Here is a 230,511-nt window from a genome sequence, read left to right as displayed (position 1 = left end):
GATCAGCCAGCTCCAGTTTTTTTATTCCACTGTGATTTTTTTGTTCTTTAGTTTATAACAGAGTAAGCAAGGTTTTGGTTGCATGCCACTGCATTATAATATTCTATTCAGATGTAAAGAAAACGTATTCCTTGAATGTGCCTTCCACTGAATCACAGTTATTGCTAATAACTGACAGTGCTTTTCTATTCCCAAACGGCCTTATATAGCAAACATTTAGGTGTATTAAAAGTGTAGAAGCCAGACCTTACGTATCAATCATTAATATAAATTTGCAACTTACTGTGAGCTTTACTTTTTAAGCCATTACATAAAAAATAGAGAGTTTTTAAATGGGAATAAAATTCAGTACAATAGTCTGTTATTTCTAAAGTCCTATTCATAAAGCATTGCCATAATGTAGGATATACACAAGGAAAACTGAAAATCAAGTTCAGAACGCCAAGTAAGATAATAAATTTGCAGCTGTTTTTCTGTCTGCATAAAAGGGAAAACGAGTGTTCTAATAAGCCTAGGAACTGAGTTAAATGCTTTCATTTATAAGTGCAAGTAAAAGCCATGCCACTTTTGGGACTTTTGCTGGGCAGCAATTTCTCCTCCTCCCTCTTTTCCCCTTTAAAATTTTAAATATTGGATAGGAACCATTTGCCCTGTTAGGTTCCCATAGTTAGGACCAAACCCTTCTCAGAGGAATTTTGGCACCTTATTAATTAGTTGGTTATGAGTAGGAGCTGCATTCTTTCAGTGACTCCTATTTTGCCATCAGTAAAGTGTGATACGATAATAAATTTCCATCAAGCAAACTATTTCTGGTAATTCCCCCTAATTAACACCAGACTGCTAATAATAAATTAGGCCCTATGTGTTTCTGATATAACCAAGATCTTGTCTGAGCACAAGAAATTAACCAATGCCCCAAGAAAGTAAAACACAAACCTATACTAAGCTTTTGCTGGTAAAAGGATTTATATGCAATTTTGTGAGAAAACCTTTGAAGATCTTATACAGGGCATTTTGATCGGCAAACGTTTTGAGTGACAGAGAGACTTGTTCTGGGTTGAGCAGTGAAAGGGGATTTATTGTGAAAACATGCTGTTGAGTTTTTAGCCTATAAATCTTACACTAGATTACAGTTTCTTAATGAATGAATGACAGATCTCTTATTTTTGTCGGTGCATTTTAATGTTAAATGATGTTGTGATTGATAGAAACCAAACCTCTCCCATTAAAATGTCAATTTTGACTTGATGTCTTTAAGAGTTTGGCTTCTGGAGTTTAATATACTGTTTGCAAATAGACTTGCATTTGTCTCATTCATAGCCTAAACACTGCAGCAGAGACAAAATTCCTGTAAAGTTGCATCTAAATTTTATATAGCCATGTGCAGTATTTTTTCTGCTTGTACAAATAAAGACAGAAAAACAACAGTGCATTTGCCTATTTAAGAGATATCCAGCTCATGAGACTCTTATGAGGCTGCTTTATCATGAAGTAATTGACCATGTTACAGTAGATGGTTAAGTATCCCCAGGTGAAAGCAGAGAATGCTTTGTACCAAGGCTAAATACAGTATCAGATAATGCTCGTCATGGGCGATAGCATTGCTATGAAAAGCCTCAGCCTAGGGAAAAATGCCAAACACACTTGCAAATACAAAATTGCAAAATATTCTACTCTGGCCAGTATTTTGAAATAAAGAATGCTCAATTAATATGAATATGGTAGTGGTACTGTTCCGGGCTACATTTCTGCTTCTCTTGTGTGACCTTAAAAAAAATCTGAAGACAAAAAACAACCACCACCCAACAAAATAAATATAACTCCAAAGCTGTTTATTAATACGTATACATTATGATATTGCTTTCCAGACTGCTTTTCATACATCTTTATTTAGGATCAAAACTGGTAACAGGAACAGAGTTTGTCTTATGAAATTTGCAAATGTGAAGTCAAAAGTAGAAGCAAAAGCATAAAGCAAGCAAGCAAGAAAATCACCAGGCTTCTTTAACTCATTTTTTTTTTTAAACAAAACAAGGCAAAAAACAGAGAGGTTTGAGCAACTGTAATCTGTAAATGGAAGTATTTTCCCTTTACTGCTGTTTGCAAAACCATTCATATGAATAGAAAATGCTATTGTTTCAGCACACACAGCAGGGAAAGACTACTGAATGGATCAACACATATTGCACCCACTACCCAGCAATTACCTTTAAAATTGTGATAATGTTCTATTAAGCATTCATTATTATATTTACAGATAAAGCTGTCGGCTTGATGTAACTGAACTCTGAAAAGTCTGCCATCATGGTTCAATTATGCACCTCTAAACCCACTTTCACCTCAAAACATTTAAATTCAGTCCTGCTCTCCAACAGGCATATTTTGAGAAATCACTTACAGAGCATGCACGTAAAAAGCACAGTTGCTGATTTTCTAAGTTATAATGCAGTTTCTGATACATCTGCTATGTTCCAGAAGGCAGGATTGACCCTAGATGATTCTCACATTTGCTCAAAAGCAGAACACTGTTTGTTGAGGATATCCCACATGAAAAATACTTTTGGAAGTTGTAAAGTCCCCAGTTGAACTACATCAAGCCTGCAGTCAAAAAAAAAAAAAAAAAAAAAAAAAGACCCCTAAAAATTCTGGAAGTAAATAAGCAAGGCTTCCTTAAAAGTGAAATCAAAAAAAGATACCAATGTGGAATATTCCTAACCAAAATAATAAATATTCAGTGAGAGATACAGCATTCCTTATAAAGTGCCCTACTAGAATCTCACCTATTAAAAACATTAATAATCATATAGTTCCTTTTTGTGTGTGCTTGTTTATATAACTTGTTTCACCATTTAATATTAATTACTTAACAGTGACTTTAGGTTCGAAGCGCGTGCGTGTGTTTATAATACAAATAGACAAAGCACAAATTAAAGGATAAAACTGCTGCATAACGCAGCAGTATTAGCCCCTCCAGACTGTGGGTCTAGAATTTCTTAGCAACTGGGAAATTCCAAATCCTGGTCCACAAAGGGGTGGGGGGATAGGAGGTTAAGAAGAATCACTACAATAAATGTTTGATGTGAGTTAACTGCAGTATAATTCCAAGCGGCTGGAGGGGACGGAGTGGGGGGGAAATCTATTGAAAAGTTTTTCATCTCTCCTCCTCTAAAATACACATTTTCACTTGCAGAAACTACAGTACATTTTAAACCTGTCCGCATCCATCCCCTTCCCAAACATGTGCTGAGTACAGTATCTCCACTAGAAGTATTTGAGCCCCAGCTCTCCAGACTCTAGTTGTTTCAAAAGCAATATCAGTCCTACTAAAATTATTTTCTGAGCCTTAAAAATTGCCCAGTCTGCTCCCCGCTCTGGTGTTTTAGTCCAACCCATCAATATCTAGAAAACTGTAAATATTTTAAGCTGCTTTACAACATTGCCTCCATACTACTGGAAGTTAAAGTGTAGGACTACTGAGTACCTTAAGATGCAATTTCACACCCTGACTTTTATTGGCGAGCATTTTGGTGGTATGTGCCACATTTTGAAGAGTAGGTCCCATGTGTTTTCTCTAGTGGCTCAAAGGGCATCTTTTTGATGCCTATTTTCCAGCACAGTAGCAATTCCACCATTTGGTGGCCATGTAAAAATCTCTGCCATGCTCTTTGCAGATCTGCTCAAGACTTGATTACCAAAGACAAAAACGCCATATAAACATAACCTGGGCTTACGGAATATGGTTATCACAGCAAAGATTTCATGCATTAATTATGACCCACATACCCCAATTTTTATCTTTGATTTCATTCCTTTTTTTTTTTTTTTTAAAATTCTTTCCTATAAAATGATGAATATATATCTGATGCTTCCCCCTTCCCCCCAAATACCAGCAAAAGCAAGTTTCATTTTATCACCTCTCTAAACCTGGAAGCCCCATTTCTGATATTTAAACAAATATAACCTTGGCCATAAAAAAAAATCATGAGATCAATACAGTAATATGCTGTGAGGTGTGTATTTTTACACTCAATAATTTACTCTTGGAATACAGATCTCCCTTCTTCTCTTTTTACTGATTCAAAAATGTTCACTGATAAACACTCTCAACCTTCCTATGTAAAAAGCCCAAAGTTCCCACTTTTCTCTTCCATTCTAAAATCTTATATAAATAGTTTATTAGCCGATTGAAAATGGACATCTGATGAAATTCAACCTTCTCCATTCCTTATGTTTGTTAACGATACATGGCCTAAGCTTCAGAAGTTCACTGAGTGAGCATGCTTCTTGCACAGGGGCTTATCCTTTTTAGAGAAGAACGTCTGACCCTCCAAACTGTCACAACAGACCTGAAATAGGATTGGGAAAAAACAAAAACAAAAAATCACTCAGTGAATTATTCCGAATGTGAAATAATCATCACGTGATTGATGCGCACAATCATGGAATAAGGATTATTACCCATTGCTCAGGAACATGCTTTCAGGGTGGGATATTTAAAAAGTGTTAGTGTTGGTCAAAACTTGTTCCCATTTAAGTAAATGGGAACTTTCTGATTTACTTTGGTAAGAGCAGAATTAGGGCAATGCTGAGCACTTTTTAAAATCACATCCTTATTGTAACTTTTCCTGTTCGTGCAATACAAGCAAAGATGATAGACAGAGATATGCTTTCATTTCAGCTGCAATAGGTTTGTCATGTTGTCTCAATACATTTATCTTTGGAATACAAAGAAGAGACATCAACATTTATTTGAAACAGGGTTCAAATAAGAATAGAACCCCTAAAAGTTAACTTAACTGAAGCAGAATTTCCATATATAAAGGATCTGCACAGTATAAAGCAGAACATGAAAGAAAATGAGACAGAGGCATTTGATGTTTAGCGAATACACGACGATCTACACTGATCTACACTATTAAAGGAGACTGCAGTAGAACAGTGAGTTGTAAACTCGTATATCTGAGTTAAAAAACCTCCGGTATATATGAAACTGTGAACACAAACAATACGCTTGCCATTTTAGAAATATGACATCTTCCTTTATGGACTTTTAATGCTATATTCCAGGAGGGTCAACATGAAGGGTTAAATGCTAGCACACATGGCCAAGATCTCTAAGAGTGCCAAAATACCACAATAGCAACACACCTTCCAAACAACCGTGAAAGTACTTTTTGTTTGGGTTAGGAGGATTAAGTGACATTTTAGCTGTTACTCTCACATTGCTCAGGTTAGCACAAGCACTGCTGCCACTGATTTGTTTAAAATGTGAAATAATTTTACTTACCGAGCACACAAAGCAGGTGTCGTGCCAGGTGTGGCCCAGGGCTTCAAGAAATCTGTCTCCAGCTTCAATGGGGAATTCACAACCATAGCACATGGTACCAAAGAGGGCATAGTAATCTGTACCACAGAAAGCATGAAGCATGAGTGGAAATGCAAGAATTTCCTTTCGAAATCATTTTGTTTTTCAGGAGAGGATACTGTGTTTATATTACCACCTGCCAAGTTTCTGGACAAAGCATTCAGGGGGTGGATAAACTAAATAGGGGCCTGAGAGATATGATATACCCTTCCTCTCACCAGCTCATGCTCACTCCCTTTCCTTTCTATTTCTTAATCTTTCCTTCTTCATCGCTCTTTTCTTACTTCTGTATTTTCACTTCGAGTCCAATAGTGTGTTAAGGGTGAAATTCACCCCATGCAGAGGGCCAGAACAAGGCCTATGCTCTCCTTAAGTCCCCCTCAATCCCTATTTTGAGACTTTACATGGTGCATAGGCCTCACACTGGCCCTCAGCACTGGGTGTATTTCCTTCTTAAATGAGTTTCTTTAACCTACACTTCAAAAATATATACATATTTGCTCTCCAGTTCTTTTCTAATCAAAGACCAACACTTTTGACCAAACTGGATTTTTAAATAGTTTCCTTTTAAGTTATTCCACCCATTGTGGTTTGCTCATGTTGAGCAGAGTGTTTTTAAAAAAAACAAAATCAGATTTTGCCTAGAATCTCTCACTCTAAGTTTGTATCCTGTTGTATGTTCATTACAATACAATGTGCATCTAACCAACATTTCTAAATATATGAAGGTCAGTATTGGCTCTGATAGTCTCCTCTCAAAGAGTGAAACTCACCCCTGTGCAAAGGTCACCTCAAGTGCTATGCATCATTTACATCCGATGTCGTGTTGCTCCGCTGCACAGGGCCAACTTTCACCCTGAATTAGTTTATATTTTCTTTCATTTCAGACCCATCCCTACTCCCCACCCCCAACAGCCAAGCATAAGGAAAAAAATAAATGTTCAGGTCCAGAACAAGAACAGTGAGGTAGCTTTAATGGGTTTTGGATCACTGCATCATGATGCCAAAGGTACCATGTGTCATGGAACACTAAGTTTCCATGAGATGAATTAGACAAAGTGACAGCTATATTGGAATTTCAGACTTCATTCTTTTTGGCAACATTGTGGCACTGACGGAGAAGAGATGTTTGAGGACTGTTCTTAGGGAACCCGGGAAGGAGTGGCAAGCAGTGTGAAAGTAGATTTTGTTTCTCTACTAGGCAACATGGACGTGCTGAGTCTCTCTAATGCCTGCTGGAGAACTCAGAGCCAACAGGTGCCTTTTCCCATGTGAAAAGGCAAAGGGGCAGATTTCTGCTTTGGATCCCCTGAAACAGTGCTCTAAACCATGATGTTTAAAAGCAGGTTGTGAGCACAAACATATTGGAGCAGTAAAGCCCTTCACTGACTGATAGTGGCAAGAGGGATGTATCCTTTTTATTAGTCCAGGATCTCGATGCTGGGAAAAAACAATAATAGTGTGTGTAGTGGGGAAAGTTGATGAAAACATCAAATAGTACAGCACTTCTCCATCTCACAGGACCTGTAAATCCTGACTGTGACCCTGGTGTCACAAACATATTGCTTCAATGCATCTTACAATAGTCAGAGCCCTGTTTAACTTGGCTCCTGCTTACAGTGCCAAAAAGTTACAGACTTTCCTTTGGAAGAAAGAGAGCAGTAGCAAAGGCATAATGGAAGGCTTCAGCTTTCTTTCCCTTTCACCCTCCAGAAACTGTGGTATAACAGTTTCTTCTATGCAGCGTTCTTCACACAGAAGTAGCTGAAAGTGCTCTGTGTTCAGCAAGTTCATACCGATTGCTCAGCCAACCCCTCCGTTTAACATCTCATTAGAAACCCAGTGCTTTTACTACATAGCACTTCCACCCCTGGTCCTGACAGTTGTACTTGCAACCTCAGGATGTGTCAAAGCAGACTTGTACTAACAACCTTGTGGCTCACAAGTAAGCTTACTACCACGTGTCATGTTGATAGTAATGGCATCGTGTTTCAATATCTATCTGCCTGTAGCTCAGAAGAGTGAGCATTTGAGCTGGGAAGGCTTGTAAAGTAGCACCAATCAACGCATTCCATAACAAGGAGGATCACTTGATAGTAGGAGCAAGAATTCGACATTAGCAGAACAAATGCAGTCATGAATTCTCCACCTCAAGGTGAGTTACTGATTACTTTAATACTAGTTTTGATCACTCTATTTAGAGACTATCAAGTCTTTCTAAGTTTAGGGACTTCAGACTCCCAGAGGATGACATTTCAACAACACTGTCATACTTGACAAGTCTACTCATCTGTCAATATTCCATTCCATAGGATACTCCCATGATTCAACAGCAGCAAGATACTGCAGTACTTCTGACAATGTTATGGGGAGAGTAGTGTGTACTCCTCTCCTCCACATAACCAAATCAATCCTGGCAGCAGAATCTTCCTCTGCCATGCTGATCTTTAGCTCCCCTTCACCGTTTCTGCATTGCTTTGAACAACTCTGCTAACAACCAGAGCTGAAATGTTGGCTCCAATGAAATCAATGAGAGTTTTGCCACTACTTGAGTGGAGACAAGATTCACCCCAGGTCTCTTCCCAATCAATCTGCTTTTCACTCTCTCCTGCCCAAGCTACTCACCCTAATACTCCTATTAGTGAAATCACACTGTACATTACAGGGCGGGGGGAAACCATGAAAAGGCCCCACTGGTGACACTTCTAATATGGATTTAAATATCATGCAAGAAAAAAAAACACATAACATTGAACCTTTTGTCAATTATTTCTTTCACATTTTGTGAATATTTATTATAAATATCATCCCATTTCTTTCCTAAAGAGGGAATCTATGTGGAAAGTTTTAAACAAACTAGGAAAGCAAAGAAAATAAATGAAATTATTCACTCCTTCAAGGAAATGGTTTGGCTGAAAATGTGAAAAAGGGAAGTTCAAAGGAGACTGTTTTTCACATTAATACTGGTCTTTAGATTTTCAAGAGCTATAATCAAATCACTGTATTTTTATTCCTACCAGCCTTTTTGATCTTAAGCTTGTGTTCTACAGATGTTATTCTTGATCCTGCAAAGCACTTCCTCCTGCACAGATCACTTACGACCAGAAGTAGCCTTATTGCCATCAGTAAGACTACTCATAGTAGCACACACTACTTCCCATAGTATTTGCTCATTTAATCCCTATTTCAAGTGAATGAAGAGATATGGGTTCTCATAAAAACCAACATGAAAATCTTTTGAGAATTAGCATTTTATTGTGTTATCTATACCTACATCTGGGAACTTAGCAAGAACAGCAACTAAATGAAACTACGACGAAGAGCCTATTCCTAATGAAGTCAATAGCTAAATTCCAACTGACTTCACTGTGGCAAAATCCAGCCCCCGACTCAAAGGTGCTAGTTTGTTGGATAAGATGAAATAAATACATTGTTATGAAAACTAGTGGGAAAGCTTCTGTCAAAGTGAAAAGGTTTGTTTTACCGAAAACATTGGTCATTTTGTTGCTGCTCACCTGTCTCACAATAGGGATCCCCATCTTCCAAATGGAAGACATTATTGCGAATGGGATTATGGCAGGCCACACATACGAAACAGGAAACATGCCAAGTTTGTTTCAAAGCATTGATTACTTCCTGTTGGGTTAAGAAAAAGGGGTATTAATAAGTGATGTTGATATGATGAGTGAATAGGGGTGATCATGTTCTGTACTGTTGTAAAAAAACACTGTTTTTATGCTCTCTCTGCAATGTCACTCGAGGATCTTATTAAATAAATTAACATGAGCATAATTTTTTGCTGATATGCATTATAAACTACTGCATTTTTTAAAAATGTCTCTCCCGTTCTTCATCTCTGATGAAGAACTGTTTAAATTATCATCTCAACACTATCAACGTGTAATTTCAAGTCTCTGGCAGCTGTCAAAAATTAAAGCAACAAAAAAATCCCCAAGCCAAGATCAATTTGGTTACTCCATCGTTTCAGGGATACTCTTGTGATACTCTGGAGGACGCAGGCAGAACTGAAGTTCCAATAGCTTAACAGTACCACGGCCCCCTGCTAGGGTCCCCAAGCAGATTTTGAGACCGATTCTGTCTCCCTTCTTCACGTTGAGTAGTACCTTACTGTGTGAGTAGTTCTACTGATTTCAGACCAATATAAATTAATATTCGTGAAGATAGGGAAAAGTGAATTAGGGGGACATCACAAAGGACATTATGACAATTTTGTTAGGTTTTGAAAGATGATGCAATGCCAAATGTGACTTGAAACTTGGACTGCTAAAGCAATGAGAGGTAGGCTTACCATTTCCAGCGACACCGGGGAACAGACTCTTATCTTTCTGGATCAAAGGGTTGGAATTGGAAACTTTAGGCTGTGAGAGAAGCGAGGGCTTTTCTACCTACCACACTCGGGGGAACATTTTGATATTTTATCTTATGCCTAGTGCCAGACAAATGACATGTTCTGTAGTACTCAGCGAGGCATAATCATTTTTACATATTGTACAATTATTTTGTCAATTCTGTCAAAAACCACCAATAAAATATCCTTTCACTTCAATCAAAGAACTGCAGCAGTTACCGATGGCCAACTTGGAGAGAGAAGATGAACTCCAAAGAGGCAAAGCCAGAAGCAAGGCCTGGGGTCCAGGTCTCTGGCAAGGGGGAGGCTGCAATGTCTCTCCTCAAAGAGTGCTGGAGATAAACTGGTAATGTCCATTATTGGCATGGGACTAGAATATAGAACTGTAGCCTACGTGCATATGCCGACAGCTGTATTGGTGCTACAGAGTGAATCTGCAGGATGAGAACTTGGCTACGAAAAGGGGATTTCAGAGATCTAGAAGAGACATGTGAAATGCCCTGTTAATTAAATAAGATTAATCTGCAATAAAGTGTTCCCTAACAGCAACTAATCCATTACAAAAATAAGGAAAAGGCTGTGGTTAATATTCACCTTTAAAAATACTAATTTAAACCATGCACACACAGTTTGATTACTTACTCCAAGTATCTTCCTCTGGCATCGAGAACATTCAGGGGCAAAGAACTTCTCATAGCAGATCTCGCAATAGAGAGCCCCCTTCTCTTCCACAAACCCAACGTAAGCCATAGAGGTTCTGCAGTGAGCACAGTTAAACTCCTCTGGATGCCAGGATTTCCCCAAAGCCACCAGGAAAGGTCCCCTGGTTAAAGGAGAAGGGACTAGTTTAGCCAATGCAGTGCAACTGAAAGGGACAAGGGGCAACACGGACAACTGTAAATGTCTATCCAAATTACCCATGTGACATTAGTACAAACGACAAACCTTTGCTGGTTAACATCTCTTACCTACAACAATCTCCAATAAAACACTGAACAATTCTGTGCCCATTTCATTGCATTCCAGTAATGCCTGGAATAATCTTTGTTCACAACAACACTAATGGCTTTTCTTTCACATCTTATTTTGAACTCCATTAAATATAGTGCCATAACACTGAAGTGATTGCTAGAAAAAAGGTTACTATTTTATAAGACCTCATTATAAGATCTTCCAAATGATTTCTAGCCATTGCAAAATATATTTAATTTCATTTAAAATTATTGTAACTTTTTTTCAGTACATATCTGTATCAAGGTTACAAATGTTAACATAGATTTGACTCCACAAAGAAGTCAAGAAGGATAAGATCAGTTTCTCAAGAGACAAAAATACAATAAATTTCCTTATCCTGAGAGTCTGCTGCAGTGATGAACCAGTCCAGGTGAGAGACAGCAGTTTTCTCCAGCAAGCCCAATTATGGCAAGAACATTTTGCATCCAGAACGGGAAAAGTCAAGCCATTATCATTGGAGAAATGCAGAAGTACTTGTAAGATATTCATTTGGATAAGTCAATCAGGGTTTTGGACAAAACCACCCAGTCTACAAGCAAATTAATTTTTGCCAGATTATACTTATAAAGCTCTCCCTTATACAGTTACATTTATATTCATTTTGAAACATATTTAAAATGGTTATTTTCTATAATAATTATTTGTTTTGATACTCACACATTCATTTTAGCAAAGATAGGGTTTTGATTTGAGACTAAGTTCAAACCATATTCAAACTTTGAGGAAATTGGGGTCTGGAACAAAACTTTAATTTTCTGTAACCCTGAAAGATTATCGTGTACCTTGCTGCTGTACTTAACCTAGTTCTGATCATGCTCAATATACAGCACTCCGTCCTGCACCAAAACACAAAACAATCAAAAATCCCACACCACAAAGATTCCAAATATTAAAGGGGATTAAGTAAGGAATAGAACATTTTTTGTATAGAATGGCAAGATTTTCTTACCAACAAAGTAATTAGGGAAATAGTTGGAAGAATTCATCCCCATTGTTCTCCCTAGCTTGCTAGGGTGGGGTATCTGCAGGATGGGAAGACAAACGGGCAGTAGAACGAGGAGAAATTCATCGAAAGAAGCTGTGGATAATTCTTTTCATTTCCCTCATTTATTTGTTTTCTTGATGAAACACGAACAGTAGAGGAGAGCAAAGGAAATGGGACGAAAGTATATTTAAAATGGCTCATGCATCATCTTGGAAAAGGGAGAGAATTTATTTCATTTACAAAGTTATTGCCTGACCATATTTGACAACCGGAGAAATAATGGAAACAATATTTGGAAAATTGTTCCTGAACCTGGAAGACCAAATTAGTGTCGTCAAACTCCAGACTCCCTTGTGGATGACTAAATAGTGCAAACGCTGACCTAACCTGATACCCTTCAGCCTCTGTACAAGCACCTTTTTACATCAATGCCCTTTCAGTTATGTACAGATCAAACAATACAAGTTCTTGTGTACAACAAAGTGCTCTCTTCTCACAGTGTCAGCACAGGCTAATTTAACGCATTCATTAACACAGGACTGACACCGAAGAGGTTCTTCTAGCTTCAGTAGGATCAAGTTTCTGTTTCTCTGTTCTAAAATGATAGGCTTGGATAGTTGCAAAGTGGAAGGAAAGTATTCTAATAAAAGCAGGAGAGGGACCTCAACGTCTGGTGTATTTAGCTCTCCACAGTTTTGACATTTTTAGGCTAACCATTCCAGATAGCGTGCTGGAATCCAGGTGGACAGGAAATGGTATAAAATTGTATCTAAGCAGTATTCCCTCCCTACAGTCCCAAGACAAACATGGTAGCATACTGCACAGTGTCTCTTAGGATTCAAGTTTTTCCATCAGTATGCTTGTACTTGCTATATACATATGTTCAGAAACATGCCTTTAAAAAAAACCCCATACTTTTAACTGGGTCACTGTTTAAACATGTTAGACGTTTAATCACACCCAAAACCTTAAAAAGAAAACCTCGAAGGACAGAAAAAAAAATGGCAAAGTAGACAAAGATGTGATATTCAGAATTTTGGAGGCGTTCCTCATCTTGGCATAGATTAAATTGTTTCATCAAAAAACATTCATCCCGTACTGAGAGCTTGCAGTAATGAAAGGTATTCATTTACCACTGGACCAAAAAGGGACTTATAACTGCAAGAAGTCAAATTTTGTAGGTCGTATTTATTATAAAACCATCACCCACTCCATCATGAAAATCAAGGACAATCCTACAAGCCACGGCTTGCTTTGAGTGAGCCATCCTTACAGGCTGTTCTGAGGCGCTAAGGACTTCAGGTCCAGTTTTCAAACATGACTGTGTAGACTAGGTGTGCAAACCCTACAGCTGGAGGTAGAAACTTACACTCAGACAACTATTTACTCTTTCGGCACCCTGCAAGGCAGCCACTTTTATATTGCTTATAAATAAGCAGTATAAAAATATACTATACATAAGCTGTATAAAAAGGAGAAGCAAAGGCTTACCAGAAAATAAGCATTATTTCCCTATTTTGACACTATAACCAGACACAACAGTGTAAGTATATTCAGAGGGTCCACCAGCAGTATCTATCTTGGTGATCATGTGCATTGTACTGCATGACCAAGCCAACAGAGGAATTTAGTGGTGGGGAGATGGAAAGGATTTTCACATCTGCTCAGTTGGTCAATCGCTTGACAGTTAACAGAATGGCCGTCCAAAAAACAAACATTTCTTCTTTTCCTCACTGGCAAACCCCATGACCTGTATTTTCTTATATATAAGAAACCAACAAAAACGGTACTCTTAATTTTGCCCCTTGACCTTCAGAATAATTAAACTTTGAGAAAATAGATCTTAAAAATAAATCTTTTGTCACACTTACACACACAAGAATATACAGTATTATTAGTGGAGACCCTGGGGATACAAATTTGGATTTCCAAGTGACAGCCAGTTCAGCATCTTGGTATTAAGAGACTTACTGAGTTCCTGAAGTCCTTGGGAGCTATCAATTAAAAGTCTTTCAGAGCCTCTTTACAAATATTACATATTTTAAACAGAAAATATAGCTTGTGTTTGGTTTGGGTATCTTTTTGCAAAGAAAGAAAAGTTTAACCTAATGAAACCTTGGAAAATGTTGACGTCTGTGGAAGATAAACATATCTATAATTAAGAGAATAAATTAAAAAGTTATAAGATGTCAATTTTTTTGGCTTGACAAGCCATGGTTATTCTATGCCTTAGTGTAAAGTAACCAACGCTACAGTGCATTTTGGCTGCAAAACAGGTGTACAATGGAATGTCACTTGATCCTGCTCCTACCTTTTCGTAGGTAATGCTGCCAGTAAGGCCATGAACTGTAATTATGTTAAAACTTGAACTCCAAAAGCTATCACAATCTTCCAAAACCACTGTAGCGTGAGAATGTTGGGTGAACTCAGTTTACTGATTACTGTACTGTCAGTTGATCTTGACATGAAATTATCCTTGTTCTTAAGAACTCCGTTGGCATTTGAAGATATGAAAGCTTGGCCTATGAAAAGCATCCGAATAATCTGAATTGATATACAACTGACTGTTGAAAGACAGATAAATAGTGGTCAAACTGAAATATCATATGGTACAATTACTCTGTGCTGTACTCATGTGCCATGTATGCATGACTAGCCAGCTTTTCCTCTAATTAAAATAAATCCCAGTAGCAGTAAGCTTAAAATGGCATGCAAACTGAACTGCAACTGCCATATTTTTATTCATGTCCAGAAGGCTGTTTAATCCAGCATCATAGGAACTAATCCTTCCACCAGAATATATGGGATTTATGTAAGAAATATTTAGCACTAAGGAAAAAGGAAGTTAGACATGCAAGTCCCCTGCACACATGTGGGAAAACAGAACCCATCACTTTCAGATGCATTATAATTCAATGGCTGCAAAGCACCATTTAAGTGTGGGGGTGGCATAGTTTCCCCCCTCCCCGCAACTCCACCTGACCCTTCTCTTCCCCTCTCAGGCACCCCCCTCCACCAGCAACCTGATCTCCCCAGGCCCATTAGCCATCCCCTCCAAATTTGAGGGAGTGATGTTGCGACCGCCACTCAGATCAGGCCTGGCAGCCCCTCTATTATGACAAATTTGAGTGACTGGTGTTGCAACCTGGCATGCTAGTTCACAGTACCAATCAAGTTGGACCTGGCCAAAAAGTGGTCAGGGCACAGGCTGCATGGCCCCACCAGTTCTGCAACCTATGCTGTAATTTATTAAGGAGGTATCTGCCACAGAAAATCTCTAGTAGGTGATGGTATAAGTACTGTTGATCGGGGCATTTTTTTGTTGTGTTGACTGCATCTTAACGGAGACCGTTTCACAGACCACACATTCTCCAGTTCAGTTACGTAGCTCATCTCCCATTTCATTTGTGATCAATCATCATCCGTGTGGTAATTACAGCAACTTGTTACATACAAATTATTGTTTGTCTTGCAGTAGTACCTAGGGGTCCTAATCATATGCCAAAGCCCCAGTGAGCTGCATATTCACATTACAAATAGTCCCTGTTCCAAGAACACTGCAAGCTACGTAATATTAGGAAAGCATTTAATGTATGTTTAAACCCATTTAATGAGATTTAGCAGCTGGAAACAAGGTGAAATAGCACCATGTGACCATCTGGTTCTCCAGATTAGAGCGTGAGAGCCACTGGTGTAGATAAAGCTACAATAATGTCTGCTAAACCAGCAATAATTTAAAAGGGAGCTGCAGTTTCTCAAGTGAGAGATTATAGTGCTACACCTTAAAGACAAAATAACCACAGCTGTGGAAGACGGGCATGCTTGGCTTTCTGCATGTAATTTACTATATACTGATCCATTCAGAAATTTCTATTGGCCAGGTAATGAGATAGTTAAATGATACATGGTTTTAGAGGCTAAGCTTTTCAATACACCCTTTTAATTGCACCCATAAGACTTGTGAGCACATACATTTTACATTTTTATAGTGCAGCATAAAATTTGAATTGGAATGAATGCATATCCCTGTTTGAATTAGAACGTGCACATATTTCATTCATTATTGCTATAAGAAAATTTTCAGATTACTCATTTTTAATGCCTTGATTATTTAATAAAATAATTATTTTCCCATGGGTTTATGAGCTTGAGCAGCCCAGGTAAATGACAGCTTTTTGGGGTGGAGGGAGGTGGAGAAGAGAGCTTATTTTTTAAAATTTGACCAAGAAAACACCACACACTAAGAAATTTTTTTTAAATCCAAGATCAGGACCGAGCTCTTAGGAAATTCACCCTTCTCCCCCCATCCCTCCCGCTTATGGAAGGAATACCAGGAAGGTTCACTCATTCACATCAGGTGGTCCTTTCTACATTTACTGTCCTTTTGGAGACAGACCCATCGGCTAATTGGCAAAAATCACTACCTATATATTCTAACCAATCATTACATCACTGAAGTGAATGGAATGTATTTAGCTTAATCTCAGTCACAGAATGTATCTGGGTGAAATTTCTTTCCATCCATATTATACAACTCAAAGCCACTGTAACAATCAAGTGCATGATGGTTAGCCCTAGATTATGACTGGACAGATTTCAAGATTGGACACTGGGGGAAAAAACAAACAAACCACTATTACTATAGTCCTAGCAATAATTAAAATGTGACATTTCTTCTTATGTGTGGGAGTATCTTATGTTTCCTCCTCTTTTCATTTAATTGTTCTGGCTTACCAAGTACCATTCAAAACTGAAAAGGAGGACTTGTGGCACCTTAGAGACTAACCAATTTATCTGAGCACAAGCTTTCGTGAGCTACAGCTCACTTCATCGGATGCATCCGATGAAGTGAACTGTAGCTCACAAAAGCTTTTGCTCAGATAAATTGGTTAGTCTCTAAGGTGCCACAAGTCCTCCTGTTCTTTTTGCGAATACAGACTAACACGGCTGCTACTCTGAAACGATTCAAAACTGGTTATTCCTTATTTGATTTGCGTCTTATCCTGTATTTGCCTTTCGACTTGTTAATCTTCTGGGTCTGACTGAATGAACGTTTGATTTTGTCACAACTTGTTTATTTGGTTTAGGTTTTATTTTTGCTGAGTCCCAGCCAACATTCCCATTTTCAGTAAAACAGGTTCTAAAAGCGCCCATGACTATTGAGAGCAGATAATGGCTTCCACATTTGCTTCCTGTGTCACCAGGTCCAGGTTCACTTTTTTAAAATGAATCATGTGGATTTCACGCCTGAAAGTGGTAAAAAGCATTGAATCTTGTTTGACTGAAATGCAGCCCAAAAGCATTTGTGACGACATAATTAAAATAAAACAAAACCAGGTTATGTCGTAAGAAAGATTTTAGGATAAAATGATCATTAAAAGGAGTACAAACCTAATGACCTGGTTACACTGAGCACACATAGGAGTGCGCTTTCCTGCTGGAATATGCTCTGCTCTCTGCACCAAAGTGTCTTGCTCTGTTAGTTGAGGCGGAGTCACAGACTTATCGCTTGGTGCAGTCGCGCCAGACGGTGTCATATTGTTTGATATCCATCCACTTGCAGGAGCTAGGGAAAATAAGAGTAAAAAGTATTTTTAATAGTGTCTCTATACTATGTCAACCTCAATAAACAGGTATACAAGAACAGAGCTCAGTTCAATACCTGAATTTGTATGTTTAAAATACGCACAGTACATACATGATGCTGAAAAAAAATATATAAATAGCAACAGGGTAACATGACGAATCTAGTTTACTCTTTTTACCCAATCTGGCAGGTGACTAGCCACCAAAAGCACCAAACCAACATTACCTACCAGGCTAAAATTTCTGGGGAAACACAGAATGATTTTCAATTAAGTGGGAAAGGAGTGGACAAAATTGGACCTAATGGAGCAATCAGGTTACAGAATATGTGACATGTTAAGATCTCACTGTGCTCTGGACAGGTCAAGCTGAAGTCAAGCTTACAAATATATGAGCAGTGACAAAACAGCATGACATACATCTTACAACTCAAGAAAGATCTTGGAGTCATTGTGGATAGTTCTCTGACATTGTCCACTCAATGTGCAGTGGCAGCCAAAAAAGCAAAAAAGAATGTTGGGAATCATTAAGAAATGGATAGATAAGAAGACAGAAAATATCATATTACTTCTATATAAATCCAAGGTACGCCGACATCTTGAATACTGTGTGCAGATGTAGTTATCTCATCTCAAAAAAGATACATTGGAATTGGAAAAGGTTCAGAAAAGGGCAACAATAACTATTAGGGGCATGGAACAGCTTCCATACGAGGAGAGATTAATAAGACTGGAACTTTTCAGCTTGGAAAAGAGACGACTAAGGGGGGGGGTATGATAGAGGTCTGTAAAATCATGACTGGTGTGGAGAAAACAAATAAGGAAGTGTTGTTTACTCCTTCTCATAACACAAGAACTAGGGGTCACCAAATGAAATGAATAGGAAGCAGGTTTCTGAACTTTTAGGTGTACTAGGACCAGGTTTTAAGGCATTTCTGAAATCAGGGTGGTGTTTAAAAACATGAAAGCTGAGACTCTCACATCATAACTTGCTTCCAGAAGCTGAGCTTTACGAAAAAAATGCCAAGCATCACGGAGTCTCATGATAAAATTGTGAGAGTTAGAAACACTGAATTCATTGTCCCATGCCCCCTGACCCTTCCACAGATCTCTACTACCCACTCAGAAGGTGAAAAGGGAAGAGGGCTGCAATACCGTACCCCACCCTACCCCCTTCAGACCACACTAAGGGTGACCTTCTTCTCTACAAGCTGGACAGGGGAGGATGTGGAGACTGGGTGGACCTGTGGGTGTAAGGAAATACTTATTGTCGCCCATCCACCATGTGGAGTTTACACGGAAAAGATAATACAACCAAAAATATTATCTTTTCCATGGACCTCTTCCATCCTGGGCCCTCAGGCAGAGGAGATGCAGGTGGTGGAGACAACAGATCCCATGTGAGTGGTGGTCTATGAAAAAAAACTCTGAGTTTGGGAGTTACACACTATTCCTGAATTCATCTTGTAAAATTCAAGTCTCAGAAGTCCTCCCTCCATCACTGCCTGAGAAAAAGGAGAATCAATGGCAAATCTAGCTGCCTGGATGTAGATGGAGGTACAGACATGGGGCGGAGGCATTATTTGTAGGTTCAAGTCAGCCTCCAGTTTTTGTGCAAGTGTTCTCTGAGTAATTTTTAAAGAATTTAGTACTGAGGGATTTTGGTTTGGGATTTCTCATCAGAATTAGATTGAATTATTACAGAAATGTGCCAAACTACTCAGTAAACAGCTCTATCAATTAGTTTTCCAATGTCATCGATAATGTGCTTTTTGGGCAGAGTGCACCTTCAATAATGATCATTGCCAATGCTTTAATTGTTCACATTTTTTAACTGATGAAGTAACAAACCAGGAGAAATACCTTTCCTTCATCTAGGCGATACTAAACCTACAGTGGCTGAAATTTAAGAACAGCAAGTTCTTTAAAAAACAGTGACTTATTGTAGGATGGAAAATGAAAAGCTATATTAAGTACAGTAAGATAAGAAAAAATATACAGTGTTAAGAATAATCTAGAGCCACATTCATCGATCACCCAGTAACATTTGCTAACTGCTTTCTGTTGTAAGAAAGCTTTGAGAAAAAGAACCAAAGCAAAAGAGACGGCGCTCATAGGAAACGGGGAGAGGTTACACACACAACATAGCATGTCAGCAAAGGAAATACCACCCAGAGCCAGAGAATTATCATCATATAGTAATGACATCAACTGTAACTGCCTCTAGCACTGCTTCACCAGACCCATCCACAGATCTCGGCCTGTACAGAGCACTATTCAATACTCCTCTGCCCAACAACTCAAACATATCATAATCTACTGGGCCAGTGTTCTCTTCTGGGAGGTGCAGATGATTTCTAGTGTTGGATCAGACATTGTATCAAAGGAGGCTTGCAGGTTATATCAAGGATTGAGCTTAGCAATACTGCTTAATTTTGTTCAGTCTTATTACTTAATGAGATATACAGCACTTAGACCTTTTTTTTTTAAATTTTTTTAAACACAGTGGTTGCAAAGCTGGGGCCTGTGACTGAGCCACAAAAGAATTAATTTCCACTCAAAATAGAACTCATTCCTTTAGATGGCTGAGCACACTTGACTGGAGTGCTCAGCCCTTTGCGGGATCAAGGCCCTGATTAAGAACATATTTCTAATAAAATAATTTTATCAAATTTCAGAATTCTAGAATGAAATTTTATTAAATTTCAGAAGTCTTTTGGCACCATTTAAGTCAGTGGCAGACTACCTATGACTTCACTGGGGCTACTCACCCCCAAATCTACTTTAGCTTCTCAGGCTATGTGCAGACTTCAAGATGGGGGAGTACTTCCCAGCCAAAGAGACATACCTGTGCCAGCTCCGATTGAGCCTTTGCACTAAAAAAAGAGTGTAGCTGCGACGGCACAAGTGGCAGGAGGGATTAGCCAGCCCGACTATGTACCTAGCCTCTCAGACAGGATCGTATTCAAGGTGCTTAGCCCCTCCTGCTGTCACGGCTCCCCTTTACGTTTAGAATGTGAGCTCAATGAGAGCTAACGTAGCAGCATTTCCTCAAACCGGGAATTATGCCCTGAGCTCGAAGAGCAGACATAGCCTAAATGTGTGGATTCTAAATATTAACGGAACTCCTATTACTGTTGAAATTTACTACAAGGATCAGACCTCAAAAACTGTACTTAAATCTACTCTGGGGGCAGTTATTTAAGACCCAATGAAATGACTTTATAGTTACAAAAGATAAAAGTAGTAACAGAATATACATACATTTTAGGTCTGATTTATTTTGTTTTCTTAAGCGGTGTATGAATTATAAAATTCATTTTCTGTAGAATGCCATTACGGCCAAGAGAATTGAAAGATGCCAGAAACGTTTAATACTCCCACAAAACAAACAAACTTACTTTCCAAGTTCCTCAGCTGATCAGCTTTCCCCACTCACAAAGTTTCTCAAAGTGAATCCCAAAAATGTATTGAGAAATCTCACCAAGTGAAACTGCCACAACATGCCTGAATATTTGAAATGGCAGATTCAGATACTGTGTTTCTGTTCATTTTAATATTACAAAACATACAGGATTGTAAAGCTTTAAACAATCATTTTGAGAGCTGCTGTATTAACAAATCATTGTTATAACAACCAGCATCACATAAATCATAACAACCAGCATCACAGCAATGAGTCAAGCTCATGAACCAAAATATATTTGCAACTGTACACCTGAAGCAAATACAATGCGAGAGAGTAATATGCCCACATTTTAAAACTTCTTTAAAAAGTAGCCAACTACAATAAACATCAGTGCTCCATAAAATGGACAACAGCTTTGCATGAAGTATGCCAAGGAACGTGAGGTCAGGAATAAAGATTCATAAAGACAAAGGATTTCTCCCTTTCTGCCCAACTTTTAACCCTGGGCTACAGAGATTACATGGCTGCACCAAAGGAAGTGAACTCCAGCTTTAAAGCATCAAAGCATACTCATTCTCCTTGATCTGGGAAAGGCTGGAAAACAAATGCTGCAGTGATTTAGAGGAAAGGAGTGTGGGCGGGGGGGGAGGGGGCAGAAAATTAAGTACCATTCACACTCCATATGTATCACATATATTCATCCGAATATAAAAAAAGAATCACCAAAGCAGGAGAGCTACAAGAGAATAAAATGGAACAATCGCAAAGGGGGGAGGGAGTCGTGTGTAAAGGAAGTTCCTACTCTTCCTCTTTCAGATCTCCCTAAAACAAACTGTGACAAGAAACTTTGTTTAGAGCTGGCCAATTATTATTGCAATGAAACATTCCCTGATTATTATGGCCTGCTCTAACACTACACAGTTAGGTTGACATATGGCAGCTTACGTCGACCTAATTATGTCAGTGTACACACTACAGCCTTGTCCCGCTGACGTAAGTGCTGTACTATACTGACATAGTAACTCCACCTCCACGGGAGGCATAGCGATTACGTCAGCGTAGTTAGAGTGACGCAGCATCTGTGCAGACGTTGCATTACTTACACAGGCTGTGGGCTGTCTTGTCAATTTCACAACTCCATGCTGCAGCCGTGAAGTTGACCAGAAAGCTGAGCAGCTACAGCCTGGCTGCCCCCAGCATTCCACTCCCAGCTGAGCTGCTGCCCAGCAGCTTCCTGCTCTGGGTCTTGAGAAAGCCGGGCAGCTGCCCCTACTTCCTTCTCCCCGACTCCAAGACGGGGGCAGGGAGACTAGAGCCTGGGGTCGACTCAGGGATGTAGTATAGACATGCCCTTAGTTATAGGTCTTCGAAGTGACAAAGATGGTATTTCCCTTTTGGGATGGGCTTGCAAAGTAGACCATCTTGTCACATACACTGTTTTCTCCCTTTTTTGCTTTTCTCATATTGATAAGCTAATCATCGCAAACTAGCATCCTACGTGATCTTTTTTTCCACTGCAGTGCGTATCTTCACTCCTACTTGAAAGCAAAGGAGACTTAAGAGCTGAGTTAAAAAACAAACAATTTTCTTCAAGAAAAAAAATTCAGAGAAAGGGGGATATCAAAGGCACAGAAGATACAGTCTTCCACTGCTCAGGATAATGAACAAGCAGTCCTCCACTTCTCTCTCTCTATTGCTGCGGCAAGCTAAGTATATTAAGGTGGTTACTCCTTTTTGGTTTAGAAGTCTGGTAGTTTGTTAGTTCTCTGTATGTGTACATCTACCTATCTTCTTACTATATGTTCCATTCTATGCCTCTGATGAAGTGGGCTGTAGCCCACGAAAGCTTATGCTCTAATAAATGTGTTAGTCTCTAAGGTGCCACAAGTCCTCCTGTTCTTTTTGCATATATGGATGCAATTCTGTCACGATTAGTTTGTGCAGTCTTAATGCCTTCTGATAATCCTGAAGAAAAATAATGGGAGTGTCTCTCCCCTCTCCTGCTGCCTAGAGAGTGCGCTGATCTACCCGGTGGACTAGCAGCATGGATATTTAGCACTCTAGAGCATTTAAGAGGTATAATAGCATCATAAAGTTATGATGAACCCTATAATATGCTAGTACAGTCACTCATGGAGGCGACAGTGATATTATAGAAAATTAAACAAGTAGTCATTTCTAATGGTAAGAGGGAGGTAACACAATACACTCTTTCTTGGAACTAAAAAGAGACTTATTCACACATGTCTGCGGGCCAAAAAGTACACCTGAAAGAGAAATTCTTTTTGGCACCAAGGCTTTGGTACTGCAATTTTGCTGGTTGTTAATCCAATAAAATGGCCTCATTACCCACTTTCTTTACTCCTTCCCCATTGGAAGACCAATACACCACACACATTTTCTGTCTAATTAACTCTAAGGTTTGATAAACCGACAAGAGCCAGGTTATTTGGAGATAAGGCTGACACTCTTTTGGATCCTTTCCATCCTCTGAGGTACGGTAAAAAGTATACAAGTTACTCTTTTTTTTTCATACAAGTATGTTACTGTTAATCTTTATGTATAACACCTATTAGAACAAGATCAGAATGGATGACAGTCAACAATTGTCAAAAAATTATATCTTTAAAAAAAATCACACTTCTTAATTCTTCATCATCTGAACATTCAGTGTTCCTTGAAAGTGGCTACCTCTGCAAACTGTATCTCCAAAACACTTTATCATGAGCAAGTCACTGCTCTATTGTAGTTTATCTCAGGTTATTAATGCCTGCTGAGCCTACAAATAAGTGCAGATAACAAGGTGGAAAAAAGCTTTTGAGAAACATGAAAGAAAAATATTTTGATTAATGATGCTTTCCATCCCTCTCCTCATACTTTACCTTCTAACTTGCAGGTACCAGCTAGTGAGAAGACAAAGAGACATACTAAAAACGAATCTCTTTGAAGATTGTTTTCTTCACAAATCAAATTCCAGCACAGCTTCTGATATACTACTACTGTGTATTTGAGATGCCTGTTAAATACCAATGCCAATTCAAACACACTTGCTAACTTTGTTTTCATTGTGTATTTAAGAAAAACCTTTTGCTCTTTAATTTTTTTTATAACTTCATGAACCAACACAATGTTCCCTTTTCTTTAGTCTCAATGCACAGTAATTATAAAGCCCGCTCTTGTGGTGATTGAGCTAAACTTTAAATTATTTCTGGTCAAAAACATGATCTCTGATGTGAAAAATCTCTCAACATTCTTGGGAAAATTCTAGTGGTCATTTCTGAGTTATTCAAATTAGAAAGAAGTAAAGGAACATTATCAGTTCTGGTAACATCTCCTGTCTGATACTGATCCTATGTAACACAGCATCTTTCATATACAGACATAAAAAATAACTTGAATGGAAGTTTAATACTAAAAAACCCACAACACTGAACAATTTTAAAGACAGCTGGGAATTCGAAGTTCAGACTGGTGCTCAGTTCAATTTATGCCCATAGGAGGGGACAGGAAAAGACAACATAACATCAGTCTGAATTAGAAGGCCCAATTCTGCTTTATTTGAAATTAATGGCAAAATGCCTTTTCGACTTCAACAGGAGTAGATCAGGCCCTAAATGAAATTGCGGTCATGATACAAATTGAGAAATTAAAATGTAATCCCTCAGAGAATGGTGTTTACATAAACAAGTCTTGGATGCTGTAATACAAACTGTCAGCATTCTCCCCAGCGATACTCTGCATGGACACAGGGGTCCACTTCAGTAGATCTCCTTGCAGGATCAGGGCCTAAGAATATTTTACAAAGAATTCCAAAGTAGGGTTTAAAAATTCCTGTCACTTTCAGTGCCTACTGTTCTCTCTCTCTCTCGGTGAGGCTAATATCTTTATATTATGTGCCAGCAGCAGTCCTATTTGATGATGTAAACTAGAACAGAAAGAATTGCTTTCCTCATTAGAAATCAAGGCAAAGCAGAAATTTAAAGCTATTGGTAGGCAGATGATATATTTAAAACAATAGACAAAATACCTTTGGTTAATTTGACTCTCTAATCTCAAATGATAACCAAAAATCCATTAAAACTACAGAGTTTACTTCTGAAACTAACTTCCAATGCTTCGTAACAAGAAGTGTAACCCACTGGCAAGTGTTTGTGTTACAAAGAAAAATTGTTACATCTTCCCACCTACAAAGCTGTGGAACTCAAAGCTCAAGATGTGCACCCCATACTTTTAACTTTAGAAGTCCCTGGTTCAATGGAGCAAAAGGGCGGCCATCACAAAAGCAACATCTTCCAGTTATACTTTTGCCTCCTGTTTTAAAGTCTATTTAACATTGTTTTGTCACGTTTTTTTGTAATTAGATAGCTTTTAGAGTAGCTTTTTTTTCACCTTCTTAAATTACACTCAAGTACTACTAGAGCTAGGCCCAAGCTAGCACATTCAATACAAGCACATCCTGCAACTTGATCTGGAACTCATCACCCATTTGTGCCCTATCTGTAGTTTATACAATGTATTTTATGAGTTTTATTCTGTTCACCGGCTGTCAGACATATATATCTGTCACAGTTTATACCCTCATTTCCCCCACTGAAGCAAATCAGACTGCAATGCTTTAAAGAGGAAAAAAAGAAGGCAATTGAACTATTAGACTACCAAAAATATGTAAGAAGTTAAACACAAAGTTTCAACAAACAAAACAGAAAGCAGCGTTTTAACCCTAACAGTGTAGGTTAAAGGAGAAATGCACAAGTTCAACTCAATCAAAAGATGACTGAAATTTGTCAAAGAGAGCACGACAGGGCACTCAAGTATCTTGGGAGGTTGCTGAGGTTTTGGAGGTGCACATCTTCGCTCCCAAACCTGTCAAATGACCTCTGAGTGTAGAGGGGAAATGAAACAACCCAGACAAACCCCGGAAGCCTCTCAAGGGACTTGACTGTCCTTTCACAGGGAGTCTTAATGGCTCCCCTTAATTTTCATAAAATGGAGCAGACTGCAGCCACTCTAGAACATGGAGGAATGATAAGCCCCAGGACGTAATACTCCATCTTGATCTGAATATCTTGGAAGTGCTGCATGCAAGGATCTAGCGTCTCTGAAGGCTAGGAGGGAACCTGCGAGCCACATTTCAGATTTCTACAGGCTTCACTTTGCCCTCATTGCCATGAATTAATGATACTCCTTCTAAACTATAACCGAGAGGCCATTTTTCATTGTTGTAGCTAGCTTTTCTAAAATGAACAACACTGTGCACTATATTATTAAGTTTGGCCTTAAGTATTTACTTTCACAAAACTCTTTGGTACGGTTAGTTTAATATTTAACTAGGTTTGAAGCAAGGTAAAGAACTGCCTTTTTCTTTCTGAAAATCCCAGTGTGACTTTGCCCTGGTTATATTAACAATAGTATGTTCCAATGCTGAACACATGGATGAATACAAACACTAGTGAAAGATTTCTAAGACAAAGGGGAAAAGGCGGATATGTAGCAGTGCCAAAGTCACTTTGACAGAGGTTCTCTGGTGCATAGCAACAATACAACTGTCTGAACTGTTTAACGCTCACTTAAACATAACATCAGACTTCATGTAATATCTATAAATAACAGTGCTACTTTAATTGGTGGGAGCGCCCGAATTTCATTTGAAAGTGCTGTAATCCAATGATTTATATAATGCTATCAGACTACAGTATGATGAATGGAGAATATAAAGGTTCATATGCACAATTATCTGACTCTTGTTAATATATGATGCAGTACAAATTCTTCCAGGCCCTTTCCCTCCAAATCAAACAGATGGCCAGATGAAGCAAAGGGTCTGAAAAAAATCTGCTGTCAACTAGTTATGTTAAACTTATGCAATACCCTACCCTGTAGGAGACCTGCGTGAAACTGCACAAGCTAAATGGACAGAATTTCAAGATAAGCAGCACAGAAAAAAGCATTCAGTGGTCCCCCTTTGGTTCTTACAGAATTTGTGGACAATAATCAAAGCTAAAAAAAACCCCTACTGATGAAAGGCAGAACAGGAAGGATTAAACCATTATCATTTCTTTAAATGACCGAGTATGCTGGTATGTGCACCATGAAAAATCAGAACAGGTGCAACCAAGACCTAATTTCAGGAACCTCTGCAACTTCAGGGGGTTAGTTTCCTGTGTTAGCAACTAGCCTTTCAGCTATAAGAACTCAGATTAAACTGGCTGGAAAGTATCTTAATTAAAATGAGTCTGGTGGTTTTGGCTTGGTTCAGCTTGTCTCCTTGTGATTTGTTACATCTCATACCATCACAAATTTGGCACAACTGACATCGTTTACTGAAAAGGGTCCTGGAATGCAAGAGAGCATGGCGAGCACCAGACACCCCTGCACAACAGAGTACAGTTCTGTTTGGCTGGAGCGCCACATATTGAAACCCACAACATACTTTTCTGTAGAGGGTATTTTTTTGTCCTCATCTTCCCCACTTTCACTCATACCATTTTTTACCTTAAGAATGAAAGAAGAGTGAATATAACCTTATGAAAAAGTTAACATCCTATATTCAAGCAACTGAAACACACCCTGTATATCCTTTACATTACACTGATGTTTAAAACAGAGCAATTATAAGGCGAATATTTAGTAAATGGATCATGCTTTACATTTTTGAAGCATGCTATACAAACACTGAGCATGATTCTCCATTGTTCTGTACCTTCTACAGTCATGTACATCTTGCACATGCGAGTCCTACATGTTACTCTTTTGATCTAGTGTAAGCAACTACACAGGGTGTCAGGCAAAGCAGAACCGGGCCTATTAACTAATATCTCTGTGATATTATTCAAGTCTTATAAAAGCAGAGGAATGTAGACTTCATCTTCAAAGCTCACCCGTGGAAAAATTATGTTCCCAACTTGTATGTGCAATTACAACGCTGCAAGAGCAAATCATGTATTTGTGTCTTTTCTAATAGCCAGAGAGATGCACCACTGTAACTGCATGAAAGTTAAGTGAAATGGTGTGCAGGTTTTGCAATACCAAGTCATAAATAATTTGTCGAAAGTCATACAAGATCAGTAGCAGAGATGGGCTTCAGTTCAGGAAGTCCTATAGTCAAGTCCATTATACCATGCATCTCCAACAAGTTTTGGGTCTAACTGTGAATCGTTCCTGTGATCTCATTCCCTTTTTAACCACAAATATTTAGATTTCTAAATACATTCTGCTTCTTACCATGTTCTCAAAAGTTACAGTTTCACACTGCAAGTAAATAGTTTAATTTGAATGGCTGACATTTACAAATTACTTTACTGTGGTTTCACAATGGGTTTTGCTTGGCTACGTCTGAGTTCACATTAGTTAACTTTTAAAAGAATAAAATTCTTGTGGCTTGCTGTCATATGACAGCGTAATAATTTAGATCAACTGAAAAATTACTAAAAAACAAATCTATAAACCAGACTGGAAGTTCTGGTGTTTTCACCCATCAGTCATATTATTCTTGATAGATAACTGGTGAGACAAGGGTTTTTATGTTTTCACTAAAAAAAGGTGTGCATGATGCAATGGCTGACTTTGATTAACTTTCATTTCAGTGAAAAGGGCAGGACCTTTTTAGATTCAAAATCTCATTTTTACCAGATGTCAGTGTACCAACATATAAGGTTCCTCTTCACCAATCTGTAAAGCTACACCTGTTTCTTTTCCCAATTCAGACCAGAGTTCTCACTGCACACAGATAGTCAGTCGCTCCCTTTTAATTAACTGTGCCTTTAACCATACTTTAAAATTCCCCATTCTGTAAAGAAAGTGAATAGAGATGAGCTGAACTGATTTGCTTGAAAACAAAGGTGACGTTAATAGTAAGGTTAGGCTGAACCTCCCAGCTTAAAGCCTTTCTAAGAACGATGGGCTATCCAGTTCTCTATCAGGTCTGAAAGGGGGGAAAAAGCAAAACAAGAAAAGAATAAAAAACGGAAAAGAAGGAGAGAGAGAATAGGTCATAGTCACTCTCTGTATTGATCTCTAGAGAAAAACCTTTCTGAAAGGATAAGCATTTTGTTGTAATGTAATAGCTCTTGATGGGCTGTTGGTAGCAGTAATTAAACTCAGGATCTCTGAACCCAATCTTGTGCTGTCTGAGCTAATGGCAAAACTCCCACTGACTTCAATATGGTTGAAATTTCAACCAGGCTCCTCAGTAAGAAGGCTGTAGTAGACTCAAACCTCGACCCATGATATAACTGTCAGTAGGTGGGGACAGTGAACTTTTGTCTTGGTTACATTGTCATCATGGAGCAGGTCCTCAAAGAATCAATCCTGAAGCACTTGCATGAGAGGAAAGTGATCAGGAACAGCCAGCATGGATTCACCAAGGGAAGGTCATGCCTGACTAATCTAATCGCCTTTTATGATGAGATTACTGGTTCTGTGGATGAAGGGAAAGCAGTGGATGTATTGTTTCTTGACTTTAGCAAAGCTTTTGACACGGTCTCCCACAGTATTCTTGTCAGCAAGTTAAGGAAGTATGGGCTGGATGAATGCACTATAAGGTGGGTAGAAAGCTGGCTAGATTGTCGGGCTCAACGGGTAGTGATCAATGGCTCCATGTCTAGTTGGCAGCCGGTATCAAGTGGAGTGCCCCAAGGGTCGGTCCTGGGGCCGGTTTTGTTCAATATCTTCATAAATGATCTGGAGGATGGTGTGGATTGCACTCTCAGCAAATTTGCGGATGATACTATACTGGGAGGAGTGGTAGGATACAGAAGGACCTAGACAAATTGGAGGATTGGGCCAAAAGAAATCTGATGAGGTTCAATAAGGATAAGTGCAGGGTCCTGCACTTAGGACGGAAGAACCCAATGCACAGCCACAGACTAGGGACCGAATGGCTAGGCAGCAGTTCTGCGGAAAAGGACCTGGGGTGACAGTGGACGAGAAGCTGGATGAGAGTCAGCAGTGTGTCCTTGTTGCCAAGAAGGCCAATGGCATTTTGGGATGTATAAGTAGGGGCATAGCGAGCAGATCGAGGGACGTGATCGTTCCCCTCTATTCGACATTGGTGAGGCCTCATCTGGAGTACTGTGTCCAGTTTTGGGCCCCACACTTCAAGAAGGATGTGGATAAATTGGAGAGAGTCCAGCGAAGGGCAACAAAAATGATTAGGGGTCTAGAACACATGAGTTATGAGGAGAGGCTGAGGGAGCTGGGATTGTTTAGTCTGCAGAAGAGAAGAATGAGGGGGGATTTGATAGCTGCTTTCAACTACCTGAAAGGGGGTTCCAAAGAGGATGGCTCTAGACTGTTCTCAATGGTAGCAGATGACAGAACGAGGAGTAACGGTCTCAAGTTGCAGTGGGGGAGGTTTAGATTGGATATTAGGAAAAATTTTTTCACTAAGAGGCTGGTGAAACACTGGAATGCGTTACCTAGGGAGGTGGTAGAATCTCCTTCCTTAGAGGTTTTTAAGGTCAGGCTTGACAAAGCCCTGGCTGGGATGATTTAACTGGGAATTGGTCCTGCTTCGAGCAGGGGGTTGGACTAGATGACCTTCTGGGGTCCCTTCCAACCCTGATATTCTATGATTCTATGATCATATGTAGGATAGGCTATCCCATCATGGTTCGTGCCAGGTTTAAATTTTCTCACACATTGGAGGTTCTGCCTACGGGTGCCAAGGGAACAAGCAAGAACAAAGAACAGCTATCAAAGTGGAGAGTTACAGAAAGATGACGCTACAGAGAATAAATGGTAAATTTATGCCTCACAAACATATGAGGACAACTGCAGGGAAATAACAGAATTTTTCAGACAAAGACCTCCGGGGAACAATTCGTCTATGTTTAAAGCCAGCTTCCAAAATGCTCTCTCCATCAAACAGAGCATGTGCTTAACACATGTTGCTGGCTCAGGATTAGGCAACTGACAGTTGTAGCTATTGAAGAATATGCTGACATTCCAATCTTGCTTCTGCTGGAAAGGGATTGTGTATCTTAGTGGGATCAGGTTGAGAAATAAGATGAAAAGAAGATATAGTATAAAAACAAAGTTAATATACTCTGGTAGCAGTTCACTTAGTATTACTCACTTAAAAATTAGCTTGTCTTCTGAACCTTACATCACAAACCCTCCATATCCAATCCTATTGCTCAGCTACAAGGTCTAGGAGGCAAGAGAGCTGCTGACTAAAATGCAATACTCTTTCCCAGATAGAAAATTGATTTTTAGGAGCTGCACCTGTACCACTTCACTTCAGACCCCCCCCCACCCCCCCAAACGAAGCAGGAACCTCAGGAAATCTACTGGAAATCCTCTGGATGGCACTTTTCCTCCTAAGTCAGCACTGTGTGATGTCCTCGCCCCCCAACTTCAGTGTAGGTAGCAGGGTGATCTTTCATTAAAATATATATAACTGAAATCATCGCCATTTCTGACTATTAAAGGTCCCACTAGATGGTCTACAAAACACGTTTGTGCTCTGGCCAAATTCCAATTCGGGTAACTGAGGTTTCTGAATAATTCTATCTTAAAATGCCCCAGCAATGTCAATTTGATATGGCATTATTCTTCACTTCCTCTCAAGTTGCTGTGGCCCGTTACTGTGTGCTGTCCAACAGCTGCTGCATTTCACCTAAGAAGAGACTGCATGTCAACGGTGAACAAAAGCAATTCCTTTGTATGTGCTGAGTGCATAAAGTGGTGGTGTGGTGAAGTGCTTTGGGGCTCTTTGGGAATGAATGACGCTACATAATATTTAGCTACTGATTAGTAAAATGACACTGGAATGTAGTCATAATTCTGTCAAGAGTAATTTGTTTGCAAGAAGATTCAAATCTTGGCAAGAATTTCTCCCCTTGGCCATTGAACAGGAAATGACAAGTTCATCAGCTAGACTTGATATTAAATCATGTTTAACAACATAGTAGTAGTTACATTTTCCACTCCTGGTGTGCATGTACCCCATACACATGAGACATGGAGGTTACTTACTGTAACTGGAAGTTCTTCAAGGTGTTTGGTTCCTATTTATATTCTACATGTGGGTATGCAGGAGCACTATGCACCTCAGTCGAGATTTTTAACAAGCAGTGTCCATTGGCCCACACATGCACAGTTGATCTCTGCTCCCAAGTGAGGGGCCAAGAGGCAGCATGGGTCGATGCCCCCTCAGCTCCTCTTCTTCCCGCGAGCCCAATCAGATCTGAAGCAGAGGGGACAGAGGACAAGTAGTGGAAAACAGAGCGGAACCGCACATCTCAAAGAACTTCTAGTTCCAATAAGTAACCTCTGCTTCTTCTTCGATTGCGGGTCCCTATCTGTATTTCACATGGTGATTGGCAAGCAGTGCTCAGACTCAAGGTGGATGCAAGGAAGCTGACAGCAAAGATGCATGTAGTATCGTAGATCTCACTGCTGCACCTGCAGCAAAGGCCTGGACTAGTGCATATCGTGTAGCAAACATGCATATGGAGCTCAGGAGCTGCATATGTGCTGCATAGGGACCTCTTGCAGGGATGCTACCATGGTGGCCTGTGCTCTTGTGGAGTGGGCCACTATACTGTTGGGAGGCATGATGTGAGCTAGCCTGTAGCGCTAGATAATATAGCTAGAAAACCACTCGGAAATCTTTTGAGAGAATATAGCTTGACCATGAGATCTCTCTGCTATAGCGACGAAAATTCTTGGAGACTTTTTGATGGGTTTGGGACTTTGCAGGTAAAAAGCCAATGCATGCCGGTCATTGAGGGAGTGAAGTCTCGTCTCTACAGGAGAAGTCTGTGGTTTTGGAAAAATGACAGATACGTGAATGCATCAGTTAAGGTGAAATTTGGAGATGACCCTGGAGAGAAATTAAGGGTGAAGGCAAAGGGCTACCATGTTCTTCTGACATACCATAAAGGGAGAGTCTGTCAAGAGGGCTCCCACTTCGCTCAACCTCCTGGCTAAAGTGGTGGCTGCTAGAAACGCCACCTTCAAGGATAGATGGGACATAGAACATGTTGCTCGGGGTTCAAATGGAGGTCTAGTAAGTTTCGACAGCATGAGGTTAAAATCCCACAGTAGTGCTGGTTTAATGACTTGCAGAAAGGCCTGGATGAGGCACTTCGTGAATTGTGTCGTAGCTGGGTAGTAAAGACAAAGCACCTGTCTACTGGAGGGAAGAAGGCACTAATGGCTGGCTGTGAGGTTGATTTGTAATGAGCTGATCAAGAGACCAGATTTCCTGGGAGACAAGAGATAATCTAAAACAATCGGGATGCTTGAAGAGACTGGGTAAGACTGACTGCGCTCTACCCAGGCAAAGAAATGCCTCTCTTAAGTCAGATAGCAGGTCCTAGTCAAATCTTTTCCATTCTGGGAAAGTGTAGCCTGGATGGGAGTTGAACAAGAGTGCTCTGCTTCCGACGCTCATCCAAACACCAGGCCATAAGGTGAAGCGAGCCCAGGCTGGGGTGTTTGACCCTGTCCTGCATCAGGAGTTCTAGGAAGGGATGGATCTTTATTTGGAGGGTGGTCTGACACTGACAGAAGCTTTGGGAACCAAAGCGGTCTGGGGCAGTACGATGCTATGCGAGGGGGGGCTGGCCTTGCCATGACTGTTCTTTCTCAGGACCTGTGGAAGCAGGGAATAGGAGGAAAGGCATATTTGAAACAGTGCGTTCATGATAATAGAGTGTTGCCTTGGGAGTTGCAGCCTGTGGCTCCCCTGGAACAATATGGGGGAGGTTTTTGTTCATTTGTGATGCAAAGAGGTCCCACAGAGGTGTGCCCCACCTCGTGAAAATGTCTGTCAGAATGGAGTTGTGGATTTCTGACGTGTGGTCTGCCGAGAAGTGACTGCTGAGGTCATCGGCTAAGAAGCTGTGAATACCCAGGAGATATGCCACCTGGAAAGTGACCTTGTACCTGATGCACCAGTTCCAAAGTCTGACTGCCTCCAGACAAAGCAGTAGAGACCTTACTTCTCCCTGTTCATGTAGACCAGGGTGGTCTGACATTAGCTGGATGTGGAGGGAGTGAATGAGTGCGAGGAAGACCTTGCATGCAAGGCAGACTGCCCGCAGCTCTAGGATGTGGGTATGTAGTCTGGCCTCCCATGGAGTCCACACTGCTCTGCACAGTGTGACTGTTCAGATGGGTGCCCCACCCAAGAATGGAAGCATCTGTTACAGTGGTGAGACAGAGTGGGAGTAGAGAAGGGGACTCCCACTCATACCTTGTCTGGATTTGACCATCAAATGAAGGAGGTGATGATCCTGGTAGTAACAGTCACCTTGAGGTTGATGTGGTCCTTGTTGGTAGAGTAGACCAAATTGAGTCATGCTGGCAGGCAACGTAGACGAAGCCTGTCAAATTGTGTCACATGAGTACATGCTGCCATATAACCTAGCAACGATAGGCACACTCACAATGTAGTTTCAATCTGCTGGAAATCAAAGAAATCACGCTGCACATCCTTTGATACCTTTCTGCGGGGAGGATGGCTCTTGCGGAAACAGAGACCAATGTCGCCCGATAAAGTTTATTACCCTTCTGTGGGATAAAAAAAGACTTTTCTCCATTAATGCAAACTTCCAGGGCTGTAAGACTGAATGAGAAACTGAGTAGCTGACCTGACCTCCTGTTGGGAGTGTCCTACAAGGAGCGTCGTTCAATACAGAAAGACGGTGTGGCCCTGATGTCTCAATCTGGGCTGCTGCCACCACAGAGAAAACGTTCGGAAACACTCTGGGGACTGTCGCTAGTCCAAAGGGGAGGACTTGGAGATGCTCCCGGTCCACCATAAAACTGTAGGAACCTCCTGTGGGAAAGGTGAATGTCTATATGAAAATATGCATCTTTCACATTGCGAGTCCTGAACCACATCCCTACTTGAAGAGAGGAGATGATGGATGCCCTCGTAACCATCCTGAATCTTGACTTCCAAATGAAGATATTGAGTTGCCAAAGATCCAGAATGGATCTCCACCCTCAGTCTTTTTTGGAGACAAGGAAGTATAGAGAATAGAGCCTTCTTTCTTGATACTGAGGTGGGACATGTTCTGTTGTCCCTCAGAATAATGGAGGATTCCAATTCCTGCTGAAGAATCACCTTGTGAGAACAGTCCCTGAAGGGGGACAGGGAAGGGGTTTTGTGAGGAAGGAAGGAGAGGGTGCTCTTCGAAGTATCCCTGGAGGATAATCTCCCATACCCATTTGTCTGTTGTGATTAACTCCCAGCTGTGGGAGAAAAAAGTAAGATGGCCCGCAAAGATGACAGAAGGGTCAAGTTGCATCAGAAATGTTCAGTGGGTCTTGACTAAGATGTCAAAAGTGGCTCCTAGCAGTGGGCTGGGAATGAGTTGTGGTGACAGAATCGGCTGAAAAGCAGGGCTCAGTCTTCTGTTGCTTGTGGGGAGGCTTGTCAAGATGCTGGTGGTAGAGAGCACGAGGAGTAGGCGACAGTGGTCTTGGTATATAGGTCTGCCTTTAGTGCCTCCTCCTTGGGGCTGATGTGTAGATCCCCAGAGAGTGGAGGGTAGACCTTGAGTCCTTTAAAGGATGGAGAGCATATTTTTTTTTAATTTAAAATGTTTGACTCAAAGGGAAGGTCTTTGATCATATTCTGCACTTCCTTGGGGAAGCCCCAGGATTGCAAGCATAAATCCCTCCTCCTAACAATACCAGTGGCCAAGCTTCCGGATGCTGCATCTGCTGCATAACTGCAGCCGGAAGAGCCGTTTTTGCCATCAATTTGCCCTCCTTTAGAAGGGAGAGGAATTGGGCTCTGTCATCAGGGGAAGTTTGTCCTGAAAGGGAGCAAGCCTAGAACAGTTCAAGTTGTACTTGGCTAGTAAAGCCTGGTAATTGGCGATGGGGAATTGCAAGACTGCAGAGAAGACCTTACTCCAGTCTCTTGGAGCTCTTGTCTGGTCAGGTGGTTCTAATGCATTGTGACCTATTTCGTGCTGTAGAAGCCTGTAATACCAGGGAGGTAGGAGCAGGTGGGAGAACAGAAATTCGGCTCCCTTTGCTGGGATGAAATAGCTCCTCTTGGCCATTTTAGGCTTAGAGATGCAGGCCGCTGTGCTGTGCCAATATGGCCTCATTAAATGGAAGAGCAACTTACTTGGGCTCCGTGGCTGTGGAATGTCTATCACACAAAGTTTTGGGTCTTGGACTTTCTCCAGGGATATTTGGAGATCATTAGCCACTCTTCGTATCCTGGTATTGCCTAAAGTCCGCTGATGGGGATGGGAAAAAAGGAGATGAAATATGAGGTAAGAAGGAACTGAGGGGGGGCATTGACCTGTACTGCATTTTATACCCTTGTTCGGGAGCATGAGGAGACCTACTGCACAAGTGCAGGCCAGACACTGTCCAAATCTCTGGCCTTGGGCACATGCTTACCCATGTGCAGAATACATATAGGGACCAGCAATCGAAGAAGAATGGATTCTCACCCTGCATGTCCATGTGCCCCACAGGACATAAAGGACAGAGCCAGCCCTTACTTCCTTTGCCAATACAGAATCCTAGATGAACAGAACTTCATAGAAGAGGTGTAGGGAGTTCCACTGTGGAAAAACTACAGTTCCTGTCGGGTAAATAACTGTTCTTTCTTCAAGTGATCGTTTACACAGCTTCCATTTTTGGTGACGAACAAACAGTTGTCCATTTGCGTGGAGGTGAGCACTAGGACAGAAACTGCAGTACAGCCCTACCAAACAAGCATCTGATCTGGAATCTTTCACCAATGAGTGGACACTTGTGTATGTGTGGACCAACCTCCATGTAGCTGCCCCATAGATTTCAGAAATTGGGACATTCTTCCAACAGGAAGGAGAGACTGCCTGAGCTCCAGAGGTGGCTAGGTGGTTCTAACCTGGCTAACTCATAACATGTCTACATACAGGTTGGAGGCGCACTTATGTAACTTCTGAGAACATTAGCCTGACCCTTAAACCTCTCTGCAAAGGCCACTAACGTCAAGGTGTGTTTCTGAATGGATCTGTCCTATCAATGTAAAAAGAAACTGCCCTTATTGTAGTATGTTTGTGCGATTTAGCTTCCTCTGAGGTTGAATGAGGCTTGAGGAAAAATACCAGGAGATAATAAGCTGGTTTATGTGGAATTCTGAAACAAATAGGACGAGGCCTTTGAGTGAGCCTGTCCTTATGGAACACTGTATAAGGGGTATCCATCATGAAGAGCTGAATCGCCCTATCCTTCGAATCAATGTCAATTGCCAGTAAAAAGACAGTCTTCACAGATAAACAGTAAAATGAACAGGTTGTTAAGAGTTCAAAAGAGTCCATTCAGCCAGGTGACCCTATATTGAAATCCCAAGAAGGAGGGGGCTTCCGAGATTGGGGGAAACAAATGAAATGAGACCTTTGAGGAATCTAGCAACTGTAGGGTGGGGAAAATATGGTCTTACCATGAACTACAGGATGATGTATAGATATTGTAGCTAAGTGTTCTCCCTGTGGAGCTAATAGACAGTCCCAAAAAAGTTTCATTGTTAGTAGGTAGTCCAGAATAGCAGAAACAAAGGGAGACATGACACTGCACTGCTCACATAGAAAATCTTTTCTATTTTTCTAAATAGATCAGCCTGTGTATTTCTTGCACTACCTCCTGCTGATGCTGACTGAAGATGACCCTCTTGAGTTAGACCTATGATGGGTTTTTTGGGGTGATGGGGAGGGAGGGGAATCAGTCTGGAGGGATACTCTGTCTGCTGCTTACTGTAGGCACACTAGAAGACATTACCTTGACTAGTGATTGATTTGTGTAGTCTGAAGTTATAGAAATAAACCCCCCCATAATGCTCATGCTATGTATATAGGACATGCACCCAATCACACATCTGCAGCTTCTTTAGACACCACACTGAATTCTAACGCTGTGTTCAGCTTTGTTACGAATACAGCGTGATATGATGTATAACATACAATTTTAAAACTGCCCCAAATGCCACTAATACTATCACTTTGAAATGTGTACAATAGTATCACTACTGCTAAAAAATGCTTGAAATAATCTTCAAATGTTACAAACCTGCTATTAATAGCAAATGAATATGGACAGACATCTACCTTTTAATTATTTCCGAAGACAGACTTCCACTTTTATGAAGGGCGTATTTGCTGCTTAGAAGTATGAAATATATTTTAACACTGCTGTATGCATGCATTTCATGTTAGTAAAAACAAGAACCAGCTTTCTTCTTAGAAAGACATTGAATTACTTTCATTATGTGACAAATAGGCACCCTAGAAAATTCCACTTAGCATAGATCTGCACCTTTAGGCTCCTAATTTCCTTTATAAATCTGGCCTGAATTGTTTTTAGACTGTGAAGTGCCAGGAATTTCACTACAAGGACACAGAAAGCTTTAGGTACACGGAATGCAACCAGGAAATAGGATCAGTGACTGAATATAAAATATGCCTTGAAATGGTTGAATTTCTTTGTTGTTTCTTAAATGCATGATTACTTTTATCCAAAACGCTGAACTCCTGAGGAGTTGTGCTTGTCAGAGAAAAGTTGCTGGTCTTAACTTCAGTGAGTAAGTTTAGGCTCAGGGAGACCTTGAAGGTTTCCATTTTGTAAAATATATGCCTGAGAAAAAGAAGAAGATCCAATCTCTGCTGTAATGCTGTTGTAACCATGCCTAGATCTCTTTCATCTGCTGGTTTTGCATTACTACCTTCTTCAAAGACTTCTGGGTAACACATGCTATCTAAAACCACAGGTGAGCTTACGTCAGGTTTAAAAGGGGAGATCTCAAACGAAACCTGAAATATAATCTCTGGTCAAGCTTGAGATACCTTGGCGGCCGTTAACATTTCAATCAAATCGTGAAATGCAGCCTCTTCATTATTTCTCAACACAGTGACAAGTATCCCTACCTATACTGCCCCGCCAGACTGAAACTTACATGGTTTAAAAAAATAGATAAAATAAAAAACGTTTAGAAATAGCAGAAATTCTACTTTTTCCTCCTCAGTGTTTTAACAACCAAATTGCATTTAGATACAGGCACTCTAAAGGACAGCAGGATAAGTAAAATAACATGAGCTAAGGAAAGCCAGAAAGCCTCACCTCTTATGCTACCTTTTCCCCAGCCTTTGTTATATTTTTATTGGAAAAGATAGTGACCTGAGATATAGCTCCCAAGGAAGCTGGCTACATTTAAGGCAATCTAAGCCTGTTTCTCCTAAAATAATCTACCCCAAAACGCTACAGCAGGATAATAGGCTAAAGGCATAGAACTTCTCTACAAAAAAGTTAGCAGATCACTTTGAACTAGGTTGAAGGAAGCTTTCCATTTTGTTACTTTATTGTCCAGAGGGCTAGGTGTTGATTATTCAACCTAACGCTTTACTGCGCCAGCCTCTCTCTTGTACCTGCTAGCCCACAGAATGAAGTTGCTTTCATTCAAACAGAATATCTGATTTTAACAGCCTAGCTGGGATTCACACTAATAGAGCCTTTTGATCTGGCAGAATCAGTTTGTATGGCTCTTCGAACTGTCAGATGTTAATAGGAACATTGTCAAGGCTTAATGATGTAAAACTGGAGCACTTACATATTCAGCCCTCCCTCCACTATATAGGTGTCTCGAAGACTTGAAATTCTTAGAAAATGCTTGAATACGAAAAAGAATACCATCAGAATACCATCAGAAGCCCTGAACTCATGAGCAACAAACAAGATAATGTGCAATGGATTTAAAAAAAGAAAACGGGCTGTGTTTCTGCTTTGCGTCACCAACATAAAACACTAATTTTTCAAAGGATACAGTATATTCAGATATTTACAAAGATGAGTAAGAAAGCTGACATAATTCATCCTTATACATCTTTCTTTCTCCATGCTTGCATGGCACTTATCCCGCCCCCATCAAAAAAAAAAAAAAATTCATCCCAAGCATGACATTTACATTAATGCTGCAATAGTGGGATTTTGCAACGAAATCCCCATCAACATATTGAAATTGACTGTTGCACTGCTGAAACGCCAAGTATTGAAATGGATCTCTGCAAGTAAAATAAATCAATCATCTTGTGGAAACAAGATGTAGAACACTGGGAAAGAATTCATAATTTAGACAAACATTTAATGTGACACGTCACTATTTAATACACAGGTACCACAGTCACACCAATGCTCGCAACAACGGCACGATGATCCAAAGGCATAACTTTTAAGAGGATATTTTTAAGACCGATAATTTAAAGAAAAGCTTTCAGTAAAAATATAGACGGACTTAAATTTAAATAAACTCTAACTGTGTTTATATTCTGCTGTCTTAAGAAAATCCTTACTCCGTGACAGTGCTACAAATGAGTATAGAAGTGACAGTGTACTGCCATCATGAGGATCTTTGGTAGTACTGCCTGTTCAAACCATAATATATTGTCATCTTTAATAAAGAGACAATAATAATACCCTATGTTCCAAAGACTCCATTATAAAACATCCAGCATCAACACCATGTGTTCTCGCCCCATTTTTACATTGGGCTCATTGAGATTTATCTTCTAGCCTGTATGGATTTCTGTCAAAAAAGGAAACTCGCTTAACATTAGGACTAAAAAAAAAAAAAAAAAAAAAAAAAAAAGATACTTAATGGGTCATGTTTCATCAGAACCGCAAGAGAGAAAACCCATCTCATTCTTACAAGGAAACTGATTGTTATAATTTGATCATCAATAAAAACTTCCCTGGTTATTTACAAACGAATGTTCAAGTACAGCCTGGGGCCAAAGATAATCTCAGTTTCAGAAGCAATGTAATTAAAAAGGGTTACACCATCTCAGTATACTACACGTCATTACCACAAAATGAAGATGAATTTTCATGTGGCATATTCCTTAGAACAAATACTTATGGAAAATAAACATCTTTTCTCCTGGATCACACCACTGTCTTGCTCTTTTGGTTTTTAAAAAGTGACCATGAGTGTATTCTCCATAAGAAAGCTATCTCAGCATTGGTGCACATGGATAACATTTACTAAAACATGTTCAAAGTTAAAAAAATCTTTCACTTTGTTCTTACTGGAACCAACCTTTAAAATCTGCGCAATAAAAACAAAAAATTGCACATTCCCTTTTTGGTACCAAAGGTAACAAACCAGGAATACCAAACACATAACCAGCTCTGCATAATGCTGATGAATGATTTTCAAAATATATAAAATCCAGCTGGGAGAAGGGCATAGTTGCAACATGCTATATGTATTTTTCTTCTTCACAGACAAAATATACCTCACACACATCTGGGAAATGTCCACTTATAAAATTTTAAATATCATTTATCTGACTTAAACAAACAAACTAAGGATTTGAGATTTCAAATTTACTCACAATAAGAAAATCAATTACATACATGGGACGTTCACAAAAAAGATACAGGGTCAGGCCCAAGAGTACATTTAAAATGAAACTGACCTAAAAAGTAACAGCAATGAATATTATTAAATGACAAAATTGGATGAGCAATCCAAATTAAATAATCTGAATTTAAATATTGCTTTAATTATTATAGTCAAATAAACTTGACTATTTTAATAAGGTGTCTGAAGTTCTCTAAGTGAGTAAGAAAGGCTTCTTGAAAGTTACCTGCTTGGTTCGAAGGTTGCCAACCTGAGTATTTGATAGCACTCTGAGGTCCGGTTGGTTTAAAGGCTGTAGCAGATGTGATATTGGCTGCAGCTGGTTTGGTGTCAGTTTTGTCTGGACTTACAGGCATGCTCCTCACTGAGGCAGCGGCATAAGCAACAGGCTGTGAAGCCTCCAGGGAATCACTGTTCAGAGACAAAAAGAGTATTTCTTACCCAAAACAGGAACACACTGAAGTGATGGTACATGTAAGACCAAGATGTAAAGGGTTTTCCATTCATACTAAACCACGAGTTGCATGAGCAGTTTTATCATAATCATACTTGAAATTACTTTCTCTTATGCAAAAAGTCACAGATTGGTCCCAAATCCTACAAAACCTTGCCCTCAAGACGCCTTTTAAAATCAAAATTTATTTAAAAACTAAGCCCACCTATCTTTTCTCTTCTCCGCTATACATAATCTCTCTTACTGAGGGTTGGTTTTTTTGAATACTGCATATTTAGAAACTAAATGTTCCTGCTAAGACCAATTACCGGTATATACTTTTTAAAAGCTATTTTCTTAAAATTTCCACAAATAGTCAACATAAAAGTCCCTTTTACAACATCTTTTCTAAACACCTAAATTTGTCACTGAACAGGAGTAGAGGTAGAATTCTCTACTGCAAACTCAGCATGACTCGAAGACTATTCCATTACTGACTTTTAAAATAGATTAACATTTTCTTCCTGGATAGTGGGTAAGTGTCCATATGTTCATGTTTTATTTGTAGCTCTCCATAAAAATGTCAGCACAAAAATGACTGACACACATAAGTGATGGGCAACTACATTCCCATATCTGATTATTTTAGTATTTGAAAAGAGCTTTAGTCGTTTCATACCTGCATGTTTGAAAGCACAAACATCTCAAATAAAGATTTGTGCAAGGTTACTTGTTTTAAAAACCCGAGTATTTATCGCTGAAAAATGAAAAATATTTTAGTAAGAAACCTTTAAAATAATACTATACTTGCTAATGAAAGTAATTTGTAAACAAATAGAACCACAAACAGCAGGAAACACTAACTATTTCTGTAACACAAAGACATGGCACAACAGAGCCAAAGCCACATCCATATTTTGTCCCTCCTTGAAATCTGAAATCCTAACACCTTTGAAATCCTATAAACTTTACAACTCTACAGCACATGTGGATTGACTGGACGTACTGAAACACAGCTATGCTTGGTATTAGCATATGATACCAAGTTTGTCTCGTAAAAATCCCTGAGACTTTTTAGTGAAAACTAGTTAATACATGTGCACAATAATGACTTGTCTATAAAAAAAAAAAACTTTAATACTCTCCAGCGCTATCCCTCATTATGAACTAGTGACCTCGCCTTCTGTTTGCCAGTCACAGTGAAGTGTCAATATTTCATGTGCCTAATCCACAAACAAGGAAATTCAGACTTAAGTTAAAACCAAATCCTCAGTTCACCTCATTGTATTTACAGCAGTTATTGCAATTACACAAACCTTTAATTATCGGAATAGCTGTGATCAGCTGCCATGGTGACTGATTTACTATTTATTGTATGTATGTGCAGTGACACACTGAGCATAAAAAGGAAACCCCCATGTTCTGTAGCGTTAATATGTTTGTCAAAAAATTGTTGGAGGCACAAATCCATAGATAACTGATTCTTTAGAAGCTTAAAATATACACCCTTTCAACAGCAGGCTTTAAGGAGGTGTGTATATTTGAAGACAATCAAAAAGGACATGATTAAATAGTAGCCCATCTACCGATGAGGATTAGACACGTAGGCCTTGTCTTAACTATGAAAAAAGGTCTATTTTTAACTTGAGCAAAATTCTTGTGACGAAAGCCAATTTGTAGTTTTCACATAAGTGAGTCGGTTGAGTTAAACCCTGGGTTCCCCCAGGGCCTTAAAACTTGACCTGCTAACTTGCAAGAAAATGACAAATTGCCTCATCCTCACAAGGCTTTTACCTCAAGTTATCCAAGTCAAACTCAGAACACATTTTTTCATCACAAAGATGAGGCTGAAGGAGAAGGCCTGTTCTGGCCCCTTTACCCTGGGTAAAAGGGCCAGAGTGGCATAAAGGGACACAAAAAGCCCTGATTCCAGCTGGGGGAGTGCTTGTCCCAGGAAAATTCTATGGAAAACAGTTATAAACATGTCATCCAATGACCCTGTCTCAAGTCCTAGCATAGGGGGAGCGCCAAGGGCATGGATCAAGAGGTGAGGGGCCACATCACAGTATGGACCGCAGTATGCAGCACTGTGGAGATTTTGAGCAGTGCTGCTATCCACAGTGTAGCCTGGGTAGGCTGCTGTACGTTAAATAGCCGCTCAGTGCTGTCCCAATTATGCCGAAGAGTGTCTCTAGGCCCTGAAACAGCTCAGCATTGAGGGAGTACAAAGGAGGCTTAAACCCACTCCAGCATGCCCTTCCCCCCTGCCCCACCTTAAAGTACAGCAGAGACTCTCAGCCCAAGAGCATGCCACAAAGACTTGGATTCTACAACTGACTTCTGATCAGCGTCCAATTCATTCAAGGTCCCCATCCTGATAGTTAAAACTTTTCATCATCTTGGAGCAGACAAACAATTCTCCATCCACTACCATCCCCAGACCAGTGGGTGCTCATGTCTACAGTGAGCTAGGATAACTCATGGACTGGAGACACAGGCACTTTCACTGCTGAGTCCCATGCTGTGGAAATTCCCATCAGAGAAGATAAGCATATCCTGTAGTCTTATCGTTTCCAAAGGCCAGTGGGAGGGGCGGGGGGGGGGCACCCTTTCATAATAGCCTGTCTTCACTTTCTGTGGCAGACAGTGACAGGAAGAAAAGTAGGTAATTCAGCCATACCCCAGGACAGCATGAGCATAGTCTGTGCCCGCTTTTGTTTTTATACTGACTCTTAACGACCGTATTACGTGCATCTCACTAGTATGATGAAGCACATTTTATATTTCACTTAGATTAAATAACAGAAAAAAGTTAGCAGTCCGTGATCATTTGACCTTAATGCCACCATTTGGCTTTCTTTAGGAAGATCCTGTAAGAACTTGGGTTGTTACAGTTTAAAGTGACCTTTAAACAGCAGATTATTTTTCCAGGCGGTGTCATTTTTCTATTTTCAGTGTATGTTTATGATAAATTTGAAGTCCAAACAGTGACGGCATGCTTGTTTATTTGGACAGTATTTGGTTTGCAATTCATTAACACAGTACATGCCAAAGGGCTGGTCTACACCGAAAACTTGTATCAGCACAGCTATGTCTCTCAGCATTGTGAAAAACCCACACCCTTGAGATGTGTAGCTATACCAACCTAACCCCCAGTATAGACAGTGCTACGTCAACAGAAGAATTCTTACTTCGACCTAGGTATCGCCTCTCAGGGAGGTGAACAGACTACCATGATCGGAAAACCCTTCCTGTTGCTGTTGTGTTTTAAGTGTAGACATCGCCTACGTTTTGGGGGTTTTGTGAATGTAGCCTCCCTTTTAGCATGTGCAATTACCTATTGGTGTAAATGTTATCTGAATGCCTAAGCACCTGATTGCACCAAGAAATCAGGCAGAATCTCCAAATGACATAAGGTGTGCTGCAAAAAAAAAAACTGGTTCCACAAGAAAAATGAGGTTAAGGCCCTGTTTAAAAAAAAAAAATCAAGCACTAATATAGTAATAACTTAGGCGGTGATCCAAAGCTCACTGAAATCAATGGGAGTCCTTTCATTGGGTTTTGGCTCAGGCCCCTCAGATATAAGTAAACTTACTCCCATAAAGGCCTCAAAAAAATGAAAGTTATTCAGCAAAGCTGACAGCAATTTGTTTTTCTGCTCCCTTGGCTCTTCCAAGTTTTCCCCACCCCAGTAGCTTTACATCACATTAATCTTTTCTTAAAAACTCAGTCAATATGGAAACCAGTCTTACAAGTGCTAATTTTCCCCACAAATCCCTTTCTGATTTGAGTCCATGATTCAGTCAGAGATTGTTTAATGGGGTTGTGTATTTAGGGAAGACTGAGGACCTCCTGAATGAGAGTGCTCAAAACACATCTCCTAGACTGTCAAGTTGATCTGATATACCCACCATCACAGCCACTCAGGCAAGAGCCCAATTATAACTTGAGGATTTTCTCAAGAGACTTACTTTCTTCCTCCATTAGCAAAAATAGAAGCAGTTTCCTTTCCCTCCACTCCAAAAACCAATCACCACCTGACAAACCACCTTTAAAGTAAAATATGTTCCCTCATACAAGAGCACACGTAAGAAAATCCTACTGAATCAACAGCTTCCTTTGCACAAAGACAGCTTTGTTTTTTAAAAATTAGCAAGGTGGAGCCAGATTCTGAGAGGCTATCAATAAGCTCCATTGACTTGCATTCATTCTACCCAACTTACATCATTGGAGAATCTGGCTCAAAAATGGAAAAAGCAACTTCCCAAAGTGGAAGCACCAGATGCTGAAAACACAGCAGCTTGCTGCATTATAATATCCTATTTAAAAAACAAACAAACAAAAACATTTGTATGGGATGACAGAGGATAACCCAGTGGACAATTGCGGTCTTTAAGACCTCTTTCAGCTGCTGCTTTATTTTGTGGGGGCAACAATTGATTTATTTTTGTTCATATAAGGATACACAAGTCATCTTTAACCATACTAAACTTGAAATATGTATAGAAGTGCAATTTGGAATGCCTAAAGCACTCAGGACAGAAATAGTGAAGTTAAATATCTGCAATTGCAAGTCATCTCAAGATATAGATGACAGCGGGTCATAGCTAGCTGTTATCTGAATCAATCTCATGATATTTTATGTTTTTATTAAAGCTTCAGCTCCTGGAGTCATGGGATAAAGTGAGACTCCCAGATTTCATTTAAAACCAAAAGGCAAATAAAAAGAGACCAATACTTTTTTTTAAAAAGAAAAATGTCGTTTTTAAGTTAGTTTTCTGATTTTTGAATGCTCAGAGTCCACAATATTGTGCTCCAGATGTAACCAAGGGAGAAACTTAACAGAGAAAAGTTCCAAGCCATGGTTTCAGCAGCCCTTGAGATGGAACTCAGACACCTCTTCCTGCTCCTTCTGTCTGTTCGAGTGACCAAAGAGACTGAAGTGTTCTCCGACTGGTTTTTGAACCTTATAATTCTTGATGTCTGATTTGTGTCCATTTGTTCTTTTATGTAGAGACTGTTACTTTGGTCACTTGATTATAGACCTAAAAGTGGCAATTCTTCAACAAAAAAACTTCAAAAACAGACTCCAACGAGAGACTGCTGAATTGGAATTAATTTGCAAACTGGATACAATTAACTTAGGCTTGAATAGAGACTGGGAGTGGATTACACATTATTTCCCCATGTTTATTCCCCCCCACCCACTGTTCCTCAGTCGTTCCTGTTAACTGCTGGAAATGGCCCACCTTGATTATCACTATAAAAGGTTTTCTTCCCGCTCCCCATCCCCTGCTGGTAATAGCTCATTTTAACTGATCACTCTCCTTATAGTGTGTATGCTAACACCCATTTTTTCATGTTCTGTGTGTATATAAATCTCCTCACTGTATTTTCCACTACATGCATCCGATGAAGTGAGCTCACGAAAGCTTATGCTCAAATAAATTTGTTAGTCTCTAAGATGCCACAAGTACTCCTTTTCTTTTTGCGGATACAGACTAACACGGCTGCTACTCTGAAACCAGGAAAAAAAGGGTGGTTATTATCAAGTTAAGTTCAAGATCTCAGTCCAATGGCCTGGGCACTTAAAACTCAGCGATCAAGACAGAGGTTGACATTCCACTACTTTGGCACAATGGAACTTTCTTCCATAAGGATAAAGCTCTTCTGTGCTGAGACTGTGGAATTAACTCCCACTGGGACTAAGAGTCATCACAAATCTTTTGCCTGAAGTGCAAGGTACACTTCTTTGACTTGTCTTCTCTAGGCAAATCAGAACAGGATGTACACTGAAAACAAATTAAATGAGCAACGAAACCCCAACCAAAACAAAACACTACCCTGCACACACAGTTCTCACCTGGGGAAGAGGATGAGAAAGAGAACAAACCGCACGCCAGATATTAGTCATGTTGCTTAAAACACTGCTAAAAGGCACTCAATCTATGGTAGTTGAAAGTGATCTAAAAACCAGAATGAAACAGAATAAAATAATGATTGGTGAGGTGTGAGACAAGCACCAGTTTCTCCCAAATTGCTTTTGGATCTTTACTGTAAATCATGATTAGAAGAATGAAGACAAAACTGAACAAGTGTCAGAAGCTGCTGTCTAATTTTGGGACTTAACGCTGAGAAATATGAATAAAACTAAAGCATATAGTGGACTGACTCACAGGCTTAACTGAAAAATAAAGAGAAATAAACTCACAATGCTTATGGAATCCAACTGCCAGGACTGCACCCTTCAGTGGAAGTTACTTGCACATTAGAGATACATATTTTGAAGATGATTCTTAAGTCTGATTTCTTGTTGTAAAAAGCACGAGCTGTGCCCCTGTATGAGGTAGGAATGTGTCATGTGTTTGTATAACATTTAATGCTAATAAAATGGGTAAATTTAAGGTAGAACTTCAAATACTTCCCTGCACGAACTACCAAGGCTTAACAGAACTTCCAGAAATTATGTGTTACAAGCCCACAGGGAGAAGTGACCAAAAATGTACACAGTACAATGTTCCTTTCACTGGATGTCATTTAGTGGGGATTAACTGTTTTAATAATCTACTGCTGTTTCCCCTCAACTCTGATTACAGAAATAAGAAGCCAGTTGATTTACCTGTAAACACACTAACTCAAAGCACCCGTGACTTAGGCTTTCCCAATTACGTGTGTAATGAGGAATGCCTCAGTCTGGTACACCCCAGTTTTCCACAGGGGGCAGCCAATAAAATCATTCAGACTTCCAAAGAACTGAAACAAAATTGCATTTAGATAGACATGTTATTGCTCCCTGATGTTTCCAGCAGCAAGAGAGATTTTCAGAGCCACGAAGAAGTGGAAGTTTCTAATGCGGCAGAAGCTCTTTTGGAATGCATGGAGCTGTGATGTAACAGTCACAAATTCTGAAAACGTCCTAAATAAAAATGTCTTCTTTGTTACCAGCTGACAAGGGTGCACATGGCTTTTTGTTTTTAATTATTAACAAAACCTACTTTCTTGCTACTTCTTAGGAAAGATGACAGTTTCTTGATGAATGGGAGCTTTGAAGGAGTAGATGCTCTTCTAAAATACAAAGGTATTTGAAATTTTCATATCCCCATTTCCAGTACCATTTGTTATTTCTTCCACTTGGCATGCATCCCGTCCTTTCCTTTATTGTGTACAGTACAATTTTTTTAAAAAAAACTACTACTTTGTGGGCAGTTAAACCAGCTTGCTAAGTGTCATTTTCCACAAGCAAAATGCACTTCTAAGTGACTGCTTAGGTGGCCTTCTGGAAATCTCAGGTTTCTGCATTAAAAAGCATTACATTTTAACCAAGTGAGTTAGGAATCAAAGCATCCTTTTTGAGAACATCAGTGTAGAAATGTACAGCTACTTAATCTCAGTTCAAGAAATTGTTCTGAGCGAAGGTTTGTAATTTCTTTGACAATAATAGGAATGACAGGGAATTGCATCACTTAGGGAGAATGGGGGTAGACGATAGAAAATTGATTTTAGTTTTCATTGAGAATTAATTCCATGCTTATAGCAACCAACAGAGAAGTAACATTATGCAATATGCCTTGCACTGACATCTGGGACTGATACATTTGCTTGACCACATTGTTCCAGACTTGGAGATTGGATGTGAATAGCCATCACCACCATCTTCATTGAAAAGAACACCACACTAAACTTCACCTTCAGAGAACATATTTTACTCGCATCATTCTGTATGAAGTGTGTTTAAACTCCATCTCCTCGCCTAGAAGCAGTGTCTTTCCAGAAACGGCTCCCAGCAGTCTTGAGCAAATTTGTATAAAGAAGAGGTTACGGAAAGTTTAAGCATCAGTCTGCAAATGTCTTCTCCATATGCTCCGGCAACCTGTGTAGTTAATTTCCCTGAAGAATACCAAATCCCTTATGGGGGGAAGGGGGAAAGGAATTATAAAAACATGAAAAAAAATGAGGCACCTCATCCTTCCTGGAGCCTCACAAATCCAAATGGAATAGGATAGCCTTGATTCAGTTTCATTACTTCTAAACCTGAATGGTTTAATAAATACATAAATCTTCAATTGTATTAAATCTTACCACATAATAGTTAAATATGAATCTCAAGCAGAACAAGACTGTGCTGCATACAAAAAGATGTTTTTTAAACTGCTCATACAATTTTACTGAAGATTTGTACTGATAGGAATGCTCATCTTACACTAAAGAAGGAGAGAAAGAAAAAGGACCTTTAATCTGACATTTTCATCGTAAATTTGCCATGTCAGTGTGGGGAAGCATTATTTTACCTTTTTATAAACTGAACCACAGATCATTGTAGTGACTCACCCAAAGCCACACAGCAAGAAATTGGGATAGTTGAGACTATCCCCAAGAATCCTGACTCTCCATCACTTGTTGCAACTGTGCACCTACTAGATCAATAGATCATGTGCAGTATCACGGGAAACACGTATTAACTGAAAATATATGCAACAGTAAAGAAGACACTTTTACTTCAATTGATTCAGCACTCTCGATTAAATGCAAGTATCCCAACTCGTCCTTAGCTGTCCAAATGTCGTCCTACTGTTTTCTCTGACAGAACACCTATTACAAATTGTGTCAAAGCTAGTAGATGGCCTACAAGACAGAAGATGGGAAGATCTTTTGCATTTGCTGTTCATTGCACGTCTCCAGAAAAAACACATGTAGTTAATTGTATCGATAGGCTGCATCATTGAGTTCAAACTGTTTTTCTTTGGCGAGTGAAGGGGAAGTGGAGGATTAAGTCCATGTTCCAGAATACCTGGAAATGTCCATTACACCCTAACCTAGAGAGACATCAAATATATAAGGGAATGAGTTAATTTAGTACATTTTTAACTGCTGGACAGAATTCACTCCCACCACTTCCATATGTCCTAACTTCATTTTCTATCCCCTTCTTGCTTTATCAACATGGCTGTTTTAGCTCAGGATGGATCTCTAATTTGGATAGCTAGTCACCTCCTTGAATTTTTTAACCAAAGTAAGCTTTGTTATCCTCTTCCGCCAGGCCCAACCTCTTTCCCCCCCAGGAAATCTGATAATCTTCTATATAAGGACACCATTGCAACTTTAAAGTAAAAAATATGCAACAAGTTTAATCAGCTAAAATTCTGGTTTAAATTTTTGGGGACCATCCTGACTAGCTATGTGATCTGAAATGACTTGCCATGCTGTGGCTTCTCAAGAAACCAAGCATGAGGTGATGACGAAAATCTATACATTATTACAATCCGCATAAGGTTTGCAAAAAAGCAAAAACCATTACATAATGTTCGTAGATAATTGTAATTTGCCTGCAGAATGGTTCTGCAAAGTACCTGGTGCCAAAAATATGGAGATAAAAGTCAAGAGAAATTGTAACCAATTCCCAATTCCCCTCCCCAACCCATTCATCTTTATAAAAAGGTGTTTACATTTCACATTAAGAATATAAATATTTATATGTTGCTAAAAGTAACAATGTCCCAGTGATTTGTAAAGGAAAAAACATCCAGGATTAAAAAAGAAATAGTTATTCATGCTGTTTTTCACATCAAGTTCTGTTAAGGAGCATATATAATCCCAACATCAGCAGCACTCGAAAATCAACAAACAGAAGCCTCAGAGTATGCACCAGTTTTAAACCTATGAGGACATGACACGTTCCTTTTCACTAATTCTGCAGGCTGAACGTACCGGGTACGTGAAGCAGAAAGGTACAGATAGTGCTGCATCATGTTCCTGTTATGCTCCCTCTAAAATGTTGCCATTCAGCAAGAGTAGTTGCCATAAGGGCACTTCTAGAACAAAGACGACATATCCAAAACACGAGACCTGAGAGGAAGGGGCGACTAACTAAGACATCTATTGGAAAAGTAATAGGGCAAAACCCCTACTAAATGGGGGAGGCAACATAGTGACAGAGGATGTTGAAAAAGCTGAAGTCCGCAATGCTTTGTTTGCCTCGGCCTTCGCAGACAAGGTCAGCTCCCAGACCGCTGCACTGGGCAACACAGTATGGGGAGGAGGTGAGCAGCGCTCAGTGGTAAAAGAAGAGGTTAAAGACTATTTAAAAAAGCTGGACATGCACAAGTCCACGGGTCCAGATCTAATGCATCCAAGGGTGCTGAGGGAGTTGGATGATGTGATTGCAGAGCCACTGGCCATTATCTTTGAAAATTCGTGGTGATCGGGGGCGGTCCCGGACGATTGGAAAAAGGCAAATATAGTGCCCATATTTTAAAAAGGGAAGAAAGAGAATCCAGGGAACTACAGACCAGTCAGCCTCACTTCAGCCCCTGGCAAAATCATGGAGCAGGTCCTCAAGTAATCCATTCTGAAGCACTTGGAGGAGAGGAAGGTGATCAGAACAGTCAACATGGGCAAGTCATGCCTGACCAATCTGATTGCCTTCTATGATGAGATAACTGGCTCTGTGGATATGGGGAAAGCGGTGGATGTGATAGATCTTGACCTTAGCAAAGCTTTTGACACAGTCTCCCACAGTATTCTTGCCAGCAAGTTAAAAAAGTATAGATTGGATTGGATGAATGGACTATAAGGTGGATAGAAAGCTGGCTCAACGGGTAGTGATCAACAAGTTGATGTTTAGTTGGCAGCTGCTATCAAGTGGAGTGCCCCAGGGATTGGTCCTGGGGCCGGTTTTGTACAATATCTTTATTAATGATCTGGATGATGGGATTAATTGCACCCTCAACAAGTTTGCAGAGGACTCTAAACTGGGGGGAGAGGTAGATATGCTGGAGGGTAGGGATAGGGTCCAGAGTGACCCAGACGAATTGGAGGATTGTACCAAAATAAATCTGATGAGGTTCTGCACTTAGGAAGAATCCCATGGACCGCTACAGGCTGGGGACCGATTGGCTAAGCAGCAGTTCTGCAGAAAAAGACCTGGGGATTACAGTGGACGAGAAACTGGATATGAGTCAGCAGTGTGCCCTTGTTGCCATGAAGGCCTACGGCATACTGGGCTGTATTAGTAGGAGCATTGCCAGCAGATCGAGGGAAGTGATTATTCCCCTCTATTCGGCACTGGTGAGGCAACATCTGGAGTATTGTGTCCGGTTTTGGTCCCCCCACTACAAAAGGGATGTGGACAAATTAGAGTGTCTCCAGTTGAGGGCAACAAAAATAATTAGGGGGCTGAGGGAACTGGGGTTATTTAGTCTGCAGAAGAGAATGGGGGAGGGGTGGGATTTGATAGCAGCCTTCAACTACCTGAAGGGGGGTTCCAAAGAGGATGGAGCTCGGCTGTTCTCAGTGGCGGCAGGCAGATGACAGAACAAGAAGCAATGGTCTCAAGTTGCAGTGGAGAAGTCTAGGTTGGATATTAGGAAACACTATTTCACTAGGAGGGTGGTGAAGCACTGGAATGGGTTACCTAAGCAGGTGGTGGAATCTCTATCCTTTGAGATTTTTATGGTCCAGCTTGACAAAGCCCTGGCTGGGATGGTTTAGTTGGTGTTGGTCCTGCTTTGAGCAGGGGATTGGACGAGATGACCTCCTGAGGTCTCTTCCAACCCTAATATTTTATGATTCTAAAGCACAAAATTTCCAAGAAATTTTTGCAATGTATTGGGGACAAATTTTTAATCCAGAAAGTGAAGGATGTAATCAGAGGGACTGCAATTTTAGACTTGATACTGACCAACAGGGAGGTACTGGTTGTGAACCTAACAAACTCAGAGAACGGAACTGATAGGTAAGGTCCCCTGGGAAGAAAATCTAAGAAAAGTAGTTCAGGAGAGATGGCATTTTCTCAAGGAGACAATATTAAAGGTCCAACTGCCAACTACTCTGAATCGAAGGAAACACAGGAATAACGGTAAGAGACCAATAAGGCTCCATCAGGAGTTCTTTAATGACCTGAAAGTCAAAAAGAAATCCTACAAAAAAGTAGAAACATGGCCAGTTTGCTAAGGAGGAGTCCAAAAGCATAGTACAAGCATGTAGGAGCAAAACCAGAAAGGCTAAGGCACAAAATGATTTACATCTAACAAGGGACATAAAAGGCAGTAAGAAGATGTTATTTAAATACATCAGGAGCAAGAAAAAGATGAAGCCAAGTGCAGGTGGGGAAAGAGAGCCAATAACTGACTTCATCAAAAAGACTGAGGTGTTTAATGCCTATTTTGCTTCAGTCTTCACTAAAAACATTAATTGTGACCAGATACTCAACACAAGTAATATTAACAACCAGGGTGAAGGAATGCAAGCCAAAAGAGGCAAAGAATAGATTAAAGAATATTTAAGTAAATTTGATGTATTTAAGTTGGCAGGGCCTGATGAAATTCACGTTTGAGTACCACAGGAACTAGCTGAAGCAATCTCAGAACCATTAGCAATTATATTTCAGAACTCCTGGTGAGGTTCCAGAAGCCTAGAGAAGGGCAAACATGATACCTATCTTTAAAAAGAGGAACAAAGAGGATATGAAGAATTATAGATGAGTCAGCCTAACTTTGATACCTGGAAAGACAGTGGAACTAATTATTAAACAATCAGTGTATAATCCAATTATCCTCCAGGTGCTTATATAGAATAGCCACGACGAATTTGTTAGAACAAACCATGCCAAACCAACCGGACTTCTTTGAAGGGTTACTGGGGAGGAGACGGGGGGTTGGTGAAGGGGGAAAAAGCAGTAGAGGTGATAGCTTGATTTTAAGAAAGGCTTTTGACCCAGTCCCACATAACATTCTCATAACTCAACTAGGAAAATATGGTATGGATGAAATTACTGTAAGGTGTGTGCACAATTGGTTGAAAGACCATACTCAGAGAATAGTTATTAATGGTTTACTATAAAACTGGGAGGGTGTATTGAGCAGGGTCCTGCAGAGGTCAGTCCTGAGTCTGGTACTATTTAATATACTCATTAATGACTCGGATAATGAAGCAGAGAACATGCTTATAAAATATGGAGATGACACCAAGCTGAGAGGGAGGGCTTGCAAGCATTTTGGAGGACAGGACCTTGACAAAATTTGAGAATTGTTCTAAATACAACAAGATGAAATTCAACAGACAAGCGCAAACTACTTCAATTGGAAAGGGAAAATCAAATGCACAACTACAAATTGGGGAATAACTGGTTAGGTGGGAGCACTGCTGAAAAGGATCCAGGGATTATAGTGGATCACAAATTGAATATGAGTCACCAACGTGAAGCAGTTGCAAAGAAGATGAATATCATTCTGGGGTGTATTAATAGAAATGTTGTATGCAAGACACGGAAAGTAACTGTCCCATTCTGCTCTAGAGCACTGGGCTCAATTCTCGGCACCACACTTTAAGAAAGATGTGGACAAATTTGAGAGAGTACAGAGGAGAGCAACAACAATGAGGTCAGGTTTTCTAAACCTTTTATATGAGGAAAGGCCAAAAATACTGGGCATGTTTAATCTTGACAAAAGTAGACTGAGGGGGGATCTGATAACTAAGGTGACCATTTAGTCATGGAGGTCATGGCAGTCACAGATTCCGTGACTTTACTGGTCCTCTGTGACTTCTAGGGCTTCAGGAAGCACAGGAGGGACTGTGTGCCCCTGCCCTGGAACAGGCTGGCTGGAACCAGGACCCTGCAGCCCCAACCCCGCAGCTTCTGTTGAGGGCTGCAGTCGGACACGCGTGCCCTGGCCCCGTGGCTTAGTTCTGCCAGGGGCTGCAGCCAGGGACACATGCTCCCTAGCCCCATGGCTTAGTTCTGTCAGGGGCTGCAGTCAGGGCCATGCACCCGAGTCGTGTGGTGTCCAGGGCTTGGCAGGGGCTGCAGCCGGGGCTATGGACCCTAGCCCCATGGCGTCCCGGGCTCGGTGGGGGCTGCAGCTGGGGCCATGCACCCTAGCCTTACTGAAATCTTAGCCTTACTGATAACAGTCTTCAAATATGTGAAGGGCTGTTATAAAGGGGACGTTGATCAGTTATTCTCCATGTATAGTGAAGGCAGGACAAGATACAATGGGCTTAATCTGCAGCAAGCGAGATTTAGGTTAGATATTAGGAAAAACCTGACTAGAAGGGTAGTTAAGCTACGGAATAGGCTTCCAAAAGTGGATGCAGAATCCCCATCACTAGAGGTTTTTAAAAACAGGTTGCACAAAGTCCTGTCAGGGATGGTCTAGGTTTACTTGGTCCTGCAACAGCACAAGGGACTGGACTTGATCACTTCTCAAGGTCCCTTTCAGACCTACATTTGTATGATTCTACATAGACTCAGGCGGGACCATTGTGATCATCTAGTCTGATTTCCTGCACATTGCAGGCCACAGAACCTCGCCCGCCCACCCACACCTGTTATAAGACTCCTAACCTATGTCTGAGTTATGAAGCCCTCAAATCATGGTGTGAAGACTTCAATCTACAGAGAATTCACCATTTATACTAGTTTAAACCTGCAAGTGACCCATGCTGCGGAGGAAGATGAAAATCCCCCAGGATCTTTGCCAGTCTGACCCGGGAGAAAATTCCTTCCCAACCCCAAATATAGTGATCAGTTAGACCCTGAGCCCTGCAGGAAGATACCTAGGAAAGAATTCTGGTACATCAAGGAAAAACATACATTTAGTGCTGTCCCACGCGCCAATAGAATGCCTGCACTGTAAATCAATGTCACTTCAGAGATTAGTGCTATAGCAACAGCACACTCCAACTCCAGGGAGGTAAGTGGTAGTAGTTGGGGAGAAAGCAAATGGCTCCCTTAAACCACCTCAGGGTGGTGGAGCAGTAGTATTAATGAGTTCCAAAGGAGAGCTAGGCCCATCTAACCTGTGATAGGTGCACAATATGGAAAAGCTTAACATTAAGACTCTTTGGGGGATGGTGAGAAGAGAAATAAAAAGAACAAAATGGTGTGATCCCAAAGGAATACTACCTTCCAAAACCCTGAGTTTGCTGTAGCCACAACCAGCAACTCAAATAAATGAGCTGCATTTGCCACAATATATCTGATGTTTCACAAAATGGATTTATCTAACCTGGGTCTAAGAAAAAGAAAACAACAAAGCTGTCCATGCTCCATTACCCACATTATGTTCTAAGTTGCAACAGTCCCATTTTTAGAAAGGTTTTCCTACTGTATAATTTAGTGCCTTCTCCTCTTTGGCTAAGGATGCACAATTCCTATTACAGCTGATTACTAGCCATTAAGTTGTGCAATCATGTGGACTGCTGCTTAAAATAACCATCTTCAGCGCTACATCCTATGCATGTATTATTTCAAGACAATGTACATTGCAAGTATTGCATACGCATTCTAATTGCTAATTTCTCATTTCTGCTGATTTATTTCCTTGAAATAAGGGCTGTTGTCCTCTGTCATAATTTACCATTTTTATCATAATATGCGCTTATCTTAAATGGAAGATGTTTGCATATTTACACTAATTTGGTTTGAACTCAGCTAGGCGACTCTCTTGTATTATCAAATGATGACACAAAGTTTTGTTTCCTTGGCTCCATCTATTGGTAAGCAGTCCTTTTATCCATATTTGCACTGGGATTATAGGATATGAGGGAGAAGTCCGGTCTTGTCCTGAAGTGTTACACGTCCCTCCTATCCCCCCCTTTTTTGGGGGGTAATTTATGGTCTAATTTCTCTTTCATTGTTCTGAGCTAACCCTCAAGGTAGCAGTTTAAATATAATATTCTCAGACAGATGATCATTTTACATTTCCCAAATTTTGGTTCATGTCCAATCTGTGAAATTAGTAAACGGCTTTGTTGATTTAAATCAACTAAATAGAATAAAAATACACAAATGTCATACCACCATCCAGGACCCCACACCAATACCTGCCTGCAGAGCTCAGAATTGAGCTAGCCCAGAGACTGAAACATCCTTAAAGGGGCATGATCAGGTTTGAATTTCTTTTAAAAACTATCTAATTAAAAATAATTCAATGCCTGAAAAAACAGTCTTTAAAAACAAAGTCTGTTGATACTATTTAAAGTGTTTTATTTAGGGTTTCCTGCTCTCTGGGTATTAATTTGAAGAGTTTTTGGGGAAGGCCAATAGCTGAAGTGACTAGGGCAGGCCAAGAAATGGTTTTCCCATCCTGCAAGAAATTTTGAGATTAAATAAAAAATTTTAAAATAAAAAAAAAACAAAAACAAAAAACTTTCCCATCCTCAACTGGAACAAAGTTGAAATCTCAAGTTTTCATAAACCAACAAACCAAAAAAAAAAAAAAAATTCAATTTGGGTCAATCAAAATGTTTTATTTAACTAATTATAAAACACTTTCAATTTCAACTTTTCTTTTTAAAAATTATTTTAGTATAAATTAAGTAAAATTTCAAAACAAGGGATCATTCTGAACTGAAAAAACCAAAACTTTTCACTTGGAAAATGTCAAAACGGGATGTTTGGACTATTTTGAAATTTGTTGAAACTGACCGTTCCCCACAAACAGTTCAGGTTTTGATCGAGCAGTGTTTTTCAGTGCAAAAACATTTTGAAAAATTCTTAAGCAACTAAGAATGACTAATGTGCCCCCAGGTTTACCCCTCATTCTCCCTCCCTGTACAAGTGCTAACTCCCAATTTCACTTCCCTCTCATGGTGTTTGAGAGAGTCAGTAGCACAACATTCAAAAACCTCTCCTCCTCCTCCATCTGTAGAGCTGTGGGGGGGGAACCTTTTGTAGTGATAATCAAGGTGGGCCATTTCCAGCAGTTGACAAGAACATCTGAGGAACGGTGCGGGGGTGGGGGTGGGGAATAAACATGGGGAAATAGTTTCAATTTGTGTAATGACCCATCCACTCCCAGTCTCTATTCAAGCCTAAGTTAATTGTATCCAGTTTGCAAATTAATTCCAATTCAGCAGTCTCTCGTTGGAGTCTGTTTTTGAAGTTTTTTTGTTGAAGAATTACAACTTTTAGGTCTGTAATCGAGTGACCAAAGAGATTGAACTATTTCCCCATGTTTATTTCCCACCCCCACCGCTCCTCAGACATTCTTGTCAACTGCTGGAAATGGCCCACCTTGATTATCACTATAAAAGGTTTCCACCCTCTGCCGCCCCTTCCCCCGCCACTCTCCTGCTGATAATAGCTCATTTTAAGTGATCACTCTCCGTTCAGTGTGTATGGTAACACCCATTGTTTCATGTTCTCTGTGTATATAAATCTCCCCACTGTATTTTCCACTGAATGCATCTGATGAAGTGAGCTGTAGCTCACGAAAGCTTATGCTCAAATAAATTTGTTAGTCTCTAAAGTGCCACAAGTCCTCCTTTTCTTTTTGCGAACTCCATTACTGATGCAGGGAATAAAGACATGGATGAAATCCCAGTTCTACTAAAATCAATGGCAACATTATTGATTTCAGAACTTCACCCAATGCATTCAGATGTGCCAATAGTAGTATAAAATCTTTCAAAACTTCTAAAGGGCTTTTCCTTTTACTGCCCATGCAAGACTAACCTCTACAGGATGTCACAAAGGAAAAAAGAGAGCTGGTTCTTAACAATTGACTATATGAACCTAACATGAAGCCTGCCCTAACAAAAATAATTTTCTTCTTTTCTGTTTAAAAGTCGATGCGGCAAAATATGAATCTTCAAAAATAAATGGATTCAGGATATTTTTCCTCTCATGCCTACAATTTATTTGGCAACTTCCCCAAAAACTGAGGCTGATTTAACTTTTGCTGAGATCCCAAGTGATGCCAGCAGCCCTAGAATAGGGGAGAAAAAATGCACCTTTGCCTCACCCCCCAGTTTTTGCAGCAAGTGGAGCTCAACTGCACCAAAAAATTGGACTCTGTCTCCTTCAAGTTCTATATCCAAGAGAAACTGTGCTGGTAAGTGAAGTGTTATCCATCTGGAAGTTCCCCTGTTAGGTATTTGCTGAACACAACTAACGAATCATTGCCATATAAAAACACCAATACAGATTTCTGGCTTTGTGGATGAAGTCCATTAGATAACAGTAGCTTCCAAGGAAGCTGATTCTAACATAGTTGCAGTTGGGAACTGAGAACAAAAGGTCCTGGTACATCTAACCTCACCAGCACTTGAACAAAGGGTATAAATGGCAATTATGTTTGCCAATATTTATTTGCTGTACCACATGCCAGTTCTTTGTTTTTATATATGAAAAGTCAAAAGTTCTTTGTTCCAATAGCTTAACATGTGGCTTTCTTGCTCATGAAACTGTTGCAAATATCTCTCTCATACTAGAAGTCCCAAGTAAATGTATTTTGTTTCTTCTCCAATAAATTACCTGGAGTGGTCATGCCTCCTTAAAACAGACTGTGCATTACAAACAATACTGTGTACTTCAAAATCACACAACTGTAGGGAAGAAATTTTTGCTCAATTAATGGGACATCAACTATGTTAGGACCACCAAAGTGCAGATTAGTTCTGCAAAGTGGATTCAGTAGTATACTGGACCGGTGATATCATGCAGGAGAGCACATCAGACAGATCACTTAGAAGATGAAGTCAACAGAAACCACACCAAGAAACTCGTGTCTTATTAGCCTACAGTGTCAAAAGAGCATCATTCTCATACAATACCTCTCTTTCTTTTGCAACTCCAAAGCACTCGCTGATTTCCTTGAGGGCCTGACACTTTGTAGAGGCGGTGGTTTAGTGATAGGGGTGATGAGAAGGGCATCCAAGAGCGAACGGTAGACATTAGGATCGGAGAGTCTAGCAAGCATTTAGAAAGACCTGGTAAATACACTAGCTATCCACATAAACTTGAAAACTGACAGGAACTACTAAAATAACATGTGAGAGCTGAGCTTCCCAACAGTTTCCATAAGAGTGTGACAAGAATTATAACTGGAAAGTGATCACTCCTTGCCTTGAGAAACCACTTCAGTGTCTGCAAAATCATTTAATAATGGAAAACATAATAACTGTTTAGATAGCCATAAAATGTAGCAGTATAGCCTATGACATCTAAGGATCTAAAATCTGTTAAAAAATATCAATTAATCCTTAACCACCATGCAAGGCAAGGTGGTATTAATTTATCCAGATAGAAAATGGGCATCACGAGACCCAGAAAAGTTTAAGTTATTGCCCCAGACTCAGCCAGTAGCAGAGCTGGGAGTAAAACACAGGAGCCTTGGCTCTATTCTAACCCCATACGCGTACTGCGAACGTGGAAGTTAACGCTTCTGACTTTACATCTCTCCCAGTTAACTCCTCTATGAGCACGAGCTTTTTGAAACGGATTGACAACATTTTTTCCCGTTTTACAGCTGATTTCTACCTGGCCCGTACAGCGACGGCAGCAGACACGGCAGCAGCAGCGCTGCTCATAACTTTTGAGCTCTGCCGGGCAGGAGAAGGAACAGGGATGGGAGAAAACTTTGGCAGATCTTCCAATGGATTTTCAGGCAGTGCTTTTCTAGTGTTGAAGCTGTCATCGAAAAAGGGAGGAAAGAGAGAAAGGAAAGAGATCTCAACCAAGAAACAGCAGAAGCAGCTTGAAGTAATCACTGAAAACTGTACCATCACTAAGGTGCCACTTCTACACAAGTTGGTGGAAAGACTTCTCTGTTGACTTCATTGGGCCCTTAAACCCAATATGGAAAAACTGATTTTTCTCATGAACAAGACTCTTAAGTGATCAGTTCAGCTTTCAGTAAAAAAAAAAAATCTAACTCAGTACAACAATTCACCACCTTGGGCCCTTATCCTACAACTAACTCAGTGTGGGCGAAGGGATCCACTCACACAGAGCTTGTTGTAGGATCAGGGTCTTGGATTCTCTGTCTAGTTCTTCATGAGAGCATCAAAATGAATTTGAAAGTTATTCTGCTGATCTCCTGAAAATCAGAATCAGCATAATATTACACCAAAAATAGCATTAAAAAAAAGAGACATTAAGGTACAAACAAGTAACTAGAGCACATCACAAAAAGTGACTTTTCCAAAAAAATTGAATATTTTCAGGTTTTCCTTCTATTTGCCTCCCTCCGTACCTTTTTCTCCACTTTTTCTTCCCCCTCTCCCCCCCCACCGCTACAATCACTGTCCCCTGGAGGGAGGAGAATAAAAAGAAAAGGGGGAGAGACAAAGAAAAACAAAACCCAAAGATAAATATATTGAAAAATATTTTGAAAAAAATAAAAAATGTTAAAAGGTCTATTTAGAACCCTGGAAAACTACAACTTCAAATTTTCCACACACTTGTTTTTCCTTTTTTCAGTCTGCTTCAGAAACCATGAAACCAAACACTTGAATGACCACCGCATTTTGCACTACAGCTTTGATTTAAATAGAGATATTGTCACGCGTTCACCTAACAGTCTCCTGTGTGCACACCATAAGTTTTACCTTATGTGACTTAAAGATGATCTAGACCGAGAGCTTGAGATTTTAACAAAAGGACTTGTTTCAAAAAAAGCCACAAACGTATGCCTGCCTGCCCAAAAAAGTATCGAGAGGGTAAAAGAATATTATACACACATCTAGCATATTTTAGGGAACAATAGCAAGGATCATGAAATCCAAACGAATCTGAGAAAATAAAACACTTGCCTTCCAGAAAACAAAGTCTAGTATAGGGTTCCTGATACTGACTAATAGCAGTAAGCCTTACAAAGTTGCCTTGTTGCAAATTTGTCTATTTGACAATTGAACTGAACCACTGCTATTTAAAAAAAAAAAAAAAAATCAACTTCCTCCAATTTTCCCCTTCACTTCATTTTTCAGGAGAAAAGCATTTCACCACTAGGTCAACATATCATTTTCGTAAGGACTGATTCCTTTACGGCACTTCACCACACAATCCAAAACAGCATTTTGCTGTATTTTGCTCCAGTAACTCCATGTTAGTGGATAATATGGCAATGCACATTTTATAGCATCACGCCCTAAAATGGAGATGAAACCACATTATTTCATATTATTTTCATTCCAATTTTAACATGGCCAAGATTTGTGTACCTGACAGGAACAGGAAGCACCGAAGGAATGGATTCCACGTCTTGGACTGTACAAGGTGGCTCCATTGATGCAATTGTGAGCAAGGGTGGCTCAGAGGTCTGTGTAGCTACTGTGTGCTTATCAGATAGAGAACATTCTGCACCAGTTTCACCTGCACCTGGAGCACTCAACTCTGCAGATTGAGTTATTTTCCTATTTGACATTAATTTAACAAGAAGTAGTTATTATGAGACCAGATATACTGAAGCATTGCAACTGGAATTCTTTATTTAATAAAAAATAAACAATAGTTGCTATCTATTTCTAACAGGGGTTTTTATCTGTGACAAGATGCTACTGGTAAAAGGCAGCACAGCACAGGGACTCTTCTACTGTATTATCTTCTAGATGAACAAAAAATGCAGCAAGAAAAATAGGACCAGCCACAAACTGCTTCTTCATGACAGTAGCTTTTTTCAAGGTTTAACTTTGACAGCTTACAAACAGCCTCATTTAACGATAAAAGCAAAGTATGTAAGAATTTTTTTTTAAATCATGATTCCAGCAATTTCTGATATACTTGAAACAGAACATGTGACACAAGGAACACTACCTAGTGTAAGTAGATGCCACTTTAGACACTGTGGCTACTTGGCTACTGACACTTAAAACCTGAACAACAGCAGGTGGATGAGGTGCACACTTAGGTAAGGCTTCCAAAGGATTGTCAAACAAGAGTTTTCTGAGGCAAAAGAAAGCAGAGATGTAAGTAGCACACTAAGCAGAGAAAATAAATATAAAAAAATCCCCACAGTATCACAGTGTATAGCCTCTAAGGAAAATAATTACTTTGGTTACATACTAAAGGAACTATGGTAAGCTAACAGTAAAATATACACACGTCTGCTAGTGTTTTGTTTGGATTAAATCATTGGCAATCAGAAGCCTCCCACCACCCTCCACCCCATTTACACACACCGTCCCATTTACATGAAGTTGTGTAAATTTAGAAATTTTGATCAAATTTCAGATTTTGGCGGGAGGGTGGGCACTTCATCCACCTTTCCCCTCATTTTTTCAAACCAACCCAGGAGATGGCTGAACTAAAAATACAGAAAAATGATACTTGTGCAGTCTACCTCCACCCCACTTTTTTTTTTTTTTTTTTTTTTGGGACCAGCCCCAATGACAACCACAGGGATTTTGCCCTTTCCAATTATTTTCTGGGGCTGTCCTTGAATTCAGTTCCTACAGTCCCATTGATTTCACTGGGTTCTATATGAGACCCAAAATTCAGAGAAATAGTTTGACATCACAGGAGCTTGCTCTCCTTTGGGGAATTTTTCAATCATGTTTGGATTTACACCCTCATTTCTGGTAGAACAGTTACTTTATATTCTTTTTTCTTTGTTGATGGCTAGGAAAGGGAATTACTTCAACACTAGCTGAAGCTCCCAATAAAAACCTGAAGATTACACTTATTTCAGAATATACTGTTGGCTGCCTTTTAATCAGCAAGAGCACTTCAAGATTTGACTATTCATATTTAATGCCATATATTAAAGGAGAATATGCAAATTTGTGATGTAGTATTTCTTTTTCCATCTGAAAAGTAAAGACCAACATTCCAAATTAACCACTTTGCACACATATTACTTTGGGGTTATGTATTTTCCCTCATTTTAATGGGAACAGTCACACTGACAACACACCTGCCTCAAAAGGTTTTTTTTTTTTTTTTTTTAAAAGCAACCCCAGAAACACATTTGTGACACTATTAAGACATGGTAACTTTTCACAGATGTAACTGAACAACCTAAGGACTCGTTGCCACTGACCTGCTTCATATTATGTCTGTCTATTTCCAGATATCTGGGACACCTATTCTTTTCTGCAGGCTAAAGTTGCCTGGGAAACTATTGAATGAGTGATCCTTGAAGGAGTGAATGGATAAATCCATAAAAGTAATTTCTAAATTAGTTATAAACACTTCAACATTAGGAAGCATAAGGAATGCCCACATTTTAATACAATAATTTTATATGGGGAAATAATCAACAGACCAAATAAGATACAGCAGTTTGGTATATTGCCTCAAGACTAATTTGCACTTTAATTACAGGAATGAAACGACAATTACAAACATTATACTTTACATTGTGAAATCTGCCATACAGGCAGTAAGGCTGGCTTTCATTCAGTAACAAGTTCCAGCTTCTTCATAAACTGTAACGGCAATCAAACTCTCCCCTCTTCTTGGGTTCAGAAGTGGATGACACAAGTGACTGATTTTAGCCAAGGAAAGAGCTACACCACTAGGAAAATGAGGATCTACGCTAGCTCAGTGACAATAAATGCAGGACATAAGTGATGAAATTAAGTCTACTGACCCTTGGATAGCCTCTTTCTGCATCGCTACATATATGATGGCTTACATAGCAATTACTCATTAATTTCAAATGGTCATGATTTTGAAAATAGGCTTTTTTTGGAGATCCATTCAAGATGTATCCTACTTAAAGAGTGTTTGAGACAACAGCCATTCACCGCTTAATGAAAACAATAAGCTTGGTTCATAGAACACCGGAAGTAGCCATTTTTTTCCAAAAGTCTTTACTACTACAAACTACAACATACACCCAGGTACTCATCCATGTCCACCATTTCAGATGTTATCTATCCTGGAATTGCTTCCAGATCAACCTAGTGCAGTAATGATTAGGTGGGGATGGATATTAGTTTCCCCTTATTTAAGTATGCACTTATTAAATGCGGTATTTCAAATAAGTTACAAGAGAGAATGCTAAAAACTTAACAAGAGGGAAGGACAGTTTTATCTACACTCTTCTAAGATAAAGCCATCTTAGTATGTGCCAGAAATGAACATGAAAGCTAGCTCTAAACTCATCTTGTTGCACATCTGGAGATGGTCCAACCTATGAAAACAGTGTTGATGGGCCTTTTAGACGCTAACAATTCTTTCACTACTTTGTCTTAACCTTTCAAAATAAAAACATCCATTTCAAAGGGTACTTAGTTACACTACAGTTTTAAAACTTGTGGATGTGTCAGTAACCACAAATAAAGGTAAAAGCGAAGTTTATTTATTTTGATCTTTAGAAGTGCTAAAAGGGCACCCTGTCCTATGCACTAAATGCTTGTGATAAATTAAAAATAAAAGTGCAGCTACTGAATTACCACACTGCCAATCCCTCTCCCCTTGAACAAATCTCTCTGTCCACACTCATTTTTAAAGTGTCTGCGGCAAAAAGATGAGCCTTGCAACAAGCCCAATAGAGAATGAATATTGCCATTCTCAAGTTCAACGAAAGTATCATCCTATAAAGTGCAATCCACCTAGTCCGAGGAAGGGTCTCTCTTCCCAAAGGCCAGCAGAGGGATTTTAGCCTCCAAGATACATTCAACCTCAGGAGGCTGCTGTTTAATCTATAGCTGTGATGTGGAAGTCAATTTTGTTTCCCTGAGACCTAGATGGGTGGGTCTTCGCATCCCCACATGGAGTATGTATATTGAAGGAATGCAGCTCTGCTTTCTGCAATTCATCTTGAATACATGATATGTCATGTGCCAGGGAAGGGCTCATTTTAATTAGTAGGCAAGACTGCAAATGTAGTAAATTTAAGCATGTTGGTAGCACATAAGAAGGGACTCAAGTTTTCTTTTGCTGGACACTGATCCATGGCTAGTACTTAGAAATAGTTCATTCTGATTGAAATACAATATTTGCAATAGTAATCTGATGAATAGATCTCAAGATACTATTAATTCATAGATATTTAGGTCAGAAGGGACCATTATGATGATCTAGTCTGACCTCCTACACAACGCAGACCACAGAATTTCACCCACCACTCCTGCGCAAAACCTCTCACCTATGTCTCAGCTATTGAAGTCCTCAAATCATGGTTTAAAGACTTCAAGGAGCAGAGAATCCTCCAGCAAGTGACCCGTGCCCCATGCTGCAGAGGAAGGCGAAAAACCTCCAGGGCCTCTTCCAATCTGCCCTGGAGGAAAATTCCTTCCCAACCCCAAATATGGTGATCAGCTAAACCCTGAGCATATGGGCAAGATTCTCCAGCCAGATACTACAGAAAATTCTTTCCTGGAACTCAGATCCCACCCCATCTAATATCCCAATATCTAATTCAGTGGTGGGTAAGACAATTTCTTAAAATAATTTAATTATTTTTGCTGCTTTATTTCTTGTTTGGTATAAAAGTCTCAACAATGTCACAAAATGTACGGTTCATGTTTTTATCACGTGACTCCCTCTCTCACACCACTCTGATAGACCATTTGAGTCCTATGCTGCTGCAGCTGTTCTAACCAGCTCCCACTTCCACAGTGAAGAGGAACCTCAGTAGTCCAACTAAATGGAGATTACCACTCAGTGACTGAGTCCCCATGTCTGTGCCCTAAGGGGAACGCTGTCACCATCTGCTCATACCAGCACCGAAAGAGCAACTTCCTTATGTGGTCCCTGTGGGTCACTATGGTTTACAGACAGCCTATAAAATATCAAGAAAAGGGAGTTTATTTGATTGGTGGGCTGATACTCTAGTCTTATCTCCTTAAACTTGGCTGGTACATGTGGACAGAGGGGAAATGGGCTGAAACTCAACTCTTTGTATTGGCTTCTCGGTAGGAGGAAACTTCTATAGGTGTGGGTTGAGGCAATACTATCTTTGTCCGTTATTCAGAATGGTTCTTGGCTTAAAGGTGAAATTAGATCAATTGTTGTTCCTGGATTCTCGGACAGCTGCTAGGGATGCTATCATCTACAGCAGGAGACTTGGAAGCTGCAAACCTGCTCTGATATTGACCTCAAAAGAGTAACACCCGTAGCTTTTCCAAGTAAAAAAATCATTGTAATGGACTCTACACAGCATTATACTTGAAGTCCAGCCGGAAGCTTCATTTGGTGCAGAAAGTAGCTGAGTGGGGTGTGCTCTCAGAAACACAGGTCTATGTTCAAAACTCTGTCGTGGTTTCCTCATCACTTCTAGGTCCAATTCATAGTGTCAGTAATTATCTCTAAAGCCCTGATTGACTGTGGTAACTCGTTTTTGAGAGTCTGCTTTGCAATGGGTAGAAATTGGCTGGGTTACACGTGTTGTCAGCTCCTCGGGTAAGACTAGTGCCAGGCTCAGGGTTCTCATTTGAGGGAGTCCAACCTTTGGAATTCACTTCCTCTTAGCCATTTGCTAGAGTCTGAGGTGGTAAATGTCAGGGAGTGAAACAAAGCCTGTTGTTATTACCATTTAACAACTGGCATGTTTTTCTGTTTATTTCCTTTATTTTTGATAAATTTGTATTGAAGCTATGTCCACTATGAAGGCACAAAGATATGTATGGGATAATAGTGGAAGCTTAAGATTGGTCATTTAGGAGAGGCTTATGTAATTTATGCATTTAAAAAAAACAAAATATTTAAATGTGCTGGCACTAGGTAAATAAATAATATAAATACCAGGCAGCAGCATCTTCCCTTCAAGAGTCTTGAGTCACAACAGAGAACACACAGAACCTATTTCTTTAAACAATGGCTGCCACAAAAAACACAAAAACCACAAAAATGCTGCTCACATAGAATGTTTGACAATGGTCGTTCTATACTTGGATCCAGGTATTAATACAGAATGGTACACTGTATTTATTTCAAAATAAAAATAGTGCTTATATAGTGCTTTGTGTCAGTTAAGTTTCAGAGCGTCACTATCTTTTAAATATCGTCATAGCACCCCGTGAGACAGACAGGTGCAATGACCCCCATTTTAACAGATGAGGAACAGAGGCACTGTGGGTATGTTTACGCTGCATTTAAATACCTATTGCTGGCCTGAGTCAGCTGGCTCAGGTGGGGCTTTAAAAATGGCTGTGTGGACATTTGGGCTTGGGCTGAAGCCTGGGTTCTGGGACCCGACACAGGTCTACACAGCCATTTTTAGCCCCGCAAACCCAAGTCAGCTGACCTGGGCCAGCCATGGCTATGCCATGGGCTTTTTATTCAAGTGTAAATGTACCCAGAGAGACTAAGTAACTCACCCAAGGTCACAGAGGAAGTCTGTGGCAGAACAGGAAATTGACCCTCCGTCTCCCAACTCCTACGCTAGTGTCCTAGCCACTGGATATTCCTTCCTCTCCAAAAGAAGGAAACGGGTAACAAAACAGATCAAAGTACACATCTTAATCATACAGCACCTACAACGTCTGCTTCCACCATTAGGACACTGGCCAGCTACTAGTGAGTGATCTAACTGCAGCCTATACACTTGGGAGAAGACTAAATTTCCATTCATGTCAGAAAAGTGGTCATGCCAAAGAGGGTGTGGAGGAATCTCAGGATGTTTGCACTCAGTATCCTTCATATTTTAACGCAGAGCCAATATTATGGCAAGAACACAGCAGAATTAAAAAAAACCTGAGCATAATTCCCACAACAATGACCATAATGTACTCTTTCACTCAAGAACACAAAAGCACTTAATGAACCAATAAGTCCCATGCATAGGTGTTACACCTATTTTACATGTGGCTAACCTGAAGCAGATAACTTAAGTGACTTGCCCAGGTTACGCAATGAACAAACAACAAAACCACCGATTTCAGTAAAACATTTTACTACAACAGCATGGTGCATATGGTACAGGAACAGCAGTTAAATGGACATATTAGAAACAGAAGCACAAGTAATAAAAAACATGTTTTATGGCTGCTAACCCTTGTAAAAAGATTGTGAAAAGGATGGAATCAGCAAGTCAGTTAATGGAGTGTTGCCGGGGGGGGGGGGGGCAGGGGGAGGAGGGTGTTTGTTTTTTTGTTTTTTTAAACTAAGGGAGGTGAAATCTGCTGTGTTATTGAGATACCAACAGATTCCATGAGATGAGCTTCCTAAGACAGAAGTTATTACAATTCAAAAGTAAGTCTTATAAGAGTCATCCAAAAATATTTCATATTAGTTTGTTTTAGAGGTAAACATAACCATCAACTCCCAGGCACATTGTAACAACCAGCCAACCGACAAAAGCCACGTCTTTCAAAATAACAAAGCTGAAGAACAGAGACCACATTCCCTGTTGAAATCTAAAGCTCAAAGGCCTGTATGAGGTCATACTTGATGACTTAAAGTTTAGGCTTTGGAAGAAGACCATGAGAATAATCAGGCTCCAAAAGCAAGAGCCTGCCATAATTAATTCCCTACCGCTTACAACAGCGTAATCCAAATTGTATAGAGGCTATGGGTCAAGAGTAGTTATACTTAAGGCTATGTGAACTGTGGAATTGTCCAAGAAAAGGGTCCATTTTTATCCTTTTGATTATCTTTTGCATCAATCTGTCCATACCATACAGATAACAAAAATAATTCAATTGAATAAATTTAGGATAATGTACTAAAAATGATAGGCCTTGTTTGGTGTTTGTTTTCTCTTCCAGATAACTGGTGTTTATTAGACACAGAGCCACACACCCACACTATTAGCTTATGAAATTCAATACATCAGTGTAACTTATATAACTTATCTTTAAGGAACAACATTTTTCAAAATTTTATTTTCTCTTTCTAAACCCAAAGATGACCTCCAAAGAGAGTCTACAGTCTGCCAAGAAAACATGGTCTAAATAATGCCAATTAAGGTATCCAAGGTCAGTGACTGGAAGTTTGCCATCTCTCATTTCATCACATAGCAGAACATGCCTTAAAGAGCACACCATATTTTTTCAATATATTTAATATAGTTTTGCCTCAGTGGGAAATACATTTGAATTAACTCTCAACTTATACATTAACACTTAATTGTTATCAATTATAGCAGGTCATGGGAAGGGTCACTCACTGACAAAGTAGATCTTTCTGAATTGTTTTACTACATAGTATGTTATTTCTTATATCCAGCTAGTACCGGTGAAGTGTTCATGGGCCTGATCGATTTTTTTCTGCTCTTCTTTCCCCTCCTCCTACCATGCTCAGAAAACTGGTGATGTCCAATTTAAATGAGTGACAGAGAAACATGGCTAGTATAGATTTTCCTGTTATAATTAGGAAGAGTACCACCGGAGAATCATTTACCTCCCATGGGGTGAACTTGAGACATGATCAGGAAGTCTGGGAGAGGGAACAGTGACAGGTGAAGACTTGGCTAACGGCAAACTGTCTGACGTAGATTCTGGTCTGATGAACAGTTTGCATGTCATTCAAGGTAACAAAATCAAAATCAACACAAAAAAGATGTTTAATCTACATTTAAGTGGCATAATAAAGATATGTTAAAACGTGAACAAAAATATCAATAGCTTGAATGGGAATCAGGGTTAAAGTGAAAGTCAGAGCTGAGATGAGGCACAATTTTTGTGTGACTTTTCTTGACTTTGGTGAAGACAGAAACGTGTACTGATGCTTGTAAAATCAGCAGATGGCCCATTATTATATTTACAGAGATGAGACATACACATTTAATACCACTCTGCATAGCCTGATGGGGGAAAAAAAAAAACTTACAGTAAATACTAAAAACGAGAGTCTCAGAAGTTCTAATTTGGGCTTCATATAAGCGTTTTATACCCTTTCATTGTGATTTCTTCGTTCTAGAAAACTAGAAGAAGTCGTTTGCTTTATGCCACCACTCTGCCATTTACTTTGGGTGCTACAGGAATTGAGCAGCGTGGGGTTGTACCTTGAAGTATAATTTTTAACATTTTCTCCATATTATGCCTCCTGCCCAGACATGACTGAAGTAACTGCAAATGTGACATTTAATGCAACACAGGTCTTTTGTCTGAAGAGAAATGCACATGACATTTCTAACTGCAATGTCATTTTGTGACAAACAGTCAAGTAGGAGTTACAAGGTGAGCATGTTAACATACAACACATTTGTCTTCCACAAACTTTGAGCAAGTAAAGCTACCTATGTGAGAATGTACTCTATTTTTAGTATCATGCAGATTTAAATATCTTAACAAGTTTCCAGTCTTAAGTGATATCAGTGTATTTCACTGACTTAGCACTGACAGAGAAGCAGACCTCATAGCTGGTAATGGTGTTGACGGAGGTTCTGGTGCAGGCGTCATCTCAATGGTCTGAGTAGCTACTGAATGTTTATTTAGATCTAAAGAGGAATTCTGGGCTTCTATTCCATTTGGTAGATCTACAGACACGCTTTACAGATAATGATAAAAAAAAAATCACATGGATGGTGTTGGAATACATATATGAAAATTTAGAATTGACCAAAAGTGGGATCACTATTTCACTATGGATAGAGAGATTTGCTAATCTAAAAATCCAGAAAATCTCTACACAAACCTGCTCAATATTAGTAACAAATCTAACAGTGACCAACTCAAAATATTTCATGGATTTGGGAGTAGCATGATAATAAAGATCTGTTTTAAGTTTAAATTTCAAGCAAATTGACCAAAAAACCAGTAGTACAAGGAGTGATTGATGATCTGAATATATTACATTTATAAAAACAACAGCAAAAAACATTCACCAGGGTTCACTCAGTATTTCATTTGTGTCCAAAATTATGTTCCTCAGCATCAAGACATCCAGAATAGACTTGAAAATGGGAAAATTACTTTATTACTAAATGACAAGTTGTAACCCAACAAAATCATTGAATGCTTCCATGGAAATATTTAAGTGTTATTTGTGTATTCTACTTTAGGTAGACCTTTCCATGATCACTGTTACTCTCTCCAATAGAAAATGCATTTTTATCTACCTAGCTACATACAGGGATGGATGAAAATCAAAATATTTGGAAGTTGGCTTTCGAGAAAGTTTTAAAAGCTTGGACATTTATCTGAAGTTTATTCACAGCTCTTGAAATTCTTCACCCTTCTTTGATTACATCCCCTTTGCCCAGGCTTGTTAAGTTTGGCCTACCTCCACAATAGTTGCAGTCAGTTCTTATATTAAAGAAAAAAAATCAGGACACTAAGTATTTTCCCATATCACAGGAACAAAATGCATTCTGAGGCCTGATTTGAATCAAGCAGTGAGCTAAATCCAGATCATCATAGGGACCTCCGACTGGAAACTCATCTGTCTTTTTGAAGGTTAAATGTACACTTGGAATCAAAGTGGGCATTAAGGTACATTATTCACATTTTAAAATAAAAGCAGTCTAATGTTTCTCCCAACAGTTTTTACTGATTTCAATTTTTTTTAAATTAAGAAATGATGAAAGTATGACGTCGTAAGTGTGACCGGAGGGAAGAGACATTTGGGCATGGAACATGTATCATGCCAGTCAAGTCTGTGAGCAAAATATCTTCAGATACATTTGATGAGAGAATGACCTCAGAGGTCAGGGCCATTGGTTTGTCGGAGAAGGTGTTGTTACTTTAAAGACTAGAAAGCCAGAGAGTTACTTGCTGCATGGAGGCAGCTCCATACCCATACAGCATGGGGATGCTGACCCATTCTCACCCGACCCCTCAGGTGACTTGAAGAGAAGCAGACTATTTATGTCCACACCTGTACAGTGGCGGCCCCTTTTCCACCTGGACAAGGCTGAACACTCCACCTGTTGAAATTGGGGTGGGAGTGGCTGGTGAGGAATTTTCCCCCTCACCTCCAGATTGGCCAATGTGAAGTAGCTTTTTTCACCTTTCCCAAGGCAAACTGGAGGCTTGCAGGGGGTGGGGGTGGGGAAGAGAAGAAATAAAGGGGGTTAGACTATGGTGTTGCAACTCATTATATAAGCGTGGGGCGGATTCCCAGTGAAGGTACTGCATAGGGAACAGATATGGTGATCACGTAAAATGGATTGGGAAAGGATTTAATGAGGTATTCTTTATAGGAGTGGAAACAGGGGTGGTTAGGGGCTCCTATGACTGTTACGGCAGGGAGTCAAGTCCCCCCCTCCCCCCGCCCTTAAGCTTAATCTGAGATGGGATGTGTGTGGCGAGGCCCCAGCAGCAGGGTGGCTGCCAGCAAACCTCTGGGTATATGTAAAGGACTATGGAACTACTGGTTTCAGAGCAGCAGCCGTGTTAGTCTGTATCCATAAAAAGAAAATAATGCTCTAATAAATTTGTTAGTCTCTAAGGTGCCACAAGTACTCCTTTTCTTTTTATACAACTACCTGCGCTATACAGTTTTACCGACTAGGCATTCCCAGACATTTAGTAATAAAGTTGCGGCCTATCTAGTGTCTCCTTTCCTTTTTCTGGTATAGCCGCACAATGAGGATAAAGAGAAGAGTAAATACACTGAAAACATTGCTACAGAGCATTTAAATGAGTAGACTGTGGACTTTTGTTACTCAAGATCAATGGAGATCAAACTGATCACAGGGACAGTACACAGGCTGACTAACCTGTTCACCCACTGAGAAATTAAGGTGCTTACTTTAAATTAAGATGAGCTCTCCTGGCTCCCTTGTTCCTATTGTTGACTAACTATGGAAACGCTTTTGAACAGAGGATAGTGGGAGAATGTGGAAAATAGGAGTGAGAGACTTTGCTGGCTAGTGAAGGTGGAACAGACTAAATGGAGGCAGGAAGGAAAACAACAGATGGTTTTAAGAAAAACATTAGAAGTCTTTTAAAGAGATTGATAGGTAGTTTGCATAGTTGTAATTCTAATTTAGAAAGTCTGAAAAAGTTAGGAGATGAAATACACCATTCAACCCTTTAAATTTTCTAAGCTAACAAAGGTAAAAATCAGTACTTTTAATTTTTTGTTCCTGTATTTCCCTTTTTTTTTCAAAAAAAATTGAGAATAGAAATTAAAACTATTAATATAAGAACAGCCACCAGAGGGCCATACCATATGGTTCTAATTTTGAAAAAAAATATGCAGGATTTTTGCTGATCTAGAAATTTGTTTCACAGCCCTGAATACATTTTTGCTAAAGTAACTTGCTTTAATGAAGTGTCATCCAAATATTTATACAGTGGCATGCCATAACATATTTCCAGGTGGCCAGTGATTTGTAAATCTAGTTTTCTGGGAAATTTTTATGCTTTGGGGAACTCTTCTTGAATCTGAATATACTTATCACTGGACACACCACAAGGATATTTTTAAGACTCGTGGGCTTTGTATATTTATTTTCACTCATGCTAAACAAATCTATGTTTTAGATGATTGCAAAATCATTTTTTCCATTTCTTATTGAAACAACTCCTTCTATTAAGAGCTAAATGCTAGCAAGATAGATAAAATGGCAAATAAAATATCAACAGGAAAATATTCTCATTTTATATGAATGTTTCAAAAAAATACATACTTTGAAGATATTGTTTGACTTTACTCCTAAAGAATGCATTACAAAAGGGGCCATAAGAAGTCATCTTATCACACTTATTTTTTACTGTGTTGCGTACAATCTGTAATAACATTCCCGCCCTACCATACATAAAAAATGATTTCAACCGGCAAAACAACTTTAATACAATGCTTAAAATTCATATTTCTGAACATACATGTTCTAGTTCAAATCAATAATCATAGTGTGCTGTATGTGCATTGAATAATGTGCATAGTTTTAGTAAAAATGTGACACACAAACAGGTATTTGAAACAGAAGAGAAATTATAATTTGATAGAACTGCCAAGGCAGTTCATTTCCAATTGACAGATTTTTGTCGTCAGTGAAACTGTGATAGTGAATTATTTTCCCTGAAAGTCATTATGTGGTTTTAATGTAAAACAAAGCAAACCATGAGTGGACATAACTGTTTTAATTCTACCATGTGCTGGATGCGAATTCTTCTGCAGTTTTATTGGTAATTTGATTCCTTATATTGTGCACTCTTATGTTTCCACACAAGTGACTGTTAGCATTCAGACAATTTAGCAGTTACCTGGGGTCTCCATTTTCTGTTTGACTCTCCCTAAAGATAAGATGACAAACACAGTGAGCTACAGCCTTGCTGAGCTGCAGGAATGTTTATTATGGTAAAGTAATGCTTTTGAAGAGGAAAAGCAAACTTCAGAATATTAGAATGTTTTTAGGATTTAATCTCTCTGCAATAATTTGTTCAAAGGAAGGGCTCTATTTCTAGAACCCCCAGTTCTCTACTTTTAGAAAACCCTAGTTGATATACTCAAAATTTAAACAAAGTGCTATATAACTTATAAGTATGGTACTTCATTTTCCTCCAAGATTAACCTTTTAGGTTTGGACTTTCTGTACTTCAATAGGTGTTAAAAGCTTACAATTAGTTTGTTTAAACGAATGTGTTCTAGGCTTGCATCACATACTTCTATTTGGGACAGCAAAAAAGATCAGTCACTTCATAGCTTGATACAGGATCCCTTACAAATCCAAAAGATGTAATAGACAATTTTTAAAAGGAGATTTGGGAAAAATCCCATTGTACAAATATTGATGGCTCTTGCACAGCTCGATCTGGTTTTATTGTCTCGTCTCTTATTTCAGTTAGATTATAATACTAGAGATACAGCACTTCTGTATGAGAGGTCTATGTACAGAGTCAAAAGGCCTCAAAGAAAAACCAGAAAAAAACAAGTTAAAAGCAGCTTTTATTAAAATACTCTTCAAACTTCAAAAAGTTTAAGTTAACGAGTGTCTCTACTATAATACATTATATTACAGGATAATAAGCGTTACCATCATAGGGTACCGAAGCTTCTATAAAACACAAAAAACCCTAAGAGTTTCACCATACAATAAATAATCATCACTGTCTACGACTTCATCTTATTCTCATTTGATGTTGCATGCTGAAGCTCTTACATGGGCACAGCAACATTTCACTCCTTTTTTGTATAATTTTTCCCATGGTGTGGATGGGACACCTGTTTAACAGGCTCAGTACCTGGACTGCACTAAGATTTGCAATAGCAGCAAAACTCCTTTTGGCGGGGAAGCCATTTGACTTCTCCCTCTACCATTTAAAAACATTTACAACCCACTCTAAAATATTTCTGCTGAACTTCTATTGAATTTAAAGAAAATTATCCTAGAAAGTACAAGAGTTTCAGTGTTTACAGGCTTCTTTTTTCAAGCAACACTGAATATTGCTCTTTTTCTCATCTTTCTAACAACCTACAAGAACTCAAACTCAGCAACACAAATGAATCCTCCTTGTCAAGAAAGAACCTCAATAGCCACCTCCTCTACCCACTTGAAGACTCAGTCACCTGAGTCACTTTGTGTTGATTTGTGTATGTTTGTTAACTACTGATCAGCACAAAAACACACTCATCTCATTCTTCACATATCAGTAGGAAATGGTTAGAAAAGTATAGAAAAAGCTAGAGTTTCTCTCATAAGAAAGCTAATAAAATACTTTTTTTTTTTTTTGCGCAAAGCATTTGGAAAAGAGAAAAGGAAGAAAAGGTTTGTGTTCTGTTTTTGCAACTTGGGTAATTCACTGGACATTAAGGACACGTGCTGAGACGTCATGGTGCCAGTCACGTAATTTTGTATATTTTGGGCTAAAGATCTGGATGGGAATCTTTTCCCTGTGGAAAGAAGTGATAGAAGAAACGTAAGAAAGGAAAGAAATCTGCCTTACAATTCAATTCACAGGAACTGAAAACATGCCATCTCCATGCACTATTTACAGGCCTACATATTTTCTCATCTGTCTTTTAAGGCCTCATCCAATGCCAAATGAAGTCAATACAAAGACCCCCCGCTGAATCAGGTATTGGACTGGGCCTTTAGCACCACTTTGAACAGCACAATTTTGAATAGCATAATTCTTCAAGAGCAACAGAATAGCAGCTATCTGTTCAAATCTTAGAAAAAGTTAATCTGATCTCCTATTACAAGCCAAAAATGCATGGCTAAATTCAAGACAAAACATTACATTCATCTGTTTACAAGCTACCACCAGACAGAGAACCAACTGTTACATTCACTGAAAAGTTCCAACTCCTGTATAAACCTTATTTTCACAGTCTTGTATTAAGCTCCTAAATAAAAGCCAATCACAGCACACAAAATATTGATTTAACATGCTGATTCATTTATAACACACAATTTTAACACAGAACAACATGTAAAAGTTGCTAGAACGTTACACCAATGCACCAAACTGCAATATTACATCAGTTCAAAACAAGCCATGCAAAATATTGAATACTCAAAATACAAACAAATCAACTTACTTAGTTTTCTTTGTAGTCTCAGTTTCTGGTTCTTTCACTGCAATGAAATAAGAATTTTTATATTTCTAAATGGTTACTTTGAAACAATTGAAATAAGGTTGATCTTCCTCAAAAACAGGGCCAATAAAATCTTTGCATCATACTATCATGCATTTTGTACATGCCAAAGAAAAACAATTTTATAATTTTTCTAAAAAGGTAGTATTTTTTCATTTACCTCAACCTGTAAAACCACAGAGCCAGATTTGTAAAGGTATTCAGATGTCTAAAGCTGCAGACAGGTGCCTAACGGGATTTCCAAAAGTGCCTTACTCCCATGAGATTTCAATGAAAGGTAAGCACCTACACACTTCCAGAAACCCCTGTCGGTACCTGTCATCATCTTTACGCATCTAAATATCTTTACAAATCTGGCCCTTCGTAACATAAATCCAAACATACAGAAATTACAGGGAAAGAATAACGTTCACTAATCACGTTAGAATGACTTAACTTACAATGGCCCTATTATTCCATGTTATGTTATGATTTTAAGATTTGGTATCTTTTGCTCTTTTAAGGCAGAAGCAAATGCTGTACTGTTCTGCTGGAAGCTCCTGTTTTCAACAGTAAAACAAACCAGTGTGATTTTGAGTGGAAATTTCTCCATTTGGTGGTGGTGGAGGAAGGGCAGGAGGGACATTTTTCTGGCAAGCTGATTTAGGGGGAATATGGTAGTTGTTTTAAAGGGACCCTGTCAGCTTGGAATTTAGTCGGATCAAAAAAAGTTGAAGGCATTACACCTGCCCATAATCCCCTCTCTCTTTTGCTGTGTGGAGGGTTCACACGAAAAACAGGGGAACTGACGACTGATTTGATGATCCAGGGGAAGAAATGTTACAAATTGGATTAGAGAACTTTATTAGTTATTGGTCCAACACCGTAGAGCAAGTTCAACCAGGACAGCGTGCAAGTCCATTACCACTACTTAACCTTATCTAATGCTGCAACACCAAACGATTACTCACTGTGTTCAGTGCCGGTGATTTGGGCAAGGATCCGAAAAGAACGTGACTGGGTAGTTCCTGTCCTTGGGTGCCAGTCTTCAGTATCTTCAATCAATCTTTTTTTGCTGGCATCTCTATGAGTGGGTGTGTGGTAAAACTCTGTATAGGTATCCACAATGTGCTTCCTTGGTGGACTATTTCAACAAAGAATAATTGTAAGGGGGGAAAATGTGAAATTTCATCAGGAAATCTTAAATTTTGTCATTGTCACAATGGCATTGAAGACTTCATCATGCACTATCAAGGTTTGTAAGAACAGCTTCTGCATTTGGGTGCTGATCTGCTTTTGTAAACGCTACTGCATACAAAGTGACATGAGCTCAGAGATATAAACGCAGATTCAAGTGCAAAACAAATCCATGAATTTAAGTAATTTAAGTCAGATTTACTAGGAAACATTTAAAATATTTTCTACAGTCACTATCGTAAGATATCAAACAGCACAACTCAGCATTAATACCATGTTATATACATTTTTAAATATTTACCGTTTAGGTGGGTTTTTCCTTATAATTGAAGGAATCAGACAACAGAAGAAACAGTGTTCCAGTGTGAACAGCAAGGAGAGAGGAAAAGAAAAATAAGTAAAAAAAAGTAAGAAAACTGAAGTGACAGATATGGGTATGTCAAGCGATGAAGTGCAATGAAGCCAACTACTAGTGACGTTTCAGAGGAGCAGCCGTGTTAGTCTGTTTCCACAAAAAGAAAAGGAGTACTTGTGGCACCTTAGAGACTAACCAATTTATTTGAGCATAAGTTTTCGTGAGCTACAGCTTATGCTCAAATAAATTGGTTAGTCTCTAATGCGCCACAAGTCCTCCTTTTCTTTTTGCTAGTGACATTGATGTCCTGCTACAAAAAATTGGTTCTGTGCAATGTCCATGATTTCTTGGATTCCATATAGATCGACAGGTAAGAAAAAAGTAGTCAAAATGTGGCCTTTTTTTGGGCAATCTCTGAAAAGCAGTATATGTAATGCCGGTGAAGTGTAATGGGTTAAACAGCCCTGGAGAATGAATTCCTCGCTTTGTTCACAGAGATAGAGCACGCTGCCTGGTAGGTGTACCTCAGCTCTGCTCTGGAACATTTAGTGCTGCAGCCACAAGGATGAAAAGATAAGAAATGCCATGCCTCCCAACTGAATTTACCAACCAAGGTGCCAATTGTAGTGGTGGCTGTTGAGCTGTGAATTGCGGTCCCATAGGAAGTATATTAAGGGTTTGTCTACACAGCGGAGCATTGCACTCTTTGGGGATATGATTTATTTTACATACATCAACCAGCAGCCATCTGTTATAGTAATGTCTTGCATTATCAATCAGGGCTGGCTTGGAAGTGGGAATCCGAAAGGTGTAAATGGAGTTTTTCAAAGGCACAAAGGGCAGTTAAGTGCCTGACTCCCATTAGAAGTCAATGGAATTACAGTGACTATCTCTCTTGTACTTTGAAAGTTTCCCCCATAATGTTCCATATGCTATTACCAATCCCTGAGCTATCAGTCTCCCAGGGATATGGAGTTTTTAAAACTATTCTTTCAGGAACTGTGACAAATACACGGTGATGTTTCACCATTTTGGGAAAGTACCAAAGGGGACTGATACTTTTAAAATGGATGCTTATAGTAACAGTTTATTTTTGTTTTTACATACTGTATAGGAGATGTATAATGTCAAATTAACTCCTTAGATATGGCACGGCAAAACTGCAAAAGTTGAAAAAACACTTGTGTTTGTATCAATGTTCTTCTTAATTTGTTTTACATTAAAAAAAGCTGCAAAATATTGGATAAGAAGGCTATTTGTTACTAGCTTCTCAAAAAAATAAGAGCCAGGCCTATTAAACAAATTCATTAGTCAGCAGCTAAGTTACAGCAGCAAAGTACAGAATGATGTGAAAGGCATTAATAGAAGACAACATTTAATAAGAAAGAAATTATATTAGTGATGTACTTACACCTCATCAAGGTTACTGAAGGAGAGAGGGGTATGGTAACAAAAGAGACAATGGAATTTCCAGTTGATGGATTACAGGTAAGAAATGCAGACAAATGAAGTGATGTGACAAGAGAAAGTTAATGGAAAGAATTAAAATAGAAAATGAAAGCTTATATATGAAAAGGTGTGAATTTAACTGCAAAATGGAAATAGAGATAAAATACATGCTGATGAAATGCACATTAATAAAGAACACAGGCAGCTAAGTAGCCTTACTTGTTTGTTAAAAGCTAAATCATGAAAAAATGTTCTGCTTGGTTTTCCCCCTCATTTTCTTTGCTACAGATGAGACTCCTTCCCTTTTTCAGAGTTTGAGGATCTTTATGGTAATTACTCAGGGAGGCACAAGAGGGTGCCAGAGCCAAAGAAAAAGACATCTAGACAGGCAATGCAGCAATTAGCTCAGGCTAGCGTTTTGTATTTATTTGAAGGCAGGTGAGTGGGGAGGAAGAAATGTCATTTTTAAAATCAGAATAAAATCATTAGTTAATTTGAACACATGCAATCTAATAGCAACAGATTTTATATATACATTGTATTTACTTATATGTATTCTATATATCATGCTGATTTAACAGCCTGATGCCCTTCAACCCCCAAGCCAAACACTTCTCTAAAATGTAATTAACCCCCACTACAGCAGCAAGTTATATGACCAATATCATGAGGTATACAGCAATAGCACGAAAAAAAATCAGTACACACATGAACACCACACAGATATTTGTGACAAAAGAAATGCTGCAATACTTAATATGATGAAAAGCAAAATCACACCATGTTCAGTGTACACCAAAACAAATTACTCCATTAAAATGTGGTTATCTGAAAAGATTAAATTGCTTTACAAAATATTAATTTTACACACAATCATCATACATGCTGGTTATTTCAACAACATAAACCACCATAATGCAACTCCAGTGCTGTTGATACTAACTTTGTCACTGTTGTTACCTGCAAAGGAAGAGAGTATTTAAAGCATTATCTCAGTGATTTCCTTTCCCAATACTTCGGAGAATCTTCCAAGTTCAGGTTCTGGTAAAGCTTTGCATCATCTAGGGTCAAGCTGAAATTTATCAGGAACCTATAAGAGAAAGTTTCAGCCCAACCCACTTGGAACGGAGTAAGAACGTGAAGCAGTCTTTCCTGTTTTAAGCAGCAGGCACATTCTCATGCATGAGCTGGCAAGAAGGTCTTGGTAAAAGCACAATTACATACAGCCACAGGAAGCAAAAAAGCTCTCCCTTTAAGCCATGGCTAAGAAACAGAAAATTGACCTCTCTTCTCCATCCTACAGTGAAGGCAAAGCAAATCAGGAAGCAAACTATTTGGTAAGGCTGCAGTTTTGATGTTTAGTAAGGTTTTCACCAGGTTTCCAAATGTCATATTTTGAATCATTACACCACATCAATATTTCCACAAAGGGAAATAGAGAGATGCTAAGTGATTTTATTCAAGGCTGTCTCTGAATGCCTACATAATAAAATCACTCATCAGCATCATCCAGAAGAAGTTAGTATTCTGGAGAAGTTCCAGATCTTGAAACATTTAAGAGTTGTGCGAGTAACTGATTTAATTGGTTCGCTTTGGTTTGACCTAACATGAAATGTTTGGCTAATCAAAAAGTTGAAAAAAAAAAAAAAAAGATTTTTGGTTGAGTAAAATGTTTTGTTTGACCCAAAACTGAATGACTTATTTTGATTTTGAGCTTTCTAAAGAAAAACTTTTTAAAAAAGAAAGGAAATTTCTTAAATGAAAAGGTAACTAGAAATTAAACATTTCTCGGTTTCTTGAAATTTAAAACTGCAACAATTGGGTGAAATAGACATACATTTGCAAAATACTTTGGTCGATGTAAAGATTTTTTGCTGAAAAAATATTTTTGGCCAAAAAATTTGCACAGCTCTGCCAGTTGTGTTGCCAGGTTGGCTCAATGAACTACAGCTGACAAGTTTTAAACTATAGTTTGGAAGGGAGGCAGTGATTTACATACTCTTGAAATGGCTGGGGGCGGGGATGGGGAGAGGGCAGAGAAAGCAATCAGTCCCTCATGTGTAGGTCTATCAATTCACCCAACCACACTGGAGTGCCAGAGTTAAAAATCTGAACGCTTCTCATTCCTCTTGCTTGCCTCCTCCCTTTGCCCCAATTTTAATATTCTATATCATGGATTCTGAAACTGGTGGTTGAGACCCTTCAGGCTGTCGTGAGGTTATTACATGGGGGGGTCGTGAGCTGTCAGCCACCACCCCAAACCCTGCTTTGCCTCCACCATTTATAATGGTGTTAAATATATAAACAAGTGTTTTTAATTTGTAACAGGGGGTCGCACTCAGAGGCTGCTATGTGAAAGTTTCAGAATCAATACAAAAGTTTGAGAATCACTGTTCTATATTCTGTTTTTATACACACCCAGAATAATATATTGTTTCAAAAATCTGAATCTACTATACAATGAGAAAATACCCACAAGACTCCACGTAGCCAACTCTGCTTTCAATTAAGAAGAAACTGACTTTTTAGCCATGGGACAACTTGACTCTGATTTAAACACAATGGGCTAGATTCAGCTCTCATTTACACCTGTGTAAAAACCAGAAATTGACCCACCCCCCCTTCACTTCAGTGGAACACCACCTGATTTACGTGGGTTTAAGTGAGAGCAGAACGTTTCTGTAAGTATGTTCTGCTCTTCAGTTACAACAGCAAAAAACTATCACTTGCTGACAGTTATCCCCAAGTTCGCTCGCTACGCGTAGAGCGTGATGTGATACAGGCTTTTGTAAACAGACTGAATTACTCTCGTCTAAATATATTCGTAAAAATGACAGCATAATTTCTCTCAGCGTTTCTTCACCACTACACCTCTTTCACGTGTAAACAAATTCTTCTTATACGAATAAGGGTTTGCTCAACATTTCAAACAAAAATATTTTGAGTAGAGCAAAGTCCAACAAGTGTAGAGCTTTCTACTTGCCCAACAATAGTGTACATCTACAAGATGCACCACACCCTTTTTTATTATAAAAAAAACAGAACTACTGAACATGTGTATCAGAAGGGGTTTCATTTCAGATGGTCCCGTTATTTCAAACTTGCATCCTTCTGTTATTTCAACAATTACCCAACAATTCTGGGTTAAGCAAGGAAGAACTTTACTTGTTAATTAGTATGGTGACTAAGCAAGCTGAAAGTACTGTTACCTAGACAGATGCAGATGTATATGCTTTTGTCATTTTCACTTTAAGGCTTTAAGATTTTTACAGTGGTGCTTAATCAAGTTGTAGTCCAAGTATACTGTACTGTTGCCCTCTATTATAATAGAGAGTATACTTTCACAACCTCACTAAACCTTTTCCAAGTTCCCACACTAGAATTTTCTGCTAAGATTGGCAGGAAGACAGGAATTTCTTCACTAATCAGTTGACATTTTCTTCACATAGTATTCTTTTTTCACTGAATTTATTATTATGCACTTATGCTGCTCAAGGAGCCATCCTATCTTGACTGCTGAAGTGCTAATTCTAGGCCTGCAGCACTACTTCCCTGCGAGAGAGCTGATTTTGAGATCAGTCTGTGTTTTTTTCAGTGCTAGTTACTGTAGCTGAAAGCCCGCTCCCTGTATTATTCTGCCAAAAGTACCCTTCCCGGAAGTATATGGATGGTTCACCAGAGCCTCCTAGTATGGAGTGAGTCTTCAGGACTGCCTGCTTTTTCCCATTTTTAAAGCTGTGTGGAATAATGCCATCATCTGTTTGAAAGAGTCTTAAAATTGCCATGACAACAGTGTGACATAAAATGCATAAGGCCTGCATTACATGAATGAACATGTGGAAGAAATTTGTTCTGAAATATAAAAAGGAATATATATGTAATTAGCTCAATTATTTGTTCTTAAAGTGGAATAATTGAAACCATAGTGCTGTACTTTAGTTCAGATACAGATGACTCTCTCTTTGTATGTTACTACTCAAGTTCAGAACCAAATTCATTATGTACCAGAAGAGATTTGCATTAGGACCACATTTTGTTATTGCTCTTCTGATGACCTCTGAACAAAAGTGGAGTAATACTTATATTAACTAGCTTTAAAAGTCTCTGGTAATGATGCAAAACACTTCTTGAACTTCACAAATTAAGTTAAGGTTGTAAGAAAGCAAACTAAGTAAAATACATGAAAACAATTTTTTCTTCAAAATGTAGCTTTATGTGCTTGATTTAAAGATTTGTGGCGCATCAGCAATGCCCAAAACTATCCCGATAGTGTCTTTAAAATGTTAAATTTCAGCCGACATATTAGTGAGTGTTCGAACTTTCAAAATGTCTAGAGGTTACCTTTTTGACAATTCTGAATTGCGAAAAATATTCAAACACTTGAATTTTAATGCTGGCTTTTTAAATTAGATGGACACACTTCTGCATAACTGAACTTTCCAGGAAAGTTGCATTAGAACCAATGAAAAACTAGATTCAGTTCAAATTTGATCTTATCCCCATACCAACATTCTAATTTCCTGTATGTAGCAAATATAACAAGTTCTAGATTTTGCCTTCTTTCCCAAACTCCGGATGAAATGCTGTAACTTGCACTATGTGGCCATCCATTGCCAAGTTTATTCTTCCTTAGCATCCGATTTCTGGTTTTCCCCAGTTCTAGATGGCCCTTCTTGACAAACTGCCTCGCATTTTTTTGGGTGCCTGCTGCTTTCTTTACCATGCCGGGACTGAAAAATATACTACTGAGCTTGCTATAAAGTTCAAAACGCATCAAATGAATGATTGCAACTGCCTTTTCAACAAATCTCATATGGTTCAACTCTATTACAGAGATTATACTGCAGACACAAGATGCTTTTAGAAGATCCTCTAAATAGCTCACTTTATACCTAAAGCCAGCCCATTCACATTTATCTTTTTCACAGAGATGTTCTGTGAAAAGAACCCAACTCTTCCAAGATGCGTTTTGTCCCCTTAAACACAGCCCAGTAAATTGTCTGGAAGAAAAGTCCCTCATAGCAAACAAAGTGCCCTGAAGCCACCTACCCATTTTGCTGTTTATTGTCAACCTGGCTCTCTCTGAATCCTCTTCTTTGTCCCTCTGCCACATCCTGGGCATTGTCGTTGGAATACGTGTTCAGGGTTGTGTTGTATGTGTTAGGCTGCCATGGGACATTAACTGCAGCTTTAGCAGCATTCAGTGCAGGTGAACGCTGGTCAGTACTGGATTTGGCATTAACATGCAGTCCAGATGCAGTGAATGGGGGAGGAGTGACAGTGGCCAATGGTTGAGGGGAAGCACATGACGGAACAGTCGCATGGGCTGGGGTGAAGGCAGATGACGGTGATGGAATGGAAGTGACTTTTGAGGAAGATACAGCTCCAAATGGCCTTGGTGTCTTATTGTAGGCCATGTTCACTGTGGAAGTGACTTTGGGTGCAACAGCAGATGCAATAGGCACAGGTTTAACTACTTCTTTAGGTTCTCCCTATATAAAATAAAAACAAAAACATACAAAGCACACCAACCACATGCAAAATCCTGAATAGACATTTTCATTGGAAACAGAGAAGGGAATTCTCTTTGCTTCAAACCAAGACAGATGATATGTTTTGCAGTAGCAAAACTTCACTTGTACTGCATTGGCAAAATATGGATACATGACACATGCATTTTTGGAGAGGGAAGGATCCTAACATACACAACAAACCTAGAAACCTTAGATATTAGCTACTCTTATCTCATGCAAGATATCCTTGCCTCAATAAGGTTTAAGGATTAAACAAAAGACTCACTCAGATGTAAAGGCCACCAGATTACTCATATATGGTATGAAAGTTTGCTTAATAAATCCCCTTAAGTTTTTTTAAAATTCAAATTCCATCTCAAACCAAATTCCACACACACACAGAATATTACATTTTATATCATATGTAGCAATTTGCTGCTTTGTCAAAGGATATGGGGCAGTGATGAGCTGGAGCCAGTTCGCACCGGTTCACGGGAACCGGTTGTTAAATTTTGAAGCTGGTTTAGAACCAGTTGCTAAGGGGTGGGGAAGCTCAGGGGGGACAGACAGAATGTGGCCTGCGGGACCATCCTATCTGTCCCACCTGAGCTCTCAGCTGGGGAGGCTCCCGTGTGAATTTTTACTGTCCCGGCAGCACTCCAAGCCTTCGGCGGCAGGTCCTTCACTCACACCGGGTCTTTGGCGGCATTTCCGTGGCGGGTCCTTCAGTGCCGCCGAAGACCCGGAGCGAGTGAAGAAACCGGTTCTTGAGCTTCTGGCAGCTCATCACTGGATATGGGGTACATTAAGTGGTATTTCAAGGGGCACAGCAGCAACTGGCAAACAGCTGAAAAGGAACAAGCCATATACTATGAAGGCTATTATTTACTTTCTGGTTTTGGTGATGTATGTTTCAGAGATGAATAGAATTCCTCAAACGCTTTTAGGATCTGAGCGGTGTAGACTGTTCTCATGCATCTGTCCTGTAAAGACTTCCTACCTGCCTGCATTTGGTTAAAATATTGGAAAAAGAATGTGAACCTAATGTTTTGCAAGGGTTCTAAAATTTAGAATATAGTCTTGCCTAAAAGTATTTTCCAACAGTGCGTGAACTCTGAAGGGTTCTCCACTACTGGGAAGAACTCTGATGAACTGTTCTATACACTTTATCAAGCTAGGCTCCTTTCAAGAGCACAGAAAGGTTATAGCTTCTCTTTGGAAGAAAGAACAGTGGTTTCTCCCTTCAGGATGGGTCAATGCTGCCATAAAGGCAATCAATAAGGTAAGAAAAAATAGTTAGAAAATAGGTGTTTGGGGATGAAAAAGCTGGACGGTAATATATATTTATTGCTTTTTAATTGTTAATCACTGTACTCTTGCCCACTTTTTTTTTTTTTTTTTTTTTAAGACCAATATCACTAAGAAAAGCACTCTGATTTCTTGGTATTCAAGACCTTTACATAACATAGGAAAACTCAATATGTTGTGCTAAAAGAACAGACTGACTACTAGTGTGTACCAAGAATCGAGTGAAGGAAGTGCAGAAACTAGTGCGGCACACTACACCTCTGGGTAGAACTTTAAAAAAACATACCTTTTGTACAGGAACAGGATCAGGCTTTGGTGCAGAGTGTGCTCTAAAAAAGAAAAAAACATGTACAAATTTAAAAATACATGTACTTCATTGCTAGGTTATTGAAATACTTTACCTGTTAAAGTATATTTATCTATCTCCTCCCCCACTAAATGTGGGTGAATTTTCACTAAGCTTAATTATTTCCTGCAAAGAAAGCGAGATTACTGGATTTGAGTCTACAGTATTGCAGCTAACATACGACGAAAAAAATGAACAAACTGGATTCTCTTACTCCAAAGCAACATGGAGGGCCCACCAAAACAAAACAGCCAACCATACATAGGAGTGCAAGAAACTACACAAGTTTCAATTAAGTTTCCTTCAGATTGATCCACTAAATGGCAGCCATGACAATTGTATGGCCAGAAATGTCACAGGTTGCTGCAGAAACAACTTTATGTTACCTCAGTATACATATAACAAAGGGCTCATACCTGCACTTAACGCCTTTGGTTTTTCAATAAGAACAAGTAATATACAGAAGTCATTTTGATCTCTGTTTAAGTTTTAGATTAAACTACAATCTTTTCAATGGCCATGAGCCATAATCTCAACAGTTTGCTTATTGTTTTCCTTTCCCTTTATATGATATTACTTCATTTAACTCAACTGCACCAGTCAGACTCTGTTTTAACACAGCACCATCCTTAGAGCAGGGCTAAAGCACAAAGCTTCTTTTGATTACTAAAAAAGGTAGTTCTGCTTTTGAAGGATTATAGCCAAATGAAGTTATTATTGGTACCTCATGTGTTCTTTCAGGTCTTCCAAGATAAGTTTAACATAACTCCAAGTCCTTTGCAGATAGCAACAAAAATTCTTCCTAACAGATGCAAATGGCGGGGGAGGGGAGATAGAAGGGGAGGAATGGTAACGGACATAATAAACACCACCCAAACTTTGTGATACCTACATGTTGCCAGTGCAGCCTTTAGTATCTGAGGGCCTCACCTAAGGTGTCTGTGTCGTAAAAAATACAAAATAAAATAAAAGGTACATAACCATAATAAAATATTTGCATATATATATATACACACACACACACACACACACACACACAGCATCTTCCTCTAAAGATCACTTAATGTTTGAGTTCACCAAATATATAAGATGTTGCTGAGCAATATTAATCTTTTTTTTTTTTTTTTTTTTTTGCAGGTGATATGGAAGAATGGCTCATCTCCATATTTTAAGACATTGTTGGCTGTATTTGGTACATGAGCTGTGGCACTTCAAAAATTATCGAGGAAGCAGCAATTATACATCATCCCAAATCATACAACCCTGATTTTCCAAAAATATTTGGAATTGGGTTTCGAATAAGGGAAGCTGGAACATTACTTCTGGAATGCTGCTGACTGGTGAAGAGTTCCGTTAATTGGTGAGCAGACAACTGAGGTTGCACTTTAATTACTAAGTATTGGTTAGGCTCTCCAGATCAGCACTGTATCAGCAGCAGGAAAGTGTGGAAAGCCAGAAATGGAGTTAAATAGATATTTCAGCTGAATCTATATAACTGAAGCTTCCAGTCCTGTTCATTTACAGTCTCAACTTTTATATGCTAAAATATTTACCCTTCCATTTAACTTCCAGGACACATCACCTTCTAATAATAAAATTTCTGCGTGTGAGTAAAGTCCTCAGGTAACAAGTGTGGCTTGTTACTAACTGGTGCAAATGGAGATATGTGTATTATCCATATATGTTGGCTAAATATGAGGGGCGGGGGGGGGAGAGAGAGAGAGAGAGAACACACATTTTTTGCCCTGCGTCTTCAGCGTTTGTTCATCACTGATGACACATTATGCACACTTCAACGATAATTCTGAACAGAGAGAGGTTTTTGTCCCTTTGGAGGAACGGGTCTGCTCTCCCAGTTTCCCACAGAATTTCCAGTCTATGAGACTACTGACCTCAAGACCTATAAAGCACTGGGGTGCATCATTAATCACTTCTAATTGAAGAGTTGTCAATTTACAGCAACAAAAGCAACAAGAGAACAAATGGCAACACGCATGGAAAGATTTCTTTTTATTATGACCATAGCTAGCATGAAACATGTATGTCATTCCATAGTTCGATACACTTATTGATGAAAAATTGCTATAATCTAAGCTGCCCCAGCAGTGTAAAAGGAAAAATGTTCATTTTTGAAGTTTGAGTTTTGTACCTAAAGATTCAACCAGAATTTTACACTTTGCTATCTCCTATTTTTAGACCTGGAATTATCACCATATTCAAAGGGTGAGGAGTAATTCACACCACCACGCTGATCAGTCTCCTTCCTAAAACTCTCCTGCTAAAGAACACCAAAGTGGAAGTAGGTGTTCAGGAAAATGGGAAAGCAAAGAGACAAACTCTCTCAACATTATAGCTACATTTTTATCATCCTTTCCTTGGCAGCCCTCTCCTAAAGTTTTCAGGAGATTATAACTGGTCCTTAACTTTTAGGCTGAGAGAAAATTTTTTAAATGACATTTCAGTTTGAGATACGTTTATGCATACAGTAGTTTGAAGTAGTACTTGCAAAGTGTTATTTTCTAATGATCTGCAAACTTATTTTGTCTTCAAAATGAACATGTAAAAATGCTATTTAAAAAAAAAGTTAATTCAGTTTCTGATCATTAGAAAAGTTCACAATATTCTTTTAGCCTTTGGAGTCAAACAGCATACCATTACTTAATTTTACCCTAAATACATTTGAGACTAGCTAATAAATGTGTTTCACGTTCCAAAACAGTTTTACTTGGGTTTGTTAACTCCAGACCACAACCAGCTAAATCTGTGGTTTATCTCAGATCACAAAGAAAATGCTTACCAAGCAAACTAAGCCACCAAGATGAGAATGAGAAAAATGTTATGGTGGCTATGCAAGTCAGTAAAAAAGAAAAATTCATAATTTAGGCTGAAACGCAAAGTGTTTCCAACACTTCGACCAAATGGAATGCTTCCTTAAGTACTTTAATAAGCACAAATGCTCTTCGTATTGTGACATATGCTAACGTATTAAAATAGTTTTAAAGCTTGTCTGCCTGCAGTATCATACGTGTCCCTTCTAGCTACACTCGATTTATCTCCTACTTTGCCATGTCATGACTTAAATGCCAGTTTTGCAGATAGCGATTTTAGTGGGTAAAGTGGGCTGAGGAGGACAACAAACCATCAGGGCTTTCACAAATCATGAAATACTTGTTTTTTTTTTACCATTAAAAAAAAAGTCACTTAATTAGGCTTGATGGTACTAATTGGAAGGAAGGTCTCTTGCTCTCCTTTGGTGTAACTAAGGACACCAGCTAATCAGAAGATGAACCAATCTAATTTCCACAACAGTAGTAAATTTATGCCAGCTCTTGTTTAGTATAATTCAATATAAAGACCACAAAACCCATTCATAAAACAGAGTCTCCAAAATGTTTTTCTTACAACAGTTTGTCACCATTAGAAAAATTATAAAATCAGAACACTTAGAGTGTTTTATTCCTCCAAAGTTTTGTACTTTCAGCATGACAGAAACCATATTCTACATGTTTTGAAATTTATATGTAAGCAATAGTCGAATGTATATACATCAACGTTGAGAAACACTTCAGTTCATATTTCTGCTTATCATATATACATTTTGTGTTTATGGTAAACCAAGAGGAATCTAATAAAATGTATATAATGTAAAGGTACTATTAGCAGGCCTATTACCAGACTGGCAGAGAACTTTGGTGGATTTTCCTTTAAATTTGCCACTACCAAATTGACCCTTACTCATCCTATGCTAACCTCAAAGTTAGGTTTACCTCACTCAAGATATTCATTAGTATGAATCCGTAAAATGTCAAGTTAGACTTAGATTCCACTGATACATACCCTATCTCCATTTACTATTTGGGAGATTAAAAATGCAACTACACAAGGTACAGCTAAAACCCTGTATTATTCATAACAATTCACATGTTTAAATTGTGGACTAAGAGTTTATAGACATGAGAGGAGTCAAAGTGATCCTGGAGTCCAGAATTAAATAATCAAATAATATTTTTAAAATAACTAGATACCGCACAAGTAATGCTATGAATGTACTGCTGGTAAAACCATTTTTTTAAAAAAGGGGAAATAAGAGAAAAGGAGAAAAAATCCTGTGCTCAAGGATATTTATTACCACAGCTTCTAACTACCTTGGTCATCTCCCAGAATACAGACATGTAGCCTTTGGCCCTAGGGTAAGGGAGCAGGATTATCCAAGACTAGGTCCAGTTATTCAGCCTCTGTGAGCCACAACACCTCTCTGTTCTTGAAGTAAGGTTTAATCTCAGACTTTATAAACTTAGACAACCCACCTGTACCACATCAGATTTCTGTCATAATCTGACTTTGCTAGTTCAGAATCTAAGGTAAGGAGAAAGTATTTGTTCTGCACACTTGGTGAAGCCATGTAGCCAACACACATTTTAAACAGCTCGGAGTCTTGTTGTAATTCTGGGTCTGACTTGTGGCAATTATTAAGTAATGAAGTGTTTCTAAAACTGCAAAATTGCAAATCATCAACAAATTTGCTATTACACTAAATATTCCTCCTGTATCTATGAAGTCACCTGCTTCTTCCAATATAATATTTCTAGTTTATGCATTAGTCAGTAAGGATAGATAACCCTGCTCAGATAAAAGAAGAATCTAACGTTCAACCAAAACATTAAAAACAATGTTATTAAATTCATTTTGCATTTGTGAACAATATCTCCCTCCAGCTATATTTGCAAATATCACGTTGCAGTATTTCCCAATTCCATTCAGAATTAGAAAACAACAAAATACAATGAGAAAGACTTTGCCATATGGTGCTTCCAGTCCTACAAGAATTCTCTTTTGAGACTTCCAGCCTATTTTTGCAGATGCAAGAGATTTAAACAATTAACTCAGGTTTTGGATAAGAATCTGAAATACTGTGTGTATACTAAAGAAGGACAATGAACCTTAGGAAACTGGCTCATCACTATTAATCAACCAATCTGTAAGTGCTGCTTATGTTTTGCAATGAAGTATCATACAAACTGTGAAATCAAGAATTTCTGCAAATGCGGTGTAAGTTATTTGAATTTTTTATTTATGAAGAGTATGTAGAACGAAAAGAAAAGAAAGTTTTTAAAATCTTACACTCAAATATTCATTCAAAAGGGCGAATGTCAAAGATCTGAGAAGACTCAAAGCTAAAACTGTATTTTCCAAATTTCCAGGGGGGCTGGGTGGCTCAATGGAACAAGAAAAGGATGATATGTAAGGCACCTGTTCAAATTTGGCCAGGTTTTTACAACAAGTCAGACCTTTCTGTCTCAATTCACTGATCACAGTGAAATCAGACAGTGATTTTAGCCTAGATTATTTGTGGAGAGACATCCACACCACAAAATTTAGTAGAGTTAGGACTGTCCCATCTCCATCAAGAAGTTTAGTTCTTCTAGTGATACCACAGTACTCCTTTAGGGGATAAATTAATTCAGTATCCAGGTCTGGCAGCCTTTCTGCCTTTCATAAACAATATATTCAGTTTAAAAATAAGTTTCTCCTGTTTTTTTTTAAACAAAAACTATTTCAGTGCTAATTTGCACCCCTATCATAAATCCACCATGCATACACAAACTTCTGTACCAAAGTTATTTGTTGTTTTTCAGAAGAAAACTATACTCCATCTGTATAAAAAGTCCATTTAGACCAGACCAACAAGATGAACTTTGTTCTGTAAACACACAGCAAGCTGTTCTCATGTGATTAATATTTTTATGACATTTAAAGTAATTCAAAACATTCCACCTTCCAGCCCTACCTTATTAGCTAAATCCATTAAGCTGTTCTTCCCTGTAGATGATATCTGGTAAACACTATTTATTCTTTAAATTCTCATTTTATTCATTCCCTTTACATTTATTTAACTTATAAAAATGGATTAACACAATATTAAAAAGGTTTTGGCTACAGTTAACCATAGTCAGGAAATGAATAATTAAGGCTGAAATTGCATGCTATTGTCACTGCAGCATAGGTAAACCACAATACTAAGGGCAATGAAGACTGAGGAATTTTATTGTGTCTCTAACCTCAATAATTAGGCACAAGCTGTTTGGTTGAGGATTAAATTGGATCTACAATATAGTTTATAGATTTTAGACAACATGAATCAGCCCTTAACAAATCCTCCATTTATTCAATATGCCAAAGATTTATCCTTCTTGCTGAAAGGGCACAAAATACAGGCATGGTTGGGATGAGAAGATGCTTAACTGTTCTGGACAGATGCCATCAAAACAGAGAGCCAGATCTTCAGCGGATATAAACTTACCAAGCTCCATTGAGTCAAAGGAGCTATGTCAGTTTACACCAGCTGAGGATCTGGTCCATAACATTGCATATGTTTAAAGTCCAAAAGCCAGAGAGCGAGAGAGAGACTGACTTCAGAGTTAACATCACACTGAGCTCATTTCTTTCAGTCTATCTGCGCATTCATGAGAAGGCCACAGGTGTACATTTGAAGATTTTTTTAAACCAAAAGCTTGACCTCTGCTGAAACAGAGGCAAATACTCCCCACTTCTCTGCAAAAAGTTTCCTACTTGCAGTTGCCAATGATTAGTTTCATTTATCAGCCCCTGATTAAACAAGGTTTATACACACAAAATGTTAAAAATATAATTATTCAAAACTTTTTACACTTCCTTTTAGTCAAGCATTTTAAGCCTCCAGAAAGCCCACTTTTAAATTACAACAATGTGACAATGGCAGAACCATTTTTTTAACCCGTGGACAAAACCAAGGGAACGTGCTTGCAGCCAGCATCTGTCAAGTTTAAGCCAGCTGAAAGATTTTAATGGCCAAATTATAAACGCTTTAAAAAAAATGGAAATGCTGACGTACTACTCCAAGTTGCTAGTGGGCCCTGTTCCAGTAATGGCCTTTCCTACCACTTCTTATAACAACCAAACCAGGCTGGCAAGCTCTCTGCATAATTCGAGCTTTATTTCAATCCCCCCCCCCCACCACCACCGCCCTCCCTTGGCATGGTGTGGGGTTGAGGATGTTTCATAATTGTAATCCTGTATAAAACCAGGGGTTTTTTTTGTCTAAAAACAGTGAAATATTGCATCCTCAAGGAGCAACCCATTTTTTCCTGTCCTTCCAGATGATCGAATAGCAATTCGTAGCATCTCTCTGAGAAGCCACTGATGAAGGCAACTGTAATAAAAACTAGAGTATCTTAATGGCTTTGCCATTTTGGCCTGTGGTTTGAATTTTCTACTCAGTTTTATTTTCAGACAGTGGTCAGTTGATAGCCAATTTACAGTGCTGTAACTTCTAAAAAAAAAAAAAAAAAAAAAATGACAGGGTAAAAATGTTGAATGTGCGCATGCCAAACTATGACTTTTGCTAAGGGTTATCTGAACAAAAACAAAATCAGATGTAATTTAAAGCAAAGGAAAATGAGAAATATTCCATATATTTGTTATTGACCAAAAAACCCTTTATATTATACAAATAATTCAGGTACTTTTTATCTATTACTGTAACGGCTGAAATTATATACCACATAAAAAAGGAAACCGACAAAACATTTGTGTTATGGTTTTGTTTCCTGTTAATAAAATAATAATAATAACTGGATCTTATAACACTTTTCATCAGTAGATCTCAAAGAGATTTTACAAAGAAGGTCAGTGTCATTATCCTCATTTTACAGATGGGGAACCTGAGGGAAAGAGTGGGGACGTGACTTGCCCAAGGCCACTGAGCAAGCAAGGCAGGGGCAGAGCCAGGAATACATGTGTATTATCACATGGTTTGAGTTATCTGCCATATAATAAAGAAATATAACGTTTGTCTTACCTGCTGTTTTATATGCCTACCCCTGGAAGTAATTCACTGCTTCAGTTATCTTGTAAAGACAAGCACTGAGGGCCTGTAAGTGTGCATTCCAGTAGTTTCAGTGAAACAGATGTCTATGGATGTATACATTAACATTTTTAAGGTCAGGGAATTTATCAGGTATGGCATATCCAAATGTCTATGTTATACTAAATGTCTAAGAAGAAACCGTCCAAGTTCATACCAGTTAATTATTAAATGAGTATAAAGCAGTTTCAGGTACTACACCTAAAAGTCATCTTGCTATTTTTTGTGGTTTTACAATCATGTTTTCCTATTTTTTTTAAAAATGTGTCTTTGTTCTTGTTGCTCTGCAAAAAAGACCAACAGAAATAGGGGAACTGACTAACTATACAAAGGTACAAGTGAAATCAACTATACACAAAGTGCTACTCAAACATGTGAAAAATAAAATTAAGAAAATAATATTTTTTAGTCCATCTCAGCTGTAGTAATCTTAGGAGTTAATTGTAACAAGAGAATAACTTGTTCAGTCAGAAGTGTGATCTTTACATTAGTCTCTCTGGAAAATATATTCACACATTTCTTGGCTGGATAAAGTGTGCACAAAACTTAGTACCTTTGAACAATTACTTGCTTGTACTTAGCATATATTTTGTTCATGAGTCACAGTTTTAGAATTCATTAGCTATATGTTCTCATGAGGTTAATTATTTCTAAAACTTAACTTCAGTGTCTGACAATCTGAAAATGTTATGTATCATCTTCGTAGTCTCACACCGTGTGATTCCTCAGAACATGAGATAATTACTTCAGTAAAGCCAGGTAGAAGCAAACCAAGAGACGGTCCTTTTTAGCTGGTGCTTCAGTATTCAGTTAAACCAAACCTTACTCTCTTTTTATATTGAAGGCAGGCCCGGGACTTCTCTACCGTGTGTTGAAGCTGACACTGTAAAGGAGGAAGCTGCCACCGCCACCTTCTACTTTGGTATTTCCTCATGCAAAGACTAATGGGCTGTTTTCATGACCTCTCAAGCCAGCCACTGCTCACAGCCCTGTTCCTGCGGTTTTGTGGCAATCCTACTGAACACATTTTTAAAGACTAAATGCAGCTAGACAATAATGTCGTCTTATTATATGTTATTTAAAACAATGTAAAATGATCTAAGTAAAAACTATTATATATGTAGTAGAATGCTGAGATCGCCACAATTTATTTGCTCAAGGGGATAACGTTTAAAACTGTATCTGCTAAGGCTGAAGGTTCAGAAGTTGCTGGGATTCCCTCCAAGACCTTTTCCACTTGGCTTATTCAGAACACCTTGTCCAGTTCTGGGAGAACACTTCATCCAATTCTCTGGGATCCAAAAAGTTCAGTTTGACTCCAGATTTCATCACGCGGGTTCCTTTATTTGGCAGACAGCAAAGCTACACTGAGTTGATCAGACTCAAGTGGAGGGGGTGGGTACAGAGAGTACCATACACCCACAGTTACACAGCAAACCTCCTCTTTGTTATACATTTACACATTAGATTACTTTTACGACACACTGCATCACATTTTGGGATTGGCTTGGTTACTTTGCAGGAACCAATGATTGTGCAGCATGCCCTGTCCATTCCTATCTTACCTTGTCCATTGTTAGTAAATGGTTCCCTGGGTGTTCTCCCTCTTAGCTTAGCTGGCTCAGACATTCTGTCTTAGCCTACTGACCTACTTACTTATCTTATGCTGCACCCACATCTTGAATACTGTGTGCCCAGTCTCAAAAAGAGATATATTGGAATTGGAAAAGGTTCCAAAAAGGGCAAAAAGAATGATTAGGAGTATGGAATGGCTTCCATATGAGGGGAGATTAATAAGATGGTGATTTTCAGCTTGGAAAAGAGAAGACTAAGAGGGGATATGATAGCGGTCTATACAATCATGACTGGTGTCAAGAAAGTAAATAAGGAAGTGTTATTTACTCCTTCTCATAACACAAGAACTAAGAGTCACCAAATGAAATTAATAGGCAGCAGGTTTAAAACAAAAGGAAGTATTTCTTCCACACAACGCACAGTCAACCTGTGGAACTCCTTGCCAGAGGATGTTGTGAAGGCCAAGACAGTAACAGGGTTCAGAAAAGAACGAGATACATTCATGGAGGATAGGTCCATCAATGGCTATCAGCCAGGATGGGCAGGGATGGTGTCTCTAGCCTCTGTTTGCCAGAAGCTGTGAATGGGCGACAGGAGATGAATCACTTAATCATTACCTGTTCTGTTCATTCCCTCTGGGGCACTTGTCATTGGCACTGTCGAAGAACAGGATACTGGGCTAGATGGACCTTTGGTCTGACCCAGTAATGGCCATTCTTATGGTCTTTTTATAGCAGGAGCAGAGCATGCAGCCAACAGTGGAGATGCTGACACAGGTTAGGAAAGAAGGATCAGGGGTCAGGTGAGGTGGGAAAACTCAACTCAACTCTCTTGGGCTTGGGTCCAGTTCTGGCTTAAAAATTAGGCCTAAGCAGCCCTCTAGTTGTGAGGCTAAAATAAATGTTCTGTGTATAAAGCACCTCAGCATTTGTGCAAACCCCCTTTCACCATCAAACAAGTTTCATAGACAATGGTTAATCAAATGGAATTAATTCTCAACTTGCAAGACATCAGGCAGCTTGTGAGCAAGTTCTTCAGTCCAGTATTCTTTCAGCCAACAGCGGCAGCACTGCAGTAGGGAGCACCAAAAACTATTAAACACTTTTTGACTATTTGAGCCTTATTTATGTCAATGAAGTGAAAAAACAAAAAGTTCTAGGAGTAAAATGTTACATAACAGAAACTGATCAGCAGCACATTAAATTGAGAAATGAGTTTATAAGAACCTTGCCCAGAACATCATAATAAGGTTAGGCAAGAAGTAGCTGCATTTTTTATTCCAATAAATTAATGATTCTTCCAGTCTGAAAAGGAAGCAAGATTAGTGAAAAATTGTAGTCACTGTGCCAAAGGAAACTAGCAGATAACAAACATGAATAAATCATACTGAAATACAGGACAAGCAAAGATTTTTTCCTTATAACTCAGTTTCTGCAGATAAATGTCTAGATGAACTGCTGTATAAAGGAAGTGAATGACAATATTGGTAAAAACAAGATGCTGCTTGATTAGCCACAAAATGTCTGGAAGTGTAAAGAAGGGTAAACATTTTATAGTTTATAAAAAGTTATCACTGCATCCTGCCTCATATGATGTGCATAGAAAAATGTGCTTTTAATTCTTCCTAGTTAAGTGTACAATAAAACATTTGTTGACTGGTTGATAGATTAAATTTAATCTATCAATTTCCCCCACCCCCAATCACCCAATATCATCCCCCTTCAGGTAAAACAGAAGGGCCTGAAAACGTTCCTTCAAAGTAAACAAACTTAGAAGTGAATCCTTCAGCTGAGGGCCCTACACTAAGGTACCCTATCTCCAGCGCTACGACAAGCAGTTGCCCAGGTCCTCATCTGATCTCAACTGTATCAGTTTCATCTAGGGAGAGAGGTGGTCTCACTTACAAGGACCCAAATCATGGTTCCTTCTATTTCTGTCCACCCATAATCCTTATATCAAAACATATGATACCAAAACCAACTTCACTGGTGGAAAAAAAATCTTAAAACTGCAGTACATTTATTACAGAGTTTAAATAGCATTACTACCTAAAGACACATTAGCTTTAGCACTGCACTTCCTTGATTTTATTGGCCTTTATAACTGCAGTATATTTTTTTAATATATTTAAGGTGGTAAGATTCGTTGTATTGCAGATCAGACATATGAAAGACAAAGTTATTTAGGTCTTAGTATATCGGCCTACTATAGTTCCAGGCGTATGAATACTTCTACTTGAGAATATTCTGCAGTCATACCAAGTCTCTATTGCTTATTGTTGTCAATGGCCTCCCTTAAGCAAAACCGACATGTCCAGCCACAAGTCTAAGTGCAAGTGATGTGAAAGTCAGAGTGCTTGCCAGAGAAGTCTATAGTGTGGACATTTTTTTTGTTTATAGCAAATACTAAGCAAGAAAGAAGAAATGCAAAGAAATAACCATCACAAATGTAAAACTGAAGCCAGCAGTGACCCCTCCACGAAAACTAAAATTCCTGTTGACAATAAACCAACTGGGGAAGCATTTATTATGGAAAATTCTAACAAGGCTTGAATTACAGGAGTATAAAGTATACTACTCTAATTAAGCCATCACTTGCAATGGTGAAAGGGGGGAAGTTAACAATCCCATCCAAACTAAGCCATTCATCTAACAAACTAGTTTAGCTAAAGAGTTTCCCCTTCCCACATTTACATAATAGAAAATGCATGAGATTTTTTTCTTTTTTCTGCTTGAAATGCTATGGAAGTAACGTTCATGACAAAGCAGCATATGAAGGAATTAACTGCCTTTGTGGGTGACTAATCACTGAAGAAAACTGAGACTTTGAAAACCACAAGACCTGTTGGGAGTTTTTCACGACATCATGAACATTATTCGTATTGTACATCAAGACAAAAAGATTAAGCAACCTCTAGAACAAAGGTTTTTATTGCTTTTTGTGGGTTTGTGGTTCTGTGACACTGCCCTGACTTTCCACTGACAGCATTTTGGAAGTTGTGATTGCTCAAAGATCAGATGAAGTTACGAAAATCTTTTTGCAAGAATCAGTTGTGCTGGGTAGGATTTTGTGAAAGACAAGCTGGTGAGTATTTGAAAGAAAGGAATTTTTTCCTAGACTGTGATTGGCTCAAAATCACAAACGATGACAAAAATATGAAAAGATTCCCTCTTAGCTTGGGTCTTTTATTCAAGCTTTCGTTTACCAATGCACTATAATTAAATTCAACTTCTTCAGCTGTGGAATTCACAGTATCACCCACCACAGTCAGGCAGTTACAGCCTGAGTAAGACACTATACTGCACTGCTGATTTCTGACTCATGAGGAATGATCTTGCATGAGATCAGACAACTTTGAATACGAGAGTTAACCATTTTAATGTGCTAATTTTTCCTGTATATCCAGATGGCACAGACACTTTTGAACAGCTTGTCTAACGGCTTGGTTCATAGCCTTGTCCTCATATTTTTATTCTTCACCTCCCTAATCCATAGAAGTTAAATAAATAGCTGAAATTTAGAGTCAAAACTAGTGTTTATGTTCCCTGTACTTTAGATACAAGTTATTCTGATCAATATAGTTAATGTGAACTATTTGCTGCAGCTGGAAGACAGAGCCCATTTTAAGCCACAAACTCCCTGTAATCCATTTAGAGACAACTGTTGTTTGACAGTAGGTCACCTATTCGATGATAATTAAAGAATACTTCCAGTTAGCAACATGAAACCTTGTGTGCTTCAAAGTATAGCGACAGGTGCGGGGAATGTTCTTTAATTTAGAAATAAAAAGTATAAATAGACAAAAGGACATCACTTAAAGCACCTAAACAGTGAGACAATGATGATTGGTTATTATAAAGGAAAAATTATATAAATTATACAAAAGACTGACACAGCGTAGGTTTTAGTGCAAGTCTATCAAATAAATTAGAGTTGAATAGACTCAGAATCCCAGGCTTTGGCCTGATGTACGCAGTGTATAATGAAGGAAATAAGCTCTATGGAAATATGTTTATGAATGTATATATACACACACAACATAACTGGAATATGTTTTATGTTACATATGCCATGTAACATCTCTGTAAAGGTTATGATCTACTGAATGTATTCCTCCTATTTCTATGCCTTTATCATTTTTGCAGTTGAAGTTATGAATATTGGTTGTATATTTGCTTCATTTCTAAATAGCCTTAGTAAGAAGCATTTGGTCAGCTTCTTGAGAAAGGAATGCGCAAGTTAAGTGCCCAATCAAGAAGCACTTAACAGACAATAGAACTTGTCCACATCTGAACTTTCCCAGGAACGTGGCTTGACTGGTAAGGAACTCAGTTTTGCAGGGACATGTGACTTGCCCATGTGACTCCAAAACTCCATTTTGTAGCTGGACTTTGCATCAGAGAGAGGGGGTCTCCACCCACAAGAGAAAGTCTATTTAAACCCCTGGGAGGCCCCTCCATTTTGTCTTCAGCTGGCTAAGGAGATATCCTTGGGGGTGGAGGGGCTACCTGAAAGAAACTGGAACAAAAGACAGTAACTACAGGGGGTATGAGTGATTGCTGGACCCGGACTAAAAGGAGATTAGTCTGTAAAAGGAAGCTTACTGGAACTGTTAAGGTTTTGTCTGTATTCAGTTTTATTAGACATAGACTTGCGGGTTTTATTTTATTTTGCTTGGTAATTCACTTTGTTCTGTCTGTTACTACTTGGAACCACTTAATTCCTACTTTCTGTAAAATAACTTTTTACGTATTAATTAACCCAGAGTATGTATTAATACGGCGAGAAGGGGGGCAAACAGCTGTGCATCTCTCTCGATCAGTGTTATAGAGGGCGAACAATTTATGCGTTTATCCTGTATAAGCTTTATACAGGGTAAAACAGATTTATTTAGGGTTTGGACCCCATTGGGAGTTGGGCATCTGAGCGTTAAAGACAGGCACACTTCTGTAAGCTGCTGTCAGTTAAGCCTACAGCTGTTAGGGGACGTGGTTCAGACCTGGGTCTGGGTTTGCAGCAGGCTGGCGCGTCTGGCTCAAACCAGGCAGGGTGCTGGAGTCCTAAACTGGCAGGGCAGGAAAGCGGGAGCAGAAGTAGTCCTGGCACATCAGGTGCCAGCTCCCAGGGGGTTTCTGTGATCCAACCCATCACAGCAATGCTCTGAAGATCCCCCTTTATTCTTAATATTAGGAATGCAGAACCAAGGCAAACCACTTTTGGAAACAAGCATTGAAACAAATAACGTAGAGCTCTTTGTAATGCACAATCACGTTAAAGAGGAGATACATCATTACTGGAAAAGGCGTCAAATTTTCAACTTCAAATCTATTTATCTACAGTTCATGTGACAAGTAAGTACTGTCCTATTCCAAACAACATTTGGTCTATCTTAAAACTGAAGAATTTCCATTTATCTAGGCTTTGTTGGGGACACTGGGGCATGGCCACTAGGTAACTCGAGGGGATGGAAGACCATGAGTGTCGATGAAGCCCCCTCGCACTAGGCCCAAGTGTCCTTGCCCCCCCACCCTGCCTGGAGGCACTCGCAGCAGCTATGCGTACTAGGCCCAAGTGTCCTTGCCCCCCCCCCCGCCTGGAAGCGCTTGCAGCAGTTATGCTGAGGATCTGCAACAATATGTTACAGAGTCAGACTGCCTGAAACTAAACAAGGCCAAACAGGGCAGATATGGAAGAACAATGCTGAATAAAGCAGCTTTATGTATAGTTTAACAAATGATACAAAAAACAAGGGAACTAGCTGGTAACTGGATTGGCTGGCTACATGGATATTTAGGGCAGCTTACTATTGGATAAGTATGCTGAAGAAAGGATGTATAAAAGCCTGTGTAACTTCCTGCTCTGTGTGCAGGATTTGAGATTCTATTCTCCCTGTACCTTTTTGCAGCTGCAAATAAACTTTTCTGCCTATCCACCCCGTGGTGATTATCGGGTGAAGCACACCGGGTAGCAAACCAACCTCTGCTATTGTTTTGCCTCTCGGCACTGGGTGCCGGCAACAGCTTTACAGAGCACAGGAAACACTAGCAAGTCATGCAGGACTGCCACAGGATTATCAAATCCCACAGCTAATTCTGTTTTTGGGAAGTAAAACAACAGGCTTAAAAACATTTTTATAAGAAATGTTTTAGACCTGGATAAATTAGATTATTCTTCAGATTTAATATCCTACTTGCAAATTGATAAAGCTATTGTATTTAGTACACATGACTAGCATTAGAGAATAAAGACAGCTAACAAAGATGACTTGTTTAATATTCACAGTCATTTTCTCTACATTGATGCTTCCCCAGTAACACTTTTTATAGAATGAATAAAAATATTACAGTGCTTCCCATATCTCCATGTGCTTCAAACACTACACAACTAATAATCTCATGCAGTTTTTTACCAAATTTAAATCTGTCTGGTCACATGGGCAAAATCAGATTTGTATTTCCACCTTCTTAAATATGATATGGAGCACACTGTCTATTGGACACCCACTGTGAAAGCCATCACATAAGTTAGCCATTTCTGCTGATGTTTTCTTTCCCTAAGAGCTGGCTGACTCAATGCTTGTCTTATGCTTTGGGAACTATTCTTATGCAATAAATTCAAATGTCCAAGAGGAGTTCAGCACATAAAAAATTCCCAGGGGATAATAAAATGGTGACATTACCAAACAAAGTTACTAATTGCCCTCAGGTTAAAACAGGTTCTTCAACTTTGCAATCTAGCCTTCACCCTGTCAACTTCAAGAAATATATAAACAAAACAGATCACACCTCAGGTGCTCAGATTACTCTTCATCAGTTTCTACAGCTCCACAGCTTTAAGCACTGATGCCTAGAGCAAGGAACTGCAGATTGGAACACCTGGATTCTAGTCTCCAATCTGTTACTGACTTGTTATGAGACACTCAGCAAGTCACAGTTTCTTTACTTAAGTTCCCCAATTTGTAGAATGGGATTTAATACCTTTGTTTAAAACTTTGAAACTGTCAGAAGAAAGTTGTTATAGTATTCGTATTTATTGTTCTATTTATAAATGCAAAAAAATTAGCATTAATGCAATGTTGTAGTTGAAAAGTAACACACTTGGGAAGTTCCAGCACTTAACCTCTCTCTTTTAATATTGACTTATGTACATTGCAAATTCTGTACCTTTTACTCACACTAACAAATATAAAAGGTTTGCATTTAACGAGAAAACAGATATACAAAAATCTCGAACACAATTTTATAAGCCTTCAACCGGCACAATCCTGAGTGTTCTCAACGTCAACCGTAGTCATTAGGAGTTGAGGGTTTTCTATGCCTCACAGGAGGTACTCAACACCTTGAAATTCCAGCCCATACAATTCACCACCACAACACAGATAAATGCATCATTTCTGGAGCGGATGAAACTTGGCAGCTGTTTCAACATGCACAGTAATATTATACAAAAGTTTAGCACAGGAAATGAAGAACAGCATGTAACTGAAAATATAAAAAAGCAATACCAGGTCTACCTTGATTCTACCACACACTGGAATTTAACAATCACAAGCAGTTAGAAACATCAGTTTTAGGTCTTCAATGAAAGACACCACATCCAGAAGCAATAGGGCCCCCCAACAGCATTTTGAATCTCTTAGCTCAGTATTGAACTTAAAAAGGGAGGAGTGACAGCTCCTACAGAATCAGCTACACATCACCTGGAGTTTGCATTGGAAGTCTCCCATCTACTTACTAACCAGGCCCAGCCCTGCTTAGTTGATTTGATAACAATCACAGCCCTAGGTGGCATGAGCACGTTGTGGACAGACATGAATTTGATAAGCATAGGTGACAGATAATACAGTAGAATCTCAGAGTTATGAACTGACCAGTCGACCACACCCCATTTGGAACCAGAAGTACATAATCAGGCAGCAGTAGAGAGGAAAAAAAGCAGCAAATACAATACAGTACCATTTTAAACTTGAACTACTAAGACAAAAAAGGGAAAACAGCATTTTTCTTCTGCACAGTAAAGCTTCAAAGCTGTATTAAGTCATTGTTCAGTTGTAAGCTTTTGAAAGAACAACCAGGATGTTTTGTTCAGAGTTACAAACATTTCAGAGTTACTAACAACCTCCATTCCCTAGGATTTTACTATATTCTAAATCAGAGTTAAGGGAGTGGATAGTCTTTTGAAGCAAATTAATTCCCTTCCGTTTCTAAACATATTACTAACCACATTAACATGTCCTTTGCAAAGGTTAAGTTACTGAATTCATAGGACAGTGCCAAAAACATCCCCTCATATATGGATGAGCATTACTTATCTGGATATATTTGACTGCCTTGCCCTTTATTATTCCACCTACTCAAATGTTGATTGGCTTAAGAGTTGGTCACTATGCAATATACGTCCTTTTAATTAAGTTACTAAGGATATTTTTCTCTAAAATCTCAGAGTTTATACACTGGTAATACTTCCGTCTAATGCCGTTGATCCAAGAAACAATGAGTATCAAAGTGTTATGTCTATCAGATTCAGTCCCCACCCTGATTTGAAGAGTATCAGTTTGACAACAGCTAATCCAAAAGCTATGCATAAACTTTCTAAATTCAACCATGTCCTGACCTAAACCTGTTTTAGCTCAGCTTAATGCTAAAACGACTACAAGTTACTTCTCTCCTCCTAAGTATCTGTGAACTGTTTAAAAAGAAAATTAAATCCCATCAGTGTAAAATCAGATAGAAGATTCTGTGAACTCTTCATTAATATTTGTATTACAGATATGTCTAGAAGCTCCAACAGGGATTACAATCCCATTGTGCTAGGCAACTAATCACCTTGATTGAGCGGTCCTTCAGCCCTCATATAGATTGTGCCAATCACAACATGTCTTCCTTTCTTATCGTGGCTTTCTTTCTCCATTTGGGGCCAAGCCTTTCCATGATAAAAATCTTCCCATCTCTTTGGAGGTCAGTCGAGTGGTCATTTCAGGTTCTGTGGGTACCACTCGGCAACAGCTGTAGTTCATCTGTTGTCAGTGAGCCTAGCTATATGCCCGGCCCATTGCATTTTGCTTTACCTGCTTTTAACGACGACGTCCTGCACTCCACTCTGCTCTCTGATCACTTCATTGGGGAGTCAGTTGCGGACTGAAATCCCCAGAATTCTTCTTTCCATCGCCCTCTCCATGACAGAGGGTTGTTCTCCTCTATCTTCGTCAGCACCCACATTTCAGTGTCGTACAACATTGCTGGCGATACTGTTGAGTTGAAGAGGTTGGCACATGTTGCCTTGTTGATTTTTCCTTGGTGGACATCCTTGATAGAACTGAACGCATGCCAACCAGCTTTCTTTCTTCACAAGTGTTCGCCTTCCTGATTGTGACACACGTTAATTTCGTGCCCCAAATAAACGTATTGTTCAACCTCTATTTGTTGTCCCTGGACTATTTGGGCTTTTGGCAAGGCATCAGACCACATAAATTTTTGTTTTAGAGCGGTTCATTTTCAGTTCGACTTGGCTGCTTTTTGTGTCGAGTTCTTACAGCATTTTCTGTAGTTTGATAGTGTTTTCAACAATCAAGACGATATTGTCTGCAAATTTGAGGTGGTTTAACTGCTCTCCATTGACGCTGATTCCACCCTTCCAGTTCATCCGCCTCATTACCATTTCTAAAAAGGCTCTGAAGAGTTTCGGTGAAACCCTGTCTCCTTACTTCACACCTTTTTTGACTGGGATGCGAAACAGAGTGTGCAACAGAGTTATATCCATAATGTAGTCAGTGATGATGTCTGGACAGTGATGATAGACTGTATTCTCCAGTAGGTCTATTAAGTGCTATTAAGGTGTCAGACTACCAATCCAGGGAGGGTACAGTTGTCCTTCTTCTTTAGGTTGGGTGCTAGCTAAATTGAGGAGGTAAACATACCATTGACAGCACAGCCAGCGGGTGGCTGAAAAAATGGCTAAAACAGCACATATAAATGGGCCCCAGTTCCTTGCGTGTCCCTTGATCCATTCTGTGGCAGTGGTATGGAGGCAACTCACAACATGGGCAATTACAAATAAGTAATAACAAGGACTTTATCATCAGGAATGTGTGCGTTTGTTTACAGCAAAGACTACACAACTGCACAAGCCGATCTTTAAAAACCAGAAGAGCAGTTGGGATTTAGTTCTGCTTGTTTCATATTTATACTTTTTTTTTTAAACACTTCCATGGGCGTGCATACCTCTTCTATTGCCTTTATTGAACATTCTCAAGCACACTGTTTCCTGTAGTACATGTCCCTGATGCCTTTGAGAAGCCTCATGAAAAGCATAGGGATAAATTTTACTTTAGACAAGCATACACTATGAAATAAAAGCTCAACGTCCTTGGGTGTGGAACAGTTTTTACAACAGCTGTATTGTTCTCATGTGGCTGCTGACAATTACTGTTAAGCTTTACAAGAGGTAATTTTGATTGAAGAGGTAATGTTTTATTTATAATAATTTATTTTGCAGTTTAAAAATTAGGTATTGAGACAGTAATTGCAAAGCTTCAAAGCTGAAGTCTATCTATGGTGTCCCAGTTGGCTACTTTACAGTGTGCCAACAGAGCTAAAATGTCACTACAGATCATGTCATTCTGTGAGGCATCTGTGTTATTTTAAGATGCGAAGATAAACTCCAGCCAACTTCACATTGTTTCCTTGCATCTTTCACTCCATGGCCACTGACACAGCTTAAAATAAACGTACAAGAACAATGGCACCACCTTTTAAGTGCTTGCTAACAAGTCTCTTAAATTCCAAATCTTTATTGACCTACGCAATCAGTCAAGTTTAGAAAGGGTCTGAAAGATTTCCACTAAGAATGACAGAGAAATCTGAATTCGCTCTTTCAGATGTTCATAACTTGAGAGTGAGGTGCTGGGGGGGAGACAATGTTTTGTTTCATATTTTCAAGTTCTTACATATGAAGGCACGTCCAAGTTTTCTAGAACATAAGTTGAAAAAAGAGTATATATTACATCAGCTGCACACACGTTTGCTACAACCCTGTAAATGTGTACCCAGTCTCAAACTGCTGGGAATAGCTTGATCACTAAAAACATTTGCTAAAACATTATGTTCATATAAAAGTCAGGAATTTTTACTCATGTTGTTTGCCACCCCACATTTTCTGTTGCTCGGTCTTCAGGCCCTTCCAAGTGTTCGGATTTTTTATTTTAAATGAGTCTTTTTAAAAATGATGAGTAACAAAGAAGTTTGTGTAACCAATGTTTCATATGATGAAAACCTGCGATGCCTCATCAATGGCATGACTGACAAACCCTTGATTCAAATGGATTGGAAGCCGTCTGGGTTAATCAGCTTGAACAGGTCCACTTCATGGGACTTGACAATGATGGCGGCGATGATGGAGGAGAAAGATCTCAGCCTCCACCACAACTGTGGCCAAGGAACATCATTGTGCTTTATGTCACAGACTAACTGCTGAAACTCTGCCAGCAGAAATTCTATTCTCTCCCCTCCCTTCTGCTGCCAGTCCACCCTACCTCCACTCTGGTTGTTAGTAAACCATGGCAAGCTGTGAGGCTAGTACGAAGTGGCATCTAAGCACAGGAGATGGCACTGATGGAGAGTTTCTGGCTTTCCACTTCCACATTCTTAGCCCGCTGCCACTCTGGATAGCGGCACGCTGAGCAGCAAAAGCCTGAAAGACTACAGAAGGAATACTGGAAATATCAAAATAAAGTTAAGCAGAGATTCCTGTGTGGTACTTCCGTTGTGTCTGTCTTATTTTTTTAGTAGCATTCAAATGCATTGAAGGAGAGACAAGTGGTAACTTAAATGCCTGGTGAATCATTATGAAAAGAATGGGTAAAAATGAAAGGAACAGGTCTGCCCTAGGTATTAGCAGTTGAATTCTTTGATTTTGTTTTTCAAATAAAATCATTTAGGTGACTCATACAATGAACAGGATTAATAAAAGGTATATCGTTGAAGTCTGTGGCTACCTGGGCTCACCCTTGTAATTCCTCTTGGTCCCAAAGTATGTAAATTATCCATTCTATTTCTCTTACTAACAGAGAGACAGTCTCAAACATTAAATGTACACAAAGTCAGCCAAAGCTGCAGAGATAATATACACATTTAAAAAAAAACTTTGCTTTGATAGTAAGTATAAACTGATTGGTAAAATGCACCTCCATGCAAAACGGCATTGCCAACTGCAACTTTCGCACTCTCTTGCTTTAATTTTTTTTAAAAGAAAAATGTCAACCGTTCCTTCATTTATTCTGACCTTGAGCAAATGTGTTTTGTGTCTGCAAAATAGCAGCTAATGTCAGAAGTAGCTTAGGGCCAAACCTGCAAATATGTCTCACTGAAGGTCATCTGTACTTCCACAGGAGAAGCTCTGCACCTTCTAGAATGTCCACATTTTGTAGACTATTGCTCCACATCACTACAGGCCAGACTAATGAGGACTACCATGTTCCACAGGCAGCAGTTCTAACCAGCAGAGCCACAAGGAGCTTACACTGCATTATGAAAAAATTTGTGAAATACTTATTTCATCTGAAATTCTTTCTATGTCAGTATTGAAGATTAATTAATATGCCCAACTAGAGACTGTGTGAATATATTACACAGCTTACATGTAGTGAACAAAGCATTTTAAATTTTCATCTTTTGTAATTTGTTTTATTGCCAGCACTATTGGTGATGAGCCAAACTAAAATTTGGCCTTTTTTTTTTTTATAAAAAGTGCATTTTATTTTCTACCTGAAGACACGTGTAAGTTAGAGACATAGGAGTCCATCCTTCCTGCTAAGGTAAAAACCTGCTAGTTTAAATACAGCCTCATGGTCATAGGAAACAATTTCATAATTTCCCACAAAATTCTCCACCACAACATTGCATTAACATGCTTTACCAGTAAGTTTGCTTAAAGTAATTTTATAATACAATTGCATGTGGTACCTGAGTATATGGTCTGCACTGTATTTACTATAACAATTTCACATGTGTCCACCCACTATAGGTAGGGCCCTACCAAATTCATGGTCAATTCTGGTTAAATTTCATGGTCAAAGGATTTTAAAAATCATAAATTTCAGTGTTTCAGATATTTAAATGGGAAATTTCACGGTAATGTAACCGTGGGGGTCCTGACTCCAAATGTGGTCGTTGTGGGAGGGAGGTCGCAAGCCTATTGTACCAGGGGGTCATGGTATTATCACCCTTACTTCTGTGCTGCCGCTTTCAGAGCTGGACAGCTGCTGGCCGGCCACTGAGCTCTGAAGCCAAGCTCTGCCTTCAGTGCTGAGCTCCCGGGCAGCAGTTGCCGCTTTCTGGCTGCCCAACTCTGTGAAATCTGGTCTCTCCTACAACAGCCACATTTCACGGGGAGATCAGATTTCACGGTCCGTGATGCATTTTTCATGGCCATGAATTTGGTAGGGCCCTAATTATAGGCCACATTCTGCAATCACGTTATCTGCACACTCACCTATTGACCTCAGTGAGCGTTACATGAGTATATCTGTGGGCAATACTTGACCCCTACTGTCCATACCCGAGTATTCTTATTCGGTCTTAAGAACTTATGAAGCTTTACCAGCTAATGCACAAAATCTACTCACCGATCCCTTACCATGAGGGCTGGTGGTAACAAAATAAGCTATGTTTATATTCAGTGGTTAACTAACTAACATTGTTACTGTGATGCTTAGGGTGCCCATATTTTCCAAACAGATGTGACTATTGTTTCATCTTCCCTTCTTTAGTATACCATGTGTATCTGTTTGTTTTCTTCTGTCCCAGCCCCAACTGTAGGCCCTTCTCCTTTATTTTTATCTCCTCCTCACACCTCTGCTTTAATTCTACTTAATTTTTCCTCCTCCTCCCATTTATCTTGTCTTGTGTTCTCTTATTTCTTCCCTCTGTTCTGCAGGCTCTCTCCCTGATCTAACATGATATGGAAGATTTTTGAATGGCAGGCCTGTGTTGGCTCCCATCCAGACCTCCTTTCCTCCAGGCTTTTCTGTCAAGTAACTGTCTCACATATAAGGTGGAGTACCAGATCCAGTGTTGCTGAAGCCGTGTTGGTCCTAGGATATTAGACACACAAGGTATGTAAGCTCGAAAACTTGTCTCTCTCACCAACAGAAGTTGGTCCAATTAAAAAATATATATATAATTTTTTTTTATATATATCCAGGACAGACCCAGGTGTCCTTCCCTCTGGCTGGCTGCTGTCACAGCCCAACAGTGCTACTAAGGCTAAACAGCGCATCAACAGGAACAGATGTTTTAGGTTTATATTGGGGGGGGGCGGAATCATGAAAAAATGCCAGTTTCATCATCTCAGGTAATACAATAGAACAGTTCCTGAAAATTAGGAAAAAAATCCAGTATCTATGAAGCTTAGTTACCCTATACAAAATGCAAACACACCTGCCCAAGCATTCATTTAACTGTCAAATTAACTTACTGGTCTTTTATGGGTTAATGAGATCTTGTGGAAAACGACTGATTTGTAAAGCTGTTACCTTCCTCCCAACACTTGGAAAGAAAATAACCGATATCTTAGTATATGGCTGGGAAAAAGTTAACTATCAGTTGCAGGCACATCTCTGAATTCAAGTGTTTCAAAGACTGAAGTGAAAATATTATACATTAAGTTTGCAGATATAAAATGTGGTGTTATATATTACGTGTAACGTTCATTTCACTAAATTCACAAAGCTGTTTCACATGAGAAATATAAATTTCATTTTAGATTTCATGTAAGAAAAAATACGATAGTAATCTAAAATCATGAGTTATATCTGCTCTCAGTTATGTTCATAAAAACATTCTTCAGATTTCTAAAAATCAGCAGTGCATCTCTAACAGGCTATCACACACACAATTTCTAGTCTCTCACTGTGTAAGCTTATTAGTTGTAAAAGTCCTAGATAAAATATAAAGTAATGTTTGAGCTCTCAGTTTGATTAGAAGTTGAAACCTACTGTACTTTCCCCCTTAGAGCACACTAATGTGAAATAAGAGAGAGACTGAGAATCTTGTGTTAAAGTTTATGAAAGTTCCACGATTCTGTTCGTGTTACAGTGTGTAATGCTGTGGACACATGCTGCTTTGGAGGGCAGAGGTCAGTCATAATTCCACAGCAGCATACAGGCAGAAAAAAACACAACCAACCACCTCTGAGAAAGACTTTTAATTGTCCTACTACAGTTAATTATTCAAGTCACAAACAAACATTTGCTTACAAACCACAACACCTGCACACATAACTAATAAGATTGAAAGTTTGTATGCATACATGTGAAACACGGACATACAAATACACACAGTAAGAGTCATATTCCTTTCCATTTTCCTTAGATTTCTATTTTTGTAGACTCATCCTCTTCCACATTTCTCACATGCACCAACCTAGTTCTTCCAATGTTCAGGTTAAACATTTTTAGGTTTAAAATTCCATTTCATGGGAAGAATGTTATGTTAGTCAAATTGACAGCATGTCAAAACTGAAGGGAAAAAATGCTGAACAGTCATTGCAAGTTTAAGGTTCACAGGGCCCTAAAAGGAATATTAAGATCCAGAAATGTTAAAGCATGTAAATCTGTTGTAAATTTAAATGCAGTGAAGAGACATTTAAACCATTTGCAAGTTCACATTTAGTAGAGAGACTACACTCAGCTGAGTTACTCATTCTACAAGAACGCTGAAAAAACTTCAAGACCTAAATTTACTCTAAAACTTTATGAGGCACAGAAAATGAAAAGTTTTGCTGCCATCAGCTTCAATTTTCTCAACTCTAAGCCACGTGCATGCACGTGCACACACACACACACACACACACACACAAAACGTGATTCTACTTATAACAGAGTAAAATTATGCGACATGCACAAGAATCCAAATTCAGCTCTGGTCAAATATGCACAACTTTCATGAACTTCAATATGAGATATGCTGGTTTCCACGAAGACTGAATCTGGTCACAACTAAGGACAATTACCTCTTCAATTATATGGCACCATCTTCCATTCTAAATGATCTTGCAATACTTTACATCACACTTGTCAAAAACTTTCAGAAACAGCAAGTTTTAAAGATCTGTGGGTCTATATACTAAAACAGTTTACAATAAAAATGTTTTTAATTCTGATGAAGACATACACTTCTTGACATTCTAGTTTCTCCAGTTGATCAAAATTTACCAAGTTCACTTAAACGCTATGTGCATATGTTCTTGCCTTTCCTCCTTTCTTCCTTCTCTTTATACCTACTTTGCTCTAATTCCTTCTCCTGTTGGCAAGAAGGAAGAAAAATTACTTTCAATTTCGTGGGAGGCCATGTAAGTTCCTAGAGAGAGGGAAAATACCACAGCATTTTTACCTTTTCTGTCATATTCTTACTTTGTTCAGCCAATGTCCCTTGCTCTTTGCCATATTACATTATTTTCCCTCTTGTTCCCTTTTTCTGTTCTGTACCTCTACACTCCCAATTTTATAATCTATCCTCAATCACCCTGTTTTCACCCACACCTTCCCCCTCATTTTCTGCTTTTCCCAGACACACACCTTGGAAGTCCATTACACTGCTAAGATCAAATAGGTTTAATGTATCGGTTTGCTGAATTAGTATATGAATAGCATGTTGATGAAGTCTGATGGTGATAATCTACATTTTCAGCTAATAATAACCATGGAGAAGGATTGCAGGGACACCGGATTGATTTCAAACACAAGGGGCAGGGAAGGTGGTGTTCAGTTGGCTTATATGCCATGGGGAAAGGACCATCCTTTTCTAACCACATGTTAGGTATGGGGTTCCCAAAACGAAGCAACTTCTGAAGGTGCTTAGCTTTGTGCAAGTGCAAGCCATGCCCCAGCAGATGATGAGAGAGGCTCAAATAAGAAAAAATGAATATGGCTCTAAGAAGGGAAGAAAATGCACGTAACGAGCAACTGCAATGGCTTGGTTAAAGAGTAGTCAGATATGACTAAATTACGGTTCGTATAAATCCGTGCCCATGGAGTCCAGATTTGAATCCAAACTTCCCCTTCGTTCAATAGCGTGTGGATCTAGGACAAACCCATCACAAAACATAAAAAGCTATTTACATTATATAAAAATGAATAATGAAAACTGGTCATTCCCTGTTTACCTTGCTATACACCAAGAGAAAAAGGAAATACAATACTTGTTGATTCTAAACTTTCTTGCCTTCAACTTCATCAAGAGGAAATATTTGTTCTTCACACAGCATAGTCAACCTGTATAATTTGCTATTCATTGCTCTGAGATAATGAGTAGTGTTAAATACATTAAAAAACACTGACAACACCTAGATTTAATTACTAGCTACAGATATTTAGGATAATTCAACAGTAGCCTCCTGCTTCAGCACATCATATTTTCTTCCCCGTTCAGAGTTGGGAAGGAATCTTTTCTTCAGCAACTCAGCATCTCTTCTCTCATGGACTTTTTCTTCTTCTTTCCTCTGAATCATCAGGTACTAGCTGTAACCAGTTTGGGTACAAGACTAGTTAGAACAATGATCCAATATGTTCTATTCTACCATTTTCAGATTCTAATATTGCTTTCAGACTAAAAATCTAAATCTTCTTGTAAATGATTCTTAAAAAGTAAACAAAGATACAGGCAATAATTAATCTGAGAAGGAAGACGCAGAAGAAACTGAGAAACTGTTAGTTACAAAACTATTTCTTTTATTCAGATTAACTGATCCGGGGGAGGAGGGAGGAGGATGGAGGGTGCAGAGAAGAACTAAAAAAAACAACCCCCAACTGAGTAAGTTTTAATCCATGAAGATTTTAGGAACAATTACTCATAACAGTCAACTCTGATTAGCTTATTGTGACTATTAGAATAGTTTCACTTATGTAACATCTTCCTTCTTAGAACCTCAAGGTATTTTACAAATCCTGAATTAAATTAGCCATGATTTCTTAAGAAGTAGTGAAGTATAAATCACCATTTAATAAATGAGCGCGCACACACACACACCAACCTACATGATTGCTGACAAGTCTGTCTACCTTAGGCGGCCACTACACAATCAATATAGAAAATAAAAAACAGAAGTCCATGAAAGCCATCCCCTGAAGAATGGGGCACATTTCCTTAATTAAATGAAAAACTGTCAACAACGTGATGAGTATGTTTTAATAGTTTGATAAACCATTGAACACATACCCATCTACAGGATTCTTTATGAAAGGAAAAGACCCAACATAAATTACTCAATTAGGCTATGAGTTTTCCTCAAAACAAAACAAAAGCACCTAAAGTAATTTGTACCTGGAAAACTGCACCGACAATAAGAACAAACAGTACAAGAAGCTAAAATGCTGAGTATCCTATCACTTTGATTTGAGTAGTATTTATTTCTTTACATTTTGGATGCCAAGTAGCCTTAGGGCTTCAAGTCACAAAGCCTCTCTCTGCATCTCCCTGCTTAACCATCCTGCTTTCTCCCCCAACCCAGGGTGGTGGTGGCAGTGGTGGTGGTGGTTGGGGGGTGGGGCGCGGAGGCAGAGGGGAGGAAGATAGTCAAATAGCAAGAGCCAACTATAGCCCCCATGACTTTTTTACAAAATTGTATTGCAGCTGACTGAATGTCAGCCAGCTGGGAAATAAAGGCTGCCTCTGTGTTAGGCTGTCAGGTGAATAAGTCCTTGGGTCACTGCAATGAGTGTCCTGGCTATATATGGGAACAGACCAGCTATGGAATGGCTCATCTGGCATTCCACAGCTACCAGAGAGGAGATACTTTCTCCTCAGAATAGGAAGTTGCCTCTTCTAATTATGAAGCAGAGGCTCTGAAGCATTGCTATGTACTTGTAGTTTTCAACAGACTTGTTAGATCTGCATAATGGAGAATTTTAAAAAATATTTTAGAAATAAAGACTCTGCAACAATAATGTTAGAGGTACTTCTAATTAAAGAGCACTTAGAAACCAGCAACCAAGGAACGGTCACTGTGAACCTCAAACATCTAAACAATACCAGTAATAGTACATATTTTTGTTTGTATCCAGCAAAACCAATGAAAAAGTGTTCCAAACAACAGGAATGTAAAAGCAACCTCAACAAACTAACAAAACCGACTACAGTGGTATGTAATCTGGAGAGAGTTACTGAGCAGTGGTCACAATACTACTAACACTAGTTACTATTAAATTAGATATTTTTATATTACATTTCAACTTGCAAGTAAGTTGGCTCTTTCCATAAGAAATAAATATATCCATGTGGAGTACATCAGATGATTCCCCACAGTCCACAATGATATTATCCCAACTCAGCTTTTTAGAATTCTGAAACACAGCTGAAAGTCATTTGAATTTGCAGAAAGTTATTTCAACTAAAAAGAAGCTTATCATTAACATTCCTTTTTTTAGTTCTCACCCTGCACTTAGAATACAGTAGGGCCTGATCCTCAAGTGGGGTAAGTCAGTGGCGCTCCACTGAAGTTAGTGGAGTATGCCACTTCAGATCAGCTGAGGATCTGTCCCAATTTTGCGGAGGTTCCCTGTTTGGCATAATATATTAGAAATTAGTTATAACATGTTTGATTCCTGTCTACAGAGCAAACAACATTTTAAAAGAAGGTTGGAGTACAACTATATTAACTTGGTGCTTCACCACGCTTCTAGGGTAGACAGACCTTTAAGTGAACTATTCAAATAATTATCCTAAAATCAGTATTGAAGGCTAGCACTAATTTTCTCAAAAGCTCTCATTAGTTTTCGACTAGCAATACTACACTACTGTTCAGTTCTCGTCTAGCTGCTTACATGACACCCCTCAGGGCAGGGGTGGGCAACCTATGGCCCGCGGGCTGAATCTGGCCCGCCAGCCGTTTTAAGCCAGCCCTTGAGCTCCCACTGGGGATCAGGCTTGTCCCGCTCCAGCTCTCTACCCAGGGAGCCACTCCACATGGCTCCCAGAAGCAGCGGCATGGTCCCCACTCCAGCTCTTATGTGTAGGGGCAGCCATGGGTCTCCGCTCTCCACTGCGGCCAATGGGAGATGCAGGGGCGGTGCCTGCAAACAAGGCAGCATGCACAGCTGTCTGGCCATGGCTCCATGTAGGAGCCAGAGTGGGGACATGGCACCTGCTTCTGGGAAGTGCTTGAGATAAGAGCCACCCGGAGCCTGCACCCCGAGGCTCCCCTGTAACCAACCCTCTGCCCCAGCCTTGATCCCCCTCCTGCACTCTGAACCCCTCAGTGCCAGCCCAGAGCACCTTCCTACACCCCAAACTCCTCATCTCCAGCCCCACTCCAGAGCCCTCACCCGCTCCTGCACCCCAACCCCAACTTCATGAGCGTTCATGGCCTGCCATACAATTTCCATACCCAGATGTGGCCCTCGAGCCAAAAAGTTTGCCCATCCCTGCCTTAGGGTAACATCCGAGCACCCCTCCACACACGTAGAAAAAAGGAACTCTTTCTTCCGCCTCGGGTTCTGAAAAAACAGCTTGTTGAGTTTACAGTTTTGTTTGTGTGTATTGAGGAATGGTGACTGGGGCGGGGGGGTCACATGACCTTCCCCAAACATATTGGGTGTGGGAGAGAAGAAAGGCCAGCATCTGGAAGAGAAGAGGCAGGGCCAGAACGCCTCCTCTACTGGCTATGCTGCCTGGCTGCTACAGTCTCCCACTCCCAGGGGAGAGCGTGGGGGCCCCGGGCTGGGGCAAGCAGGAGTTAAGTGGTAAGGCCATGTGCTCCTCCTTTGGCTGGTGCCCCTTTTGTGTCCCCCTCCCCACTAGTCGCCAGTTCCATGATCATCCATCTCTTGAGAGAATAACATCCTTTGTCTATGTCCAGCTCTTGTGAAAATTCTGTCTTTTGTGTTCTCAACTCTTCCCCATGGACAATTTTATTCCTCCAGTGAAGTGTGACTGTCATGGGAGGTCATGGTTGCACATGGAGAAGTGATCTCAGTTAGCAAAGGCCAGTTCCAAGGAGGATTCTGAATATCAGGGCACAAATCTAGAACAGGATTTCATTCAAGGACAAGCCAGTACAGACAACACAACATACAATATATGTATATTCACAGGCTGCTGGATTCTTAGTTACTTTAACATGGCTTGTCTGTTTTCACTTGTAGTGTCAAGTTTGAAACTACACATAGCGATAACCATGCATTCATCAAAACTAAATACACTAAATAGTTAACAGCTGCAGTATCAAATGAATAGGACTAAAAGCATTCACTGTATTGGACAAACACATACTACTCCAGGCAACTTCTGCATCCCATTTATCTACCTGAGGAGGACAAGTTCTTTAAACCAGAGAAATGAAAGCACTGCTCCTACGGCATGCCATGCACAACTGGTTCTAAATTTGAGAAGTGTTTTTTTCCAAGTAAATACAACTAACATATACGGATTTAACTCTGTCCAAAATTATTTCTAATCAGTGACGACTATCCTATCAGAATAGTGTATGTGTGAGGAACCCTTAGAAGCAAAACCATAAACTTGTCTAAATTACGGAGACTTGGATTTTTCTAAAATCACTCTTTAGACTTCCTTTTTAAATCTCCAGAGATTCATCAAAAAGATGAATGATTCAAGACTTGTTCCTTTCATTCACTCATTCTTTCTTTTACCCCGTACAACCAGTCTGGTATTTTTACAGCCCCACTACCATCGGTCACTGAAACAGCTAGATGAAAACATAATATATTCCTAAGTACAGTAAAGTTAAGTGTGTACATTAATTTAGAAGTTGGATGAAAAGTTTTACAGTTCTGTTAACATTCTTCTCACAGTTGGTGGTACTCAGTGCTTTCCATATACTCACATTCTATTTCTCCTTTTTATTCAGTTTAACTCACCCTCCAGCACAGTTATCTTCTATATACTTTTATACTCTAGATCAGTGGTTCCCAAACGTTATTAGTTCACATACCACCTTCTTATTAAAAGAAGTTGTGAAGTCAATTGATGGAACATCAAGCTCCCATGCAACAGTTTGGGCATCCCTACTCTACATCTTTTGTGTCTCTAAAGATTAATGCAGTACCCTGGACATTTCATAACACAATGTGACATTTCATGAGCTGGTACCACTTTCCTCATTCCCACTTATTGTTTGGCAGACACGCAGAAGTATCCCATCAAACTGCTGACCTGTCATTTCAACTCCTCCGCCCATGTCCCACCCCTTTCATTTTTACCCTACCAAGTCTCCTTTTGAACCTAACTGCAAGCCTGTGGTTTGTCAAGTTCACTTAGCTGCAGCATGTCTTGTGGTTTTTCAAATTGCTAGTTAGTACGAAGCAAACACTGTTCGCCACAAAAAACAGTTTAATCCCAGCTGGAAGCAAGAACTGTGCCCTCCCATTTATTTAAATTTGCTGATCAGACTTTCTAAGTCACAGCATTGTCAGCAAAACCCATTTGGCTGTTGAACTAAATGGAACTAACATCAGATCGCACCTCAGGGGAAACGTGCATAAACTCATGCACTAGGACACTTTAGCATGAAAAAAAACAAAAAACAAAAAAACACAAAAATCCTTCAGCTTTTTAGTTAGCCTTGTATCCTTGTAACTAGTGTTTTATCCCAGATAACTTAACTTTAAAACTAGGCAGAATATGATAGATAAAATATAAGAAAATTCAAGTTCTTGGGTTATACTGAATAAAGAAAACACAAAGGCCTGTGGACTTTAGAAAATCCACTGGGACAGGAAAATAAGTCTGGTTCGTATAAGAAATGTACAGGCATGATCCTGAGGTTTATCAAATCAGCTATCGATCTGTGCCGCAGTACCTCGATAAAAAAAGAAATATTCTTCTTCAGTCACATGACAGTCAAGGACTTTGCTTGTCCTTTTAAACCATAGCAATCTATGCTTGGAAAAGGAGGAAGTTTAAGACAGCAAGACTGGTAAGAGCAAACTAAAGAAAAAGCCTAGAAGCTACTTTTCAAGACTTTTGCTTTCACAAGTGCTGGCAGCTCTCTTCCACCAAAACTGGAAATGCATGTACACAACTCATGCAATAGCTTAATGAGTATAGTTCACATAGGCATTATGTGGAAAGATGTTTCTGTGGCTGAGGTCTGGTTTATGCTACAGACTTATATAATTACGTCATAGGGATGTGACAAATCCACACCTGAGATTTAGTTGGGGATTGGTCCTGCTTTGAGCGGGGGGTTGGACTAGATGACCTCCTGAGGTCCCTTCCAACCCTGATATTCTATGATTCTGAGTGACCACAGTAATACCAACCTAACCCCCTGTGTAGACATTGCTAAGTCAACAGGAGAACCTCTCCCGCCAACATACCTACCTCTCGTAGAGGTGGATTAACTAAACTGATGGGAGAGCTCGCTCATCAGTTTAGAGCATCTTCATTCCAATGCAGCATTTTACGTGTAGACTTGCCCTTAGATTCTTTTGCAATATGCAGGAGGCAAACTAAAAGCTATTTTGCAATCAACATACAGATTTAAAATTTTTATTAAAGCTAAAATTAAAAAATATTCTATAATAAATAGGTTGGGAAAGGCGTGTCTGCACATCGGGGTATAGTGCTTAGATTCTCCACAAATACAAAATTTGTTTTTAAAAGTCATAGGATACATAGAGTATATAATCAGCAATAACCCAAATTTAGATGAATAGATTTAACAATACAGTTTACATATTAGAATATGAATACTTGGGTACATCACTTGTGTAAAGTTGTACAGAGGTTGGGTTGTGGAAAGCAAAATATATCAATGAGTGGAGATTGTCCCTCAGTAATTGAGAATTAGGTTGGCTGTCCATTTAGAAAATACAATCCATGAGGAAAGTATTAGTTACTTTCCTGACTGTCTTCTCATTGGCTCTCCAGCTCATCCCTCCTGGTATTGCCGATATTTGGTGATGGGTTCTATGTAGATGTCCCTCGACCAATACCCCAGACTGACCTACCCCGGACTGATCTTGTCCCCATGTCCCCCGACACATCCCCAGCGTGTCCCACTCCATTCCTGTACCCATCCCCTACTAATGCACCTAACCTCTCGGCAACCAAGTCAGATAGCTTCCCCCTTGTCATGGGGTCTGGCAGACAGAACATGGAGCATACAAAAAAAGATAGCCTCTCTGCTCCAATTTCTGGTGCCTAGCACCATAGCGTCACCCAGAAACCAGCAGAAGCAATTTCAGGAAAAGTCCAGCTCAGCACCTAAGCCCTGGACTCTCTAGAGCATACTCTGTATGGACAGTCTTTGGAAAATTTTGGGGACAAACCCCTAATGAACACGTGCAAATGGTGATTTTCAGAGATTTACAACTTGGCCAAATTTGGGAGGATTTTCAGAGGGATAGCAAAAGCATTCTTTAATTTCAGGTTCCTGCTCCAAAATACAGAAGAACTAAAGCTTCCCAATTAAATACAAGAAGTTAACATTGGCAAAACTTTTTCTCCTAAACCTTATTTTTCAGAAATGGCTCAACTGTTTTTGTTGAAACATTCCATAAAAGCCTGTGGCAGACACTCAGCATGGAAAATTTCACCCTGAACGGTTAAAGTAAAACAGGCAGTGCTGCCAGTTCTAGTTATAATAAAGTCATTATCCTCAACGCACAATGGCAATGTTTAAATTTTATAAGAAGTCTTCAGCAATTCTATTCTTCAGTTAATTCATTTTGCAGCATTAGCCCTGACACTCGGGGCTTAATCCAATATCCAACATCCTTCCACTTCATTCAAAGGAATGATGTTGGATACTGGATTTAGATCAGGATACTAGTGACCGAGGGAGAGATTCACAAGACTGCCAGTTGGAACCTCTAGATTCTTTCCTGGGACTGCCAGCAACGTGCTGTGTGACCTACAACAAATCCTTTAAATATCTCTGTTCCTCTGCTTAACCTTCACTGCAAAGAAAAATCTCTTTTGAAGCAAGAAGTATTATCTAATTAATTAATGTTTATGAAGAGCTTTTAAGTCTTTGGATGAATAGGGCTACAAGTGCAAAGTATTAAGTATTATAATGAAAGGTGGATTCTAGGAAAGGCTGGCAGAGAAGATATTAGCTATGCACTGTCAAACTAACACAAAACAAAAAAAACCCAGACAACTTGTAGATGATGCTCAAAACTGAATTGTTGTCTGAAACAAAGTTGGACGGTCTCTTATTTTCTATAGGTAAGTATGTACACAAGCACAACAATTTTTATAAACTTTAACAGTCATTAAAACTAAAGAAAGAATTCCTATGTATGGGAAGGGAAGAGGACCATAGTAAACCAAAGCTGGACAAAAGCAAGAGTACCTCTCAACATAAGTTTCTTAAAAGATTACCCTTATGCAGCTCATGGGGGAAAAAATCCCTACACAGCAGCCTAAAACTCAAACCTGACAGTAGGAGGTTTAACCATCATCTACTGTGAAATGCGTATTGTTAATAGTTTCAGTCTGTTCAATAGCTTCATATGTTCATATGTTCGTTCACGTTGCTTATTAAAATTTGCTCAACCTTTCAGTATTACTCAGCTGTTAAGCGTGTTTTCAAACCCTTCTACGACAGGGTAGCTTTTGAACACTTTAGAAACGTAAGACTTCAGCTTCCCAACATACTGTTGTATGAAAAAACAAACAAAAACCAAAAACAGAGAGACTACCAGAGAAGCAATAGGGGACAAAGAGCAGATAATCTTGTGCAGCCTTAGACAAGTCACTTAGTCTCGCTGGGCCTCAGTTCCCCATCTGTAAATTGGGGATATCACTTCATTTCTCCCAGCCCTTCTCTATATCATAATTTAGATTGTAAACTTTTCTGGGCAAGAAATGTCTCTTATTGTGCATTTGCCTAGCACAATGGGACAAACAACAACAAATTCAGAGTACTGATAAGGTCTTAACTCAGCAGCAAAGAACCCTATCTGAAATGAGTTGGAATGGGAATGGTTTCCTTATACATCAAGGTTCAAATCATTGCACTGGTCAGATGGAGAAGCCATTTTAGCTGTGACTGCTGGTGCCAAAGACGCTGTAACAATAGGCCTTTTTCTTAGGCGTAGCAGGATTAGGATAATGTCCTCTTGCTGTGCCTTGGTTACATAAAGAATCTGAAAATATCAAAAAAGAGGAGTCCACTAGGAAAAAGTCCCAGTACTGTCAATTTCCAGTTTTATCATGAGGCATGTGATACCTTAAAACTCCAACTGCTCCAACCTCTTGAGAAAAATCTTTAAAAAAAAAAAAAAACAACAAAAATGAAAATTCTAGTTTTGCTGGGTTGGGGAGAAAAAGGCTTGAAAACATGAAGCAAGTGCACAATAAAGGCTCAGAAACCAGAAAGCAAATATAAAGATGGATTTAAAAAAAATCATGACTTTCTGAAGCCTTATTCATGATTTCTCAATACTTGAGACTGGTGACATTGGAGCCACGTCTTCCAGGGCAAATCCGGATTTATGCAACTATCAATCTGAGAGCTCAAGTTTCAGAAGCATCCAGTCAGAACAAGGTTCCAGCCTCACCATGAGAGCAACACATAGTTAAAACTAAGTTTTATCATTAAATGTTACTTTAATAGTTTAACTCACTCAAAAGTAAGGTAGGTACCTCATCGTAGAGCTATCGGACACCATGCCTGTCCCGAGGAGCTGACATTCTAAGTACAGACTTGACACAGGGGAACATGGGTTAAAAAGATAATCGGGATCAATAGTAACTGGGCCTCACCAATGGAAGCTGTGGATGCTCAGAACCTCTAAAATCAGACTGTCCTGGCATTCATTTTGTATGAACCAGTGAGGGAGCTGCTAAAAGGAGCTTACAGATGAACTGTGCTCAAAGCAAAGGCAAACCACCACACAGCCTGCTTCTGGCTCTTCAAGTGAAAAACAAAAAGCCATACAAAACTGAACTCATCTTGTTCGCTTAGACAATGAGCCATTATGCAGATTCTGGAAAAATCACACATACAAAACACATTGGGAGGAGGGACACCACTTCAAAATTCTGGATATTTTCAACAGGACTATTCACATGCATAAGTGTTTATAAGATCAGGGACTCAGCAGGCAGGACTTATATAAAAGAAGTTTGGTTTTTACAAATGGTACCTTAATCTTTGTGTATGGAATCAGTTTCTCCCTCCAACAGAACCAGAACACACATCAAGATAACCATTCTTGGGAGTTAATGTGGGATTTTCACAAGCGCTCAACGGTGGACTAACTGTACTCCCACTGAAGCCAAAAGGAGTATTTTTGAAAATTCCATCCTTAAGCACTATTTTATAGTTAAAGGAAACTCATCCGAAAAGTCACTTCAGCATCTGATCAAGATAAAATTGTAAAACTGCAGAGACTTTTTTGGTGTGCAGCATTGGTGGATACTTGCTACTTCAGAACACTAAACCTTACTGGACCACAGAGTACTCTACAGTCTCTTCTCAATGCCTGTGTGCTTCTATTAATAGTAATGGAATAACAATTTTTTTCCAGAAATTTGACTGATATGACCTCATGTAACGGTAATATCCAAGTTTTTTACCCTTCTGATTTTTGAGAACCCTAAAAACACGGAGAAAGGATTTTGTAGAAATATTCCCCCCCAAACACGTTTAAAATAGAAATTCTGACTAGCTTCACTTCCATAGCTTACATAATTATTTACTCAAGCTTGAAATACATTAAAAAAGCCAGCATCTGCTTTCTACCCGTCTTCATGGGAACCAAGAAAGTACTTTGACTGAAAAATAAAATATCGGGGAGCAAAAGAGCTACAAAGTCTTTGAGAGGATGGTGAGGAAAGGACTCATCCCATAAAAGGATTTTTTCAGAACTTACAAAAGGCATTTCACTTTTACAAAAGAAAGGATCTGAAGAACCGAACTGCAAATTTTACAAAAGCCCGTTATCTCAGCCACTTCCTACATGACGAATCAGCAAAAACAAAATTATAGTTCCTAATGAAGAATGCTGGAAATATGCCCTCATGCGACATGCCTTTTAATACACAAAAAAAATTACGTACCTGAAAATACTTTTAATATTATTAGAGACCTACTACTCTGCACATCTGGCAAATATGAATTTATACAGCTGTACTTCGGAAGCCTCCAGGTAAGGATCCCTTTTTAACTGTGATACTTGTAATTCTGATTCCTTCCCAGGATAGCAACCAATTACACATTTGACCAATATATGGTACTATTTTATTCTGAAAAATAAAGTAATTTATTTTCCCGAAAGAGGCATACTCTTCTGCAAACATTTGAATGCAAATTGCCAATTGAACTGGTTTTCCACAGAACATAATGAACACTAGCTGTGCATTGAAAGTAAGCATTAAATAATAAGTTAAGACTTGAAGAAAGTCCAAATGAGAGAGACACATTAATAACCTGTATTTGAAGATTGCATTTTCCTAAGGCCTCCTCACACCGTCACGGACCCCAGTCCCACTGACTTCAGAGTCCATGCTAGCAGATCCCAACGCAGGACAAGGCCTTACACATTCTCTGGACATGAACTCTGTCTTCCTGTCCGCACAGATAGCGTCTCACACATGGAGAGTGCTTAAGAATACACATATTACATTAAATTTCATAATTTATGTGCTGTGGCAGAGCTCCGACCTTGTCCCCATGGGTCTCGTGCTTCCAGGCAGTTTATGCTAGCCTCAGAGGCTCACTGAGACCCTCCATGTAGCCCTTCTCTCTCTAGGGCCAGGGTTACAGTCTACTGAGCCCCTTTCATCATAAGCCAGCAAGGAGGTTGGTGAGAACTCTCACAGTCTCTGTTGTCCCTACGGGCTTCTTCCATAATAGATTAGGCCCCTGTCAGGACAGGAGGCTAATCCTCCCCTCCCAGGAGGTGTTTCTGCAGTGGTGAGTTGGGGGAACCCGGGCCCGCCCTCTACTACGGGTTCCGACCCAGGGACCCTAACGGCAGCAGCTGTTGGCAGCCCACCTTTCACTGCCAGAGTTGCTACATTTCCCTGGGCCACTTCCCCACAGCTCTCCCACTTCTCTCTTCTTCACCCTTACCTTAGGGCTCCCTTACCAGTGGCTTGAGGGTGTCTTCATAACCCAGCCCTTCAGCTGCACTTCCTCTCCTCTGGCTCGCCTCAGCCTGACTAAAGTGAGTCCTTTTATAGTATCAGAAGGGCCTTAATTAGAGTCAGGCGTTCACATTAACTTAATGGCCTCACCTGACTCTTTGCAAGTTAATTGGAGTCAGGTGTTCTCATTAGCCTTAAGCAGCCCCTGTTCTGGTCAGTCAGGGAAAAGAAAACTGCTAATCCAGTGGCCAGTATATCTGCCTTCTGCTGCACCAGGCAGAGTTCCTCTGGGCGGCGTCCACTGACTCCCTTGACGCCTTTCAGGAGCAGTGCCTTTGAACACACTCCTGTCCCTGTTATTTCATTAGTTGTCCCCCGTAATCATTTGGTGTCCAGGTCCTGTGGATCCCCCTCTTAGGCTGGGGGGAGATCCTTTAGCAGTGGGCGAGCGTTGCCCGCCCACTTCCCGGATCCCAATAGGGCTACTCTGTTGTACCCAACTGGCCTGGGTCTATCACAGTGCAGTACCAGGTCTACAGTTCAACAGAAAAAAGGACTTGATTTTTCATTTAAGTATGTCTAACCTTAGAAACATGCACCACACAATTGCAATGACAACTCAAAGTTTTGTTCTGGTAGTCAAACAGCTGCAGAAGCATTTCTGACAACAGTAATAAACGGAAACAGTATTTTCTAAAAAAGCATCAAGTTTCATACTTTATTTACTAGAATATCTCCTTTGCCTGGCATCCCTTTCTGCATATCACAAAGCCACCACGATTTCAACAGCATTAAAAAAGAGCAATGAACCACCATCCATAAAATGCCCTTCCCTATCAGTTGGGCAAGCCACCTCCCTTGCCTCATTCAATTCCTCCTAACCTCTCTCCCCTGAGTCAACCCACACACAAAAAAAAATCTTACGTCTTCCATCTTGCCTATGAGGAATGAGGGTGTGGAAAAATGTTAACAGCACTAGTGATGTATTTTAGGAGTTACCATGCTAGCTTATTGTAATGTTTTAGTCTCTCCCCCCTCTCTGCTCCGTTTATACACCTTACCTCATTGTTTAATAAAATACAGACGCCAACCCTGCACTAAGAACCACACCCCTGCATCCAAGTAGAGCCCCAATTACTTCAAATGGGACTCCACACGGGCTCAGGGATCTATCAATTCTCCGTGCAGATTTGGAAATTTAAAATTATAAACTCTTAAGAGCAGGAACTGAGTCTGGGTTTTTGAGAGTTGCCCAATATTTTGGCATTCAAATTAAAAATGACAACACCAGGACCAACGTAACTTTTGAAGATTGCCAGCCCCAAAGAAGACATTCCACTTTGTTGGATGGATTACACAGACAGTAAATTATCTCCTCATGAAATATCTCGAGTACAAGCAGTTTCATCTTGGGAAGGATTCCCAACTTCAATTATTTTAAAATTTAGAAGGATTATATCAACCTGCATCAGATGACAACCCAGCTATCGTTAATCTCAGAATACGCGAACTAGATAAATTCATGGAGAATAGGTCCATCAATGGCTATTAGCCAGGATGGGCAGGGATGGTACCCCTACTCTCTGTTTGCCAGAAGCTATGAATAGGCAACGGGATAGATCACTTGATGATCACCTCTTCTGTTCATTCCCTCTGGGGAACCTGGCATTGGCCACTGTCGGAAGACAGGATACTGGGCCAGATGGACCTTTGGTCTGACCCAGTTTGGCCGTTCTTATGTTCTTATGAAATGCAAGCCAAAGCATCAGTGGCATAGGGAAGAAACCTCCCCTGGTGCAAAACAGAGTTTGATGCCAGTTATGGAACACTTCACTAATTTGCATGTCATCCTTGCGCAGGGGCCATGCTAATCTTTTCTGTATCATTCCAATTTTGGTATATGTGACAGGATGACCCTGAAAGTCAGAACAACAGTAGCTATAGTTTTGGGAATTCCCTTAGGCCTCCTTATCTTAGGAGTGGAGAGGCTAGCCTGAGCTTTAGCTTCCAGAAAGTCCACTGAATTAGTGAATCCAGGCTGATTATCAGTGATTGCAGCAATACCATAGACATTTAGGAATAGAGAACATTTTGGGAGACTTCTGTGTCACCAGTACTGCCTCTGTCTACTCCTTGGATACATCATTAATGGATGGCTTCTGAGAACTTCACTTCATAGTTCAGAGTACTGTCCTCTTTTCCTCAGTTTACTTGCTGATATGCTTTGAAACACAGCTTATTCCAGGAATGACAGAGTAGGAATAGGTTTCAGGGACTGACTAGCAGAGATACAAAACAGGAACTATGAGAAAAACAGGAGAGAAAGCATCGCAGCGTCCTAAAAGCATCAGAATCTTCGACACAATCTGACTACTGCTTCTACCTGATGCATCAGAATGATGTAAGAGTTCAGGACTCCTAATGGAGACTTTCAAAGAGAAACAATATGTACTGATAAAATCATAAAAATTCTGTGTGATATGACAATGCAAACAAACATGCACATTTCAAACAGATTTCCCCCCACCCCCACCCCCTATTCTTTTGCTACTCCTGCAAAATTTCTGGAAAGGGATCCAGACTCTGTTAGAGTCCTGAGCTTTCCCTCAAGAAAAACCTTCTCCTTCAACTGAAATTAAGTTTATAATCCAAGAAATATAAACCAGTGAGTATTAGTCCCCAAATCCACTTATATAGTCTCTGGTTATCTTTATTTTACCCCTTGTTCTTACTGTTTGCCCTGGCCATCAACTTCTCAAGCAAAACAGCTTCAGATCCAACATGAATAACATTGTTTTATCAGCTGTCACTTCTTCATAGCCTGCCCTGAGTACTTGTTTAAAAGAGAAAGACTGGACTATTTCCTTTAAAAAGGCTTTATCTTTTTAAAAGATTACATTACCGCACAGGATTATCAGCCTTCCAACTGCAGTTTGTTCAGAAAGCTTTTTACTTGAATGCTCATTGGTGTAGACTCACAACATAAACATAAGATTGCAAACATCTGAGAAACCATCTGTAACAGGCTGGCACTGTTTGCCTGAAACATCATTTGCACATGCTGATCAAGCTGGAAAATGTTCTGCTGACTCAAAGGCGTTCTCTACACTTTTCTTCCCCCCCTAAAATTCTTCACTAGTGCTAATAATTGTGGGTCCAATAGTGTTGGCTGCCCTCTAGTGTTTTAACGACTGTTGCATCTAACGCCACTCACAGCAGGACTTCTAGGAGACACATTGGTCTCACTGTTGCTGCTAGAACGAGTGGAGTTTTAGGGGGAAAGCTAACTGTAAACAGAACTGCTGAAACAAGCAGCTTTTTCTTCCAGCCAGACATAAGGGAGGAAGAAGAGACTCGAGAAAAAGAAAATCTAGGATGTGGGCCGAACAGTCAGAAGGAGGAGCTGCAGGAGCAGGCAAGCCTGGGAAAACAAAAGTTCAGCTCATATCCCATACAGTTAGATATTATGAACAAAACCAAAGCTCCAAGAAGGGAGAGAGGTTCGGCTTAACACAGTGGCAACTACAATAGAACGTCAGCGTTATGAACTCCCCAGCAATGGAGGTTGTTCATAATTCTGAAATGTTTGCAACTCTGAACAAAACTTTATGGCTGTGCTTTCAAAAGTTTACAGTTGAACACTCATTTCCTACAGCTTTGAAATTTTACTATGCAGAAGAAAAAGACTGCTTTAAAGCATCTTAATTTAAATGAAAGAAGCATAGAAACAATTTGCTTACCTTGTCTTTTTTTCAAACTTTCCCTTTTTTTTTTTTTTTTGTAGTTTATATTTAAACACAGTACTGTACTGTGTTTGGTTTTTGTTTTTTTTGTTTTTTTCTTTTTTTGGAGGGGTGGGGGAGAGGACGGGATGTCTACTGCTGCTGATTGTGTACTTCTGGTTCCAGATGAGGTGTGTGGTTGAGCAGTCAGTTCATAACTCTGAAGTTCTACTGTATGTCCGACCGCAGGTGAGGAAAGGCAGCCATCTGCTCACATTTGTATCTAACCATTTGCTAGATTCAATGAATACATCTAGGCCTACAATACCATTATTCTTCAATTATAGTCAGCAAATGCACGTATTTAGCTAAATGATTTAGAGGTGTTCCTTCTTAAAACAGCAGATATGAAAGAAAGAAAAAAAATCTTACCTTTGCAGATTCATGTTCAAGTTGCCTGTACAGGCCTTGATCTTGTTTTGTGCTTCCAGATGAGTCATCCCGTCTGTACTTGTCCCATCAATGGTGAGAACCACATCACCTATCCCCACCTGGGCTCTAGCTGCCTTGCCACCATCGCTTAACTGCAATGTCACAAATGCAATGAGTAAGTAGCATTCTTCTATGGGTCATGTGAGCATTCTTTGAATATAAAGGACACACACAGTTATATGCATAGCTACCTACATTTTTTATTCATAAACACACACATAACATAGATGATAATAGGCACACACCTCTTACAGGAGAGCACCACCTCTCCATATAAGGTTATTTATTATATAACTGAATTCTGTCTTTATGATCAAATAATAAAGGGGACTATTGTCATATTTACCACTGTCTGGCACACCTAGAGATATCTGTTTCACAGAGAAAGGAATTTAGGACTTGAAGACACCCATGCTTAGAAATCAGGGAGCAACTTCCATTTCAGAATCCAAAGGGGAGGGCAAGTGAGGTACATATCTGTGACTGACAGAAGAGCTGCCCACCAAACAACCGCTATCAAGAAGCGGTCTATGTTTGAGAGTCCTCAATCTGTAGACCTTGAGAGATCATTTAAAAAGAGGTAGCATACTGTAGAAGACGACAATTACTTGCATCTTAAAAAAATTCTGTGTTGACACTCCAGACTCTGCCTGATTCATAAAAACAATACACAGCTCTTTCAAAAAGGGAAATCTCTCAGGAAATTAAATTTTTAAAAATATGTGGAAATTGTCAGGTTTGACACCTGCAATGGGTCAATAAAGCCAGTCTCTTAAATACCAAGATGTCTGGTGTTAGAAGTACTGCCATACCAACAGCACTTAAAATATACACTGAAAGCCTTTTTTAAAAAGATGTACACAGTGTGTGCTTGTATCATGGTACCAAACCGTTTTGTTGATGGAGGGATTAAGGGAGATGTGCCATTGAATCAGATTTGGACTCAACGATCTCAAAAAATTGCAGGCCAGCACAACTGTTTTTGTCCTCAATTCAAACTAAAAGGAAACATGGAGAGTGAAAGATAGAATATTGAGTGGCGACAGATGGGGGGGAAGCAGACAAGGGATAAAGAAAACCTGCTTGTTCCAACAAAGTTTTGAAATTATTATATGCAGCTGAATTGCTATTTGTACAGAAACAAATTTTGCATCAATCGTCAAAAGGGGAGCTGTAATTCGTCAAGAAATCGCTGTGTAGACAAACCTTTTGCTCACACTCCTCCACTCACTGCATCGTACAGTAAGAAACCAAGTTACGGTAAAATATTGGCTCAAGAGCCCATTATGTGTGAAGAGAAGTGTGACTACACAAGTTATACACTAATCAGACAAAAGTACGTACAGCTTCCTGCCCATCCTAGCCAGCATTGACAAGCTCTAGCTCCTCGCCCAAAACCTGCTGAAAAGCATTACTAATCCCCAGCCTCAAACAGGGTGTGACAGAGAGGAGTCTTACTTCCCTAGATGTGCCCATTACAAATGATGACTTTTTGCGGGAGGAGGGAGATTGAGACACACCTATGAATGTTTGGCCAGGTCTGATCTCATTAATAGAGATACATAATTCTTACATTTTGTATAGCACTTTTCATTTGTAGATTTTGAAAGGCTATAGCTGTATATAGTATGTACAGCTCTCAACCCTAAATACAGAGTCAAACCAGAACGTACCTAATTTATAGTTACATGACAGAAGACTAATTATCAGCTATACAATAGAGCTGATCAGCAAGGGAAACAGAAAACAATGCAAGAAACTCGAAGACCTTAGGAGGAGGGAAACCCTAACCCAAGCTGTGTAATGTTTTTGTTTCGTTTGGTTTTAAAAGCATTGCTTTTATAAGTGCAATCGCACCCACGCCATATGTAAATGCATAGAAGAGTATGTGGAATTGAAACAACAGATCAAGCTAGGTACTTCCATAAATCTCTCTCTGAATCCTTGGGTTACTAGTTTCAGTGCTGTATTTGCAATACAGAGCACGTTTCCACCAACTCTGAATTGCAGCTGTTAAACCAAGTTATATTTCCCATTCCATATTACGTTTAATAAAAAGCATACTGATCACAAACTGCAGAAAGGATCTGAAACAGAAAAGTGAAAATGTCCCACCACTTAGACTTAGAACACCACATATAGTCTGGATAGGTCATTTAATCTAGGACTGGAGAGAGAGAGAGATCCATCAGCTGCTGAGGCCAATCATTGCTGACACCAGCCCCCCCATCAGCAAATCTTTCTTTGGCCCCTCAACAGAGACTGACTTCATGGCTTGCAGGAAAGATCTAGTCTTTGCCAAACAGGGGTGTTCAGAGAACTTTCTAACATGTACAGCAAAATCATGCGTCAAATTTCAGATTTAGCTACGGTTTGATTCCTAAAAGACTAAAACAAGTATTTAAGAGGGAGGCGATTTTTTTAAAATCCAACATAATGCCAATTTTCCCAGAAGTAAGAATATTGCTCTAAAATGTTTTCCAAGTCCAGATTTAACAAAAACTAGTTCTTGATTTGGGACCAACTTCATAACTAACATTACAGAAAATGTCTTCAGTACAGTTTTTTTTTAAATCAACAAATCAAAAACATCACAACAGAAGCTAAAAGTTTGTTTTGCTTTCTTAAAGTTTATATAGTCTATCTGGTACCCTATTCATTTTGCAACATGCAATATTTGCAAGAGAAGAGTCTCTCGTCATCTCCGTATTGTGTGTTTTAAAAAAAAACATTTTCCTAGATAGATGACTCTTTCTAGATAAAGTGTATATATCAGTGGCAGTGGATGAGATTTGCCTCAATGATTTTTACCGATTAATCAGTAAAAAAGGGTTAGTTAATAATGTAATCATTTATTGTCCACCAGTGTGATCAGAATCAGGCCAATGTCTCCTCCTTCAAATAGATAAGGATAGACAGGCAGCATTCATGAAATACCAAGTGAATTAGAGACTGACATATGTAATTGGAAGTTATTGAGAAGACAAAAAAGCAAAATAGAAAATAGAGATGGAAAATACCTGTTATCGTTTCCATCCTCCCTGTCAATGTGGGATTGTTCCCTATAGTATATTCTTGAATATTTTGCCCAGTCTAGTTTCAAATGATTTGTATAATGAATTTTACTCCTTTTCCTAGAAAACTATGCCACAGTCTAACACCCTCTACCCCCCACCCCCAATACACAATATTCAGCCTAAAGTTTCCATTGTCACAATTTCTACCATTACTCCTACTTTTAAGGGTAGGTCTCCACTACAAATTTACATCAGTGCAACTGTGCCGCATCTGGTGAAGATGCCCTAAGGCGACAGGAGAGAGATCCCCATTGGCTTAACTCCACCTCCACAAGAGGCAGTAACTACACAGGCGGGAGAAGCTCTCCCACTGAAATAGCACCGTCTACATGGGAGGTGAAGGTCAATATAACTAGGTCTCTCAGGAGTGTGGATTTTTCAATTAAGTATGTACAACAGACCAAGCCTGACTCACTGGTCTACCCTAAACTCCTCTTCCTCCTTGACTTCTACCCCTCAAGTACTTTTGACAGTGGACAGGCTACATGAGTTTTAGCTCTCTCCATTTTTTTTTTTTTAAACCATTTACCGCTCTTCCCTGAATTTTCTTCAGTTTTCATCTGAGGACTCGTCTAGATGAACTGTTAGCATGGGGCAAGCCAGTGTGTAAATTTACCATGCACTACTGTACTGCACAACTGCCTATGTGGAGCTTGCAATCGTGGAACAAAAGTTCACTAGTGTGCACTGACCTACTCCCATTTTAAGCGGAGTAGGTCAATGTGCAGAAAGCAACTTTTAGTGGATGGCAGCATGGTCCACATGGGCACTTAATGAGTGGCAGGCTAGGTTAGGGTAGATTTACACCCCAGTGAGCGCACGACAAACTGTCCAGAAATGCCCTTACATTCAGGGGCCCTGAGCACTATGTAAAATAAGCAAGGGCTCAGCAGCGCCACAGAATGAGCAATCTCCTGTCTGCTCAGTAATGTGCTTCCCCTCCATCTACAACTAAAGCCGGGCCAAGTTTTTCAGACCTATAGTTTTATTTGCAGTTTTGGGTCAGCCAAAGCTATTTGCAAATTTGACAACAGATGAAAGTTCAGGTTAAATTCACAGGGGATTGCCATTCACAAAATAGTAGGTGGACAGCAATTCCCCTTTATACCTAATAGAGTAGTGGTTAGGGCATTTGCCCGGGATGTAGGAGATTAAAGTTCAAATCCCTGCCCTAGAGAAGGGACATGAGCCCAGTAACCACCAGGCTGGGGAATCCTGGGTTGGTTCTCTCTTCGCCTCTCCTGTTGAAGGTGTTCAACTTTAGTTATTTACACAAGTTGGAAACAATTTCAACAGGAGAGAGACACAGCCCACTTCTAGGCCACCTTAGAGCTTGGTAGTTAGTGCACTCACCTGGGAGGAAGGAGACCTGGGTTCAAGTCACTGTTCCCTTCCATCTGCTTTGTACCACTCAAGTTGACATCTATTGTATCCAGCTCTTCCGGGACTCTCCAGGTGTAGGAAAATCCATAGGCAGTGTAAGGCCAATATAACCCACCATCATTAACACCTACCCCATCCCAATGTTTAGTTAGGATACATCTATGCTCCAGAAATCTTCTGCTACTGGAATGGCCTTTGGGGACTGTTGTATCTGGAGTCATTTAGAGCAGAACTGAGGTTGCACCTAGCCAGTCCCAGAACCAAAGAAAAGCTATTTAAAATCACCTTTGTGTTACCCACTCCCTCCTCCTCAAAACAGCAGTGCATAGGAGTCACGCAGGCTCTGGTGCAGCTCAGGATCTGGCCCATTACTTTTGCAGGAATAAAAAGTCACTGCAAGATACATATGCAAACAACAGATCTTTGCTAAATAAGCTTCTTGTAGGCACTTTTTGGAAGCAAAGAGCCAAATCATTATTATAGCCCTTCGCACAGCAATATTATTGGCAAGGCTAGCAAGCTAGCTCGCCAGCCTTAATGCTCACTTCCAAACCAAGATATTTTATTCCAAATTTAAGTCCAGCTCACATTTATACAGCTGAGTTATAAGAACTCTAATATGGGGTTTATAATGGAAATGCTGACACAACCAACCGCCAAAAGGTGTTATGCGGCAGCTATGTAAATAAATTCAAGGTTTCCCCTGGCCTCACATCTAAACAGGATTGTAAGAGTTTAGGTCAAAGCACTGGCGGTTACTAAAGGGTTTTATTCTGCTGTGCATTCATTAACGTACACACTGTCTCATCAGCTGTGGAACTGCCATAAAACTCAAACACTTTGTACTTCCACATGCAGCTATGACCTACACGTGTTTAACGGCCTGCATTTTTGCCTACACTTTTAGTGGTCTTTAGAAACCAATTTACTCTCAAAATCTGAGAAGAGCTGAAACAACCTTAAAGATGTAAACAATGCACAAAATAATAGTGGCAGACAACGTATAAGGAATAAATACTTCGAGTCAAGTTAGAGAGAGAGTTAACAGACAAAAGATATTTTTAAAAATTGATGTGAATTGTATTGTTCTTAAAGTTCTGTAAAAAACACCAATAAACTGATACTTTTGGATGAATACTGCATTTGGAAATGAATAGGAGTAGCTTATTTTCTGTGCTGGCGAGTTTTTATAAAACAAAATAATGGTACTGTAACCTTTATAACTATATAGACTTGAACTCACCCTTAAATTTCTATATTGGATGTGAAATTCAACAGTCAACAATTTTTTCCATACAATACAATGCAATATAATTTGCAACTCAGTTTTGGCTTGGGCATTTGCCAAGCCTGCACCCTCTTCGGCTTGGTCTACACAATCAACTTATGTCAGTATAACTGCGACACTCAGGGGCGTGGAATATTATATTAACCTAATCCCCGGTGCAGACAGTGCTATGTCGCCAGGAGGGCTTGTGCCCCCAACAGAGCTACTGCCTCTCAGGGGTGTGGAGTACCTACACCAATGGGTGAAGTTCTAACTAAGTGTATACAAGCCCACAGGCTACATTTATACTGGAAGACAAGACCCATGGCATGGGGTCCCAGAGCTCAGGCATCTACACAGCAATTTTACCGCCCCGCAGCCTGAGTCAGCTGGCCCAGGCCAGATGCAGGTGTTTCTGTTGCTCTGTAGATGTACCCAAAGGCCTTGTGCTTTTGGGGCCCTGCTCTGTCAACATCCTCTTGCATCGTGCACAGTGGCTCTCTCCCACCTGCTGGCCAACTGCAAGAGCGACCCACACACCTCGAAACCTGAATTTGAAAGTTAAGTGTGTTCCTGGCAAGTTACCGGTCTTTTGATTTTACTCAGAAAAAGTGACTTTACAAAAAAGGATTTGTGAAGTTTAGCTATCACTGACCCCATATCAAATTGGCTCAGAGTCAGGTTCAAACCGGAACTCAAGGTCACAACACCCCAACTTTGCGACTGTTTGGATACAAACCACTCTCTAAGATTCTGGATTCAGGCTGGATCCAGAACTGCTGAAGAGAGATTTACAAACCCATTTCAGCCCCCCAACATCATGTGCTTCATTTAGTGAGGTTCCTCCTATCCCTTCCTGCCTATCCCACCAGCCCCATCTCTCAAGGTTGTGGCTTTTTCACACTCCTGAGAGACATAGCTATGCAGATAGATGTTCCCAGGGTAGATCAGCCTTGAGTTGGAAATCTTTGTACACCTACCAACGTACATTTCGCAGTTGTACCTTGCTTGTTTATTCTGTACGTGTCATAACCAGAAAAGAAACCAACTCTCTCTCCGGAGTTGTGTCAGCTCTGCAGTGCTAGAACCAGCAGCAGAGCCTTATCTTTTCCCTTCTGATCTCAGCCAACGTGACACTAAATGCCCCCAAGATGAGAATGGCACTACCTTCTTACTGCCTTCCCCTTTCTGACTATTACCGTACCTCAGTATCTGACATGAAGTACCTTTCACACCTAAGGATTTCAACTCACTTTACACTTGAATTTTGAGCTATACTTGGTTATAAATGTGTATTAATCAAGCACCACTTGATGGGCCAGCTGTAGGAGGGATGCACAAGGTGGTATAAGTTACACACCTGTAAGTGAATGTAAGGCATTTGAGCTAGTAGACACTCTTCAAGCAGGGCCCAGAAAGCAATACTAATGGAAGTGGGCGGGCAGGAGGGAATTTAACAACTTCTTCCACCCTCCTGTTAGTTGCTTTTCCTGCTACTCTCTTTTCTTAGCTTTTCAAAGTGTAAAACTCAGATTCCCTTTGTCATACTCACCCATGGGTAAACCCAGTGGTGAGCTGGAGCCGGTTCACTAGAACCGGTTGTTAAATTTAGAAGCCCTTTTAGAACCGGTTGTTCCGCGAGGGACAACCAGTTTAAAATGGCTTCTAAACTTAACCGGCCAAAAGTGGCACCTTAGGCGCTGACTCCATGGGTGCTCCAGCCCTGGAGCACCCAAGGGGAAAATTTGGTGGATACAGAGCACCCACTGGCAGCTCCCTGCCCCACCCCCGGCCCCAGCTCACCTCGCCTCCGCTCCGCCTCCTCCCCTGAACGCGCCGCCCTGCTCGGCTTCTCCGCCCCCTGAGGCTTCCCACAAATCAGCTGTTGGCGCAGGAAGCCGGGGCAGGCTGAGAAGCAGGCGGCAGCTTCCCGCTCAGGCCCAGGGAGGCAGAGTGGAGGTGAGCTCGGGCAGGGGGGTGGGGGCGGGGGTGGCGAGGAGGGCTGCCCGTGCCGCAGCAAGTAACCCGGGGCGCGCAGGGGAACCGCTCCCCGCCCCAGCTCGCCTCCACCACCCTCGGCCTGAGTGGGAAGCCGCCGCCTGCTTCTCAGTCCTCCCAGGCTTCCCGCCGAACAGCTGATTCGCGGGAAGCTGGCGCGGAGAAGCAGAGCCAGGCGGTGGGTTCAGGGGAGGAGGCGGACGTGGAGCGGAGGTGAGCTGGGACCAGGCGCGGGGTGAGGAGCTGCCGGTGGGTGCTCTGCACCCACCAAATTTTCCCCGTGGGTGCTCCAGCCCCGGAGCACCCAGGGAATCGGCACCTAACGTGCCACTTTTGATGTCATCAGTGGGGGAGCGGCCGCTCCCCCTGCTCCCCACCTAGTTTCACTCCCCTGCCCAGAGGAACCTGCCGGATGCTTCCTGGGAGCTGCCCCAGGTAAGCACCGCCAGGACTCCCCACCTCACCCCCCGGCAGGTGCCTCTGGCTCTTAGGGGTGGGATGGGCACCCACTACGGTGGCCCACGAGACCCTCCTCCTGGTTCTGGGGGCAGTCAGGGGACTGGGGAGGGGGGTGGATGGGGCAGGGGTCCCGGGGTTGGGGGTGGGCAACGACCCCCTCGTGGGGTGAGGAGGGAACCTGTTGTTAAGATTTTGGCAGCTCATCACTGGGTAAACTTTGAACTTCACCTCTGAATTTCTCCCATTAACTGTAAGGGCCACTAGATTTCAGGACCTGTATTTAACGGCTCATCTAAAAGAGAGGCACTATTGAGTGCCTGTCAATCGTATGCTATGCAATACTAGAGCAATAGTCTAATAGCAAGTGACTCACACAGCCACAAACAAGTTCCTGCAGCACCTGGGTTTTCCTTGGTGAATCCTATTCAAGCATTTGACCTGGATTCTGCTTTGTTTGAGAGAGCTAATGAGAACATAGCCTAAGTTTACGTGGCTGCTGGCAAACAGTAATATATTTTTTACTCGTGTCCCACTGCTAAAGAAAGCACTGCCTATGCACTTCTAGGAGAGGGCAGGGATACACTAATAAATCATTTGACAGCCAATTGCCCAGTTTAACTTCAAAGAACATGACAGGTTCAATGCAACACTGAAGGGAAACATTAACCAACATCTGCTGCCTCCACAAAGTCAACTCAAGCACATTTTAAGCCCACATGAAGTGTATGATCTAATTAATATTGTGATGTTGCAGTCAAATTAAACTATTTATGTGACCTCTTATAAGCACCTTCACTTTCACAAATAACTCATGGCTGGAAACTAACTTCAGAGGGAAGTTCACCCTTGCAAAGCTTAGCTTTTATTGTATTGTAAATCTGTTTTCTTCTTGTGCACCCAGGCAATTGGCAAACACATGAAAACAGTATTCCGAAATCCTTATTGCTGAAAGCTGACGTAGTGCAGCAAGGCATCTGTCAAATGACATTTAAAATACCTGCAAATGTCAGGCTCTTTTTCTCATTGGACTATGAGAAACAGGATTCACAGGGGCTCTTTAAAAATAAACACCCACTAATATACCGTGCTCACGCAAATGTTGAGACGTCAATGCCCAAAGTAGCCATCTGGCATTTACGCAACACATTTCATCCAAAGAGCTTTACCAACCCCACTGACCATAGGAATCATATTCCTTTTGTTCACCAGCCACATCCAGGAACCTCTGGGCTGAGATACAGCAACATTAACACAGCAGGCTAGAGGAAAGGAAAAAACTGTGTATTAGAGCCCTGCAGTAGGACTGGGATCCAGGACCCACTGCCATCACAGCGGGATAAAAATTCAACAAACAATGAGTGAGCAGGATTAAAAAAAACCCCAGGCCTCCTGCATCAAACACAACATGAACTTTCATGAACGCTATTTTCTTAATCCTGCTTCTGTCCCACTCCACAATACCTACTCCCATTCAACAAACAATGCAGGAAGGAATTTTCATCCTACTGTTACGGCAGCAGGTTCTGCAGGATCCTTGGGACTCCAGTCCTGCTGCAGGGTAGAGCCCAGGACCCACTGCCATAATAGCAGGACAAAAGTTCAGCAAACAATGCGGGAGCAGGTGGGAATGGCAGGGGGAATTGCCGGGCAGGATGGGAGCGGGATTAAAACAATAGTCCCGCGCAGGGCTCTATTGTATGTCACTGAAACAGAAGGAGAAAAACATTAGGCAGAATGTTGTTGCCCCAGCTGTAATTTGGCCAGGAAGCACAGGTTAAAACCGCTGTTCTTACGAAGAATGCAATGGGATTATTAGTGACCATGTATGAAGCCCAAAAGCAAGAGCACTTCTTTTAATCAGATTCTATGTGTGTCAGTTTCATTTCCGCGGAAAGCGAAATATGAACATAATTCTGCTCTCTAGGAGGTCAAAAGTACCAAAGACTGACTCCTGAGCTTCACTTCATGCACCACAAAGCTAGCAGGGCGTCTCCTTTCGTAAACCAGGCATGCAAGTCTTTTCACAATCAGGGCCGAAGATAACCAGTCGCCCAAACTGAATGAAAACAGCCACCTGCTAACAGCCCAAAGTATACTCGTCTTTACTAGTGTTCAGACTTGTCACATCAAAGCTAATGCTTGGACATGAAGATCAACTTTATAGGGACACAGTAGATCTTCCGGGTATGCTAACGCTTAGCCTTCTTTGTCACTTTACAATTCAACACCACCCCTATTTAACAGCTGCAAATCCAAGGAGGCGGAAAAGGAAAGCTGAACTGGACAGTCCTAGAATAGGCTGTTGGACAAACAGACATTTGTACAGTGTGCTGGTCTTAGAATGAGTTCTTGGGATAGCACTGTTCCCTGCTGAACAAGGTCAACAACAGGTTGGACTGGCTCTCAGACAACATACCCTTGGCAATTATTTCACTGATTGAAGGGATTCCCTTCAGTGGTGTGTCCCACTCTGACAGGCATCAAGCAGCTCACCTGGCACCACTCAGTCTGTGAGGTGGGAGGGGGCAAGCAAAGATGCATACAAGTTTTCCCAAAGGATCGATTTTAGGTTTGTTCGTGTCAAAATAAGGCCGAGATTCTTCCGTTATTTGCAACTTCAGCAACATAGGTTTAGAAAACAGAGTAATCCTTTTTAGTTAACTTCAGTGTAACAAAATTAAGAGCAGCACACAATTCCTTTATGAACTGTAAATTGCAACGCAGTTAGTGTGCTTTACAGATAGAAGCACTTTTAACCTCCATTTCAGTGAATTGGACAGAATTAGACAAATTGGAATTAGACAAAACTTTTGTTTTACTTAGGGATATATTCCTGCTGAAGTCCACAGGACTACTGATGTGAGCAATTTAATTTAATTTTTTTGTAATTTAATTTGGAGATATACTTATCTCATAGAACTGGAAGGGACCTTGAAAGGTTATCGAATTCAGTCCCCTGCCTTCACAGCAGGACCAAGTATCGTCCCTTATTTTTGCCCCAGATCCTTAAATGACCCCCTCAAGGATTGAACTCACAACCCAGGGTTTAGCAGGCCAACGCTCAAACCACAGAGCTATCCCTCTTTACAATTAATCTGGCCTGAGATACTATATGCAAGTGGTAAAAGACGACTGCCTAGTTTATTTCTTGGAATGATGCAAAGAGAGTGGAATGAAAACCAAGCTAAAAATCAAATAAACCTAACCTTTCTACAGCAGCTCGAGTTTGTGAGGTGCATGTACATGGGTACTCTCTCTTTCTCTCTCTCTCCCCCAGATCTTTTTTCACAGCCAGCACAAATTACTTCAACATCTAAGCATGCAACTACTTGGAATTGCTACAGAGGCATCACTTTACAACACAAACAATTTGCATGAAAAAAGTTTCACATGTCTGTCACTTTTATTGCAGAAAGCGCAACAAGTGCTGCTGAGAATCTAACATGCACTTGGCAGGCAGCATCCATTCAACCATCATCTGGCTATCGCCACAAGCAGCTGCATAACATCTGCAAGACCAAAATTTTTGTTGGTTTTAGCAATTTGGAATGTTCCAACAAATAGTTTATTAAGTTACAAAAGCAAATTATTCCTGGGGGTTTATTTTCCTGCCCTCCATCTACCATCTATCTTCCATCTGAGAGATGAAACATTTATCTGTAACCAAGAACATATGCATAAGTAGAAATACATAAACATTCCTAACAAAAAGAAAGAAAAAAGAGACATGCAATTAACGTAATTACTGTTCTCCAATGACATTTAATTCAAGTGCGAAAAGAGGAAACGGAGTATAGGTATAGTCACTTATTCTCTGAAACCAAACAGATCCACCTTGTGTTCTCCTCAGGCCAGTTTAAGATTGTGTAAGCAGGAAATACACATTTTCCTGTCTTCCTCTGCAGGATTCTCTCTTTTTCTTTTTTCCCCTAAAGATGATAAACCTAATTCAACTGAGCAAATGCCCATGTGGATTCTATGATGCAGTTTGTTAATTAGCCTAATATGTGCCACCCTGCCTTGACAATTCTGAGGGGATCTATGACTTGAGGAACATCTCTCCATCAATCGAGTAGGCTCTTCACTTTGACCTTTGTACGCCCGACATGTTGCTATCTCACCAAGCTGTCCCCACCCTGAGTGATACCTTTGCTCTCTTATTTTGGAAAGAAAAAAAAAAAAGTTGCCCACCTCCATTTCACATGTTTCCAGAACACAGCTTGGGAAAAAAAAATCAACTCATTTTTAATAAATTCCCATTAATAGAACAGTTGGCTAGAGGACAAAAGGAGATCCATAAAAGTGACAGAAGACTTTGAAAAGAAGGCCCATGAAGAAAAGTTAAACAACTGGGCATGTCCAATCTGGAGAAACAGTTGACTTCAGGACTTCAGAAATAGAGTTTACAAATATGTAAAAAGGTAAGCTAAAAGACATAAATGCATTTGTCTCGTTTGACAAATGAGACAGAATAAATAGCAGTAGGATTAAGCTGCAGCTGGTAAATTTTATCACATTTTCCCTAATATTTAACCAAAAACTCATTATTCAGTGGTTGTGGAATTGACAGCACTAGAGGGGCACCAAATGTTCAGCTCAACAGTTACCAAGGATGATTTATGACAGTGCTTCTCCAACTCTTATGCATGAACCCCACTGGCTCTCAGAGCTCTTCTTCATGCCCAGCCACCTGCCTGCCTCAGAGTGGAATAGAGACAGCAGCTCTGGAGGATTTGGGGTGTGTAACAAGGTTCTCCTCCCTGCCCCCGTCCATGGGGGAAATGGTATGTCTTATCGAAAAGTCTGACATGAGAAGGCAAAGTGAGCAGAGAGGGAAAAAACAGGATACTATACATAGAAAATGATGGAGTTTAAATTAGTTATTACCACTCAAGAAAGATCTTGGAGTCATTGTGAATAGTTCTCTGAAAAACATCCACTCAGTGTGCAGCGGCAGTCAAAAATGCGTACAGAATGCTGGGAATAATTAAGAAAGGGATAGATAACAGGTTGCTTCTATATCATGTTGCTTCTATATAAATCCATGGTATGCCCACATTTTGAAGACTGTGTGCAGATGTTGTCGCCCTATCTCAAAAAAAGATACATTGGAATTGGAAAAGGTTCAGAAAGGGGCAATAAAAATGATTAAGGCTATGAAATGGCTTCCATATGAGTAGAGATTAATAAGATGGGGACTTTTCAGCTTGGAAAAGAGATGGGTAAGGGGAGATATGATTGAGGTCTACAAAATCATGATTGGTGTAGAGAAAGTAGATAAGGAAGTGTTGTTTACTACTTCACAGAACACAGGAACTAGGGATCACCAAATTAAATTAATAGGCAGCGGGTATAAAACAAATACAAGGAAGTATTTCTTCACATAACGCACAGCCAACCTGTGGAACTCCTTGCCAGAGGATGTTGTGAAGGCCAAGATCATAAAAGGGTTCAAAAAAGAACCAGATAAATTCATGGAGGATAGGTCCATCAATGGCTATTAGCCAGGATGGGCAGAAATGGTGTTCCTTGTCTCTGTTTGTCTGAAGCTGGGAATGAGTGACAGAGGATGGATCACTTGATGATTACCTGTTCTGTTCATTCCCTCTGGGGCACCTGGTACTGGCCACTATTGGAAGACAGGATACTGGGCTAGATGGACCTTTGGTCTGACCCAGTAGGGCCATTTTTATGTTCTTAAAAACTCATCTGACAATTTCATAGCACATAGATTAGCAGCAAGAACATTTTATAACTCATTACGGATAGAAATTTCTTATTACACACTATTTCACTTTTACATTCCTAGCAGAACTCAACATATAGCAAGGCTGCACTTGTCAAGGGAGGAAGAAATTACAGTCATTGATGAGCAATATAATAAGGGACTGGGAGAGCTTTTGCAAGCTGGTTAGAGAATAAAGACCAGATCTTGCAGGGAAAGGCAGCAAGACATGAATATAGCCTCAATACAAGGACCCATCGGGAGGATGGAGTTAAAAACCAATATCTAGATTACAGGCCTGAGTGGCTGGGAGGACAATGTTGGCATCAGCAGTGACCAAACATGCAGGAAGCTGAAAAAGAGGAGCTCAGTTCTCTCAAATTTCATTTGAGCTGGCAGCAGGGTATCCACAAGGATGTGTCAGAAAGAAAAGCCAAGAGGCAGGAACTTCTATTAAATTGCAATACATCCACTTTGGAGTTTACTCTCAAACTTCTTTAAGCAGAGAAGCACTAATGACTAGCACATTCCTTCATTCAGATGAAAAATGGTTACACGTAAAGCAAGATAAAACAATGGAGATAAAACACAGATAGAGAAGTGCTTCCAAACACATGGAACGTAACACTTAACTCAATTATGCACACTAAATATGCTGCAGAGCCCATCATTCTGTATTCATTAACTATGTATGTTTTCCATTTAAAATCATGGCTACAGAATTCTTTATTACTAACCAAGTACAAGCTTTTGAGCAGAAAGTTTTTTTTGGGTGGGGAGAGGAGAGAGCGAATTAGATGCTAACTCTTGGTGGACCTCTCACCTTTTGTGTGCCAAGGGGATACTAGCAGACATTTATTTTAAAACGGACATATTGGCTTGAATACCTGAAGTACAGAAACCACAGAGTAACATTTTAAAGGAGCTACAGATTATTTAATAAATTCATCCCAGTTATTTACAGTTAACACATGAAACATTTCAACCCAAGCTCAGCAAAATACAGGAACTGCCCACTGATTTTTGCATTTCTAAAGGTACAATATGAAACATGAGTTTAGTTTACTTTCCTAGTTCCAGATTAAATGCTGTTTATTTTTTATAAACATACAATACAAACAGTACTCATAAGTATTGTCCCCATGACAAGCACGCTGAAGGTTTTAACCATTTTTTAATTTAGGCAGAAACATGAAAAAATCCATTTGCCTGCAGCAAGTAGGAAGCTTTCCAAGAGTAATGACATTATCTTGTACAGAACTGAAATCTTAGTAAAAATAATGTTCCATGCCCTTATGATTGACAGGATGACCTTCAACAAGGATGACACAAGTGGAAACTGATGTAGTGCTTTTTCTTACTGAGTCTGCAGATAGTGAACTCCCAAGCCCCTGCTCATAGCCTTGTCAAATTACAGCACCAAGAAACCTAACCGGAGTTTTATTATTGTCACTGCTGCAATTCAAAATCCTGCAGGCAGCAATCAAACTGAAAAGAATCAACTTGATATGTTAAAATGGAAAAGAATCAGCTTGATATGTTAAAATTATCTATTTCCTATTACTGTTACTTGGACATTGGGAGAGCCAAAACTCAAAACACATACCTAAATACTCTGAGGAAAGTTAGATGTCCAACATGGGATGACATATATAGATTCAAATTATAATAGTTTCTGATGAGCCACCAAAAAAGGACTGAGTCCAAGGACTTACTTGCCTATAATAGTAAATTTTTGCTTTATAATGCACTATGAGTATGCCCTTCTGAGAGACAGACTGCCATGCTATATAAGAAGTCTGCCCTTACAGAAGAATCCTCTACACTGGAATATCATAGTGGTCTGGCTAGGTTTGGTCTGAGCCCAGCAACCTGAGCATCTCTCAGGCCAGCTTCTGGAGGATTCTCCTCCAATTATAAGCTAAGGTGAAAAAAGCATGAAGCTGAAATGCGAAAAGAAGATACCTTTTTCGAAGCTCCAAGCATCTATAGATCTGACAAAGACTTGCACCATACTTTTTATTCCTAATAGGTAGGAATTTCATACCACAGTCCTTGGGTTGCTGGGGGGAAGGAAAATGTCCTACGCCTGGTCTACACTTAAAGTTTTTCTAGCACAGCTATGCCATTTAGGTGTATATGTAGGGGGGAGAAATCAGATTGCACCCCTAACTAACAGCTATGCTGGCAAAAGCCTAATGCAGATGCAGTTACAGAAGCAAAAAAAAAAAAAGTCCTTTTGCCTGCATAACATATTTCATTGTGGCTTTTGTAGCTTCAAGCTGCATCTCCACTCGGAGGATCTGCCAGTATAGCTATATTGGCAAACCTTTTCTAGTGGAGACAAGCCCTTACAGTGGAGAAACAATTAGGCTGCATTTAATAACAGGGCAACTGTACCGATGCACAGCAACCATCCATGTCACTTATACCTGCCCTTTTTAAAGTTACAAATGATTCCCATTCCTATATTACCAAAAATGAAGGTTACAAATCAAAAAGTCTGGTAAGATTTCAAGGTGACATTCTGGGGAGTTTTTTGGTTTTTTTAAAGTTATGGGTATTTTATTTTAAACATGCTATGAATCACGAGGAAAATTAAAAAAAAAAAAAGCAGGAAAGACCTTTTTATTTTTAAAAACATTCCTTATAACCTTCTTTTCAAGTTTCTAACCAAAGGAAATCAAAAAATCGAAAGCAATCTCCAAGTTCCAGATTGTGTGTACAATACTTGATTTTAGTCCTATCACTAGGACAGGATAAGAAGATGCACCCACATCCAAAGACAAAACTGGGAAACACATTCTATTAATTATTCATGTCTTTCAAATTAAATAGGGCATCATTACATCGAGAAGGAACCTGGTTATCTCCCAAACTGGATCTGGACCTAATATTTACGGATGTTTCACATTCATTTTTATACTGGGCAATATTACAATATTCAACACTTTTACAAATAGATACGGACCTTTACACAGTTTCTTTTCCTTGTACAACCTCTTGAGTCTGTATATAACCACATATATCTCTGAAGCTATTCAGCAACAAAGGCTGACTAAAAGCACATACAGAAGCATGAGCCATGGAACAGATAGATACACGACAGGTTAAAAAATCTGCTTAATTCCTACTACAACAGGGCAGTTACATTTTTAATCAGCTATTTTGGGTACCCTTGAAGTTGACATACAGGTTGCACTTCAAGAATAAATAGCCTAAGCTAGGACTTAAAATTAACCTTAATATATTACATTTACATATGCAAGTACTAAAGCACTAAAAGAAATAAGCTAGATGGGGGAAAAACGGGGACTATGACAACTCAGTGCCAAGTAAAGTATTTCTACTTGTTTTACATTTCAATCCATTATATTACAATCACATCAAATTAACAGCAGCAAGTCAGAAAAGTCTCAACTCTGTGCAATCCCCCTGTTTGATCACAATTATAGAAATATGCTTAGGAATTATGCTTCTTTAGCCAGACAGCAGGACTGCATTTGACAGTTTTCCTACGCTCTGGTCTCATGTGTACCTAGTCTCCTCCTTGGGTAGCCATCCCGTTTCCTCCTGTACCACGGTGGTGATCTACCCGTACCTGCAGCTTACAGGAGAATGCCATTTCTCCAAAGCTCCCATACACTTGCAGTTTCTGCAAGCCACTTCACAGAGTAATTGTAGGCATGTGGCATTGTAGATAGATGCAGTCAAGTCACTGGCTCATAATAGTTCAAGAAGCGTGCCTCAATCTGGAGGAGAAACCTTTATTTCGGGCATATAATAGCAACCTGAAGATGTTAGGGATCAAGGCATCTCTCAAACAAAGGTTCAGGGCAAGAAAGGTAAGGTAGTTCAGGAAATGGGATAGAAGCACCAAAAGTAAGGGAGGTATTCAGCAGACATTTGTAACGATGTCCACCTGAAAAAATCTAACCCGCAACGAAAAAAGTGCCTTGAAAGAAGCCAAACTCAAAGGAATACCACTACAACAGTATTCAGTCATTTGGATGTGGCAAAACATCTCATAAAAATGGACAAAGATAGTTAAAACTTAAAAAGTAGAATAGAAAAGGACTGGGTAAGCTTGGTGGCTTAGGGCTTGTCTATGCTATACTCAAATGTCTTTTCAGTAAATTTCCAAGATTAGACAAGCTCTTAGTTGTAATGCTCAGCACTGACACACAGGAAAGCTAGATAGAACTTCTATTCCAACACAGCTGTTGTACTTTAGAAGTCCAACCACTGTGATCATCTAATCTGACCTCCTGCACAACACAAACCATAGAACTTCCTCAAAATAATTCCTAGAGCATCTCTCTTCAAAAGAGCATCCAATCTTGATTTTAAAATGGTGAGTGATGGAGCATCCATCCCAGACCCTTAGTAAATTGTTCCATGGTTAATTGCTGTCACTGTTAAAAATGTATGCCTTATTTCCAGTCTGAATTCATCTAGCTTCAACTTCCAGCCACTGGATTGTGTTATACCTTCCTCTGCTAGATGAAGAGCTCATTATTAAATATTCCTTCCCCAAGTTGGTACTTACAAACTGTGATCCAGTCACTCCTTAACCTTCTGTCATGCTAAATAGATTGAGCTCCTCTAGTCCATTCCTGTAAGGCATGTTTTCTAATCCTTTAATCATTTTTGTGGTGCTTCTCTGACCCCTGACCAATTTATCAACATTCTTCTTAAATTGTGGGCACCAGAACTGGACACAGTATTCCAGTAGCAGTCACAACAATGCCAAATATAGAGGTAAAGTAACCTTTCCTACTCGAAATGACTGTTCATCCATCCCAGGATTACATTAGCTCTTCTAGCCACAGCAGCACCCTGAGAGATCATGTTCAGCTGATTATCCGTCATGACCCCCAAATCTCTTTTGGGCTCACTACTTCCCAGGATAGAATCCCCCATTCTCTAGGTATGGCCTACATTCTTCATTCCTAGATGAATACATTTACATTTTGCCATATTACAACCCTTATTGTTTGCTTGTGCCCAGATTACCAAGCAATCCAGATCACTCTAAATCAGTGTTGATCACTCCCCCAATTTTTGGGGGGGGGGGTGTCATCAACAAACTTTTTCAGTCATGGATTTTATTTTTCTTCCTGGTCATTGATGAAAAAAGAAAGAAGTTCAATAGCCTAAGGCTAAGAATTGATACCTGCTGGACTCCTCTGGAAACAGACCTGCTTGACGTTGCTTCCCTGTTTACAGTTACACTTTGAGACCTATCAATTAGCCAGCCTTTAACCTATGTAATGAGTGCCACGTTAATTTTATGTTGATTTAGGTGTTTTGTTTTTTAATCAAAATGTTGTTTGGTACCAAGTCAAATGCCTTCACAGATGTTTCACTGTATTGGTGAGATGCGCTCAAACAGCTTAAATTACTGAACATCTGTCAGAAGTGTGCTGGTGTTGGGCATGAGTAGGAGGGATTCTAATGTTTAAGAAGAGAGACTGAACTGGTCCAGTGTTTTTTATTGGAGCTTGAGTAGTCTGTATCTCCCCAAACCTACTCCGTATTTTCTACGCCACTGCAGTTAAATGCCAAACCTCTGCAAAAGGCAGCATATCAAAATAAATATTTAAGGCCCCATTTGGAAAGGAACATTTTTACACACTAATAAAATCCAATACTGTCTAGAGGCTTTGGAAGGAATGCTTAAATATTGACCAAGTTATGAAAACAGTATTTAAAGTGAAGATCTGTTCTTTCTTGATCTTATTATAGAAATAATTTCAACATGTACAAGTTTTCATTACATTTACACAAACAGATCTGAGCTTTCTTGGAACTACCATATGCAAATTAGAGATTCAATCCTAATTTCATTGACATCTGTGGGAAGTTTGCAATTGATTTTAATGGGAGCTGGACCTACTTTTGCATAATTCTAAACAAATACTTCTTTTCTCCAATATTGTTTTTTCCTCCTTTCAGATACAGTTGTCCACAAGTCTTCACAGACAGTGGATTGGAAGATGTTGCTGTACTTTATTCACGCTGTGTACTATTTTCTTCTCTGCATGCTACATGACAAGACAGTAGAACTGTATAAAGATAATGAGATGTGGTATAGATTAGCATTGATGGACCCTTTTGCCATGCATTAGGCCTAACGTGGGCCCTCAGAGCTCTACAGTCCTGTAGCGAATAGTACTCCTGGTCCTCTCCTTTCACCAAAACCAACAATAATTCAAGGGTGAAATCCTGGCCCTACTGAAGTCATTGGCAAAATTTCCATTGACATTAACAGGGGCAGGATTTCATAGTGAATTCAAATACTGCTTCTCTCAAAGAAATAAGACAATGAAGGCTATAACCCTTTCTGTTATTCGAGTCTGGTTATCGGCAACAAAACTGTATTCAACATACTTGCTTTTGTACATAGAGAAGACGACAGATTAACATTTAAGGTGCACTACTCATGCTCTGCTCCCCTGAATGAAGATGGCAAAAATGACAGAAATCAATGAGTTTTATTTAAGAGATGAGCAGCCAAGATAAATAAGGACTGGGAACCTTAAATACAGACACCTCTCAAAAAACCCCACACCTTTACTCCCTACTCCTCCCCTCCCCCCCCCAAACTACCACGTTCTTTCCAAGGAACAGAGAGGAAAGGGCAAGAGAAATCCTTCACATAAAGCAAGAGCTGGCAGTAGCACAGTGGCTTAATAAGCTGACCCTCCACCTCAGAATATGTGGGTTCAAGTTCTACTAGGTCACAGGCATAAATGACACTGATAGTCTCATTCTAGCCTTTGCTTCTCCATGACACAGAGATGTCATAACTGGCAACCTGAACTCAGGGGTTCTGGGTTTGGAATGGCAAGTCAAAATGGAGTTATAATTAGTAGATCCGCATGGAAAAACTTGTACAGCCCCAGCTCATACAAAATCAAAAATATTTCTGTGGATACTATAGAAGTTATTACTTGTTTTCATAATTTAAAGGGGAAAAAACCTACCTGCACGCAGAACAGAGAGTGCTATTATGCTAACGGTCAGTGTAGTGGTTAGGAAACTTCACCACCATGATAAGCAACATAAAAGACAGGGGTACTTCAAACATATTCATTCCAAAAAAGGCAGAGGACAAGACCCTCCCTTCAAGGTACTTGTTTGAGAAAAGCCTGTTGCTGTACTTACAGAATGGAAGAGACCCAGATCTAAATAAGGACTTTTGAGGGGAAAGGGAGGAAGAACACTGCAGTAAACGCACGCGGGGTACGTATGCACTTCAGCAGTTTCATAGTACAGCTATGAAAAAAATCACTAACAATTAGAGAACTGCCTTTAAGCTTCCATCGTCTCAGTACAGAAATGAACTTCACAGCAGAATATTAATTTGAAGCAATTATGTTTACTGAAAAATTCAGGGCATTGGTTGTCAAGTTTTACATCCACTGGTCAAAACCCAACCTCGTGGCAACAGTGAAAAATATCATTTATTATTTAACGTCTGCTCAGTCGCTTCTGTGAAAAGAATTGACAGTCTCAGTGTCAGTAGGCCACATCAGAAGAAGAGCCTGCACCACAAACGGCACCTTTGCTCGTGATCTGAGGAGCAGGACTGAACTATTTGCTGAACCTCTGGCTACGATGCCCACCCAGTGGACTAAGCATTTCAGCCTCCAATGAGAGCATTATGACACCTTTCAACTAAAATCACATTCACAAAAGAGTGTTTAGGCATGACTGTAAAATACTTTGTTTTGTATGTCAATTATAATGAATTATAATCATCAAATCATTTTAACAATCAATCATATTTAAAAGGTTAAACACTATGCGTAAGTCCTTGAGATTCTATGACAAATTTTTAAGGCATGTGAGGTTTAGCCTTCTGACCCATGGTGGTTAACTGAAGTCAAGAAGCTAAAACTCTCAAACATACCAAGTCAACGAACAGTGACAGCAGAGTATGCATATAGTGATGTGTGGCGGCATAGAGCATTTCCTGCACATTCCTCTTAATGTGAGGAAACTACCCACTTTTTCAACAAACTGAAGCTTAAAGCAGAACATGATCTTTCTTTCTTCAAGACTACCTTTGCACAGAAATATAAAAAGATAGCTACAAACTGGACATACAAAAATAATGCTAATATAACGTCAATATTTAAAGTGGTTTATCTGCCCTGGGGCAATATTTGGCCTTTGTTTCTTTGTAGTGTTATCAAGTACTATATATTAAACGCATTACTCCTTGAAAGCACAATGCTGTCACTCCTCTCACAAATGGCTTAAAAAAAAAAAAAGGGACAGATGCTTCTTTTCAATTTTGAATATCGAAATTTTAGTAGCAAATCAACAACTTCAGAGGCAGGCTGAATACAGCAGTTAGGTACAACCTGGTAAGGAACTAATTTTGTTTCTAGATACTAATGTGGGGGGATGGGGAAGGAGGAAGCATTCCTATACATTACAAATGAATGTAGGTGAGGGCGTGAGCAGGAAGTGGGGAGGAAAAAGACCAGCTTCTCAGAAGAAGCCATTCTTCCTAAACAAATCTCCGCTAACCAGACTTGTCAGTGTATGCACATGGCGACAGGGAACACCACTCTGTGTTACTGAGCCTTTTACCAGTCATCCATTGATTTAAATCCAGCCCAGGTCAGCGGGAAGTGAAAGTAGTTTTGCCAGGAAGGCTGTTTTCTGCCCAGCATCAAGTGTGTTGGAAAAACCTTGTCCAGTCGTGAGAGGCATCCACATCACAAAAGAATAAAAAAAAAAAACACACACACTAGCTATTGGCACTAACTTCTAGTTTCTAAAAATTTATAGGGAATTTCTAACACAAAAAATACAGCAACCAACTCAGGCTAATGTTATCCTAGACCTCATTCTAATGGATAAACATGAACTAATCATTAAAAATTGATGGTTGCCTAGTTGCAACTAATCACGATCCAGTTTTATTCTCTGTGTAGAAACAGAATGTATTCCTGACTGATATATTATACCTGAAGCTTTAAAAAGGGCTCATTTTCCAAAGCGGGAAAACAACACTGAGGAAAACTGAGTGGGAACTGGTATCTACATCTCAATGTGAATGATAGTTGGGAATTGTTTAAGAATGCTTTATTAGGTGCCCCCCAAAAAACCCAATTCTGTCATCATAAATGAAGGCATCTTGGTTAAATAATCTCCCAATTAAGAGGGGAGTGAAGACAGCAATAAAAGAAACCCAATATATAACAAATGCTGGAAGTGGGGAAACTGATAGCAATGAACAGACATGAGCAGTTAGGAAACGTAATCATTTGGTAAGGAAAGCTAAAATGTGTCAATGAAAAGCTTACGGCCAGTAGTGTTAAAGAAAATAAGGAGGAATTATTTAAATATTTCAGGGACATATTAAATCCTAGAAAGATTACAGGTCTGAAACTAGATAAGAATGGTAAAACGATCAGTCATGAGGGACAAAAGGCAGACATACAAAAACATTTCTCTTCTATATTTGGAAATAAATGGGATTGTGTATTCATGTCTTAAAGTATTTCATTAACACTGTATTCTACCACTAACTAGAGAGATGTTAAACATCAACTACTAAAGTTAAACATTTTTAAATCTGCAGGACTGTGTAACCTATACAAAGAGCATTAAAAGAATTGGCTGAGGACCTCTTTGCAACATTAATGCTGATTTTTAAACAGATCTTGGAACACTGGGGAAGTACCAGGAGTGGAGAAAATACTAATGCCACACAAATGTTCTCAAAGGGTAAACAGGATGACACAGGTAATCATAGGATGGTTAGCCTGACATTGATCCTGGACAACCATCATAGAAAGCTGATATGGGACACAATAAGTAAAGAATTAAAAAAAAGACAGGAACATCATACCAATATCTATCAACATTGTTTTATGAAAAATAGGTCTTATCAAAAAATGATATCAAGTTTGACAAGATCACAAGACTGGCTGATTTAGGTAATTGTCGTAACTGTAGACTTAGAATTCTGTAAGGCATTTGACTTAGTCCTGAATGATGTTCTGATACAAAAAAAGGAATTAAGATCAACATATCCCTGATTAAATGTATTAAAAAACTGGTTAAAGATAGCCATTAAATGGGAGTTTTTCTAGTGGTTCCCACAGGGATCTGTTCTCAGACCAATGCTATTCAATATATTTATCTAAGATCTGGGGGAAAAAAAATACATAATCATTGCCAAATCAAGATTGCAGAGGACACAAAAACAGGCAGAGAGGAAAGTAATGGGTACAATTCTGTCAGTGTAACTGAATAAGCCTACATTTGTTTCCCATGCAGCGTGTTCTGTAAAAAATGAGACACTTCAGTCTCCAGTGTCAGCTAAGTTATATTCAAGAACACAAAATTCCACTGAAGGGGGGGGGGGGTGGGTGGAAGAGAGAGGAAAGGAAAGAACTAATGCAAAAGGAGACCCTGCAAAGTTGTACACACACCTATACACAGAACTTGTGTGTTAAGCAGCGAGCTCTAATTTCAGTAATAAGTTATTAAAACTTGGGAAGACTAAAACTTTCACATAATACTCTTGGGAGAGTGAGCATATGTTATTTAAAACCTTGGCACACTAAGGTAGCATGTCACTTTAATACATAGCCTTGCATATTAAATTACAGTTCTGCTTTACAATGAACATTTAGATTCATCTCTAGCTCTCTGGCAAAACATGGTAGACAAAGTGCTACAGCTTATATTTTTAAGAGACCTGGGATTTATGTAAAGCTTCTGCCAAATCCAGATGTTCAAAAATGATTCCAAGGAAGTGAAAAATGGCAACAGTTGCTTGGCAGCTCAGGGTTTTACACTGAATGGATATAAAAGGTACACTGTACATCATACAATAAAATGAACAGAGCCAGGTTTTCCCTCAAATACTTCATTTGCAGCAGCTTTCTATTTAGACAGGAAAGATTACATTTTTAAATGAATATCTGCAAACAATCTAGCATTTTTGTAAAGTAGGTTAACGCTCCTTCTGGTTTGCAACTTAAGTTTTACATCTTTTCTGCTGTTAAGCAAGAGTCCAGTTTTAAATAAGAAACCAGTAAATGCCAGCCACATAATTAACATCACTTTACTTAGCAATGAACGGAAGTGCTTTTTGCTTAAACAAACGGAGACAAGACACAAACAGTAACATATAAAACCAAACAGAAGCAGAGAGGTTGCACTGCATATCGATTGCAATGTTCTTTGCGGACCCTGGAACCTAGATTCCAAAATGGTGTACACAGAGTTGGGTACATAATCCAACATCAGTCATGGACAACCCCAGAACTAGGAACGGAATGTTTCACACTGAGATTACCAGTATCTAAACTTCACAAGAGCAAAGCAAAAACAAATTCAGCGTTCTCTGCTGCTTTATTCTCTTATAAAAGTCATCCCATGCTTTTTCTCTGCTTGCTCATGTTTTTAATTTGAGGTAACAGAAATAGTTTCCTTTGGGATAGGAAGGTATTGCTACACAGCTCAGATCGCACTTTGTAGTTCAGCATTGGGTCCTCCCGCTAAGAGAGGGAAGCGAAGACCTGTGAATCTAACCAACAAAGGAAGGGTTTTCATACTGCATCTTAAGAAAGCACTGAAGAATCAGTTTATTTGGGTGCGGGGGGGAAAGAGTAAGGAAAAGATGGAGGGGCTTTGCAGTTCATCTTTAAGAGCATAGTATGACAAAACATCTTGGTGCCTCTTGATCCCCTGAAGCCTCCATGTGCACACTAGAAGGCCACCTTAAGCCCCAAAATTGCTTCTATTTGCCCAAAGTAATGTATAGTCACTTACATGTTAATTGCCCACGTGCAAATTTTTTGTCGTGTTGTTTGTGCACGAGTGTTATGGCAGAAGTTTCCAGATGGTGCTGTTACACACACTCTTTTTTGTAGTATGAGAACAAGTTCTTAGTTTTGAAAGAAATACTGTGTTGTATTTCTGAGGCAGGTTCTTTGGGAAACTGTAGCAGGCAGTAAGGGAGTTTGTCTCAAGAATTGATGCTAAAGTTAGAGAGATTAAAGCTCCCTGGGAACTGGTGTTTGGCTGAGAGTTTGGAAAGAAAGGATTGCCTGCACACTGTTTATGACCACCTCTGTTCCAAGACTGGTGTATAAATACGTAAATAAAACTAGTTACACTACAAATATGCCCATACTCTGACATCACTTTTGCCTTCCACGGGAAGTTTATGAGCAAGGGCCACACCCTCCACAACTGTTACCAGAGTGTGAAACATCAGACTGGAAACTTGTTTGCAACTAGGGCATCTCTCTCCAGGTTACCTTCAAAGGCAGAAAACGAGGTATACCATTTTCTATGTTAGCATTAGTCTACTGACTTACTCTTTCGATAATCTTTGTTTATAGTAAACTTGTAGAGCAATCTGTCTTTTTTTATTCACACCGTGTATTTTGAAAAGCAGTAACTGGCATAGTCACACAACCACCTTAGTAAAAGAGAAAGGGCATTCGCCTACACAAGGTTTCAACATCCTTTAGTAGCTTAATTTTTTAGAACCAAAATGTTTTATCTGCTTGTGAGGAAGAGCTCTGTTAAAACATGTAACATTTAATCTTCCCTACAGGGTGTGGATGTTTTTATTTTGGCCCTTGGATTTATTTTTTTAAGTTTGGCTTAATAGCTAAGATTTTTTTTTTCATAAAATATTTGAAGTCTGAGAAGGATTCCAAGACTTAGGAGAATAAGAGGAAATAGGGAGAAGAGCAATTTAACATTTAACATTTGCAGTTTATGCAGTGTTCCAAAAGAATGAGAAAAATGTGTTTGAGAACTTAAAACAACTTGATTATTTCAGGGGTTTTGTTTTGTTTTTTTAAAAGAAGCTCTTTGGGGGAGGGAGAAGTGAGAAAGACCAAAAGGAAGGCAAAACAGTTGGAAAGAAGGCAAGTCAGGGATGGGGGCTGATGTGCCTGTCTGAATGGGAGAGGCCTGGGGTCAGCCAGTGTCTGCATGGGGGAGGCTTCCCCAGTCCCTAACAATCCCTCCCCTCCAAAAAAATAAAATTGTTCCATACTTCTCCCAAGTTCCTTCCCTCTTCCTCAGCTCCCTCCGTTACCCCTGACTCCCCTAAACCTTTGCACTGAGGGGTGTCAGAAATACATTTCTGTATAGTAGTTTAAATGAATGACTCAAAGTTCTGTATTAATTTGCATGATAATCTATTTGTAAAAAAAATTCCTGAACCTTTTTTTGGTCTGTATTATTACAGACATACTTGCTGACAGGCATTTTGAAATAAATTACCAAATAATTGAATCTGACATGATTATTTTGACAAATAAAATACGTAGAATTTGAATATATTCTGTGCAGAGTTTTTACATTTTTGGGTGCAGAATTCCTCCAGGAGTAGGCAGGAAACTACTGTTGCAAGAGTTGCATCGATACGGATCTTGGTGCACGAACAAGTGTTACTCATTTAGCCTCAAGGGCTACAGAACTTCACTCAGGAGCCACGGCAATTCTATTCCATTCTTTTCATTCATCTAAAAGCCTTTGAAGCCAAAAAGACACTAATAAAACTGAACTTAAAAATCCTGAAAATATATGAACCTTTTGTTCACATATAAGCAAAATATTTTAGGTGTTATTTTGAAATATGGACTATACGAAGGTCAGTCTTCAGAAGGCTCTGAAACTCACTTAAATTTACCTACCAGAGTCCACATAAAACATTGGCTAAACAAACGTTTAAAGACAGGCTATAGTTAATTCTGTTTGGTTGGGAAAGCTGTGATGCAGTCATGGAGCTCTCTCAGAAGATTTGTCTTTTGGTGTATAAAAAGAACATAATTATTTTTGTTATATGTTAAATTAGCAACAAAAATATATAAGTTTTCAGTCTCCCTTATCAAGTAAACTAGAGAAAACACATTTTTTAGAAAAAGGCCAGACAGTATAAGATTTGTATACTCTCAAAACATTTTTAAAGAATAAATGTAATTTAGAGTTAATAAAATGATATTCTTTTAATACTGGAATATTATTTAGAATAGCTATTCAATACAAGAGCCTAATTTTGGACAACTTAAGGTAAAAATCCCCTGTCTAAAGGCCAATTAAACTATATTCTATTGACAAAAAATGAATGCGTCCCAGATGAAAGAAAACCCAACAATACAATCAAAATTAAAAACCTAGTTTGGAATGTTGAGATTTTGTTAGAAATGCCTTAAAGAGCATTATAGTCCATACAGTACCTGAATGGGCCACTGCAACAAATAAAAATGTAGAAAAATATAAATTTGACGTATGGAGGAGAAAATGAACACAAAGTGCTACAGTAAATTATGGTGTGGTTGAGCCGGAGAAGGGGAAAAAGTGTAGTGGGTGCTAAAAATTTTCTAGCTGATGAAAAACAGACCACAAAAGGTATGAAAAACATTCATGTCACTTTACAGTCTTGCATACATATAGAGCCGCCAGAACTGCCAAATTACACAATTCAGAAAAAAATAATTGGGCATCATGCCAACTGTCATATCCTTATTTATAGAAAGCTAACCAAGTTAAACTGAGCAATGGGAAAGTTATTAAATTCAGTGCTTCAGCTTATGGAAAACGTATTCATTTAATTCCTTTACCACAATTCGTCACTTTAAAAGGTTTATGCATATCATACAGATAAATCTGTATATAAGCAAAAACGATTAGAACATAATTATCCATTATGATATATTGAACTTATATTGCTTTATGCCTGCACTGACTCATTTACATTCCTCCTCATTTTATAAAAAGGGTTGGAGTGCAAGATATCACATTCGCTAGTCTTTTTGTCTGAGAGTGATAAACACAGGTAGTTTACTTACACCATAATCCAAAAAACAACCTGCCATAACCAACCCAACCCACAAACTATTTTCTGTAAATTCAGGAAAGGTATATTGTAATTGGGATTTTCTACATCCGTAGGTTTAAATTTTACTGCATTTTAAATATTACTTTTTATTAATCTTCGGTAAATAATATGGTGAGAGCTCTGCTTTTGTGCAAGTCTTAATAGCCTCTCTGCTCATTATCAGCAGTTTATTTAGAGGAATTTGAGTTTATGTGCAGGGATTCCCCACCAGGCTCATTTCCTAACTCCCCAGATTCCCCAAACGTGAGAAACTGCCTTGTTAAGTTTCAGAGTAGCAGCCGTGTTAAGTCTGTATCCACAAAAAGAAAAGGAGTATTTGTGGCACCTTTGAGACTAAACAGATTTATTTGAGCATAAGCTTTCGTGAGCTACAGCTCACTTCATCGGATGGCACGAAAGCTTATGCTCAAATAAATCTGTTAGCCTCTAAGGTGCCAGAAGTACTCCTTTTCTTTTTGCCTTGTTAAGGCAAACAAAAGAAAAACCTTGGGCCAGATGCTCAGCTAGTACCAGTCAAGACAACAAAGCCATACTGATTTATACTAGCTGAGGATCTGTCCCCCTAGAATTAGAAACATCAGGAAACAAATCCTTCCTAGATTTCTTGGAGCACAGAGGACATAAATCTAGCTCACCCTTAAATATTTAAAGGCATTAACTCTAGTTTAAAATAAAACCAACCGTATATTTACTAATCAGGATGGTTTCACAGGTGAATATCCTGATGCTAAAATCAGCTCTAGAAACACAGGATGTGCACTTTTCTATTTGCACTATCTTATTATGAAAATAGCAGTATTTTATTTATACACAGTGTCCAGTAACCTTTTCAGCACCATCCACTCTGTTCTTTTATTCTTACTTATACTAGAATTCAGATGAAGAGATTTTGTTTGAAGGGCAGGGAGTGGGACTATTAGGAAGTAAGTTTCTAACCTTAATACAGTGATTAAGGCTATGTCTATACTACCTCTCATGTTGGGAACATGTCACTGGGAAAAGCCCATCCCCCTGAGCAACGCAAATTATGCCGGCGTAGTATGCACAGTGCTATGTCAGCGGTAGAGCTTCTCCCACCCACATAGCTATTGCTGCTCATTTGCAGTGATTTTAATTATGTTGACAAGACAGCACTCTCCCACTGGCATAGAATGGCTACACAAGAGCGGTGCAGCTCCATCGATACAGCTACCCTGTTGTAATCTCTCTAGTGTAGACATCGCCTTAGAAGTCCCTATACATTACATACAAAGTATGATTCAGAACCAAGTTTTAGCTTGATGTGCAAACAAATAGCAAAAGAGCTCCTCTGAAATGATTTGACTGAAACAAGTTTCAGGGCACTGCAGTTCAATTTGTCTAACAGCAAATCAAATTCTAACAGACAGGAAGGAGCATTCAAACACCACCCTCCCCCCTTTTTAAAAAATGCTTCCTCTTCTGCTATATAGTCATGGGAAGCTAAAGGCAGAGTCAACAACCAGACACTTTGCCCAGTTTGTTTTTCTGTCAGGGTCGAATTCTACCACATACTATTTCTCAATGTCTTAAAAAAACCCAGCTGCTGCACAATGTATTTTACTCTCAGCAATATACAGTAAATCATAACATGTATCACAGTTGATCAATTTCTGTTTTTATTATGTTCTGATCATTTTAAAGAGTAAATTGATGTATTTTAATCCAACACACACTGAAATGAATTTAACTCTGATAGTAGAGCTCTGAAGATACACTTATGTTAACAATTTGCCCATTTACATCTAAATGTATATGTGTACCTAAAACATCACAAGCAGTTCTTTAAGAAAAACCACACCCCCTCCCCGCGCACACACGTATAACAAGGCAGGCCATGGCTGTAACTTAAAGCCAGGCAATATTTATAACGCTGTCCAACTATGGTACTTGGTATTGCTATGGCCATGCATTGAAAGAAAAATCACAAGATAGGCCTCAAAAGTTGAGATTTTTTTAATCTCACAATTTTACAGCCAAATATATTTTGACTTTTCACTTGCTTTCTGGTTTTTGAGCCTTTAAGGACTCATTTTTCAAGATTTTCTCCCCAATTATGACAGCTTATTTATTTTAAATTGAGAAACTGTTTACGTGAACTGCACTAGTCCCAGGAGTTAGGACTTTTAACACACACCAAAAAAAGACCCCCATCAAAAAGACCCCCATCAAATGCTGTGAAACTGGTAATAAAGTCAGAAGAGTTAACATTGATTGCTGTTGTATTTATGAACTGAATATGTCACTGCATTGACTTTCCTTTCAAGGATCCACAGTTTAGGCACCTCCCACCTATTCAAGGAGGCTGGGAAAGGATTTTGTCTTCCCTCTGATTCCCCCCCTTCAAAGGCAGTCAAAGGAGATTTTTAAACCCAGGAAGTTGAGTAAATTGAACTACGCCGTTTTTTGGGACTGTTTTACTTCCATCACATTCCAAGAGTCAGCTAGCCTGTAAAATGAACTCAGCTCTTCAATGCAGCCTCTTGACTGGACCCAGCATATATTTTTAATCTTGCTTAGATCAAACCTATTAAACAAAGTTCCAATCCCCCTTCCAAAACTGACAAACTGAATGGACTGGGAACTGACATGCTCAACTGGTAACTTTGAGATTTTTACTTCCAACTCAATTAACACCATCTAAGAGGGTTTTTTTTTTTTTTTAAAAGCACAGATTCCCACAGAAGATCTTACTTTCCAGAAAAGGCAACATATCTATACTTTGGCAGAATAGTATCTTTTCATAAAGGGTGAATGAAATTCAAAAAAGTTAAATTTTCTATTGAACCAAGAATGAAATAAATCTATGCCCAAGCAAAAAACCGGAATGGTTTTACAAAGTGAGCTTTGAAGTGTTGCTGAGATCTTGCCAGAATCTGTAGGTTACCTCTGTTTGCAAAGTGTTAGAGAACAAATGCAACACAACATCATAAAAAGAATGCCTGTCAAACTGTCTTAACAGATTTTAAAGGCAGAAGGGATCATTAGGCTCATCTAAACTGACCTCCTGCATAACACAGGCCACAAAATTTCACTCAGAACAGAAGTATGCATACGAGAAAGCCTGAAATCCTAGTTTTGTCAATTGATGTTTTGAATCAGCATAAAAAAAAAAAATCGAGGCAACAAGGTTAAGTTCCCATATGCAGACCAACAATTAGTTTCCCAATGCAGAATTTTTGGTCTGTTTGCAAGAAATGCAACACTCGGGTTATGTCTATACTGCTATCACAGGATGTCACTACAGCTCAAGTAGACATACCTGAGCTAGCTTTTCTCAAGATAGGCAGGTCCCAGAACTGTGAAAACATGGGAACGCCTGCTTCTGCAGAGGGTGTATGAGCCCACCCATAACCTGGGGTAATCACTTGCAGGACTAATCCACACTGAACACACACGCTGCCATGGCTTCACCATCCGAGCAGGCTAGATTAAAGCTAGCTCAGGTGTGTCGACTTGAGCTTTAATAACATCCCATGATTACTGTGTAAACCATCTTCTCAGTACTACAGCCTCCTTCTCCCGCCCAAACAAAAAACCCAACGGGCTTCATGTTTCATCAGGTAGATAATTGGGATAGAAGGATTAAAAAAGGAAAGAGGACACAAAATACTAAGAGCTGAAGTTTCTTCAGGATGACAGTCACCTAATGATGAAAACATAGGCCAGATCCTCAGATGATCTTAGGGCTTGTCTACATTGGCAATTTACAGCGCTGCAACTTTCTCACTTAGGGGTGTGAAAAAAACACCCTCCTGAGAGCAGCAAGTTTCAGCGCTGTAAAGCGCCTGTGTAGACAGTGCACCAGCGCTGGTAACTACACCCCTCGTGGAGATGGGTTTTTTTTAGAGCACTGGAAGAGAGTTCTGCGCTTTAGCGTTGCCAGTGTAGACTAGCCCAATAGTCAGTGGTTCTCAACCTGCAGCCCAGTCAGCACACAGCTGTGGACCACAATGGTAAACTGGTTGAGAACCACTAGCCTAAGTCAATGGAGCTATGTTGATTTTATCTCAGTTGAGGATCTGGTCCTATATGTGCAATGCTTTTGCAAAGACTAGAAGAGAAAAGGGAGAGACTTAGGAAGTAAAAAAGGATGTCTAAAGGAGACTGGAATACTTAGATTCCTACTTGGGGACAAGAGTTTATTGATCTAGAGTGGCAAGTGCTTTTAATAAATCAGCCCTATAAAGATACGCTCTCACAGCACCTGCTATGCAGATAACTCTAAGCTTTCATTCGTTGCCATCTGAAACTTTTTGCCAATTATCTTTGTTAATAAAAACGTGATTTGATAGTGGGCTCTCACAATTTCCCTTATGCCTGTCCTGTCGTACACTGTCCCTGTCTTTCCACTCTGCTAAGGCAGAGTAATTGCGGCTTCTGAAGAGAGCTAGCAACAACAACAAAAACACACCTGGTAGATTTCATTTTGATAGCAAGACATTTTTAGCCCGGGGGCTAATTAAATTAAAGCAGTACAAATTGTGTCCCTCTCAGACTAGCCTCTTCTCCCTGCCGGACCAGATGCAAGTCCCCAAGTTGAAAGCAATGGACTGTACTTGTCAAAAACAAAAACAAACAAAAAGTTCCGATTTGAAATTTTACATTGAATAGTTTAATCCAAACCTTATTTCACTTGACTGGATTACACGGACCACTTTAAATGCAAAATTAAGTATTTGCCTGTTAATGTTTTTTTCCCCCATTTTAAGATTTCCGTTGTTCTGCATTCTCGCCCAGATAGGATGCTCATATTACATAAAGTTTATCATAAGATCATTTCATTTGCCAATGGGAGTATTTCCTGCAACTCTACCTCAATTACTGTAAATACAACCTACTCAAAAGTAGCTGCTTCAATTTGATAAGAAATTAAAAAGAAAAACCACAGAATTTAGAAAAGAATATTTTCTCTTTTGAAAGTTAAAAACCATTAACTTTTCTTCAAATCTCCCCTCTTCCCCAATTTCGTTTAGTACAATGGAAATGTATTCTAAGGGCTTGAATAAGATGTGCAGTAAATACACACTTGCTAAAAGTGGGCTTTTAATTTAGTTATTTATTATTTTGGGTTAATCGTGTTTCTACATGCACTTCGCTTAGTGCATTGGGAGTAACAATGTAACAACAAACATTTAACAATACTTAAGTAGTTCCTTTTAAGTATAAAAGAATGTAAAATATTTTTTTAAAAGTGAAGCAGCCATTATTTACCAAAATATCATTAGTACTTATGACAACAGCACCTAGAGACTCAAGTCAGGAAGGGCCCCATCGTTTTAGGCACCGAGCGAACACATAGTAAGAGCTTGGTTCTGTCCCCAAAGTTAAAAAAAAATCCAATGAAAGTAGGAGGGTATGTCTACACAGCATTGTGGAGTGAGCCTCCCAGCCCAGGTCAACAGATGTGGGGGGTTAGGGGGTCCACACTAGCACTCTAAAAATAACTGGACAAACAGTGCTCTGAAGTGGCAGCTCAGGCTGTGAAGTCAACCCCAAGCCTAGGCTTCAGAGCCCAGATTCCAAACCGAACCGCAACTTCAAAGGGCCATCTATACAGCTATGTTTCGAGTGCTGGCGTGAGCCAAGCTAGCCCCAGCTGGGAAGCTCACTCCAAAAAGCGGTGTAGACATACACAAACAAAAGCAGGAAGGAGGAGGGTAACGTTGTGTTTACTTGGCTGTTGAAACTAGCTGTATACAGCTGGCAAGGTTGTTTACTTAAAATGTGTATAACACAGACTAATAATGTCAGGAAACCTAAGAGGACGGTAATGCAGGAGTCAAGATAGGAAATAAGGGCCTGCAGTAAAGTTTCAAATGTGGACTAAGAGTAAAGGTTGGCTCTTGGAAAGATTAGAGAGGAAGCAGCAGCAGATTTTAGATATGCCTGAGACATGTATGGCAGAAAACACTGGAAATGGGCCTGAATGCCTGAGAGGGTGGTGGCCTTGTGAAAAGCAACAGAAAAAGGTGAGGAGGAATAGTGGAGATAAGATCAAGAGTTCAGTTATGACAACATCAGGTTTGAGTTGATGGCAAGGCATTCCAAGATGTCGTCAGAGAGACGAGCAAGGTTGTGGGATTAAATTGAAGAAGTTACGCTGGGATTAAGGTAAATATGCAAGTTTTCAGTATAATATGGTAGCTGAAGGCATGCAACTGAGATGCTAACTGTCTCAGCAGAGAACAAGTTACAGAACAGATTTTTAAAAAATGCAGAGAGAGTTAATTACTGCACAAGAGAGTTACATAGTGGCGAGCCCATAAGAACGTTATAGGCACTGATGATGTGGAGGGCTGAGACTTGGCAACATCACCAGCCAAGTACTCTAAAATTGTACACTTATGCCCTGTTGCATCTACCGCTGTGGTGAGAGAGTGGCACTTTCTCACTGCCAAGAAGAGCAGGGAGAAGACACCCGCTGTTCCCATCCAACAGAGGAATCTGTCAAAGCAACAAGTCACTACACTCCATGGTTCCTTAATCTTTTATTTTAGCAGACTATTGTAGTCGTTACAATGATGTCAATGAGCCCTTATTTAATCCCAAACCATCCAGCAGAGTTATGGAGCTGACCAAGGCTGTTCTCTTAATACTGTGACAGTAGCAGTTTTCATCCGGTCACGTATCAAAACAAATTCATGACACTCAAATTTGTAAGGATCAGCAGTTTCTAAGTTCAAATGTACACCAACTGATAAAGGGAACACTCCCAGAAAAGGTGCACAGTTCAACAGGCCGGAGACAGAATAAAGTCTCCTCTGATTATCTAGTGAAAAGGGATTTAAGGTTTTTGAAAGTTCAGATCTATAACGAATTTTAAAAGCACTTAAGATCTTCAGCAACAGTTCAAAGAAACTGTTGTTAACTCTAGAGATTGAATGTGATTTCTGCTTCCAGACATCAGATTCCTCTTCTAAACAGCAAATTCCACGACTCTTCAAAAATATGCCAGCTTTAGCCAAAAATGTCAGCTATCACTGTTTGGTTCAACTATTTGGTCTGTAGCCCCAGATAGGAGAGACTTTCACACAATACCAAAAAAGGAAATGTCTTCTTGATAGATACCAGTCTGCCACTTGAGAGCACATACTACAAAAAATAGTTACCAAGGTAAATGAGAGCATTTCAACTGTGTTCACAGGACTATAGCTGAGTAAAGCAAACAAGTAAATAACTGTTTACCACACTTCTTTAAACAAATAGCTCAGTGGTTTGAGCATTGGCCTGCTAAACTTAGGGTTGTGAGTTCAATCCTGGAGGGGGGGGGGGGCTATTTAGGGATTTGGGCCAAAAATTGGGGATTGGTCCTGCTTTGAGCAGGGGGTTGGACTACATGACTTCCTGAGGTCCCTTCCAATCCTGATATTCTATGAATGCCACTTTTCTCATCCAGAAGGCTCCCCAAACCATTTCATTTACTGCATTCTCCCCTACTGTATTTTCAGCGATACAGAAGAATTAGCTGGTCACGCAGTACATAATCAAAAGGCCATCCAAGTTGAGTTGAAAACAACACAGCTAGGAACATGGGCCATGTCCCCCTGCAAAAAACCCACTCTCTTCTTGCAAACTTGAGTAACCAAATGAGTAAGAATATAGACTTGATCCTGCAAAGGGATGAGCAGTGAAGCACTTAAGGAGATGCTTAATATTAAGCATGTTAAGTAGTCTCAGGGGGAGGTTTCAGCATAGCAGCCGTGTTAATCTGTATTCGCAAAAGGAAAAGGAGTACTTGTGGCACCTTAGACACTAACAAATTTATTTGAGCATAAGCTTTCGTAAGCATCCGATGAAGTGAGCTGTAGCTCACAAAAGCTTATGCTCAAATAAATTGATTAGTCTCTAAGGTGCCACAAGTACTCCTTTTCTCAGGGGGAGGACACTCATGCTTAAAATTGAGGAGACAAAATGAGTGAGTTAATATTTTGTTTATTGGACCAACTTCTTTGCTGAAAGAGACAAGATTTTGAGCTACACAGAAGTGTTTTGTTTCTCAAAATTAAGCATATGCTTAAGTGCTTTACAGGATGATGGTCAGTGTGTTCAGCAACTTGCAGAATCACACCTAGTGCACACACACACAAAATATTTTAACTTACGGGCCGAACGTGTTCTTGAGTCTGCCTAAAACAAACTGCTACTACTGCTTATGACTTTTTCCTCACATTTGACAACAGCTGCCAAGAAGTCTGATAGCTAGAATGGGAGAGAGAGAATCCCGTTATCTATAGCCGAGACAGAACAGAGAGTTTGTATAAGCCGACCAGTAGTACTGGATGTTCAAAATATTTAGTTTGTTTGTAATATTAACATGTTTGGCTCGTGCCTTCAAAAAGCATCCAACCGAAGAAAATAGCTCATGATAAAAGCTTGCACCCACGAGTGCAGATATTACACAACAGAATCTAGTTGTATTAGAACCAAAACGCAGATAGATTGCCACTTGTGATAACCGTTAAGTACTCAGTGTAATGTTTACTGTTTTCTTTGCTAAGTGGCTGAATGCAAATAAATATTACTGTTCCCCAATCAGCACTCTTTTCCGATAAATTTTAAGACCCCAAAAAAATCAAAAATCAAAAACCCACCCTAAAGTGCTATTACACTATCATCTGATAGATGCACTACTTGCGGTTTACAATTTGGACTGAGATGCCAGTAGATATCTGTTCATTCCTGAATAATTGCTAGTAAAAATACTTTCAGGCACTGTAAGAAAAAAAAATCCTTATTTGGGATGAATACACAACACTGAGATATGCTAAGTAGTTGAGAAAACCAGAAGGAAACCATATGATTTACCACACACAATGTTGATGGTGAAATGTTTACAAGCCTAGAACTTCCCAATTAGTCTAATAAAAGTCAGCCAGTTCTTCCACAAGGCCTCTTTTCCTTCAGTGAAGGGAGTGAAGAATCCTCTTACAGATGATAGAGGCCTGAAGAAAGAAAGAATTTAGTTACAGTTTTAATACAATAAGTCTAGTCAAGTAATTTTATCATAATTACACTGCCACTTTCAAGAAGAAATGGACCCAGAAATACATTGCACGTTGCGACTCATTTTTAAAAAGTTCGTTTTCTAAAAGGAATTGCTACAATTTAACCATTGCATATGAAAATTTTTAAACGTGTCAGATGTTATAATTATAGACTCATTGTGGTTGAATACTTTAAACAGATCACTAACCTTTCAAAGCTTGCTTTTTAGACTACTCCCAAATGACAAAAATTCTGAGAGAGAAAAATAAATTTCAGGTTGAAAGTTATAACTTTACCAGCTTTTCTGAATCCCATCTACACTTCCACTTAGATTTTAAAAAATTAAGTATCTAGGCCTTTTGGTTGGACAGAGCCTCCTCAGCTCTTGGCAATCTGCATTTTCACCATTCCCCAACTACAGACTTGGATGCAATCTTCACATACACCATGTGTTCCCCTTGGAATTCTGCTCTCAATGTCAACTATGTCCCAACACAGAAAAAAACAGCATTATCTCAATCACCACATATAGGCAGGAGTCCCTACAGCCAGGACAGAGAGGAAGAGAGAGAATCTCCTACAAGCATCCTGGACAAAGATCTTAAAGAGATAGCTCTTCCCCACCTTCATGCCCTTGACCTCAGAACCACCTTCTGGTAGATTCCTCATTTTGACAGAATCCTCTCAGCGCCAGTCGAGCACAGATGCTCTCCTGCAGTGATGGAAGCTGTACCACAATATAGGCGACGATAGGAAGCAGCGTCCGCAGTCAGCAGGAACATGGAATTGTTAGACACACCAGCACTGTGACAAGCTTATTTCCCCTGCAACTACACAAGACCATCTCTGTACATCTTCATTTTTAATGAGTGACTCAGCCCACACGTCAAAAGTGAAGATGGGGCACCTGCTGAGAGCAGAGCCTAGGCTGCCAGGGTCCAACTTGCTTCAAGAGAGAGGAAGGGTCTTGTCAGATATATTGGCCCAGTTATAGGCCCACTTTTAACACGCAGATATGCACAAAATGATCAAAATATAAACACGATTAAGAAAGAACATCACTTTTTTTTTAAAAAATCACCTGTGCTAACTACCCTTAGTTAGCAAGCTATCCTACCTCACCAAGGAGATACCAAAAGAGCTCCACTCTCCTGCAAGAACCTCCGAACAAGAACACCATGTAACTCAAGTGCCCACTAAACCAAAGGATGATGAAGGAGTGCGTAAGTCAAAATAAGTAAGTAAGTTACATAACTGGAAGATTCTGCCTTTGCTCTGAAAAACATTATTAAAGAAGCCCAAATGAATCATACCACATTCCGCAATAGGAGCTTCTGCTGAGTATAGACATTCAATTTTTTCCAACCTCACTGCATTTCTTTGGGGTTATGGGATCTCTTTACCCAACCCAGGCATCAGCTTGCCATGAAATGCAGTATGTGTGTACGTATTTTAGCTCAGCTGGCAATCTTGCACTCAAAAAATAGTTACTACTCATTACATCTCATTTTAGCTTTTTTTCAAACTATCAAAACAAATATGAAATAACTAATGAAAAATAAACTACACGCTCTCTCTCCAGGGTAAATGCATCAAATTGTGATGGTCACCCATGAAAGTTAGAGACAGGACTGGATACCACATTAGGATATCCCTTAATATAAAACAGGTTAAGCCAGACTCCCTCCATAGTAAGTTGAGTCATTTGACCTTTTCAGCAGAGCAATGAGAGAGATTTGGAAGCAAGATTCATATTTTAGCTTACTGGGATTTCAAATAATGGATTATATTCATCTGAGTGTGTCAATATAGGCAAAGCTGAGAACAACAGCTATAGCTAGGGTTGCCGAACACTTTCCATTCTAAGACACTGTTTTCTATTGCTCCTAACTTCGCTAAACGTTTCACTGTTTAGGTCAAAATTTTCCTTTATGGGTGTCTGCCTCACGTTAACATTTTAGGACAGTTTTAGCAAAAAGAAGTTCAGCTGTTTTAGAGACCACAATGGGGGGTTGGGGGGGGGGGGGCAATGTTGAAAGAAAAATGTTGACAACTGTTTTGCCGAGCAGCTCTAGCACTTTCATACGCTGGAGCAGAGTTTTGCTAATCGCTTTTGGGGACAGCTTTTGCTTGAGAAGAAAAAACCCACCCAGATTTGTCTGAGTTATAAGCCTCTGAAAATTGCTGTTTCCACATGCTAAGTAGAGGTCTGTTAGAGTTGACAATAAAATTCTCTCAACGTTCCATTTCTACTGATTATGCTGTCTACACCAAATACCGTATGCTCCATCCATGCAATCTTAATTCAGCCCTCTCGAGACTACACAGTACGATACAGTCTTTAATTACATGACCACATACTTTTTTTTGCCACAAGTACACTGCCTCATTCAGTGCACAGGACAGACTGTATTCTGGGAATCAATCAGGATTGCGTAGTCAATGAGGCTGTTTGTAAGACCAATGGTTCATTCACGACACACCTTTCAAATTCTGTAGTTAATGATGCAGGGGGCTACAGGAAAAGAATGAAGAGTCTCATGGAGAATACAGTTTTGGAGAATTGGATTCTATCCTTGCTTAAGATCACACAGGAAGTCTGTGACAGATACAAGTCACTCAAACCAAATTTTTCACTGGTGGCCACCAGCACCATTTTCTTCATTTACCTAATCCAGCAGCGGCTAAATAGGATCATCCAAACAAGTGCAGTTAAACCCCAAATCTATTCAGAGGTGCAATGAACACACCACGCCTACCTACTATTTTTGCTACACGAATATGTAGAGCTGAACGCTCACTGAAAACCTGGTGATGCATTTGAGCTCACCTAAATTAAGCCAATGTATGTTTAAAAAAACCAAAACAACAAAAACAAAACATCACTATTTTAGCTATCATTTACTAAAGAAGAGGTGGGCAAACTACGGCCCACAGGACCCTCCTGCCCAGACCCTGAGCTCCTGGCCCAGGAGGCTAGCCCCCAGCCCCTCCACTACTGTTACCCCTAAAATCTAAAATTCCCCCAGGGTTGCCACTGGCACAATGCTCTGGGTGGCAGGGCTCTTGCTGCGCGGTGGCGTGGCTGACTCCTGGGCGGCACGGCTGCCTGTCTTGGTGCTTTGGGTGGTACGGCTATAGCACCACCAGCCACTGGTGCTCCAGGCAGCACGGTAAGGGGGCGAGGGGGCTGGATAGAGGGCTGGGGGATCGGGGAGGTGTGTGGATGGGGTCAGGGCGGGGAACAGGGGGATTGAAAAGTTTGCCCGCCCCTGTACTAAAGTAACTGGTCTATTTGTCTGCTGAAACTTTCCTGTACTGCCCCAGTTTGTGGGAAAACACAAGGGATGAGAAACAAGAAATGTCCATCTTGGATTAAGCAGCTACAGACAGACTGACACATGCAATGGTGCAAGCAGAAATAATTTCTTGTCCGTACGCTGCACTCATGGGAGCGACACAAAGGAGGAGGGCATGTGACCTCCTCACATGACTCCTCCAGGCCCTGCCCCCAGCTCAGAGTCCCCCGAGCTCTCCCCGTCCCCTCCCCACGATCCACATCCATCCCATGTTACCGTGGGGCGGTGGACAACTTTGTCCTCCTCCCGCTGCACTGGAGACTTCTGCCGTACAGACCCCAGGCAGGAGGACTCAAGAGATGCATCTGTGTGGAAGGGCTGGGGGAGGTACAGTCGCGCCGGAGGAGTGGCCGGCACTGGGCTGCCCGGTGGCCCCATGTTCTGATCCTTTCGCCACTGCGGTTCCCAGCAGATCAGGGCTTTCCAGAACTGCAGCGGAATGTGCCTCTGGCCCCGCCACACAGCCGAGTCCTCCTGCCTGGGGTCTGTACAGCAGCCTCACTGGAGGCGCTGCACATTCTGCTTCTTTTCCTTCTGCGGTTCCTGGGAACCGCAATGGGGAAAAGGAGTGGAACGTGGGGCCCCGGGCAGACCAACACCAGCATCTCCTCCAACGAGGATGCTGTACTATTGCCAGCCCGCCCTGTCCGCCGGTGGAGCTGCTGTCAGGAGACCCCAGTCAGGAGACACAGCTGCGTAGAAGGGCTGGGGGCGGGCGCCTCCTGTGTCTTTCCAGTACTCCATACCAGCTATAAATATCTTATTGGTATGGCATACCGGACTGTACCACCATACTTGCACCACCGAACATCAGTTACTTCCTGCTTAACTTTCCGCTCTGCCGTGTAATGGTAGTCCAAAGTTTTCTTGGTAGGGGTTCAGTCTCAGTCCTTTCTTTGCCCCAAAAAAACTGACTGGTACAGCTTCTTGCAGTCCAGAGAATGCAATATTGCCCTATCTTTGCTAATCACCGCTGAAACTCGATCACACAAGATAAAGGACCGTGAGGAGAGAGACTTCTATTTTACCTCCAGTATAGGAGGCCGCAGAGCAGGATGTGTGCGAGTGTGAGAACATGTTTCATCCACCTTTATTGCTCATAAAAATGGTTCTGGTTTGACAGCCCTGGAGACTTAGGTCCTTTTCACATAAGCAACGTCAGCACAATCCCTTCTCAGTATCAAAACATGTTTTAGTTTTCATGGCCATTCAACCATTCACCTCTCTTCAGAGACTGCCAACCAGAGAGCCAATTTGTACAATCTCCTTACAGAGGTGAAGACTGATTGAGAGCATGTTTCCTTGCCTACAAAAGTAGCTTACTTTGACATAAAATATAAGCTATAATATTAATCAGTTTGTGTCTAATGATTGTGGTAATGTCACCCTTTCAATACTCACATCGCCTGAAACACAAGGGACAGTTTTCTGTCACACTTTCTCTTAAAACAGATGGCCTGATAATATGAGATTTGTTCTTAAAATCCCAAGACCAATGTTATCTCCTCCTGGCTCTGTACCAAAACAAACAAACAAACCTTTGAAGGCTATGTCTCTTCTCACAATGCCCTCAAAGATAACTATCAGGAATGAATAGTGAGAAAAAGCAGTTCCACTAAAAATAGATTCTTGAAATGGCAGGAAGTTCACAGAGGTTGGCAGGCCACCAGGCTCAAATACAGAGAAAGCAAATAAGTCTAATTTCTTTCCTATTAATATTCAAAAGAAAGTCCCACTTTATGGCCTGCGCAAGGAAATTTCTATTTTTATTTTAATCCCCTGTAAATGTCTACCCTTCTGCTACATTTTGAGCCTAGTGACACAACCTGACCCTTGGCCTGCTACTCCCCTACCTTTGCATGTTTCCAAGGGAAGTTAACAGCCCTGTTCCCCTGCCTCTTATGACTTCACAGGACATCTATAAAAGCAAAAGACATGGCTTCCAAATATTTTATATACATTGTTTTACACAGTGGTAGTAGGACACTCAAATGCAAGCTACCATACAATGAAATGTGTTTCAGAATAGCGTTCTCGGGGGAGGAAGGTAAGGTGTCTCCCAACTCACTGGCCAATCAACCCAGGTCTCCAATGCCAGAAGCTGCCAGTAAGAGCCCTGTCCCAGGTTCATAACTCAACATCTTGCAGGATAGTGCACATAGTTACCAGTACTACTCTTGATGTATTTGCCAGGAGGAATCAAAAGTTATTCTCCTGTTTCTCTCAGGGTTTACTCGTATGAGTGAAATTCCACTTTATTTGCTTTGATTGCCCCACATCCCAATCATGGTTTGTTTGTTTTTAAACCAGACAGAATACATGTGGCCTAAAATAAATAAATCAAACAGACTCAACCCAGTGGGAACTGACAATCCCAAGACCCAAGCGTCAGCTCAGTCAACATTTAAAGTGTCTTGCTGCTTCATTCCCTTCTTTTACAATTATTTTCACAGATGTTAGCATTATTTTTTTTAAAATAGATAGTTTCCAAGAAATCCTAATGCCACACCTTGGAATACAAGTGGCACAACCTATGCAGATCCTGAGTCAAAGTTACATTAATAATACAAAAGGTGGAGAGAGGAGTTTGTTTTTAAAGAGCAAAGATGCTGCAGAAACACAAGCTTTGTGCAGAAAAAAAAATTACAGGCATCCAATCATAGATACAGCTTACAGGATAAGGTTATGTCTTTATAGATGTCAACAGAGGGAAAAAAAGCCCAAGATTAAAGGGGAGGCATGAATTTCCTAACAAAGACCCTCTGACACTGACTCTACAGGCATGGGGGAATGGGTTCTTTGCTCCATTTATAAAATATAGGCATTATTATTTATATACTAGTAGCACTTACAGGCCCCAACAAGGCTGTATAGGACCAAGCACAATGTAGCTCAAACACAGAGATTCTACTCTGAACATCTTACAACGTACATATGCACAACAGACAGAGGGAAGTATTATTACCATCATTTTACAGATGGATGACTCGATTATTCTCAGTCTCTCAGTTCTCCCAGCCTCTCACAGGAAGTTGAAGGCACGGCTGGGAATTGAACCCAAACCTCCCAAGTCTCTCGTTAACCGCAGCACCATTAAAAACCAGTATTCTTGAGTACATCTTTAGAGCCCATGTTAATATCATCATATGCTATCTAGGTATATACTGTGCTGATCATCTCTTTGGTATCTTTATTCTGATTTAGCAACATCACGAACATTGTGTCATAAGTAGGGATGGGTGTTTTTGTTTTTTTTGAATGGGCAGGATGGGGGAGGAACAGTGTGGGGGAGCAAGGGGGTGGGGAAGAGAGAGAGACACTGACTTCTTTCATACACTTTGCCAGAATCAGGCAATTCAGGCACTGCGAGAAGCTGGGAAGCTGCCAGCCGGAAGATTTACACAGAACCTATCAGTGTAAGTAAAAAGTATAAAGAAGATTGTTCTTCAAAAACAGTGTTACCTACAAGCTGAGGAGAATCAAGCCAGACAGAAACATTTCTCTTGAAAGAACCCCCTTGACCAGTATTTTCTAACAATTAATTTTATATTTTTCCCATAAAGGGGCTGCTTTATCAAGTAACTTTAAAATTGGCTTAAATATTAAAAAGCTATAAAATCCTTTTCTAACTTTGCTTAATGTTGTTCTATAGCAACACTAAACAAGAAAAGCCTGAAAAATCCTGTCACCTTCGAAAGCTTACAGTCCCTATTTTGGCACATTACAAACATATCACTCTTACATTTAGCATAGATGGTTGAAGCTCTCTCAGGTTACCATAACACAATGAATGCAACATTGACACCAAACACTGCTGTTCATTACATCCTGCAGGGGACAGCAATTTTGACAACTCTGACGTTACAGTTGTATTTACTGAGTTTTATCCTGGTTTTGTTAGTCAAGTATAGAGCTCTAACGAACGATCAGAAGTTTCACGCAAATAAATTAATGCAACATCTAAAGAAGTCAGAATATAGAAGAGTTGCCATTTCTACAGCAATATTAATTAATGAATATTAATATTAACCACATTGCACAAATGCAGCATATTGTGTTTTCTTTGTTATAAATATTGCTTATACACGTTTACCTTGTTAAGCATGTTATGCATGATGTGGACGATGTTTGAGTTAGTGCTACTGTAGAAACCTTACCTAACCTCTTTAGATTCAACTGTACATCCTTAAAATTGCATCAATTTCTCATTTTTCTTTTAAATTCTAAATGCAGGTGGTGGTGAGAGAAACCTGTCCTTAAGTCCACAACCAAAAGGAATGATCCAGCTGGCAAAGGCTAAATGGTATCTATCAATGTCATTCCCAAGCTGTCCACTCAGTCAACCAGACTGCCTGAGAGCATGGCCTTAACTACGCATCAGTGATGGCTAATTTGTCCTGCAGATACTTTACTACTGGTGATTAGTAAAATAAATTAAAAATAACCAGCTTGATCGTCATAGTCCAAGAGGAGTTTGCTAGGCTGGTACTTATAAAAAGATATTTTTCTTAAGTAGAGGAAATTTTATATAAAAATAATTGAGACAGTAAGTATGACTGCAAAAGTAGCATTGTAGATTTTGATGTTATCAAGCATAAACACAGCCAAAGCACTGGGCCATAACATCCAGTATCCTGAATCTGGCAGCAGCCAGTTCTTTACGTTTCAGAAAATAGTACACACTAACATGTACACCGCTGTATATTGATTCAGAGGCAAAACAGTTTATAAGCTTGAAACAGATTTCATTATGGCTATATAGTCAGTCTGCCTAACTACCAATGTTGTTGATGAACATAAAGTCAGGTACTCTTTTTTATTTTAAATACAGCAAAAGGAGGAGTCTTTGTTTCCTATGGCAGTAGCTTCCAGATACCTTGCATCTAATGTTATTTGCTTTTATTTGCTCTAACTTTACTGCTCTTAAGTTGTAACATGTGTCTTGTTTTTGGATTATACAACAAGGTAAAAGGCAATTTACATTCTCCTAATCTTCTCAGTTTTGTTTACTTTATTTTGATCTGTTTGTTTATTTTGCCAAATGGAACTAGTTAGGTTATACTGAGATGTGTCCAATCTTTGAAGATCCCCAATCAAGTAATCTCCATTTTCATTTATTTCAAGCCAAATAGTTTTTGCATTCTCTCCATATGAAAGTACTGCCATAGCATTTGTGTGACTCACTGTTCAACTCTCTTTTTTATCTATCAGCCCAGTCTCCTGCTGCCAATGAGGCCCACAAGAAGCGGGATCAAGCCCATATATCAGTCTTTATTAGGGGTTGCAGCCACAACACAGAACAACAAATCAGAGCACCTGTACTTTTCTTCTTCCGCATACCAGGTTTGATCCTTAACTTCAGTATTTGGAGCAGCCCCATCAGATTAAAGTTAAACACGTGCTTAAGTGCATTGCTGGATGAGAGCCAGAGTGTGCAACATCTTGAAGCATCAAAGCCGTAGTTCAACCTTCTCACTTTGAAAGTAACCCAAAGCTCACATCCTGCAAACGTGTTTCTCCTCCCAAAACCCTCAAAACTTCCTATACTCCACCCAAATTTCTCTGCCAACTACTCCCTGGATCTTTTCCACCCATCCCTGTATTTTTGCGTGGTTGTGTGTCACCCTTTAGATTCAGAGCAGACTCTTGATTAACATTGTATATATAAACTTTTTTGAATAGTAACATTTCTGTATTACTTTAACAATGTCACTCAGTCATGGCAAGCACTACAAATGCTTTATGGGATTCGAATTTCAATACACAGTGTACAAGTGTATCATGTCAAATAGGTCACAAACATTTGCACTCAAACTAAAAAAACCCTAAATTCACGCTTGCCACTGCAAAAATTTCAATGGAAGAACTCAGTAGTCTACTATTATTTTTCTAGTAATAGCACCACTGATTAATTCCATTAAAATAGCAATATGAATGAACTTTAAGAAAAACTTTCTTGAGACAGTCATGGGAGATGCAAGTTTGTTAAATTAAAGCCTTTTACTTAAGAATTTGACAGGTTATTTCAATACTGTCAGGAGACCAACTTACTATTTGTCAACTACGGAGAATATTGTTGTGTTAAGTATTGTTTAAACTTAATGCAAGGAGTTAAAACAAAGCTACAGCAAGAGATTAGTTGTCAACACAATCACCAAGATTCACCATCACAGCCCAGAATGAATTCCAGGCATGACTGCACAAAACCCAAGAAGGTCATGAGAGACAGCAGGACCTTTGTAAGGGAACAAAAATAACTCTGCTGCTTGGTTACCTTTTTTATTAAATCAGTATGTTCAAAACTCTTTAATTAGCAGGCTAACTACAGAGGAAAGGCATTTATGCTTCACTAGGAAGAGAAGGATGGCGTGTTGTACATGCTGTGCTAGTGTATAAGGGACACACGACAGAACTCTTCAAATCATCAGATAGTTTTGGTATGCAAATCATCCTCCTCAGTACATTTTAATTCCAGACCAAAACACACACACACAGAGTCCCACTTACAGTGAAAAGAAAAAACCCAGAAGGGGCAGAGCTCAGGTAGAAGTGCCAGATTTTACTTATTTTTTTTAATTTTGGCTCAGAGAGATTATTATGGCCCCAATCCTGTAACATGAGCTACTCAGATGGAGTCTTAGGCCAGCTGGCCCAGGATCAGAAGACTGGGGATTTCAGATTCAATTGTTTAGCCCAATTTGCGTATTTCTTTAGCTCATCCCAGTACAACAGCACGTGTATGTATGTACCACATGGATTAAGCAACGCTAGTCAAGTGTAGTACATAATCTTAAAATATCGTTCCCTCTCTCTGCAAAGCGCCTGATTTAAACCAACCCACTCATACTAGAGCTGCACTCTGGTTCTCAAACACACCAGGAACAGAAGTAGTATTTTCTATCATTTACCATGGTTTGATAGGTTTTGGGATGTGTACCAAATAAGAGGTCCTGACTGAAAAATGTCTAGCACCTATGTTTCAACAGCTTTACAATCATTCCTCTCCACGTGAGCAGTTCATATCTGCAACTCAAAAGGTTAAATCTCTAGGTGCAACCAGCTGCACCCCTGGTTTAATCACAAGCATAGTTCTTGCCCACGTAAACTGATAGCCATCAAATCAGAAGCCCAACTGAGACCTAGTTTGAAAAAATCCAAAGCCTCAAGTGACAACAAGTTTGATCCATTCAAAAGCAAGCCAACCATGCTGAAGGATCTTGGGGCACATGAATATAACCCAGACTTTAAGAAATGTGGTGGTTCTTTGAAAAGTGACTGTAAAAACAACCTTCCAAGATTCCATGTTTATTCTGCATCAGTAACTCAAAATCATTTATTGAGATTCTCCTGTCAGTCATGCAAACCTCTGCCTAGGTTTAAAAAAGTATGCAGTACACACTCTGGTTCAGGCATCAACTGTCGTAAGTTTGTTATTTATTTGAGGTCATTTCTCTAGCACTCCATTCGGTATTATTTAAATAAAATAGGCCACAGGACCAAAATGTCACCTTTATCTCAACAGTGTAACCCACAGCTGAATAAGGTTACCCAAGTCTAAATGAACCAGCAGTATTTGGACCTGCAATTGAAAAAGCGAAGTTTGATGATGTAACAGAAACCAAATCCCTCTCACAGGGCGTACAGACACTGCACTCAACAGGTGTAAGAAGTAACTTATCTGTGTCACTGAAGTAAATAGGGTGGTGTAGGGAAAGTGTTGGGGGAGTGAGGGTGAGAGAATCTGTTAAATAAGATCCCATTTTTACATAAATACTTTTATAGTAGAATTGCCCTTCAAAAAAAATGGCTGACACGGAGGAAATACATATTAGAGAAGTAAAATGAACTCTTCTCTAACTAGGATTCCTAATATTCTGAAAGCCTCAATATTGCAAAGTTGGTATAAATATGTTATACACGCCAAATAGAACAGTTTCAGACATTTGAGGAAGGTTTTGAAACTCAGCCTAGATCCAAAGAAAAATATCCATTAAACACTATTTGAGGGTCGTGAACTCTAGCTAGACACTACATTGCTATTTGTACAAAGATTTTCTCTCTTTTGACTGAGCTCTTCAAATCCTTTGAATAATAGCAGTTAAGATCAATACACTATACAAGACCCATGAGAAACTGGCATGTTCATTCAGGCACATTTTAATGAAACACCGTTCACAACTAAGGCACCCAAGTTCCCTCTAAGCTGCGCGGTCACTCAGAAGGCTATCAAGGTAGGGAGAGGCGCCTCTCCCCCAGCCCCAGAGTTGCTCTGGTGTGGTGCCTCTCCCCCAGGCCGCTGCAGCGAGAGAGGGCTGGAGGGTGTCCTCTCTCCCTGGCCCCAGTCCCACCCCCAGGGCAGCCTGCACCACAAACCCCTCATCCCCCCTACACCCGATTCCTCTGTCCCATCCCGGAGCCCCCTCCTGCACCACAAGCCCCTCATCACTGGCCCCACCCCAGAGCCTGCACCCCCAGCTCGCACCACCGCCCCTGCACCCTATCCTTCTGCCCCAGCCCTGAGCCCCTTCCCACACTCTGAACCCTTCGGCCCCACCCCCACCAAACATCACCTCCATATTGGTGCACATAACAAAATTCATTCTGCACATGGATGTAAAAAGTTAGAGGGAATATTGTACTGCACATAGTTTAACTACCTTTTTTTTTTTTTAATTGTAAATAGGAGGATTTTGCAAGAATAGATACTTAAAGACCATAAACTCAGTTAATATATGGTGGATACACAGAGGCAACATGAGCTATTTTCTCATTAAAGATCCATGCCCCCTCCCGCTTGAGAGAGATGTGTCCACTTCTGCCCTCCATCACCGGGGGGGGGGTTAAGCATCCTGCTGCTCAAAAGCTAACTTTAGTGCAAGACACAATCGAACTTATGTCAGCAACTTTCCACCTCGGCTTCTTACATACATATCTACGGAAACAAGGATGAAAGGAAATACTTCTATCTGATGCTTATTAAAAAAAGCAAAACACTGTTACAAACATTTGTTCTCCCCAAGGAAACACAGTGGCAGGCCTCAAACGTTCAAGAAAATTAATTTTCCCAACAGGTTTAAAAGAAAATAGCCGTTCCATCATCCTAAGGGACAAGGTGACACCAGCTGTACAAGTGAGCGGCCCTCACATTCAGCAAGATGATCATATTGCAGAAATACGCATCTTTGCAGGTTTCAGGTACCACATGACGGAGCAGACATTTTTGTAAAGTCTATAAAGGCAAATATGGCTCACCCTAGAGATGGTCAAAGGCATGTTGAAGTCTTTTCCACCTTGAAGCCTAAAACCCCAAGGAGCAGGGCCGACCAAAGACACACTGTAGTTGCTCATGGTGTTGGATGCTGAAGGTCTAATTCCAGGTAAGTGTCTGTGGAAGAGAGGATTAAATTTTTAATGTAAATCTTAACAGGATATATACTCAGTGAAATTGAAATGCACACCGTTAACTTTTTAAAGGGGCCCTGTCCATTTAAATATATGTTACAAACAATGTTTTTCTGTTCTGTAACACCTTATATGAGTAAAAGTGAATGGACTTGAAAAAGTCTAGTTTGCCACCATTTGTGCTTTTTGGCCTGTCAGCTAAGAAAAAAAAATAATTTAGTTTTACTTTCTGATTCTTAGCACTGCAATATTTCGTTTTCACACACTGCATGCAATAATTTTTTAACAATTGTTTTCTTCAGAAAAAAACGTGGAAATATTTCCTCTAGGCTTTTGTTTGGAAGTTATTTAAGCTGCTTTTTACAAAATGCAAGCATTTGACCAAATTTAAATGGACAGTGGTCCTAAAAATTTCTTAAGTACATACAAACTTTAATAGTTCATGTAAGAGATGTTGGCACATTAATTTCCCACAAAATCTATTTCCTGTGGTATTATGTATTTAGTCACAGGTACACAGGTATGTTTACGACATAAAATCTCATTCCCAAGGAGCGTGCATATTTTGGTAACACATTCAAATATCAAAAACTACAAATTTTAAATGTCCAAGTTACTCAGAGGGAAAGATGTTTTTTCTTCTTGGCATTTTTACCTACAGTTTAACGTACATCCAACATCCAATTCCAATTCCCTATTAGGCACATAAAAGGCGTTACAGAAGAAATCAAAAAGAAATGCAAAAATGTATCACCAGAGACAGTTGTGTACCAAACAGCAAGGCAACTTCTTTAAACTAAGAAAAAAAATTTTAAGAGAATCCCAAGACGATTTCCCCTCCTCCCCAAACAAGGATGAAGGATTACCTTTAAAAAGCACGCTGTGCACTTAATTTTGTTGCTCAGTGTCAACGATAACAGCTTCAGCTGCACCACATATAGGCAATATTACAATGACGTCTTAGGTAGTTGCTGCCTTCTATTTTTATATATTTGAAGTGGGGAGGGAGAGAGAGTGCACACACTAAGGGGTGGATTACTGTAAGACTACACCAAATCACTGTAAGATTCCATAGTTACTTAATACAAGAGATTTAAGGTGGAACTTCAGTCAAGTAGAAGAAAGCGTGTTTCAAATATTATCAAGTACGGCAAGAATGATTTCTCACTATACTTACACTACAGGTGACTTATTTTTGAAGCAACAGATTTAGGGATACTGTACGACTAAAGCAATTTCATTTCTATGGGGAAACTACTACCTGGGAAATTCTACAAAAATCTCTCACCAGAAGTTTAACAATGCACTGAAGTAATTTCTTGAGGAAAAATAATGTAATTATATAGATTTCCAGATACACCTCATCAAAAAAGACTCAAGCTGTACAGCCTTGTTTCCCTAATAAGGGCCAAACTGTAATAGTCTTATTCACACCAGTAGGTCCATTTAACTAAATAAAAAGAGTATTCGGGTAAGGCAGGCTAACAAGATAACCTTTAGGAACTACAGGTTTCAGAGTAACAGCCGTGTTAGTCTCTATTCGCAAAAAGAAAAGGAGTACTTGTGGCACCTTAGAGACTAACCAATTTATTTGAGCATGAGCTTTCGTGAGCTACAGCTCACTTCATCGGATGCATACCGTGGAAACTGCAGCAGACTTTATATATACACAGAGAATATGAAACAATACCTCCTCCCACCCCACTGTCCTGCTGGTAGGACAGTGGGGTGGGAGGAGGTATTGTTTCATATTCTCTGTGTATATATAAAGTCTGCTGCAGTTTCCACGGTATGCATCCGATGAAGTGAGCTGTAGCTCACGAAAGCTCATGCTCAAATAAATTGGTTAGTCTCTAAGGTGCCACAAGTACTCCTTTTCTTTAGGAACTACAGTATTACTCCAAGCCAACAACAGAGATTGTTTCAGAACTGAAGCAGTTCCTGAACTACTTACACCCTCATGCCAGAAGCCACGAAAGGACCATTGCTCCCACTGAATTCTATGAGGACAGAATCTGGCTCACTTACATTTCCATCTCCTGTGCCCCCCTCCGCATACACACATCTGACCAAACACAGGCCCAGAAGGCCAATGTCTCCCTAGTTCAAGGTTCCTTCCTTCCCTCCCTCCCCCTCACTCACCCACATGAAAGGGAATGTCCACAGAGTTTGAGATATGATCCTTATAGGACCTACGCACTAGTTCAAGCAAGAATTATTCTATGTACTAAACACTGAATCCCATATAAATATGCACTTTAGTTTACTAAAGATTATACCACCATATAAACATGTTTTGTTCTCCTTAAAGTAATCGCACTAAAATTATAAGCGATCACAAATTAATGACTGTGGGAAAAGGAACCTTATCTAAGCTGCTGGGACACACCAAGACCAGATTGATCAGTAAATTGACAAGATTTTTTTTCCTAACTCGGAGCAAAAGTTAAGCGTGTGAATAATTTTTCTTGTATGCGTAAAAAAAAAAAAAAGATACCAAAAAAAAAAATTACAGTAACTAACTGCAAAGGAAGGCATTTGGCATGGTAAGGTATAATGTGCTCTTCCCTCCGCCCCGCCCCCCCCAGCCCCAGCCCCAAGCTTGCAGTAAAACATCTGCATCTGATAAACTAGAGAACTTATTGGGACGTGGGGAAAGAAAACTAAAGAAACACCCTAAGAAGACAGATTTACTGATCTGTTTATGTCACCGTTAAAGATACTGTATCTAGTATGAAGGAGAGGTATCACCACGTGAATAGACAGAGCCCTGCAAATCCACAGATGCCCGCTTTATATTCGTGGATGCAAATATCAGTAGACATGTTTGCAGATAAGCAGATGGGTGCGGATCCAAATTTTGTATCTAGAGCCCAAATCCACGGCCCATGTTTGCATATCGGATATGGATATACATTTTGTGTCCGCGCAGGGGTCTATGAATTGACTTTGTCTCAAAGAAAACATTGTGCAATGAACTAGCTAAAGGCTAAATTGTGAAACTCTCACTCATGTTGATGAGCGTTCAGTGAGCCTTTTGTGTAAGTGCTCAACAATGCATTTCCCCATCTAATCATAAATAAGTACATATACCATCGCCCTCTGTTGGACAGAATCAGAATTGCTCAACCGTAGGTCATACCTCCAACAGTGCTAATAGATAACATTACCGAGATGATATTTCCGCTAAAGTGGTCAGGGCCTATGATTCTGGGGAAATCTGGTGTTCTGCTGCAGTGAAGACTCCAGTGTTCCCAGTGTGCAGAAAAGTGACAAAGGTGACATCTGAGACATATTTGTTTCAGTATGAAACCATCAAAGTCAGTTTGGTTTTATATGTGCAGTCCCAAGTCATCCATAGAACGCAGAAAAGGCAGCATTAAACACCACATCATTAAAAAAAAAAAAAGTATGCCTTGGCATACAAGTGAAACTGCTGGCTTTACTGTTCGTGTAGCTATCTGATTACAAAAGTCCCCACAGGCAGGAGGAAATGCATGGCCATGATGATCAAACAATTACACGCCCTAAACCTGCCCAACCCAGCTCAGCTATGAATTTTCCTTTTCAAATCCTTTTTCTCCCTCTTGACCATTTTTGGTACTACTTTGTGCAGCAGTTGCATCTAAACACCAAAACAGAGACTCTGGGGCGGGCACACGCCGGCGCGGGCACACGCACCGAGCGACACACACAGGCTTGCAGCGCTGGGACCTACAAAACCAGATTGACTCTGGCGTCCATTCTCTTTGGTTCTCCGAGTCGAGTTCTCGAAAGAAAAAACAAATCGGGAACACGGTCAATATTATGAAGAGCGCGCTGTGTGAGGTTTCCCTTAAAACAAACGCCGCGGTATAGATGGCAAAAAGGGCTTTCAATGGCCGGGGGGGCAAACCCATCGAAGTCAGTCGCGAAGCCAATAGCAATTCTGATCAACTCAACGGGACCCTCGTTTCGACACCGCCGCTTTCCCCTCCCGCCTGACTCTCCTCTCCCCACTTCCCCGGGGGCGTTTCTGACCTGCCCAGCCTCCTGGAGGCTCCAGAGGGCAAGCCACCGCAGCCCACCCCACCCCGCGCCGCGCCAAGCGCCTTCTCCCGCCGGGCACGGGGGGGGTGGATGTCTCGCTCAGGCACGGGGGGTGCTGCTCTCCGCCCCCGAGCTCGGGAGCCCCGCGCTGCCCCGAGCACCCCCTACCCCATGCACTGAGCCCCGGGAGGAGGCACGCCGCAGCATAGAGCTGCCCCCCGCCGCCCCCCGGCTCCTCTCGCAGGTGCCCCTCCCTGCCGCCCGGCTAGTTCTCAGCACCTGAGCGACCAGCCCCCTCGGCCGGGAGACGGGGCTCAGCGGCAAATGCCTCGCCGGGCCGCCGCGCTCGGCACCTGCTCACCTGGGAGGCTGCAGCCGCCGCGCGGAGCCGGACGCCCAGGCGAGAGCCACGGAGCTCGTGTGAGAGGCTGGGGCTGCGTCCCGCGGGGCTCGTTCTCACTTCCGCCTCGCTCTGCTCCTCCCCCGCGGCCCAGGAGGGATGGGGAAGTTCTCCGCGCTCCAGCCGACAGAGAAGGAAGCCCTGGCAGCCTGCACCGGGGGGGGGGCACCCGGGGGGAAGGGTTAAAGGCCGGGACAGCTGACCCAAAAGATTGCACGTGCCCAGACAAAGGCCCAGGCCTCCAAGAAAGGGCAGCCAGCGCCTAATTAAGGAGGCGCAGGGGATGCAGAGTCGTTGTTAACAGCCCAGTGCACGTTCCCCTGCATGACACCTCTCCGCCACAGAGATCCTGGACACCTGCCAGGACCTTGAAGGATTAAAAAGCAGAGTTCCCCTTAGGATACAATCATTTAAATGAGATACAATAACTACCCTGGAGAAAGAGCCAGTGGTAATAAGCCCAGGAACAGAATCAATATCCGCAGCTGTAACACTTAGGCTGGAATGCTCAGGCATGCGACTTAAGTTGTGCTGGGCACAGCAGGGTGAAGGTGCACAAGTGATCGGGCCAGGTGTGCCCCATCCTCTCCCAATACTGGAACAGGCTATGTGGGCAGTTCTGCCGGCAGCCAAAGATCACCAGAAATTGTTCCAGCCCTGCTTCCCTGCCCCTGTCATGCCCTCAACCCTAGAGCTAGGGCCACAGCTAGTTCCAGACACCCACCCTGAAATTCTTCTATGCCAGGCAGAACAAAGGGCTAAGATCTAGTCCAATGAGTGTGCGTTGACTAGTAAGAAAAATTAATACAGTTCTTTTCATCTTCAAAGCACTGTACACATAAGCTAATTAACACAATATTTCTGATTAAGAATTAGCCTCTATATTTTACAGCAGGAGAAACTGAGTCAGACAAGTTACGTGATTAAGTCTAGGATGCAAGAGAAGTTATTGATAAAGTCACAGTAAAAGAACTGGAAAAGTTCTGGTTGTCAGACCCATGTTTCAACCCCTGGACACATGCCTCTGGAGGATGTGTGTGTGTCCACAGACCATCAGTTCTTGTATTCACAGATGTGTAATAATTTCCCCCCTGTTTGAATGTAAACTTTGTACCTTACATCCTCCACTATAGTTAGCAGTGACACTGGAGCTAAAGTCCCTTCGCTGTAAGAGAGTATGTATGGTCCATGGGGGCTATCAGCTTTAGAACTCACTGCCTATCCTGGTCTGAAACAGGACAGAACTGCTTTTTTTCCCACAGCGTATTGCATTGCTCAACCATCTACCAAACTTTCAGGGAAGGAAAAGTCTCAGAAAGGCTAGGATTTTAGGGTGGGGGCTGGGGTACTAAGTTAATCTCTAGTTATTTCCTAGCATGGAGGTGAGGAGAAGCTGTTGGGAGGGTTTTAATATTTTTTGTTTTTATTTGCTTTGATTTTTTTTAAGGCAAAAGCACCTAGAGCCTGGGGTAGGCACTTTTAAAATGTATTTGTTAAAAATGAAGAGAATTATAGTGAAAAAATGACTTGCAAAAGAAAAGATTTATCTAATTAAACAGTTACACTAAATAATATCAATTCGAGTTAACTTAGCCCTGATGCTGCAAGGTGACCTGCATTCAAATGGAGCCTTATTAACTTTAATGGGGCTCGGCTTGGACACAGAGTAACTTGCACGATTGTAACCTTGGTCTCCCACTCCCCACCTTCAGAGCTTTTTACTTTGGCATGCAAGGGTCCCAGCACCTAATTCCATTAGCTCCAGTAAAGCCACTTGTGAGTAAGAGCTGTGGCACAGAGCTTTAAGTATGCTCTGGGTCTTGTTTAACTTGACTATTGATAATTTTGATTTTTTTCCTCTACTGAAACTGTTTTTAATACATAAAGATATGTATTTTTTTGGTAATAGTTCCTCTCATACCCTCCTCTCCAAGCATCTCTACTCAAGCTAAAAAGAAAAATCACCCTTGCAGGCCGAGACAAGCTCCATCACATGATTGTTAGTTCAGGGAGGTAAAAGTTCCCCCTAACAATTATTTTTCATTCTGTCACAAGGTTTTTAGGTCAATTTCATGCTGTTTTATTTATAAGCTTGAAAGGAGCTTGGCACTACGCCTCCTGCAAATGTCACTCATTACAGCCCCAGGCACACGAGGTCCCATCCAGCTCTGAAATATATCAAAATAGCGCAAAACCTGAGGGTCCTGTTTGACTTTGCACTTAGCCTACAATAGCATGTAGCCTCATTAATGAGAAATACCCTTGTCCATTTGCAGTTTACTTGGAAACTTCAGCCTTTCCTCCCTGAGGAGAATATTGCCCCAACAATCCATGCATTCATCACTTCCACCTGGAATTATTAGAAGAGCATAGCTTGGGCCTGCAGGGCAAAGTTACACAAGGCTGTTGCTGTTACACAATGAGAGTCTGCCTCCTCAGAGGTGCTGCTAGAATCACATGATCCTTGTCCAGAGAGGCGTTTGTCCAAGCTGTTCTTAACCTCTTGTCATGGGGATGCCGCAACCTCTCACAGAAGCCTAGTCTAAAGCTTAACTACCCTTGTTTGATAGTTTTTCCTAATATCTAACAGATCTCACTTGCTGCAGATTTCTCTTACAACTCGGCCCAGCTTGGTGTCATTTGTACATTTTATAAGTATACTCTCCACCCCATTATCCAAGTCATTAATGAAAATATTTAATAGTACCAGACCAAGGACTGGCCCCTGGGGAACCCCACTCCATAAACAGAGAGTATAACGGCAAACCATTGGTTTATGGAGTAGGTCTTTCAACCAGTTGCGCACCTACCTCATAGTAATTTCATTTAGACCATATTTCCCTAGTTTGCTTATAAGAATGTCATGTGAGTGTCAAAAAGCCTTACTAAAAATCAAGATATAGCACATCTGCTTCCCTCCAACCACTAGGCCAGCAACCCTCCCACTGAAGGAAATTAGAGTGGTTGGATATGAAGTGTTCTTGACAAATCCATGCTGGCTATTCCTTATAACTCTCTTATTCTCCAGCTGCTTACAAATGGATTTTTTAATCATTTGTTGCAGTACCTTTCCAGGTATCAATGTTATAGACCAGCTGTCCAAATTCCCTGGGCTCTCTGGTACCCTTTTTAAGCTTATTTTTGCCCTTCTCTGATCTTTTAGGACCCCACCTGTCCTCCAAGAGTTCTCAAAGCTAATTGCCAACAGTTCCAAGATTACTTAACTACCCAAGGATGAATTTCATCAGGCCCTGCTGCCTTGAATAATCTAACTTTTTAAGACATTTGTTAACCTGTTCTCCCTATTTTGACATGCATTCCTTCCCCCTTTTTATTATCATAAATTGTAATGAGTAGCTGGTCACCAATGCCATTGACCTTTACCTGGGAAGTACTTAGACATCAGAATGATGGTGCAATAGAACAAAGGTTCTAAACCTTTTTCTTTGAGCCCCATCACCCTCCCCACCCCCCAACATGCTACTCAAAACTCCACAGCACACCTGTGCCACAAGATCTGGTTTTCTGCATATAAAAGCCAGGGCAGGCATTAAGGGGTAGTAAACATGGCAATTGCCCATGGCCACTAACCACAGGGGGCAATAAGAAGCTAAGTTTCTCAGGCATCTGCTTCAGCTCCAGGTGGCAGGACTCAGGTTTTCAGCCCCATTTGGTGGGGCTTAGTCTTTCTGCCCGGAGCCCCAGAGAGTCTACCGGTAGTCCTGTTTGATAGCCCCCCACAGGTTCTTAGACCCCTGGTTGAGAACTGCAATAGAAAACCCTGACAGAATATTAGCTCTGGTTGTGAAATGATCAAGTAGCATACATACAGACATGATGCACTGTAGAATACATACTAGCAAATCATTATGATTTCAGCGATACAGGCTTTATCTGTACCAGATCAGCACTTTCAGTTTTAGTTTCTATTTCTGAAACTATGTTTGATGCAATTATTTAAAGTCATAGGGTAGAATTGACTTTCAATCCAGGAAGAACCTCTCTTTAAAGAACTTCTGACTTAACAGTACTGTTGCCAGTCCCAAGCATTCAAAAATCACAAGTCAGGTCCTCAAATCATAACATTTGCTTAAAAATCAGTAGAGCTTTAAAAATTTAAAGCTTGTTGTTGAATTTGCCTTTTGTTTTTTGAGCCTTAGGTTTTTCCAAGCTTTTCTCCACAACCCTGAAGGCTAGAAACTTTCATTTTCTAAGAAAAAGTAAGCCGAGGTCCTCATGCAATCCCATGACACTGGGTCTTTTAGAGAAAGCCTAATATCAGAAAACTAGCAATAAAATTGCTAGTTGGCAACATTGTAAGAGTGAGTTTTGCAGGTCTGTGTTCGCATAGTTAAATAGGGAAAATTCAATATAACAAAAGACATTTTACTGTGTATAAAGTTTCATACCAGCTGTATCCTGGAATACTTTTTTTTTTTTTAAAAAATCAGTAAGGAAGACGACACCATGAAATAGCCAATATATTGTTTTGTAGACCAGAGAGATCTCTCTGTACTTCAAGTTGTGACATATTTCCATTATAAATCTAATTTTGCCCAATCCACCTAAAACCTATCAAACATGTCCAGTCCGCCTCAGATATAGCATGTGTGTGGCTGGAGCAAAATTATGTGGTCAAACCTTGAGATCAACTGGGCAAGTTCAAAGTGTTTGAGATACTGAAGTTAATTTGATGTCACTTGTGTTTTGGAAATGCCGACACTTGTGCCATGGCAAATAGTAAAACTTGTTTGACTTTGAATCACTGACATTTTCTTTTCCTTTTTTTAAAAGGAAATGCAGCTGTTTTTGAAAGTATTCACTGCTGAATTAAGAATATTTGTACACACCATCAAACTACAATAGTCACTGGTGAAGCAGGGATTTCCTGATGCCTGAAGAAATTTAGGGCAGCTGATGAAGTGGTCTGGTACAAAACAATTATAGAAAGTGCCAGGATCTGACCCTTCAGTTTGGCCCACACAATCCACTTATGAAGGGGTAGACACTTTATTCCTGTTTCTGACGAAGTCAGTGTCAGAATTGTTCTACTTGCCTTTATGTTCCTGTCTCTTATCTGCCTTTTCTGCATACTGTTCCCCCCCACCATGGGAACACCATCCCTTTCTAGCACTTGCTCATGGCACACATCCCCACCCCCAAAAAGACAAAAAGTTAATATCACCAAAAGAAAAGTTGATGTTCAATTGCCAAGGCAGGCACAGCCTTCGTACCTGCACCCTTTTTAAAAATAGGTTTTTCATTTTTGACTTTTCCCTCAAAATTCAACATCTCCCATTCACTAGTCAATCACTGTGTCCAGTGAGCAACAGTGAAGTTCACACATTGATAGAGAGGAAGACAGTTGCCATAAACCAAATTAATTAAGTTTGACTTGTCTCCTCTCTCTGCTTCTTGGCTGCCAACACTCACCTGTAATCCATCAGTGGCCATACTCCAAGAGCAATGCTCACTCAGTGTTATATGCGATGTTGTAGCCTCTTTGTTCCCTCCTCAGGTAACTGTAGGGCACTGAATACTGTAATTTCTACTGAATGCATCCGATGAAGTGAGCTGTAGCTCACGAAAGCTCATGCTCAAATAAATTGGTTAGTCTCTAAGGTGCCACAAGTCCTCCTTTTCTTTTTGCGAATACAGACTAACACGGCTGCTCCTCTGCAACCTGTAATACTGAAGCCACATTCTAGGATTAGTGAAATCCTGGCCCCACTGAAGTTTTGCCACTAACTTCAATGAAGTCAGGATTTCAACCTATATTTTTAATATTTATATGGTACATAAGCCTAGGGCAAAAAGGACAGATATTTTTCTCATCCAAATGAGTGAAATAATTGCAGCTTGTAATCTTAGAGAATCCAGCCGGCATGCTGTGATGAACTGCTTCAAACTAGATTTTTTGTCCGTCAAGTTATATAACCTGTCATAAGATTTATGCAGCCCCCCCCCCCCCCCGTCCAATCACTCAAGTACCTGAACACCTCACAACCCCCCGGAGGTATTATTCCCATTTTATAGGTGGGGAACTGAGTAAGTAACTTGTCCAAGGCCACACAGGGAGTCTGGCAGAAGAGGGAACTGACCCTAGGTCTCTCAAGTCCCAGGCTAGCACCCTAACCACTGAACCATCCAGTCTCTCACTGAGGCACAGTTCTGTTCTATTTGTTTTTTAGAATATGCTGAGCCAAGGAATACTATTCCAGAGTTAATCATATAGCATTCTTATCAGGGCCCCACAAGTAACAAGAGTGAGTACCTCCATCCTCTTTTCCGAATCATAATGCCAGCTGGTTTGTTTGAACTTCCTTTCCCTTGGAAACAGGGAGTGGTTTAATACATATCTATTTGTGCGTTATAATTATAATCCCACCAGCTGAGGATGGGTTTGTTACAACTTGTACTTGAATGTTAAACCTGCCATATACTGAGAACACTGGTCATGAAGGGTCTTGTAGATCAACATCAGAATTTTCCTATTGAGATAAGGTGAAGCTTTGCTTATAGTTCTTTACATAATATACTGCCCTGGCAAGAGAGAAAATGTACGAGCTGTAACATGAAAACCACTCTGCTTGCAAATAGACAAACACTAACTTAACATGGTTTAGAGTAGTTACAAGTTGAGATGAATTTCTCAGTCAGAGAAGGGATGAACATGGATGAAGAATGACAATAGTTTGAAAAAATGTTATAATTTGTGAGCCAGTAGCAGCAGCATGCACAGTGCTGTATAAGCATGATGAAAGCACAGGGACAGAAAAGGAAATAAAGAACTAACAGAAGTAACAATGAAGGAACAGAAGCCAAAACAGGGAAAAACAGACTAAAATTATTTAGATAAGGTAGATGTATTAGAGGCAGTAGGGCCTGATGGTAGGGTACTTAAGGAACTACCTGAAGCAATTATCTGCGAGAAGTCCTGGAGGATTGGTGAGGTCCCAGCAGACAGGTAGCATTTTTGCCATTCTCCAATTTTTTTTTTTTTTTTAAAAAGAAAGGGAAAAGATGACCTGGGAATTGTAGACCAGTCAGCCTAACTTTAGTTCCTGGAAAAATACTAGAACAAATTAAACAATCAGTTTTTAAATACTTGGAGGATAATAAGGTAAGGCGTAGCCAAGAACAAATCATGCCAAACTAACCTAATTTCCTTCTTTGGCAGGGTTACTGGCCTAGTGGATTGGGGAAGCAGTAAATCTGATATGCTTTGATTTTATTAATGCTTCTGACAGTCTCGGATGTGCTCATAAGCAAACTAGGGAAATGTGGTCTAGACTAAATTGCCATAAAGGTAGGTGCAAACATTGTTGAAAGACAATACTCAAGAGTAGTTACGGTTCACTCTCAAACTGGGAGGATGTATCTAGTGGGATCCTGAGGGGTCAGTCCTGGGTCTGGTATGTTCAATATTTTCCTTAACGACTTGGATAATGGAGTGGAGAGTATACTTCTAAAATCTGCCAATGACACCAAGCTGGGAGGGTTTTAAGCACTTGGAGGACATGCTTAGAATTCAAAGTGACCTTAATGAACTAGAGAAATTTGTCTGAAATCCAAGTGCAAAGTACTTCTCTGGAAGGAAAAAAGAAGTCTAATGCACAGCTAAAATAGGGAATAAATGGTTAGGTGGTAGTACTGCAGAAAAAGAATGGGGGTTATAGTGGATCACAAAATGACCGAGTCAAGGTGATCAGCTGCAAAGAAAAAAAAGCTAATATTCTTGGTGTGCATAAACACAAGTGTCGTATATAAAAATACATGAAAGGTAGTGGTCCCACTCTACCCGGCCCTGGTGAGGCCTCACCTGGAGCACTGTGTTCAATTCTGGATGCCACACTTCAGGAAAGATGTGGACAAATTGAGAAGTGTCCTGAGGAAAGCAAAGAAATGATAAAAGGTTTAGAAAACCTGACCTAGGAAGAAAGGCTTAAAAAGAACTGGGCATATTTATAATTGAGAAAAGCCAACTGCAGGGGGAACTGAGTCGTCAAATATGTTAAGGGCTGTTAGAAATTATTTCCTAATATCTAACCTAAATGTCCCTTTCTGCAATCAAAGCCCATTACTACTTGTGCCCATCTCCAATGAGCATGGAGTGTAATTGATCGTCATTCTCTTTCTGACTATAAAGGCAGGCTTCCAAGAGGCTGTAGAATCCCCATCACTGGAAGTTGAAGAAAACTTGTCAGACTGTCTAGGTTAATTGGTCCTTCCTCAACGAGGGGCTGGATTGTGGACTTCAAGGTCCCTTGCAGCCTTACATTTCTAGGACTCTACTGTCCTCATCTTGGAGAGCTTATCTTAGACTCAGAAAGACAAGATGTACTTGTTTATTCCAAGGAAGAAATTACTTTGGATAATTTTTTTTTAAAAATCCTTAATCTGTTAGTTTTGGAGGTTTTCTGGGTATGTGCAAAGGTCTTGTGGAAGAAGTGTCCTTTAAGAGGGGTTTGAATTAGTCTATCATATCCTTACCCTCTTCTGCAACCTGAAAGTTCTTCCATACCTCAGGGCCAGCTTAGAAAAAGATACAAGCTGAAAGCGATAGACAAAGGAGAGGTGTAAATTGGCATTACTGACAGAGGTACTGGTAGTGCTGATAAGTCAAACATACACTTAAGAGGCAAACTTTTTAGGCTGAACTCAAAGCATTTGAATTTACTCATGCGCACCTTCATTTGACTGACTTGAGCTGTAAAAATGACTAGGATACCTGATCTATTTCAGAGCTCGCTAACTAAGAAGCTGGCAAGGAGTTACATTGAAAGGCATGTGGCTTTACTCTCAATATCCTGGATCCCTCTAAAAAGCATTTCTAGCTGGGACACAATAGAGTTGTCACTTGTTGCATGGGTAGACATTCTTGTAATGTGAGAAGGTGCATATTTCCACACTCATCTTGGTGGATCTCTCTGCTGTACTGGATACTGTGGAGCCTTGATACATGGATGGCTGTTCTCCCACCTTAGAGCTATAGCAGGAGTTGGTAAGAATTGGGTTCTCTGCTGACAAGAAGAGTCAGAGATAGTGCTGATCTTTCTTCTCACAAGTAACGCAGAGGATCACAGCACACAACTGTTTTTCCACCACGAGACACAGATTTCCCATCCTGTTTATCAATTATGTGATGCTACTAATTGAGACTACACAGACACTGCCCAGCTCTATACCTACTTCAAATGCACAAGATACCATCTGCCAATGCCAAGGAGGCATTGGCACCTGGAGAAAAAGAGCCACTATCTTAAGCTCTCCCAGCATAAGGCAGAGGTCATGCTCTGGGGAATGGGAAGCACTTCAATGAACTTGCCAGCACCCCATGATCTTGACTGTCTTGAGGTTCTTCCCAATTCCTCAGTGTTATGATACCCCTAACTAGCTAGGACTATGAAAAATATCCTATTCCAACTATAGCTGGCCAGAAGACTGCACCGCCTCCTGTTAGACTCAAACTTGGCCATGGTGTTCCTCATTTGTGACATGCAAAGATGACTGAAGTGCACTCTGAAGTGGGTGTTTCCATTCCTAGTTAAAGCTCCTTTAGGTTTGGAGAGCAGCCACTGACCTTACCACCACCAGCTATGCCTGTGCTTCCAAAGACTTCTGTGTTGTCGGAAGTTAAAATTGCACATCCGCACCACATTGCTGAAACACCACATATGGTCAATCCTCCAATATGGATGTGAGAGCTGGACGCTTAGAAAGGACACAAGTGACTCAGGGCATTTAAGTTTTGATGTTGTGGAAGAAGGTTAAAAAGTTAGCCCGATATCACCTCATTGTTCGTAATGTTAGTTGAAGAGGGCGATTCTAAAAAGAGCACCACCATTTGATACCCTGGGTGAGAACAGCAGCTTTCTGTGGACACATTGGTGGCCGATTGCAGAGCGACTCCATTCAAGCATTCATACCATTAAGTAAAATTTTAGGAAAAATCAGAAAGGAGGGGGGGGAAAAAGAAAGATCGCCAGCTACGTCGGGAATGCCACCAGATGGATAGATATCTAAGGGAGTGGAAGTTTTAACAGGGTTTTGTGAGTGTGAAAGATGGAAGGGGAGTGCTTCATAACCTCTGTATCAAAACTGTCACTTGAAGAAGCCACTGCCACCTGTGCGGCACTAGGTCAAATACCAGGTTAAGTTCAAGGTCTCGGTCGTGCAAGGCCTTCCAAGGTGCTCCTTCATGGCCATGGCCGTTGTGTGTCTCTGGAAAAAATGGAACCATCGATCAGAACAGTGAGACTTGTGAGCTCACATGAGAGATTTCTTGTTTCACAGCTGGGAGCAGCCACTGGAAAAAAAACCAAACAACTGCATTCCTGCTATAAATAAAACACAAACCCTATTGGACTGGGGCAGGGGAGAGGATGGAGAGAAACAGAAGCTTATCTTAATACTTTTCAAATTTGTACAATGCTTCCATACACAAGTGATGAACATATTACAAGCACCAAGATTAGATTAGATTGATTTATATCTAGCCAGACTATTTGTCAAAACACTTATTGTACAGTTAGATTTATTGAGTTAACCGTCAAATATATCTGTGAATCAGCAGAGAAACAAAACCTAGTATTGTGCCAATATTTCTGGCCCAAAGACAGTGTACATAAATAATGGGTAATAGCAAAGCCTGAAATTCAATCTGTAGCACCAAGGACATCCAGCTCTAACATTAGGGCAGGAAGGGCTCATAGAGCCATACTGTTGCATACTGGATGCACAGACTTGTCAAACCAGTTTAAAACTGTCCCAGAAAAATATTAAAATCAAAATTGCAAGCAGAGACTAGTGGGCTCTAGCTTGAGTCACACCATGTCAAATGCCACACAGAGCTCCAAGTAAAATGAGAATTGACAGAACTAGTATCGGCATTTAGAGGAGGTAATTTTAAGAGCTTAACCTGCTGACCAGCCTGAGAGGAATTTCTCGTGTGTGTGTGTGTGTGTGGGGGGGGGGGGGGTGATGAGTCCCCTGAAACTCAGGCTAACTAAGGGAAAATTTCAGCACAAGAGACTTTTTTGAGGCTGCACTTTGTTCTCAGAATATAGTTTATAAAGAAGGAAGCCCCTCTCCACCACACACATCCTTCCTCCAACATATCTTAGTTGGGGGTTAGCTCATGGATCTCAGTTCTGCTTTTGGCTACAGGAATTTGGTGAATCAGATGCGGTCCTCCATCTTTTGAGTGATCTTTCAGAGCTTGGGAAAAAAACAGCCGCTCCTTGCCAACCAGCAGTGCTCGGGGGATGGGTTTTCAGATTACACGACTTCTGGGCCAGCGTGACCCAGTGATGATGGGTTGATATACTGTGTCTGCCAAACTAAACTCATGTTTGAGCTGGGTTTGGCAGACACAAACATGGCTGAACTAGGCCAACTAAGATTACTACCCAAACCACTTGCCTGACAGAGTGAGCGCGTGCATGTCTGTCTGTCCATAAGCACGGCTTTTCCTTTTGTACTGGCTTCATTCAAAGTCCTCTATATGCGAGGGTCCTGGTGCCATTGGTCACATGCTCACTTTTAATAGCAGCTTTTCCTTTCTTACCTCTAATCTGAAAATGTCACAAATATATATATAGCAATGAGACTTTGTTAAGATACACATGCCCTGTTTTGAAAGAGCCATTATACATGGTTGCCACTGTTTAGAGGACAGTCTTACATTTTTAAACACATTTGCACAGCTTTTCCAATTAAAGGTGGGAAATACAGAGTTATGCATCAATCTACCTCACAGAAAATCTGAGCAGACCTTTATACTGCCATATTGGCTCCTGGAACCACATCAGTGCACAACATGGAATTGACATGTCTGCAGTGTTTACCTGAACATCCAAATGCAGAACTCAGATGTCCTGTCCAGGGGCCCAGATCTGAAATCAAGTCTCACATTATTGTGTCTTCTACAAGTAACACATTAACATTTGTTGAGTTATTTGCCAAATGTTTTCCCGATGACTGTTCTAGCATCTGTTCATTTTGTAACCGAAGCTCTGAGTCTTTTTGATTTTTCACCGAAAGCTTTGTCCAGCCTCAATATTGAGGACTGCACTAAAATGTGTTAGTTCTTTATTTGCTTACTGAAGAATTTGCTTACTGAACTGTTCAACAGAAATACCTTATTAGAGCTAATTTGTGGCCATGCATGACTGTACAGTAGGATCATCAGGGAAGGAAATCTCTGCTCCAAAACCAGGCCTCCATATTGAGTAGAAGGAGGATCTCCAGTACACAGTTTAGCTGTTCTCATTCCATTCAGCAGAAAGAAGGGGTATACATATACACGAGCCAGTTCGTTACAATATTGTCATTAGAGATGGGATCAAGCTGCAGAATTTAGATCTCACTATCACCACCTCAGAAGCTGAGCAGGTGTTCAGATCCTAGGTGTCTAGTTCAACCCATTATAAAAACAGCATCCACTTGAAAAATTTAGATCCAAATTATATTTGAGATTGTAAACAACTCCCATAGCACGAGGGTGTTTGGTTCAGGCACATCTCTAATTCTCTCTCTCCTCCAGGATTCAACTAAAGTAAAAAAAAAAAAAACAAAAAACACTCATCTCGTAATGTGTGGGTGTAGTTTCGCACCTGTAATGTAGGAGATTTGCTCTGTCATTCTATCCAGGCCTTCAGAACCAGGGAAGATGCTGTGGCAATGAACAGCCAAGGCCAGCTCCTTAACTGGTATACATTGGAGTAGCTCCATTGGAGTCAGTAGAGCTCTATTAGTTTACACTAGCTAAGGATCTGGCACAAGAGGTTTCCAAAGTAGGCAACGAGTGCAAATCTGTCTGAAGACAACAATCACGGAAGGGAAGAACAAAGGAAGTGGGAAAGGCAGGGAGTAGCAGAGAGGAGAGGGGCATGGCAATGTAAAATTATTCATATGTGTAAGTGATGACAAGACTGGATCCTAGGAGAGGGAGAAAGGTGAAAGATAGACAAAGAGTGGAGGAAAGAGTGCTACCCTGTGCAGGGTATGGATTGGAGAGTTGAATTCACGCACAATTTTATATAAAATAACAGGAGAGTTTTCAAAGAATCATGGAGCTAGAGATCTATTTCAGGGTCTGATGGACTATATAAATAGTCACTAAGTTACTTCTGGGGTATATTTTCTTCTAAAAACCCGATAGTGAGCTTGAACCTCCACATTCATTATCAGTCATTTATTCCGATACATTATAACACGGATTTCCAATGATGGGTAGTTTCTCTGTTTTTCAGAAGTTGTATTTCAGCAAGTTCTGGTTAAAAAAAAAAAATAGCTTTCCATGATCTATATCATTAACTGGTCCCCACTGCTGCCCCACACACTGGGGAAAGAGCTCTTGAACCTGGGAAAAGTTTAGTGGCTGCCAAGTGTTACCCAACATTGACTTTGGTCAAGAAACCTAAGTCTAGTATTTATCAGGATCCATGGTGATCAGTAATTGGTCTTGCAAAGGGAGTGCAATAAGACACAAGGATATTGGAATATGGGTGGTTATAATATAATTCTAAAATGAGGCAAAGCATTCCAAAGCATTTATTTAAAAAAAAAAAAAAATCTCTGCCACCGCCCTAGATACTTTGGAGTGGCACAAATGGGCTGGAGCACAATAGAAACTGGGCCTCTGCCTCCAGCTCTTTTCTCTAACCCTCCGTGCCCTGCTCAAGAAGAAAGCTTTGATACATAGCTATACAAAGGGTTGGACAACATTTTCTAAGCTTGTAACTTAAAGTGTAACAGTGCCAGAAAGGTGGCATTAAGCTGCTCTTCTTTGGCTCTGTATATAGGACATATTAACTCAAGTTACATGACAACATCAGGCATCTGTCCATGTTTTAGGACAAATGTACATCAGAGGTCTGAGCACTGAGAATTAAAGCTGGAGAAGAAAGGAGGAGTCTTCTAGCAAAAGAGAATTACTAGACAGAACAGCACTCCCTATTGGCAAAGTCGGCACAGCAACATGTATTCTTTCTAGGACTTCGATTCAGCGTGACACAGAATGTTGCAAACAACCAGTGCTGAGCATACGAAGGTGGTGTTCACTGGCAATCTACATGGCAACTGCATGTTGGGGTTGAATCATATGTAGTATTGCCTGACATGCCCAAATGGACCATTAACCTGGCTGAGGCTTTGAAGCCTTTTAGAACCAGGCAGGCCCCTTCTACAGTTCCAGCATCTAAATTTAAAATTGGCATTCACTTCTATCTTGCATTTAGAATCTTCCCCAACCCTGTAGCTTGATATCCCTTGTCGCAGTAGCCAAGATGGTTTCTATGCCTCTCAAGAACATTTGTCATCTGTGCCTATTCCAGTGAATGTTGTTCGTATAGAAAGAATTTTGGCATTGATTCACTGAATCAAGTTTGTGGGCCTTTCAGCCTGTTTGCCCTTTGAAACTAGCTAGTGAATTGAAGGATAGTAGGAGTTGTAGTGTTAGCTGTTTCCTGTATGAAATCAGTCAGCCTGGTAGCAGTAGCAATGTCACTCATTCTGTTTTGAGAAAAGGGTAGCCAAAGAGCTCGGGAATGAGAAGCATTCCACCAGAGTCCTATGGAGGCGACATGTGTTCTAATAATACACATGCTACGTGGGTTCCATGGAACACACTGGCTCTTCTGCTGGGCCTTTATTTTCTCTTTCCTAAAACTAAATAGTAAGGGGATAATTTCTGTCGTCTTCTGGGGTGTGTGAAGGCAACCAGTTTTTTTCTTCTTAAGTGAAGAGTTACCAGTCTTAGATTTAAAGCTAGACTGGGGACTTGCACAACTGGAATATTGTTTCAACTATACAAAAGGCAGAAGGGATCATATATGTGATGAATATCTGTGTGTCAATTGTGCTTCTCTGCCAAAAAGAGTGATAGCTCAAATCCAGAACTAGTTATATGGATTTTGGGTGGCCGGCAGGGGGGAGGGTAGGGAGGGGCAAGGAGGAAAGGGTGGATCTAGAGAAACCCAAGATGCTCAAAGGATTTGATTTTTCAAAATAGCTCTAGACTAATGTTGCTTTGTAAAACCAAAAGTCATACCTGTTTTTTCCCCAGATCTATGTTTGTAACACAGAAGGAATCAGAAGGACCATTTAGCTGAGCTCCCTCCCCAGGCTGAGTTTTAGGGTTCAGATATACAAGACCTAGATGCCAAATCAACCCAAAGTTGGGTGTTTGCAAAACCAGTAAGAAAGGGCACAAGTGGGATGTGGCTTCTATAGCTAGAACCTGGAAGAGCTGTAGTGGCTACCCTCCAGGCAGGAAAGATAGCAGTAAAGCTTCACTTTGTGTTCAGAAGTGACTCCTTCCACTTGGCACAGATGTAACCTTCATGCGCTCCGAAGAGGGTCATATCCAATCCTCCTGTGTTGGAATGGGCCTTTAAGGAAGAAACTCTGGGGAAAGGGAGAAATCCCAGCAAACCTTATATTTTCCCCAAAAGCTTACTCTGAAGTTTAAGCATCTTAGAACATTTGTATGTTTCACTGAAGTGTCTGTTTTGGCAGCTTGGGGTTGGCAGGGCATGGGGATGCTTTGATAGGGCAAATTCTTAGCAAAGTGAATACACCAGCATTTATAGATGATTTATGCTGCTGGAGAAGGACTCAGGATGTGGTCCATGGAATAGCAGAATGAGTATTTCTTGGTCTACTTATATATCTCCCATCATCATAGTATCTGAGCACCTCAAAAACATATTTTATCATCTCAACACTGTGATTCAGGTTAGAATAAACCTGAGATTCTATCAGAGCTCATGACAGAGTGGTACACTCCCTCTAGATCTCTTTAGGGCAGGGACTGCATCTTACCATGTGTTTGTATAGCACCTAACACAGTAGAGTCCCCATCCTGAAAAACAACTCAAGCTGGTGTTCAGCTCAGGCCTGGGTATGGAGCCTGGCCTTCTCTAAGTCATTATCCCTTTTCTTTCCTCCCAAGCAGCCACAATGTAGACCTTCGCTGAGAGTAGCTGGAGGTGTGATTGCAGCACATCTAGCTAACTCAGGTACCAACAGCAGTGAAGCTGCAGGAGCATGGACTTGAGTCAAGCGGCTAGCCACTTGACTATGTGTCCAGGGTCCTGGGCAACTTGTACAGCCTCTACTGCCGGCGTCACTACTATGGGTAACCAACCTACCTTGATTAAAGCTAGCTCAGAGGACTTATACAGGGCAAGGGGAGAGCTGAACTCAATTTAATTCCTTGTTCCTGGACTCCTGGTTGAGAATTACTGTTTTAGAGGACAGTTATTTTCACAGGGGTGTGCCCAGAGTTATTTTACATTGCTCCGTGTTTTCCATTTGTTTTAAAAATGGAAGTGTATTAAGCATCAGCTTTAGCTCAGTGCATAAACATTTCAGATATTGTAAAAAAAAAATCTGATGACTTTCATGTAGGTCTTTGGGGTAGATTAATTTCGCTAGTTAAGGATGAGGCACAAGATATCATTCCAGTAGTGACCTTTCTTAGCATTAAACTTGATTACATGGATTTGGAAATCTAGATTATCTCTGGCTAAATTAAAAAGATTGAATGAAGCAATGTGTATTAAAAAAGTAACATTGCATCGGGTGCACAAGCTTTCTGGAACATAGTCTGCAAATAGAGTAGTTGCTTTGGGCAGAGTCCTTTTGCAGACGCTTTGATTGGGGTCAGGAATAAAATGACCACAAGCTATGTTCTGATTATCTCAGAGGTTTATGGAAGAGGATTTAGCTTGGAAAGAATTTTTAGAAGGATTGGCAAACAATTTGCGTAAGCTAAGGTTTGACGCAATTTTATTCATCTATGGATTGGAGCCAGGATTTTGATACTTGGTCTGAGGGGGTGTCTAGGCCGAAGACTCAATTATCCATTGGCTTGCATGTTATGGAGTCATTAACACCAGTGCAAAGTGAAGGTAAAATTGTATTACACCAGAAGGGTAGCATTTTACACTCACTTTGCACTGCTGCAAAGGACTGAGGTGCAGGGCAAACGTCGAATTGGGCCTTGAGAGAAACTTCATAGGGGTTAGCAAGGCAGGAGGAGATGGTTATATTAGCAGTTTTCTGTGAAGGGTGCAAAGGGCTATATTTACTGTTATTCAGATAATAAGCAGGTCATAATCAAGAAGGTGACTTATCAGACACCTAGCTAAAGGATGTTTGTGCTTTGGGAATAAAAAGTTCCTATGTGCTGCAATTCAAACATGCTTTAAATTTTAGAACGTCAGCATCTTTTAGACGGCCTCTCAGAGCAATGGCCTGCTGGCGTGGTCAGGGTGAAGATGAAAATCAGAACAGAGTTCACTTTTCAGTAGCTCTTTCATATAAAATGGCCACAGAACGTTCCACAGGCAATTGCATTCTCTCTATGGACATATATAGAAAATGACAATGGTTACATTATTATACCAATACATCTGCAGTCATGGGGGTGGACAAGGGCCAGATTGCAGGGAGAATGACTAACCATGCAAGGGCGGGGGCTCAAAGCAGAAGTGGACTAGTTTTACTAGACAGCAGGCCAGAAGAAGAGATGGGCCTTGAGAAAGATTTGTTAGACAAAGCAAGGCTACTTCAGATGATGGAAATAACAAGGGACAAGGATGTAAGAAACAGACTGGAGAGAAAGGGAAGAGGTACAGAGAAGTAAAGTAAAGGGGTTAGGGTGCAGAAAAGGAAATGAGATCAGAGAGACTGAATGATCTCCTTCATATATAATAATTCCTCCCCCCTTACCCTGCCACCCTTAATGCTAATTATGAACCCAGCTACCCATCTGCTTGGCACTCACATCAAGCTTACAGTAAACTGTACATCACCTTTGTATGCAGAAATATTTAGAAGTAATGCCAGATAAACAATATTGGTCTTCTAGAAATAATTGGAATATTGCATACAGATGTCCTTGAGTAGATAAAAAGTAGTACTTGGTGCAGGGGTTAGAAACAATTGGAGTATATATTCTGTATACTTCGAAAAAAGCAAACATGAATGCTCAATAAGGGAGAGGATGAAAGGTTTGTGCTAACGAGGTAGAATTTAGCAACTGTCCATCTGCTGTAGATAAGCGAGGTATAAAAGGGCAAGACTGAGTTCATTCTTTGAAAACAGAAGATGAGCAGCAAACCTGTTCCCCAGATTGCTATGTACCTACCTATACTTAATAAACACTGGCTGAGCAATCAGACCCTGCTCCCCCTCAAGTCAATAAGTGTTTTGCCATGGATTTCTGTGGGACCAACTAACAGCTTCTGAAATGGATAAGCAGCTAATGGCCATTTCAGGGGTTATGGGTGAAGCGTTTTTTTCAGGAATGGGTGGAGATATGAGTCAGCCTCCTTTGGAGGAATTCAAGTTTGGAAAATTAGAGTGATAATGGGAGGGAATTACATTCCTGTAATCTTGACTCGGTTTAGATGTGAACAACAGATATGTATCTGAGCTAATATCTACGTGTGCAATGTTTCTAAGAGGACAATCTGCATTTTTACAGATATGGGAGGAGGGCTTTCAGGGTCAAGCCCACCATATTGGTTCATGACAGTATTGAGGACTGAATCAAAGGAGGAGATGGGCAAAGGATTCAAAAACTAAAACAAAAAACCACGTAGGTATTACGTATCCAGGGTAACTAGAAAGAGTTATGCTGGCTTCTAAAAGCCAACGGTAGAAAACATATGGAACTAGTTACTGAAGGTGATTGCAGCAAGAGAGCTGAAATTAATTCAGGAGATTACTTTCTGGGAAAGAGGACTGAGTTATTGAAAAGAAAAGCAGGAAAGTGAGATTCAAATAAATGGTCAAGGACAGACATATTGGACTGGGTGGCCTTTCCTTAGGGCCAGGCTACGAGCTGTTTGGCATTTTGAAGGTTCTTCTGATAGAAGCTTCCAAGAATCAACCATTGACACAAGCATCAGAGAATTATGTGATAGTCATTCATGCTAGGGAAATGAAACAGAATACAGGAAAAGAGACTGTGGGGTGCAGTGAAACGGCACTTCAGAACAGTTTAGTTATGAAACAGCTACAAAACCTAATAGCCCACCTCTTGGCTAGGAGTAGCTGCACAGCGCATACCATGCTAGTGCTCTTCTTTGCCTTTATTTGCTCCCTGGATCAATTAAAGGTCTAGCGCTAATCTTTAGAGCCTTAATAGTGGAACCATGCTATCGTAGAGACCCTGGAGTCCAAAGCACTGACTAGTGACATGGCTGAGGCAAGAAGTTATTCTTTCTTTGCCCATTGTCACCTTAGGTTAAGACTACTTTATTTATGTATCTTGCAGGTGCTGCCATTTCCTTTATGGACATTTTATTCCTTAGCTACTGTAATTTCCTGCACAATTTTCACCTCATTCTTTACTGTTGATTTTCTTACACTTTTAAATTTATTCTGTAATCTTTGAAGACAAAAATTGAAGGTGAGTGAAATGCTATGTCTCCTTGGTGGCTTTCACATCACTATTTGGTATGGGGCTGCAATCCTGAGGTCCTCTCTCATAAAGATTGAGTCAGGTCTCCAAAGATCTCAGCTTTTCTTCCTTGGTTTTAAATTTCTACAGGCCTCCCTAATCAAGTGACTGGATCATGACTTTGATCAGAGTTATCTTTTGGAGATTCCTTGGCCTAGTTTCTACTGAAAGGCTTTCCCAGACTCAGGTTAGTCCGACCAAAGATCAGTGCCTGCCAGCCACAAAAAAAAAAAAAACAACAACAAAAAACAAACACACACACACCTTTCCTCCCCCCACCAGCATGGTTCCTGTGAAACTCAATACTCCATTTTACTTCTACTGACAGCATCACTAAAAGACACATGCCTCGTATAAGCATGACCTGAGACTCTAGGCCAGTCAGAAGGTGGGCGGGGGGAGGGGTTAGGAGGGCTCTGTTGTAGCCTAGAGTCCAAACACCCAAGGGAATTTGTGAACCCATATTAAGACGGGAAACTATGGGTACCAAGTCATCGCAATCTCTGGTGCCTTCCCTGCTGACACCCACAGAAACTTAATTTAGGATGAAAAAAGCCTTTGGAGACTGCAATCCGCTAATATAAAATGAATGAGACTCATCCATTCTTAACACTTTCAATTATGACTACTCAAAAGAAAAACTAATCACTGACTGGAGAGATGTTTCATTTAATAGAGTACTGAACAAAGACAATTATTTGCTACTGTAACAAGGGCATGCGCACAGCAAGCTAGGAATGAAAAAGAAAAAGCAGAGACATTGATACTTCTGTACTGTGCCTAGCCCTGGGTAGGTGCCTCCCTCACCCTTGTACTTCTAGCATAATTGATAAGCACAGTTTAGTCCTTACTCGGTTGCAAGAAAGAGGACTTCACTGGACTAGAACCAAAAATGGAGCACCTCCTCTCCTAAAACGCTGTCTCTCCCCTGTACTTGGAGGAGTTCTGCAGGAAACACTGAATTGGGAGTAGCAGCAAAGGGAACTCTTGGCTAGCTGGGGGCCTATCTTTCCCAGTTTAGAACCTTCTCCAGCACCACTTGATGGGAAAAAGGGTGTCCAGGTTGGGAATCCTTTTCAGGAATGTCTGTCCTGCTGGTTCCCCTCCCTTCTGAAATGCAGAGGCTGAAAGAGTCTGATGCTTCCAGATCGCCCTCTTGTGCCTTTATAGCAGGCCAACAAGGTACAGAGGCGCTGAGCCCATGACAACAACAGAGCAGATGTCTTGACATCAGCCCAGTGTGCTTGTAGTCACCCTCTTGTTGTGGGATGGCTGAAGTGCAGTGGTACACCCATCTCCTCTGTGGGCCACGTACTCAGAGTGTCTCTGGCACTTGACTGTAAGCACGAGGTCCTCTGGACTGTAATGGTCAGTTGAGTTCCCATTCTATCAACTGGCTTCAAAACACTAGACTCCTCTCAGCACCCCATCTCCTCCCTGCCGGGAGGTCTTCCCCTGCTGAATATCTTCCTCCATTCAGGAGCCAGAAGAGCAGCCTGCCCTATCTGCTGCTTCATCTCTTGCTCAACCTGCTGAGCTAATTATTTCCACAGAAGCCCAAAGTCTCGGACATCAGCCCCACAAGCTAAAGTTGCTGAGCCAGTGTCAGAGATGCTGCGGCGGTTGTGTCACAACAGCCTGACCCTCACACCAGACAGAAAAGCTACAGGTAGATACTGGTCCTTTGGTATCAGCCCAGCAAAAGTAGAAATGCTGAGCTAAGAGCTTGAGAGGACTAAAGCAAGGTGAAGGCACATACCCAGTTACTTCAAACATCTGTGCCGTAAGAGCAGATAACAAGCCAGTGACTTCAGAGAGGTCTCTGACAGGCCATCAGCTCAGCAATCTAGAGTTCCGAATAGGTATTAAAGTATATGGGGGAGTGAGCGCCCCTTCCTCTAAGGCTGGGTGGAATGAGGAGGAGTCCAGTCCCTGGTATCAGCATTTCTGCTTGCACTTCACAGCAGTGTTTCCTCAGTATGTCATGAAGCCATTGGGAACCTTCCCAATGATGCTGCCTCAGGGCACACAGGCTAGTGTGTGCTCCGGTCCCCTCTCCTTCACCCACACATCCCTGTTCACCCACCCCTGTTCACACACCCCTTTCACCTTCACCCCAAAGCTGAAAAACCAACAGGGACAGGCCCTGAAAAGGATGTTCCTGATTTTGAGGGCGCACATTCCCTTTTGTTAGGGAGACAGAGCTGGGACAGAAAGGTGGACAAAGAAAATGAATCTGCAGCAAGCAATTCCTGCCTCGCTATCTGAAAAAGGTTTTCATGAGTTGGATTGTTTTTCCCCCCGAAAGTACATACATATAAGAGAGAACGCAAGCATGCACAAGCAGCACTTAAAACATGCAGTCTGGTCTGGACATGATTTTTACTGGATAACTTGAATTCTTGAGTAGACTGTCTGGGATAGGGATTTCAGAAAGTTTTCTTGCCTCAAGAATGCTCAGTCAACGACTAACAGGAAAGTTTGTACAGTGCATTCTAAATTCAGATGTTACTGCTAAAATGAAGCCTCACTGATGACACCTAGTGTTTCACTAAAGTACAATAAGGTTTTATAATGTTTAATTCTCACAGTAGCCACACAGGGTTGGAGCTGTACCCAGGGCATCTAAAGGCATATTTAGGTGGTTTTCCCCTCGCCCTCCTGCATTCCTGGAGGGGGCAGGTAAGGAGTTCTAAGGCTGCTCAAACTTGCACCACAGAAATGGTTCCCAAGAGGCTATTTGATGGCCCAGGACTGTTGAAATGCAGTAAGCTTTGGCCATTCACCCTCCTGCCTCAAAACACCCCTTATGCCAGGGGTGGTCCAGAGTAGAGGCCATAGAGCCAGTTGTGCACTAAAGGAGGATTCCCAGACATAGAAAAGGCCTTAATTGGCTGTTTAAGTGAACTTCCACAGTGGCACAGAGAATTTGGAGCAGGGGCGAAGGACCTGGTCCATGGTTTCCCGTGCCAAAGTCTGCAAATTTTCATGGCAAGTTCGGCCTCTTTGGAGCAACAAGATGAGAGTTGGAAAAAAAAAATCCCTCAGTGGCTCTGTCAGGAGGTCTTTTTACTCTTTCTACCAAGATAAGAGGAGCTGTTTCAAAGAAAAGGAGTGCAATAAGACAAAATACTATCTATACAGCACATGTCAAATGCGGGGCACTATTGAAATATAAGAAAGTCCCCCTAAACATTAAAGAACAGGAAAGAAAACAAAGGAATTGAAGTAGAACAGGAGATAGTAGTAAAAGTGGAACTAAAGGCCAATATGTTCCCTTCTGTAGTTCCCCTGGCACAGTCCCTCTGCACCACCAACACAGGGCTGTGTCTGTAAAGCAAAATCTGTCCCTAAGCCTCCAGGAGATAAGTATTATCTCTCTTACAGCTGAGGAAATGGATTCAGAGAAGTGCACTGACTTGTCCATGATCAGTCAGTAGCAGACGTGGGACCAGCCCTAACTTACAGCTCCCTGCTCTGGACATGACAGATTTTTCCAGATTTTTTGGGGCTCACAGATCTTCCAAGCTCTGTATGAAAGCTGGTGGGCTTTATAATCACTGTGTTCTTAATTTCAGGGTTTTCTAAGCGTACGTGTTCCAAAGGGAAGCCAACAGAGATGACAGCTCACATGAGTAAGGCATGAAGACTCCTCACTCTTACCATTGTGAAACTCAGGAGTAACTATTGAAATCAATGGAGTCACACACACAAGTGTAGAATCAGTGGGCAAAGAAAACAAGGGTCAGAGAGTTAAGAACTGCTGGCACTGCAAACAAAAAAATGAGCACAGTACAAGCATTGCCAGTTTCCCAGAAGACAGCTTATCAAATCTATGAGAAATAGATTATGAATCACATACATTTTAAGTTTCAGGGGAATTATGAGAGATATAGAATGTGCCGGTGGAGATAATGTTAAAACAAGTTACATATTTTCATGCTGATTCATATGTGACAGCGCAGCCCCATTCCAAGACCCAAAGTTTGCCCAAAATATTCCCCTCAGACTCTCAGCTAAAGGTTATCATGGTAGTTACCCATGCCTCAGGTCAGCTAGCATGGCTGGTGAATATTGTGATAGAATAACTCTCTTTTCCTCCATAGGGCTATGCTGTAATTGAGGGGTGTGACTACAGTACATGCACACATACCTAAACGAGCTTTAATCTAGTTGCTTTGGTTACCAAAAGCAGCAGAATGAACTGTACAAGCCCTCCTGAGACTGTGGGGTATGTACTTGAGTGGCTAGCCTGTCCTGAAGTCCTTCACTGCCACTGGTACTCATGAGGTCTAGATCAAGCTAGCTCAGATATATGATCGGGGGCTGGGGCGCATGACTTACGAGGGGAGGCGGAGGGAACTGGGCTTGTTTAGTCTGCAAGAAAGAGAAGAGTGGGCGGGGGGTGGGTGGGATTTGACAGCAGCCTTCAACTACCTGTTGGGGGTTCCAGAGAGGATGGAGCTGGGCTGTTCTCAGTGGTGGCAGATGACAGAACAAGGATATTCGGAAATGCTATTTCACTAGGAGGGTGGTGAAGTACTGGAATGGGTTACCTAAGGAAGTAGTGAATCTTCTTCCTTAGAAATTTTTAAGGTCATACTTGACAAAGCCCTGGCTGGGCTGATCTAGTTGGGGTTGGTCCTGCTTTTAGTAGGGAATTGGACTAGAGGACCTCCTGAGGTCTCTTCCAACCCGAATCTATGATCTAGATGTGCTGCAATCACACCTCCAACAGCAGTGTAAACATGCCCTAAGAATGAAGGGTATGCATACAAGAGAGTTCCCCTGTGTAGGGAGCAAACGTAGCACCAAGTATAGCATTTCACAGAATTTACAAGCCAATTACTTCATAATAAAAGTTTTTACAGAGTATGTGTGTGGAAGAGAAGCATGCAAAAATAGGCAAAAGTTTACTATTTGTCGCAGCACTAATGTGATAACGGTGCTAGAACAGACTGGAAATCAAGACACCTGGTTTGTATTCCCAGATCAGTCACTGAATCACGGTTTGATCATGGGCAAATCATGCTCAGATCAAAATTTTCAAAGCTGGTTGCCCACGGTTGGCCTCCTAAATCCACTTTTAGGCACGTCAATAAGTGCAGCCCCATTTTCAGAAGTTCTGAACACTTACAAGTCCCTCTGGGGCATGCAGGTATTCAGTCTTCAGGCACCCACCCACCTTTGATAATGTTAGCCCTCGTGCCTCAGTTTCTTCATCTGTGAAATGGTAATGAACTAGCACTGTTGTACCAGAAGCTCTGCGAGATTACATTTATTAATGCTAGTAAATGCACTGTAATGAAAAGCACTACAAAAGTGCAGAGACCACCACTACGAAAGATCAGAAAGGAAACAGGCTTGTCATTGTGGCTACATGAGCATAAAACAACTCTTCCCTGTTTGCTGTTTTGAAGAAAAAAATCAGCTAAAATTAATGTACATTATTTTCTCACTGATAGTCAGCCTCTGTGAGAGGATGCTGCTTTATGCCTGTTGCTAGAGATAATTAATGTAACATAAATGTGGCCAGACTTTTGCGCAGCTATAAAGAGCCATGAAGTATTGTTGAAAGGCCCCTATTAGGAGAGGAAAAAAACAGAAACTAGAAAATCTATGCACAATCCATAATATTAGAATCCCACTGATTCTTGCTGGAAGTTATGGAGCAGATTCTATTAGTTCTCTGATAAAAAGGATTCCAAAAAAATCAATGTGCTTCCACCACCTTTTTTTTATGCTTTCAGATGTTTGGGGAGAAGCAGGAAGAGTGTGAAATAATGTACAAAGCCTCTAACTTTCTCCCTAGACACTGGACCTCACACAGGTTAAAAAAACAAACCAAAAAAACCCCCACACAACTAATAGGAGTGGAATATGTATTTAAAGTGCAAAGTATCCAGGCCAATACATGATACTTGTAACTTTGTAGGGTATCAGATGAGGTCCACCAAATTGGTTTTAACACAAGGTCAGCTGAAAACACTTGTAAAGTGCAGCAGGAGAAGATGAAACTAAGCCAAGAGGAGGAAGAATAGGCAAGTGAGGGTGTGTCTACATTACAGATGCTTTGCTGACATCGCATAGCTGTACAGGTATAGCTTACGGGGCCCCATAGCAGAGATGTGGTGTATGATGACAGGAGTTCAGCTGGCATATTTAAACCATCTCCCCAAATATTAGCTCTGCTGACAAAAAGGACTCTGTGGACATAGTTCCATTAACACCAGAGGTTTTGATGACATAATTATGTCAGAGAGGGGTTTGTGAATTTTCACACTCCTGCCAAACATAACTAGGCCAGCAAAAAACTTCATCGCAAGGCTTAGCCTAAGCAATACTGTCATCTTTCCTTTTTTTCCTGCATACCTCCTGAAAGTGTGTCTTTTGGCCCTGTTTAGCATTTTCCATTATGCCTATGGGGTTGTCAGAGGCATGCAGAATAAGGCCCTATTTTCAGTTCATGCCAGATTCCTTGGTCTTCCCATGGTGCAGTTACATGGCTGTCCTCTCTAACTTGACCTCAGACCATGAATAGACCTATACTGGGTGAAGATGAAAAGACAGAAGGCATATGCAGGAGGTCACATGGCCTATGGGTACATTTCAATAGAAGCACAAGACTGGCACAGCAACATACTGGCCCTTTATGCCTGATGGATGAATCCGTCTGTGATAGGTTTGGTCACAGAGAACCCCTTGGGACTGTCACCTGATGGTGCTGAAACTACCTCTGAGCCCATTTTCCCTGCCAGCTTGGGACTCCAGAACCCCGCCCTGTTGAGCCAGACATGCTACCCTGCTGCAACAGACACCCAGGATCTGAATCATGCCCCCAAAGCTGCAGACTAACCAGGAAACCTGCTCAGCAGGTTTCCTATCTCCAGCTCCCAGTGGGATCCAAACTCCAAATAAACCCATTGTTTACCCTGTATTAGCTTTATACAGAGTAAACTCATAAGTTGTCCGCCCTCTATAACACAGAGGTATGTACAGCTCTTTGCTCCCCCAGGTATTAATCACTTACTCTGGGTTTAATAAAATCACTTTTGTCTTTTAGTAAGTATAAAAAGTAGGTTTTAAGTGGTTTCAAGTAATAAGAGACAGAACAAAGTAAGTTACCAAGCAAAATAAAACACACACAAGTCTAAGCCTAATACATTAAGAAACTGTTTACAGGTAAATCTCAGGTGTTCCAATAAGATTATTTCACAGACTAGACTCCTTCCTAGTCTGGGCCCAATCCTTTCCCCGGTACAGTTTTATTAGTTCCAGTAGGCATCTTAGGTGAAAAGCAGGGGCTCTCTCATGACTGGGACCCTCCTTTGTTCTCTTCCACCCCCTCTTATAGCTTTGGCACAAGGTGGGAATCTTGTCTCTCTGGATCCCCACCCCTCCTTCGAAATGGAAAAGGACCAGATTTAAGATAGATTCCACCATTCTTCCTGGACTGGCTTACACATACATGGGAAGGCTTGCAAGTAAACAGCCATTTACAACCAAATTGTTAGAGTCAATGGGAGCCATCAAGATTCTAAACCATCAATGGCCCACATTTTGTATAATTACGATACCACCTCAGTTATACTTGATATTTCTAGCTTCAGATACAAGAATGATTCATAGAAAAGGATGAACACACTCAGAACATCATATGCTTTGTAATGACACCTTACAAGAGACCTTTTGCATGAAGCATATTTCAATTACATCGTATTTACACTCAAACATATTTCCACAAAACATTATAGACTGCAACATCATACCATCTGGCCGCATATTTCTCTCACCAGCACTCCATACCCATAAGCGAAGGGAGGACTGAGTATTTGCAGCCTAGCCGTGACATAAGGTTGACAATTGAGCTGATTTAAAGTGCTGTTCTCCTAGCAAAAGTTACTATAAAAGTGATACTGCAGGGTTTGATGTTTGGCTTCCACATCAAACATGAAACATGAACTGGGGCCTGGTCTACACTACAAGGTTTTGCCAGTACAGCTATGTCTGGCGGGGGGAGGGAGGAGAAAAGGAGGATTAATTAAAAATAAACCCACACCTCCGAGCCAACACCCCCCGCCCCCCCCAATTTAGATGCAACCATGCCAACAGAAGAGTGTAATGTGGACACAGCTACCATTGATCTGGGAGGTGGTGCAGCTATCAGCCCTTTTATCAAACTCCTTGACAAAAAGGGAAGCTGGGGAAAACCATTCAAAATATATTGAAATTGTAGCAGGCAAAACAGAAAAAAGTTGGACATTTATTGTGTTTGTTTTCCTTCCTCCCCTCCCCTGCAGCTCTACATAGGACACGGAATGTAAACAGAGACTTCTAGGTCCTCCATCTCTCAGCCCTGGGTAACACTGGCTCCTCAGATGCTCTTAGGGCAATGGCTCCCTTCTTCACATATTAAACAAGTCGCTAAATAAGAGGCTTATAGTGACTATGGGAATGCAACTTATTTTGACACAGCATTTATGTTCAGTTTATGTTGAAAGATTCATCCTTAAACGAGTGTTTAATCGAAAAATTACTTTTTGGGTTTCAACCATTCCTTGCTTTTGTTTGCTGTATTTCTAAAGCACACAGGAGTTGGTGGTTCTTTTCTGAACCAGTGAATATAAAACAGATTGAAATAAGGTTCCCACCTCCCCGCCCCATTTCTCTTCTGCTCACACATTACTTTTCTTGACATTCTGGTCCATCTTTCAGCAAGATGAATGATGAATTACAGCCTGTACCAGACAAAAGAGGTGCTGAAAAAGATGAACTGAAATGTTATATGACTATTAATAGTTATGTTTCACACACCTCCTGTTCCAAAAGCCATTCCTTGCTACTTCTTGTCCACTAACGTCTGGTTAGACCTAGTTGTCCTGACAGAACATTCTTCTAGTACCCTTACGACTCAAGTACACTGAACAAACAGGTCTAGTAATGAAAAATGGATGGGCATTTAAAAAGAAAACAAAACACAGAAACCCCCCCCCCCCCCCACCAAGTGTATCCACTTTCCTAAAGCCCATTACTCTCCTTCACCACTCTTTGCCCCGCCCCATCAACTCTCAGAATGTCTTCCACCTCAGACCTGCATAAGGCTGTGACCAGAAATCATCAGCAAGATGGTGATGACAGCGGTGTAGTGAGGTGGCAATGCAGCCATGGATGCCAGGTTTATATAATTTTTGGTGCTCCCAGAATGGGTCAAAGCAGAGCCATCCCGTTCGTCAGATGGGCTGGGGCAGCCACTTCGGGGCAATCCGGCCCCAGCCTGCCCCACCAGCTCCCTGTATCACTCACGGGAGGGTGCGGAAGCCAGAAAGAGGTGGGGCAGAGGCTTGGGGGAAGGGGTGGAGTGGGGGTGGGGAGGGAGCAAAGCAGGGGTGGGAAGAGGTGGGGCAAGCTGGGTCACTTGCTGCTGCCGCCAGGCCCCCTGCTAATCCCCAGGCCACCCTGGGCCCTGCGCTCCCCTGAAGAATGGACCCCTCCCCCAAAGTGTGGGCCCAGGGCAGTTGCCCTGGTCCATCCTATGGATGGGATGGCTCTGAAAATTTAAGCCCAAACATTGGTGGAGCCAGGCCCACGTTCCTGAATATTGGTGGAGCATGGGTACCACAGACCCATAAAACTCACTGCCTATGAATGCAGCATCAACACATTACCTTGGTGGGTGTCAGGCAGAGTAGGACAGCAAGGTGGAAGTTAACACATCCTTGCCCCTGATGTACACCTGTAACAGGTAGCCTTTTATCGATTTCTTGGGGTGTGATCACATGCTCAAATATATGCTCCCCAAGTGACCTTTGAAGCCACCACAGAAAATGCAGCAGTTGATTTTTTCCCCCTTTAAATTACGGGATTTTAACTGTGATGTCTCCTGACCCACCTCACAGCAACCGTTTGCTAGAGCAGTCAAGACATTTCTATCCTCCTTATTTGTCACTTCCTTCAGTCAAAGAGAGCAATCATAGGCTTAGAGGCCCTACTTGCAGACCTTCGTCTCAGCCTCTGATATTGAGGCCAATTATTGCAAGTGAAGCGCACCGCCCCTTCTCCAAGGCATCACTCCATGCCCCCCCATCCCTCTGAGGGTGGGGAAAGCAAGTAACATTCACATGCTCACTGTCATCGGGCTGGCTCAGAGGGCTGGGGTGTGGGACGGGGTGAGGGCTCTGGCTGGGGCCAGAAATGAGGGACTTGGGTGCAGGAAGGGGCTCTGAGCTGGGGTGGAGCTGAGGAGTTTGGAGCATGTGAGGGGGCTGGGGTGTGGGAGGAGGTATGGGCTCTGGGTGCAGGTTCTGGGGTGGGGCTGAGGAGTGTGGGGTGCAGGAGGGTACTCCAGGCTGTGACTGAGGTGGCTGGAAGGGGATCAGGGCTGGGGCAGGGGGTGCAAGCTCCAAGCAGTGCTTACTTCAAGCAGCTCCTGGAAGCGGTAGCATCTCCCGCCTCCGGCCAGCATGAACCCCCTTGTGGTTCCTGGCCAATGGGAGCTGCAGGGGCAGTGCTTGGTCAGGCAGCACACAGAGCCCCTTTCTGCCCCTATATGTAAGAGCCAGAGGGGGGACATGCCAGCTGCTTCCCAGAAGCTACGCAGCATGGAGGCTAGAAAGGAGCCTGCCAGCCCCACTGCATAGTGCCACCAACCGGCCGGTCAATGGCCCAGTCAGCAGTGCTGACCCAAGCCTCCAGGATCTCTTTTTGACCAGGTGTTCTGGTCAAAAAACAGACACCCGGTCAACCTAGGCAGAGCATAGGGCAAGCCACCCACTGCGTAATCATGTCTTGCTGACCTCAGAGACTCTCATGAAGTATTAACTCCCTCCAGGTCCCATTCATGACTGCTACTGGGCAGCAGCAAAAGGAGTCCACCCATGGCAGTACTGCTTAGGAGAAGTGCTGCTAAGGGACAGGTGGAGCCACCAGAGCAGTGTGGAGAAACCAGCCCTCCATATGGATACCCAAGACTTCATAAGACTAGATTGTCTCTGCTCCAAGGAGCCCCAGGAAACACAAGGCTAGGAGCTCACTCCCTATGCACTCCTCAAAACTGCTCCCATCTGAAGGGACAGCTGTGAACAAGCTCAACATCGTCTGCCTTGCTAAGTTTCCTGGCCCTTCTACTTCTCTCCTCTGGGTCTCTGTAGAATGAGAATCTAGCTGTACTGCTGTGGAGTTCTTATTCTTCCTCCAAACAGAATAGTCACACTCAAAACTTAGCTCCTTCTAGGGGTGTAGTTTTTTTTGGTAACTCACATATATAACCTCTGCCTAAGGTCTGTCCCCCCGAAGCATGGCTATTGGTAGGGTTCCATGCAGGACCTTCCTTGCCCCAGCCTCAGCAATCCATCCCGTTTTCTAACAGTAGCAGATAAATTCTGTTATTACGTTGCACCTGTAAGAAGAGGTCAAACATTTGACATGAGGATTATTTCACCCAGGGAACCTGCATTTCTATGAACAGCTTTGGGGTATGTCTACATGGCGATTGCTGGCCTGTATCACTGGCTCAGGTTACAAGACTGTAAAAGTGTGGTGTAGATATTTGAGCTATAGCTAGAGCCCGGGCTCTGGGACTGCACAAGGGGAGGAGGTGGGGGAGAAGAGAAGGTCACAGAGCCCATGCTCCAGTCCAAGCTCCATGAGCCCGAGTCAGCTGCAGCTGTTTTATGGCAGCTTAGACAAACCCTTAGAGTCTGCACCCTGGTTTGAGAGCTCTGAGTACCATGAAGGAGTAGCACTTAAATTCTGCTTCACTTTCTTCTGCACTTAATGCACTCCCTTGTGTTCTTGTTGACTGATCACAGCTCTGCAAGTGCATATTGCTTTTTGAATGGTCAGCTCTTGCTGTTGAATCTCTCTGCTTTCTTGGTCTCTAAACTTCATATTTTTATAGTAGAAAGTTGCCAATGGCATACTCAAATCTCTAAATTCAAAGCCATGATTATGGCTTTTTTTTTTTTTAAATACAAGATCCTATATACAAATAAGTTGCCGTGAACCTTGACTGCATTCCTTGTTGGAACACACTATGCCTCAGACACTCATTATGTCAGCCTGATTCAAGTTTCACCTTCCTTCAAACTAAAAATTGTTGTAGATATCTAATACTTTCCCTGTTGCATGTAAAAATAGAGAGACCTTTGCCTCATCTGTTTTTTCCACTACTGCAATTGATATGTGGTCTAGCTGAAACCTTTACTGAAAGGGTTTCTGCTTTTCCATCAGACTACCAGCCAATTGCCTGTGACTGGAAGATTGGTTAATTCATCCATTAATGATGCCATTAGAGACTAGAAGCTCATGCATTCTCATTCCCTTCAGTATTGAGGCATTAGATATAGGCAGTGTGCCATCTGAAATGCAAGAGAGCAACTGTCACATGTGGTGCAGTGTAGCAGCATCACCACTCACCACTTCAGAATACATTAACATATGTGGCCTTCCAACTCTCACAGGCCTTTGTTTTAGTCTATAAAACAGGTTGCTACCATCCACTAATGGTGTCCCTTTGTTCTTGGAACAGGAAAACCACAAGTATTTAGAAGAATTCCCACCAGATCCTGCTACAGATGATCAATAAAGGTGGTTGTGACCACATTTGTATTTTTATTTACACACAAAGAAAAATGCTGTGGAGCACAAGAGAGAATCAGTGGGCCACAGTCAGAGTCTCAAGCATGCTAAGGATGTTGAACCAGTCATAAAGGCTATTAAAAATGGAAGTACCTTGAGAGATCCCCACAGAAAGAAAGAATTTAGCAGAATCTTGCTCTCACCCCCCAAGCTATATTTTGACTTTGCAGCCACAAAGATCAATAGATTAGTTTTTGCATTAGAGCAGCTCTCCTGATCACCACCTCAGTCACTTCTCTTCCCCTTAGCAGCCCTGCTGTCATCCTGCTAGGCCTCCATTATCTGGAGGAAAACTCCCATCTTTTAGATTAAAAACATCCAAAAAAAGGATAAAGAATCCTCAACCTGTGGAATAAAACATTTAATCAGAAACCAGAACACAGACAAAGTCCTAAGAGTCATTGCCTTTTTTTTTTTTCAGTTTTATAAATCTGACAAAAGCTTTATAAGCCGGCAAATTTTCTTGTTGTCAATAGCTTATGATTAAGGCAACCCAACTCTTAGCAAAACAATGAAGATGCCTTTAAAGACAGGAAAAGCATGGGCTGTCAGCTATAAGTGCTGCATATGATGCAGTGGGGCATTATGGGCTCACAAGAAAGCTAAATTGTTCAGAATACTATTCTGCTATGGAGCGGTGAATGATGATTATGGGTGTGTATTCTGAAGAAATCAAACATTACAAGCATTTGACGACGAGTCCTCCCTGCCCATAGTCTTCTTGTCTGTCAGGTTTCACATAAGCTAACCACAATCTACATGCAGAACAGCAGTACCCTACAGCAGAAGTTCTATGACAGAGGACAACATATGGATGAGACGTTACATGGATTAATATTTCATGTAATCAATTCCAGGAAAATATGCCTGTTGTTTTGATAGCTGCTGTTCGCACTGGGAACTGTTACTATAACCCTTGAGATAACAGAGAGACCAGATGTACTTAATATGTAATATTTTATATCTAGGTATTTGTCTGGTCTCCATCACTGTGGCATCTGAATGTCTCTAAAGTATTTAAAAATAGAAACAGGACCACCACCTCCCCTCCATTTCTTCCTTTCCAGCCTGTAGAAGAAATTGCTTGATTCATTTGCTTATGTTTGTGAGTGTGTGTGAGAAGAGTTTATTATTGAAGAAGGAAAAGAAAGATTACTGATGTAAAAGAAATACTATATCCTCTGGGCTAGTCTACATGGTGCTGTAGTCTGCACTAGTGAGGTTTCAAACAGTTCCACATTAATACACACTAGGGAATCTTTAGTGCAGGCCAGCAGGGTCCATAAAGGTCAGTTAGGACAAGACACACCAATGTGTATGAGAATTTATACCCTTTAGTGTAGACTAATGCACCATATAGATAAGCCCTTATGCTGCAAGGGTAGTTCGCCAAATTAATTTTTGGCCCTATTTTTGCAGGAGGTGCCAGGGGAACTTAAATGGCCACAAGTAGTCAGGCCTCAAGTCTCACAAGACAAACAGCACCTAAAACAGTACAGTTCCTTCTATCACAGTGCTGGGGTACTAGTCTGAATAGTGGGTCAGAAGAGGAGTTCCGCCTACATCTCTTTCTGCAGCCCCCAAGATGTTCTACAGGACATCCCATTCTTGCCTTCTTGCAAGACCCATCCACCAGGATTGCGACCCAGCTTCCCTAGATAGAAAAAACATCTTTATAAACCAAGGAGACACTTCGCAATTCTTGTGTGACTTTTCTTTTCGCTTATGACAGAAAGGGGTGGGGATACCTCTACTCACCAGAGGTGGTGTTTTCTTCTGGTCTTTCTAGGGAGTAGCTCTGCATGGTCAATGCCCCTTCCTTCAGCTCTGCTCCATCACTCTCTCCATCTTTGCCTGCAATCCCTCTCTTGCTCCAGGAACTGCTGCCCACTCTTCATGACTTAGCCCTCTGCCCAGGTCATTAAGGGAGTTACTCTTCTGAAATAGTTTTTCAGCATTTCTCCAGGTAGTCTTCTTGTCCACTACCCCCAAACAGTGCCACTCTGCCGTGGTCATTAGGGGAAATCCAGGTCCACCCTCTTCTCTGGGTTCCAGTCCAGGGCCTTGTAGGTAATAATTAAAGTCTACATCTTCAGCACTTACTGCTTTTGCCCCTGGATTCCATCTTACTAGACTTCTTCTCCCTTACCTCAGAAAGAAAAACTGCAAGCTTCCTGTTTGGGGCCTGCCTCCTTGCTTTATAGAAACCCCACCTGTTCCCTCACAGGTGAACCTTCTTCTAATTAGCTTCCTGCAGCTTAGCTCTCTCCCATTGGCAGCCTAATTGGCTGATTGGGCCCAATTCAGCCCTCTTGGGGCTAGTGTGTGGCATACACCCCATCATTTTGTAATTCAAAAAGTGTTACGTTCTGGATGGAACAGGACTTTTCTTAGGTAAGTGAAACTGGATGTAATACCAAGTGGAGGAGGTTCCTTTCCTAGCCTGATTACATTTTAGCACTTTTTATCCTACATCTGTTCTCAGAGTGTCAGGGTCAGCTAGTATTGCTCTGCGTGGCATAAAATTAAAGGCTAGTAAGCAAACTCTGATCATTCTTATGCTTTCCCCAGGTCAGTCAGAGGACATCAGTGCAGGTAATCATCATCATCATCATTATCCTGATGCCATGGTTGGTTGGTGGAAACATTATTATACTGGTACTTATTGATAGTCAGTGAATTTCAGGTATGTGAACAACAGATTGCATGGTTTTAAATACCTTGCTCTCTAGGTACAAGTACAAGCCAACTTTGTAAGAGGAGGGACAGAAAGTTTTGGAGATATTCCAAGCACCATGTACAGCAAACATGCAGCATGAAAGTCAAAATATGGTCTGAAGCACTGCACTAGTTTTAATTGTGTGGTGACTTTCAAAATTGCCAGCCTATTCTGGTGGAGAGTGCAAGATATGCTGACTGGAGGATTAGGAATTTTTACTGTCCTATTATCAACTCATCCACCTTATCGAGAGGGCATATTTCCCTACGTTTAGGATGGCACTATTTATGATTTCCAAAAACGACAGCTTACATTTGCTGCTAAGAGGCTTGGGACTAGTTCTGTACAATACTGTCATTTTAAAATAGGGGCTGCGGAATACTTACTCAGCTGTGGGTAGTAACAAAAAAAAAAGCAAGTGGGACAAAATCAGGGAAAGTTTGGTTTAAAAAAGTACATTAACTAGATCTGAACATACGTATGAACAATCCCTGCCCCCCTTTTAAAATTAATTATAAAACATGTCAAATGTTATGGCAGACATCCCTGATTTTAAAATACAATTTTTTTATTACAACCTTTTTAAATCACACAGGATTAAAGGCATGAAGGTAGAATCAGTGGTAATGCCTGGATATAGGCAGCATAAGTCAGCTCTTCCAGGGCCTGAATAAAAGCTTCTTGGTGTCAAGGACAATCTTACCCTCAGCAAATATATATTTCCTTGTAATTATCTAGCTAAGGTAGTGGAACAAACAGGTCTTTCCTTTGCAATTTAATTAAACTGCTTTAGGAATAAAATAATAGATTTTTTGGTATTAATCCTACCTTCGTTTAAAATCTGATACTTTAAATGTTTTCTGCCCGTTTCTCTTGTAAATACCAGAACTTACTTTTTAGAATCTGTGAATGTGTCCAACCTCTGTCCTCTATTCAGATATTAAAAGACACTTCCCTTTGCTTTCTCACCTTTATAGCATAGAGGGGATTGTAAGGATAGGTAGCATGTTTTAAATGTGGGAGTGACTACTCACTGAGCTATAAGTTTATACAGTTGAACACAGTCAGGCCTTCTTTCGTGAATGAACTGAGGTTTTGCCAACTACCATGCTTTTATCACAAGGCCCATGATATATGGTGTTTTTCTTAAAGCTCCAATGCCTGGATTTGAGTTCTTACAGGAGAATCTCAGTTTTCATAACAAAATTCTAGGTGTAGCCCTTCTGGATACAGAGTCTGAAAACGTGAACACTAAAGGTTCAGAAGTAGAAGGCAAATAAAAAGGACCCCAACTCTACTGTTTTTACAACACCATGATTTTAAGCCAGTCTCATGATTGGGAGGGCCTGACTTATGTTTTGGAGATTTTGAATCTTGGGCTCAGCAATAGTCTCCTAATCATTTATTAAACATTATAGAGAGAATAGACCCATATACCGCAAGGAGAAAGAGAAGCCCACTTCATCCATCTTTCTGATATCCTGCTGAAGGTCCTTTGTACACACGGTGCCTTTGGGGCTCTGCAGCTTTTGTGGAGGGATGGCTTGAGGGGAAGGAGAGCATGGCTGGAGCCAGGGGATTGCTACTCTACACACCATCCCCCTCTGCCACACCAGCAGAATTTCCCATGTTAATAACTATAATGAGCAGTTTTAACTTCTGCACTTCTGTCTCAGGGATGGAAGGAGATGGGCTTTGCACCTCCATGGTCAGAGAACCTTACTGCCAGGAGGGAAGGAAAAATAAGAATGCAGCACTGGGGTGGGTGCCCCTTCACGTAAATCGATGCCCTTTTTCCGAATGCTCTAGACCCATTTGGAAGAAAGGAGAGCAGCAGAATATGGACCTGGATTTCAGAAAAGCAGACTTTGTCTCCATCAGGGAACTGATGGGCAGGATCCCCTGGGAGGCTAATATGAGGGGGAAAGGAGTCCAGAAGAGCTGGCTGTATTTTAAAGAAGCCTCAGTAGTGGCGCCGGAACAAACTATCCTGATGTGCAGAAAGAATAGCAAATAAGGCAGGCAAGCAGCTTGGCTTAACAGAGAAATCTTCGGTGAACTTAAACACCAAAAGGAAGCTGACAAGAAGTGGAAACTTGGACAGATGACTCGGGAGGAGTATAAAAATATTGCTCGAGCATGCAGGGGTGTAATCAGGAAGGCCAAAGCACAATTGGAGTTGCAGCGAGCAAGGGATGTGAAGGGTAACAAGAAGGGTTTCTACAGGTATGTGAGCAACAAGAAAGTTAGCAGGGAAAGCGTGGAACCCTTACTGAATGGGGGAGGCATCTTGTGACAGATAATGTGGAAAAAGCTGAAGTACCCAATTCTTTTTTGACTTTGGTCTTCACAGACAAGGTCAGCTTCCAGATTGCTGCACTGGGCAGCACAGTACGGGGAGGAGGTGAGCAGCCCTCAGTGGTGAAAGAACAGGTTAAGGACTGTTTAGAAAAGCTGGACATGCACAAGTCCATGGGGCTGGATCTAATGCATCCAAGGGTGTTGAGGGCGTTGGCTGATGTGATTGCAGAGCCATTGGCCATTATCTTTGAAAACTCGTGGCGATTGGTGGAGGTCCCGGATGATTGAAAAAGGCAAATATAGTGCCCATCTTTAAAAAAGGGAAGAAGGCGAATCCAGGGAACGACAGACCAGTCAGCCTCACCTCAGTCCCTGGAAAAAACATGGAGCAGGTCCTCAAGGAATCCATTTTGAAGCACTTGTCGGAGACGAAGGTGATCAGGAACAGTCAGCATGGATTCACCAAGGGCAAGTTATGCCTGACCAATCTGATTGCCTTCTATGATGAGATAACTGGCTCTTGGATATGGGGGGAAAGCAGTGGACGTGATCTATCTTGACTTTAGCAAAGCTTTTGATATGGTCTCCCACAGTATTCTTGCCAGCAAGTTAAAAAAGGATGGCTTGGATGAATGGATTATAAGGTGGATAGAAAGCTGGCTAGTTCGTCGGGCTCAATGGGTAGCGATCAATGGCTCGATGTCTAGTTGGCAGCCAGTATCAAGCAGAGTACCCAGGGGTCTGTCCTGGGGCCAGTTTTGTTCAAGATCTTCATTAATGATCTGGAGGATGGAATGGATTGCACCCTCAGCAAGTTCGTGGATGACACTAAGCTGCGGGGAGAGGCACGTACACTGGACGGTAGGGATAGGGTCCAGAGTTACCTAGACAAATTGAAGGATTGCGTCAAAAGAAATCTGATGAGGTTCAACAAAGACAAGTGTAGAGTCCTGCACTTAGGAACTAAGAATCCCATGCACTGCTACAGGCTGGGGACCGACTGGCTAAGCAGCAGTTCTGCAGAAAAGGACCTGGGGATTACAGTGGACAAGAAGCTGGATATGAGTCAACAGTGTGCCCTTGTTGTCAAGAAAGCTAACGGCATATTGGGCTGCATAAGTAGGAGCATTGCCAGCAGATCGAGAGAAGTGAATGTTCCCCTCTATTTGACACTGGTGAGGCCACATCTGGAGTATTGCATGCAGTTTTGGGCCCCCCCGCTACAGAAGGGAAATTGGATGTGGACAAATTGGAGCGAGTCTAGCGGAGGGCAATGAAAATGATAAGGGGGCTGGGGCACATGAGTTATGAGGAGAGGCTGAGGGACCTGGGCTTATTTAGTCTGCAGAAGAGAAGCGTGAGGGGGGATTTGATAGCAGCCTTCAACTACCTGAAGGAGGGTTCCAAAGAGGATGGAGCTAGGCTGTTCTCAGTGGTGGCAGATGACAGAACAAGAAACAATGGTCTCAAGTTGCAGTGGGGGAGGTCTAGGTTGGATATTAGGAAACACTATTTCACTAGGAGGGTGGTGAAGGACTGGAATGGGTTACCTAGGGAGGTGGTGGAATCTCCCTCCTTAGAGGTTTTTAAGGTCAGGCTTGACAAAGCCCTGGCTGGGATGATTTAGTTGGGGTTGGTCCTGCTTTGAGCAGGGGATTGGACTTGATGACCTCCTGAGGTCTCCTCCAACCCTAATCTTCCATGATTCTATCTGGAACCTGGGACATGTGATTGTGTACTCTGGATGATGGAAAACTCCTCCTCCAGAGAAATAATACCCAGGCAGGAGCCGCGAGTTGTATGGGCCCATGGTGCCCGTGCTCCACCAATATGAGAGCACGGGGGCCTGCCTCCACCAAAGTTTGGGGCCCAGTCTCTCCCCCAGCCCCATCTGCCACCTCAGCCTGCCTCCCCTGGAGCATCCTCTTCGGCCCCGCCTACTGCCGACGGGAAATTTAAAAGGGTCTGGGCCCCCACCACCACCAGCAGCAGCGCAACAGGGCTAAGGTGGCTTCCTGCCCGACTGCTCCGCTTCCGGAAGTGGCTGGCAGGTCCCTGCTGCCCCAGGGGGGAACGCCGACTCTGCCAACTGCGGCCAATGGGAGCTAGGGGGGCGGTGCATGTGGGCAGTGATGTGCGGAGACTCCTCTGGCCCTCTGCCTAGGAGCTGCTGCCAGAGGGGGCTGTGGGTCGCTTTCGTGAGTCGCCCAAGGTAAGCGCTGCACCCCTCACCCTCTCCAGCACCCCACCCCCCTGCCCAAGCCCAGATCCCGCACCGAAACTTCCTCCCAGAGCCCACCCCCTGGCCCCAGCCCAGACCCCGCACCCAAACTCCCTCCCAGAGCCCACCCCCTGCACTGCCCCAGCCCAGAGCCTGTACCCAAATGCCCTCCCAGAGCCCAACCCCTCCCACACCCAAACTCCCCCCCAGAGCCTTAGGCAGGTGTGTGTGTATGTTTGTGTGGTGGGGGGGGGGGCGGCGTGGGGACTTGGACCTGTTCTGGGCACCAGCAAAAATTATACAAATCTACCGCCCCTGTACCCAGGAACTCTGCATGGTTAAATTCACAAAGTTTCCCAAGTAACCTACAGTATTGCCAATTCTTGCAACTTTATCATGTGTCTGTTGGGTGGTTTTCTTAAAGCCTCAACTCCTAGAGTCAGGTGATAATGTGAAAATTTCACCTTTCAGTTCAAGAACAGGATGTTTCTAGCCCTCCTGATCGCAGAGAACAGCATGAAAACATGATCCCTGATGGCTCTAAAACAGAAGGCAAATAAAAGCGTATTTTTTTTTACTCTCATTTTTTTAATCTTGCTAGATTCAACCTATGCTCCCCTTTTCCCTGCACTCAACTACACTGTGTTCAAAATCTGCTTCCAAATTTTGTGGCCTGAACCCTTCTCTTTCAGTACAGTTTGGAAATGCCACTACCATCAAAAACGGGGGCGGGGTGGGGGGTGGGGGAAAGGCCTGTGGGAGTTTCTTATCTGGATATCCTACTAGCTCAATTGCTATCCCGGCCTGACAGGAACAATGTGGCCTGTAAACTTCACCCAACAAGAAATACATCATTGTCTCAACAGTACCCGAATGTGCTATTACCACCAAATGGTGAAAGACTGTCTGCGAAACACCTTCAAAACAGTGCTTAGAAGCTGTGCCAGGAAAAAATAATCATGCAAGAAAATAAATCCAGCCCAGCACAAAAACAATGGCTCCCTGAGGAAGCAGCCTGTGCCAGAAGGGACACATGCCAGAGCATCTTAAAGAACCACCGCAGCCACTCCCAGAGTGGGCAGCATAATGAAACAATACAGTACCACCCTCTGCTTGCCGAACTGCCTTGGCCTAACAGATCATCACTCAAAGCCAGTGAGGCTGAGGAGTTTAAGACTCAGGAGAAAGACAAACCAGACCATTAATAGACAATGCAGTTATTTTATTTTGCAGCCTTGAGGGAGCCTTTGTGGCGTGACAAATATTTGTCCTACCTAGCAACGTGTATGTGGTTTACACATAGTTCCTGTGGGCAAGAGGCAGCCACACATAAAAGCAGAAGATGAGCTTAGTCTTCAGAATCAGCTGCAGCAGAACCCTCTCCACCTTACAAAATCCATTGCACGAGAGGAATTCTCTTCATGAAGAGAACTCTGTTTTAATGATGATGTTCAAACTCATTTCCATAAAATTACCATGTGGAAAGAATGACAGAGCTTCTGTCCATTCCCCAACTATCTCTGGAAGTTAGGCTCCAGATCCTCAAAGGTATTTAGACACCAAACTCCCATTGAAATCAGTGGGAATTCGGCATCTAAATACCTTGGTGTATCTGGGCCTTAGTAACTAGACATGTTTGATGTGTGCTTCTTGTTAAGAAAGAAATTCACGACATCCTATTAGATCAGATGATAGAACATCTGCCTATTGTTTTACTCAACCATTAATTTAGGCTCAGAAACCTCCAAAAAGTATTTGAAACTCCCAATAACTCATTCAGCTCAAAACTTTGAGTCTAGCAGCAGGATTACTTGGGGATTTTTTGTTTTGTTTTATTATTGTGCCAACTGTCCAAGATTATCCACTGTTTGATGTCCCTTTCATTAATCCCTCTCTCAGTTTAATTTACAAGGGAAGTTGCAGCCTCTGTGGAGCATTTTAGAAAGGATTTCAATTCCAGAATTTAAAGGAGAAATTAGTTTGTAATCAGCACATTCTACTGGTTGTGGCAGGGATCTTCACCACTTTGAAGATTAAACTATGATAGGTATCAAACAGAATCAAGAAGCTTCCTTTATACATTCAGAGTCGACTGATCAGATAACTTGATATAAATTCATTCCGAAACCACAAGAAGTTTTATCATACTTGAATCTTCAAACAGAATGCCTACTGTTCAAGTCTCCCATTAGAGGTGGAGTCACCCTCGACACCTACAATTAAGGTTGCCTAACACTTTCCATTGTAGACTCCTGGTTTGGTTGCTTAGAGAGTTATTAAACTTTAACCATTCCATCTGACATTTGCCACACTGCTGTCTGCCCAAGGCTGATTTTTTTTTATTTGGAAGTTTTAGACAATAGGGTTTGGCTGTTTCCGAAAACACTGCTTATAGAAAAACAGTGGTCCTGTTAAATATTTCCAGCTGTTTCTTTGAAGAGCTTCATCACTTCCATGCTTTGGAGCGGGAACTTGAAATTTGGAAGGGGGACACCTCAGGGAGGTGTATTTTGCTGTTCCCATTAAAATCCACCCACAGTTAGCTCAGCTATAAACCTCTGAAAACTACCATTTTCATAGGTGTAGTTGAGTTTATTAGCAGCTTACTGCTCAAACCTTTGAACAATCTTAATCTACTGAGCATGTTCTCAGGCACAGAGGTAAAGGGCGAACACTCTTATTATTTATAATTTTTTTATTATTTTTTCCAAATACAACAAATATACCAAAATATCAGATTCATCATAATACAGTGTAACCCTTCTACCCGTCAAGAGTTGGAAGCAACAAGGGCCGGGTTCAATATCTAGGGGATCCATTCCAATAACACAATGCAAACCGGCTCGAGCCCCCACCCAGTGACCTGGGACAAATATATACCACCCCCATTGGGTGCCTCCAAGAGGCAATACTTCCCCTCTCGCAAGCACATAGTCTGAGTGTAGCAAAAAGCCTTTTAATAACAGAGAAAGACAATGTGGCATTATGTTGGGGAAACACCACCAACAGGATTCATAACACAACCCATGAGCAAAACAAAACCCACCCCAAGCAAATTGGGGCATGCCCTTTCTCTTTGGTTCTTGAGTCCAGCAACCCCAAATCACCCAAAGTCCCAAAAGTCCAATGACCCAAAAGTCTCTGTCCCTGGTCAGGGCAGCCCCAGAGTTCAAAAGTTTATCTATAGAGCTTTACCTCCCAACCTGGGTGGAGATGGAGGCGGAGGTAAGAGGCACCTTACATGATCTGAAGCTGACCGCCCCACAGCTCCATAGGCCTTCGCTCCACCAGCCACCCCACGAACTTCTTCGCTCAGCAGCCCACAAGCAGCTCCTGCCGTTCCACAAACTGCTCCGCGTCCCACCAGCAGCTCCCGCCGTCCTATGATCTGCTCCACAAGGCACTCCAACCATCTCGCAAACTGCTCCACAGTATATCTTCAGGTTCCCCCACTACTTAACACAACGCTCAGTGATTTCAGCTCTTTGGTGAATTCAGCTTGTAGTAGCGGAGCCTCAGTGCTGGTGCACTATTAGCCCAAAGTGAGCTCAGCAGCCTGTAACTAGACTCCTAATGAAAACAAAATCAGCTCTGATATTCCACAGTGGAGAGAGGAGGAAGTGCAATTAGCATGTAAGGCCCTCACCAAGGGGCCCATGCCACCAAGTATTAATACTTGTCCCCAGCCTCTCTCAATTCACAGAGTTTTGGAACCCATGACCCTTGCCTAGTGAGTGCTACTTAGTTGATGGTGAGTCCCTCCAGCATAACAAAAGGCCAAGTACAGTTCCAAGTACAGTTCCCATAATCAGGGTAATAACAATTTATTCTTCCTGCCCCAATAACAGAGACACTGGGGATCCCACAGCAGCCAAAGTGACCATTTGGGCAGCTATGGTCTCATTCTAGGCGGGGTGGGTGTGTCTATGCAAATGAGATCAGCCCCTGAAGTTCTTTTCCACAACTTGCCACACCTCACCACCAGATGTCAGGGTGGAGCTCATCCTGACACTGCTTACAACAGAAAGGAAATAAAGAGGGTTAGGCTAATGGAAGGGGAAGGAAAGCGACATCTCTCTCTTCAGGGTCTATGTTAATTCCAGACCTCTAAAAAGTCAGCCCAAATTGCTTTGAATTCCCTTTCTGAAGAATGCCAGTCATTTGTTAGCTGTGAGGTCAGCCACATCACTGGTCGGGATAGACTTTTCCATTTTTGCAGGATTAATTTTGTAGGGACCAAAACTGCATGTTAAAACCATGCCGCCTTGTTACTAGCTAATCTCCAGGTATCAGGAATATATCCAAGAATTAAATGTAAGGAGACAGGCTCCAACTTAGCATCCAATATCAAATTGGTCCTTTAACCCACTTCATACAGGAAGTCTTAATGAAGGATCATTCCCAAAACATATGAGCTCATGTAGTACCAAAGGAGTTACATTTTCAACAGAAGTCCGCATTTATGTGGCCCATAACCAATAGCCTATGCGGGGACCAGAGTACTGGAAAAAGCTTTTGGTTAATAAGTTGTAGGCTCAGGTCTATAGTTGCTTTTTAAAGATTAGAGACAATTGTTTTCCAGTGGGTCGCAGATAGTTGTGTATCCAAATTTCTTTTCTAAGCAACTTTCAAATTATCAATCTTCAGCTGAGTTTTTGGGCCAAAACACTGGATACCATTGGCTGAGAAAATCCAGGAAGTTTCCTCCAAAATAATAAAAGTTCTGGAGGTCCCAATGCATCTGGTCCAAATTCATTCCTAAGTAAATGCTTTAACTGAGATATTTCCATGCTCTGGAGCAGGGCAAGCCAAATTGTGGCTGAAGATCTACAATGTTTTAAAATGATCATTGTCAATTAGCTGTGACAGTGTCATAATTCCTCCATGTCAAGGTTTTGTCACTAATGTTTAGGACAGGATTACTCCATTGGACCATCTCTACATGGAAGAATGGATGGAAGCAGAGCCTTTTTTACCAAGCTCGCCTCACAACTGTTATTGCGAAGCGCGAACGCTGTTGATGGGGATGGTGCAGCAACTGCCGTTTTGTTCTTATTTTGACTTTTATATTTGGTGCACTCTCGCCAGCTCAGTGACTGGGAGTGTTGAGTTTCGTTTGAAGGATAGTTTTAGATGGAGGGGGACCCAGCAGGAAAAGCACAACTGACTTTTGAAATGATAAAAATTATTTTTAAAAAGTATGCACATATAAGCAATAAACAGCAAACATTTTTGGAACAAAATTTCTATTTTGTATCAGATTAGAGGATTAACATTTTTCTCTCTGTGAAATATTTTACAAGGTGAGATTGTTTTACTTTCGATAGTAAAGGATTATGTCCCCATCCTTGTACTGTTTGTGTACTGTGAGCAAGAATTAGTGGTATGTGTATGTAGAAATGGATTTGCATGTGATTTACATTTTCTGTGTAGTATAGAGTTTGTCGCACTAACAAGAAAATGACAGGAGGGTAACACATAAACTTTATAAAATGAGTGACAGAAATGCAGCAGGACCCTTGCACGATTGAGATTTGTGAAAATATGTGACAGATTCAGGAAGGATGAGCATCCCAGCAGAAAAACACTCCACTCATATAATTTTTCAGTGCAATCC

At 40.6% G+C, this 230,511-nt stretch overlaps 1 protein-coding gene and 1 non-coding gene across 7 annotated transcripts; both read right to left on the bottom strand.

Moving 5' to 3' along the window:
* Nucleotides 1–1,825: 1,825 nt before the first annotated feature.
* Nucleotides 1,826–185,686, bottom strand: PDLIM5 (PDZ and LIM domain 5). 6 transcript variants are annotated; one of them, XM_073340718.2, is made up of 15 exons: nucleotides 185,499–185,683; nucleotides 180,959–181,091; nucleotides 130,474–130,625; nucleotides 87,725–87,767; nucleotides 85,667–86,109; nucleotides 79,115–79,132; nucleotides 78,588–78,760; nucleotides 77,581–77,617; nucleotides 41,331–41,515; nucleotides 17,125–17,299; nucleotides 10,377–10,557; nucleotides 8,881–9,001; nucleotides 5,288–5,403; nucleotides 4,214–4,346; nucleotides 1,826–2,598 (listed from the first exon to the last, which is right to left on the bottom strand). In XM_073340718.2, the coding sequence occupies exons 2-14, from the start codon at nucleotides 181,052–181,054 to the stop codon at nucleotides 4,257–4,259; spliced, it is 1,830 nt and encodes a 609-aa protein (XP_073196819.2). In that variant the 5' UTR covers nucleotides 181,055–181,091; nucleotides 185,499–185,683; the 3' UTR covers nucleotides 1,826–2,598; nucleotides 4,214–4,256. The 6 variants fall into 6 exon arrangements, with proteins under 6 accessions (XP_073196819.2, XP_073196818.2, XP_073196823.2 ...); XM_073340717.2 differs by lacking the exon at nucleotides 1,826–2,598 and having other exon boundaries at nucleotides 2,613–4,346; nucleotides 185,499–185,682; XM_073340722.2 differs by lacking the exons at nucleotides 1,826–2,598; nucleotides 79,115–79,132 and having other exon boundaries at nucleotides 2,613–4,346; nucleotides 185,499–185,680.
* Nucleotides 128,134–128,236, bottom strand: LOC140911009 (U6 spliceosomal RNA). The gene has a single exon (XR_012158804.1). It is a non-coding gene; the product is annotated as a U6 spliceosomal RNA (small nuclear RNA).
* Nucleotides 185,687–230,511: the final 44,825 nt, after the last annotated feature.

The sequence above is a fragment of the Lepidochelys kempii genome, chromosome 4, assembly GCF_965140285.1.
Source record: "Lepidochelys kempii isolate rLepKem1 chromosome 4, rLepKem1.hap1, whole genome shotgun sequence".
Classification (NCBI taxonomy): Eukaryota; Metazoa; Chordata; order Testudines; family Cheloniidae; genus Lepidochelys; species Lepidochelys kempii.
Note: the sequence above shows the minus strand (reverse complement) of the source record. Positions and strands in the feature narration are given on the sequence as shown.

What these genes read in the sequence shown, in the direction of transcription:
- PDLIM5 (XM_073340718.2), bottom strand. Translation starts at nt 181,054, where the DNA reads ATGAGCAACTACAGTGTGTCTTTGGTCGGCCCTGCTCCTTGGGGTTTT. An exon ending in GAGACTACAAAGAAAACTAA is followed by an intron (nt 41,516 to 77,580) that starts GTAAGTTGATTT and finishes GTCTCTGAACAG; the next exon opens with TGATTCCCTGGAGGCTTCAC. An exon ending in ACACCTGCTTTGTGTGCTCG is followed by an intron (nt 4,347 to 5,287) that starts GTAAGTAAAATT and finishes ATCCTATTTCAG; the next exon opens with GTCTGTTGTGACAGTTTGGA.